General features: G+C 41.2%; 11 protein-coding genes and 3 long non-coding RNA genes across 20 annotated transcripts; 7 read left to right on the top strand and 7 right to left on the bottom strand.

Moving 5' to 3' along the window:
- Positions 1-9208: 9208 nt before the first annotated feature.
- Positions 9209-40404, top strand: aldh1l1 (aldehyde dehydrogenase 1 family, member L1). The gene is made up of 23 exons (XM_063474865.1): positions 9209-9301; positions 10712-10857; positions 19125-19359; positions 19446-19611; positions 21077-21178; positions 22785-22874; positions 23054-23191; positions 30192-30317; positions 30409-30500; positions 31245-31392; positions 31478-31597; positions 32024-32151; positions 32425-32575; positions 32688-32758; positions 33135-33240; positions 33319-33406; positions 33492-33585; positions 33677-33776; positions 33882-33980; positions 34537-34702; positions 34792-34897; positions 35021-35220; positions 40015-40404. The coding sequence occupies exons 2-23, from the start codon at positions 10731-10733 to the stop codon at positions 40068-40070; spliced, it is 2709 nt and encodes a 902-aa protein (XP_063330935.1). The 5' UTR covers positions 9209-9301; positions 10712-10730; the 3' UTR covers positions 40071-40404.
- LOC135933055 (uncharacterized) lies at positions 14857-15718 on the bottom strand. Its single transcript, XR_010573677.1, has 3 exons — positions 15570-15718; positions 15420-15452; positions 14857-15115 (listed from the first exon to the last, which is right to left on the bottom strand). It is a non-coding gene; the product is annotated as an uncharacterized LOC135933055 (long non-coding RNA).
- Positions 15835-17103, bottom strand: LOC134628159 (uncharacterized). The gene is made up of 3 exons (XR_010093952.2): positions 16995-17103; positions 16235-16346; positions 15835-15923 (listed from the first exon to the last, which is right to left on the bottom strand). It is a non-coding gene; the product is annotated as an uncharacterized LOC134628159 (long non-coding RNA).
- On the bottom strand, positions 24656-29004 carry LOC134627274 (zinc finger protein 436-like). The gene is made up of 2 exons (XM_063473238.1): positions 28747-29004; positions 24656-26114 (listed from the first exon to the last, which is right to left on the bottom strand). The coding sequence occupies exons 1-2, from the start codon at positions 28943-28945 to the stop codon at positions 25351-25353; spliced, it is 963 nt and encodes a 320-aa protein (XP_063329308.1). The 5' UTR covers positions 28946-29004; the 3' UTR covers positions 24656-25350.
- Positions 40405-40505: 101 nt separating the features above from the next.
- Positions 40506-48436, bottom strand: LOC134628158 (zinc finger protein with KRAB and SCAN domains 8-like). Its single transcript, XM_063474866.1, has 2 exons — positions 48194-48436; positions 40506-44683 (listed from the first exon to the last, which is right to left on the bottom strand). The coding sequence occupies exons 1-2, from the start codon at positions 48396-48398 to the stop codon at positions 43743-43745; spliced, it is 1146 nt and encodes a 381-aa protein (XP_063330936.1). The 5' UTR covers positions 48399-48436; the 3' UTR covers positions 40506-43742.
- Positions 48437-53574: 5138 nt separating this feature from the next.
- Positions 53575-56245, top strand: LOC134628162 (uncharacterized). 2 transcript variants are annotated; one of them, XM_063474870.1, is made up of 4 exons: positions 53575-53805; positions 54063-54147; positions 54472-54539; positions 54620-56245. In XM_063474870.1, exons 1-4 carry the CDS (start codon positions 53693-53695, stop codon positions 55938-55940), a joined length of 1587 nt encoding a protein of 528 aa, XP_063330940.1. In that variant the 5' UTR covers positions 53575-53692; the 3' UTR covers positions 55941-56245. The 2 variants fall into 2 exon arrangements, with proteins under 2 accessions (XP_063330940.1, XP_063330939.1); XM_063474869.1 differs by lacking the exon at positions 53575-53805 and having other exon boundaries at positions 53854-54147.
- A 2157-nt stretch (positions 56246-58402) lies between these two features.
- pdrg1 (p53 and DNA-damage regulated 1) lies at positions 58403-72791 on the top strand. Of its 2 annotated transcripts, XR_010093951.1 has the most exons (6): positions 58403-58522; positions 59151-59226; positions 59385-59459; positions 59552-59632; positions 62432-69612; positions 69643-72791. XR_010093951.1 is itself a non-coding variant. In XM_063474864.1 (5 exons), the coding sequence occupies exons 1-5, from the start codon at positions 58439-58441 to the stop codon at positions 62512-62514; spliced, it is 399 nt and encodes a 132-aa protein (XP_063330934.1). In that variant the 5' UTR covers positions 58403-58438; the 3' UTR covers positions 62515-72791. The 2 variants fall into 2 exon arrangements, 1 of the variants encoding a protein (XP_063330934.1); XM_063474864.1 differs by having other exon boundaries at positions 62432-72791.
- Positions 72792-104257: 31466 nt separating this feature from the next.
- On the bottom strand, positions 104258-107071 carry LOC134627273 (uncharacterized). Its single transcript, XR_010093880.2, has 7 exons — positions 106957-107071; positions 106183-106294; positions 105783-105871; positions 105518-105669; positions 105369-105401; positions 104881-105064; positions 104258-104425 (listed from the first exon to the last, which is right to left on the bottom strand). It is a non-coding gene; the product is annotated as an uncharacterized LOC134627273 (long non-coding RNA).
- Positions 107072-109308: 2237 nt separating this feature from the next.
- Positions 109309-122846, bottom strand: LOC134627272 (endothelin-3). 2 transcript variants are annotated; one of them, XM_063473236.1, is made up of 4 exons: positions 122580-122846; positions 121656-121893; positions 111673-111825; positions 109309-110835 (listed from the first exon to the last, which is right to left on the bottom strand). In XM_063473236.1, the coding sequence occupies exons 1-4, from the start codon at positions 122650-122652 to the stop codon at positions 110757-110759; spliced, it is 543 nt and encodes a 180-aa protein (XP_063329306.1). In that variant the 5' UTR covers positions 122653-122846; the 3' UTR covers positions 109309-110756. The 2 variants fall into 2 exon arrangements, with proteins under 2 accessions (XP_063329306.1, XP_063329307.1); XM_063473237.1 differs by having other exon boundaries at positions 110740-110835; positions 111667-111825.
- Positions 122847-130182: 7336 nt separating this feature from the next.
- znf831 (zinc finger protein 831) lies at positions 130183-146388 on the bottom strand. Its single transcript, XM_063474863.1, has 3 exons — positions 142129-146388; positions 139896-140170; positions 130183-133310 (listed from the first exon to the last, which is right to left on the bottom strand). The coding sequence occupies exons 1-3, from the start codon at positions 146348-146350 to the stop codon at positions 132456-132458; spliced, it is 5352 nt and encodes a 1783-aa protein (XP_063330933.1). The 5' UTR covers positions 146351-146388; the 3' UTR covers positions 130183-132455.
- Positions 146389-154103: 7715 nt separating this feature from the next.
- cstf1 (cleavage stimulation factor, 3' pre-RNA, subunit 1) lies at positions 154104-167347 on the top strand. The gene is made up of 6 exons (XM_063473235.1): positions 154104-154163; positions 154521-154705; positions 155646-155923; positions 156006-156203; positions 156295-156685; positions 166792-167347. The coding sequence occupies exons 2-6, from the start codon at positions 154537-154539 to the stop codon at positions 167049-167051; spliced, it is 1296 nt and encodes a 431-aa protein (XP_063329305.1). The 5' UTR covers positions 154104-154163; positions 154521-154536; the 3' UTR covers positions 167052-167347.
- Positions 167348-168159: 812 nt separating this feature from the next.
- Positions 168160-186999, top strand: cass4 (Cas scaffold protein family member 4). Of its 2 annotated transcripts, none has more exons than XM_063473234.1 (7): positions 168160-168287; positions 182286-182693; positions 183349-183432; positions 183532-183627; positions 184424-185716; positions 185819-185899; positions 186038-186999. In XM_063473234.1, exons 1-7 carry the CDS (start codon positions 168285-168287, stop codon positions 186446-186448), a joined length of 2376 nt encoding a protein of 791 aa, XP_063329304.1. In that variant the 5' UTR covers positions 168160-168284; the 3' UTR covers positions 186449-186999. The 2 variants fall into 2 exon arrangements, with proteins under 2 accessions (XP_063329304.1, XP_063329303.1); XM_063473233.1 differs by having other exon boundaries at positions 183529-183627.
- A 6374-nt stretch (positions 187000-193373) lies between these two features.
- LOC134628154 (constitutive coactivator of PPAR-gamma-like protein 1 homolog) lies at positions 193374-219978 on the top strand. Of its 2 annotated transcripts, XR_010093950.1 has the most exons (18): positions 193374-194304; positions 195548-195794; positions 195879-195961; positions 199380-199508; positions 200920-201010; positions 201769-201857; positions 201942-202192; positions 203240-203327; positions 203420-203641; positions 203777-203948; positions 208624-208873; positions 209003-209117; positions 209716-209925; positions 213198-213396; positions 213509-213647; positions 214057-214153; positions 216337-216449; positions 218455-218558. XR_010093950.1 is itself a non-coding variant. In XM_063474862.1 (17 exons), exons 1-17 carry the CDS (start codon positions 193831-193833, stop codon positions 218770-218772), a joined length of 3174 nt encoding a protein of 1057 aa, XP_063330932.1. In that variant the 5' UTR covers positions 193379-193830; the 3' UTR covers positions 218773-219978. The 2 variants fall into 2 exon arrangements, 1 of the variants encoding a protein (XP_063330932.1); XM_063474862.1 differs by lacking the exon at positions 216337-216449 and having other exon boundaries at positions 193379-194304; positions 218455-219978.
- A 2310-nt stretch (positions 219979-222288) lies between these two features.
- Positions 222289-260664, top strand: phf2 (PHD finger protein 2). 2 transcript variants are annotated; one of them, XM_063474861.1, is made up of 22 exons: positions 222289-222881; positions 236647-236732; positions 236864-236978; positions 238179-238339; positions 239659-239800; positions 239914-240100; positions 240242-240404; positions 241898-241985; positions 242278-242384; positions 243589-243680; positions 243781-243870; positions 245699-246043; positions 246529-246645; positions 248077-248192; positions 248409-248587; positions 249412-249479; positions 251900-252066; positions 252900-253192; positions 255606-255701; positions 255791-255900; positions 255982-256294; positions 258757-260664. In XM_063474861.1, exons 1-22 carry the CDS (start codon positions 222784-222786, stop codon positions 258843-258845), a joined length of 3222 nt encoding a protein of 1073 aa, XP_063330931.1. In that variant the 5' UTR covers positions 222289-222783; the 3' UTR covers positions 258846-260664. The 2 variants fall into 2 exon arrangements, with proteins under 2 accessions (XP_063330931.1, XP_063330930.1); XM_063474860.1 differs by having other exon boundaries at positions 252879-253192.
- Positions 260665-288358: the final 27694 nt, after the last annotated feature.

The raw sequence follows: 288358 nt of genomic DNA, 5'->3' as shown, positions 1-288358 counted from the left end.
GCAAAATAACGTTGGTGAAGTCTGGAGAGGCCTCAGAACCATCTCAGGCCACAAACATCAGAACTCTCTGCCTGGGAGGGATGTGAGGTGGGCAAATGAACTGAATCATTTCTTCAACAGATTTGATTCAGCCATGAGGCAGTCTCCAACATTGGCTGCAGACTCACCCACCCCCACTGCTGCTGTTCCACCTCTGACACCTCAGACACTTCACACCTCCTCTATTCACCCTGCTCACTCCTCCCCACCCCCAACAACAGCATCCAATACACACTCAACACAAGGCTCCAGACTGTCTCTCTCAACCACCCAGGTTAGGAGGGAACTGAGGAGGATTAATGGCAAGAAGGCAGCGGGTCCAGATGGCATCAGCTCGAGGGTCGTCAGGTCCTGCGCGGACCAACTGTGTGGTGTGATGGAGCACCTCTTCAACCTGAGCCTGAGGCTGGGAAGAGTCCCACAGCTCTGGAAAACCTCCTGTGTTGTACCAGTGCCAAAGACTTCACGCCCCAAGGACCTCAACAGCTACAGGCCGGTGGCTCTGACATCCCACCTGATGAAGACCCTGGAGCAGCTGGTCCTGGCTCAGCTTCGGCGCCTTGTGAGCTCATCACTGGACCCACTTCAGTTTGCCTACCAGCCTGGCATTGGAGCGGATGATGCCGTCATTCACCTCCTACATCGCTCCCTCACTCACCTGGAGACCGCTGGGAGCACTGTGAGAATCATGTTCTTTGATTTCTCCAGTGCCTTCAACACTATTCTTCCCTCGGTTCTGAAGGACAAGCTGGAGAACTCTGGAGTGGACCATCACCTCACTACCTGGATTTTGGACTACCTCACCGACCGACCACAGTACGTGAGGACTCAGGGCTGTGTGTCGGACAGGGTCGTCTGCAGTACGGGGGCCCCACAGGGAACAGTTCTGGCTCCGTTCCTCTTCACCATCTACACTGCAGACTTCTCCCACAACTCCACCCAGTGCTTCCTGCAGAAGTTCTCTGATGACTCTGCTATAGTCGGCCTCATCACTGATGGGGACGACAAGGAGTACAGAGGACTGACTCAGGACTTTGTGGACTGGTGCCAGCTGAACTACCTCCAGATCAATGCCAGTAAAACCAAGGAGCTGGTGGTAGACTTCCGCAGGCACAAACATCCTCCACTGCAACCACTGAACATCCAAGGTATGGACATTGAGACTGTGGACAGCTACAGGTACCTTGGTGTTCATCTGAACAACAAACTGGACTGGACTCATAACTCAGACGCCCTCTACAGGAAAGGGCAGAGCAGGCTGTACCTGCTGCGGAGACTCAGGTCGTTTGGAGTGGAGGGCCCACTCCTGAAGACCTTCTATGACTCTGTGGTGGCCTCAGCCATCTTTTATGGTGTGGTCTGCTGGGGTGGCAGCATCTCTGCTGGGGACAGGAAGAGACTGAACAGGCTGATCCGAAGGGCCAGCTCTGTTCTAGGATGCCCTCTGGACCCAGTGGAGGTTGTGAATGACAGGAGAATGGTGGCTAAGCTGTCATCCCTGTTGGACAACATCTCCCACCCCATGCATGAGACTGTGACAGCACTGAGCAGCTCCTTCAGTGGGAGACTGCGGCACCCACGGTGTGGGACGGAGAGATTTCGCAGGTCTTTCCTCCCCACTGCTGTCAGACTCCACAACAAAGACTTTAACTGATCAAACACACACATCCACAAATGTGCAATAACACAAATGTGCAATAATCTTTCTGGCACCATTGTATTTTTCACTCTGTTGTATATAGCACTTGTATTCTATTTTTATCCTATTGTATATTTTATTCTATTTTATTCTACTGTATATAGTATTCTATTTTTATTCTATTCTGTACAGTTGTATACTGTATTTATTCTTATTTTATTTTATTCTAATTGTCCTTCATAACTTTTGCACTGTCCACTTCCTGCTGTGACAAAACAAATTTCCCACGTGTGGGACTAATAAAGGTTATCTTATCTTATCTTATCTTAATTCAACTGAATTCCATTCCAAGCCCTAGAGATAGCAGTCAAATAAGTCAAAAGGGATGTGACTTGGCTTTGTAGAAACCCCAGAAATTTTTGTAGTTGTTTGTGTCAAGTAGGAGTGGGCCATTAGAACACTCTGGGTTGGTCTTCCTCCACTCACTCTCAAGAGTGTATTCTAGGAAAGACACAGTTGGCACACAAAACTCACTTTTCTCATTTCATACACAGTCTGTTTTCAAGAACCCACTCAACCTGATGTTTTTTGAGAACAGACAAACACAAAAATGTGAAGAAAATCTCAATACATCACTTACTAATGGTTGGAAAACTGCTAGAGCATTAGCTATGCCAAAGGACATAACAGTCCCCTCAAAGTGCCCCAAAGGAATACTGAAAGCAGTTTTCCAATAAAGTCACACAATCTTCTATTATGCATGCATAATAGTAAGCATTTCTTAAATCAAGCTTACTGAAGATGGAAACTCCATGTGAAGCCTCAAAAGCAGGTAATGGGGGGTTATTTGCTCTTTACAGTGATCTAATTTAATCCTCAGTAATCGATACATCGTTACAACATCTTGTCCTTTTCAACAAAAAAGAAGAAGCCTGCATCAAGATGGTTGGATTATCCCAGCAGTACGTAAATCCTTGTAGGTTTCCATGGCTTCTCTCTCTGGGCAGCAGAGATTGTAGAGGTGGCTTAATGGCATTATTCAGGTGGCACCAGTAATAAATCAGGTTGAGGGTATATTGCTGGATAAGTGATTGGATTGGTTGGAGGTACAGTCGATTTTAAACAGTTAGACGGGCAAAACAAACTCCTCTGTCTCTCCAACCATAAATATATAGTCTGAGGAGCAGAAAAGACAAAAAACTCCGGGTACTTACTGATTTCTTACAAATTACTTAGTGATTTCCAGAAAGCCAAAGATAAATTGGCTCACTCCGAAGTATACTCCTGGTGTATAGTTGACCATTTTGTGCAGTTATTGATACGGGCAAGGAGAGTGTGTTAACTGAGATTTGAAATTGGAGAGCCGACTGGTCACGCAGGGGATTTTGATCTACTCTTTAGTCGATCAAAGCTTGCATGACAAACTGTCATTGCCGAAGCGTACTGTTGCAGGAAGCTGCGTGCGAGAAACATTAATACTGTTTGACCCATCTACCAGTATCCCCACATTTACTGGCGGGCTCCTTCTTCAGGATGCACGGGACAAAATGCTACAAAATGCCCAGACTGGCCACAATACATGTACGCCTCCTTCCTCCATAGCAAATTCTTCCGATAAAGGCTCTCCCCAGCTCCATTGGCTTCTCCAGAACATCAGAGAAGGAATGCAAAATGCTGGCACTGGAACCAGAAAGTAAGGAAGATTGGGAGGCAGAGTACAGAAGTGAGTGGTAGATTGGGGATGACCGGGGCTTATAGTTTTTTCTGGCGTTTAGTCTTGGAGCCAGTTACCCATCTTGAGGGCTAAGAAGACCAAGTCTTCAAAAGTCTTCATCCCTAATGGCTAACTCATGCCTCAATCTATTATTGAAGGAACGATGAAAGGTGCCCTTTTACCGTTTTGGCTGACCTCATCAACCAAAACTTCGAATTCTGCAATAATAATTATCCTCAGCTTCCCTAAGAGAGGATGGATAGAAACTTCTTTGAATTCTTCAATGAAAATGTCAAACTTGACAGAACTTGTGGGACTGGTGAGGTAATAACACTCTGCCCAAAGATGAGGAAAGACTGGTTGGTTCACACAGGTGATTGCAAACAAAAGGCAACAAAGGCAGCCAAAAGTACACCATAATGATGACAGCAATCTGGCAGACAACTGTTGAAACCTCCAGGCTTGTAATGCCTACCACTTGATTACCAAATGCATGGCAGGAGTAGGAAGGACTGCACCAATGGAGAAACTCCACCCAGGGCTGGAGTAAATAAGAGAAGTCGGCGCAACAAGAATTAATTTGAATTAATTTTGTATTAACTTTCTGTCTCACCTGACAAGATGTGTTGCTTTCTATAGTATATCCTGAAGTATCAGCTCAGAGCCTGATGAATCCTTTATTGTGTTTTTATTTTCATTATTAATGTAGCACTGCCACACTTTTGTTTTTGTTCTTAGGATATTCTGTGACTATGAAAGTATACCAGTCCAACAGTTCTTTGGTGCTCCAAACACTCTGTAGTACACAATCATATACTCAGTCAAATATCTCAGAACCCTTTGACACTTTACTATGGTTATTTTTCTCTAACCTGTTCTGTGATAGAGTGCTGCCCCCTTGTGTTTGAAAATGAACACAAGAGGTCTATTGATTTAGAGTTTTTATGTTTAAAATATCCATAGAGCAAACTTTAAGGCCAAAGCAATCAAAACCAAATCAGTTAAATACATTAATAAATTAATGAAACTGCCTAGGTACATTTCTAGAATTTCTGTGGCATTTTCTCCCTTTGCCCAACACAAAAGAAATTTGTGTATAGAACTCATATTTGTGCAAAAAAAACATTAATGTTGGGGGTCATCAGAAGAAAAGGTGATGGAGATCCATGCTTTAAGAGAAAAATGTAACACTGGTATTGCAAATACTACAAGAAAGCAATGCTGGTAGAAAACGGTTAACCTCATGGCTTCATAAATGGTCAGGTCTGGTTCTTGATTACTCTACTTGAGAACTCAAAGCACTGTATACAACATGTGTCATTCACCCACTGACAAAGTATTTTTATCTACGCTTAAGTGTTTACTACCTGCTGTTACTAGTATGCACTCTATATGCACAAAAGTACCAGAACACTTGCACGAGCTGCTTCATGGCACGGAAACCCATGCCATCAGTCTCACACTGTCCCATAACCTCAAAAAGGAGATCACAGTAGTTTGTATCTACTTTGTGTTATGGGAATAAAGAGGGAAAATAGACCAATCAGGTTCCTAGTGTGTGTCCATTTAGCTCTAATTCCTTTTTTTTCTAATATAGATTTTGCATCAGCTTGAGAATAAGGAAAATCTTTTTTTTTTCTTCTGCATAACCAAATTCAGCTGACAATGCAGCATTTTTGGCTGCTGTAACATTACTAGATAACTCCCTTTTTTTTTGGTAACATGTGGCCCAACAGGCCACGTTATGTTTTCATTTTAGGAACTCTTTAAAATTACAGTCAGCTGGCGAGAAAGCTGAGTGACAGCTTTCTTGAGAAATCTATTGAGAGAATGATAGCTATCAATAAGAAATCTAGGAAGGAGGAATAATGTCAGTTTGGTAGCACAATGTATGCATATGAGAAACTATATCAAGGAGATCTCTTGTGGAAATCAGATAAAATTCAGAAAAAAGAAGTGGATGAGACACTTGAGAAGAAACAGGTTGAACTGTGACCTGACACCGAGGCATTTTTCACATTCAGCAGACGACATGACAGGAAAAACAAACTGAGCAGGATTAAGCGGTGGTGCTAAGCAGGATACTTGGATGGTGCTTATTACTGCTAATCAGTCCAGAAAAGTAGGATGTTATTTAATCTTTTATGAGAAAGTTTAATAACTTCTCCATTCAGCTTTCCCACACGCTCATTTGTGACCGTGCATATGATCATTGATTCAATGAAAAGGATTGACAGGTGGAGCATATCTGCATTTCACAGGCGCTACATTATTGAGTGCTAAAGTACACAGACTATTAAACCTATTGAGTGAATTACTGATATTTCCAAATCTGGGTGCTGAGATGCACATTTAGGAGAAGAGAGCTGAAAGCCTGGGAGCTTAATTCTCAATAAAGATTTAGGACTGTTCAGTTCTCCTCTTGAAAGGCTATAAAGCCGTGTAGAAAGTGCTACTTATACTCAGGCAGTGAATCAGACATGCAGAGAGAGCTTACAGATAGGCCACAGAAGCAGAGTTTTAATGAAGTCACAGTTCAAGGTGTTGGCCACATCCCCAGCCCACAGAGACGGACAACAGAGATACAACATGAGGTGACAACGACACTACCCACATTTGCCATTTCACAAGCCTTCATTACAATAAGAATATGTTTTTGAGGGCTTGCCTGGTTAACTGATGGTGCGGTCAGTCGACCAGTCAAAGCTCAGCTTCTGCAGTAATCTCTTCAACACAACAGACAGATCTTTTGTACATAAAGTCACAGCAGTTGTTTTTCTTTTCAATTCAATAGAAAGCTTTACTAAATTTATTCAATTTTTGAAGAGAGGACGTTACAAGTAGCTTTAAGCTATTACGGCTGCCTAGGCAGGGAGAAGAGAGCCACCTTCATGAAACTGAAAACTTGAGATTCAACATGCCTCACTACCCGATCGATCCCTCTTCACATTACACACCTCTGCTACGTTTTACTGAATTCATGCACCCAGACGTTTTAGTTTGGGATGGTAAACTTGACCTCACAGTAACTTTAACCAACTTTATCTGGAAATGTAATTATTAACCTCATGGGCAATTGCTTCTCTGTGTCCACAGAGTGTGACTGTGTAAACAGATTCATGTCCCCACAACATGAGTATACACACACACACACGCACAAAGCACACAGAAAAATAGTGAAAAGCCATCCAACCACTGAGTCTGTAGAGCTGGTGTGATGGTCAGGTTCCTGTATGCAAAGTGGATCATTAACTTCAGTGACTCCTGAGGACCAGAACCAACAAGTTCACGTTAGACTGAAGCAGACACACACAAACACACACACAGAGCTAGCAGTCAGAGTTTTAAAAAAAAGTCATGTGGCGGGCAGTCAATAATTAAATGGTATTTTATATTCGGTCATGGATCAGTGCAGATTAGACCCGGAGTTGTTTAGATGAATAATAAATGTGCATCAGAGTATTTTTGCAGAGCAAAGGAAAGGTCCAGCTCTCACTGCAGTCTCGTTCCCAGAGTTTGACTTTGTTTGAAATGTATTAGTCAACATCCGAGCAGTTATCAAGGCCGAACTGTCTTTGATCCGGTTACTGACCTTTGACCCTTCGCATTCAGAAAAACTCATCAGAATGAGTATAGGAAACTGTTATGAAGCTTTTCAGATAAGATACAAAAACACAACATAGTCCCTCATTGAAAAAATATCCCCAAACAACATCAATAAAAATGTACTGAACTGAACTCAAATTAGCAGAAATGAGCTGTAGCAGACAGCAGGTGTCTACAGCTGCCTGCGTTGGCACCAGCACTCTACACACAATCTGTTTGTTTGTTTGTTGTCCCACGATGTAAACATTCTGTTTAATCCTGTAAAGTTGAGCATTTTTTCTGATGTTGCTGCTTTATATAACATACAGAAGAAAGTGTAATGAGTGCGTCAGCAATGCTTGAAAGTAATGTGAATAATGCTCTAAATGATGTAGGGGTGGAGTGCAGAAGGTATGTACAGAATATTGTTTTAATGACTCACACATTTTGACCTTGCTGCCCTTTGACCTTTCAACAAAGAGCTTATCAGCTCCCACATTTGTTAGTGTGCTCTTCTTTCTGTGAATCCTTGATGGACAGGAATTAGAAACCAGTTTCAAACAACAATCAGCATAAAGATTTCAAAACCAAGTTAAGGACTGAAGAATAGAGGAGTTTTTACTAATATATACTTTGTTACAAATTATTTTAGATCCTCCAATTTGATTAACATGTGAAAAAGATTTCAAGACTGATCCAAGTTAATTAGATTACACACCCACTTCAGCAGCTCAGTTATTCGTTGATTCCACAATATTTCCTCATTTTTTATTTTGTACGACAGTTTGGTCACGAGCATCACCATATATAACTAAGAATCTGACATCTTTATAAAATCAAGCCAAAGCAGGTTCTGTGGAATCCTTATCACATTTTAAAGAAAATAATTTACTTAGTTTTAAGAGTTTCATTTATTTCTGTTTTCTTAATTTATTTTTCAAATGTATAAATATTCTTGCCCCAGATTATCTTTCTAGACACATTCAAAGGCAAGACAGTAATCTCATTACGAAGAGCGTGGTGAACGGCAGCTGTGAAATCTAAATAAATTAAATCTAAAGTCTGTCAACCAGCATGTTCTACAATGGTTTGTCATCCATGGAACGCACTTCCAACTGAAATCCAGTTGATTACATATATTAAATGTACATATAAACATCGAAGGCTGGTTAAAAATAACTCAGAGCTGTAGTCATTTTAATTCATTATGTTATACTTTTCTAATTATTCATACTTTTGGAAATAATTTTCATTTCTTTCTTATTTCTATTACAGAGCCTTTGTTTTATAACTGAGAGGGACTGAGATCCCTCCATCTTTCTTACAATACATTTACACTGTGTGTATATATTATATTTATTGTATATTATGTATATAATGTAAATGAATGCTATGAATTTAGTTTTTTCATTGTGAATGTAAAACCACAACATCGGACAAGGGTCGGAAATTAGAAATAGCCATAAGCTCTATGTGCAGCACTTCTTCATACTGGAACTATGTTAAACTGCACTGTCGCTTTTAGATAATAAATTGAATGATCAGCATCATCATGAAAGTTTCAAAATCAACTTAAGAAATGAAGAAAGAAATATATGGCAGGGCCGCCATTTTTTTTGTCTTCTAATGCTTGTAGTCCAATGCCTCAAATAACAAAATGCAGCATTAGAAAAGTGCAGCTCAGTGCTTTTCTCCTTCCTCCCCTTTAATAAGTACAGCATTTCATAATAATGTAATATAATTTAGTACTTGTATGATATATTTCCTGGACAACTGAAAACAAGTATTACTCCTGTACAACAATGCAACAGATCAGTTAAAGGTTGTGAGTTATGTTTTGTGACATTTTTTACCCTGTATATACACGTCAGGTTGGTGGTTATGCTGCATGTATTTATAATTGCTGGACTGATTGGCTGATGTGTTGATTTAAATACACAGAAATGTTTTGAGAGACTGGAGATTTCTAAACAACCAAAGCAAGCTAAACGAGTTTAAGGCATTTCTCCTGTGGACACTTTTGGAGCTTTACAAAAGTCAAATTACCTCAGTGTGCTGCAGGCCAAACACTTGCGTTATTATTGAAGTGTGTGCTGGTCTGTCATAGTTGACGTTTCTTAGTTTGTGAAGAGGGTCCCGTCACAGAAAGCGGCAGCTGATTGGCTGCCCCGCAACCTCATTATCAGCCCCTGTCCAATCACTCTGCTGTATGTGCATGTTATGTAATTGGGTCGCTGGAGTGTGAAGGGTGGAAATTAAAAGCGACGCTGTGCCTTCGGTCGCTCTTTCAAGCAAGCAGAGGAGCGCTGGGTCTGCAGGCAGCGGTAAGTGAAGCAGGATTCACTCTTAGTTTTTCAGACTCAGAGTGCACTCAGCTGATTGGTCTCTCGCCACTCACACGCATGTTAAAAACTGTGTAATGATAAAGTAGTGCAGCAGGTGCTGAGAGCTGCAGTTTGATTGCACGTACTGTAACAGTCTGCGCATGAATTCTTGACTTGTGCTGCACAGCACTCTGCTTATTCTGATGAATGCAAGTTTGCTCTTCACTTCAGCTGTCTGAAGTTGTCTCGCAAGTGCTCAACTCTTCTGCGCATTTGATTGGTCAACACCCGAGGCAATCCTCCATGCCCCGCCCTTTCAGCGCAAAGTCAATAAACTGTCAGAGATAACTGAGTTGTACAGTACTGTGCAGCGTAATGATCGAATTGCACTGACACAAGTCTATATATGAACACAAACACGGACAAACTAGGCTGCCTGTAATAGTTACTGATAGGAATCTAGTTATAAATTTACTACAACTTTGGATTCATTGATATTTCTTGTGTGTGCAATACTTTTTAGATGTCACAGAAAATAGGGTAACGATACTATGTGTAACATGCACTCAGCTGACAGTACAACAAGTACAGACAGTACAACGACAGCTAAGACTAAAGCAGTGAAGTCATTTTTATTTATAGAGCATATTAAAAACCATCAGGGTGTGCTTCATAGTACTTTTTAGTCACTTAATATAGCAAGCTATAGAAACTATGTATAGTTTGCTCATTTAATATAGCAAACTATACAAAACAGACAGTGACGATATCTAGAAATTGCATAAGACTATGAGAGAAATGCAAAAAGATTATGAAAATCACAAATTGCTGCACTGGACTGTATGTGGGATAGACTGTTCTAGAGCCTTTGGTTTATAACTGAGAGGGACTGAGAAAGTGTAAGTAAGCCAAAACAGGAGTGGTGTGTTTTAATGTGTGTATAAAGTCCAGCAGCTGCATGATGAAGCATTTGCATTGGAGAAAAAGTGGAGAAGGAGTGGTGGTTAGAAATAATGCTTCTGGTTTCTTTAGAGGCTTTAGTTTATCATGCTGTTGAACCATTCTACATCATATTGAAAAGTGTTTCCATTATTTTGTCCATCCTATTTATTTCTCCAAGAGGAGGTTAAATAAAACAATGCACCTCGCTGTATGCAAACAGGTTCACAGAGGCACAAACTGAAGGCTAGAAATTGACTATAAACAAATCAGCACCTTCCTAATAAGTAAAAACCAAAGAAGAAAACATGACTGAAATTCTAACATTAAATGGTCTAGTCAAAACTGCTGTTGTATGATGGCAAAAATGTTTGTTTAATAGGAATCTGTTCAGTCCATCTCTAATGCAATGAATAATGTGAAAATCCCATTCAATTTCATTTTTCTGCGTGCACATGTCTGCCACTCAAGAACACATAAAGGCGTGAGGATGAAGATTGCAGTGATTGGTCAGAGTCTGTTTGGCCAGGAAGTGTACAAGGAGCTAAGGACGGATGGGCACACCATTGTAGGAGTCTTCACAATCCCTGACAAGGATGGCAAGGCAGATCCGCTGGGTAAGAACTCACAACGTCAACACCATTTTAAAGCAAATATTAATGGGAATACTGCCTTTCTCCTGTCACCAAAGCAATGCTGAAAGTGACTTTCCAAGCAAGCATTTTTTGGCACATCTGCTGGGAATAAACTGATGATGGTGCCAAATGAAACTTTGACTTGAAATCGGGCCACTGGTTTTATCTCTGCAGCTCGGTCATCAAACTTGTGTTGTCCAAGTGCAGTGTGTTGTGTTTTCTTTATCGATGAAAGCATCAAATGAATGCATTTTCATATCAGAGCAGTAAAATGTCTGTAACTGATTTACATCACTGCAGAAGAATAAGGAACAACTGGAAATGAATTAGACTTTGCTTGACTGCATATACACACCAGTAAGGTTTGCTTACAAATGACTATACATGCTGTACACTATAATAAAAACACAAACGTAACCACTAGCCCACATTTGGAAGTGCTCAGAATCGTATCATGATCAGATATTGTCCAGGTGTTAATACAGTCTGTGCAGAAATAAAGGACCATCATAGACATCTGCTAATTAATGCTAAGTAAAATATTTTAAAAAATGCTAGAAATCCACTTACCAAAACTGAAGCACAAAATTCTTGGAAGGTTTTTACCACACAGAAGGCCACATTGTTTGTCAGATTATTCCATTAGAAAAACAAAACAAGAACAACACAAACATAGTTTAGTATCTTGAGAAATTATCAGGTGAGGTCACTATTTCAGGTGAGGTTGTGCAGTCATCCACAGGCAACACTTAACAAAACAGCCAGTCCCTAACTGGCTGTTTTGTTAGTTCCCAAAAAAGGAATGGACTTAAATAGGTCATTGGCAATGTTCCCTCTAATTTTTCATGTGTCTGAGCGAACACACAAACTCCCTGAGCGGTCCCTTGGACCACTGTGAGCAACAGCAGGCGTGTGCACTGTGGTCACGCCAGCATCCAATCCATCCAAGTTACATGGTTTATTAAAATAATCAAATTACAGCATTTACATTTATGTTAGACTACTTTTAATTAACTGCTTTAGCCCACTTACAATGAAAAAAATCTTGTTCATGACCTGTGTAGGATGTTAACACTATTGGAAGTAAAAATAACTTGAACTCCAATTTTGAAAACACAACTTTCTTTTTTTCTGACTTGTATTATGAGTCTGGGAGAGAGTCGTGTAACTCTCTGTCTGCAAAATACAGGATATAATGACCAATGTTGGGCAATTAATTATATAAGTTACTTCTTCAAAAAAGTAACCGAGTTATGCAAACAAAGTTTTTTGCAGCCGTTTACCTAAAAATGCAGCCAAGGCGTTTTTTTAAATAAACATTTCAGACTATTTACAGAACAATCAGCTGTTCTGCATCAAATTTGATGCCACACAAATTATTTGTGCCACTCCAAAAAATAATTTGTGTCCACTATGAGATAAAGGAGAACAACAGCCTGATACCTGCAGGCCTGACAACAGCAGATGTATCACTCCTGTAACACCTGTAACATTCAGCAGTCCCCTCATTGTTCTGACACACACAACAAAACTATTGACTACACTACACACTAACTACACAAGATTTGCGCTAAATGTCGAAAATCTCTCACATCTCAAACACCGCCGTCACTCCTAAAACTTCCCCCTTTCTAAACAACTAAATGCCATGTTGCCATATCATTTTTTTGATTGGTCGACATGGTACATTTTTCGACCAATAGGAAAGGGTGGGGGGTTGGTTTTGTTTTTGCTCACAGGCGGAGAGCGCTTGCGAGCGTTTTCCTTATAAAACACTGTTTTTACCGTTTCTTCCCGCAGTAAATATAAACAACGATAGTATTCAGGAAAAAAACAAACATTGCAGATATTTTTATCATAACTCTGGTTTTACGTGGCCTATCAACACAATTTAAAAACTGGTATAAAGTCCACACTTTTTCCATCAATTGTTCCGTCTGTCCTGCTCACATCTCCAATGGTTGTACACGTTGTCATTAACGTGGCTTCACTCCACATCAGCCACGCCGCTTTGCTAGCTAAAACACCAGTGTCGGCACATAAGGACACTGCCATAGCCTGTCAACCACGTTGATTAGCTGCATATATATGAATGTGAATCGCATTATTGGCTGGAGTCAAAGGAGTTTGCGAAGAAAAGCGTCTGGACTTCTTTAAGTTGCTTGAAGACGTTTCACCTCTCATCCGAGAAGCTTCTTCAGTTCTAAGGTCAAATGGCCGAGAGTCCCAGATTTAAACCCAGTGGGAGTATCCCCCCAAAGAGGGACAAAGGACCCCCTGGTGATCCTCTAATCACATGAGCCAAGGTGTGAAAGCGGGTGTGGGACCTAATCAGCCAGGGTTTCGGGTGAGCTCATTGTGAAACCTGGCCCCACCTTGTCATGTGAATTCCTGAGGTCGGATGGCCCAGGATGTGAGTGGGCGTTAAGGCGCCTGGGGAGGGAACTCAAAACTGGATTATAGATGGCAGACAGTTGGTGTCGTAAACCACCGCCTCTGTTCAAAGATGGTCGCTCACAGTGGACATAGATGGCTTCTTTCACTCCTCTTTCAAACCATCTGTCCTCTCTGTCCAAAATGTGAACATTGGCATCCTCGAAAGAGTGACCTTTATCCTTAAGATGCAGATGGACTGCTGAGTCTTGTCCTGTGGAGGTGGCTCTTCTATGTTGTGCCATGTGCTTGTGAAGTGGCTGTTTGGTCTCTCCAATGTAGAGGTCTGGGCATTCCTAGCTGCACTGTACAGCATACAGAAACTGGTTCGGGTGAACCAGTTTCTGTCTGAGTGTGTTGCTGGGTCTGAAGTACACTGTGATGTCGTGCTTGGAGAAAACTCTCCTGAGTTTCTCTGATACACCGGCTACATAGGGGATGACAACGTTGTTGCGTCTGTCTTTCTTATCCTCCCTCGCTGGTGTCTGATCTTCTTTTCTGTGCCTCTTTGCTGACTTTATGAACGCCCAGTTAGGATAACCACGTTTTGAGTGCTTCCTTTACGTGTGTGTGTTCCTTCTTTTTTCCCTTCAGGCTTAGTAGGAACATGTTCTGCCTGGTGGTGTCCCAGATAGCAAGGAAACATTGAAACAATGTTGAGTCAATATCAGGCAATGTCATTGAACCAACGTTGAGATCTGACGTTGACCCAACGTCACTCTTGCACCCATTTTTAATGTTGAAACAACGTCAGGTTTTGATGTTGAATCAATGTTGAAACCTGACATTGATTCGATGTTATATTTTCTAACACTGTTGACATTGAAACAATGTCAGATTCTGATATTGAAACACTGTTGAGCTATGGTGTTGATTTTCCACCTCTTTCGCACAGTTGCTTTTTATTGAAAAAAAACAAAAAAGGTCAATAGACATGTATCATTTGCAAAATACTTTATTAAAAGACAAAGTTTCCTATTTACATTTCTATGTTTCACGTCACTTTTTATTATTTACTCCGGGATGGGGATGGATGATGTGCGTCCTGCGTGCCACCCGTACGATCTGGAGCATATCTGAGCCATTTCTGGACTGCTTGAGCAAAGACCAACTCAGACATAGAGTTCGCCCCTACCTGCTGCGCCAGGCAATCTAGGACAAAAATAGACACACACACAAAAAAACAAAGACAAAAAAAGGGAATTAGAGCACAAGAATAAACTCTTGTTAATTGTCTTCAGCAGGGAGAAAGTATGTAAACTCCTAGGCTAATAAACATGAAAGTCACCAGGCGGAAATCAGCAAACTGCCGCATTTGATTCCCAAAGAGCTATAAGCTGAAAATGTGATATGTCTTAGCATGGTGTGCCGTGTATCCTTTAAAAAAAAAAAGAAAACATGGGGTCCTCGGGCTGTACAAAGTGTACAACCCGAGGACAAAACAAGCCGAAGACCAAAGACTCCATCTCCAGATTAACCGGACATGAAAGTCTTGTCATTAAGAAAGACAAAGTAATATAGCAAAAAACAGACATAGGAAATGTGAAACGCACCCAGCACATCAATTGATCCCTTTATTGTTCACTTTAGGCTCATAAAACTACAATAAATGTTAAAACTTACCAAATATGCATCTACACAGCGCTGTCTCTTTAAATGCCCTTTTTTGCTTTGTCTGGTCCTTGGTATTTTTTCCCTGCCCAGTTGAGTACAGAGGCCAGCTCCTTTGTAATGGCATAAACCATTACACGGTGGACTCGCACCTCCAGTGTGGTCCAGCAGCACCAATCAACGCAAAGCGTCTCACCTATAGACACATTTTATGAGATGGAATTAGCGTGTCTCATGTCTTAAATGTGTATGCAAGTGCTTGTGTGTTCACTTCATGTAATTGATGATAGAAACATGTCATTTGGTTTTCCCTAAAGCCTGATTTTCAAGTCATACAAAGAATAAACCAAAGTATTGGCAGTGCAATGTATTTCTATTCACTTTTGTTGGATATTCATTTGTTAGTTCTTGTAACTGCTAAAAGTGTTTACTAGTTTTTGCCTGTCACATATATTTGTTATACCATGTAAACTGTGAAATTCCAAGATTTTCAAACTTGCCTTGTAATAGTGGCCTCACAGAGTCTCTGGAATCTACAGAAAAAAAAAAATCACAACAAGATGACATTCAGGAGTATAAATTGGGTTTTCTTTTTAGATAAGAGTACAATGACATTGTGATGCAGCTTTAAAGCTTTTTTAAAAGCATACCATCTATAGGGAAGACATCAGACTCTGCATGCTGGGGAGATCGCAAAGCTGTGTCGGTTTGTGCCGGAGTGGCGAAAGGTGCCGGAAGCTGGGTGGGGCATTATGATGGTTGCTATCAGTGGGCTGGGGGGCAGACTGCGGAGTGATGAGGGCTGTTTAGAAAAAGATAATTTTTTAAGTATTTAAGAATACAGACAACTTGTCAAAAAAGTTTCCTTGTGTCAGACACAGATATGTACACAGACACTAGACAGTATTTTATTACCTGGTATTTTCACTCGAGGGGCCTGGGGAAACCGTTTTTTTGTAGGCTGCTCATCCTCTGAGTCCGTATATGTGTACAGGGGATTTGGTCTAAAGAAAAGAAATTAAAAACGGTCTTAAGTAATTGTAAATATGCTTTTGGCATATTGTTTCCTAAAGTTAGTTTGATTTCTAACAACACACACAGGAAACAGAGACGTGCAAGAAGGTACAGTATACAATGAATTTTTGAAGTGCACAAGTGTACACGGCTTTGCATTTTTAAAAAGTTTACAAACTTCCACTTTTTGGACTATATTATGTGGTGATATTGCAGTATGCAAGCACCACAGATATGTATAAAAGACAAGATCATAAATTCTTAACAATCAAAGATATGTTTGTGAATATAAAGGTTTTACTTGTGCTTTCTTTTAAGACTGGTCTGGGTTTCTTCTTCGGACTGAAGGTCAGACGTATCACAGCGTTCACGTGGATATCTCTGAAGACTGCGTTCTGCTTCGTGAAATGTGCCTGGAAATACAAACACAATGTACGGCCAGACATACATTACGTGTGGACAAAAGGTGCAAACGCATAGAAAAATCAGCGGTTTCAAAAATACGCTGGTACGTGTGGACGTAGCCTTATTCATTATTCAAGGCACAAACGGAAAGTCATGTACGCATGCAACGTAAAGTTAGTTGAGCGTGCAACGTACAGTCACGCATGCTGCGTGAGCATTCAAACTGAGTCTAAAGTTTTCGTGTGCGAATTGAAGCGAGTGCTCTCCAATCATCAAAAGTAACAAAGTCATTGAACACGTTTATACAGTTAACTTTACGTTTATCAATCATATATCACAGATTTAGACTTTTTTGTAGTACTAAGCAACTACAGAGCGAAAGTCTGGGTCAAGCGCCGAGGCGACGGCAAGAACAAAGGAAACCTCGAAGCGTTAAAGCTAGCTTTGTAAGGGAATATAACGAAGAAATTATGAAACGAAAATGTTTTCTTTGTTGATATACTTTGTTCGCAGTGCAATTTATTTGTTGCCGGATTGTAAGAAGTAGACACAATTTAAAAAACTCGTTAATGTACAACATTAACAAGTTTTTTTTACTGTTATTCAAATGCAAACATGGAAATACCGAGTAGGAAAAAAAAATCATTCATTCTTACCTTATACTAATCGTGGTGCAGGCCAGTGCAGTGCATGAACTGATGCCTTCTCCGGTCAATTCCGCTGAGAGTAAATCAAATGTCCCGCTCTACTGTAGAAGACAATGAATACCGGGGGAGGGGGGGGGGTGTACCAATGTGAGAGGGGTGCTGCGGAATAGTCCAAGTGATCGCTGCTTTAATTTCCCGGTCAACTATACATAAATTGCACGTAGACACGATTTTTTAAAGCTGGTGAACCACACCAAGTCATTGATAACAAATGAACAATAAATCTACTTTCTCTGGTACTTTATACCCGATCAGTTGCAATGCAATTTAATGCTCAACTACAAATCGATGGTTTTTGATGGTGACCGGAGCCGAATGATCGTCAACTATAAATAGACGTTTTCTCGACGTTGTTGTTGTCACCTGGTCGACTATAAATAGATCAAATATCAATGACAAAAAAACAACGGTGAATCAACATCGTTGCAACGTCTCTATAGTAAGACCGTCGGTTTACCACAGTATTTCAATGTTGTTACAACATTGGCATTTCAACCCCGACCATATACGACGGTTCGGATGAAAAATCAACATAGATTCAATGTCGTCTTGCTATAAGATAAGATAAGATAAGATAAGATAACCTTTATTAGTCCCACATGTGGGAAATTTGTTTTCTGGGGTAGGGTCCTGATTACTCCAAGTTTGTGTTCCAGAGGGTGATGGGAGTCAAAGAGGAGGTACTGGTCCGTGTGTGTGGGCTTCCGGTAAACTTCGATGTTGAGGTTGCCATTCTCTTCAATGTGCACGGCGCAGTCCGCTTTCACACCTTGGCTCATGTGATTAGAGGATCACCAGGGGGTCCTTTGTCCCTCTTTGGGGGGATACTCCCACTGGGTTTAAATCTGGGACTCTCGGCCATTTGACCTTAGAACTGAAGAAGCTTCTCGGATGAGAGGTGAAACGTCTTCAAGCAACTTAAAGAAGTCCAGATCTTTTCTTTGCAACTCCTTTGACTACGATGACCTGGATGACTGAGAACCTTCACAGACATTATTGGCTGGACTATGGAATAAGGTGGCATCGTTCTAATCCCAGCAGCTGGAACAGCCAGTGACTTACTGACTAACACTGCAAAACAGAATTGTTAACGTATTAATTTTAATTTCAATTCAGGTTAGATTTTTTTCTGTGCGCAGAGATCGTGCCAGCAGTGCGCAATTGCGCACGCGCGCAGCTTAGAGGGAACATTGGTCATTGGGAAACTTTCTGGGGAAAATCTGATCTTGTTGGGACATTGTCCATCCCACTTTGGATGGAGCAGCTCTCATTTCTAGAAATCTGGCCAAATTTATGAACCCCCCCCCAAAATGTGACTATCCAGAGTTGGGACCAGGAAGCAGAGTTTTACATGCCTCTCTGCAATTTCTCTTATACTGTCATTCCCACAAAACCCCATCCCTATAGAAATTGTGATGACATGCGACATAGCAATTTTATTTTTATTTTATTTTTTATATTTTTTACCTCTTCCTTTGTGTGGGTTATAATTCCAGATCCTTAATAACGACACAGACAGAACACACATTATACACAATGTAATACAGAAAGTTACCACTGCATGCTGGGCCCATAATCAAATTGCTCTCCAATGTTTTCACTGCAGTGTGAATGTTAGATAGAATGCACTTAGGCCCAGAGTGCTTGAATGAATGGGTAAATGAGGCATATTGTCTAAAGTGTTCAAGTGTTCAAGTAGCAAAGCGCTGTATGAGTCCAGTGTATTTATATAATATACACCTGTAAGTTCCAGACTCTACTCTGAGCTCCTTTACTCTGGCATTTTCCTGTATGCTTCCTTTTGGAAGCTGACCCATTTTAAACGTGTAAAGCCTTAGCAAATGGGAAAATTCTGACTTGTAAAATTTGACATCCTATAAGAGATAACGAGATGTTATTTTTGGCTGCCCCCTTTTTCACACGGTGTCACCACAGCGGGTAGTTCTACATGTCAGAATTTATATATATATTTATATCATAGAAATACAGACATAATTGCAGTACATGGAAAAGAAAACAGAACTGTTGCAGGATTTGCAGCTTTTCTCATTTATTGTGTTTTATCATTGTCTCCTGCAGCCACAGAAGCGGAGAAGGATGGCGTGCCTGTCTTTAAGTTCCCCCGCTGGCGATTGAAGGGCCAGGCTATTCAGGAGGTGGTGACTCAATACAAGGCTACAGGTGCAGAGCTCAACGTCCTGCCCTTCTGCTCCCAGTTCATTCCTATGGAGGTTATCGACCACCCAAGACACGGCTCCATCATCTACCACCCATCCCTACTGCCTCGCCACAGGGGAGCTTCTGCTATCAACTGGTAAGTGATGTTCATGAGATCAAGTTGAAGAGAAGAAAGACACAGTGACAGCTGTTTTATTTCACTTCCTGTATCGGTCTTCACAGGACACTGATCCATGGTGACAAAAAGGGCGGGTTTACAGTGTTCTGGGCTGATGACGGACTGGATACTGGTCCAATCCTGCTGCAGAGAGAGTGTGATGTTGAACCCAATGACACTGTCAACACCATTTACAAGAGATTTCTCTTCCCAGAGGGAGTAAAAGGCACAGTAAGTAAAGAAAGAAAGTGTGGTACAAAGACACTTTTATTGTAAATAAATTTCATACATTGGAAGGTGTGCAATATAATGTGTGGTATCTGTGTTCAGCGTGACTGCAACACTTCACCAAGGCCTTCTACCACAAAGATGATAGGATGCATTCTCCCAAACAACTTTGTTTTGATCCTCATCCTCACACTTACATCTTAACATGCTTTTATTTTACCTCTTAATAGCTACCTGGTCCCTGGTGGCTCATATTAGCAATAGAGATATTGCCACTGATTTTGTAATACTTAATTCTGCCACGGAGGCACTGCTATCCTGTGTTTTAAATATAAGTAAAAGCATTAATGCAACACTGTCCATGCAAAATAATGACTAGTGCATTGTCATAAGACATATTTCGTGTATGTACTGAAAGGTGATGCCAATGCAAAAATTCATTGTCCCTCATTCTTTTTAATGGCCAGTACTTTGGAAACTCCTGTGGTTGTAAAAAAACATAAATCTATAGGTTATCGGCCGTTGGGTCTGTCGCTCCAGAACAGGGATGTGAAACTCATTTTACATCAAGGCCCACACAGGAAAAGTGCAAATCGTATATATGCCTGTCATATTTTCCAAAGCTGTTCAGGAGGCCAGATTGGAGTGTTTGCAGGGCTGATTCTGATACCCGGGCCTTGTGTTTGACACCCCTGCTCTACAGCATAAAAGGAATTTAGACAAATTTTATTGAATTCAGTTTTTTAGATAGCACCACATTACAACAACAGTCACCTTAAGGTCTTTTTATTACATTATAAAGTAAAAACACTACAATAATAGAGAGAAAACCAATGAGACTACCCTCTAATGGCAAACAATCTGCAACAGTGGGAAGAAAAACTCCCTTTTAACAGGACGAACCCTCCAGCAGAACCAGGCTCAGGGAGGGGCGTCATCTGCCATGACCTTTTGGGGTTGATGGTGCTTGTTTTCATAATCAGAGTTCCCTGAACAATAGGTGACATCATGGTGGCTATGTTCATCTTTTATATAGTGTGTATCTTGACCACAGTCACCATCCTGTCAGTTCCTTGGTTATGAAATGAACTGGTGATCATCAAGTTGTTTTTTTATTTAAATGTGAAATCATTATTATGCTGTAGCTGCAGGACATACTTTTTGAATCGGTCTAGACATATTGCTTTCTCTTGCAATGGTGTGAAGTTAATACAGTTTGCTATGCTAAAGGTAAGCTAAAGATCGCCTTGAAGTGCTGGAAAAAACAACCTGTAACAGAAATGAAGTTTGTTTTATTATATTTATACAGTTAGTTATCTGTGTTTTATGTGACTGATCATTCTGCCTGTGTCCTGCGATTGCCTGCTGCGAGTTTCCCAACATCGTAAATACTGTGATGACAAAGTTCAGAAAGATAGCTCATGCAATTTAAGATAGCGCAGCTTGAACTGCATTTTTCTGGTTCCAGGTGGAAGCTGTGAGGCTGATTGCAGAGGGGAAGGCCCCGAAGATCACACAGCCAGCGGAGGGAGCCACGTATGAGTGCATCCAAAAAAAGGACAATGCCAAGGTAAAACACAAGTGCAGCTACACCACAGTACATCCACAGACATAAACATGCAGAGTGTCGGTCACTGCTGTTCGTTATGTGTCAGTGCAGCTGCCATATTTTTCAGGGGGAACTGGACCAGTTTAAATGGACTGGTACTTATTTAATACCTTTTTTCCTCAATTTGAGAACTCAAAGTACTTGCTGGTACAAGTCTCATTCACTTAATCACACACATTCATATCTTTTATCTAACGTTGCACAATTTTCAGTTGATTTTCAAGCAGGTTCTTTTTTACCCCTCAGCTGTTAAAGGCTGATGAGGTCTTATCGTCACCCAGGCGTGGATCCTCAAGTTTGTGAATATGATAACTTGAGAACAAGGCGACATAAGATTTTCAAATTGATACCATAGGTACATCTACTAGGAGTAGAATATTCACAAATATTATTAGTTATATATTATTTAGTTATAGTTATATTATTAGTTATTAGTTATATTAATATTATTAATAATATATATATATATATATTTTTTATGGGATATTTAGTTAAGCTTAAAATGAAGGTTTTTTTTCTTATGCTGATAATAATGTGGTCTTGATATGTTTATAGCACATTTTACAAAATGCAGAAATGACTTTTTGTGATTCTTTGCTGTGAAAACTGCAGAAATTAATTCCATCATTTAAATGAGCAGTCTCTCCTTTTCTGTCAAAGTCTGACTTGAATTAACGTCCTTCTTCTCAGCGCTGCCGTCTTTATCTGTCTTCTGATTATATCTTTTGTGAATATATACACATATAAATCTATGTGCTGCTATTCTTTCAACTTTTTGACCATGATGTAAAGAAGCTTATCCAAAACCACAGTTGTAAATAAGAAAGCGTTCTTTTGCGTGGTTAAATAAAGGTTAGATTACCATCTTGTGGTACAAATTGGTATTACATGCAAACACTTTGGATATAAAGTCACTGTGATTATTACTTCTCATTCTCTTGATAGTTTTTTGTTAATTTTTAAGTCAGATATCTACAGGTAATACCTTTAACTCAGTTATTGTTACTTAAAAAAAATTCTCCTACATACTTTTAGAAATATCAGATCAGATTACCCAGACTCAGACCGACTCCCAAGGCAGTGGCAATGGATGCATCTCACAAGGTCACATGTACAATGAACCAGGAGTTCAATGTACATGTGGAGGGAAACATTTCAATTCAAACCTTTGCTTTTGAAAATGTGAGCTTTTTCTTGCTGCTGCAAAACAAGGAACAAAGTACAGTTTCTGGATGTTACCTACACTGTAGTGATTTACACTTTCAGCTAACACACAGTCCCACTTTGAGACAGGAAGGACATGCAAATCCCTTAAGAGGTTGCATCATGTGGCGTAAGGATCCAGCAGATAGAATATGTAAAAGGTAAACGGACTGGTACTTACATTGGTCCACACACTCACATGGATGCATCAGTGCAACCCTAGGGTACTTTGACAGGCAGACTGGAGTGGATGAGGAATCGATCCACCAACACGCTCAGTAGCAGACATCCCACTCCTCCTGAGCCGCTGTGGTGAAGCATTTACATTTGAACTGGCAGTGATGACTGTTTCAATTTCTAACAGATTGACTGGAACCAGTCTGCTGAGGTTCTGCACAACTGGATCAGAGGAAACGACAAAGTGCCGGGAGCCTGGGCCGAGGTCGATGGACAGGTAACGGCTTCTTAATGCTTTCTGTCTGTATCCTGTACAGCTGACTAAATAAAAAATGTTTGACACAATACTTCTGAATTTGAACCTGATCAGAGCGACGGCTCACGCAGACATGCAGAATCAAAACATGATGAGCAACTGCTTTTGGACTGAGTGCCGTTTTACATCTCTCTCTGTAGAAAGTGACTTTCTATGGCTCCTCTTTGGTGGATAATGGGACTGCAGTTAATGGTCAACCCCTGGAAATCCCTGGAGCCAGCCAACCGGGTATCGTCACTAAATCTGGCCTGGTGCTGTTTGGCAATGACGGCAAGACTGTAAGTGAGATTATTAATCTCAGGAAACTGTTCACATTACAGATAAGTGCTGTACATATCTGAAATGATTGACTCAGAGATACAATGGCCCCATCACTGTGTTGATATAGCTACATCTTGTTACTGAATTAATTGAAGACCACCCTGACTGCGGTGGTGAAAACATCACTTCCAGATATTCGGGTGCTTTTCACTGGCAGGGACGCCAGTTGTCAGAACAAAGCAAATACCTTCCTACTAGGCTTGACTTATGTAGTAATACCAGAAGTATCACATTCAGTCCTTCAGCTATGAGGTGATTTGGTCTTGGAATGCAGCCCACAGCTCGTTATTCTGCATCCTTTCTTTCCACGGATGCTGAGACAAAAACTCTACACTCATGTCACAACTGCAGAGAGAAGATTTTGAAACATTTACGCTAGAAAAACCTGACAGAGCAAAGGAACAAAGAGATCACTGTGACACTGGATATATGACTTTTTTTTAGCTTTATATTTTTATGTTCACATAACAGGATCATCGTGAAATAACTTTGGCAAAATATATACAGTATATAAATCTATTTTACAGTGCAACATCAGTAACACATGACGTACAGCATCATTTGATATTATGGTGCAATTTAGATTTAAAAACTATTTTTGTTTTGTCTGTTTAACCCTTTTGACTCGTGCTTGCCAAATATGTTAGTGTTTATTAGAGGCTCTGAACAGAACAGGAATGTAGAGTTTAGTAAGTGGTCCACAGTACTGGAAATGCAGTAGAAAAACAATCCTCCAGCATCCAGCTGTATCTACAGTATTGTGCATTTGAAAAGCTAATATTCAGCTGGCCATCTCCGTGTGTTTTGTATGTAGTCTCTACAGATGCTGGTTACTGAACTGTCCAAACCTGTATTTTCCAGTGTTTAAAGTCCTGCTCAGCACTGAAAGTAGTTAAGAATGCTTGGTAGGATTAAATGGGAATATTTTAAAAAGTACATTTTTAATCAGTTTCTTTTTAGTGTCCGAGTCAGGAAGAAGTTAGCTTACCTCAGCAAAAACCCAGGATTGGTAACAAACTGTTCCCTCTATCATAACTTCATAGGCACTTGGGGAAATGTACTTGTATGCAGGTTAGATGGAAAATTTTTGTCTTTTTCGTTTATGTTGTTTTTTGTTATTATTTGTTCCCATTTTGTTTTGTTATAAATCAGTAATCTTTTAGCTCCTCCGCTGCTGGTTTGTCTTGTTACAACAACAAAGTGCACTGCACTGCTTAAAAAAAACACTTTGTAATCAGAGTATGACATTAAGCCAGTGAAATCTCTGGGATATTGATGTTGTCAGTTAAGTAGCAGAAGGGGCTGTTAATCAGTTTCAGCTGAAATTACCAAGAGGTTCACTAGAGGAGCAACAATGAGACAATCCCCAAAACAGGTTTTACAGGTGGAGACCACTGACACCCCCCCCCCCCCCCCCCCAATGGAACCGGTATGTGAGCACTGTCAGAGCCACAAAATGGACTCCAGCATGTGAATGTCTCTGACCAAATAATCATCAACAGACTTCATGAGGGCCTCTAGTGAGCCCTGTACTCACTGCCCGACGCTGTGGAGTGTGACTGGAATTTTCTATAGAATACCAGAACAGGCAGGTACACCACTGGGACCATTTGCTTTTCCCATATGAGAGCAGGTTCACCCTGAGCACATGTGACAGATGTGAAAGGGTCTGGAGAAACATATCCATGGATGGACACAGAGACCTCTACGGGTTAACCAACATCGCCCCGGCTGCCATTAAGTATCGGAATGAAGTCTTTGGATCCACTGTCACACCCTACACTGGTGCATAATTTGTATTCAAACTAATGGTCTCTTGACTCCAGTCCAATAATTACTGCAGACACATGAGAATTCATTTTCCATCCAACCTGCATATAAGTATACAACCCACGATTTCAAATTTAAAGCCAATTTCAGTATATTTACTATCTTATGGCAATCTCTGGACAACATTTGGCAGTTGGCATGAGTGTTTGGATTCAGTCCCATTTATGGCAGTCTGGCTGAATGTAAACTTTGCTGATTTTGTTGTGTACATGTTGAAAATTTCAAAAGACAAGCTCAGTTCTGTACTCAGATTTTCAACTACATGCGCCATCAGCTCTAACGCCTCTCAGGTGGGACTCTGACTCGTGGACAGGTTAACGCCGTGAACCTTTCTCATATGCCTCTTCATCAGCAGCCGCTCTGTAAACAGCTCATCGCAGTCCCCACATTTGTACGGCCTCTCCTCTTTATGTTTGGCTAGAACGTGCTTCCTCAGAGTGGAACCCCTGTTGAAGGATTTGTCACAGATGTGGCAGCTGAAAGGTTTCTCCCCTGTGTGAGTCCTTATGTGTTCTGTCATGTGTCCTTTCAGCTTAAAACACTTGCCGCAGTAATGGCAGCTGTAGGGTCTCTCTCCTGTGTGCACTCTCATATGATTCTGCAGGTTGCTCTGGCAGGGGATGTGCTTGCCGCAGATGTGGCAGTCAAAGTTGCTCTTGCTCTCCTGTGGCTTGCTTTCATGTGTCTTGAGGTGCCACGTTAGCACAGTCTTTTTGGTGAAAATGTAGTTGCATATGTGGCAGCGGTACAGGGTGGTGCTAGTCTTCTCTTCCAGAAGGTTTGGTTCATCTGCAGATGTTTGCCTCGACTCTCTGCTCTCCTCTGCTGCTCTGCAGTCCTCTAACTGCTGCACTGTTTTGATGAGTTCTTTTGTCAAGGCATCTCCGTCATCGCTGTCTTCCATCGTTGGTTGCTCCTCGCCTCCATTGAGCCACAGTTCCTCCCTCTGCTCCTCTTTAACCTCGGAGGGTCCCGGCTCATCCTGCCACACACTTGAGCTCCACTCTTGCTGTTTAGGTGGAATGTCCTCAGTTGGCTGTTGTTTGGCATCTGCAAACAAAGGAGAGAGAAAAGCATTACACTTAAAGTATTGTGCTGAGATCTAAGCGTTACAATTGGCCTCACACTGGTCATGAGCTGCGTCCAAGCTTCAAGTAAAGGACAGCATTTGCTATTAGAAGAGTGCACATACCAACATGTGTGGAGTATGTTATGACTTCAGTTTAGACAACAAAAGTCTTTGGTACGTTTTTTTGTTTTGTTTTGTTTTTTTTAAGTGAAGTAAAATAGCCACCAGCTTAGACCGCAAACTGCCCTGCATGATGAGTCACAACCATGACCTTATGCTGATAACTAAAAAAAGTATTCCTTGTCATTCAGACTAGTCATGGGGTCTTCCTTCAAACACTGAGTACATACAGGTCAATGAACAGTGGTTAAGGAACTTCTACAAAGCTGCAAGCTAACCGTAAACAAAACAGGCTGACAAAACGTCATGTGTTCTGACATGGTGAATGACACAGACCAAACCAGAACCAAAGGCAGAGCCAAAGTTACTCTGGAAACACTGGGTTGCATCGTGTCTATCAGGTAAAAATGTGTAGGCCAGTCTGCACCAAAACACCAGTTCTGATAAGTTTGTTCCATAAACCCCACTAACTTCATGGAGAATGCTAATTTTCCAAATCTACAATGTGATAAATTGACTGATTCTTATACAGTGCTTTTCTGCTCTCCCGGAGTCTATACACATTAATACTCTGATGGATGCATCGGAGAGTAAAGTAGGGTTAATATCTTGCCCAAGGACATGTGGCATGCAGACTAGGGGAAGCCAGGTATCGAACCACCAACCTTCCAGTCAGTAGATGACCTGCTCTACCTCCTGAGCTACAGCTCCAGTGTGGCTCAACATGTAAAAGATGGTTAAGCGAGATCTGAACTGTTCAACTATTTCAGGGGTGGTCGACTCCAGTAGATTGTAAGGTAGACCCTACAATGACATTTAGAATAAAATAATATTTTCTTATATAAAATATATAACTATAGTTTGCCCTGTGCTTTGATGCAAAGTTTTTATGCTGCTGAAAACAAGATGGGTATAGTGTAGACATTAATTAATAATAATGATAATTCGATGCCCACTTTAACAATGTTCAGGTCAGTGGCTCAGAGTTTTACTGGCCCATGTATATTTGTATTGGGTTGTTTAAAAAACAAAAAAAGCCTTTGTTTTTAGAGTTTTCATTATTATTATTAATGCAGTTCAACAGAATATTTTAGATTGTTTCACTTTCAAATCTAAAAAAAGTTGCAAAAGCTTTGGATTAAATATGCACCCCACGCCCCCTTTAGACACACCCCTGTTCGGTTCCATGTAAACTAAGACGGCTGCCGTGAGCCTTCAACAAGCTGTATAATTAAACATATATCAGACTGAGTTCACAGTTCATCTGCATATTTTAATACAACTTCTGAAGGCTTACTGCAGATTTTTCTCTGTGTAAAACAAACGGTGAAGGATGGAGCAGCTACAAAATGTGTTTCTCTTCACGTCTGAGTTTGTTGACCAGGAGCTCTGATGAAGGACTCGCTCGCTTTTTCCCAGTAAAGGTTTTAATGGCGGTCACGGGAACAGCGCTGCTGTTTTCTATCACTCAACCCGAGCTCACCGTCTCGGTAACCGCTCCGCCTCTTTGCTCTTCACGGTGTGTAAACAGGCTCGGGCTCCACGTTTAACGGTGCCAGGGTCATCATCACTGCCGCTGTTGTGTTCTCAGTGTTTTTGTTTCAAACTGGGCCCTCCGTGGGCTTAATGTTGTCAGACTTATAATCCACAAGCTGCTCCTAAATACTTTTGTATTGTAGGTCTGTTTTAGTCGCTAATGTGGGTGAAACGCTGGCGTTCGTGTTTCCATGGTGACAATGGCGCACTACAGAGCCGTTCCTTAAATGAAGCATCGAATCAAAGAATTTGTATCAAGATTTTTTTTAACAATCGAATCATTCTAAATACTCGATAAATCGTTGCAACATCTGGACAACATGAAGAAACTCACCAGTTAACATGAAAACCAGTTACACTAGAACTCCTGTACAGAGCACAACTGACACTCCTGCACAAGACTGACGTTTTCATAAATAATACAAAACAGCTTATGACATGTGTATATATATATATATATGACATATGACATACTGTACGTAGCTAAAAACAGCTTGTCCGTATCTATAATTCTATACAGATGTGTTCACTACACCAAACGATGTTAAGAACAAGTGTTAAACTCGCGGGCTGATTGGCTCAAAGGGCGCAGTGTCTCAGGCGGTCATGTACTATAAAAGGAGGATTTAAGTTGCGTCCTATAAGTAACGCGCACACGCTGAGATCATTAATGAACGACAGTCCTCTTTGATATGATAAGTGTGACCTGCCGCAGTTTGACTGTCATTTGAACTCGTGTTTCGATAAACAGCATCCTTACTGTACTGTTTTATTTGAGGACATTGGAAATAAGCTCACCGGAAATTTAACGCTCCTTTACTATATGGCTAACACTGCTTGCTAATGTTGCTAGCTAAATGCTGTGAATATAAATGTAACTTTCTGTTCGACGTCGCTGAGTCACTTATTGGGTTATTAATAAGATGCTAACTGGCTGAAGTAACGTGGGGTACATACCTGCCCTGTGCAGTCTTATCTCTGGTTTGTAGACGAGGTCCAGCAGCCGCTGCAGCCTCTGGTTCTCCAGCTTGGCTCGGTACACCTCCTCCTGGTACTCTATCAGGGTCTTCTCAACGAATCCGTAGATGTCCACCGCAGCTGCGGTTAGTCTTTCCGTCAGGAACACGTTAAATGTCTGAAGGGTAGTTGTAGCCATTGTAAGGCTTCTCCGTTATTTTCAGCTCGCCCTGCTTGCTACCTATGGATGTGTGACCGTCTATGCAGTGTGTAACAGGGGTCACAGCGCCCTCTAGAGCACTGGACTTTGTAGGACACTGTACCGTCAACATGCATGAAAATGCTCTCTAGGCACATTTAGGCTCGGATTAAACTAGTCAGTGGTAAAACTGCCTGCACGCACTAGAGTCCAGCTAGTCTAGAGCTGAACTCTGTTCATTTGTCTTCATTAATTCAGTCATTCACTGATAGAAAAGTTGACCATTTTTATTTGCTGACTAAAGTACAATCAGTGTTGGGATCTCTGATTTTTCTGCTTAAGTAGTTTCCAGCTAACATTCACACTCCAGTGGATGCTTTGAAGAGCAACTTGGGGTTTCGTTACTTGGCCTTTGTGAGGACTTTCAAAACATGGAATTGACAAAAAAGTAAATCAGGCAGAAAAGAAGTTGTTTAGTCAGAGTTCTTGTTTAATTTTGTTATTTTTCTTTCAATAAAAATTTTGCTAACTTAAAAACTGCGTTCCACTGCATAGATCACTGATGAAACATGATGAAACACACTGCAGTCACTTACCTTGAAATTCCCTGTTATAATGCTGACTATTTTTTAGGCTCATTATTTTTCTGTATGACTCTGACTCAGATACTAGAGTGGGTTGTCTACCAATTGTAATAGTGTAGCACTTTTCTGTTCTACCTGAGCACTCAAAGTTCTTCGTATAACGTGCCTCATTCATTTATTCGCAAAAACATGTCCTTGAGCAACATATTAAACCCTGAGTTGTCCCTGATGCATTCACTGGAGTGTGTTGAAAGTTAGACAATGAGCTTGGGCATATAAAAAAGTGCAGTATGAATGTGTGTCTGTGTGTGAGTGCTAATTTATTTTATACATAAACTTAACCTGTGCCCGTATGATGAGTTTAAGAGCTATAACAATACGTAAAGTTGGCTAGCTAGCCAAATATTCCTCTTCTTCACTAAACTGCTTGCAGAGGTTTGAGGCACTTCAGCATGGTGATGGTGGTGTTTCATGGAAACTTCCCATCCAATCTAATGGATCCTGATATACAGGATGAATTGAATAAAATATTTAAATCATAATTTTGATTAAAATTGTGGTCCATTCAACGTATTCTGTTGACCTCAATGGAGACATTGAAGTGTTAGCAAAGTACAGCATTGATTAAAACAGGTGGTGTCGCATTTTGTGTTTCTCTGCAGCTGCTGGTGAAGAATCTGCAGTTTGAGGATGGAAAGATGATTGCTGCAGCGCAGTACTTTCGCTCTGGGAGCAGTGCTGCTGTGGAGCTCACAGAAGAGGAGAAAACCTTCGCTGAACAGATGAGGGTAGGCCCTCCTCTCCCACTGATTCAAGAAAACGTTAAGCTGACAGTTTAGATTTTGTCCTTGTGCTGACTTTTAACATCATGTCTTCCAGGCAGTGTGGCAGAGTATCCTGAGTAATGTGAGCCAGATTGAAGACTCCACAGATTTTTTCAAATCTGGTGCTGCTTCCATGGATGTGGTCAGGTAATACAGAAAAAGAACAAAACCATGTCAAATTTCTTTTTATTGTTCATCACTTATGTAACATACAGTTCCAGTCAAAACTTTGTCCTCACCAATTTGTAATTAGTGTGTTTATTTCGCTATGGTATAGAACAAATCTTAATACATTAAAGTTATTAAACAATGACAGAATTATGCAACAAACAAAATCACGTGCTTCAGATTCTTTAAAGTTGTGGAAGGAAAGTTTTCAGCAGCAGCTTTAATCAGTTTTGTTTGGGCTCAGTGAAACCAGATACTGAGCGGGTTGCCTGTGCATATTCATTAATGTCCAAAATACTTTTTAACCAATTTCCATCAACATGTAACTCATTCTTTCTGCGCTAGTGCTCTACCTCTCCACCAAATTTCATTGGATTTTGCTCGATGTCTAGTATGTGGTACCCGTTATCTACAACTGAGGCTTTAGGTATTGTCAAGCCAGCAAATGCAAAGAAAGCCTGGCTAAACGCATAAATCCACCTCAGATAGCTACAATCCAATAATATTATATATATGTGTGCAGGTTTATATGTGTAGGTTTATTTAAGTAAGTTTTTAGTTTAGGTCATTTTCTTCTTAAAGAGTATTTTACAACCTGATATCAATGCTTTAATCTAAGCATTCCTTCTTATACCACTATTTCACCTAATCTTCTCTTCTTTTTCTTGTCCCCCATATCTTTTCTATCCCCCATCTTCCATCTTGCCTCTTCTCTGTCTTCAGGCTGGTGGAGGAGGTGAAACTTCGAGCCAGCAGTTGCCAGCTGCAGAACGAGGATGTCTACATGAACACAACCTTTCAGGATTTCATCCAAATGTGTGTGAGGAAGCTCAGAGGGGAGGACGATGAAGAGGAGTTGGTAGTCGACTATGTAAGTGTTTGAAATTCACTTTGTTAGTTATGGATACATGGAGAGGAAACAGCCGTGTGCTAATGTGTATTATTTACCTGCTCAGGTGGAGAAGAACATAAACAACATGACAATAAAGATGCCTCATCAGTTATTCATCAACGGAGAGTTTGTTGATGCAGAGGGAGGAAAGACCTACAAGACCATCAACCCCACTGACGGCACGGTGAGAGAAAAGGAAACACAAAAAATGCAACATTTATATCCTATATAATATTTTATTATATAGAGTAATGTCTTCTCTGTAATGTAATAACTTTGTGTCCTTTGTCATACACTGGCAGGGATCTATAATGAAAAGCAACCATTTATTTTCTCAACTGATGATGAAAGCTGAAGCTGTTGATTCATTTTCGGGTTACAAATATTAAAATCCCCTGTCTTTAGTGACCAACAAATGATGATGGCCAAAAATAGTGCTACAGTCTGTTTAAAGCTTATTTTAACAAGGTTTAGGGGAAAAAAACAACAAAAAAGGGAAGTTCTGTTTCTACCGCTGAAGGTGATTTCATCAGGATTGGAGGCCACGTGGTCTTCATGACTGAGGTTTGCCATCTTTAATTTCCTGGTCTGTCCTGTGTGTGTCCTGCAGGCCATCTGCGATGTGTCTCTGGCCCAGATCAGTGATGTGGACAGGGCAGTGGCTGCAGCTAAAGAGGCCTTTGAAGAGGGAGAGTGGGGCAAGATGAATCCAAGGGACAGAGGAAGACTCATCTACAGGTCAGTGCACAAACACAAAGCCTGATATATGACCCTGGAGTGTCAAAAAACTTCATCCATATTTTTTTTTCTTAGCTTTGTGGTTAAATGGCCCATTTCTCTTTACAGTAAAGTGAACATCTCCATAGAATGAACCGGTTTAATATCTATTAATATGTTCATAAGGGAGTAAATGCCTTCAGTAGGTTTGTTTGTCTTTGATAGTATTAGTGAAGCAAAGTTGTTATCTCAGTTGTGTTTCATAATGTGTCTTCGCTGTTAACCCACCTCCAGGCTGGCTGACCTGATGGAGGAGCACCAGGAGGAGCTGGCCACTATCGAAGCCATTGACTCTGGAGCTGTGTACACTCTGGCCCTCAAGACCCACGTGGGCATGTCCATCCAGACTTTCCGCTACTTTGCTGGCTGGTGTGACAAGATCCAAGTAAGACAGCCGGCTTAAAAGCCTGGACCTGTCACGTTGTCGGTTGACAGTTTGATACATCTGTTACAGATGTGTAAATACATGCAAACAACATGATGTTGTTCTTTTACAGGGCAGCACCATCCCCATCAACCAGGCCAGGCCCAATCGTAACCTGACGTTTACCAAGAAGGAACCAATGGGGTGAGAATAGATTTTTGAAAAGTGTCATACCTTACACAGCATTGCAGTGGAACCTGCAAAATAATTACATTTAGGAAAATATTCTGTGGACCTTTTGAAAGGTTTGCATCCTGTTGCATCTGGTGTAAAACTAACGAAGCGTTTCAGTCAAATACTTTTTCACAGCACTGTACATTTACATTGAAGCTAACATGCCTTTGGTTCAAAAGCCGAACAAACAACTGCTTTTTATGAACCACATTAGTAGTTTAAGGGATATTTTTAAAGAACAAACTATATAAGCGCTTGACACAAAATCTTCAATCAGGTGGATTTCAATCAAAATGTTATAAAATGGGTGTGATTAGTATTTCAAATGCTCTCTATCTGTCCTCAGAGTTTGTGCTATTGTGATTCCTTGGAACTACCCTCTAATGATGCTGGCCTGGAAGACAGCAGCCTGCCTGGCAGCTGGAAACACAGTGGTCCTCAAACCTGCACAGGTCAGACTCCCATCTCACACATGCTACTCACAAAAGCTAAAAAACCACAGGGTCATTCACGTTGTTGTTTGTTTTCAGGTCACCCCACTGACAGCACTGAAATTTGCTGAACTGGCAGCAAGAGCGGGACTGCCTAAAGGCGTGATTAACATTCTGCCTGGATCAGGTTGGATCATAAACATTCATGACATGAAGCTGAGGTCACCTAATGAAGCTCCGTGAGTTCCTATGCATCTTGTTCTTTATTCTAGGTGCCCTGGTGGGTCAGCGTCTCTCCGACCATCCCGACGTCCGGAAACTTGGCTTCACAGGTTCCACAGAGATTGGTAAACACATCATGAAGAGGTGAGAGGTAACGTAAACCTTACACAAAGCGTTTAACAAAGTCTTATAGTATCGCTCACGGTTGCGTGTCTGTTTTCTTGTATATTTGAAGCTGTGCAGTCAGCAATGTAAAGAAAGTCTCTCTGGAGCTTGGAGGAAAATCACCACTTATCATCTTCAGTGACTGCGAGATGGACAAGGCCGTGCGCATGGTGTGTTTATCTTATGGCAGGTTTTTGTGGGGGTTTTTTTTTTTTTTTTTTACAAAACAGAGTAAAAAGTTGTGCATCCACTATGTTGTTGTCTGTATGTTACAGGGCATGAGCTCAGTGTTCTTTAACAAGGGAGAGAACTGCATCGCTGCCGGCAGACTGTTTGTGGAAGACTCCATTCATGACCTGTTTGTACAAAAAGTGGTAGGTGTAACACGCAGTAAACTTTACTTTGACTTTGTTTTCCTTTTTTACAGTGAAAATGTCATGTTATGTTTTCATTCCACCTTAAAAATCAGTCTCTCACCTTCAGACGTGATAGGCTGATGGCTCGCTGACTAATGCCATTTTAGTCAGCGGGCCAAAAGACATTTTGCTATTGTGCTGAGGTGTTTCTCACCAAACTACATGTCTTTCACTTAACTTTATTAGTTAGTTACTGTTTTCAGTCAAATAATCTCAAACCTTTTTCACATGTGTTGAAAGAGCAAGGCCAGTAACGCATTGTCGGTGGTAGTAATGAAACTGAAACACATGCTCTAATGAGCATACTGAGCAGGTTGAGCAGTTACACGCCTTTGTGTGGATGTGCGTGTGTCTCAGCATGTCCTGCTAGTATGCAAATTGAGCCGCAGCGGTAAGGTTTCTCTCCCGTATGCTTTCTCATGTGAGTAATTAGATTACTTCTCTGCCTGAATCCTTTCTCACAAACCCCACATGTGCACTTCTTTAAAGACCACTTGGATCTCTCTTATTTTAGGTTGAGGAAGTCAAAAAGATGAAGATTGGTGATCCACTGGACCGCTCAACAGACCATGGACCTCAGAACCACAAGGCCCACCTGGACAAACTAGTGGAATATTGTCAGACTGGCGTCAAGGAGGGAGCCACCCTGGTCTGTGGTGGCAGACAGGTACAACGACCAGGTAAGGCAGCAGAAGTTTCTAAACAGAACTGGTTAGAATGGACTAACTCTGACATAACAGATGCCGTTGGATGTTTGTTTTCCCTCCAGGTTTCTTCTTTGAACCCACAGTGTTTACTGATGTGCAGGATCACATGTACATTGCTAAAGAGGAGTCTTTCGGCCCTGTTATGATCATCTCCAAGTTTAAGAGCGGGTTAGTTAAAATTTAATGATTGCTCAAATGCCAGCTTGCTTCATATACCCAACATAAGACTGACCTTTTGTCTCTTCACTGTTGTGCTGGTCCGGTGTGCCTCCTCCATCTTCCTGAATTCAGTGAAGTGGATGACGTCCTGAGGAGGGCCAATGCTACAGAGTATGGCCTGGCATCAGGTGTTTTCACACGGGACATCAGCAAAGCACTGTATGTCAGTGAAAGGCTCAATGCCGGCACAGTTTTCGTCAACACCTACAACAAGACCGACGTCGCTGCGCCCTTCGGAGGCTTCAAGCAGTCCGGATTTGGTAAAGACCTGGGTAAGGCAAACTACTACTTTTATTGTGTAGATGTATTCTTTCATGTCAAGAAACACAAATTTAAAAAAGAAAAAAAGAAAAAATATATACTATTCAACCTATGTCAAAACATTTTCACATACAACACCAGCAGTGGGGACAAAGTCATGTTTGGAGGGTAAATGGGCTGGTTCTTATATAGCACTTTTTACCATGTAAGTGCTTTCTATCTAACATTCACACACATTCATACGCCAGTGGACAGATCAGAGAGCAACTTGGGGTTAGTATCTTGCCCAAGGACATTTGGCGTGCAGACTGAATAAGCCAGAGATCGAACCATGACCTAACTCCTGAGCTACAGCCACCCCATATTTAAACCATTAAATAAACAAATACTACTTAAACAGTGAGTGTAGATTTTATTTGCCAGAATTTATCACACCTTTATCTGAAGCAGTCTAGTACCGTATTTTTCAGACTATAAGGCACACTTAAAATCCTTTAATTTTCTCAAAAATCGACAGTGTGCCTTATAATCCAGTGCGCCTTATTTATGAATTCTGGTTGTGCTTACTGACCTCGGTCCAATTTTATGTGCTACACGGTGCTCAAAAATCTGTCAAAAAATGTTTTAGTACGACGTTGATAAGCTATGAAGCCGCACCACTTGATGCATTGTCGGAGCATTACGGCTACCGTAGTCAGGAGCCTGGCGGAGTAATCCAGGTCCAAACTCCGTCCGCTTCAGGTCCCAAAGTCAAACGAACACTGCGGCATCACTGAGAGTTAAAAACTAAAATTTTTCACCTTTGATAAAATTATCAGTGTTGCTGCTTTACCAGGTGTAACAATTAAGTTTAACATCCAGGCATCCATGAAAACAGAATTTATGAAATTTAACAGAGTTAGAAGTTAGCAGGAAGTTAGCTCGCTAGTTTCCATCTAATGACAATACACCATGTTCTGACTGAGAGATTTTTAAAAAAAAATAAAATGTACAGCTCTGCTATCACTTCAGAAATAAATGAAGACAGAAAACTAAACAGCAGTGACTTTTGAAGGGTTACTGAAGTTGGTCTAGCTGCTATATAATGATGTGCTACGTGATCACTAGTGGCACAACTATGTTAGCATAACATAAACACAGTGAAGCTGGAGGATGAACACTAACTTTTTTCCACTCGATAAAAGTTAACGTAAGGGTTCCTGATGGTTAGGGACAAATGCAGTCGCATGGCAGGATGCTGTAAACGGACCAAACTTCAGTCAGGAGAACAACTGAGATAATCCATCCACAATACGAGGTTAGTCATTAATATACTGCAACAACATGGGAATAGAGCAGCTGCGAGAGAAATCAACATTAATGAATCAATGGTACAGAAGTAGAGGAAGCAAGAGGAATGAGCTGAGTTATCTGACTGTTTTGTTTCGCTTAATGCGCCTTATGTATGAAAATTCAATTCAATTTTATTTATATGGCGCCAAATCACAACAACAGTCGCCTCAAGGCGCTTTATATTGTAAGGTAGACCCTACAATAATACAGGGTGGGCCATTTATATGGATACACCGTAATAAAATGGGAATGGTTGGTGATATTAAAGTCCTGTTTGTGGCACATTAGTATATGTGAGGGGGCAAACTCCTCAAGATGGGTGGTGACCATGGTGGCCATTTAGAAGTCAGCCATCTTGGATACAACTTTTGTTTTTTCAATAGGAAGAGGGCCATGTGACACATCAAACTTATTGGTAATGTCACAAGAAAAACAATGGTGTGCTTGGTTTCAACGTAACTTTATTCTTTCATGAGTTATTTACAAGTTTCTGACCAATTATAAAATGTGTTCAATGTGCTGCCCATTGTGTTGGATTGTCAATGCAACCCTCTTCTCCCACTCTTCACACACTGATAGCAACACCGCAGGAGAAATGCCAGCACAGGCATCCAGTATCCGTAGTTTCAGGTGCTGCACATCTCGTATCTTCACACCATAGACAATTGCCTTCAGATGACCCCAAAGATAAAAGTCTAAGGGGGTCAGATCGGGAGACCTTGGGGGCCATTCAACTGGCCCACGACGACCAATCCACTTTCCAGGAAACTGTTCATCTAGGAATGCTCGGACCTGGCACCCATAATGTGGTGGTGCACCATCTTGTTGGAAAAACTCAGGGAACGTGCCAGCTTCAGTGCATAAAGAGGGAAACACATCATCATGTAGCAATTTCAAATATCCAGTGGCCTTGAGGTTTCCATTGATGAAGAATGGACCCACTATCGTTGTACCCCATATACCACACCAAACCATCACTTTTGTTGTTCCAACAGTCTTGGAGGGATCCATCCAATGTGGGTTAGTGTCAGACCAATAGCGGTGGTTTTATTTGTTAACTTCACCATTCACATAAAAGTTTGCCTCATCACTGAACAAAATCTTCTGCGTGAACTGAGGGTCCTGTTCCAATTTTTGTTTTGCCCATTCTGCAAATTCTGTGCGCCGATCTGGGTCATCCTCGTTGAGATGCTGCAGTAGCTGGAGTTTGTAAGGGTGCCATTTGTGAGTAGCTAATATCCGCCGAAGGGATGTTCGACTAATGCCACTCTCCAGTGACATGCGGCGAGTGCTACGCTGTGGGCTCTTGCTGAATGAAGCTAGGACAGCCACTGATGTTGCTTCATTAGTGACAGTTTTCTTGCGTCCACATTTTGGCAAATCCGACACTGATTTCTTGCTAAGTTTCACGAAACTTAGCAAGAAATTTGCTAACTGTAGCATGGGAGATGGGTGGTCTCGTAGGGTGTCTTGCATTGAAATCTGCTGCAATGACCCGGTTACTGCGTTCACCAGATATCAACACAATTTCGATCCGCTCCTCACGTGTTAACCTCTTCGACATGTCAATGGCTGTGAACAAAGAGAAACTTGTAAATAACTCATGAAAGAATAAAGTTACGTTGAAACCAAGCACACCATTGTTTTTCTTGTGACATTACCAATAAGTTTGATGTGTCACATGGCCCTCTTCCTATTGAAAAAACAAAAGTTGTATCCAAGATGGCCGACTTCTAAATGGCCACCATGGTCACCACCCATCTTGAGGAGTTTGCCCCCTCACATATACTAATGTGCCACAAACAGGACTTTAATATCACCAACCATTCCCATGTTATTACGGTGTATCCATATAAATGGCCCACCCCGTACATTCAGAGAAAAACCCAACAATCATATGACCTCCTGGAGCATGCACTTCGGCGACAGTGGGAAAGAAAAACTCCCTTTTAGCAGGAAGAAACCTCCGGCAGAACCAGGCTCAGGGAGGGGCGGGGCCATCTGCTGCAGTTGGGGTGAGAGAAGGAAGACAGGATAGAAGACATGCTGTGGAAGAGAGACAGAGATTAATAACAAGTACGATTCAATGCAGAGAGGTCTATTAACACATAGTGAGTGAGAAAGGTGACTGAAAAGGAAAAACTCAGTGCATCATGGGAATCCCCCGGCAGCCTACGTCTATTGCAGCATAACTAAGGGAGGATTCAGGGTCACCTGATCCAGCCCTAACTATATGCTTTAGCAAGGAAAGTTTGAAGCCTAATCTTAAAAGTAGAGATAGTGTCTGTCTCCTGAATCCAAACTGGAAGCTGGTTCCATAGCAGAGGGGCCTGAAAACTGAAGGCTCTGCCTCCCATTCTACTTTTAAATACTCTAGGAACAACAAGTAAGCCTGCAGTGTGACAGCGAAGTGCTTTAATAGGGTGATATGGTACTACAAGGTCATTAAGATAAGATGGGGCCTGATTATTTAAGACCTTGTATGTGAGGAGCAGGATTTTGAATTCAGTTCTGGATTTAACAGGAAGCCAATGAAGGGAAGCCAATACAGGAGAAATATGCTCTCTCTTTCTAGTCCCTGTCAGGACTCTTGCTGCAGCATTTTGGATTAACTGAAGGCTTTTCAGGGAGTTTTTAGGACTTCCTGATAAGAATGAATTACAGTAGTCCAGCCTAGAAGTAATAAATGCATGAACTAGTTTTTCAGCGTCAATATTTCTAATTTTAGAGATATTGCACAAATGGAAGAAAGCAGTCCTACATATTTGTTTAATATGTGCATTGAAGGACATGTCCTGGTCAAAAATGACTCCAAGGTTCCTCACAGTGTTACTGGAGGCCAAGGTAATGCCATCCAGAGTAAGAATCTTTTTAGATACCATATTTCTAAGATTTTTAGGGCCAAGTACAATAACCTCAGTTTTATCTGACTGTTTTGTTTTGCTTAATGCGCCTTATGTATGAAAACAGACCCGTTCATCGACAGTGCGCCTTATAATCCGAAAAATACGGTAATAGAAAGAGGCTGTTATTTCTGATTCCATTCAAACTGCCATTTTTTCATCTTCTCCCATTTGTTCCATAAAAGTTACAACATTATGCTGTATTGCCATCATAGACCATATATAAAAGCTGGACATTGTGATGTCATCCATTGGGTTTGAGCTTCACATACTAAAGACACCATATTAGCACAGTAGGGTGGAGTGCAATGTTATCAGCTGATACCACCATGCTTAGTTAGCTAGCCGCATCCACAAACTCTGTGTATGTAACACACAGACACAAATCAGTACTCAGTAAGACAGTGGATAGTACTACTAAAGCATTAGTAGTACTAACTAATCATTCATCAGCCTATCACATCCATAGTCTTCACTGGTACCTGCTTTGAGCCAGTGCATTCGACCCTGTGGTGACCAATAGGTGACTGGTGCTCATGCTTACTATCAGTATCTTTGTCTCTCCACCAGGACAAGAAGCTCTCAACGAATACCTGAAGACAAAGGCAGTGACCATTGAGTATTAGGTGATATCACAGGAGAAAGAAGACCGTAAGAGGGCAGACTCAGGTAGACATGTGTGGACATTGCTAGAGAAACACACTGCGATACCAGGATGTTGACATTAAAAGTGTACGTGCCTTAATATGCTAACTGATAAGTATGTCTAACATGTTGAATAATCAATAACAGAGCCTTGAGCCACGCTGTAATGAGGATTGTTCTGATCTACACAAATGGTGAATGCTTCTTGGTAGCTCAGTGAGTGGACTGTGATTTAACTAAAAGGGTTTTTATTTTAATACATCTTTAATTTCTAATATGTCTTACAATAGGTCAGAAAAGTCTTGTAATGTAACATTTCCAATAACAATTATTGGTTATGAATTAAAACTGCTGCACAACCAACATCTGCAGATTGATTTAATTCTTCTGTTCAGTCTTTTTTTTTTTTTTAATATAACAAATGTAACGTCTGGATTTTGAGGAACCTTAGGCACATTACATTTATTTTGATTAATGCACTGTACATGATTGTCTACAGAAAACATGTCATTTTATTCAGCAACATCTTACATGCATTTTAATGCCTGAAAAGCACATAATACACTTTCTTTCAACAAAATACATCATTAGATGTTTAAAGGATCTCATTCACTCAAACAGCATCCCTGCATCAGCTTAAACCATTTAATTACATTTAAATATGGTGTTTTGATGGCGTTATGGAAAGAGGCGGTTGGCATTAGGGCTATCGTTTGTTAGAAAAAGATAATTTTTGTAGTTTTTCCTCCTTATACCACCATGGTGGATTTTAAATCAATCAATATAGGATTTAAATTCAAAAATTTGATTCAATAACAGACATTTAACAATGATGGATTACCTGTGTTTTTACATAGTCCCCCATTTTTAGAGGCAAAACTAATGAGACAATTGACTGACTTAGGTCAGGTTAGGTCACTTCCCCTGATACTCTATCACAAATGAGGAAAACATATAAGTTGATTCAAGGTGTTGAATTTGGATTTTATAGATTTTCATTGTAATTTTAGTTCAAAGATGTGGTTTAAGAAACTTCACATCTAACAAACTAAAGAACACTCTTGATGAAGTAGGTGTGTCACTGTCAAGGTGATCAATGAAAACACAGAGCGTTTACCACAAAGTGCTAAAAGAACCAGCTCTCTATTGTGTGATGATGGAACTGCTGATAGGATGCACTTTAAAGTGTACAGGGCTACACTCTGTGCTCAGATTCAGCCAAATGCTGCAAAACTGATTGTGTCACAGTGCAAATTGATAATGACCCAAAGTGTATCACTAAAGCCACGCTAGAATTTCTTATTAGTAATGTCTGACTACTTGTCAATTCTCTCATTACTTCTGGGCCTCAAAAAATTGGGGACTATGAATAAGAAAAGAAAGAAAGAAAATAAAAGGCTGTAATTCCTAAACAGTTAATGCAATACTTTTGTTAAACCCCTTGTTTAAAGCTAAACGTCTGCACTTCGATCACACATTCTGACTTAAACAGCTGTGTATATCAGCAAAACTACAAAAACTGTGTATGCCCCCCAAAAACTATGGACCTAACTCTGACCACTAACTGTGGTGCAAGGGGAGCATGCAATTAAGTATGATAATGTTTTTATTACATTAAACGTTATATATGGGAAAACCTGTAGAATATGGAAATCTATGCAACAGCAAAATAAGGTGCATTTGTGTCCTTATTTTATAGCAGTATAAGTCAAATGTAACTGCAAGTTTAACTGATTAGAGTACTTTGAGAGGGATCTTCAAACTGACAGAAGTAACTCATTCACAACAGACAGATGACAGCTTTGCTCAAGTTCTTATACAGGCTCAAGTTTAAGAAGATTCTTAGATCTTCATGTTATTAATGCTGATATAATTTTTTCAAACAAATGCTGTTTACAATGCAAACATTTTAGCGATTGCCCATGTCCCATTCAGTCAATCACTGGACACACTTATACCATTTGAATTCTTCCAACAGCAACATTGAAGACTTTCCTACAGTCCATAAGAACCTACAGGCGAGAAGCAGGGTTCACACAGACGGTAAACGATCGCTTTGGTGACTTTGGGGGCTTCTCCTTAACGCGCTCCCGGAATAGGGCTCTGGAAGACCCAACCAAAGCCCTATTCCGGGAAGCATGTTTAACAAAATCTGAGTTTAGAAATAGAGTGAGTTGGTTAAATCTGATGTCAATAACTCTGGGCTTCTCATTCCAGAAGAGCTGACCAGTTAGTTCAATACAACTGTATGTTCAGGATGGGGTTGAGCACATTTATGAGTACAGAAAGAAAACCATCATCAGTGGAGCTCTGACACCAAGATTCTCCAAGAAAGCACAGCCTCACTTCGAACCCAGTGGACTGAGGAATATCACTGTGTCAGTGTGGATCACGATGGCTAAGAAGCAGGAGGGGAGAAGAAAATAAATAAATAAAATATATATATCTCACAAAAGTGAGTACACCCCTCACATTTTTGTAAATATTTCATGGGACAACACTGAAGATATGACACTTTGATACAAAGTAAAGTAGTCAGTGTACAGCTTGTACAACAGTGTAAATTTGCTTTTACCTCAAAATAACTCAACATACAGCCATTAACGTCTAAACCACTGGCAACAAAAGTGAGTACCAGCATTGCTGCAGAAGGTGTCAAAGATCAGCCTGTCAGTGCTCAGACCATACGCCACACACTGCATCACATGGCTGTCGTCCCAGAAGGAAGCCTCGTCTAAAGATAATGTACAAGAAAGCCCGCAAACAGTTTGCTGAAGACAAGCAGACTAAGGACATGGATTACCTCTGGTCTGATGAGACCAGTGGTTGCAACACAAAATATTGACACTTTGGGCATTTTCACTTAGGGGTAATGTTGACTTATTTTGAGGTGACAGCAAATTTACACTGTTGTACAAGCTGTACACTGACTACATTGTATCAAAGTGTCATATCTTCAGTGTTGTCCCATGAAAGAATATATATCTACATCTATGGACAGATATATCCATATGTATAAAAATTTATAAAAACCCTTGGATTTATAGTGAGGAAATAAACGGAAGCATGAGGGATTAGCCATTACCCTAGTGACTGAATCAGAACTGAAGTCGACTCTGGAACAGAAACTCAAGGTTACATAACTCAGAGCTGTTAGCTAAAACTGTTTTCTGGAACAGTGCCCTGTTGATACCCTTAAAAACAGAAAAGGCTGTTCACACAAATGAACACACCCATAACATGTAATTTTATGTTGCTCTTGTGAGACACTTTGTAGGCCTGCTTAATGTCAAAAAATATAATTCAATTGGAAATCAAATAAATGACAAAGACACTTTCATCTGGTAGAAGACTAGGCAGCTTCTGGTGGCCCACAGTCTCAACTGAGACGTCTGACCATGCAGACAGGTATGAATACATACAGGCAGCAGCAACTGTTGGAAGTTGTAGTAGTAAAGGAGGTTAAAATGGGATTAACTGCCTAGCCCTTGCAATCTACAACAAGCATTTTGAAAATGCACTTTGCTCTATTAATAAACACACTTTCACCATCTCTTTTTTCACACTTAACCAAAAGGAAAAAAATTTTATAATGGCAAACAAGTTGAACTCAGAAGTACTAGACCAAAGCTTATCACGGTGGACTGAGTTTTTCACGTCTTTGTGTGGATCTGCGTGTGTCTCAGCATGTCCTTCTTGTATGCAAATGGTCTTGAGCAGATTCCACAGCGGTAAGGTTTCTCTCCCGTATGCTTTCTCATGTGAGTAATTAGATTACTTCTCTGTCTGAATCCTTTCTCACACACTCCACATGTGTACGGCCTCTCCACTGTGTGGATCCTCATGTGCACTCTCAAACACTCGCCTCGTGCGAATCTCCTGCCGCACTCCTTGCAGCAGTGAGGCTTCTGACCCGTGTGGATCAGCATGTGCCTTTTTAAATGGGTCTTTGTGGTGAATGTTTTGCCACAGACGTGACACAGATTGTCCTCCTTGTGTGTTTCTATGTGCTGCAGTGCACAGTCTCCGTGTGTTTTCAGGTGAATCATCAATGAATTCCTGTGGCAGAAAGATTCTCCACAGAGCTTACAACAGAAAGGACTTGTCCTTTTCTTAGTGCTTAAGCTGGAACTCTTCTGCTTCTGCTTTTGCTTTGCCTTTGTTTTTGGCTGCACTGTCTTTGAATTGGATGCTCTGCTCTCCATCCTTTCATTATCACAGGCATCATTTTCAGCCCCACTATCTGACGAGATGGGCTGGCAGAAATCCGATCCTCCACATCCATCTGCTTCCTGCTTAATGTTTTTAGACTCTGTTGAGGCATGGGGGAAAAGCACTACTCCCTGTGTGCTTGCCACACTTTGGCTTTGAAAGCATGAGGAGGGGGACCCTGCGCTCTGTTCAGATTTGAAACAAGCCACAGCTTCACAGTGTAACAGATCCTGCAGCTGGCCTTTGTCTCCTCTCGGCCAGTGTTCCTGATTTACCAGAAAGCCTGCTCTCAGTGTGTCCTGCTTCACCAACAGCTGACTGGCCTGAGCACATGTTGTCTGTGTGGAGACCTCTGCTTCGGATACACTCACCTGTTGGGAGCCTGCAGACATGACAGGGAAAGATATGACACTGACAATTAGTGCTGGGCGATATGACGATATATATCGTGTGGGCGATAGAAAAGTGTCTATCGTGCCATTTGTCTTCTATCGTTTATATCGTACTAACCCAAATTTTATAAATTATTACATAAAATATATAATTAACCCTTTACAACCGGTCGGAGCAGGCACACTCCGTTTTACCTAACCTAAACCTCTGTAGAACTGGAACCACGTAAGGTACTGCAATATTTTTTTTTTTTTGCATGTGAAACCGGAGGAGTTGTACTTACATCTAATGCCATTAGCTTGCCCTAGGTCACGGTTTCCTTCCACATATAACTTTGCAAAAATTGCATAAGAAGCACTTGCAGCAACAAAAACATAATATTCCAAACTTGCAGCAACAAAAAGATAATATTCCAGAAACACGCTTTGCCGACGTTCATAAGACTTCCTATGTTGGCATATCGCATGTCCGCCATTACCTGCCCGAAACCGGAAGTGACGTCATTTTCGCGAAAGGGCCTTATAAGCCTATGTTGGTGTTTTTAAAAGACATGTTTGACTTTATGCTTTTCTGTATCGTTTCTGGGATGCTTAGAACTCAAATTACACTGTTGGAAATAGTTTATTTTGATGCATTATAATATTTATTTTCATTTTTCCTGTAGTATATAAAAATTAGTGTATCTCAAAAATAAAACTATGAAGACACTCAAAATAAATTTCTCGTGGTTGGAAACTTTTGTATTTACAGTTTTGAGGGATACACCTCTTAAATTTTTTTTTAACTAGAAATATATGTAAAAAACAAAACAAAAACGATTTTCAATTTTTTTTGTAGTTTATTGCACTACAAGCTTTTGCAATTTATGTAGTTACTAGGGCTGCACGATTAATCGTTAGAAAATCGCGATCTCGATTCATACTTATGTGCGATCTCATTTCCAAATGACAACGATTTCAAAAAAAAAAGGGAAAAAAAAAAAAAAGACGACAACGATTGTACCGCATTTTGATCCGGGACGTAATCTGCATGAAAACAAGCGCTCACTCTTCCTGCTCAACAAATGACAAGGGCGGAGCCTTATACCACGTGATACAGAAGCTGTGCCGTGATGCTCAAATTGGCAGGGAAAAAACAACGGAGAACACGTCAGGGATGACGAGAAAGTGACAGGAGAAAATCCGTCCCGGTCAACCACCCAAACATCAATAACGGGAACCTTATACAGCGCTTCCCCATACCCCTCGAACTCCCGCAGGCACAAAGAAATTACGGAGGCTATTACTTATCACCTGACCAAAGATATATCAACACTGTGCAAAACGAGGGATTTAGGAAAATGATCAACACCCTAGACAAACGCTACACAGTGCCGTCCCGCAACTATTTTTCTATTGTTGCACTACCTGCTCTATACACGCAGTGTCGAGCAACGGTGGAGGAGGAATTTCAAGCAGTACAACATTTTGCGGCAACCACAAAATGTGAGGCATTTATTGTTTTTATGTTTATTTATTGTTTTTATGTTCAGTTTCAACTGTTACGAAGTTGATGTGCAGTTAATAAGTGCAATAAATATTTATATTGGAAAAGAAAATCGTGAGAGAATCGTGATCTCAATTCTAAGCAAAAAAATCGTGATTCTCATTTTATGCAAAATCGTGCAGCCCTAGTAGTTACTATGGACTTAATGCATACATATTATTAAAATGTGGGCTATAACGGTTGTATTGATATATGGAAACTTGAAATACTCCCACAAGTGGCACTACAGCATGTAAAAACATAAAGATAAGCTCTGGCGGACTTGGTTCTATGGTAGGTCTTAAAGGGTTAAATAGCCTGTGGCAAATATATTAGTGTTGTCTTCTCACTATACATGCTCTTAACTTTATGCAAGAAAAAATAAAGTATATAAAAAAAGATATTTTTCGCAAAGAAACTCCGTCTCGTGGTTTGCGAGCTGGTGCTGCTGTACGTGCACCCGGATTTGCGACATACTTTACGGTAACTCAAAACAAAGACTGCACCCTCGGCACTCGCTGTTTACAGACTGCGTACTTTCTAGATGACCACAGGTCAGGTCGTATATCGTGATATATATCGTTATCGTGATATAAAATAATTCATATCGTGATAAATATTTTTTCCATATCGCCCAGCACTACTGACAATCATCTGTACGATTTCAAAAAGCTTACTGTTTAAAGTGATAGACATGGAAGCTTGTGGTAAATGTTTTAATTCATGGCTAAACATATCATTTTACTTACAAAACTTGCAATGTTGACAAGTGCTCAATGTGTTCCCCTTAGGATGCACAGCATATGTCCATATCATAGTTCAACGTGTCCCATACACTTGTGAGCATGTCTGGAGTGACTGCTGTTGTTATGCTACCTACCAGCAACCCATGAAGCTGGTAGGTAGCATAATAATCAGGTGAAACTTAAGAATCCACTCTAACAGTACGTGTTTTAACTGTAAATGGCTGCAGACTTAAAGCCTTTCTAGCACTTCAGACTACCAAGAATCTCCACACACATCTGTAATATGTCATGTCTTTTTGTTCATCTGAAGTCACATTTATCCAATTTTAAGACCTGCTAAGTATTATTATTATTTCCCTGGTATATAAAAGTTTTTCCAAACATATCATATAACAGGTCCCGCTGCCATCTTTACAAGCCTTCTCTTTCTCTATTGCTGCTGTCCTTCTATCACAAATCAGACGCTTTAACTCATCTCCACCGGCTCCACCCTGCCTGCACTCTCTTCTTCACCTCCCTTGTGAACTCTGTTGTTTTGTATAGTTGACCCACATATTTAAACTTATCCACCTTCACTTTTCCACCCATCTCATTCTCTTTTACACACAGTGTTGCTTCTGTTGACTCTTACTCCTTTCCTCTCCAAAGCACACCTCCACCTGTGAACATCAACATCCAGAGAGACCCCTCGCTGACCTCATCTGTCAAACTGTCCATCACCACTGAAAACAAGAAGGCCAATCTATGATGCAATGTCCCCTCAAAAAAAATCTAACCAAACCTTATAGGAACTAAGTTATTTATTTTAACTTCTTCATATTATTCATTTTCTGTAAAGCCCCTAATACAGAGTCATATATGCTTAACTACATATATAGATAATTGCCTAAATTAAAATATTTTTACATTACAGCCTTTATCAAATTTGATATGCAAATTAGGTTTAATTAATAGAGAACACCATGAACGCCTAAATATGTATTTGGGTCACTCTCTACTCGTCTGAAAGCAGACTGAACCTAAAACGGTCCATTTAACCACTGCATGGGGAAAAACGCTGTTTCTTAGATGGTTCGTCCGCCTTAAGAAAATCCGGGGGTTAGCTCTGTGACTGCAGTCTATGCTGACTGTAGTCCCAGGCTACACGCACACTAAAACGGGTCTGGTCGCTGACAGGAGCTGGATAGCTGACAGCAGCCTTCTTATCTGCATGGTGATAATAGACCAACCTGCCGGGAACACCTCCTCCTCCTCCGCTTTCAGAGCCTCGGCTAGCATTAGCAGCTCGCTGGGCTTCACATCTTCCGACTGGGACACAAAAGCTTTGTCAGTGTGAAACTCTAATATGGTTCTCTCCACGGCGCCGAAGATTTCCTCCGCTGCTGCTGTCAGACGCTCATTCACGAAGAGTCTGAGCTGCTGTAACTTGGACATTTTGGAGGACAAGAAGACGCGCTGCTCCCTGCGAAGAAGCGAAATCTTCTTCTTCTCTCGGAGACAGCGGCAGCAGCAGTAGCCGCTGTGGGGAGCTGCTGCCCTCTTCTGTTTAGTTGTTAAAAGCTTTATTTTGGTCCCGGCAATACTTGCAAAATAATGAGTAAATATACAGTAAATACTAAACAATTCCACAAGGAAAATAGTCGATACCAACTAAGTATCTGAGCTAAATATATATTTTTAGTATTTACTAAAGTACATGTAACATGGTGGACTAATGTCACCTCCATGTTTGTTGAGGGAAGTTGCACTGGTGGTTTTGTGTGTCACATTTGCTGTGATGGGGTTGGATTAATTGAAGGCAGGTGTATTTGATTTCACTGATACTCTAGTCTACTTATAGTCCACACTACAAACACTGCTGTGATATTTTGTCTCTCTGTGCAGGTATGTCATTAAGATGACTTGATTTAAATGTGTTTATGATGGATAGTTTGCTGCTCTGTGAATTGTATAATGAAGATGTGGTGACATTTTGTCTCTCTGTGCAGGCCTGGGCCTACCATATGCTGCAGTCTAAAGGCAGAGTTGGGTTGCTGAGGCTGGAGTGATACTGGCCTTCTACTTACAGGGTGGTGAGACTTGGGGGACAACTGCTGATCCCTGTTAACCCTTAGATGGGTTGTTTTTCTTCAAAATCTTTAAAATGGAAAGTTGTAATATATTCATATTCCAGGTATTCCTCATAAAATATGTTTGTAACATGAGGCCATTTGCATTTTTATTTATTTTTTCATTAATTTAAAAAAAATCCAGTTTTTGTATCACTATCCTACTCTTCCACAAGTGGGGTCAAAAATGACCCCAAGCAGTTCCTATGGAATCTTCTATGAAACTTTCATTCTTAGCAACTCTGACTGACCCACTTACACATCTGATGGATCAGGAATTAATTTTTACACAGTAACATACATGATTTATAGTCAGGGCTGCACATAAGTGGTCCGCAGGTGCACATTCACTGTCAAAATAAAAGTATTCCCTGAAATTCAGAGAATACACGCTTCTTTTGCGGTGGAGGAACACCAAAGTAATTGCTTATGGAGCTTGCTTCTTTGACATCTTTAAGAGTTCTGAACAAATGTCTGTCCTCCTCCAGAACATCTTATGTACGCAAACGCGCATTCCAACTTCTTATCTGGTAGGCGTCTTTTATTTTGACAGCGAATGCGCACCTGCGAACCATTTATGTGCAGCCCTGTTTATAGTTTCCTGTGCATTTCAAACATTGTCCTTTCTGATGGTTTTTTTTTAATATCTAAAGTAACATGGCTGCTATGAGGCCAGCTAGGATCCCTGTGGACCTTCCCCTACAAATGATCCAGGGCGGATGGGATGAAGAGCCCATCGGAGGCATTGACTCAGAATCTGACATCTAAGATATAGAGGACCCAGACTACTGTCCCCCAGGGGCGGATCTAGAAGGGTGGCAAGTGCCACCCTAAAATGATCCCTTGCCACCCCAAGTGCCACCCCAGTTTTGCATATGACAGTGATGTTTATTAAAATAAGACAGCATTAACACTTTGAGTGTAGTTACAGTCAACAGTGAATATAAATGCTAAAACTGAATATACTGCATAGTGTTACCCCCCCTCCACCATTAACAAATGGTTCAGCCCATAGCATGGACCAGCTTTTTTTCTTGTTTTCAGTAGCAAGCGATGCTTATGATTGTGCCAGAGCACATTTTAAACAACACCATGGGAATTTCAGATTTCACACAGGTGGTTGGATGTTAAACTCTGGAAATGGAAAGAAGGTGAGTGTTATTAACCCTCTGGGGTCCACGGACACGCTGCACCTCCAAATCACATGACTGATCTAAGCTGACATAGTAACAAGCTGCAGCCACGCTGAGTCTCTATTTCAGCCCACATTGAAAGTTCGGACTTCAAAGTTTTTAAATTTTAATTACAGCCCAGTAAATCCAGAGTTATGATAATATATATATATATATAAGCCATGCTTTTTTTTTTCTTTTTTTTTTCTAAATACTGTCGTCACGTTTTTGTGTGTGTGTGTGTGTGTGTTTTTTAAAGCGTTTTCTAAGGACAGCGCGAAAACGGTAAAGAAAAACAAAAGCCACCTCTTTCCTATCGGTGGAAAAATGTACCATGTCGACCAATTAAAACAACAAAAGAGTCAACACGTGGGATTTGGTTGTTTAGGAAGAGGGGAAAGTTTTGGGAGTGACGGTAACAGCAGCAAGCGAGTGTGTGTGTGTGTGTGTGTGTGTGTGTGTGTGTGTGTGTGTGTGTGTGTGTGTGTGTGTGTGTGAGAGAGAGTTTTTAGATGTGGAAGATTTGTGACGTTTATTGTTTGGTTTATAGTTAGTCTGTGTAGTCGTTGTTTTGTTTTATGTGTCAGTGAGGGCACTAATGAATGTCACTAAGGCACATTTGTAAACACTGTCACTAAGTAGAAAAGCAGCGGAGTGATACACCTCCTGTTGTCAGGCCTGCAGGTTTATCCCTGTGCTGCTCTCCTCTGTCTTTTGGTGGAAAAACTTTTTTTTTTTTTTTTTTAGTGGCACACATCATTTGTGGGGCATCTTATTGCGAAACCTGATTGTTCTCTCATTTTAGTTTTGTAATATTTTTAAATGGTTGTACAAAATGGAAAAAAAAACGGCAGGTGTATTGGCTGCATTTTTAGATAAATAGTTGTAGATGTTTACAAAATGTACAATTTATATTTGCATTTCAAGTTATAAAAATTTACTCAACATGTCTGTGGGGGGTTTTTTACAGTAAAAAAATACTACTAGGATTTTAAGTGTGATTTCAGATCAGTAATACTAATGCAGTATGTCAGTGAAAAAACAACTAAATTCAGTTGAGCTGAAAAGAATGATACCAAACAAAGCAAGGGGCGAAAAATGAAATGAAACAATTTGAGGGGGAAATACAAATGTAAACTCAAAAGGAGTCAAAAATGGCCGGTTGTATTTCAGACCTCAGAGGGTTAATCCAACAAATCATAAAAAATTAGGTTTAAATTTTTGTTCATGACAGTGCAGATTTCTGACATTTTGTTTAATTTAAGCTGTAACAATGTGATTGATTTCTAACAAAAAACAGTGTGAAACTTAAGTTAGACTTGTGTTTGTAAATGAACCAACACATGTTGTGTAGCTTTCTGAATTTTATTCTTAATGGGCTACTTATTTATTTATTATACAGGCTATACAGTACATAAAATCAAAACTCACATGTTTTATGTAACTAAAGTGTTTATGTGGGCTACAGACAATAATTAAGTTATAGACTATATTTATATGAAAAACGTGTATGCTTACTGCATTTGAATTATTTTAACCATATGTAACCACCTGCGTATGTGTTTGGAAAAAAAAAAGGCTTTGATTTTGCCACCCCCTTTGATTTCTTTGCCACCCTCATGCCACCCTAAGAAAATTTCTCTAGATCCGCCCCTGCTGTCCCCCCCACTGAACAAGGCCAGTCAGTTACAGATGAGTCCTCTGATGAGTCCTCTGAAGAGGAAATGGATATTGAGTCTAACAGAATGAGACCCTCTTACTGCTCTAGCCACAATATTCTGAATTAGTCGGCCAGGGCTTGCACCTGGGTTTAGTACTGTCTCCCCAATAGATGCATGGAAGATGTTCATGTCTGATAATATAATAGAAGAGGTGCTGTCATACACAAACATGGAGGCACGAAGAGTAGCCACAGACAGGGGAAAAGAGTGGAAAAATGTAATCAAACTTAAGCTCCTGGCCTTCATTTGATTGACCCTTCTTGCAGGAAGTGAGAAGAACTGGGATGTACCAGTCGGTGTGTTTTTTGGGAGTCCTCTGCATAACCCATTGTACAAGGCCACTATGTCAATTCAAAGATTTGAACATATTCGCCGTTTCTTGCACTTTGATGACAAGAGGACCAGAGCCTACCAACTGAAAACAAACCATATGGCAGCTTTCCGCTACATATGGGGCCTGTTCCTGGTCAACTGCAGGCAGAAATTCATCCTCAGTGATTGTGTTACAGTGGATGAACAACTTGTGCCTTTCAGGGGGAAGACCCAGCTTCTGCAGTATATGCTGAGCAAGCATACAAAAGTGATACAAGGATACAAAAACTGCAATTTCTTAAAATTAATGAAAAAATAAATAAAAATGCAAAGGGCCTCATGTCACAAACATGTTTTATAAGGAATACCTCAAATATGAAAATATTACAACTCTTTATTTTAAAGATTTTGAAGAATAACAACCAAGTTTATAGCAAAATGCATTGTTTCTATTTGGGCTCATTTTTGACCCCACTCATGGAAGAGTGTAGGTATTGGTAGGTTGTGCATCCAAGGGTTAAAGTGTTTGACACGTAAAGTCCAACTGACTTGAGGCATTGCTGTCTCTGGCCTTATATTGTGTTTTTGTTTTTTTAATCTCTTTTGCAAGTGGGAAACTGAACTGTTTTATCCTTCCAATTTTTGATCATTGTACTAATAAATTATCTTTTAGAATTTTATTGGTTGTCATCTTTTTCCCACGGCCGAGACTGTTGGTCAGACCTAGAACCTCTGTGTGCGTTACATACATTTAATTTATTCTCTTGGATAAACTGTCTAATATAAACCCAGTAACCGGATAGCAGGTATCTGGTATGAACTGAGTATATTTTACATTCAGTTCAGCACATTTTATTTTTCTGTACCTTCATACACTAAGTTTTCAAGGAAGTCACAGAAGAAACAGAAGTCAAATGCTCTGATCCAGGTTCCTGCACATCCCCCAATACATTTATTGATGTGTATTATTTATTGTTTAGCCCTCTAGTGTGTGCATTGGGTCCTCTCTCTTGTGAATCATTGAACTGAATATCAAACCCTTGTCCTCAGTATAAACCAAAGGTGTCAAACTCATTCTAGGTAATGTAGAGCACATTTCATGTCGAGTGGGTCGGACTGGTAAAGCTGTCGATCAGCTCGCTACATTTAGTTTATTTTAAATACACGGAGGCATTTAAGCTGCCGGTGTGTCCACATATCATGTACATGTATGAACTACTCAGCACATTAACCGTGCGTGCTCCGTCTGTGAGCTCCACTGCCCTCTGCTGGGCGGCAGGTGAATCGCACACAGGGATCCATACCTAAACACAGTTGTTTGGTTCATTTCAGCCCACTACTCATTATGATCACAGCACCGTGTTTCGCGTGAACAGCTCACTCGCCCATTTCATTGGTGCCCGCTGGAAGCTGGGATGGGCACCATTCTGCAGGAGCAAGTGGCACAGCGGTGTGCGGAGAGGGTTTCCAGCAGGGAGAGGAAATGGAAGAAGGATCTGTGGAGCATCGCCGGGCCTAATGTGGGCAGGTACCGCCAGATATGCTTATTATTGGGGTTACACAGCGGTAACGGATGAAGACATGGCTGCTGTTTGTTGCCGTGTCCTCGGTGGCGGCACAGACGCTGGTTGTCGGTGGTGTGCGACTGCACTTTGATGTGTAAATGCTCACTGTGTACGTGTGTGAACAAAGAAGACCGCCATGTCTGCCCTGTGCTGCTGTTTCTACATTTCATGTGTTTCATCGGTCACATTTAACTCGGAAGATTTGTTTATTTCTCTCAAGTAACAAAATGGGAAGGCGGCAGTCTCAGAGGAAGCCCACACCGCCGCAGCACGCGTTCCCAAGTCAGGAAAATAACAGCGAGAAAGTGAGTGTGAACGGGCTCGGATCGGTCACTGTATCAGACACAAGATCAGTCAAATTAGCTGGTGTTCCAGTTCTGTTTTATATGATGGTACATTAAATAGTGACTGCTTTCATACAAGATACAGAGCTGCTGTTAAAGTAACACCTACACGTTTGCAGTGAGTGTTGTTTACATCTTGCTGTGTTTTCCTTTATTCCACATAATGACACATTTCTGTGGCACAATAGCGTACTATTTATATCAGGCAAAATGTCAACAAGTCTTAATTTATTACCACGACCATGTTTAAGTGATAAGTTGAACATAATGTGTCTGTAATTGCAGAGGCTGCAACAAAGAAGAAAGCACAAGTCTAACAACTCCTCAGCTAAACGCAATACTTCTCAACACAGGTGAGGTCGCAGTTTGTGCAAAGTTTGTGTTGTTTGCTGCTGTCTCAGTGCTGAGATAATAGCTTTGCTTTGCCTTGCAGCGCTCACAGATCCTCAGAGTCAAAGCCTCTTCCAGTGTCCCCCACAGAGGGCAGGATGGAGCCAAAGGTGCTGCCGGTCACTAAGCGCTCCAGCCACAGACAGTACAAGCATGCGGGGAGCAGAGAGGGCAAACACACAGCAGCCGTCTCCTACCACTGCATGTGTGGTTGCAGCACTGAGCAGCTGGAAAGACACTCACCAGAACTGGAGGTCAGACGCCTGAGTCGCCATGGAGAAGATGACAGCGACACCGACTTGTCTGAGTCAGAGAGACTTCCTGTGTCAGCCTGCAGTCGTGTTCCTCCTCGGCTCGAGCTCAGGCCAGAGGTCATCGAGGCCGAGGAGTGCTCCTCTCGCAGCCACAGATCCAATTTGCAGGGCCATGGAGGTTTTGACTTCCCAGACTTCCTCCCTCCACCTTTTAATTCGTGGAGCCTGAGTCAGCTGGCTGTTTTCTACAACATGGAAGGCCGAGGTACCCCCCGGCCCAGGCCTGTGGGTCCTTTGGAAAGGTATCTGGAGAAGCTGCTGCAGCTGGAGTGGCGTCAGATCCAGACTGTCCAGGAGGAGAGCGGGAAATCGGCAGTATCAGAAGTGATATCCAGCTGTCACAGGTCCCCTGCTGCCGCCACATCACGTCTCAGCTCTCCCAAGTGCATCCTCCAGTGTCAGCGTGCCTTCCCCCTCACTTTCCTCTCCTCCCTGGCTAGTCACTCCGCCCTCCTCTCTGGCTGCGCCTGCACTCTCTGCCGGATCCGCTGCTCCCGCTGTAGTGCGCCGTGCTGTTGCTCGACTTACAGCCACAACCGTCAGTCCAGGCCGAGTGCTGCGCTAGAGCCCAAAATACTCCCGAAAAGGAGCTACAGCGAGAGCCGGGTGCACTCCTCAGACAGGGGCTCACAAGCCCAAAGGTTCAGCAGTCCTGTGCGGACCAACAGCCACCTGAGGAGAATGCAGGCATCAGGAAACATCCGCAACCCTGTCCAAGGTGCCGCCACCAGCCTTCAACACACTGCCAGCGACTGTAATGAGGTTGCCTGGAAGGGGGATGTGTGGGACTACAGGATGGGTGGGTTTCGGAGGAGGAGCGGCTCAGAGCAGAGGAGAGGTGGTGGAGACAGGAAACAGAACGGATGGGAGAAAAAACGGAGCGGCTCTGAGTGTAGAAAAGGAGGAGCTGAGAGGAGGAGAGCGGCAAACCTCAAAGAACAGGAAATAAAACCTGACGCTGTCACTGCAATAATAGACAATTTACCAGGATCCAAATATTCTCCTATACAGAGGCCAAGCAGGCCCAAACAGGTGGAGTTTGTCACATAACAGCAGGTGTAGTGATGAATGTGTAATCTGAATGTTACATACTGTCATCACCTTAAAGTTTTATTATGAATGTACAGTCAGCAAAACTGTTCATTTGTTAATGTGATATTATTTCTCTGTGCTGTGGGGGATGTTTACACAGATATGGAAGAGAGCCGCTGGATATCCAAGTTTGATAAGTTTGTGTTTTATTCAAAAGAACCCAGATAGCATCATGTACTGTATGTGATCATATGATATGATTTTCAGCAATTCAGGTTTATTAGTCTTTTGAATGAAGCAGCAAACATCACCAAAAGTTATTAAAGAATACCAAACAGTCTTGTGAAGATGGTGTATGATGCTGAGCGGGGAGAAAAGGTGAATACTGGACTCGCAGGCTTACTTGTAGGTGGCGAGCGTGGGGTCCAAGAGGTGTGTGATCGAGTGATGGTCCAACCTTGTGTTTCATGGAAACTGAGGGTGAGGGCGGGCAGGAGGACAGGAGGGTGAGAGCGGAGAAAAGTTTAGTTTCCGAGAGGAAGGTAGCGATGTGGTGAGAATTGAGCCGCAGGTCAGTTAAGCAGTGTTGTGGTGGAGAAACTGAAAACACAGTTAAATCAAGGTAAGTACAGAACATAGACATAAAGTTACAAAGCAGCGAGGCTACCTCCATGAGGTAGCTGATGAAATCGCGGAGAGTGCATGATTGCGCTGGCCTTAAGTATTGCCTCGCTGACTGGATGGCAGGTGAGCAGAACAGGTGAGGAACCAAGGCTCCGCCCTCAAAACACCAGCCGCTCAGTCAGATCATGACAGGGTTTCTTCTAATCTGGATCAGACTAAAGGATAAACTGATCAGATTGAATAACGCCTATGAAAGAAAGTGACACAAATGTCTTCAGATCATTAAACATCAAATGAAAAAACACAAGTCTGGCCATAACTTGGGAACAGAAGCAGATATTTTGAAGATGAGTCACTTTTGGTGCAACACGGAATCGGTAACGCTAATCTTTGGGGCCCACCTATAGACTGTACAGAAAAGATGGAGCTAACTTCCAGGTCTGAAAAGCCTTACAGGAGCAACTCCTCTGGATGTAGAAAGGCTTACAGTTGTATGGATGTTAAACGTTATTACCTTGCACAAAAGGTAACGTGCACAAATCATTTTTGTTCTTAGCATCAATGTGAATCAATCTAAATCAACATGCTTGGCTTGCTGCTGCAGTCTGCATACTCCTGCATTCCCATTTCCCCATTTGAGGAAACACATGTACCTCAAGGTGAAGTGGAGAAAACAGTAAGAGCCTGCAACACTAAAAAGGAAACAAGCAGAGGAAAGTCTGACTGATGAAAAAGATATAATTGTGCCTGATGAGGAAGGCACATTTCCAAAGTGTTCCCTAAGATGTGATGATGGTTAAAAATAAGGTGAGCTGAAATACTTAAAACACTTAGACTTAAAAACAACTTTTTCCACTGAGACAGTCGCTGTGGATTAAGAAAAAAAAAGAGGAAGAAAGGTCAGTCTCTTGCTAGTTTCGTTGGCCTTGAGGTTGAAAAAAGGTTATGTCAGGTCTCTCAAACTTTGTTTCATGAGTGGTTACTTAGAACTGAACTGGACAGGACTCATGGCAAACTCTTCACAACTTTCAAGTGAGTAAGAGTTAAGAATAACACTGGCTGACATATGACCTGGCAATAAATATGGAAGAGAGACTGGAAGCAACCAGCTGTCAGCCTCAAAGTGATGCGAGATGAGCGAATCAATTCCAGTGTGCACACGGCTTGAATCAAGCCAAAGACTATGTCAGTCTGTTATGCACAGTCTGAGGTGACCACATATTAAATCTCCTCAAAGTCATTAATACAGATACAAGCTCTTTGTCCCTCTGTTTGAAATGCAGTGAATCCCCTCTCCCTCTCTAGTCTGCGTATATAGACAGGGAGATTTTTGTGTTTCATACAGTTCAAGTTATTCTGCAGCAGAGTAACAATGGTAATAGTGGTATATAGTTCAATGAAGGTAAATATAGAGAAAATCATTAGGGAAAACCTGCTGTATCCTGTGAGGCAACTTATCTACTTACTGAGAGAAAAAAAATGCAAAGCCCAGAGTCTACAGGGGTGGCTCCAAAACTGACCAACAAACAGAGAAATGTACTCAAAAGTTGCTCTAAATTTAGTGTTTGAATATTGCTGTTTATCGGTCCCCATGCAGCTTTAGAGAGTATGAGCGTGAGAAGATTTTAACAAGCAGGTAAAGAGGCAAAATCATCATCAAATCAAATCATTCCTCGCATTGCACAGTTACTGAAATCAACTCTTCCACATAACATTTCTACACATGAGATGTACTGCAGAACGAGCCACTTCTTTCAATTGAAACGTAGAAATGAACGTTCTCATGAAACGGCTGGAAATGACAGAAACATTTGCGGCCAGTTTCCGTGCGGTCCTTGTAGTGTTCAGCTGTTGTTTCACACCGGACATATTTTGGAAGCGGCACTGCAACAATGGACGAGGTGTCCCAGCGTGTTTTGGAGTATTTGACAGAAGTTGAAGAGGCAGCTGAAGATGTTCTCACCACTAAACAGCAGGTAAGTAAATACTGAGTTGAGGACGGCCACACGGGAGGATCGTTATGTACGTTACAGAGGTATGCTAACGTAGCCAGTGACGTTAGCTGCTAAGCTAGCTAGCTAAGTTGTCAGCTCATGGATGAGAGAAAAACACATTTTTGGTCATTTAAATATATATATATATATATATATATATATATATATATATATATATATATATATATATCTTGACACATTTTGGATCATTTGTGGCAAATTTTCTCTCGGGTCACCTCAAGATATTACAGTAGAACTTAACAGTGGGCAGTTTGGAAAGGTGGACAAATTCCCGGCGGACAGGTTTCACTGTCAGCTCCTGTCATCGCTCATCACCCGTGGTTTCAAAACACCAAGATGCCAGTGGAAACCACTCGGCTCGTACATAAGGAGACTTTAATAATATAAAATACTAAGGTCTTTCAAAATGTGTGGACATTTTTCACAGATACAAGCTGCTATTTACAATGAAAGATTTTGTTTTGAATTCCATATCAAAGCAAAATAGAAGTACATTCACTGGCGGTCTCATTGTTTGATCCAACTGTGTATGTGTGTGTGTTACATACTGTAATATGTTGCTAACTAATGCCGTCTGTTGTTCTTGTAGATTGTGGACCTGGATACAAAGAGAAACAGGAACAGGGAGGCACTTAATGCACTAAAACATGATGTGGCAGATTCAGGTGAGCAGCCTCTCCCAGCAGAGCTGTGCCGCTAAAAGAGTCAAACAAGAGAAGCTGTTAAAAACACAAAACCTCACAGTGATAGGAAAGCCAGGTGTAAAGTTTATTCTATGTGTGTTTATGCAAGGAATGACATAAAACACTGCTCACATTTGCAGAGAAAGTCAAGGTTTGCTTGGGAAGCATGTTTATCAAATTATCCAAATCCAAGACAAGAGAGATGATTCAGAAAGGTAAAACATTTCTAAGATATTGACTCTTACATGTGGAATTTGATTAAGAACACATCACCCTAAACTCTTTTGATCTTTGTTGTGGTGTGTAGACCAGGAGCAGCTGGACAAAGAGATAAATGATCTTCGCAAAGGGCTGAAAGCAAAAGTGAATCGTCTCAATGAGATGCAAGGTAAGTAAGCTGTGCTCTTACTATAATACATAATACTTGTTAACAGTTAAACTGTTTAGTTGCAAAATGTTCTTCCAGTTTTTATTTCTTTTTAGTACCACTTAGACTTCCAGCCTTTTGTTGCCCCATCTCATTTTTTTGAGGTGTGTTGCTGCCATCAATTTCAAAATGAGCTCATATCTTTCATGAAACGGTAAAATGTCTCAGTCTAAACATTTGACTCTGACACTCTGACCAGATATTTCTAATTTTAATAATATTCCACACATAAAGGAAAGCAGTATTAGTTTGTTTAATTTGCACCTTGAAGGACATCCTGGTAACCCCTCCCCCAATAAACCCCCAAAACTCACGAGTGTTACTAGTTAAATGTGAAGAATATATGTAGGAAATCCCTTTCATTCTGGTTGTATAGAAAAAATAGAGGCCTCAGAAGCTCTTACTAGTTAGTACCCAGAAAGAAACAATCCAGAAAGTCTATTTGAAAGATGGATTTGATCATAAACTGTGATTGGGAAAGAACCAAATATTGCACACAATAAAGTTCAATCGATAAATTAGATTTTATGAGGGTCCCTGGATCACAGCCTCATAAAATGCCAAACGGTTTTGGAAGGTGTGCAGTATGTTTGGGGTCTTTCACAACCCCTAACACCCAAACCAAATCTGAACACAGAGACACTGTGCTGCATTTAATCGTTACATACTGGTCATATTTTCATACCTAGTCTGGTCTGGGTTCAGAATATCTTCATAATGAGCGTCTACACCAAATTTAGAACTACAGATTGGTTTTGGAAGTATAGATAGCTACCAATGTATTTTAGGTAATTTTAGGAAAATCTATCAGCAGAATGACATTTAGGTTTTTCACTGCTGTCAAACATCTAAATGGCTCAGATTTGGGTTAAAGTCCTTTAGGTTTGAAGCAGTCATAAGTCAGTGTAGTAGATAGAAGGATGTGTGGAAAGTCTGAATACATAATGACATTTTTAAGTGTTTTATGTGGAGTCGGATTTTAATAAATGCTGTCTGTGTAAAAAAATAAATAAATAAATAAAAAAATAAAAAAATAATGCCATGACATCTGGAATATTCCTGCAGCCTCCATAGCAAAAATGTCTTGTCTGGTCTCCAGTAACTTATTTGTACAGGAAGTGCAGTCTGATGGAGGTTTCATTGCTTTACATCATTAAACTTGCAGAATTTCTCCCAGTGGTTCTGTTGTTGGAAGGAGGAGAGGAAACTGAGTCCAATCTGCCTTCAGTCAGATACCTTTGGATTAGGAGGAATAAGCAGGGAGGGCTTATGACTCAGTCATTATTCCTGTGGGAAGTCCTTCATATTATTACTGGGAAAAGTCCTCAGTCACAGTGATCTCCGTTGTTCTGTTCCGACGACTACATTTATTTTAAGTAGAGATGGCACGATACCACTTTTTTCTGTCCGCTACCGATATCATAAATTTGGATATCTGCCGATACCGATATGAATCCGATATAGTGTGTTTTTTAATCAATAAAACTGTTTTTTTAATATCTTGCTGCGTTTTGTATAAGTTCATACTCAAGTTTAAATAAACAACAACACTAAAGCTATTCTGTTATACCTGTATGTAAAAAATACACTGCACCCAAAATATTTCATAGCTCAGCAACACTGATCAATCTAATAAACTTAAACCTGCACCATCCTCCCTATTCTGGTATTTTAAAGAGTACTTAGCAGAAATATTAAGCAACCTAACTAATAGGGTTGCAAACTCCCAGCAAAAAAAAATAGGGAACCACCCCCCACCCTCCACCTCATGATGCTTAATCGACGTAATCAACTTTAATTTGATGCAGTGTGGAAAAAAAATGCACAGAAATAAATTATTTTTCAAGAATAATTAAACAGATTCAACATCTTTCTTCAACAGAATTGCAGACTGCACTGTACTAGGGTATATTAGACTTAACAGTTACTATATACAGTAATGGACTTCTATACATTTTACATCAGATTAAAACTTTGGGTGTAAGATTCAGATAATTATTTATTAAAAGCTAGACATTTTAAATGAGAATAAGAAAGATAAGTATGTCTTTGTGCCCCCTTTTCCCTGTTAATGCCCTATTGGCCCCCCTGGCTAAACTTTGCTAGATCCGCCCCTGCACAGTTACCAGCCGTCAGCTACGCAGAAAAGGATCCTGGTGTAGAAAGTAATATTAAATAAATTCTAACGACAGCTTATCAAGGTTAAACGTGCTGCTGTTGTTCAGCCGCTGGTTTCCTCTTTCTGGTGCAAAGTGGGCCAAAAACAAAGAAGAGAGACGGACTCGCGACAGAAAAGCCGATCAGCTGATCATTAAGCAGTTTCACGATTGAAGTAGCAGCAGGAGAGGGAGGGAGAGAGAGAGAGGCAGTCGCTCCATATATCGGTTGTTAAGCTTAACATGGGAATGCTTTACAAACATTCAGAGATGAACTTACACACTTGCTTTACTCTCTCTCACTTCCTTGGAGATGAAATGCCGGTTTGGTAGCGAAGCTACAAATACACACAGCCGCTCTATCACGTGATGCTCCGACGTGCTACGGTTATGAGCCGAGTTACGCCGTGTCGCAAGTTTTGTGAGGTGCTTTTTTGATATTTAATGGATCGGATTATATTTTTTATTTCTCTCCGATATCCGATCCAGTAATTTACGTCAGTATCGGACTGATACCGATACGTAATATCGGATCGGTCCATCTCTAATTTTAAGTCAGTCTTATATGATCTCTTAACCTTTTTTTTCTGTCTTACTGTTGCAGGAAAACCTGAGCTGAGAGGCTACAGTCTTTCTCCTCTGTCCACTGATGAAATCAGAGCTATTAACAGCCTTTTAAAGAGATGACCGGAATTCAACAAATCACTGCATCTGGGGACAAATGCCACATGTTGACATGTTGACTGCAGCACTCCGTTGTTCAGATGGGAGCACAGTGTGCCAGAGCTTCAAATACACATTTGTTAAGATGAGACACACACACACACAAATTACAGTAGGAGGATTAGGTTGAATGATGGCTCGAATGTCAGCTCAGCCTGGGAAAAGAGGAGATTCGTTGGTGTGGTTAGAACTTTATCTTACTAAAGTATATTTTATACAACCATATTAAAGAATGGAAGAAGTTCATGGTCTTCCCAATTACTTCTTTAAACAATAATCAGGTTTTTCTTTCTGCAGAGAGCTTTACAGTTCAAAAACAGGTGCAAACACTCAAAAGATCTTGATTGATTGATTGATTGATTGAATCTTTATTTTGAACATGTTGAAAAAGTACAACAGAATTAAAAAGAGACAAACAAACAAAGCAAAACAAAAGGAAAACAAGCAACCACAACTACAAATAACTTTCATGTTCAAAAAAGATCTTCTGAATTTACTACCTGGAACCAAACCAGGCCTGCCTGTTAGTATAAAGCTGCACGTAGAAACAAAAAATGCCAAACCATTATCAACATGAGAACTGATCGCATTTTAAAGATGGGAGTAGCTAATGTGGAAACCAATACAACTCCCATTCTGTCTAATGGCTAGCAAGAGCTAACCTCACTGATTGAAAAGAGAATTTCAGTTGTATTGAAGTTTTTATCTGTGACCTCGGTTAACACTTTCCAGGTGAATTTATGGTTTAAATTTTTAGTTTTAACCTTTTTCTTTTCAAATATAACATGATTTTTTTGTAAATTGAGTGAAGAAAAACAGGATACCCTTTAGTGTTTGATCAGCAAGTTGATCGCTCAGTTCGAGGAGTCGCAACAAGAATTTGAGAACTAGTAGTTGATGTCACCACAGACAACTTTTATATACAGTCTTTGGCTGTGATATATATAATCCATCCTTCGAGCTAATAAAAGCTGGTAACATACACCCAGGATTTGTGTTATTCCCCTTATTGCATAAATAATCCAGTATCAGCTTAAGAATTCACTTGCTATCATGCACAATGAAATGATTTCATCTGGGTCTTCCCAAGAAAGCACCGGATCTGAACTCCTAACTCAGGTCTCGGGTCCTGAGGAGGCGGTGGATCCATAATGTCTATCATGTTAGAATTCATCTCCTTATTCACACTGGACTTATGAAGATCTCTTTCTTATGCAATTTCAGGGTAGTTTAAATGATTGTGGTCAAAGTCAACAGCTTAATGGAATAACAAATTCAGAGCAATAGGCTCATGTTGACACATCGAGGGGCATTTAGCAGTTTCTTTTTTGGGGGGTAATAGTTCATAATACAGCCTGGGACTAAGGGCATTTGAAATTACAGTGTAATTATATCTACCTTAAAATACTTAAAAGTAGGCACATTAAAATAAGGGGGTAACAAGTCAGGGTTTTTTTTTTAAAGGAAATAAATAAATTACAATGATAATAATAAAAATAATAATAAATTTGAGTACTGTATCTGGTCTTTAAGTGATGACGTGATGAACCCTGCTTCCGGGCCATAACGACTCTGCGTTTATTAAGGTTTTTTTGTTTTTAATATGTTTTAATGTTTTGTATCTTCTTCTATTTAATCTCAACAAGCCACTAAAAACAGTCCGTGACCACTGTCAGCCTCTCTCGGTTTTTATTACCGCTAGTCATTTTAAAGCTCAGTTTTTAAAACCTTATGATGTAACTACAGCCCATGCAGCAGTATATTAATGACTAACCTCGTATTGTGGATGGATTATCTCAGTTGTTCTCCTGACTGAAGTTTGGTCCATTTACAGCATCCTGCCATGCGATTGCATTTGTCTCTAACTAGTGCTGGGCGATATGACGATATATATCGTGTGGACGATAGAAAAGTGTCTATCGTGCCATTTGTCTTCTATCGTTTCTATCGTTTCTAACCCGAATTTTACAAATTATTACATAAAATATATCATTAACCCTTTACAACCGGTCAGAGCAGGCACACTCCGTTTTGCCTAACTATTTTTAAATCCCTGTAGAACTGGAACCACGTAAGGTAGCGCAATAATGTTTTTTTTTTTTTGCATATTAAACCGTAGGGGTTGTACTTACATCTTATTCCATTAGCTTGCCCTAGGTCACGGTTTTCTTCCACATATAGCTTTCCAAAATTTGCATAAAAAGCACTTCCAGCAACAAAAACATAATATTCCAGACTTGCAGCAACAAAAACATAATATTCCAGACTTGCAGCAACAAAAACATAATATTCCAGACTTGCAGCAACAAAAACATAATGTTCCAGAAACAGGCTTTGCCGATCCGATCAGCTGTTCATAACACTTCCTAGTTGGAATATAAGTCAGCGCAACTATCGCATGTCCGCCATTACCTGTCCGAAACCGGAAGTGACGTCACTTTCGCGGAAAATGTTTTTTAAGCTTCAAAGTCTATGTTGGTGTTTTTAAAAGTCATGTTTGACTTTATGCTCTTCTGTATCGTTTCTGGGATGCTTAGAAGTCAAATTACACTGTTGGAAATAGTTTATTTTGATGCACATGCTGTTTTTTTGCAAATTTGCATTTATTTATTTTCATTTATATATAAAAATTTGTGTATCTCAAAAATAAAACTATGAAGACACTCAAAATAAATAAATGTAAAGATAAGCTCTGGCGGACTTGGTTCTATGGTAGGTCTTAAAGGGTTAAATAGCCTGTGCAAATATATTAGTGTTGTCTTCTCACTATACATACTCTGAACTTTATGCAAGAGAAAATAAAGTATAAAAAAATGATATTTTTCACAAAGAAACTGTCTTGTGGTTTTGCAACATGGTGCTGCTTTACATGCACCCAGATTTGCGACATACTTTACAGTAACTCAAAACAAAGACTGCACCCTCTCCACTCGCTGTTTACAGACTGCATACTTTCCAGATGACCACAGGTCAGGTGGTATATCGTGATATATATCGTTATCGTGATATAAAATAATTCATATCGTGATAAATATTTTTTCCATATCGCCCAGCACTATCTCTAACCATCAGGAACCCTCACGTTAACTTTTATCGAGTGGCTAATGACGTCAGACTTAAAGACCGGATAGGTAATTTTAAGTAGTGAACATTTTACATCTTACATCTGATAGGGATTTAAGATTACTTTTCAGGCCAGAAGCCACATTGTGGAGTGGATTAATGTTACCTTTTTACATCTTGACTTTTTTTTTCACTTCATTTTTAATACTCATTATGCCAATTTTCCTCTTATTTTACGCATGTAAATGGGAGAGGGAGTGTTCTCCCTTACTAATTAAAACAACAACAATACAATCAACACTTTCAAGCCTTTGATGATCTTATAATGTTGGAGCCACACTAAAGCATTGTATGACCTTCACCCCCAAAAGAACAGTATGCTTTCAATGTAAGATGGAGAAATATTTGTTTTTCTGCAAAGTTACCAAGAAATTACTCAGTGCTGAAAACTACTTACAGTATAATTTGTGTTAGGCAGCACGGTGGTAAGCACTGTTGCCTCACCATCTGGCTAAGGCCTTTCTGTGTGAGTTTGCATGTTCTCATCGGGTACCCTGGCTTCCTCCCACAGTCCAAAGACACGCGGTTAGTGCAGTGTTGCCAACTCCTGAGTAAGGAAAATCGCTATTGGCTGTCCTAAAAGTCGCTAGAAGTCACTAAATGACGTCATTGCCTAATTTGTAGGAGAGAGAAATATCGTGGAAGAGACATAAAGTGATTAAAAAACACAATAAATGCATTTAGAATATATTTAGAACTACAAATTAAATTTTGTTTAGCAATTGTTGTTTTTTTAATGTCACAATTCCAACCCACCTCACCATCTGGCCTTGGTACCGGCAAAAGTGACCCGAAATAGGCACTCTGACAGAGTTACTTTTTGTGTGTGTGTTTTTAAGCAGTTTTAAACCTTGTGATTCACAAAAAGTAAGGGTAAAAGAAGATCTGATTGTGCTACAGTCAGGGCAGGAGCAGCGGCTTCGCGCATGCACGATTCATTTGCAGTTTTGGAGGCGTAGGGGGTCAACATCTCCTGCTCTGACAGCTGCTGGGGGCAACTGCTGCGTGACGACAATCCGTCGCCTGTGAGCGCTTTGGCACAGGCGAGGTGCCCATGGCAGCACCCGCTGCTTGTTGAGAGTAAGAGTGATACGTGCTTTCACGTCAGAAAGTGGTCCTAAGTCTTCCTAATAACACCACCAAAAGTCGCCAGATTTGTCGCTAGTCTCTTTTTAGAAAAAAAAGTTGCTAACGGGGTCTGAAAACTCGCCAGGGCCTCCACTCCTGGCCACCCGGCACACAATGCACAATGCGCCTCCTGCGGGTGGTGGGCCTGCAGGAAAATGGCCCATGTCCCTTTTTCGGGGTGTGCCCGGCCAGGCCCCGTGGACTAAGGCCCGGCCACCAGACACTCGCCCTCAGGCACCCTCCCCGGGGCTGGCTTCAGGGCGGGGCCCGATAACCCTAAACCCCGGCAGGGTGAACTGTTCTCTTGGTGTTCTACTCATAGGGGTCTTCTGAATTGCTCTTTGTCTGGTCCCTCAGCATCTGGGAGGGGCTCAGAGTAGAGCCGCTGCTCCTCCACATTGAAAGGAGCCAGTTGAGGTGGTTCGGGTATCTGACAAGGATGCCTCCTGGGCGTCTCCTGGGTGAGGTGTTCCAGGCATGTCCCACCGGGAGGAGGCCCCGGGGCAGACCCAGGACACACTGGAGAGATTATATCTCTCGGCAGGCCTGGGGACGCCTTGGTGTTCCCAGGCCACAAGCTGGAGGAGGTGGCCAGGGAGAGGGAGAGGAAATTATTTCTTTGTTTCCTGTTAAATTCAGACTTGCTGCCCCTTTTTCTGTGTGCCTACATTTTAGTATTTGAAGAGAAATATAATTATGTTGTAATTTCAAATAAAATACCATGGAATTCCATTTAATTACAGGGTAATTACACCCTTTATCGCCAGCTGTATTGTACAATTTTAACTCCTAACTGCTGGTGCTTTTTGATGGTGCACCTCGAGGTGGTGCTGTGGACCGCAGTAGCTGGAAAACAAATTCTCTAGAAATTTGTAATGAAGTATTTTTTGGGTAAGAACTGTTTATTAGCCTTAGCCATCTTTGCCTTCTGGAAATCTCTAAAAGCCTTACAGAGCAACAAACATAAATGGAGAAATGAGCAAATACATCCATAATGTCAATGTATCTGTAGCTGGTTAACAGTAAAACAGGAAGTTTAAACTGTGATGGATGTTTACAGCTTACAGTTTAGATTGTAGTGTTTATTTGGAAAAGAAACTTTGTGCCTGCGCACTGCATCCGAGGTCACACTGCTTGTTTATCACTCAGGTTATAATTAAAGATCGTACAGTATGACTCATCTGAAGAGAGTTTAGATGTATTGAAAAAACACACATATACACAGCAGCTGTACACAGCAGCTGTACAAACCTGCAGACCAGCCAAAACATATCCAGACATATATACAAATACATTTATTAAAAGAACAATAATCAAGAGGAGGAGATGTTAATGCTGGTGTGAAGGCTTTGGAGGCAGACAGTGAATATGGGCTCTGTCACTGCTTCTGATTAATTTTTTCCCAATAAGTAAAACCTGAGAGTTTGATAAACAGCAGCAGCAGCACCATCAATCTTGCATGTCACAGTGAGAGCTGCTGTTTACTGGAGAAGAGCATCAGTGCAGTGAGAGTTGGGCTTCCTAATGCATGTTTGTGTATGGAGGCCGAGGCCTGCACACAATAAAAATCATAATAACATAATAATTCTGAATATGTGTGACACACAATGATTAAATAGTAAACTTTCAAACTTGTATCCTTTTTTTCTTTAAATGGTTTAAGCTTAATTGAGTATCAGAACAGTCACTAAACATCAAAACTTAAAAGAACTATATTTATGTTGTGGAAAGAAATCAATCTAAATAAATTCTTAATAGGAATTAAAATGATCAACATAAAAAATGCTGTACAGAAGTTTAGCATGTTTAACTGGGAATGGGTCAGAGCACCTGAGCACGGTCGCAGCAAAGATGTATTTCACAAGCAAAGATGCAGCATCCACCAAAATATATCTGCTTTTGTCTTCAGTTGTGTTGTGAAGAGTCGAATGTCAAATACACTTAAGTAACGCCATTCCCCCCAGAAGAAGCCAGTCCATGAATGCATCGAGGGGTTGCAGTAAGGTCAGAACAAAAGCAACGATCCCAGGACTTTTTATCCAGAGTGAGCAACAAAGGAAAGACTGAAAGAGAGATTATGAGTAGTTCAAATAACACGTCATGCCTTCTCTTCATTATAGAAGTGAGGACTATGAAGATACGTTAAAATAAAATATATTTTTGCTTTAGACAGATATCTTATGTCCTTTCTCTGTGGTGTTGACCAATGTTATGTAGACTACTAAAATAAAATCAGTTCTTGTAGTTGAGGTCAGAAGGTGGCACTGCAGAGTCAGAGCCTGCACCCACTGCCTCGATCGATCGCCTTCATACATGTAATAACATGCCCTGTAATTACTGATTTACAACAGAATACTATTCAGAGTTTTTGTTTGGCAATTCTGTAACATTTATAATCATGGGTGGAAATTACAGTGAGGACATGGAGCTCCTCCTATTGTGTTAAAAAAACAAAAACGTTATGTGTATGTAATGTATGTTAAATCATCAAATCATTCACATTCAAGAGCTTTTCTTTGGTTTTTGATCACTGATAGTATTTTCTTATTTCCCATGAGCATACCCTGACTGGCTGTTGAACCCCTTTGTGAAAAACCCTTTAACTTCAAACACACCTGCCACTCCGAAAGGACAGGTGACAGCGCTCAGACAAAAATAAATAAATAAATAAATAAATGTCACCACTTCACTGATTGAATAAGAATAAAAGAAGCCAAAACAGGAAAGGCTATGAAATTATAGTCTCTACTGCCTGCTTTCGGAAAATGGGAGGTGCAGATTAGGCCAAAACACACCAAAGTGCTCAGTGATGTTACTTTTAGTACACGCAGCCTAGTAAAGCGTGGTCACTCAGTCATGTGTGCTCACACAGCACAAACACAAGAACACGGAGATGCCTTTATGTGTGCAGCATTCATTCTTTAGTGGGGCACTGATTCTGTTTTCCTTCTGTATTTTGGTGGAAAGTTATTGTGCTCTTAAATCTTTCTTAGTATTCCGTCTTAGAATAAATGTATGCACACACAGGTCTGAAGCTTTTCTACAGCTGCTGGGTTTTCATGTGTTTTCTATTATCTTAGTTTTCTTCAGGTGAGACATATTTTACATCCTTAGATGGAATCTGAATGATAAACACCCACCGTGCTGACCTGAGGCAGAGGGAACAAAATGAATAACAGCATTGTGGTTTAATTCCGTTGTCTGACATGCTGCTGAGCACGGGGAGGACACGAATAACTCGAGGCAACCGGAGAGAAGAAGAGGGAGGGACAACAGCGGTCACGGAGTGTGTGTGAGGAGGCAGAGGTGGTGGTTTCGGTTCACTCTCTTCTCTGACTTTGGTTGCGTGCCACCGCGCTCAGGCCTGAATCCAGCTCTGAGTGATGAGTTTATGAGTCAAAGGATGGGAACCTGCTGATTGTCTCAAATGTGAGACAATTATACCAAACGATACACGCGATGGAACCGAGAAATGAAAGTGACACACTGGCATTCTGAGCCGATGATTGATTATACAACCACGCTGTTTGCCTCCACCAGACTACAAGAAGAAAATTAATCACACCCGAGAGGAATGAAAATAAATCCATAAACTATGTGTAAATTATAGTGGCTTTGACAGTTCGGTGTGGAGCTGTATCAAAGGCCAACCCTATGGCTCTAATTGTGCCTTAGCTACACTGACATATTAATCACAGTTTGCAGGTTAGCTACCCTCATGTGCTCCAGAAAGCGGCAATGTTGCTGCAACATTTGGATTAACACATTCAACAGCTGTCACTCCCTGGGAGAGGACTTTAATTTATCTGCTATTGAATTCAAAATGTGAAACTCTGAACTACCCACATGGAAATGCTACGAGTTTTCCTCGGCATGTTAATTGTGCATGCGTGTGTGAGGCTACGGTTCCTTCCTGCTGCGAGCCTGAATTGGTTAATAGCTTTCTGGAGAAGAGATCTCATTTTGCTGTCATTCCCACGTCATCCTAACCTCCAGCGCTGCAGTGATGATTTACTGAAGGCTGTCCTTAAGTATAGAATATGTCCTGTCAGAGAGGTGAATGTGCAGGCAAATCTGGAGGATATGAGTCAAATGTTATGTGTGCGGTAGAGATGCTTATTTTGACAGACTTGGCTCAGAGAGGTGTTGTTGACTTGGCAGAAGAGACTTCGTTGCTCAGCTGTCGCTCACAGAAGCGTTTATGCTGTATATTACAGCATAACATTTTTCACCACGGCGATGAAAGCTCATCTTACGAAAGCACCGGCGAATAGAACAAAGGAAGTCAAAGCTTCACACACCTCATGCAGCATTTAGACAAAATGCTTCAAAGTGAGGGGAAAACCCCGCAGGTTTAGCCCTGAACATAACCTCAGATGAATTCGGAATAAAACATTCATTCGTATGTTGCATCAGTGCTTTGAGTCCTCCGCTAAAGCCGAAAAGTGCTATACCAGTCCACGTACCATTTACCATACACCACAATTCCTACCTGTCAGCGCAACTGTGAGAAATTATTATATTGTTGTGGTAGTTCAAGTTTAGTTATATGCTATGTAATATTACTAGCATACATGGTTGGCATTTAAAGCTAATTATATCTAAAAAGCTTGTCATTGAAGCGCCACTCTTATCAGTGTGCAGTAGTGTTGGCTTTCTTCACATTCTCTCGTAACACCTGCTGTTTATTAGCTGCTGTCCCCTCTTTATTCCTTTAGCATTAGTCTCTTCCAGGCAACCTTATGACCCTCTGAGCTGTTTTCAGTAACACGTCTCATGCCAAGATAAATTAAAGTGATGAAAGATCTGCAAAAAACTTCCTGCCCAAACAAGTTGGAAAGCTGGTGATGCCTGCCCTGTCTGTGGATTATTCTAAAGTTATCTACATTACAGTCACAACACAGTATTTTGCAACATGTAAATTATTTGTTACATACTGACATCATTCAGATCCTGTTTCACTAATAAAAATCATTTGTACAAGTTACAGATCTATTTTCCATGAATTCAGTCTGTCGATTCCCTTGGTTTATTTGTTGCCACATATTTGTCTCATTATTGTGCATCGTTGTCTTTTCTAACCTACTGTGTGTGGCTGTTATCTCAAGGTTTATATTGTACTTAACTCCTTTGTTCCACGTTTTGCCTAACTGTCAGTTGCTTCAACAACTAAACTTTAACCTGACAAAATATTCAAACTAACCATAATACCATAATAATACCATAACCATAATATCATATTTTTCTTTTGCATTCCCTCCCAGCAGTGTTAAGATCGTTGGTGTTAAGATCTGAGTCTATGACTTCATTGTGGCATGTGTGATATAACTGTGGTTAATGCTGGCAGACAGTAATATTTGAAATTTCTCCTCCTGAGACACAGTAAGACTTGTTGTATCCTGAATCGGGATAAGAAAGAAGAATCAGGACCTGTTTCCTTTTCCTGTTTTCTGCCAATGGAAGCTGTTTTGAAATGTTTTCACTTTTATGTCAAACTCCGCCCGCCTCTGCTGCATTGGAATCCTACTTATTGGCTCTTACTTACCTGGCAGACCTCTTACACCTATGCACTCCACAAACATCTCTCAGATCAACTGACCAGCCACTCCTTGCTGTCCCCATGTCGAGACTGAAACACCTGGGGGACCGAGCTTTCGCTGTTGTGGCCCCCAAATTATGGAATAAGTTGCCCCTCCATATTAGGCTGGCCCCAACACTTGAAATCTTCAAATCACTTTTAAAAACACATCTTTTTCCCAAGGCGTTTTAGGAGTAGTACCCGAGTCAGCATGTAGTCAGTTTTAGTCAGTTTTTGGTTGCTCTTAATCTTCTGTGCTTTTATTTATTGTCTATTTTATTCATGTTTTAATATTTACTGATTCATTTTTATCTTTTCTTCATTTATTTTATTGTTATTTGACTTTCTTTGTTTAATGTATGGTTTTTAACTTTTACCACTGTTTTTACTTTTTACTGGAAAGCACTTTGGTCGACCATGTTGTATAAAAAGTGCTCTATAAATAAAGTTGGATTGGAATAGATAACAACCTACATTAGTGAAATTAGACTTGGACACCTCTTTGTACTTTCACTGACAAATCAATACTTTCATTGATTTCACTGATAGATTTCGTGGCATTACGGTCAGATGTGCTCCATACCCAGTCAAGCCCCTATTTTCTCCTGCATTGCAAGGACCGGTATTTGCACTGAACATTGGTACTGGACCTCAAGATGCAGAACTGCAGTGGCACAGAAACCTGAGCTGAACAGAGATGTAAATCATAAGCACTCGGAGAAGTAGGAGCATACTGTATCTGTCCTAGCATTACGTCCTCAGTGCTGCAAAGCAACACAATTGAAGATGAAAAGATAATGCCCTGGAGATGCAATGTAATGTTGGGTAATGTAAGGTCTGTGCATGGATTGAGTTAAAGCCCTTAGTGACAAGTAATACAGTATTTTTAAACAAATGTGGTTTCAGTTTTGGGGGAGGCATCAAGCCCTAGGCACTTTGGATCTAGGTATCGCTGTTTTTCTAGATTGTGCTGCAGTGTTGTGCCTTATGCTAGGTAGAGACAAAAATATGATATTCATGCGGTAAGGAAAGAAAAGCTGGAATAGGTCATTTTTGTGTAATGTATAACAAGGGACAAAAGAAAACTCTCCAGGACACCTCACAAATTCCAGACATAAAGACTAGTATATCTAAAAAAATCTAATGCAGGCAAATACAGCAGACCATTAGCATCTTAACATTCAACAGGTCACTACCAACCAATCTAGGGTTTGAATTGAGCTAAATAAACAAATATTCTAAAACTAGAAGATCTTCCATTTCAAAATAAGTGTCATACATTCATTTTTGCATTACAGTTGTTCTATTAAAATAAGAACAAAAGCAAAACATTTTAATTTGAAGTCTGAGTCGTCATCGGCAATGACCCCCAACCACAGCTCCAAACCTCTGCCCTATATTTAAATCTGCTACGTAAATCTCTGCAAAGCTGTCAAATAAACTCCAGCTGCAAAAATTTCACTCATTCTCTAATCAAAGCTGTCTCCTCTAGTAGTTTTAAAGGGTTTCATTAATACATACAGCTGTAGTGGACACCTACAGTGATATTATTAAATAGAGAAACTAAAATAAGAGGACAAAATGAGCTGGTGACCACGGCACTGGATGAATTAAGCTTTTAAACTTTAGACTGATGTTGCCAGGAAACTATGCAAATGTTTTATTCTCCAGGATTATAAATGTTCATATAATTCTTCTTAGCCTCTAGTCTCTTGTGGGAAACTCTGCTTAGAAAGTTTCCAGTTAATGTAGAGACACATCAGTCATGGCTCTTCTGCTCACCTTCAGCCACCATAACTACATATGGTTATTTTCAGTTGTGACACCAGTTCTGAGTGGTTGGCAGTATCCTAGTGCAGTTTCTCCATAGGATATATGCTGAAAACATTTCCAGTTTTGTGGATAACATATGTCCAGCTTGTATTTTTCAATAATCTGATGTATATCGGATACAGGAACAACAGCCTATTTCGTGATTAATGCACCAGTTTTTCTTTTTATTTGTTTGACTTTGTTGGTGGTTGGTGATGTAAATGTTTGGAGGACCACATATCATGAATACATAAAAGCTCCAGAAGGCCACATCAATCTGTAGCCTTCATATATCCATGACACAGGCATAGACCAGGGCTGAAGTCAGTGCTACGTTAGTGTGGAGTTCTGCTCTCACACCGGTGTTGGTTGGCTCTACACCAATAAGTAGAATGCACCAACATGTGAAACCCCGTTTTAAGTTGAAACTTCTAGATATTAAGGATGTCAAATTTTGAAACAGAAAACATTTGCATAGCAATGAAAATGCATTCAATTTTTTCCAATAACTTTGCAGATGGGAAGCATAAATAATGTAAAAAGAATTTGTCCCCATTCACATGAACAAACTGCAGTCTGTCAGATAGATTCAAACCATTGCTGTGCAGTTCCTTTTATACCAATGGTTTGCTCTAATTTCTGTAGTAAAAACACTGTGATGAACAAATGCTGCAGTGAGGGTCCACTCTCAGAGGCCAAAGAAGATCATTTTTAACCTTCACTAGTTCTCGTTGTGTGCTATGATGAATCCTGAATCCTGGCTGAAACGCTTCAATAAAACATTACTTTGAAACTGATCACTGAGCTGTTTTACAACTACTCTTTCAAGATTTTTGGAATTAAAGGAAGGTCTTAGTTTAATTACTGCCAACCTTAAAAGCCTGTGGTACTGTAATAAAAAACAAAATATTCATTCATTGTAAGTCTTCTTTAAACAATAAGAATGTGATCTAAGATGATACCAATGATTTAGAGGAATAAATTACAACAGCTGACTTGAAAAGATTGATGGAGTGAGTAAATATGTAAAGTAAATATGATCAGTTATTAAATTTGCTGTACATAATGACACATCTTACAAGGCATCTGCTTTAAGAAGCATGTTTTTGAGTTATATCAGTCAAGCATCTGCGATTTGTTGCCTTCTTTTTCAGAGGAGCCAAAGTAACCAGGGACATATGCACTGAGGATCTAATATTATTAATGAGATAACCTCTGTGAGCGTAACAGTGGAGGGTAAGGAGTTTGAAAAGAAAAGCATCTGGACTTCTTTAAGCTTCTTGAAGAAGTTTCACCTCTCATCCGAGAAGCTTCTTCAGTTCTATCTGGTGGAGTGTCCCAGATTTAAAGCCCTATGGGAGTGTTCCCAAGGGGGCCATGGACCCCTATTGATCCTCTAACTCAGTGGTTCCCAAACTTTTTTTTGCTGGGCCCCCCTTTGTTTACAAGAAAAATGTTCGCGCCCCCCCTCGCACGCGCGCACGCACACGCGCGCACACATCCTCCAACCACACACACCCATATTTTGCTCCATTGCGGTTTATTTCACACCTCAAACATTTATTAAACAATTAAGCAAATACAAGTAAACTGCAATAAATTACAGGTGGTAATAAAATAAACTACTAACTCTTTCACGCTACGTCCACACCTACAAGGGGACTTTTGGAAACGCAGCTGTTTCGTCCACACGTAAACGGTGTTTCGAATCACCGAAAACGGAGATTTTTTAAACTCCTTTTTTGCGTTTACGCGTGGACGAGGAATACAGAGTTCGTCACGCAACGTCAAAGGTGTGTGCCTTTTTTCACGTCACGCTGTGCGCCACGTTATTGTTTACATGAGATGCATTGCAGAATGGCAGATAGAGACAAAATACTGTTAATCTGACTGTCTGCAGGTTTTACACGCTTACATACACACACGCAGTTACTGTCCCTCCATTTAGAAAGGCAGAGGCGTCACGGTGTAATTATTTTACGTGTAGTTGTTTTTTCCCTGTGTAATAATATTCAACATTGCTATCAATACATTTTTCAAAAAATGTCTCTCTGTGCAAAATGGGTTCAAAAACATAAACAGCTGTGGGATACTGTTTGTCCGTGATTTGAAGAGCCCAGCGCGTGCTCCCGACACAGGGAAAAGCAATTCTGCAGGGGAGACCTACCTCAGCACTTGTGCAGGTGAAACCAAAGGGAAGATATGCTTCACCATATTTTTTAGTCTTTGGCTTAGAATGAGGTTCGTTTGGAAACATATTCAGCGATGCTTCATCTCCTGCTTTGCGTTTCTGTGGCCGCCCCGTGCTAGCAGTGTCCAAGCGTTTTGTTTCCCCCCCTCTTTCATGCCGCGCCCCCCCTGCAATGGCTCTGCGTCCCCCCCTAGGGGGCGGGCCCCACACTTTGGGAAGGTCTGCTCTAACTAATCACACGAGCCAAGGTGTGAAAACGGGTGTGGGTCACAATCAGCCAAGGTTTCGGGTGAACCCATTGTGAAACCTAGCCCGACCCTATCATGTGATTTCCTGAGGTCAGATGGCCCAGGATGTGAGTGGGCATTAAGGCATCTGGGAAGGATCTCAAAACTGGATTATAGATGGCAGACAGTTGGTGTCGTAAACCCCAGCCTCTGCTCAAAGATCAATAAGGGGTCCATGACCCTTTTGGGGACACTCCCATAGGACTTTAAATCTGGGACCCCCCACCAATTGCTCTTGTTCTAAGAGCAATTGAAGAAGCTTCTCAGATGAGAGGTGAAACATCTTCAAGGAAACTTCCAGACGCCTTTTTTTCCAGCTCCTTAAACTACAATGACCTGGATGACTGAGAACCTTCACAGACATATAACAGTGGAGGAATAACCTCCTTCAGAAAGACATGGGGCCATCTCTTTAACAATATGAGGCATATCAAATGGAGTAAATATACATTTTCATTCCTACATGGATAATACATGACTACAATAACCATTGATATTATGGATTTCATATGTAGCCGATGGACCCTAAACAAGATAGTATCTCCTTTCTGACTAAAAAGCCTCTTCTGAGACATATTTTGTCCAGCTGAGACAACTAAAAACAATTCCACTCATTTGTGATTCTGCAGGTCATGTATGTTTTTACCTCCCTACCTCCATAATGTATGGCTTGAGATTGTTGGCCCATCATTTTTCTTATAAAGTGTTATCTAATGAAATGATCTAACATATACTGCCCTGCAGTCAGTTGTTAACAACTGTTAAGTGAAAATAAGCAAAGCAGAGGAAGTTACGTTCTTAAATTATTGGACTTATGTTAATATCAACCCCATGACCAATAGTTGTCAGAGGTCTTTGTTGTTGTCCTCTGGACTCATATCATATGCTATGAGTTTCAAAAAGGGACGTGCAGTTGTGACTACAACAAAGTGGATCTAAGCAGATCTTTGGTTTTGTGGAAAAATCTCAATTGTGAGCTAGTTTCCAGGTTCGTTTTAAATATTATGTCATGTTTCGGCTGTGTAAAGGCAGGAGAAGGACCCAAACGCAAAACTCACCGAGACGAAAGTGAACTCAAAACACTGCTTTATTGCAGGCTAGTACAAAAAAATATAACAAACCTAAACTGGGACATGGATAACTGGAGACACACAGGGAAACACAGCCATGAGGGAGAACGCCACACAGAACTAAGGGAGACGCAGACCTAAATACACAGAGGGTTAACGAGGGAAGTGGGAGCACACGAGGAACACAGGTGACACTGATAATCATAACAAGACAAGGCAGGAGAAAACGCAACACTGACGGGAGACTGTCAAGGTAAAACAGGAAGTACAGAGGTTCAGACAGGAGGAGAGAGAGCACAGACATAACGGGCTGGGGAAAACATGGAATAAAACACAAGGAGGGGAGACGAGGGCTCACAGATACACAGAGGGGCACACAGGGGGTAAAAGTCACAAGGGGAAACCAAATAAGAAACAACTTAACAGAGCAACCCAGGAACCATGGCCTAAATAAAGAAATACAAAAATACACGAGAACCAAGAAAGCTGGGCCAACATGGCCCAGGATCATGACATCACCCCCCCCCTCAAGGGCTGGCTCCCGACAGCCCAAACCCAAGAACCAAAACACACGAAAAAACAGAAAACAACCCACCCAGGGCGGGAGGCGGGGGACCAGGACGGCGGGACCGAAACCAAACGAAACACAAGGAGCATGACACCAAAAACCGAGTTCATGAATACACAAGAACAGTCCAAAACAAAAGATTTCGGAGTCCAGGGAAGCAGTGTCCACAGCGAACAGAGGGTCGACCCGGGGGCGACAGCACAAAAGTTCACAGTTCAGCTGTTCCGGAGGCTGGCCACGTGAAAAGCGGCAGTGGCAGCAGAACGGGTCCGGAGGCCGACCGCGTGGAAGACGGCGGCGGCAGCAGAACGGGTCCGGAGGCCGACCGCGTGGAAGACGGCGGCGGCAGCAGAACGGGTCCGGAGGCCGACCGCGTGGAAGACGGCGGCGGCAGCAGAACGGGTCCGGAGGCCGACCGCGTGGAAGACGGCGGCGGCAGCAGAACGGGTCCGGAGGCCGACCGCGTGGAAGACGGCGGCGGCAGCAGAACGGGTCCGGAGGCCGACCGCGTGGAAGACGGCGGCGGCAGCAGAACGGGTCCGGAGGCCGACCGCGTGGAAGACGGCGGCGGCAGCAGAACGGGTCCGGAGGCCGACCGCGTGGAAGACGGCGGCTCTCAAGCGTCGGGCGTACTGGTCGAGGCTTGGTGGGCACAGGACCAGACGAGGTGGGACCAGACAACGGAGTTGGACCAGGCGACGGCGTAGGCGGAGCAGAAGCCGATGCAGGGGCCGGACCGGGCGGAGCAGAAGCAGATGCAGAGGCTGGACCAGGCGACGGCGAATAGAACCCTCCACCGAAGACGAGGAGCAGCTGGAGAGGTTCTCCTGAACCCCCAGCGGAGACGAGGAGGTGCTGGCCGGGCTGACCAGAGCTGCCAGCGGAGACGAGGGACGGCTGGAGAGGTTCTCCTGAACCTCCAGCGGAGACGAGAAGGTGCTGGCCGGGCTGATCAGAGCCGCCAGCGGAGACGAGGGACGGCTGGAGAGGTTCTCCTGAACCCCCAGCGGAGACGAGGAGGTGCTGGCCGGGCTGATCAGAGCCGCCAGCGGAGACGAGGGACGGCTGGAGAGGTTCTCCTGAACCCCCAGCGGAGACGAGGAGGTGCTGGCCGGGATGATCAGAGCCGCCAGCGGAGACGAGGGACGGCTGGAGAGGTTCTCCTGAACCTCCAGCGGAGACGAGGAGGTGCTGGCCGGGCTGATCAGAGCCGCCAGCGGAGACGAGGGACGGCTGGAGAGGTTCTCCTGAACCCCCAGCAGAGACGAGGAGGTGCTGGCCGGGATGATCAGAGCCGCCAGCGGAGACGAGGAGGTGCTGGCCGGGCTGATCAGAGCCGCCAGCGGAGACCAGGGATGGCTGGAGCGGTTCTCCTGAACCGCCAGCGAGAAGAGATGCAGAGCCAGCAGGTGCGGAGACCTCTGGCTCAGTGGACGCTAACTGTAGCTGCACAGGGCACGCAGTCGGCTTAGGATGCAGCGGCTGGGGCTGTGCAGTGCAAACAGTCTGTCCAAGCTTTGTCAGCACCACGCAGTCCTCAGCTGGCTGAGTGGGCTCCCAAGAGCTTCTAGCAGAGGGTGGCAGTAACTGAACGGGTTGCAGAGCTACTAACTGAGCTGGTGACAGAGTTAATGACTGAGCTGATAATGACTGAGCTGATAACTGTGCTAGAGACTGAGCTGGTGACAGAACAGGGAACTGTGCTAATAACTGAGCTAATGACTGCGCTATGGACAAAAGTGCAAGTTGTAGCGGTGGTTGCAGTGATGGTGGATCAGCAGGTAGTTGAGCTGGTGACTCAGCAGGTGTCTGACTCTTGGCTGCTCTCCTCCGGGGAACAGGAACGGGTACTGGGCCTGGCCGAACACCAGCCATCCCCACCCGAGGAACACATACGGGTGCAGGGACGAGCTGGGCTCTGGCTGCCTTTACCCTGGGGGCCGGTGTAGGTGCAGGACATAGCTGGACCTCTGCTGCTCCCACCCGAGGAACTGAGACGGGTGCAGGAGTCGGCAGGGTCACAGCTGACCTCACCCGGGGAACCGGAACAGGTGCAGGCAATGGCTGGGTGTCCATCAACCCCACCCGAGAAGCAGGTACGGGTGCCGGGATGAACGGAGCCGCTGCCAGGCTGGGGGTAGAAGCAGGGACCAGCTGGACCTCAGCCACCCTCACCCGAGGAACTGATACGGGTGCAAGGGGAAGCTGGGCCCGCGCTGCCCTGGGTACAGGAGCTTGAGTTGGAGAGCTGAGCTCAGGAGCAGTAACAGACACTGGGAAAACCAAGTTAATGGCACCAAACACAGGTTCAGAAAACGGAGACTTATGGCAGGCCAATTTTAGCAACTCTGCTGTTCTTAATCTGTCCATGTTGGAAGTAGCAGTCTTTAAAACAGTCATTCTACAGAAGGATCCAGGCTTAGCAAAGTTAGAGCCTGTAATCCTTGGCTCAGAAGGAGCCGTTATAGAAATAGGAGCATTCACATAGCCTGTTTCTACGTATGCAGGAGCAACACAGTCCAGGAGTGAAGAAACACCATTCACAGTCTCATGTTCAGCAGGTACAGGAATAGGGGAGTTAACACAGGGGGTGTCTGAAGCAACTGGGTGCGAAACTAACTCAGGAATAGGCAACTCGGGCTCCCTTAGCAGTTTACACATGACGGACGGTAACTTGTTGCCCTTAACCTCAACAACAGTAATTGAATGCACAGTCTTAGTATTTGCAAAACCTGAGTTAATGGACCTCGCCGCAGCTATTGTTAACTCGAGAGGAGCAACATTGTTTATCCCTGGAGATACAGTTTCAGAGTTAGCAGACATGGTAAGAAAATCTAAACGTGGCAGAGGGTCAGAAGCAACCTGAAGAACAGAAAGCGCAGCCCTTGAAGGCTGGAAGACACACAGTTCATTCACCAGGGGGCCCTTTCCGGTTTCAGCAGGAAGAGGAACCCCGGGACTGTTTGTTTTAATATTTAGTTCACAGGTATGCACCTCAAAAACAGTATTTTGCTTATTGACGGCGTGAGTATCAGGCTGTGTGTTAATTACTGCTGACCTGGGAGGAGCAAAGGAAAAACAGTCATTCTCAAACATGGGTGTGAGGGTAGGTAATGCAGGTGCTGGTTTAACTGACCCAGAATTACTAGACACAGAGTTAATGGCCTCTGGGATGACATGCACAGGGTTTACAGCGTCAGAATCTTTTACTGCAGCCTGAAAAAGAGTCTCTAGGGGGGCGATGAACTCAGTCTCATGCTTAATGGGTGCAGAGGTGAACTTAGGAACGTTATGAGACCTGGAAACACAGTCACTTTCAACATTACTATTCCTCTCTGGGTTACGGACATGAAAAACTGCGGACTGAGGAATAGAACACTGACCGAGTCGGTCCGGCTCGGAAGTGGCATGGAATAAACAGTCAGCTTCACTCACCACCGGAGTTTGCCCAGCAACACTTGGGTGACGACGGCGTGAGCGCCGCTTTTTCCTGGGAACTGTGCCGTGAGTTCCCGGGGCTGTAGACGCAGGCGCCTCTGAGACGTCGGCTGACTGGGCCGATGACGGGTCGAGCTGCGTCGACGAGCCAGGGAGCTTATGCAGCTCCGAGCGTGGAAGCCCCAGGAAGAGCGCAAAGGACTGCAGCGGAGATAGGCTGCTTGTGGGAGGCACGAAATCTCTCCTCGGCCGCCGAGTAACCCTCTTCTTTGCGCGGGACATGGGCGGCGATCGGGGAGGTGAACCGGAAGTTGAAAAGGCCGGAGGAGTTGCGGCAGGCGATAGGCTGAATCCCCCGACTCTTATCACCGGGGGACGAGGTGAAGAAAAGGCAGTAGCGTTTGCAGTTTGGAGGCTGCGCGGCCCACCTAGAGCCAATCGAGTCCCATAAAAGGCAGACTCGCGCTCCCGGGCATGCCGAGCCTCCTGCCTTCTCCTCTCGCTAGGGAAGGCGGAGTCTGCACGCTGCCGATTCCGTGGGGAGTTTGCTGGGTCCATTACTGGTGGCGTTCTACTGTCATGTTTCGGCTGTGTAAAGGCAGGAGAAGGACCCAAACGCAAAACTCACCGAGACGAAAGTGAACTCAAAACACTGCTTTATTGCAGGCTAGTACAAAAAATATAACAAACCTAAACTGGGACATGGATAACTGGAGACACACAGGGAAACACAGCCATGAGGGAGAACGCCACACAGAACTAAGGGAGACGCAGACCTAAATACACAGAGGGTTAACGAGGGAAGTGGGAGCACACGAGGAACACAGGTGACACTGATAATCATAACAAGACAAGGCAGGAGAAAACGCAACACTGACGGGAGACTGTCAAGGTAAAACAGGAAGTACAGAGGTTCAGACAGGAGGAGAGAGAGCACAGACATAACGGGCTGGGGAAAACATGGAATAAAACACAAGGAGGGGAGACGAGGGCTCACAGATACACAGAGGGGCACACAGGGGGTAAAAGTCACAAGGGGAAACCAAATAAGAAACAACTTAACAGAGCAACCCAGGAACCATGGCCTAAATAAAGAAATACAAAAATACACGAGAACCAAGAAAGCTGGGCCAACATGGCCCAGGATCATGACATATTAAGGATAAATAAAAACATTTCTGTCACAATCAACTTAAACAGCTCAAATAGAGTTTCAGGAAGGTGCCAAATCATATGTATGTGTATGCACTGAAAGCACTTTCCATGGATTCAGAGTGCCCTTTCTCTCACATGCCTATTTATTCTTCTCTGTGTGCCTTCTAAAACATTTTCTTTTTCACACACATGGTGTAGGTGCTTAGTGTCACCAGTGTAGAGCAATATGTCGTGACACTGTGCTTCACCCTTAACATTAACATTTAGCATTCCTTTAATATGCTGTGTCAGTGGGAGGATGTGTGTGTGCACATCTATTTCTCACTATGCATTGACTTTTGAGTACTGCCCTGTGGCTCACCTTTCCATGTGGAAAGATGCTCTGCATACCTTAAATAAAAGGGCGCATAAATATTTCGGCATCTAGTGCACAGAAATCACATTCCACAAATTTTGCCCAAGAGAGCTGGGCTTTCTGCCTCATAAATGATAGCATTCGGCAGATTAACGAGTCCCTTTAGAGACCTAGTGCTGTAATTTGTCTAAACATCGAGACACAGAGGTCAGGTCTGGTCTTGAAACACTACTTCAAACATATCTTTTAAAGCAATCACTATGCTACTGCGTCCGGTTCGTATCTTTCATTACTCAGAGATTGTAGGTCACAGAAGAGTGTCACCGAGCTCCATCAATTAAGGAACTTGTGGAATGCTTAGAAATCCCACTGAGCTTTGAGAAGTTAAATTAAGAAGTCACAAAATGACAACGACAAATGAGCAACAGGCCTGGCTGTTTACTTTTGCTTAAAATCAAAGCTTGGTCAGTTGTAATCAAACCTATTTGGATAGGTGTAACAAATATTATGTTTTGGGTTAAAAAAAATTAAAGGCTATTCAAAGTCTTATCTACCAGCTCACCAGTCACCCGTCAAGGGTTATGGTTGTACTTGTATGGTTCTACTAAAAAGACAATTTCTTCTAAACCTAAAAACCATTACCTTGCAACTGAACCTTCACCCTAGATGGATTGCCAATAACCTGGTGGATGTTAAAATCTTCATACTAAAGTATACTGACGATTTGTCCCAATATAACCAGAATGGAACCAGCCCCAAGGTCATCATCTTACAAGCTGCTGCACAACTGTGCAAGCAAAACAATTAAAAACACAAGGAGGAAGAATTTGACAGACTTTGGTTTTAGTCTTTCTTACATTAGAAACTGTTTCAACTGATGCCAGCTGCACGTTTTGTGCCACTCTAATTCAACCCAGAAACGCTGACTCAACGCATTGCAGGAACTAGTTGTGAATCTCCGGGCAGAACAAGAACTGCGTGGTAAAATAGGTCATGAAATTTAACCAGGATTTCTTTCAGACCATGCTAATCAGCGTAGCACTGAAACATCAGTGAGACTGACCTGCTCAGTTAGACTATGCTTTGAAAAATGCAGTTAAACAACCAGATAATAACCAGAACAAATTGGAGAGAAATAGACAGAGCAGTGCGAGATCGATCAAATTCACTTTCCAAGCAGTCTTTCTCTCTCTAAGGAGCTGTCAGGGAAGGAAAGAGGAGCTGGTTATTTCCTCAAAGCAAACTGATCCAATATTTTTTGTTGTTCAAAGTTGATTAAGTCCAGTTGCGATTCACAGGATCCAGCTACACTGAAATCTGCTGACAGCTTGACAGCTAACCAAAGCAATAAACACAAACTTTATGGTGAATTATCAATTGAAAATAATCAGACAAAAGGCAAAAATCTTGGATTGACCTCAGTTGACCCTTTCACTGTTATTGTATTTGTTAATTGAATGTTATGTTATGAAGAGACTGACAGTACGGTTTTGGCTGTGAAGTATTTAAAACTATTGATTTTAGATTTAATATATTAAAACTGCAGGCAACCTAATATTAAGTAATGCAATAAAAAGGCTGTATACCTGTATAAGTCAAATCTTATCTTTTTATATTAGCTTTCTTTTTGATGACAGGCTCAATCCTTCTCCACATGTAGGACATAGTGTTGAATTCTCTGCCATTCTTCAAAGACACTTACAGCTGGATGCTTCTCAGTGTGCTGTGTTAGTTTACGTTGGTGTTGCCTTTGAAATAACCCAAACCACTTCTGCTGGATTTAAGTCAGGCAACAGATGTTCTAGAAACTCATATGTGCTTTTGCACTTTGGATTGTTATTATGGTGGAATGTTTTTATTTATTTATTAGTTTTTGTCTGCCAGGTTTCTGAGAATTGAGACTTCTACACTGCAGACTTCTCCCACAACTCCAACCAGTGCTTCCTGCAGAAGTCCTCTGATGACTCTGCAATAGAACAGAGAACTGACCCAAGACTTTGTGGACTGGTGCCAGCAGAACTACCTCCAGATCAACACTAGAAAAACCAAGGAGCTGGTGGTAGACTTCCGCAGGCACAAACATCCTCCACTGCAACCACTAAACATTCAAGGTATGGACATTGAGGCTGTGGACAGCTACAGGTACCTTGGTGTTTATCTGAACAATAAACTGGACTGGACTCACTACTCAGATGCTCTCCACAGGAAAGGGCAGAGCAGGCTGTACCTGCTGTGGAGACTCAGGTCTTTTGGAGTGAAGGGCCCAATCCTGAAGACCTTCTATGACTCTGTGGTGGCCTCAGCCTCTTTTATGGTGTGGTCTGCTGGGGCGGCAGCATCTCTGCTGGGGACATGAAGAGACTGAACAGACTGATCCGGAGGGCCAGCTCTGTTCTAGGATGCCCTCTGGACCCAGTGGAGGTGGTGAGTGACAGGAGAATGGTGGCTAAGCTGTTGGACAACATTTCCCACTCCATGCAGAGACTCTGACAGCACTGAGCAGCTCCTTCAGTGGCAGGCTGCGGCACCCACGGTGTGGGACGGAGAGATTTCACAGGTCTCTCCTTCCTACTGCTGTCAGACTCTACAACATGGTCTCTGCAGATGACACACACACACACACACACACACACACACACACACACACACACACACACACACACACACACACACACACACACACACACACACACACATCCCATACACAGTTGTAACTTTCTCCCTGATGTGTAATATTACCAAGTGACCAAAAAATTTCCCACGTGTGCGACTAATAAAGGTTTATCTTTTCTTATCTATCTGTACAACTGGGAGTCATCTGTTTTTTTATTTTTATGACCACATGCGTTGACTGCACCACTTGCAGAGCTCCCCACCATATTATCCACTCACACCGCCCCAGATAGATATAACATAGATGTTACTTTATCCACTGGTGTTCACTGGAATGATAATGTAGCACAATAGGTCCAAAAATAGGTTGTTTCCAAATACTATAGATATTTAACTAAACAATCTACACAAATCTGAAAAGGATCAGCCAGACTCCTGAACAAAATTATTAAAAAAAGAGAGCAAATAGTCCTTTTTTAGCTTATCCTCACTGGTAACCAATTAATAAACTTTTAAGAATTTTAAGATGACTTGTACACACTTGGACAGATGCTCTGTTGCAGGCTAGCACAGAGAGACAACCATTTACTCCCACATTCACAGCATTTAGCATTTATGATTTATATTTCAAAAATATACTGAAGTTATTCAAATTTTAATATGGTTACATCAATCATTGTGCCATAAATGTTATGTATATCATGGGGAGGTCTATTATATCATGTGTAGCTGATGTGTAAACATCTGTCACTATGCTGAAAGTTTAGTTGTACTAAGCTGCCTTTGGCTAACATACAGTTGAACCTTACAGCGTGTGAACACAACTAAAACTCAGTGGCAAAGGTGAACATCAGATTTGCAGACAGTGAACTGATGTTAACTGCTGCTAATCACTGAACATTGTGGGCATTCCTGGAACTAAAAATCTATTCTTCCTGCAGTGTTAAGCAGATGGCTGAACACTATTTTAAAGATCTGATGCAGAGCTGAGTCACTGACTCGAATCCTGGAGGCAGAGAAGGAATCCCAACCATAACATTTCCACCACCGTGCTTCACCAAACATTTGTAACTATGAATGTTATCCTAGAAACGAACTGTTGGTTTGCTCTAAGCATGTCTAGTATTACTGGCCAAACAACTCTATCTTTGATTCATCTGTTCAGAGCACACAGTTCCAATACTCTGCTTCTGCCTCTGTGTTCATTAGTGTACTGCACTTTTACTCTGTTCTTTTTGGACAGCAAGTACTTTTTCCTGGCACAACTCCAATGTAGCTCTGTAAATACATTACATCCATGTTAACACCAACAGTTGCAACAGTTACCTACAGACTCTAGGATGGCATTTTGGGGTTTTGGAGACTTCTACTACTTCCATTGGGAAGGGATTATAGCAAACTACTGTGGATGAGGATGGAAAAACATTAATTCCTTGGTTCGGGGCAAAAGGTCAAGCACTGTTACTTTTAAAGAGGTCAGCTGAAATTTTATCAAACGCAGTTGAGATGTAACTTGGATGTACTGTACCTGCTCTGAACATTTGAGCTCAACAATTTGATCACCCTCCCACTACATAAACAGCACATTTTTAACCGTGTTAAACACAAAGCCACAATCAGCCAAGCACAACAAGAGGAAATGAAAATTGTATTATGGAAATAAAAGCTTTTTTTCTTGCCTGAGTTTTTATTTTTCCCTCAGCATCTACTCTCCATAGTCCTCTTTAGACAAGTAGGAATACTTGACTTGCTCTCGAAAGGACTTGCGATATACTCTAGCATTACCATTAAGCATTATCTTGTAATTTTCTCAGTGTAAACATAAACTCTACAACCCCTCTTTTGGGGAATTTTCAAACAAGCGTCTCTTTGATGTGAATGTAAGGTTCAGGTCAGTAAGGACAAAAGTGAGCCCCTGGAATCTAAATTGAAGCTATGGTCTCTCACAGCATCAGACAGCTCAAGTCTTCCTTCTTTAACTCTGCACTGATTCTTCAGAAAGAAGGGTAAAGCTTACAACACATTCATGAAAATTCAGATTGAAAATTAATGTTGAACTTCTGATACTTGATAAGAGAATGGGCTTTGTGCTAAAATCACAAGAATGAGCAAAAATAAGCAATTCTCACTTGCTGTATTTGAGTTTCTCAAGCTGGAATGTGGAAGCACACAAAGGGCTTTTTCAGCACGAGAGCATTCTTGGCCATATTCATATACAAAACACTGAGATTTGTTATAGATGTTTGTAACATCTATAACATGTATATAACATGTAGCACAGCAGAAGATGGACACCTTAAAATTCAACGTGTGTGATATCAAAATATACTGTTCTTGTAATTCCTGACACCAGAAGGTTTACTCTAGGATAAATGTAACCTTTGGGGCACATGAAGTTGATGAGGCTGTGTAGCATAGTGCAAAATGTTGTCACCGTTTCTTCCATGCTGCATGTTGCTACAGTACATGTCATTCCTTACAGGGAGAGACAAATGTAAGTATTATGGTTATTTGAGACGATACAGTGTCATAAAGTGCCTTGAAGATAAAACTGTGTATGTATGTATTGATGGTAAGTCCAGGGTTAGTGGCCATCAGTGTTCAGAATCTTTCAGGAGCATTAAGCTGTGTGAGTTTGGTCATTCAAGAGGGACTCTGAGTACAGCCGCTGCTCGTCCACATCAAAAGAAGCCAGTTGAGGTGTTTTGGGCATATCACACCAGGAGGCCCCAAGCAAGACGCAGGACTCTCTGATTATATCTTTCAGCTTTTTTGGGAATGACTCAGTCTCCCTTCAGATGAGCTGGAAGAGATGGCCATGGTCAGAGATGGTCATGATGAGGGAATCTGGGCTTCCGTGCTTAGACATCCCGAACCCAGATAAGCGCCAGAAGATGGATGGATGAGTTTGGCAATAGATTATCAAGCATAAAAAATATAGATTTTCTGCATTTTTACAAATTCCACTGCAACATACAGTTTGTGCTGCGGTACAGTACTTTTACAGCTTGGTTTCATTTGGTTGTGTTTAGCTCCACAGGGTGCATATATAACACATTCCTTCAGCAGAGAATCTATATAGCGCATACTGGAAACTGTAAAAGAATTAGTGAAAAATGTGGCTATTCCATCACATTTTAAACCAAAACATAGCTCCAGCTGATCCAATCAAGCAGAAATCGTCACCATCTTAATGAGTGAGGCTTGCAGAGCCTTCTGTTGCTACGTAACACAGCACACAGTGCCAAATGTGCTACCTGTTAAAACTTGCACATTAAAAGAGTACAAGATGAGTACAACATTAGTTCACTTCTTTATGTTCATCCCTGGTACATTCCATGGACACTGCAGTCTTCAGAATACTTCAACATCATCTTATTGTCATGGTCCTGGGTCGTGTGACCCAGCGTTCTGAGTTTCTTGATGTTTTGTTATTCATTTGAGTCTAGTTCCATTTCACTTTATCTAGTTACATTCTGTCATGCCTAGGTTACAGTTTTAGATCATGATTTATCAAGCTTCCCTTTTGTCTCATCCCTGTTTTAAGTTTCCCGTGTCGGCTTGTCATGTTAAGTCTACGTGTGTTTATCTGTCATGTTTCATGTCCAAGTTTTCTTTGTCTGTCAAGTTCGAGTCATGTCTGTGTCTCGTTATGTTTCCTGTTTTATTTTGAAAGAGTCTTGTGTTCTTTGTTCATCGTGTTTAGTTTCACTTCCCCTGTAGCATCATTAGGTTCATGTGAATCAGCTGTTTCCTCATGCATTTCACTTCCCCTAATCACCCTTGTGTGCATTTAGTCACTGTGGTTCTGTTCAATTATTGTCAGGCCGTCTGTTATCCTCACAGATTTCATAGGTTTACCTCATTGTTTCACCGTGTTTCATATTATTCCTAGTTTACTCCGTGTTCATAGTTTTTCATAGTTTTTTCATTGAGCGTTATAGTCTTTAGGTTAACACAGTGTTCATGGTCTCCTTAGTTTCCTTAGTTTCATGTTTTTCTCGTGTCATCAGCCACAATAAAGGCTCGCTTTATTTTTGAAACTTAGTTTTGTCTCCACCGTGTCTGCTTCTGGGTCTACCTCATTTTCACACCGGCGCACCCCACCGTGACACTTATGACTAAATAACCAAACTGGTTGACTTTCTTTAAAATAAGAAAAAGTTCCAACAGAATTCCTACTGGGTTAGACCTACTAACATGTTTTCAACATGACACATGAAAACACATTACGACTAAACAGATTCAGCTGTAGTAGTCTTATGCATCTTACCACTGCACAGTTGTTGTGTCTCTTTGTAAATTACCAAATGAACACCTGAAATCTGAAAATAACGTTTCTTCAGACTAATTCATTTCATAATATACAGTAGAGATATAGTTCTGGTTTGAAGTTTATATGTACATAAATGGCATGGTCATATCAGGCTTTTGGAGCTGTTCTTTTTCCAGGGTAGAATGACTGCACAGCATCTTCAATGACTTTTAAAAACAACAATTGGGTGCACCAGTTTGAATTTATTTAATCCACGCAGGGTAAAAAAAATCATTAAAAGCCTGAACTCACACTATACTCCAAGATCTAAGCCTACAAATCCTTTGTCAGTCTCAGCCTCTCAGCTCCCCTCTCTCTTGCACTCACACCCTCTTTCATGCACACATACATTCATAAAAAGCATTCTTGCAGAACACAATGAGGTTTGTGATTTTATAGTTTGATTTGGACAGTCCTTGGAAGCAGTGATACACTGTCCTGTCACATACCTTATTAATTGACAGCGAGTTTTATTGAGGCGGCTATTTAAGGAAGCATTTGAGTGCTTGGGAGTGATTAGCAATCTTGCTACATGCTCTCTAAGCCTGTGTGATCTTTTATGATTGGAAACATAAATGGAATGTGTCACAAAAAGAGGAAAAATATGTATAGTTGTTTCAGCTGGAGCCTTTAGCACACAGATATTGTACTAGAGACATAAATCAAACCCATTATGTTATAGACACAAAACTGTAAGGTGGTCTGTGTGGAAAGATATTACATACCTTCTACCATTTTCCCCACAGATGTCTTTAGGAAGTAAGTTTAATTGGAAACATGTAAAACTTTACTGTTCTGTTAATTTGAGTATTCACTATTGCCTTGCAGCCATGTACAAACGAGTACGAGTATTTCAGCCCTTTGATGTTCCATATAGTTTCCTTAAATACTCCTTAAGATACATATGCAACAGAACTTAAGCCACCTGGAATGCACCTGTGGCAAAATGAATGGACTAGACATAGAGCTATTTTGTATAAAAAGCCCCATAACGTCTTCCTTGGAGGGCTCAACCCGGGGTTGCGGTCATGGCCTGTTAAGGGCTCTGTTGGCTCTTAGGTGATGGTTTCCTCGTGGCTGCGTGCAGCGGGGCTAGGGGAGGGTCTGTGCTGACGGACGTGGGTTACTGACCTGGGAGCCTGGCTGTCCCTGGGTGGGTCCGGGGCAGGCGGGGGGTTCTGGGGGTGCTCTGTCTCCGGGCTGGGGCCCGGGCTGGGGCCCTGGCTGGGCCTTGGGGGCTTGGGTCCTGGTTGGTGTGTCGCCGGGGTTGTGGGCGGGTGGGTGTATGGGGGCTCAGCCCTGGCGCAGGGTGCCGCCGGTGCATCGAGCCACCTGGGGGGCTCTTCAACTGGTGGGGGAGGCTGTTACATCTTGCAGGAGGTCTCCTCTCTCCAGGAAGTGACTCTGCAGGTGGGGAGAGATACAGGAGAGGTGGAGGAAGAACTCAGCCTGGGTGTCTATTGTCTTGTGTAGTCTGGAAGATAAGTGGATGACGGGGTGGGTGCAGTTTTCTCTGTGGTGGGGTCAGGTGGGCTGCCCCGGGCTCTGTGGGGCCGGGCGGCGCTGCTGAACTGGGCCCCGGTCCGGATGGGCCTGGGCCCCCTTTCCCTGGTGGGTTGCAGAGTGTGGGGGTGCCTACTGGGGTCAGCGGGGGAGCTGGCCCCAGGGAGGGGCCACTTGCCCCTCCCTTCCTTCCCTCCCCATCTCCAGCTGCCTCCCTCTTCCCGCTCCACCACAATCACCCACACATGCAGGGCCTTGGGGTGAAGATGTGTCACCAGGGTGCAGGGGAGGCATCCCCCCCTCTGTCCCCTTCTGGCTGCCTGTGCCTCAATTTTATCCCACAACTTAGACATTCACATTACTCACACTCTCATAACACATACATATAGGACCTTGGGGGTGGGCACGCTACACGTCATCCAGAAGACCATCAGGGTGTGCAACCTCACCCCTGGCGTCGTTGCCCACCTTTAAATACACGTATACATTGAGGGCTAGCAGGAGGGGCTATGCGCTTACCTGCTGCTCTCTGGCAGGTAGCTCCATGCCCTCCTGGGTTTTAAATGCACCTTAGAACACATATACATCAACACTACATATGTGCGGGCGGAGGGAGGTTTGGAGTCTTCACACACCCCCGTTCTCTGTTGCCTGTTGGAGCGGGGGGGCTGGGAGGAGGAGCTGGCCATCTGATTGGGGTCTGGAATGTGGGGCCTCCCTGCTGCTGCGGAGTCGGGGCGGTCTGCTTCTCCCCACCCCAGGTAAAAGGGTAACACTACCTGGGTCTGGGTGCAGTTTCCCCCTCCAGGGGCAAGGGTACCTAGACCCGGTTCTTAGAGTACGCTTGGGGAGTGTGATTGTGTGTACAGCATCTCTTTATGTCTGTCTCCTCGTTGGGTGAGTGCTGAGTAATTGCATATGAGAGCATGAGGGTGGGAATGGATGTTTGTATCTGTGTGTGCCTGTATGTCTGTGTCTATATGTCAGGTTGGGTATCAGACGCCACCTCTCTGGGGACATCTCAGGCCCTCCAAGGTATGGAGGTCTATCTCACCCCACCACTTCCCCTGCCAGTGGCAGACGCCCTCAGAGATCGGTGCGTTGGTGGTTCTTTGTGTCTGGGGATGGGCGTCCAGGTACCCACCGGCTCACTCCTTGGTGGCTGCTTGTCGGGGCCTGGAGCCTGGGGCTCGCTCGGGCCACTTCGGGGGTGGTGTGCCCTCAGCCTCTCGGCCTGGGGCTCGGTCACTCTGGCACAGCTGGCTGCCGGCGGAGCTCACGGGCACGTCACTGCAACCCCCCCTGGCTTCTGCTCCGCGGCTGCTGAGCGACCCCTCATCTGGGGCTCTCCTCAGCTCTTTCTGGGATAGTGGCACGGCTGCCCCTCTGTTGGTCTTCCTTGGTCTCTTGTGCTCTTGGGGCCTCTGGATGTCTGGAGTCTTGATCTCTTCCATACCTGCTTCAGGCCCTAGAGGACGGGGCTATGGCTCCCCACACCCTCTAGCAGATCATTACATGAAGGAACCTTTTAAATACAAGCGCGCTCATGCTCACAGGTGTACACACGGGTGCTCACACACACAAACTACACCCTTTTTGGCTCCTACCTCAAAGCACACTGTGCACTGTCGATCTGTCGATCTTACGTGCTGCACAATAATATTTAATAATTTGGTATTTACTGTTATATTCACATAGATCATTGCGATGATGTTGTTTATTATATTGCTCTCTTTTTCTTTGCTTGTTTTCTCTTTTTTCTTTCTCAACAGGTGATCCAGATGATTGATATATGTATTTTTTGTCTGTTTGTTTTGTTGGTTTTTGGTTTTTGCCCCTTATCCCCGTCCCTCTTCCCCGCTCTTTTTCTTTCCCTCTTTCTTTCTCCCTTTTCTTTTCCCCAGTCAAGTCTGTCCCGTGTTCAGCAAATGAAAATAAAATAAACAATAAAAGCAAAGGTGAATCAAATAGACCAATACGGCAAGGCTGGGATGGTCCATTTGGTAAAGTAAATCCGTTGGGCATCTTTCTTTGCCTTTAGACGATAATTCTGATGGCAAAAGAACCAAACGGGACAGGCAAAAAAAAAGAAAAAAAAAGAAAAAGCCCATAACTCACAGTGTCAAGACAAGCCTAAGCCATGAAGTTCAGGGATTTCAGTGCAGACTGCCGAGACTGAATTATGTTGAGAAACAAGGCATGGTTATAAAACGATCTCGAAAGTTCTTGTTCGCCTCAATAATTCAGTTTTAATTTCATGTCAGTATGGCTCCAAACCACAACAACCTCCAGAAGAACCAGTCTCAGCCATCTGTCATGACCAGTTGGGGGTGAGGGAAGTGAGATGGGACAATAATAATAACTAATGATTAAATGCAATGTGGTGTTGTCATGGTCCCTGGTTCATTTATCCAGAGTTTTAAGTTTTAGTTTTAAGTTTTTTTGGGATGTTTTGGGGGTTTTCAATTAATCCTGTTCTACGGATTTTGGGTACATTCTTGGTTAAGATGAGTTTTTGTGTTTGAACTCCTTAGTCTCCTGTTTGTTTTTAATTCCTAGTGCCTTTACATTTTATTATCTGTATTTCTGGTTCATGGTTTCTTGTGTGATTATGTTTAGTCATCATTTTTTGTAGTTCCTTTATTTCTTCCCAGCCATTTCTCTGAGTGTTCACATGTTTCAGTCCTGGTCTCTGTGTTTAGTAACAGCAATAAACCTGTCTCTTTCAGTTAATCATTTCTGTCTCTAGGTCCTGCATTTGAGTCCTGCCTTGCCTATCACACAGCACACTGTGACAGGTGTGAAGAAAGGTGATTGAAGAAGACATGCTCACTGCATCATGGGAAGGCTTCTCTTCATCTCAGTGTGGACTCCATGCAACTGTGGCCCACAATAAATAAAAAACATAAAAATATCAAAGCAATGGTGTGTTTTCCTCAACAGTCACTTCAAAATCAAATGTAATAGCGGGGTAAAAAAGACAAATATGAAGCAAAGTATACTCAAAAATAAACTACTGATAATCACTTATAATATTTACATCCCCACTAAGATAAAACAATTACGAAACACATTCATACAAAAGTAAATTTTCCCAACATGGCTGAAAACACTGTTTAACTTGCAGCCTTAGATGACAAACTCATTATGCACATCAAACAAAATCTATACCTGACTGTAACATTTACACATACCAAAAAGACAAAATGCAGCAGCAAAATCAGTGGACATAAACAGCAGCAGGCCTCTCTTCATTCCTGTTTAGCACAAGTGAAAAACACATAAATGGGTGGTGTAATGGATAAAAGGTAGTTTCAATTTTTCTCGTTCAGAGTAATCAAAAACACTTTTGGGACCATTAGTCCTAAGAGTTCATACTTAGTAAAGCAAAATACACCAAATTTAAACTTATAATTTAGAACAGGGAGAGGAGCTACAGAGAATGTGCCTTTCCAGTGTGGAGTCCGTGCAACCCTGACACATGCAACATGCTTACTAGCGGTGTCCCACTTATTAAAGCTCCACTACAACAGTGACATGTGGAACCTTAGTATTACAAAAATTCTATTTAAATAATAAAAAATAAAATGTATACAATGGAGTTTTGAGAAAGTTCACTGCGACTCACTCAGTACGTTTTATCTCAGCTACATATACATTTTATCAAAAAGGAAAATTTTAAGCTTAATCTTAAAAGCAGAGAGGATTTTACTATTTCATTTTACCGTTAAATACCCTACAAGCCACAAGTAATCTAGCAGTCTGAGAGTGAAGTGCACTTGGGATGATATGGTAATATGAGCTCTATAAGATATGGTACCTTAGTGTGTGCAAAAGACTCACTATTTACATAGACAAATTGGAGTCTATTTGATTCAAAACACTACAATGCAGTACCTTTAGTATAACATGTTCTCAAATATTGTGGTCTACAGTATTAAGCACTGCTTAAGGTCTAGCAGGACGAAGCATATAGAACAGCGGTCCCCAACCTTTTTTCCGCCACGGACCGGTTTATGCCCGACAATATTTTCACGGACCGGCCTTTAAGGTGTCGCGGATAAATACAACAAAATAAAACTAGTACCGGTACCGAAAAAAAGAAGATTTATTCATAACACACATAAAAAGACCCAGGAAAACCGAGTTAACGATAAAAACGATAACAAAATAACGCTAAAAACCGATAAAAAAACTGAAAACCATACATTTCACGCCTGAGCCTCAACTCTCGTGGCCCGATACCAAACGACTCACGGAGGCCCAGGGGTTGGGGACCGCTGATATAGAAGACTCCTCAAATCATGTAAATTGAAAGCACTAAGAGTAAAAGGCACATTACAGCATGTTCAAGCTAATCCATTAAAACCAATAAAGCATGTTTTTGAGGCATTTATGAACAGCAGGACCAGTGAGACTGGTCAGAGAGGATGAATGCCTTCAAACCCTCAGCTATGAGAGACAGAACAATAACCAACACATCCAGAAAAAAGCATTTCAAAAAAGTTACAAATGAATTCCTATTTTCATGAATGAAATAAGTATTTGATCCCCTATCAATCAGCAAGATTTCTGGCTCCCAGGTGTGTTTTATACAGGTAACGAGTTGACATTGGAGCCTTCTCAACTCGTTGCCTGTATAAAAGACAGCTGCCCATAGAAGCAATTAATATATCCAGATTTATGGGCAGAACTTTGTGCCATCAGAAACTGAATTTGAATAAGTTAAATTCGAATCTGAATTGCTCAAATTGAATCTGAATTGTAACTTAAATGCTTTTTAAAACTGAATTTGAATTAGCCTAATTTGAAATTCAATATATTGGTTTGAAAATGATCGTCACTAAATTGAAATTGAATTTTATATTTGGAAAATGAATTCATTTGCTTTGAAACTGGATTTTATCCCTTAAAAATGTAGCTCTCGAATAATTTCAGTTTCACTTCTTACCATTCAGTTTCAGTTCTACAATTCAGTTTTTTGGGACTTATATCCGGTTCCGGTTCCAGAGTAATCAAGCGCAGATTAATAGAACTCCATTTTACCAGCGGATCGAAAGTGTACGAACAGGAGTCTACAGCATGTTGAGCTGGTGCTGGATTAAGACCTCAGAAGTCATGTCAAATGACCAGCGGATAAACTCTCAGGTTGGTAATAAATGTATGGTAAATGGACTGATTCTTATATAGCGCTTTTCTACTCTCCTGGAGTACTCAAAGCACTGTATACAACATGCCTCATTCATACAAGCACTTCTAAACACAAGTACAAACTAATCTACATTCACACTCCGATGAACGCATCGAAGGGCAACTTGGGGTTAGTATCTTACCCAAGGATATTTGACATGCAGACTGGGGAAGCCAAGGATCGAACCACCAACCTTCCAATCAGTAGCTGATCTGCTCTACCACCTGAGCCACAGCCACCCCAGCAAGAACAAGCGTCATGTTAACAAATGAAAGCTGTACAGTAACTTTTATGGTTATTGTAGCTGTTAGCTAAAAACGCTAATTTAGCGTAGTTTGCCCTGGATTCAGCTTTGACAAACAAATATAATTGACTGTTTCTAGTAGAATTCCAAAGTTGTCATTTTGTACCCTCTCAGAGCCCCGTATGCTTGCAGAGACTGCTACAGTAGGGAAATGTGCAAAAGAATGTCCAAACAATGGTATTTTAGGTTTATTTATGTCTTACACAGCATCCCAGCTCTTTAGCTAACTTAATAACTTGAGCTAAAGTGTATAGTTAGTCTAAAAAAATAAAGAAGACATAAAGATTCAATCTGAGCAATTCACATTCGAATTTAACTTATTCAAATTCAATTTCTGATGGCACAAAGTTCTGTCCATACAGATTCCAAACTCTTCACCATGGCCAAGACCAAAGAGCTTTCCAGTGATGTCAGGGACAAGATTGTGGACCTACACATGGCTGGAATGGGCTACAAGACCATCGCCAAGCAGCTGGGTGAGAAGGTGACAACAGTTGGTGTGATGATTTGCAAATGGAAGAACCATAAAATAAGGTACCCCTGCTCAAGAAAGTACATGTACAGGCCTGTTTGAAGTTTGCCACTGAACATCCCAATGATTCACCATGTTTGGAGGAGGAAGAATGCTGCCTGTGACTCTAAGAACACCATCCCCATCGTCAAACATGGAGGTGGAAACATTATGCTTTGGGAATGTTTTTCTGCCTAGGGGACAGGACAACTGTACTGAATTAAAGGGAAGATGGATGGGGGCATGTACTGTACATTAAGGATTCATTAGCTGCTGGCGTAATTCAACTCTCTTTCTCTCCACTTAGTGCTGGGTTTTTGTGGGGGGGTTTGTTGTGAAGAAGGATAAAACTCTGCATCCATCTTTTGATTTCCGGGTCTCAGCACAATCACTGCGGAAAATAAATATCCACTGCCTTTGCTGATGTCTGCTTTTCAGCTTTTGCAGAGTCCCATCTTCAGAAAACTTGACCTCTATCTCAACCTGACCTCTACCATCAATTTATTATGAAGATGTCTCCGACTCAGGCCTGGGGCCTGTTCTCTCTCAACAACAGGACAGTACTGTGCATTCCTGTGCTTTCTATTCTTGTCATTTCTCCCCAGCTGAACACAACTATGATGTGGAGGATCATGAGTTACTGGCCATAAAGGAATGGAGGCATTGGTTGTAAGGAGCTGAGCATCCCTTTATTGTATGGACTGACCATAAGATCCTGGCTTACCTCCAGTCGGACAAGTGGCTCAACGCTCGTCAAGCCAGGAAATTAAATTCTTCACACAATTTAATTTCACAATAACTTACAGGCCTGTGTCCTGGGATGTCAAACCGGATGCTCTCTCCCAGCAATTCACCACCTCTGATAATCTCTCAGATGAGTCAACAGTCCAGCTTAGTCACACGTGACATTCAGTCGACTGTCCACTAAGTTCAACAAGCCGAACCCAATCCTGGAAATGGTCTATCGAGTTGGCTATCTATGTTCCGTCCTCCACTCGTTCCAAGGTAATTCATCATGCACACATCGCCAAATTCTCTTGTCACTCTGGAATCAACCAAACCATAACATTCATTCAGCACATGTTCTGGTGGACTATACTAATCAAGGATGTCTGTGAAAATGTGTTAGCATGCTCTATATGTTCACAAAACAAGTCTCCTCCCACACTGTACTCGATTCTGTCACTGGACTTATTGGTTCACCTAGGCTGCACATTTTGTTGCTCTGCCTAAACTCCCTTCAGTCCTAGAGACTGCCAAACTCCTTACCAATCATTTATTCCAGCATCATGGCATACTGTTGACACCAGTTCACCTCACACGTGTAGGCTCTGTCCTGCTCGGCCGTGGGTGCTAAGGCTAGTTTATCTTCCAAGTTTCATTCCCAGACCAATGGCCAGGCAGAGCAGCCCAACCAAGAACTGAAGACTGCCCTTCACTGCATCGTCTCTACTAATCAAACACTTGGAGCTCCCAGATGTCCTGAATTTAATATGCTCACAACATTATGACCTCTTCTGCTACCTGGCTGTCTCCATTTGAATCATCTCTTGCCTATCAACCTCATCTCTTCCTATCCCTCGAAGGTGAGCTCTCTGTTCCATCTGTTAAACATCATCTCCGCAGGTGCCACCGTGTCTGGAGGGCCATCCAGGCTGCCTGCTCTGCCCAAAGGAAGAGAATAAATGGTGGACTGCAACTAAGTCCAGGATCCTGTCTACAGTCCAGGATCCTGTCTACAGTCCAGGATCCTGTCTACAGTCCAGGATCCTGTCTACAGTCCTGATCAGCAAGTTTGGCTTTCTACTCATGTTATTACCCAAAGATTTTCTCCTTTATTGGCCCTTTTGTTATTGACTCCATTATTAGGTCACGCTCTGCCCATCTCAAATTACCCCAAAACATCAGTCCATAATGTCTTCCATGTGTCTCAGCTGAAACCTGTCATCTCCAGTCCCTTTTCTGTGTGTACAGACCTTCCTTGGATTTCCCTCCCTGGAGTGTTTGGTGAACCTGCCTGAGCTGAGTGAATGTGGAGTGTCTTGTGTCTTGGATATTTGGCGCTCCCTCCTCCCTGGATCCCTGGAGGCCCCATTTCCCATCACCTGTTGTAAATATCACATTGGAGGGAGTGCCAAATATCCAAGACACTTTGAACACTCCAGGAGTCCAAACAGAGACAGTTCAGGTGGGCGGCCACGTGGTCGGCGGCTGAGACGAGACAGTTCTGGTGGGCGGCCACGTGGCCAGTGGCTGACTCCAGCGTCACTGCTGGCCACGTGGCCGCCCACCAGAACTGTTTCACGTCAGCCACTGGCCACGTGGCCAGCAGTGACGCTGGAGTCAATCTGGTGGGCGGCCGCGAGGAGGACGGCGGCAGCCACTGAGCAGGTCCGGTGGGCGGCCGCGAGGAAGACGGCGGCGGCCAGCAAGCAGGTCCGGTGGGCAGCCACGAGGAAGACGGCGGCGGCCAGCGAGCAGGTCCGGTGGGCGGTCACGAGGAAGACGGCGGCGGCCACGGAGCAGGTCCGGCGGTCGACCACACCGGTGACGAGGTCCAGTCAGCGGCCGCTGACGCCGAATCCGACGTGGACGAGGACTAGGTGGCGGAGCAGCGGCTGCCAGCGACAGTGTGGAAGCCGGCGGCGACGGAGCAGTGGCTGCCAGCGGGTGCGGGAACCTCTGGCTGGAGACAGGCAGGGCCAGCGGGTGCGGAAACCCCTGGCTGAGGAGCGGGACAGCTCACAGCTGGCTCTGAATGCTGTGGCTGTAGGTCAGGGAGCAGAACAGGATGATAAAAGAGTGACTGGGCCAGAGACTGGATAGGAGATTGGGAAACGGGCGACTGAACTACAGGAGTCTGGACGACAGACTGAACTGACTGGACTACAGAAGACTGGACGACAGACTGGACTGGCTGGAGGACGGGCGACTGGGGGACAGGAGGAGACTGAACTGACCGGGCTGGAAAAGACTGGGCTGGAGGAGACTGGACTGACTGGACAGGAGGAGACTGGACAGGAGGAGACTGGACTGACTGGACAGGCTAATGGTTGAGCTAAAGACTGAGCTAGTGAAGGAGATAAAGCTGCAGCTTGGGCTGGCACATCAGGTGCTTGAGCTGGGAAGAGCTCAGCTAGCCTAACCAGGGATAGCGCTAGGGCGTGAAAGGCTGGATCAGGAGGTGGATGGAGTGGTAAACTAGCAGGTGGACGGGCTAGCTCTTCCGAGCCTCTAGAGAGGTCTGGCTGGGTTCTGGCTGCCCTCAGCCTGGGTGCTGGGACAGGCATGGAAGGTGGCTGGACGCCAGTCACACCCACCCGAGGAACATGAACGGGTGCAGGAGTGGACTGGGACCGCAGCTGCCCTCATCCTGGGAGCTGGCACAGGTGTGGGTGTAGGCTGACTGATAGGGGTGGAAATAATGACTGGGTGAGTGGTACTGACAGGTTTATCAGGGATTATTCTGGTCCTTCTGCCACCACTATTTACAGTCTTTGGGGGTGTCGAAGTGCAATTATTGTCTTTAGTAAATCCCCGCTCAGAGGGAGCAGAGCAGAAAAAATCTTCCCAGTCCACATCATCATCCAGGAGGGAAACTCCCCATGAATCAGAGATGAGTCTATTATGCGTTTTAAGTGAAGAATCGGATGAAGGGTGTGGAAAACAGTCACTGGAACTCACCACCGGGAGTTGCTCAAGATAGTCCATTTTACGGCGGCGTGTGCGCCGCTCTCTGCGGGAAGAGGGAGCGGCCGAGGTACACAGTCGAGCCTCTGGCACAGGAGCCTCGGTTGAACCGAGGTGGGAGGCGGAGCCGCTGTGCCGTGGCGAGGGTGAAGGTCCGGTGAATGAGGCAGGTGGCGTGTGGGCGAGGAGCGGAGCCGCGAGAGAGGGGGCCGCTGAAGTGTGGCGAGAAACGCCCACTCTCCACGGCAGATGCTCCGGTGCAGGTGAGGCAGCAGGTGGGAAAACGCAGCGTCTCCGAGGCCCTCCCAGAGCCAGGCGAGTCCCCTCGAAGACGTGCTCTTGCTCCGTGAAGAGCCGCTGTTTCTCTTTAAGCTTCTCCGCCCAAATGGAGAGCGCTGCCTCCTGCTGCTCGAACAGATCTGAGTCTGCTGGGCCAAAAACGTGTCTTCGTGGCACGGGTCGGGTCATTCTGTCAGGAGTACTGTGCAGGTGAGGAAGAGATGACCCAAACGCAGGACTCACGGTGCAGAATGATGAGGATTTATTGGAGCGAGTGAATGAACAAAGCAGGAACGGCAAGACTGACTAGCTGACTGAAAGACTGAGTGGCTGGCTGAATAACTGAACACAGACGGGAACGACAATAGAGACAACTTCTACATCAATGACCCGACAATGAACTGATGGAAACTGAGGACTTAAATACACGCTGGATGAATAATGACTGATAGGTGACAGGTGAGTGAGCAGCTGAACATAATTGAACTAACGATACATGGAATGAGCTGGAACACAACACACAGGTACACAGGCTGAAACAGGAAACAGGAAGTGAGAAACATGGATGTGGCAAAATAAACTGAACATGACAAAACTGAAAACACTGGGTCAACGACCCAGGAAACCTGACATGCAGGAGGCACCTAGCCTCCACCTCCGGCTGGGCAGGTGCGTGGGCCGGTGGTGGGCCCGGCTGTTGCTCAACGGCCCTCCTCTGGGGAGCAGGAACGGATGTCGGCCCCTACCGGGCACCAGCCACTCCCACCCGAGGAGTGGGGATGGGTGTGCCACAGTAATGTATTTCTGGGTTAAAAGGAAAACATGAATACACCATCTAATCAAAAAAGTAAACATTTCCAAATGTGAGAGGGTTTCTGTTAAGTGTGTACCATCAGTATTGTGCAAACACAATTTAGTTTGCACTAAAAACTTCTCATGGTCTCATTCTCACAGTTTTATTTGAGAACACAACATCTGTCCGTACCAATAGAATACATTCCTCAGAGCTATGTTCATTAAATCTTCAAAGCAATGCTCATACCATGTATTATTAAAAGATCAAAAGATAATGAAAAAAGCTGAAGAATAACCAACATGAATGAATTTACTCCATGACTGACTCCAGCATTTTCCCAGGTGTCTTAACTTGTTATTTGGCTTGAGACTGTCCTCAGCCAATATCAGGAACAACCACAAACCACAAGCTTTTTTTTTAATTTAGTCACATAATTGTTCTATTTATCACTCGTACTCGAATGGTTCTGTCATTACAAGCACGTGTGGGCAAAGTGGGTACTTTAATTTATGTGGAACATTCTTGAATATGTTGTGTTGGCAACAGTCCTGCAGTCACAAGTTACAGACAATACGAAAGAACTGGCTCTTATGTGTTTAAGTTACATTCCTCTGCCATAATGAGGAAAACTGTCCAGATACAATTAATGTGGGGTCTGGGGGGGGGGGCTGTAAGGTTAGTGCCCTTGGGTAAGATACTAAATCCCATGTCATTCAGATGGCCGGCAAGTACCTTGAATTACCACCGTATTCAAGTGCAGACCATTACTGGAACCCTGTAATGCAATCCCTGGATTTTAATTGCATCTCCAGTTAAAACACAAACTGCCTTATTTTGTTACTAAATGTTGCTAAGTGTGGCATATTGACAGAGATATAACATTTGGTGGGAGTGAATTAAAGAATTCGCTGTTTCATTCTCATCAATGTCATTGACTCTAATTCATTGTTTTGATAGGCACAAGAGAAAAAAATGTGTTTTTTAAAAAACTTTTATTTCAAAAACCAGGCTGTAGGTGGTCAGTAATCACTGTCATTCCACGGTATGTCTAAGACTGTGTTTATGCCACGCAAACCATAATTAAGGCTGGGCAAAAAAACAACAAAGATTAGGAGATCTTTGTGGTTATGGTTAAAAACCAAGTCTGTTTTTGACAAAACTCTTGTGTGCAAAAAAGTCACTGCAAACACCCAGTTAATAGCACTTACCGATCCAAGCCATCGTCCAACAGGTACACATTGTCTGCTGGAGTGTGACAGGATGCAAATCCTTCTTTACTCTATCACAGGAAAATTGCAATACAGATCCATCTTTCACAAACCTGTGCAGTGTTACTAGTTTCACAAAGTGTTGACTGCTTCTTACACTGACATGGAGCAATTAGTCTAATTCTTTATGACCAGTGATGGGAATAACGGCGTTACAAGTAACGGCCCCAGATAGCAAGGAAACATTGAAACAATGTTGAGTCAATATCAGGCGACGTCATTGAACCAACGTTGAGATCTGACGTTGACCCAACGTCACTCTTGCACCCATTTTTAACGTTGAAACAACGTCAGGTTTTGATGTTGAATCAATGTTGAAACCTGACATTGATTCGACGTTATATTTTCTAACACTGTTGACATTGAAACAATGTCAGATTCTGATATTGAAACACTGTTGAGCTATGGTGTTGATTTTCCACCTCTTTCGCACAGTTGCTTTTTATTGAAAAAAAACAAAAAACCAAAAAAGGTCAATAGACATGTATCATTTGCAAAATACTTTATTAAAAGACAAAGTTTCCTATTTACATTTCTATGTTTCACATCACTTTTTATTATTTACTCCGGGATGGGGATGGATGATGTGCTTCCTGCGCGCCACCCGTACGATCTGGAGCATATCTGAGCCATTTCTGGACTGCTTGAGCAAAGACCAACTCAGACATAGAGTTCGCCCCTACCTGCTGCGCCAGGCCATCTAGGACAAAAAATAGACACACACACAAAAAAAGGGAATTAGAGCACATGAATAAGCTCTTGTTAATTGTCTTCAGCAGGGAGAAAGTATGTAAACTCCTAGGCTGATAAACATGAAAGTCACCAGGCAGAAATCAGCAAACTGCCGCATTTGATTCCCAAAGAGCTATAAGCTGAAAATGTGATATGTCTTAGCATGGTGTGCCGTGTATCCTTTAAAAAAAAGAAAACATGGGGTCGTCGGGCTGTACAAAGTGTACAACCCGAGGACAAAACAAGCCGAAGACCAAAGACTCCATCTCCAGATTAACCGGACATGAAAGTCTTGTTATTAAGAAAGACAAAGTAATATAGCAAAAAACAGACATAGGAAATGTGAAACGCACCCAGCACATCAATTGATCCCTTTATTGTTCACTTTAGGCTCATAAAACTACAATAAATGTTAAAACTTACCAAATATGCATCTGCACGGCGCTGTCTCTTTAAATGCCCTTTTTTGCTTTGTCTGGTCCTTGTTTTTTTTCCCCTGTCCAGTTGAGTACAGAGGCCAGCTCCTTTGTAATGGCATAAACCATTACACGGCGGACTCGCACCTCCAGTGTGGTCCAGCAGCACCAATCAACGCAAAGCGTCTCACCTATAGACACATTTTATGAGATGGAATTAGCGTGTCTCATGTCTTAAATGTGTATGCAAGTGCTTGTGTGTTTACTTCATGTAATTGATGATAGAAACATGTCATTTGGTTTTCCCTAAAGCCTGATTTTCAAGTCATACAAAGAATAAACCAAAGTATTGGCAGTGCAATGTATTTCTATTCCCTTTGGTTGGATATTCATTTGTTAGTTCTTGTAACTGCTAAAAGTGTTTACTAGTTTTTGCCTGTCACATATATTTGTTATACCATGTAAACTGTGAAATTCCAAGATTTTCAAACTTGCCTTGTAATAGTGGCCTCACAGAGTCTCTGGAATCTACAGAAAAAAAAAATCACAACAAGATGACATTCAGGAGTATAAATTGGGTTTTCTTTTTAGATAAGAGTACAATGACATTGTGATGCAGCTTTAAAGCTTTTTTAAAAGCATACCATCTATAGGGAAGACATCAGACTCTGCATGCTGGCGAGATCGCAAAGCTGTGTCGGTTTGTGCCGGAGTGGCGAAAGGTGCCGGAAGCTGGGTGGGGCATTATGATGGTTGCTATCAGTGGGCTGGGGGGCAGACTGCGGAGTGATGAGGGCTGTTTAGAAAAAGATAATTTTTTAAGTATTTAAGAATACAGACAACTTGTCAAAAAAGTTTCCTCGTGTCAGACACATATATGTACACAGACACTAGACAGTATTTTATTACCTGGTATTTTCACTCGAGGGGCCTGGGGAAACCGTTTTTTTGTAGGCTGCTCATCCTCTGAGTCCGTATATGTGTACAGGGGATTTGGTCTAAAGAAAAGAAATTAAAAACGGTCTTAAGTAATTGTAAATATGCTTTTGGCATATTGTTTCCTAAAGTTAGTTTGATTTCTAACAACACACACAGGAAACAGAGACGTGCAAGAAGGTACAGCATACAATGAATTTTTGAAGTGCACAAGTGTACACGGCTTTGCATTTTTAAAAAGTTTACAAACTTCCACTTTTTGGACTATATTATGTGGTGATATTGCAGTATGCAAGCACCACAGATATGTATAAAAGACAAGATCATAAATTCTTAACAATCAAAGATATGTTTGTGAATATAAAGGTTTTACTTGTGCTTTCTTTTAAGACTGGTCTGGGTTTCTTCTTCGGACTGAAGGTCAGACGTATCACAGCGTTCACGTGGATATCTCTGAAGACTGCGTTCTGCTTCGTGAAATGTGCCTGGAAATACAAACACAATGTACGGCCAGACATACATTACGTGTGGACAAAAGGTGCAAACGCATAGAAAAATCAGCGGTTTCAAAAATACCCTGGTACGTGTGGATGTAGCCTTATTCATTATTCAAGGCACAAACGGAAAGTCATGTACGCATGCAACGTAAAGTTAGGTGAGCGTGCAACGTACAGTCACGCATGCTGCGTGAGCATTCAAACTGAGTCTAAAGTTTTCGTGTGGGCATTGAAGCGAGTGCTCTCCAATCATCAAAAGTAACAAAGTCATTGAACACGTTTGTACAGTTAACTTTACGTTTATCAATCATATATCACAGATTTAGAATTTTTTGTAGTACTAAGCAACTACAGAGCGAAAGTCTGGGTCAAGCGCCGAGGCGACGGCAAGAACAAAGGAAACCTCGAAGCGTTAAAGCTAGCTTTGTAAGGGAATATAACGAAGAAATTATGAAACGAAAATGTTTTCTTTGTTGATATACTTTGTTCGCAGTGCAATTTATTTGTTGCCGGATTGTAAGAAGTAGACACAATTTAAATAACAGTAAAAAAAAACTCGTTAATGTACAACATTAACAAGTTTTTTTTTACTGTTATTCAAATGCAAACATGGAAATACCGAGTAGGAAAAAAAAATCATTCATTCTTACCTTATACTAATCATGGTGCAGGCCAGTGCAGTGCATGAACTGATGCCTTCTCCGGTCAATTCCGCTGAGAGTAAATTAAATGTCCCGCTCTACTGTAGAAGACAATGAATACCGGGGGAGGGGGGGGTGTACCAATGTGAGAGGGGTGCTGCGGAATAGTCCAAGTGATCGCTGCTTTAATTTCCTGGTCAACTATACATAAATTGCGCGTAGACACGATTTTTTAAAGCTGGTGAACTAGACCAAGTCATTGATAACAGATGAACAATAAATCTACTTTCTCTGGTACTTTATACCCGATCAGTTGCAATGCAATTTAATGCTCAACTACAAATCGATGGTTTTTGATGGTGACCGGAGCCGAATGATCGTCAACTATAAATAGACGTTTTCTCGATGTTGTTGTTGTCACCTGGTCGACTATAAATAGATCAAATATCAATGACAAAAAAACAACGGTGAATCAACATCGTTACAACGTCTCTATAGTAAGACCGTCGGTTTACCACAGTATTTCAACGTTGTTACAACATTGGCATTTCAACCCCGACCATATACGACGGTTCGGATGAAAAATCAACATAGATTCAATGTCGTCTTGCTATCTGGGGCGTTACTTTTTTCAGTAACGAGTAATCAAACTAATTACTATTCCTATCGTTACAACGCCGTTACAGTTACTAACAAGGAAATGCGGTGCGGTCGCGTTACTATTTTTCAACAAACAGACGGTTGAAGCTGTCTTCATCTTACCGCATCTTATATCAGTTGCACGGAAGTAGCTGTAAGTAATCTGGGCGCTACAGCTTTAAGCAGCTGCGCGCGCTCCCGCGGGCGGCAATCACTGTCTGGCAGATGATCACTTTTTGGCACAACACCTGGAGCTCAGGGGAAAACAATGGCATGAGTGCTGCTGTTTGACTGAGGAAGAATAAAGTAGTCGTGGTAAGCCAATCACATGACCACTTCAAGATGACAAAGCAACAAGGTGATATATACCAGTTTTTAAATTGTGTTGATAGACCACGTAAAACCAGAGTCATGATAAACAATATATACGAGGCATTTTTTCCTCAATAGTTTCGTCACGTTTACTGTCTAAGGACAGCGCAGCAAGCACTCTCTGCTTATGAGCAAAAAAGTAAAAAAAAACAGCCCGTTGGTGTTGGTGGAAAAATACACCATGTCAAAGATGATATGGTGACATGAAATGTGGTTGTTTAGGAAGAGGGGGAAGTTTTAGGAGTGACGGCGAGAGAGAGAGAGAGAGAGAAAGAGAGAGAGAGCGAGTTTTGAGATGTGAGAGATTTATGACGTTTAGCGTGTTTGGAGTGTGTAGTTAATGTGTTGTCTTGTAGTGTGTAGTGTTGTGGATAGTTTTGTGTTGTGTGTCAGAACAATGAGGCGACTGCTGTCTCCAGGTAGAAACAGGAGCAGTGATACACCTGCTGCTGTCAGACCTGCAGGTATCAGGCTGTGATGTTCTCCTTTATAGTGGACAGAAATGTTTGGAGTGGCACAAATAATTTGTGTGGCATCTTATTGAAGAACAGCTGATTGTTCTGTAAATAGTTTGAAATGGTTGTTAAAAAAAGAGTAAAAGGTAAATGGCTGCAAATAACATTGTTGTTTGCAAAACTTGTGCATATGATTTTAAAATTGACAATTTATATTTGTATTTAAGGTTATGAAATATGATTTAATGAACATGTTTGTGGTTGTTACAGTAAAAATATCACTTTTTCTACTCGGATTTTATGTTTTTTGTCTGATTTTAGATCAATTGTGTTAATACAGTATGTCAAAATGAAAACATAACTGTAAATTCAGACACGTGAGGTTGTGCTGATGATACCAAACAAGACAAAGTAAATAGTTTTTAAAGGTGAAATGTAGAGGAAACATCAAAAGTAGTTAAAAATGGCCAATTATACCCTGGACCCCAGAGGGTTAAATGTTTTTTTTTTATAAAGTAACGCAATAGTTACTTTTCAAGTAATTAATTACTTTTAGAATCTGGTAACTCAGTTACTAACTCAGTTACTTTTTTGAAGAAGTAACTAGTAACTATAATTAATTACTTTTTCAAAGTAACTTGCCCAACACTGTTTATGACACAGTATGAACTGTGCTAAGTTCTATTGACGGGTAACACAAAAGTTTTTTGACTACTCTTGACTGATGCCTAAATACATATACGGCAAATACTGGCACTTCTTTGGGATTATTTTATATGCATACTATATAACATTAATGTTACCCTGTCTAGGAATCATCGGCATGTACAAACCATGCACAGTTTTAATATTTTGTTTTATCTTTATTTATTACTGAGACATAAATACAGCAGATTTAATATGAATGTTAAAGCTCTCTGAAGTTATGCTGCATAGCTCTGTATGTCAGTTACTCAAATGCAGGATATTTATAATAGTACTGACCTCGCTGTGCAATACAATAAACATGGTGTGCTGACTTTATCAGAACATATACAACAGCTAGTTGCAACAGTTTATTATCCCTGTGTAAGGGAGCCTCTGATCAGACATGTTAATTAGGTATCAAGTTTATTTAAATATCTTTAAATAAAGCCTGATGTTCATCAGAATGTTTCAAACATAAAGCAAAGAAGTCTTCCTTTTGTCCGAGTTCATCTGCTGTTTACTCCGTGGTGCAGTCATTTACCTTTTAACATCCACCAGGGTGCCAGTTAACCACTTAGTGGTAGAGTTAGTTAGTCGACATTAGCCACGTGGTAAAAAAGCATCGTTTTAGAAAGTGACACATCTTAACTTTGAAATCAACTCTCTTATATCCACTTTGGCTTTAGAGATTCTCTGTTAGATTTCCATGTGCTATGCCAGAGAGGTAAATATAACAGAGTAGATGTGAATCTAACCTTGCCAATACTCCTCAAATAATTACTGCCAGTGTGATGGATGTTAAGAGGTTAAGAAAAACAGAAGAAAAAGTTGCACCATAAATTTATTTTGTGGTACAAACTTTTGTACTTTTCTAGATTTTTCAATACAGAGACTTGCTGGCTAGCATAATCAGATATATCTATATACAACATGTTATCACACACTTTTACTATCGTATTTGGTTTGTATGAAAAATAACTTATAGCCTTTATATATTGGAACACATTTCACATACACAAGACTGTGGCATGGATTCAGCTTATAAAACAGACTGCTAACTTTTGTTTTCAGTTCTGTTACCTCCAAAAATCTCAGACGTGCTTTACAATAAAGAACATCCTTAATGTAATGATAAAAGAAAAGAAAAGATATTCTGACTCTTTCAGTAACTGTGACAAACTGAATTTGTAAGAAAAAAAAAAAAAAAAAAGGAATGCTGACTTCCTGGCTTTGATGTTGTGCCAATGTTGCCATGGAGTTTCAGTGATGTCCTTGGAGCAGAGGCATCCACATTGTGTGTGAGCAACCAAATGTCTTATAGTCCGCACAAATCAGCCATGTAAACTAGCTTCAGTTGTGTCAGAACAATGTGTCAGAATAATGGAAACCATCATGCACACCTGCCGAACAGACACAGGCAGCAAGTTCTGGAAGACGAGCAGAGGTTGGCTGGAGAGAATAGGGGCGGAGATTACGTTAGCGTCCAACGTGGAATTGCTGGCTTTTAGATTTGTGCAAGCACCTTTGGTGTTACACATCCTTCAGTCTGATGACAAGACACTACAAGATATCCACCTACAGAAATGCAGATATACACGCTATGTCTTAGAATGTGTAACCACTTTTCAGTTCATAGGCACGCCGCTTTTAATGCTCTTATTTCACAGCAGGGCCACTCCGCTGAGTTGCTGTCCTCTCGTCTGTTTTTGGCACTGCTGTGTGTGGTCTCGTCTGACTGTGGAAAAACAACACACATCTTAAAGTCAAATTCAAAGAGGATCATTTCTGAAATACTGCTAATATAATTGTAATCATTATTATTGTTTATATATCACCCCATTAGAGCACTTTGCTCTCACACTGCAGGCTTACTTGTTGTTCCTAGAGTATTTAAAAGTCAAATGGGAGGCAGAGCCTTCAGTTTTCAGGCCCCTCTCTTGAATTATATACCTGTTAGTTGAATAAGTTTAATTAGGTAACAGTAAGGTTGAACTCCTTTGCACTGGAAAAGAACGGTGTCATGATCCTAGGTCTCTGACCCTGTGTTTCAGTTTGAGTCTTTGTTTGGTTGCAGTTTAGTTTTTCACTTTTGTGTATTTACTTTATATTTATGTCCAGTAAGAGGCTTTGGCTGTTTTGTACTCCCAGTCTAGTGTTTAGGTTTTACAGCTCTCCACTTCCGTCACGTCCTTATCTCCTTGTGTTGTAAGGTTAGAGGCGTAAATTTGATGACCCCTTGTGATGCTAAGTTGGACAAGAAAAGAAAAGGATGGATGGAAATATCTGTCACCCAATGTGAACAAAGCTGATGATTCAATGCAAGTATATCATGTGTTACTTCCTCTTTATGCTGTCTCTGTTCCTACATGCTAGAACCATCTGGATGCTGTGGTGAAGTTATTTATGGCACAGCAGAAGATGATGAAAATTGTGCTGTTAGGTAGGTTATTTATACTACAGCAACATTTTGGGAAATGTAAGACATTTTAAGACCTTTTAATTTTTTTTAAAGAATCAGAATAATACTGACATACAACACATTCATTTGTTTTATTTCGTATCGCACCTCTACCTGATCTTGCAGAAGCTGATGCAGTCCACGTCGCTGTATTGTGAGCACACGCAGCGCTGAGCCTCCACCCCTATCCTCACCCGCTCGGTCCTAGTGGAGCGTCTTAAACGCAGGGAACCCTGGTAACTGGACAGACCAAATGGTACTGTGTGCCTAAAAGAAGAAAAGCAGACACAATGCACTTACTGACCACAGAACTATGAGTTTTACAGCTGGAAACATACATCAGTGTTACAGTTTCCACATTTGCTCTGAAGTACACTTTACTGGGTGATATGAATTTTGTCATCACCTGCCCTCTGTTGTGACTGCAGAGACACTACACTACAAAGCACCAACATGCACCCTCAAGGAAGGAACAAAAGAGAACAGCTACTCTGTGGCTTCCCCGGCTGCCTGTGTGCATGTCCACAAGCAAGCATAATCCTGGCCTTGGGCTGTTTATTCTCTGACTCTGCATCAAAGGGGTGCAGCTTACACTCTGTTGTGGTTTTATGAGGGTGAAGGTACTCTGTGGTGGTTCTAATTTTTGTCTTCCAACTCTGCGATAAAAAAATGGGGGCAGAATATATAAAACACCTTTCGGAACAATTCAACCCAGCACATCACGACCACAACACGACACTGCTGCCTAAAAATATCCCTGTTATTCACTTCTTAACATCAAGCAGGTGAGCCATCTAAGTTTAGGATTCAGTTAATATCCTTTTCATGGAATTTTCACCTGATTAGTTTAGGCCAAACAGACAGTAATGTGAAAACGTATAGGACTTCATTTGAATTGTAACATTTTCTAGTTTCTGGAAATGCTTTTTGAGCATGTGTATAAAACAAAACGCAACACCACGCTAGCTTTTTTTTTTTTTTTTTTTAAAGTCTAAGTCATCATCGATGGCTATGACCCCAACCTCAGTCCCAAACGTAGCTCCAAACTCTAATTGTCTGTTTTTGGAGAAAAGCAAAAAGGAGAGAAATATAACGAGTTTTTCCTGGACTTGAAATGAAACAATAAAGATGCACTAACGTCTCAGTTTCTACAAAAATGATATATCAGCAATTACAGAAATTTTTGCACAGTTTCTCTATTTTCATGGACAAATTAATGTAAATGGAAACAGAAATCTTCATGCAAGTTTTGGCTTCAGTCTGGAACAAATGGACACTGCCAGATGCTTAGTTTCTGTTTTCATGATGTTTTGTCAGGCTTTAACTGCAAATGCCCTCAACTGCTGCTTTTTCAGGCGTTTTTCTGCCCTTCATTTTGCTAAGTGAAAACCATGCACAGTTGGGTTTAGGTCAGGTGATTCCACTGATCCTGGATCAACGAGGGGACGCTTAAACGCTGTGGTTTAGTGAGCTGAAGGTACTCTTTTTTAAAAAATATTTTATATCAACAATCTAATAGACGCCAGCAAAAGTAAAAGCTCTAACTTTTAATGCATTTTTTAAATGATTTGAACCCAAAGTCCATGTTAGTTTTCTCTTTTGTGGGCATTTTTTATACATTTAGGATGACAGCCCGAGATACTTAGTTTTTAATTCCTTGAGCTTGAAGTTATGTTTTATGTTTTTAAACTTTCACATTAAAAAACATTCAAAATTCAAATAGTACGATGTCCTACGTGTCCAAAATGAAAAATTCATATTTTTACTAATCCCTAATAAAAACTGAAAAACAGATCATACATAGCAACCTTTGAAAAATGAGCGCACTAATGATTAGCCATCAGTGCCAAAGAATGGAGGCAGTGCTAATCCAAAGATGGAAGGAGATTAATTCTTTCTGATATCAGGCAAATTTATTGCAGTTTTTTTTATTTTATATATATATATGTTTTGTTTTTCTTTGTTAACCGTAGCCAGACAAAAATGGACTGGTCAAACAAACAGGCCCATATAAAATGCTGATATAAAAGATGTGAGGCAGCTACACTGTTATGCTGCTGTGGTTTGGGTCCACGTAACACCTCAGAGGGAAGGCTCAGTGCAAATCCAAAGTTTTTGTGACTGATCACCGTTATCCTACAATGACTCCATCTAGATGTCATGAAGGCTCACTGAATCAAAAACAAGCTCAACTTTGTACACTTTCTAATCAGAGTCAGTTAAACTTAAGCTTAATCACTTTCAGCTGCTTTGGTATTAATAAAATTAACAGGTGCACTAGAGGGGGAACAATGAGACAATGGCAAACAGACTTCATAAGGGCAGCCTGAGGACCCGGTGTCCTCTAGTGGGGCTTGTGCTCAGTGCCCGGCTCCATGGAGCCCGATCGGCATTTGCCTTAGAAGACCAGAGTTTGATGGTCCACTACTGGTGCCCTGTGCTTTTTATAGGAAAGTTCCAGAGAGGAATAAGGGTATCTTGGCAGCACCCTAATAACATGTTTTTTTTTTTCATGTTTTAAATTTCTCATCTATCGATCAATCGTTCACTTTCTTTTCTTTTCCAAATAAGTTAACTAGCGTAACAAATTTTTTCACTGAGATTTTAACTTCGCAACACCCGGGTTCCAGGTTTCTAGGTGTGGAGTCAGTGTTAGAATGCATTTTAGCCACATGATAAAAAAGCATTTCACAAACTAGAAGCTGCCTTTCAATTATGGTCTCCTATAGGCTTTTTCGCCCATCGCTTCCAGTGTTACAAGAGTTTTCTTTAAGTATGGCGAATAGGTGAAAAGTCCATATCAAGGGTTACATCTGAAGCTAACCCTAAACTGGTCTCCTCCATCTGGTGGATGGCCAAACTAGTCACCAAATTCCCTCTGTTTCTTCCCCTGATATGTCAAACACAGATCTCCATAATTAAGTTTGTCTATCAGTACTACAACAAAAAATGACAAAAACCAGACCAGTTAGAACCACGCTGTACATGTAAGCTCATCATGTTGACCTTGCTGTCCAGTCTTGTTGGAGTCTCCCTAAATGGCTGTAAACTGCTATAAACTGCGAGCTAGAAAAACAGATCACTTCACAGTGAACATGTTGTTTCCTTTGAACTTCAGAAGCAGGTCTCTTGAACAATATAAGCTGTGGTGCTGCAGGAGGGGCGTCACGCTGACCACGAACCTCCTCTTCTCTACTCTTACAAACAGAAACAGCATGTGGGTGATCCTTTCTCTTACAAAATGTTTCATCTACTGACTTCCGAAAGGAGAGACGGTCTGTCCACACAGAACTGAGTCAGTTAGTATCTTTACATGCATCTGCATCAGGGTTTTAAATCAGAGTTATCCATACCTCTGTATGAGTTTAATGATGTGGCTTTGTCACATGTCTGGGTATAGATCTTTGTCATTGTAAGCTTTCTTTTATTAAACATATACAGTATTATCTATTGCGATGGCTGTGACTTGGGTTATGCAGAAGGTCGATGAACCGATCCTCTGCTCCTCCAGTCGACCTGTCGAGGCGGAGAATGCTGAACCCAGAGTTGCCCTCAATGTAACCATCAGAATGCGAGAGTCATATGAATGTGTGTGTAACTGGGTGAATGATATTTTTAATTGAAAATGCTTTGAGTGTTCAACTTGAGCAGGAATGCTTCACCTGTCAGTGAAATTTCTGAAATTCTCTGAGCTGCCTGTCTGGCACCAACTACATTGAAAGTTACTTAAATGACCATTCTTCCCCAGTGTGATAATTAGTTTCATAGGTCATCTTCACATGCAGCGTGCATCTCCATAGTTATCTAGAGGTCCAAAAATGAGCCCTGAGGGTAAAATCAGGTAAACTCTACCTGGAGAGAGAAGTGCAGTCTGACTGATTTTTACTGTAGTTCTGAGTATTTAACCTTTTTGCATCCACCAGATTACTGGTGACCCATCTTGAGTATAAGGTTGTGGTAAGGTAAAGCCAGGCCTCAAGGGCCGGTGTCCTGCAGGTTTTAGATGTGTCCTTGATCCAACACAGCAGATTTAAATGGCTAAATTAGCTCCTCAACATGTCTTGAAGTTCTCCAGAGGTCCAGTTGTTACAGATTTGGTGGTATTGCAAAAAACAGCTTTTTCGGGTGACTGAGTTTTCATAAAGTCAGCCACATACATAAACAAGCTTGTATGTATGATTATCTAGGGTGATGAACTCAGCCTGAAAGTGCCCCCACATGATGAGACCTCATACATTTAGGAAAATAGCTGTTCCACATGGCTGATTTCTATCATTAACCCTCTGAGGTCAAAGCCATCTTCACTGATGACCCTAACCCCGTGCAATCACAACATTTCTTGTTTGTTTTTTGTTTGTTTAAATTGTTCCAAGTTCTGGAAATCGTGGGATGAAAGAAATAGCCGGCTAATTAATCTCCTGACCTTCCAGTTGGTAGATGACCCACTCTATCTCCTGAGCCACAGCTGCCTTAAGGGAAAAAAACACTATCCAAACCTGCCTGGCCCTTTGTGATAGGGGAGGAAAGGGAGGAAGTATGTCAGTACTGTATATTGATTCCATTTGTTTGTCTTTCTAGCATGTTAGCAGTGTAGCATCCACAGTTTTATGATGTTATGTTCAAATTTTGTGTGATGGTAGATAACAATAACATTTCGAGTGGATTTAATTTTGGTGAAAATCGGGTCAAGGATAAAACCAAATGTGAAAATCTGTCAAAACTTTACATTACCCGTAATTTTTTATGGACCGTCTTCAAAATTTACAACAATATACTAGACCTTTGACGCTATGCGTACCAAGGTTGGCTAAGCATTTGACCTTGATCTTTATTGTTAGCGCCTGAGGTCACATATCAAATGAAAGTGCCTGGAGATACCTGTACAACAAACTTTTTATTTTCTCAATATGATGCACTATGGCATCACGGTGACACCATAACAGGCTGAAGTCATCATATTTTGAGATACAAACAGGCTGACATCAGGATGTTGTAATAAAAACATCATAAGTATATCCCTTACCCTGCTGAATTGTGCTCTCTGAGTGCTCTTGTTAAATCATGAGTTAACTTTAATTAATTACATTTTTTGGAAAGTTCAGTTTCACTAGCCACACCCAGGGTGGATTACTGGCAGACCTGTTGAATCAAGAAATAACTTAAATAAAACCTGTCTGACAAAGTGAAGTAGGCTTAAAGATCTGAAAAAGCAACACATCGTACCATGAAACAACCTCAAGAACCAAAAACAAACTGTCATCACTGACATCTATCAGTCTGGAAAGGGTGACCAAGTCATTTGTAAGGCTTTGGAATTCCAGCGAAACACAGTGAGAGACACTATCCACTAATGGAGAAAACCTGGAACAGTGGTAAACCCTCCCGGGAGTGGCCAGCAGACCAAAATGACTCCAAGAGTGTACTGATGACTCATTCAGGAGGTCACAAAAGAACTGAGAAGTAATCTAAAGAACTGCAGGCCTCACTTGCCTCAGTAAGGTCACAGTTAATGATTCAACAATGAGAAAGAAACTGGGCAAAAATGGCATCCAAGAGTTCCAAGGCAAAACCCACTGCTGACCAAAAAGAAACAAAGGCTCATCTCACATTTGCCAACAAACATACTGATAATCCCCAAGACTTAATATTCTGTGGACTGACAAGAGAAAAGTTGAACTTTTTGGAAGGTGTGTGTCCAGTCATGCATTTCATAAAAACAACATCATACCAACAGTCTAACATCGTAGCGATACTGTGATGATAGGACATAGGCTACCTGCCACAAATGGCGGAACTGTGAATTCTGCAAAAAAAAAAAAAAAATCCTGAAAGAATGTCGAGCCATCAGTTTACGCCCTGCAGCACAAGTCGCACTTGGGTTGTGTAGCAGGACAATGACCCTAAACACAACAGCAGGTCCACCTCTGAATGACTCAATAAAAACAAAATGAAAGTTTTGGAGTGGCCTAGTTAAAGCCTGGACTTAAATCAAATTGACATATTGTGACATGACCTTAAAACATGCCATTCGGGCTGAGGTGGGTGGGTTAAATTTCCTCTGTAGAAATGTAAAAGACCCACAGTCACTTATTGCAGTTCTTTCAGTTCTTGCTGCCAAGGGTGGCCAAGGTTTAGGGGACAATTACTTTAGGTAAACCCTCTACAAAGTGTATATCTTTATAAACTAGTTTTCTGATACAGTACAGGAAAAAATTTTGAAACATTTACATGAAAAAGGATAAGCATCCATGCTTAAGACTCTGATGTTAGTTTATATTCTGAACATCCATAAATCTGGAGTGCAATGTTAAAACCATAACTGTGATTTATTTAAGCGAGCCCCAACAACTTCACCCCCTATAAACACATCAATTGAACCTGAACCTTTAAAGTCACCAGATAATATTACACTTCTGACAGCATGCATACCTCACACTTGTTTGATCTTTGCCTTTCAACTTGGGATGGAGGTCGGTCTTACCATGCATCATACACATTTTCACATTAGTAGTAACAAAAATGATACATGACTGAGACAGACAGAGGAACGCACCAAAATCTAACTCTGTTATTACAGCTAACAAGATGGTGGCATAAAACCTTAGGAAACTAATTTTAGTCCAACCAATTATGTTCACCTTTTCAACATGCGAAATTTCACCCAAAACATAAAATACTGTTTGCAGACTACTGCCAAGTGATATGTTAAAAGTAAACCCCAATGCCTGATGTCTAAGGATGACCCTTGACCTCCTCAATGATATCCCCATTTACGGCTGAGTTCGTTTTTATGTGTAGCGAGCAAGTTAAACGTTGATATTTTGCAAATTAAGTGTCACACATGCATGCATTTTGGCCTTGCAGTTCTTCTGTCATAAACATATTCATTTGGGTAGATCAGACAGTTGAAATTTCATAACATGAGTGAATGTTATCGTAACCCTACCCTTAATCTATGCATCTAGTCTAGCCTACTTTCCCTCTGACCCAAGACAGGTTGCTTGTGACTGGAAGGAGACAATGTAAATGTTGATTTGAGACTATGCTGATTTATACTTAAATAGAAAACAAATTGAACAGTAACAGATGCTGGACATGTATGTAGAACCAAACCCACCTAATAATACAAAATGCAACAGTTTTGTAATCAAGAAACTTGGATACTTGGAGTATTATATTTTATCAAATGCCTTCAGAACAAATCTTTGAAACCACAGTTTCAACAGTTTGTCCTGTTTGTCCACACCTGGTCACATTTCTGGCTGTACCACTGCTTAAAAATTGGGAGCTCTGAACCTGCTGTACCAGTATTGATTAATATCTGCAATACATTTGAAGAGGAAAGACATCTTGATTCACTCCACATGGCACAATGCCCAGGTACCAAAGGAAGAAAGCCGACACACAGAGGCTTCATCTGTAAGGTGTTACTGCAGAGAAAAGGAGCTTCTTTGATCTCATCGCAGATGTTCGCAATTGATCACATGTACTTCTGCATGTGGTTACAGGAGCAGAACACAGTTGCTGCTCTGCACTGAAACCAGGCTGACAGCTTTTACTCTGCTGCTGATGGCCACACTTCAAGCAAAAATCTGAGAACTGATAGTAGATGGATGACCAGATACCATTCCCCTCCTGGCTCTAACCGTCACCCCACTACACACATTCTCATAACCCACTACGTTTGGGTACTACTAAACTTGCCCTGGGGCCTGTTGTTTGAAATCAGTAAAGGGCGGCTAAATCTACATACTAATCTGCAGATAGGCATTAGTTCATGTCTTCTGTTGCAGGTGAATTAGCTTTTGCTTTGTCTCTCACTTATCAGAGATCAAAAGGTTCAAAGCGAGTTCAGCTGTGGAAAGAAAAGCGCAATATTTAGAGATTTCGAATTGAAGACTGTTAAGCTAATATAAAGGAACAAGAAAGCTGAATGAATGAAAAATAGACGAAGGAAAACAATAGGCTCGGCTAGTTAAACCTATCTGATTGGTGTTGGACAACTCGTTTCTTCTGTTTTAAGATTCAACTTTAGAGTAAATTTCCAAAGGGTTCTTTCTATCTCACTTTCCAAGGCTACCTATAAACAATCCAAACATCCAAGATGGCCAAAAGGTGGACACAGCCCTCCCCTGCTGCCTGCAAGAAATCCTCAGTGGAATTAAAATACCAGAGGGCTCAGGGTCTAGACCTTTACGGATTATATGGAATCGCTACACTTCACAAAGACACAGGAAATACTGACATATGAGAAAAAGCCCAGTTTATTTTGCAGCTCAGTTGCCCCCAAATCCATTCCTGCTTTTAAAAAAAATGCAAAGGACTCCCGAGTTGGAAATGGATGGACAAAAGAGCCCAGTTCCAGAAAACACAATACAAAAAAAAAAAAAATATATATATATATATATATTTATAGAAATATATGGTCATTCTGAATTTTATGCTAGCAACATGTTTCAAAATAGGTGGGGCAATAAATGACTGGAAAAACTGTCATCATTGGGGGGGAAAAAAGTACTCTATAGAACATCTCATAAAGCAAAGGCATAAAATCCCAGAGAGATTCCTTGTTTTCTACAGAAAATATGGGGAGGGGTCCATCGTACTGTTAAAGTCTGTTCTAAACAGAATTTAGGAATTTCACGATCTATGGCTACTCAAGAAAAATGTTCACAAAGAACAAAACGGAAAACTTAATGGGAATGAGACAGCAACCAGCCAGTCTGATTGGTCAGTGAATTGTCAGTTATACAAATGGAAGTTAAAACTCTTCCATCAAAAGAGAAAATATACTATAACCAAGATCTGAGGACAATGCTGTTGTCTCTGGTATTAAGCCCTTTTAAATGCACTGAGGTGAAGTGCAAACTTTGCCTGGCAGCTGACCAATCAAAATTTTTGATTTCATCATATCGAAAGAGGAGAAGAACCATCAGTCTTGTTAGCAGTGCACATTTCTTAGCCAGCATCCATGATATTATGATGCCAAATCACAACAACAGTTGTATCAAGGCGCTTTATATTGTTAGCTAGACCCTACAATAATGCATATAGAGAGAAAACAAACAATCACATGACCCCAATTGACAACAATGTTTCAATTTTTCACAAATACACAAACTAGTCACCCAACAGAACTTATCTATTGGACTTTCCTTGCATTCACTAAAGTCACTGCCAACGCTGCTCAGATCCAAAGTATTTACACTATCTTCATCCTGCTCTCTTCCTTCCACATTTTTTACTTTGCTTGATAAACACAATTTAAAACTGTTCTATAAGATACTTTCCAAAAAACTAATTCCTGCGTAGTTGACATCAACAGGTTTGTGGACATTTTGCACAAATTACAGGGAGGAAGGTCATGAAGTACAAACGTTTCCCAGCATGCCTCTCTGCCTGCAAAGTTTTTCAGAAAATGTGCTTAATTTAATCAGTAAAATGTAAAATGGCTAAGTAAATATTTGCAGTTGAAATTTAATTCATAAGGATAATGTATACTGCATTCAAACAATGTTTGGCTTTGGTTCACAAGATAAAATCTTATGTGTCCAAATTGTGTGAATGTAAGCATCCAGTATAATGTAGACGGGGAGGGGCCCTCTTTGAAAGACATTTTCACGGGGTGCCTGCTACCTTCTGGGCCCGGCTATCTCACCCCATGTTACACCTTTGCACACAACCCTCTGTAAGTTTTCCAACAGCATTGCTAATACAAAAAAACTGAGCTAACCTGGCCTGCGAAAACATTCAGCCAATTAAGAAGCAAAACACAAGACAAAGGAGGCCTTGAACTGTTGAGCTGCTGAAACCCTATATCAAGAAGAAATGTTCGACGTTTAAAACTACAGCACCTGGCCTCCCCAGATCACAAAGACTTTGAAAATGTAGCTAAAGTAAGAAGTGATGCAGAAATGATCAAAGAAATCAAATTTCTACGTTTCAACATCTGATTTGTTGTCTCTGTATTATTTGTGTACAGTGCACACTAAGAAACATGATGCCCAACACATTAGTAACCTATAGTAACCTAATAAGACATTAGCTACATACATCACTTGCTTAAAAACTGAGAATGCCTGGAGAAGGACACTTACTCCGGTGTGTTGATCCAGATGATATCCAAGTGGCAGTAATACACACACTCCTTGTCTTTGTAAGTGTAACATGTGCACCTCTTGGAACGCCTCCTGGCTAATGGTGGCTCGCAGTCAGAACACGGCTCAACGTGGGAAGCAACAGTGGCGAGATCCTCCACCCCGCCAGGCAGACGTGTGCTCTGCTGGAACGCTTTCACCTCCTTCCTCTGGCTCACATCTTTGCCAAATGAAGAACCTGCAAGATTACAGCATATGAGAGCTTCCTTTCATAGTCTTAACCTGAAATAGCGTTTGGTAAAGCATGGAAAAGCTCTTTATAGATGCATGTATATTACATTCCTGTTAGAAAAGGTTACAAAAGATCCAGATTCTAGAGTGTTTAGCAGTTAAAACAAAATATCAAGCATAAATAGTTACATATTTTAGTTTCATAACAGTAATTGGTCAGTTCTGTTGAGAGTAGAGTTTGTCTCAGAGAGAATACACACACACACACACACACACACACACACACACACAGATAGATAGATAGATAGATTTAAAGTTCCAGTCTGATTTGTGAGTCTTTGATGGAACTTTAAATAGTGAATTTCTTGTTTTAGTGATTCAAAACAATAAAAAAAAAAAAAACCCAACCCGTTGGAGTAACAAAACACTGATGAGTTTTCAAAAGATCTAAGATAACATGTGTTCACTTTTAGTAGGTTTTTGGTTTGTTTTAAAAAGGTTAAAACTGTATAGATATCATGACGTCAATTGCAATGACATATCTTATACCGATGATTTCAGTCTAATTGCACACTTTGATCTATCTGTTGTGACCTGTCTGTCACTGCTGCACAATAACGCACACCAGCTGGTCTGTGTGACCATTACTTCACTAAAACACAAACACAACAAGAAGGACCGACCACCACTCACCGTTGGTCAAAGATGCTGTCACCACGATTAGAAACAAAACTCCCACACCAAGCGATGATGATGCATTAGCCATCACACGTGAAACATTAGAAATGAATGATCAACTTTAAAAAAAAAAATCGAAATGTGAGAACAGGTGAATGAAAACGTCCGAAATTCTCGAGTAGCCGCTGTTATCTTATCTCAGTGAAGCGAGTCAAAGCTGTCCTCATAGAGCATCATGTGTCTGATACAACTCTGCACCGCTGCGCTTCCACACTCCGTTTGCCTTCTACAGCCACTGGGGTTCGTTATGAGCTGACACCGCTGTGACTAGTGAGCATGGATATCCCGCCAGCTTCCTGAGACACTTTTCAAAATAAAAGACCCTGTTGAACGCTGCTGAAATCAAAGACGAGCTACACCCAGCCTGTTATGTTTGTGCGCCAACAGCACTAAACATGGCACAGAGACCAAGTTTAATGACTCCAAATAGTGGCCTAGCACACAGATATCAAGCAGAGTGACAACTTAGGTTGAGCAGTTTAAGTGGCAAAGTTAGAGAGGCATGGTGGAGAATAGTGGACAAAGGATGTTGAAGTTGGAGCTGTCAGGTCGGAGGACAAGAAGAAAACCTCAGAGGAGGTTCATGGATCATGGATATGCAGAGGGTTGGTGTGACAGAGGAGGACGCTGGGGATAGGGCTTATCCTAGCTCAACACAAGAGGCGGGATACACTCTGGACAGTGATGCAGTGATGCTAATCTGATGCAGGGCTTATATATTTGTGTAAATTTCTTAATTATAATTAAGAAATCTTATGTGCATTTTGTATTATTGTTTGTGTTGCTTTTATGCTTTTATGTTGAAAGTAATTATTATTCTACCTGTAGTTCTGGTTTGCCAATTTGACTTGGTGTTCTGTGCCTGCAGAACACCAAGTGCTGGGTGTTTTCCGTGATGCATGAGGGCAGAGGCCAGGATCTCTAAAAGGATGCACTCCCTCACAGGGTTGTCCAGGCCATATGTTTCAGGCAGCTGCAGTGCATCAGTATGTCATACCTTTGTGGAGCTCATATTCTACAAGTGAAGCAACTAAGAAAATATAAACAAACTAAGATGGTAAAAAAAAACGAACTATGATACACTACAGAACGTACAGAGAGTTGGTATGATAGAAATGGATGCTAGGGTGAGATGGAGGCAAATGATCTGCTGTTTCAACCCCTAAAGGGAGCAACGAAAAGAAGATATGGTTAGGCTGTAGGTTTGAATTGTTACAAGCATGATTACTGGCTTTTTTTCATTACAACCTCACTCTCACGTCTCACCCAGTAAGTAAAATCATTATCCTTCCTTGGACTTGTACTACCCTACTACACGTCAGTCAACGGTATCCTCTGCTCACATTGGTAATCTCAGGTGCTGAATGTGATTGACCTTTTATGGTCTCTGGTTACCACATCACCTTGAATCACTTCCTCTGTGGATGTTTTGTAAGTGATGTCAGCAAAACTTAATTTTCAGTATGTGCCATTAAATACTCTCAGTGAGTCTTCCTACTCAGTCAGATCCTGCCTATAAGCACAGGATGATGAATAATATGGTTAATGAATAATTTGACAGTTATTCCCATTTGTTAAGGGTGTGAAGCAGTAGTCAGGACTTAGTCACTGTGAGGAATGATAGAATTGCAGTGAAGTCTGTTATTGCTGTGACATCTCGCTACAATTCAGGAGGTCAATGTGGGTCTTACATGACTTTAATGTTTCTGGTGCTTTCATGAGACACGTTACCATCAATCTGTCAAGTTTTAATCTTTGATTTCTGTTGATAATGTCTTGATGCATTCTCAATCATCCAGGTAAGTAAATCTCCAAAGGTTGATTCTGTTCATCTGGACGTAGCGTTTTCAGCGTTTTCAGCATTTTCAGTGGGAAAACGCTGTTGATAATCTGTTATAATCTCTTTGTTGATAATCTTTTTGTTTCTCACGAAATGTTGTTATAGCTTAATTATTAGTTAAACTGCAGGAATGTCTCAAAGACATAAAGACCTGGATGACCTCTAATTTTCTGCTTCTTAATTCAAATAAAACTGAGGTTATTGTACTCGGCCCTGAAAATCTTAAAAAAATATGGAATCTAACCAGATTCTTACTCTGGATGGCATTACCTTGGCCTCCAGTAACACTGTGAGGAACCTTGGAGTCATTTTTGACCAGGATATGTCCTTCAACGCACATATTAAACAAATATGTAGGACTGCTTTCTTCCATTTGTGGAACATCTCTAAAATTAGAAATATCCTGTCTCAGAGTGATGCTGAAAAACTAGTTCATGCATTTATTACTTCCAGGCTGGACTACTGTAATTCTTTATTATCAGGAAGTCCTAAAAACTCCCTGAAAAGCCTTCAGTTAATCCAAAATGCTGCAGCAAGAGTCCTGACAGGGACTAGAAAGAGAGAGCAGATTTCTCCTGTATTGGCTTCCCTTCATTGGCTTCCTGTTAAATCCAGAATTGAATTCAAAATCCTGCTCCTCACATACAAGGTCTTAAATAATCAGGCCCCATCTTATCTTAATGACCTTGTAGTACCATATCACCCTACTAGAGCACTTCGCTCTCGCACTGCAGGCTTACTTGTTGTTCCTAGAGTATTTAAAAGTAGAATGGGAGGCAGAGCCTTCAGTTTTCAGGCCCCTCTTCTGTGGAACCAGCTTCCAGTTTGGATTCAGGAGACAGACACTATCTCTACTTTTAAGATTCAGCTTCAAACTTTGCTTTTTGCTAAAGCATATAGTTAGGGCTGGATCAGGTGACCCTGAATCCTCCCTTAGTTATGCTGCAATAGACGTAGGCTGCTGGGGGATTCCCATGATGCACTGAGTTTTTCCTTTCCAGTCACCTTTCTCACTCACTATGTGTTAATAGTTCTCTCTGCATTGAATTATTTGTTATTACTAATCTCTGGCTCTCTTCCACAGCATGTCTTTATCCTGTCTTCCTTCTCTCACCCCAACCAATCGCAGCAGATGGCCCCGCCCCTCCCTGAGGCTGGTTCTGCTGGAGGTTTCTTCCTGTTAAAAGGGAGTTTTTCCTTCCAACTGTCGCCAAAGTGCTTGCTCATAGGGGGTCATATGATTGTTGGGTTTTTCTCTGTATGTATTATTTGTAGGGTCTGCCTTACAATATAAAGCGCCTTGAGGAGACTGTTGTTGTGATTTGTTACTGGAAGTCACAAGAGAAAACAAATTTTAAGTGAATACTATATATCCAGAATATCACTCTGAAACATGTATTTCTCTAGACATTGCTGTGAATCTGCAAGGAGAACACATTTTAATCAAAAGTTCCTGAAAAAAGTGTTTCATAATAATAAAAATGTCTTTTTTCTGAATAAAGCACAAACACTTGATTATACAGTGTTTGTGCTTCTCTCCCTTCCCCTTCTTCCACCAACAGCCCACATCCCCCTACACCCACAAAGCGAAAACAAACGCAAAAACTCCAGGAATGAAGGTAAAACAGTTTAGGAGGTTGGCCCAAGGGTAAAACAGAGCAGAAGGACAGTTTGGGTGGCCAATTACGAAGTGGTGCAATGCCAAGTAATAGCTGAGGGGGCCGGCCCGAGGCCGGAGCAAAACTGAGGGACAGTTCAGGGCTACACTGGAGACTTTGGTAACACAGGACATGTTGGCTCAGGCTTCACAGACCACACTGGACCTTGTGGATTGGACACTCTCTCGTAATTCTAGCAAGACACAGGAACAAAATGTGTGACTCACAGATGGGCTTGAAGTTAAACGCAACAAACTAAACACTAACTAAGAAGTACGCGAAGAGCATGAAACAAAAACAGGAACACACAAGTCAGGTAAACAGGCACACCAACAAAAAGCAAAGGAGAGACAAAACTTTAAATACACTGAGGGCTAATAAGGGGGTTGAGACAGCTGAGAAAAACAAGGTACAAGTTAGACTAATCAATGGAAATAAGATGAAGGAAGTAAAACTGAAAACAGATACAAGAGACAAAGGACTCCTAAAACAAAACAGTAAGTCACATAACATGGAAATAACTTACACAGAGTAAGAATTACAAGAAAGAAAAGGTTGGCAGAATAAAATAAACACAAGGAATCAACATAACTACAGCACAAACAAAAAACCCATTTCTAAAATATCAACAAGTAGAATCATTATGGAAATAAACAGAACATCGTAGATAGTGGCATTGCCTCTTGGTGTCGTTCAGGCACATAACAAAGCTGGTTAGGTTTAGAAAGATCAAAGTCTGGGATCCATTGGAAGACCTTTGATGAGATAGATCACCCTAAACTCCTCCCTCTGTTGACTCTCTCCTGATTGTATGGACATAAAACTTACCTTATACTTTCTCCTTTACACAAAGCTGGAAAATGGTACTGTCACAAATAAATAATTTCATGGATCATAATACGTTGGGTGCCCGTGCAAACTTAGGGGTTGTTTGTCTGGAACAACAGTCAGTGTGTCAGATACTACAGTGGTGTGAAAAAGTGTTCGCCCCCTTCCTGATTTCCTATTTCTTTGTGTGATTGCCATTGATTGAGATGCAGTGGCATGACCTTGAAAAGGCAGTTCATGTTCGAACCCCTCCAATGTGGCTGAATTGTAACAATTTTGCAAAGATGAGGGGCCAAAATTCGTGGAGGTGCACTGCAGGTTATTGCAAACACTTGAGTAGAGTTGTTGCTGCAAAGGCTCCCCAAACAGTTATTAGGTTTTAGGGGGCAATCGCTTTTTCACACAGGGCCATGTAGGTTTGGCTATTTTGCCTCTTAATAAGAAGCATGGCATGACACAGCTTGTACACTGGCATTATTTTCACCTTGCACAGCCCTCTGTGTTGGTATCTGTATAGGCTCTCTAATGGACAAATATGCTAATTTGAAATAAACTAAGCACAAATACTGTGCGGGGAAGTATTTGCTTTGGCAGCTGTTTATCAGTTATGTCTGTGGACAGATTTTTATCAGCAACATAACAACACAAGGTCACCAAACTTTCAACATTCAGATGAGATCAAAAAGCAGCTTAAGTTTGAAGAAAGGTCTGTCTGTAGACAGATCGCAGAGAGAAGACACTGAAAAATCATCATTACGGTCAACGTGAAATAAATGTTGGATCAGTGTTAACAAACTGATGAAAGCTGGGACTGGTTAATAACCAAGAGTGCAAAAGTGATTAACATTAGTGTTCATGTTGATTGATCACATTTAGGTTGACAACATCTTTGTCCTAACATAGTTTCAGCTATCGTTTGCTATCTGGGTTTATTTTTTATCAGCACAACAATGTAAACACAGTGTCAGCACAACTATGCCAATTTCAAAGATGAGTTACAGATCACTGTGGTGGTGACAATGAGTTCTTAGTCCACACCCTTGGAGTGTGACCCAAATACTTTTATGAAAGACAGCTTCAAGTAAAAATTATGTTATCACAATGTTTATTTACATTTTTAACAAATTAAAATTAAAACACAAGTACCTGCAGGTGGTGAGACTAACATGTTATTTTAACTGTATAAAAGCGCACAAAAAGGACAGTTACACAGTTATTTACGGTGTTGTTTTGTTTACAAGTTCATTTTTAAGCATTACAGCTGTCATCAGTTTGCAGTTATTATGAAACCCCTAAATGAATCCAAAATTTAATGTTAATATCAGTAATCAACCTACGCAGATGATGATTGAGTTTAATTAGACTCAACTCTTCTGTTGTTCTGCTTTTTATTTATTACCGTTTTTCACATCCATCACCTGCACATTTATATTAATCTACATCTAGTAAATGCAGTAAGCTGTATTGTTGGAGACAGGGACAGACCTGCTGACAGAAGCTGTCATAACGTAATCTGTGCCAAACATCACATGGTTGATTAGCGTCCAAGTCTGGAAACATCTATGTGTCAGTATAAGGTCACACTCACAGCGCCACGTAGTGACTTGGCGATACACATTATTCAACGTACATGACATTTCATTTGACATATAAGTACTGTGTCTTCTTTGACGCAGCCTAGAGGAAGTATCAAGGAACTATTTTGTCCAACAGTCTTATTAGAAAATAGGATGTAAGACATCTGCAGCATGCCTAGACGCCATCACACTTCCAATGCAGCACATCTCAACGGGTTGAAAGGTGCAAGGCCCCTATAATTACTGCTCGTAATTTTAATTGCTATTATTATTACTGCATGCAGTTTTATGCAGTATGAAATGTCACATTTCAAAAGCAGCAATGTTAATGCATGATTAGCACACCTTCCAGATGTGTAGCCAGTCTATTATTTTAGTTAAAGACACTCCGATGAACAAGCTAAACAATTTTTTAAAATTATTAATTGAAATGTATCATATTTATTTGTTTATTTGTACAGTTTAACTGTCAACAGCCATCTTAACAGTTAGCTAAATTGTTTTTCAGTCTTCCACTGCAGAATTTCCCATTTCTTAATGTACTCAAAGAAATTCAAAGTAGAGATCTGAGAATGCATTACAGACCATAGAACAGTGTATGCCCTTCTGGTTAAGGTGTTGAATGATGTCGTAGATAAGCAGGAACGTCCATGGTAGACTTCAGGACTCAACTGACAAGCAGCAGCTCTAACAAATGATTTATGGTGAGTTTGTGATGGTGTGTGACAACTCACATTAGTGGGGAGCTGAAAACGACTGATTGTGGTTCAGTGTAATATTCACTGTTTTTGTTGACTGTAACTAAACAATAACTAAAAATTAAGAAATAATTAATGAGCTTAACTTTCTGACCTTATGCACCCTGAGATCATACTGCTTTAAGCAAGCTTCAGCTTCTGTTAATGTTTTGTTAGAATATGTTTCATGCTCGTGCCCCTGCTTCTTACACAGGTTTACTTGTGCAGCTCCATCAGTAAAGTGTCCTATGTGCTATCTGTGCCGTTACTGGATCAGCATTAGTGTTGAAATGGCTGGTGCCGATTGTGCATTAAAAAAGAAGCCTGACCAATTTTTCATAAGGGGGACCATTTACATGAACAAAATAGCTGCATGACTGAGGGATGGGGAAGATGAAAAAAGCACAACACAGCATCTTTAAATCAGTTCATCTTTGGATGGTGGATCAGGTTTGAATCACAGTTTTTGTTTAATTTGCTACCATGCTGTTTCACATTTTTCTGACTGCGATAGTTGCCAAGAACCAAAGTGTTTACAGCTGTCTGCAACACTTGAATTATAGGACAATCATGATTTATTGGGAAAAAATAAAAGTGAGTGACATTACATTATTACCTCTGGAACTAGAAGTTTCCAAGAAAGAAGACTGCTGATATGCTGGATGTATAAACTAGCAACTGTTAACATGAATTAACAAGCTAATACATGAAGATTTAATTTGATAATAATGTGCTAACACTTGTGTCTGTGTGTGTCAGTTATATGCTCGATATAATTACAAAGAAAAAAATGACTGGCCTGATTCAGCTCAGGCTAGAGAGAGCACGCAGTGAAAACAGGAGAAGTATTTGGGGTAAAGTTTCATTTACTTTTTTCAAATAATTGAAGTCATCAAACAATATGCAAATAATTGGAGATGAAACAAGAATATAAAATTAGAAAATGAAAACACATTGAGAAATCCGCTTGAAACACGAACAAGGATAGCTTTCCTTTGTGTCAAACCAAACAGGAAACACAACTGAACACAATGTTCCCTCCATCAGGTGCAAAAGGGGGTTTTTATTATTAACGGGCTGACGAGTGACAAGCGAGTCAGCGTACAGTCGAGTGCAGATTTATCTACAAAAATGTTACACACATGCACACTTCCTGTCCCAGGTGCCTTATTGTAGATGCTGACTCATTACAAAACCCAGACTAGGAAAAGGGTCATGGCCCTGCAGCCAGTGTCTGTTTTACCTGGGTGAGCTGATTGACAGCAGAGATCAACTTAATGGATACTTGGCAGCATGTGTACATGATTCATACAAGCAGGTGTTGTCTGGGAAAGTTACAAAGTGCAATTTATCAGAGAGAGTCAGTGTGGGAAGGTAGACACTAATTATGGCAAAGTTTGTTTGTGTGTCTGTGTATATGTGCATGTGTGAGAGAGCAGAATGGAAGTCGCACAACATTTCTCAGAGGCAGAAGAAAACTCAGTGGTTGGGTTAAGCAAACTGAGTGATAGTTGATCACTTTCAAGTATCGAGTGGCATTAGCAATGACAGCGCTAGGTTCAACTGTACTGGTACAGTGAAGCCCCGAGAGGCAGACAAAATGGTTTTGGTCATTTTAATGAACGCGCCTTTTAAATAGCCGATGGATCAGCTTTGGTGTTTTGGTGTACTTAAGCCTGGGTTTGAAGTCTTGCAACTTGATAAATGATTAATGTTGTTTGCAAAAGCATTTTTAGTTATTAATGTATCCACCTACAGCAACTTCTTGTATCAGAAAATGTCTTGTTATTGCTACTAATTTGTCTGTCTGTATAGATGTTAAAAAACATCACGTGCACAACAATGATGTAACAATTGTCATAATTGTCACACAATGGTGCAGTGGTTAACAACGTTGCCTCACAACAAGAAGGTCCTGGATTAAATCCACTGGCCAGCTGGTGCCTTTCTATGTGGAGTTTGCATGCTTTCATGGTTACTCTGGCTTCCTCTGACAGGCCAAAGACGTGCATCTTAGGTTAACTGGTAATTCTGAATTGGCTGTAGGTGTGGATGTGAATGCTGGTCTCTGTGTGTTATTCCTGTGATAGCCTGATGACCTTTCCAGGGTTTACCCTACCTCTTGGCCTATCACAACTCACACAGACTCCAGTTTCCCACCATCAGGAACCAGATAAGTGGTTAGGAAAATGCAAGGTTGTGTATTGGCAGTTCCAAATACTAAGGATACTACGGAAATATTTTTGGACTTTAAACAGGTCAGACTTTCACTGAGCTTGAAAAAATGTTCCAGCAGCTATGACAGAGCTCAGGAGCTCAAACTGAGGGCAGATGCTACAAAAGAGCTGATTTAACTGTAAAAAGTGTTTCTAATAGCTCACCTGTCTGAGGTGAGGAAAAAATTGTCATATGAGTGAACATGAGTGCAATGGACACTTTGGGGATTCCTATGTGGATGGTTTGAAGCTGAGGCAACAAAACACATTAAGGACCATTCATGCAAGTCTAGTGAATAACCTCTTATAATATGACCTGCACCTCAGGTTTGTTTGAGCTAAACTCTGAGCTGTTAATGAACCAGTGCTGGTACTGGAAAAGCCAGAAGCTCAGAGTTCACTCTCTGTGCAAAAATAAAGCCTTACTGTGAAGAAGAGAGTTTGAAGCTTCGTCTTGTTTGTTGTGTTTGAACACTCCCCTACTTTTATATCAATTGTAAGATTTCCAAACAAGCCTGGAGGCCTGTTAATGGCATTGTAGGCTTGCAAGCGTGTCCCTACATGTGTTCTGCTGTTGGCAGAGTGGGAAAGAGGAGAAAGAACTCCAGTTATTCTAGACTGTCAGTGTTTTCACATGAATCAATGATGACTATCTCAGTTGTTACTCTGTATTCATAAAGTGACAACAAAGCTAAACACAAATCTGCTCTATTGCGCCATATGCTAGATACTGTGATTGAACTTCCTGTTCAGTCAAATTAAGAGAGTGGTACAAAATTACAGGACTGTAGCATTACTTTACCTTAATGTATGGCCCCATATTGAAATATCGTGACTTTTAATTAAATAAAGCTCTGCCACTGAGTTAACCCAGTCACTGACATTACTTCTGCCTCCTGAGCAACTTAACCTCTGAACAAATATCTACAGCAAATAAAATTCAAATAATAGACTGTATGTATGCTTTACTGTCTGTTAAAGTTCAATGATAAGCTTTCCTTCATCGTCACTGCTGCTCGTGTCTTCTGTGTACTCCTGGCAGCTCTGCACAGGCCTCACTCCACTGTTCAGACACTCAGCAGACTGGTAGCCATGAAGCGGGCCAGCCAAGTAAAAAGAATGATATTTGCTGGTAATGTCAGCGCTTCCAGAGTCACTGGCTGTAGTGTCACGCTTCTCGTCAGGTTCAGAGTATAGAAAAGGCTTGCATGGAGACCCAGTATCGTGATACATCTTTGATGGTTGGATGTCTCCTCTAGCTCCAGTAGCAACTCTACAGGCTTGAGAAACTTGATCGGCGTGTGTGGAGGGTAATGTCCCAACATTAGAGTTTTGGTGACCTGTTAAGTTGAACTTCTTACAGCTGCTTATTGCTGTGCTGCTGTTACCTGCAGTGCTATTTCCTTGTTGAATGGTCAGACTGACGCTGGTTTGCTTTTGGTCTGGGACTGAGAAAGTTTGTTGAATAGTGGGCTCAGTTCTTGAAAAAATATGTTGTGTTTGTGATAACTGAGCTCCTGCACTGATATGTCGACTTGAATTGAATTCAGGTAAGACCTGTGTTGGTTGGTTATGAGTGACACCGCTTTCCCAGTTGTGTTGCGAGTGATACGAGTGGTTAATTTCCAGAGGGAGTTTTGGAGAAGTGAAAAGGGTAGTCTGAATGCTGCACGCAGGTATGTTGAGATTACTCGATGTATTCAATGCTTGCTGACAACTCAGTTGAGGGTATTCAGACATTCCTGAGTGCGTCTGGGAAACATGCTGAAGGTGTTCCTCGGGTAGCCAAGGGTTTTTAAAGGAATCATTCTTGACCTTTCGATCTTCTTCCTTTTAATGAGAGAAAAATATGAGGAGTGTTATTACCACTATACCATCAAAACAATGGAATCATTTTATAGCCACTGAACCCTCTCATTATCTTTCTGGATTACCCAAATACTGCACAGCTTAAGTCTTAGGGCACTGAGACCTCATGCATACTGACCCCTCAAAGACAGCAGTTTGAGTCATCAGTCAGACTACAAAAGCACAATATAAGTGCTGGTTCAATTCCAAGAGTTCTTTTGTTCAGCACAGCCTACCCAAATGTATTTATTCATTTTAACCACTTCAGTCAACTGACCACAACTTATAACACATTCAGAAATTTAAAAACATGTCTAAGGTTGACTGCAGATATATACACATGTTTTTTTTTAATTATTTAATAAAATACAGGAATATAACTTCAATTACTTTTGATTCTGTAGCTCATAACATTTATTCAAACTTCAAAGTTTATTCAAACTTGGACAGAGAAGCATGTACATAAACAACTACCATGGCCAAGCACACACACAACTGTTGTAAAATTATCTTACAGGAAAATCCAGTTGTCGACATGGGCTAGTCTAGTATCCAGCCAGTGTATTAAGTATTTACAGCGATTTTTAGTTTCAATTTTTATGACCCAGCAGTGTTTGGATATTGATCTTCTCTGGATATACCACCCCCATTACCAGTATCACTCAAACCACTGAGCTTGTAGTGGTACTGCCGCAGTAATCCCAGGAACACTTGGGTATAAAAATAAAGAATGCATATAGAGAACGCTCCACCCAACTGAGGTGCAGTAGGGTGTTGTGAGTGAGCGGTCCTGGATGAATAAGTACAACATGATGGCCATAACTGGACAAACAAAGGCCAAAATGGCAATGCCAAGAACCAGTTAACATCACAAAGGCAGACATACAATGAAGAGGTGGACAGCACTAGGATCTGACACGATCCACACATTCTGGCTGAACACGCTAACAGCACTCTATGATTACCTGGCAGCACATATAAATGGGCTGATAACAGCAAGTACTCATCCAGACTGGCTAACATGGGCCAGAACAATTCTGATCACATAGGATCAACACAAGACACCATCAAACTACGGACAGATTAACTTCCTCTGCACAACATGGAAGCTCCTCTCAGGCATCATAACAACCAACCGGAGTATGCACATGGGTGAGTGCATAAGCATAGCTCAGAAGGGCATTGGAAATAACACCAGAGAGTCAAAGCACCAACTACTGGTGGATAGAGCTGCACACCAGAACTTTAAGACCAGCAGACCAACCTGAGCACCACATGGACTGACTAGAACAGGGGTGGGCAATCTCAGTCCACGAGGGCCGGTGTCCCTGCAGGTTTTAGATCTTACCTTGGGTCAACACACCTGAATCACATGATTAGTTCGTTACCAGGCCTCTGGGGAACTTCAGGACATGTTGAGGAGCTAATTTAGCCATTTAAATCAGCTGTGTTGGTTCGAGGACACATCTAAAACCTGCAGGGACACCGGCCCTCGTGGACTGAGATTGCCCACCCCTGGACTAGAAGAAAGTCTTTAACTCAATGCTCCGAACATGGATACTGGAGTGCCTGACACTGGACGTGGCTAATAGTGCACTGATAACATTCATTGGGAACTCAGTGGGATTGTGGAACACTAGAGAGGCCAGCTCCAAGACAGTCACACAAGTCATCATCAAGTGCAGAACATACCCACGCGATGGAGTGTCTGTACTGCTGTTCAGCATATGGATCGACCCCCTGAATCAGTTCATCACTACCAGTGGATACAGATATAGATTCAGGAGTGGACTGACCATCAGCCACATCCTGTCCCTGCTGGATATCAAACTGTATGCCAGGCACAAGCAACACATCAACTGACTGATCCACCTCACCAAGATTTACAGCAAGGACATAGACATGTCATTTGGATTGGATAAGTGTGGCCAAATGGTTGCAAAAAGAGGAAAGATCTAGACTGAATGTCAGAAGGTAGAATAGCCAAGATACAGGAAAGCTACAAGTACCTGGGTATTCCACAGACCAATAAGAATCATGGTGAACATGTCTGTGAAGGTTCTCAGTCATCCAGGTCATCATAGTCTAAGGAGGTTGGAAAGAGAAGTGCCTGGACTTCTTCAAGTTTCCCTGAAGACGTTTCACGTCTCATCTGAGAAGCTTCTTCAGTTCTAAGAGCGAATGGTGGAGAGTCCCAGATTTAAGCCCCTAAGGGGGTCATGGACTCCCTATCTTAACACCAGGCGCCTTAGCACCCACTCACATCCTGAGCCATTTGACCTCAGTAAGTCACATGTTGGGCTAGGTTTCACAATGGGTTCACTTGGGGACACTCCCATAGGGAAGAAGCTTTTCGGATTCAAGGCGAAATGTCTTGAAGGAAACTTAAAGAATTCCAGATGCTTTTCTTTCCAAGCTCCTTAGACAATGGCAAACATGCAAAAAGGGCAGCCACAGCCAAATTCCTCCAGAAGGCAAGGGAGATGCTGAGAAGCCATCAATACATACACCCTCCTGGTCATCAGATATCTAGCTGGAATAATAAGCTAGCCAAAAGACGACACTGATAATTCATAAATCCCCAACACCCTTTGCACCACATGCTGGACATGCAGCTGTAACACTTTCTGGAATATCTGTATCAACATTATTGCACTCAACATTCACTGATACCAACACACTTTGATTTGTAATTGTATTGCCTGGAGCCAACTTATGAGGAGTGAACAACCTAATTCAACATTATGCACTCCATACTGTATATAAATACCACTGTTTTGCACATACCAACCTCTGTATATTTTATATATCTTATTTTATTGTTTACTTTATTTCATTTGTAAAACATGTATATACATACTATATACACACTCAAACACACACACGTAGAAAAACATATTTAGTATACACATTCAGTAATGTATATACCTTTACATATTGTACATATATTTATTACTTTTTAGATTAGCCATTTTTATATTTTGCTTGTTTTACATTATTGTATTTTGCACAACTCTGTTGCTTGTGAAGCTCGCACACAAGAATTTCACTCACATGTACTGTACCAGTGTACCTGCACATGTGATGTGACAATAAAAGTGATTTGAATTTGATTTGATTTAATTGCTAAAGAATACCCTGCATTGCTTTTTACATAGACAAGGAATGTGAAGTGAGATGACTGTCGTTGTGATTTGACCCTGTACGAATACATTTGAACTGAAACTTAATTGAATGAAAATGGTGGATCTTGTTGACATTTTGCATAAAGGTTGATGTGACCCACTTCTAAATACTATTGAATTTGAACTGTTGTGACAAACACTCTTCTTTATAATAAGACTTGTAGTTCGAAATCCAGAAGAAGTATTACTGCCATAAAAAACTCTTGTAATTGCTGTCAGCTGCCTAATTCTAGTATTAACATACTGCGGAACTGAATTTATTGCTGTTGCTTCAAGTGCAAATGCCCCATAAATTCTCACAAATTATTTGCCCCTGTGTGTGGCTTGGTAGTATACACTTTTTTGTTCAGTATATTTATAAATCTTTTTTTTCTTGCACCACTCTCTTCTGTGTTGTGACACATCTTGGGAGGTTTTATATTTATGGTGCTGCAAATATTTCATAAGAATGAAAGAACACAAATTCTGGCTTGGCTGTTGTGCTTTGTTGGTAAATGTGTTAAAAAATGAAAAACAATCATGTGATGTAACAACCCAGTGTGCCTCAAACCTGCTTTTATATGATCCCCAAATAAGGACGGCCTTATTGCACCAGGGATTTGTGGCAAACTTTAGTAGATACAGAATAAATTAAAATGGTACAAAGTATTGCAAAAGACTGCTGGATTGGAAAGGACTGTGCACAGTGTGAGAGTGTTTTCAGTGTGTAGATTTGGGTGGTGACTTTGTTTTGAGAGGGTTTATATTCAAACAGCAGAGGAAGAATCACCTACCTCACACTCTTTGGTAAAATAAGAATACAGCAATAATAAGTAAATAAATAAGTATCCAAAATAATGTTTGGTACAGAACAAGAACAAGCTTCATGTGTCTGAGTCAATGTGGGAAAGGCTGTTGCCTTTGCAGATTACCCACATATATATAACAAATTGGTGAACTCTCGTATTAAACATTAAATAATGAGGTCGTACAAGTAGGAGCAGTGTTAGTGAAGTAATTAGTTACTAAATACTGGTTACTTCTCCAAAAAGTAATTCCATTACTTTACAGATTACCTATTTTCAAAAGCAATTAATTACTTAGTTACTTTTTAAAAACTTGATGCACAACCTGAATACGTAATAAAGCAACAGACCTTTCAGCCCAATTCTATTTTTTCTGCATAATCCATCATATAAAACTGAATCAAATGAAAAAGTCTCTTTTTAAAACTTGTTTTATTAGTTTTAATCTTTTAACTTGCACATTGCATCAACAAAAAATTTAATTATATGCAAGAAGAAATTCTTTAGCATTTAAACCTATTTTCTGCATATTCCATCATATAAAATAAAATAAAGTTTTGTGTTTACACTCATTCTTTCAAATAGATGCAAGTAAAACACAGCAAAAAATAAATAAAATCAAAGATTCAGCAGCAATAAGTCCTGTCGCTCTTAAATCTATTTTCACCTGTTTAGCAGGAGTGGGCCGGGTGGAGGTTTGCCCGGTGCCACAGCGGTCATGTCAGTGGGAGGATCCGGGGGTTTCTCTGTGAATGTCACATTCCCGTGGCAGCGTGCTCGGTATTTGCTCAGATTTGAAGTTTAATTTTTCGCTGTAGAAAGAAGTTTTCTTCCCACACAGAGTGTACAGCAGACACTAATGTTTTTGGCACTTTTTACAGAGTCAAACTCAAAGTAATGTGAGTACTTCCACGCTTCAAACGCTGCACGGTCGTACTCTCTCCTGCACTCCATATTATCCATTGTTGATCTGCACACGTCTGTTGCTGCTACGGGTGTCACACGCTCATACGTCATTGTCATGAGACACTCACAAACAAAATCACGGTTTAGTAACGCAGTAATGCAGCATGCTTATGGGAAAGTAACAGTAATCTAATTACTTTTTTTGCAATAGTAACCCCTTACTTTACTTGTTACTTGAAAAACATTACAGTAACGCGTTACTGCACATGTGTTTATGTAAATCTTATAAACTAAAAACATCCCATTTCTATTATGTCAGTGACAACATTCCTTACATGGTCTTCTTCATCATCATCATCATTTATCCTCACAAAGAAAAGCAGTGATACAACAACAAATTTTAAAACAGCCCATCTTGAAATATTAGAGAAGCCAGCTGCATAAGCCTTTAACCACTGCCCCTAAATTTCAATAGCTGATCTAGTCTGAGGAAGTAACAAGGCTACTGTAGAAGTGCAGCCTCAGCAGCTGATGGATTCAGAACCAGCTCTACAGTGGCTGACGTGGCTATAGAACAGGTATGATAAACTGATTATATCATTATCAATGCTATGATTTGTCAATATTGTACCTACCCTATAAGAGTTTTGCATAGACTAATGTAATGGGACTAATAATCCAAGTCATGGTGTTTTCATTATTCTGTCTAAAGGGACTAAAACCAGTGTAGCTAAAGCCAGAGAGATGAGCTCCTGGGGATACGTTTAGTTAACCTCTTACCTCAACTGATCTAGCATTAGGCTTTTGTTTTAGCCACGTGTTAAACAGGACATGTTTGAAGAATAAGATTCTGTATTTAAATGAAGTCTGATGATTTGTTTTGGAATTTCTGCAATTCCAGATTTTTCAGCCGGGTGTTCCAAACAGACTGAGGGTCTCTAAAACTAAATCCTAATCCTGACTCTACATTTGAAATGAGAGATGTTAAGAGCTTAATAACCTTGCAGCAAAGTGCAAATTAGAGAGAATACAGTGGGGTCAAATCCAGGACTGTTAAATTCATCTTATTTTCCCAACTCATCGTGCATGCTGGTGAAGGCTGGAGAGAAAGGTTAGTGATATAGTTGTGCTGTTTACGATCTCTAACTGTAACTTCCTGCTTCCTCTCTCTGTCTTGTGTTACGTGGTTTTATACTTTTATGTTTTTCTTTTTCTGTTTGGATGTTTTTCATTTGTCTATTTTCCAGCCTGGCTTTTTTCCTAAGAGCCTGAATTAATTAACTAATCCAATAAAACTGACTCAACTTTAGAAGTCTAAACATTCAAATTCTCCTGAGTTTGATAGAGTTTTTATTTCCTTTGCAGACACAAGTCTTTTATATGTTAACTCTTAAACATTCAGTTCCCAAAATGCAGGTCATCAGGTTTTGCTTAGGGTTACGTTTTTTAGAAGTAAGAGTATGGTACATTTCAATAACCTCTCATGCATTTTGCTATTAGCTTTTCATTTTCGGAAAACTGTAAATTTTATATAAAACCTGGATGTTGGAGGTTAAGCGGCTCTGAGGCTTTGCTTTTGTTGTGTTGTAATTGTTCTTGTAAATCAGCATGTGTGTTGTAAACACTAAGACCACATGAAAAAAAGAACTGTATAGTAAACACGGATCCTGATTAGATGCACTCTCTCTCACCTCTGCCTTTGATAAAACTGTGGATCTGCAGTCTGACTCGGCCTCCCCCCACAGTCCTGGAGCTTTGTCTGCTTTGGTTCCTCTGTTCTCCTCCTCTCCCGTCACCCCACCGTCACCTCGCTCTCCCAGGCATTGGTGGTTTTTCTCTTCAGCCCCTTGGCTCTGCTTCTGCTTCCAGTCTGTGCTGTCTGGCTGCCCGGGAGTCCTTACATGTTCCTGCATCTGCAGCTCCTTCTGGGCTGCACACCTCGCCAGGGAGGCTCCCTCCATAAGCCCTCCAGGAAGAAAAACAAATGAAAAAGCAGTTGCTTTCTTTAGGGTGCTGAATCCACAGTTTTACTGCTTATCAGTCATTCTGCATTTTTTTCAAGCAGTAGTCAGCCACACATGAACACTGAAGCGGATTTCGTTCACTGTAATTCTTCATATTATTCATGCTGGTTATTGAAAGAAGCTTTTGCTCTGATCTTCCTTCTGGTAGGTATTTAAGTTTATCTGGAGCACACATGAGGCTTCAGATGGGTCGGTTAGACAAAATATGTATCTGCAGTGGTGAGGCAGTAAACAACAGTGGGATTTTATACTAAAGAGGCAAGAATTTTGGAGGATAACATGAGTCTGCTACAGCCTGAATTACATCAGGATAAACTTTGAATGGAATACTGCTTGGAACGATTTGTTCCCTTTTACTTATACTACACAAAAAATGCACAACAAAACATTCTCAAACATTCTTCTTCGACAGGTCAGAAGGAACCTAATTTGCAGATACTGTTCTGGCTGCATGCTAATCAGCCACATTAACAGATTTTTTTTTATTTAAAAACAAGTTATATAAAACCAGGTGAACATAAAGAGGTCCCTGTTCAACATGAAGGGGAAGAGGAAGGGTTACAGCAAGTGAAAGCTGGTTCATAAGATTTTACGATTTTACGATGTGAGAAGAAGCATGAATGTGGAAACCAAAGCTGTTTATTCCAGCTAAGTAAAAGCAATAAAACAAGAATTCACTGGGCGATAAAAAGATATTTTTCCAGTGGGCGTGCCCATTCTTGTGCCACACACAGATAAATGTGCACAGCTGTTATATGCATTTGAGGATATGACTACAATTGAAATGAAAATGTTATTAATCTGGCAAGCTCTGTGGTCCACAGCTACCTTTTTTATCAGTGCCACTAGCCTGGTAGGGATGATAACAAACTACAGGAAAATCATATTAGCGGTAAACAGATGCAGACAGCTACCATGTGTCTGAACCTCTGTGTCAGCGACACAGGACAGGTACAAACCCCTTTACCCAGGAGGCAGTAGCTGGAGGTCAGTGAGTGGCAGGCATTTTGTTTATCCTCTGCTCTCTGGGGTGACCTTTAACCCTGTAGCTGTCTGAAATCCCTCAGTCCTTTCATTTAAAAAGCAGGAAAGTATGTGATCCATGCTGCGATGGGGATCAAATGACACTTTCAAACACTGTGGGACACACTAGAGTTCTGCATGAAAGCCTGAGAACAGCTCACACGTCACAGCAGAAAAGGACAAAGATGATCAAAAACTGAAGCGCTATCGTGTTCTGCCACAGAAACATTTACAGATGAAACTCCACTGGATTGTTTTCCCTACAATTCAAATCCCTGCTCGCCTAAACATTTGATTCCCAGTAAGTTGTAGGTCTGGGTAATTGTGCGAGCACAGATGAGAGCGCCATATTGCAAATCTGTGAATCTTTAGTGCCACCTAGTGTTGAAAGAGAAAAAATGCAAAAACTGCAATAAAGCATGCGTATTTTCTAGTATTTGTATTTCACCGTATCAGTTCACCTTGTTTTAAAAGAATTTGTCAGTTTAAGACTATGTAGACCTATACATAACAGAATGAAGTGGAATATTTTAACAGAATCTTAATTAAATATGACTGTCAAATAAAACATACTAGTTATACTGCATCTTAATGCTAGATGTTTATCATTTACTGAGTGTATGTCTGTCAGCTAACCTATATTTTGAATTTAATATTGACTGAAATGTCAGTGTCAGCACATTACTTTAAGTTGACTTTAAAAAGATGGGGACAGGTGCAGTTTGGGGACAGCAGGCACTCCTTTCTCATTCCATGTTGTATTTAAATCCACTGTACTGCAGTGCAGAGCCAAAAATGATGTCATATTCTTAAACTGCACTGTAGGAAGCAATAATAACATATATGTTACGTAATACATTTAAATAGTGAATTGTACCTGCTGTCTGGCTCTGGATACTTGCACACACAGATGTGTTGTCTTTGCATCTGTCCACCTGGATGTTCGAGGACGCTGAAGCAAAGTGAGTCGGTCTTTTTTCTGAGTGGCGTGAGCTGATTACATCCTGTGATCCATGAGGGGTGATGTCCAATAAAATTTTGGAATCACCTACAGATCCGACTCTGTCACATCCCATGTTTGTATCTTTGGATGGATTCAAAGTCTCAGATATTGTGGGCTCCACTTGATTACTGCAGTAGATGGATGCTTGTGGGTTTGGCTGTCCCACAGCTTTGCTTTTATTGACAGAAAGTGAAGAGACCGACCCAGAGTCTTTATCAGAGCATGCAGGAGAGGGAGAATGGCTGGAGTGCTCTCCATTTTCTAACCTGCTGCCTTTGTATTCGGAGGCTTCGCCCTTAGTTTTCATTATGCTGACATTACATGAGTCGCCCTGATTATTAAGCTTATGTTGGCCTTCTTTGCACAGCAGTTCACTTTTCAAGTTATTCTGATTTTCTGTGCTGGAACAGGGAGAGCTCCTGCTGAGCTTGTGTTGGCCAGAGAGAGCTTGCAAGACGGTTGCACCTTGGCTGACCCTCCGATCCAGCAAAACCTGCTCCTCAGCACAGCGGTTCAGAGAGAGAGTCTGTTCCTCCACTGAAGTTTGTCTTCTTCCTGACTTTACACCTCCAAACGGAGCAAGAGTTGACATTACATCACCCGCAGTGCTCTGAGTCTCTGTGACCATGTTTACATGACTGTTTTTGTGTGGGTGTAGTGGCGGAGGGAGAGATTCAGCTGATGCTGCAGCCTGAGTGGAACTGCTTTGCTGAGCCAGGTGGGAACTTGGCTCTGCTTTCCCAAATTGCAAAGGCACAGAAGTCATTATTCTCTCAGTGGTAAGTGCAGGGAAAGATTCATTTTTGTCCATTTGTTGTCTGGGTTGTGTACTCTCTTTTGCCTCACTGTTGCTTTCAGCAGCAAAAAAGTCCAGAGTTTTGCTTTGGACACCTTCTAAGGTCCCACCTTCAGCGTCCTGTCTCTGGGAGACACTGGTACCCGATAGACGCTCTATCTGGGGTTCGATGAGGGCTAACTGCTCATCAGATATGATCTGGAGGCAGATCTGGAGGTCTGCTGTGTGCACATGGAACACGTTCTGAGCAGCTGGCTGTACCTGGTCAAACGGTACAATGTGACAAGGCACCACTGGGGTGTTTGTGCTAACGTGTGGTACGCTAACAGGATTCAGCAGGTTTGATTGTGCTGAGAGTTGTATGTGAGAGAGTGGAGGGTTAGACTGATCATATGACACAGCTTTAACGGCAGTGGCAGATGTCTGACTGCTCGCTGTGGTTACGGTAAGTGTAGCAACAGCAGGTGCAACAGGTCTGGGTTGCTGTGCAGACGTCGTACATTTCGAAGGCTGGATCAAAGTGCTGCATAATCCTGCCTGATAATCTTGCAGGCAGCTTGTGGTTATTGTGGTTGCTGCAAATTGTTTGTGCACTACAGCTACGCTACCCGGCAAATTCTGACTGAGTCGTGATGTTGCAGCATGACAAACTGTTGAGACAAGCTGGTCCTGCGCGGAGCTGAAAGCATTCGTCTTCTTAAGATCACAAGTTAGCCCCAGCTGTGAAGCTGTGGAGTCTCTGCAGTTCTTTACACTCGTTGTGACCGAGGTCACGCTGCGCTCGATGTGAGGAGATGACAGAACTGAGGTGAAAGTGTGGGCTTCAGTTCCTGGTGGTTTATCCACAACTTGTGGTGAAAAAGTTAAATCAGGTTCAGCAACATTGGGTAACTTGAGTTGGTACTTGGGCAGGAAGCTGTTCTTTGCAGCAGGGGGACTAGAAGCAGTTGCTGAGGTGCTAACAGAGGTTGTGTTTGCATTGATTATGCCCGACTTGAATAGAGGCCCTTTGAGCGGAGTATGTTGTGGATTGTTGTTAAGATTGATGTAAGTGAGGTTCGCTTCCTGCTGAGTGACAGAGGGTGTGGGATGAGCAAGCATTGTGTTTGGGTCAGTCTCCATCTGCAGAGGGCAAATTATTTTGTCATCAGTTCTCAGCTTTTTCCTGTCTGAAGGAATATGGGCTCCGCACAGCTGCGATGTGGAAACACTATGTTTTTTGTCTTCATTCATCAGTCTCCCAGCTTCTGGTCTGTTCACACAGTCTGTTTTGTGACTAACCAGTGAGCCGATAGAAGGTAATGGCAGTACTGACAAAGACAGATTCCTCCTAAGTGGAGCTTTGAGAGCGAGGCATGATGAATTAAGCGAGCTAGTTTGTAGATTAAAATCCACAGCAGGGACAAAGGAGAGATTGGCAGGAGGGCCAACTGTGGTACCGTTGCTTTTCGAACCTGTTGTCGTTACTGCCAGCGGTGCCCTTTTCTGCAGACCCTGAACAAGCTCATGCTCAGGGTTTGCTGAACATTTCCTGCCTTTGATAACACTGTTATCGCTACTTTTCTCAGCATTGTATAGCTTTTTAAATGTTCCACCCCCGTACATGTACCACTTGTTGTAGGCAAACTTCTGCGCTTTCTTCCTCCGGAACTTTCTGTTGCTCGGTTCTCCACAAATGTCACCACCATCCCCGTCACAACTGAGGCTGCTGCTCCACGCCTCCTCCACAGATGAATTCCTGATGAGACCGTCTGTTGCGTGGTTGCAGTCTACGGCTGTCTGCCGGACCAGTGGGCGGTGGGTGGATGATTGCTGGTTCGCAGGCTTGATCGCGAAACCTGTTGGGTTGATCTGGCCAGAGCTTCCCCTTCGGACTAGCGTTACATAATCCCTCTGATTGGAGGAGGTTGGGCTGCTTCTCTCGGGCTGCAGGAGGGTGACACTGAAGGGGAGGGAATTGCTGCGAGTCAAGGGGGCATGGTCCATGGTGGAGGAGCGCTGAGTGGGCACAGAACTGTAAATCCCTGGCTTCTTGTTTCTTTGTGACAAAACATTCTGAGTCTGACCTAATTTCATGTCAAAGTGAAATGAATCCTTGTACGTGTATGGCATGGGAAGGTCAATGCTTCCCTGCTTTGATAAAACGGTCTTCCGTGGCCTCACATTCTCCAGCTGTTTGTCCTCCACAACAGCTGTATTATCTGATATCAGCTTAGATATGCGCTCCTCTAGGGCCTTCTGCTCCTGCTCTCTGGCAGAGTCTTTGGACTCCTGTCTGCCGTGATCTGATTCTGTAGGTGTGCGCCTGGTGGCGGGTTCTTCAAGATGCTCTTTGGTGGATTCTGCGACTGAATCCATACTGTGATCGAGCAAAACACTGCCAGGGCTTGGATAGTGGTCACTAGTCTCGCTGAAGCCAGAGTCTGTGCTCTCGTGACTCTGCGATTTCCCTCTTGACACTGAGCTTTCCCACTGTTTGGAAAACAGCGTGGCCTCTTGTCTCTGAAGGGGAAGGTGTCTACTAACACTCGGTGGAAGCTTTTCACTTTCCTTTATTACCGTTTCGCTTCCATTTGGTTTTGAGTTTTGAACTGTGAGGCTCAGCTCGTTGTCTTCCTGCACACAGCGTTGTGTCTTCACAGAGCAGACCTTTGGAGTACTGGCTGGACCGGTGCTTTCAGCAGCAGATAGTGAGGAGTCCTTCTCTGTGCTGCCTGGCTCTTCGCAGCATTCCTCGAGAGACAAACTGGAAGTGCAAGTCTCTCTTGAGCCAGACATGCTGTCTAAGCTGCTCTGCTCTGACTCCAGTGAAAGGCGTGCATGTGCCTGGGTACGTCTGTGTTTGTAGAGGTTGCTCTGAGTCTTAAATGAAACTCCACAAGTGGTGCAGGGGTAGGGCCGCTCCCCCGTGTGGCAGCGCAGATGCTTCTCCAGCACGCTGGGCTTCATGCAGTCCCGTCCACAGTGAGGACACACGTGCTTTCCTGCAGACTTGGGTCTGGCTGCGGGAGCAGCAGCTGCCAGGCTCAATCCCGGCTGAGACTGCAACCCACCAGCAATATGGAGCGTGAGGATGGGAAATGTCTCCTTGGTGTAGAGCGGCGGCATGCCCAGATGGAGTGTGGCTGCTTCTGGAGCAGCTGCAGGCGGCTGAGGGTAAGGCTGCGCGGGCAGCGCAGGCACTGTGTGGATGTAAACAGCCGTCAGGGGAGCCTGGACATCCATCCTTTTCTCTGCCTGCGCTGTGACGGAGCTGATGTGCACCGGAGCACTCGCCAATCCTGGCTTGCCAGTCTCCATGGTAACACTGCTGCTGTCGTGATGTACCAGTGGCAGGTCTCTAATTACCTGTAAGATAAGAACAGTTTGCATTAGACCTCCGCTTTGTGTTAGATTAAAAGGGGGCAGGAATTTTGCTACATCTCACTTAAAGAGGAAAATGTGATTACTCTTGGAGTATGTTTTGTTCTTTAACTGGTGACCAGCCCCAAGAAATGAGCACAGTACTGATGACAGATATGCAATATTCTCCAGGACAGATGGCTAATAAAGCAATTAATCCAGTCTGGATTTTGCCTGATAAAAATCCAGGGAGATGTGTTTTGCAATATAAAAAAAAATGAAAACACACTTGGTTCTGAGTAATATCATTGTGGTAATGAGCAATAATATCCACAGTGGGAGCAAAGGCATTTCAAGCTCTCCTTTTTCATTTCAGTGGCAGGTTAAGATGTGCACTGCGTGTGGAAATGTGAGTCGAAACCATGGAGAGAAATGTGCACATACGTGCATGTAGTATCACAGTGGTGTGTGTGTGTGTGTTGGGGCGGGCTTTTATCTCGCCAAATCAAGTATGTCTGCTGGCATTAGCTGTTACCTCTGTCACCAGTCTGCATCAATTATAAGGCAAACCTTTGATGTTCAGAGTATCATGTGGCAGCGTTCGGTCCTGACTGACTGTCATATTGGTGCAATAATCAGATCAAATCAAATCAAAGGGGAGCTGTGCATTAGAGTGAGAAAATTTCATTTCCTGTTGCTGTGATGGTGATTTTGCATAATTCACCCACAGAAGTACAGTTGGCACTCGACACGTTCTTTTGTTGGTTGTACAGCATGAGCACGCCCACGTCAGAGACTTTTTCTGGTGCTGTGAACTGAGGAAAGTTGGTCTCTGTTCACATTCGGCTGAGTGAGCGAAGAGCACCTTGTGAGTGTGTCTTACTTTTACAACATTATTCATGGAGCTCGACCCTCCTGCTGTAATGTGCTTTCACTTCCTTGCCGTTATGTAAATATGTCATATGGTGCACATGCTGCAACTTCATGTAGGAAGAGAAATGAAGGGAGCTTTCATTCTATAAGCACACTTAGTCTAAGTGAGAGATAAAGGTTAGGGTTTAGTGAACATCCACCTTTCTCATATCTGGAACACCAAGTGGAAAAGCTTGCAACAGCCGACTTAAAACTTGAAGAGTAACAACTTGTAATTTTTGGATATTTCCGTATTTATTATGATGTGTCAAAAAAAAATTAAATTCCAGCCCTAACCCTGGATGGGTCGTTACTGACCAAATGGTTGTTAAGAGGTTAAAGATGTGTGAGTTAGGTTTAAGAAGAAGTTGCGCTGTGCTGAAACACCAGCCTGTGCTTGGACTAAGAACAAAACATCACAAAAATCTCTCGACAAGGGGACATAAAGAAGACGTATTAAATGTTTCTGTGGAAAGTGAAAATGTCATTTCCAGTTATGGATGTGACTTCATAAAATGAAAGTTTGAAAAGAGGAAATATCTGACAGTGTTGCCAGCCATCATAGTGTTTAGGTAAGAACAGCACTGCCAGAAACCAGAACTTAGTGTGTTTAACTAGGCCAAAACTCAGGCGCAACAATTGAGAGAAGAAAAAACAGCAGAAGACAATAAAGCAGAAGTCACTTACCGTCTCACTTTACACTCCAATCAGTGATAATTATCCAGTCTAAACAGCCGTTCACAGTGAACCGGCCCATCCTCTGTGTACCTGCTCATTTCGTGTTGCTCTGCCATCCAGCACCTCTCCAATCTGATCTTCTCTCACGGCTCTTTGACATGAACTGTTTCTTGTCACGAGGAAGCGGAAGAAATGCAAATGAGAGAGAAGATGCACTCTGAAAGTGGTGAGGCAGAGAGGAGGGGAGTGAGGGAAGGAGAAGGGCTGGCTGGCTGGGTGGGTGTGTGTGACTGTCAAACAAAGACTTCCGGAGGACAAGTTGAAAACATAGATTATACAGAAAGAGATCAGCGGGAGTGAATGAGCGTTGAGGCCCTAAGCACAGATGGAAGGATACGAGGCTAACACAGTTGGACAGAAAAAAAAAAGTGAAAGCAACGGGCTAGGACAGAGGAAGTGCAGTGACAAAGGCAAGCTTACCTTCAGCGGCTGAATGACTGACTTTACCGTCAACAGTTTGAGGCAGTACCTGACTCCTGGTTCACTTATATGCTCGCTGCCCCCCACCTACTTCCTCCCACACATCGTATTTCATACACCCACATACACAAGGGTGCAGCAAAGCTAATGTTGATGTGGCTGCTTGGCTGCACGTGTGCTGCTCTCACTCTCTCAAGCATAGAACAAATGGATGAGTTGTGAGAGGTTGGAGTGAATTTCCCTCCTCCAACAACAGCCCCCGTCAGACAGCATGTATTATTGTGCAGAAGTACATGAGTTCACATGCACGTGCTTGTAAAGCAATGCTCGTTTTTCCCATTTGGACTCAGATAGGTTTGCTCCATATATTGTTACTGGTTTGGTGAGACTGACTGCATATTAAGAGACAGATTGTTGACTGTATTGATCTGTTTCAGACAGAAAATAGTGAGGACATAGGAGTTATTTTTGGCAGTAGCTCTCCTTAGCTTGAACCAGAGTAAACTGGCAAAGATAGAATGTGCTGAGTTTGTTCTCAAACAATGCAGTGGAAAACAAGTAGAAATATCTAATGGTGAAATTTTCTACCATCGTTAAAGACTCAGACAACAAGCAACACATTAGATCATAGCTCTTTTCCTGTGGCTACACACCTACCCTTCAAATTCCCACATGTGTATGGAAGACTAACAATGCCAAAAGTATGACTCAATGCATGCATCCTTAATTTCTATTAATTTTCATTTGGGATGCATCACTTTTATACATTTATTTATTTATATTTATTTCTGCATTTTGAATAATTAATTTCAGGGTTGGTGACAAATGCATTGCAGGTGGCTTCACACCACCGTACCTATGCTAACAGCAAGAAAATGTCGTTACCATAGCTACGGCACCAGATGATGGAGATGATTGGACGCATACTACATTTTAAAGGAGCAGTCCAACAAGATGTTAACACAGCCTTCAGTATTCCCACACTCCCTAACAAAGCTGATATGACAGTGGCAGACTACGGACCAGTCATCATTTGGACCCAATCAAACATTTGACCTACCAATAAATAATTTATACTTTTTAACATTTGTAATTATTTAGATATATATATTGCCTTAAAAATGTTAATGGCAAGCTTATGTGTTCACACTGTACATGCAAGTATTTACTAGTTCAGCCAGTGCTCTGCAACTGGGCTAACCACAAAAAACATGGGTAAAAAATAGATGCAAGGAAATTTGCAATTGTGGGTAAAAACAAACTAAATGTGTAAAAACAGAGTAATGTGTAGTATTTTTAACATCCAGATATCAACAACCTTTTTTGTATTGTGAATGCTGACAGCACAAACATCTGAATTCACTTCCCACTAAATAATAAGATGCAGCTGATCAGACTGATACATGTGATTTGAATTCATGGTTTTATATTGTTTAAACACTATTGGATGCTGTGATCGGATAAGTCAAACCTTAAATACTGTCCTTTATTAAAGATTGTTCACTTGTCCTTTTTTGTTTCATTCTGTCTTCACTTTACAGTTCTGTATCTTTGGTTACGTTAAACCAGTTCAGTATAAAAATGCAAACTAATGTTGTTTTGTATTTTTAAGTTGTTCTCAGGCATTAGATTTTTATGAGTCTACTGGCCAGTTTCACAAAAAGTACTTTAAAGTGACTATGCAATCCATGTATTTAATTACAGGCCGTGTTGGGCCTTTTATGAATTTGTTACTATGACGATGAATACACACAAGCAAATCGATCCACTGTTAACACAAAACAGTTTCTCTATTTGTATCTTAATATATATGTAAGCAACCAAAAACATCTCTAATGTTGCCAGTTCAGGCCCCGCCCACCAGCTACTCAAACATTCTGTTTGCAAGAAGCAGCCAGACAGAACAAAGTTGGCCTTAACAAAGTGGGAAGGGAAACTAAAATGGCATGTTTCCAACATAATATAAACTACATTAAGGCCTGCTATAAGACACACGCAATTTTTTAAAATGGGAGTCTTAAAGAGTCCAAGAATAGAAAGATAAAGTTGGAAATTAACAGAATAGGTCCCCTTTAATGAAAATCTTTCTTTAAATGCATTAATTTTGCTGTCAAATCCTTACTGCTGTTATTCTGAACATGATGTCATCACGTGGGATCAGCCGTGTAATTATCAGATGACATCTGCTGTTAAAAAACCAAGTGTTTTTCTATCATTCCACCGCCACAGACTCTAGCCGGTCTCCAAGGCAACTGGAGGCTGGTCTGCTAAGAGCATGGTTTGTGTCGACATGGCAACAAGACACCTCCTACCACGCATGTTTTCTACAGTCTGCACACTGCCCTGTAGGGCGGAAGCACAGTTTTAGTGCATGGTTTTAAAGCCCCAGTCAGATGAAACAAAATCACAGTGTGTGGATGTGTGCAGGAGTCTGTTGAAAAAAAAGACAGCAGAGGTCTGATGATGTTGATAAATTGTTATTTGGCTGTGTTGCTCAGGTTACTAGGATACAAGGTTGAGTCGAGTTTTACAGCTGATGGTCAGCAGCGACAAGAGACAAACAACGTGTTCCTTCTGCTCCTGCTGGCCTCTCAGCTGCCGACGCACAACATAGTTTAAGAGAGTTGGTTGTTTTGTTGCAATGTAGACTTTTATCCATGTGCGTACAGCTGCTCTTGGGAGTGTCTGACACATGCTGAGTCACACCGTGGATGTTGGCATAACCACAGTAGTACCAAATACTTCTAGAAACAACATCAGTAACAAAAAATGTTGTTATGCAACAAAATGTTAAATAGACATTTTCAGCCCGATGTCTAAGTGGTTGTAAACAGAAGATCTGAACAGCAGGTAGGTGGGGCTTTTGTGCTCACAGCATGACCTTTGTGCCTAAGTTGACAATATCAGGGATATCTCCTCTCACAGCATACAGAGAGTAAAAAGCCATCAGAAAGTGTTTTGATCAGTGTGAAGCTCAGACTTCACTCTGAGCTTTATTATACATGCACCGATTTCATTATTTCAAGCTCTTGCCATGTTAAATATGAGCATCCACCACTGGAGCGGTATAAGAAATGACAGATAACAATCGGCTTCCTTCAAAATGTACCTGCACTGCAAGGACTGCAAGATATTCAGCCTATTTCATCAGTGTTTGATGGGGGTCATTCAAAAAAGTCTACCTTTTCCATAACAGGTTTCCACCATTATCCCTGTAATCTGAATGTATTACACTGCATTTTTGTCTCTTTGTTTTTGGCCAGCACTAAAGGTGATGAACCACATTACAGGAAGTGGCAACTGAGCATTAATGTGTGTGCATGTGTACGTGGGTGGGACTTGCTGCAGGCCTATAACCACTTACATGTTCATCTTCTTAGTAGCTAAAGCACAGCAGCCTCATGTCCCACCCTTGTCCACAACCAGCTGCCAAACACTGACACTCCCGTCAGTGTAAAAACTGCAAACCAGCATTAATCAAAGAATCAGAAAGTGATCTGAAATTTGACTCTTTTCTTTCCCTTTGTGTCTGAGATGGCGCTCTTTTGCGCCCTCTGCTGGATCATGGCTGACAAAAAGTCTTGAACCCATAAATAGAACGTATTTGCATTAAAAGTGTTAGAATTGTGTTAATAATATTATTGTTGTTGTTGTTGTTGTTATTATAGTGATGCAGAGGGCGGTCAGGATTAGCCATGATGGATAACCTCTTCCTCCACCACAGCTTCAAAGTGTCCAGCCAATCACAGAGCCAGCTTTTCTAATCAGTTTATCCAGTTTCCTGGTGTCACCAGCTTTGATGTTGCTCTCCAGCACACCAGCACAGCATACCAGCACAAATTAGAGACAGAAAATCTCATTTCACTGCAAATTTGGAAGAATCTCACCTTCCTTAGGAAATACAGCCTGCTCGCCCATTTTGTTGTATAAAACATCTGTGTTGGTGTTCCAGTTCAGCCTGGTGCCTGAGTGGATCATCAGGTACTTGCATCACATCAACATCCTGTCCCAGAATAGAAACAGACATGTTATGAACGTGCTCACCATCTCTCTCTGGTCTTCACTTGCACATTCAGAAGCAATAAAAGTACTAACTATAACTTTTGATTGCCTTGCCTTTTGCTTTGTTTTTTTTTGCAATATTTCTTTTTACTTACCAATTTTACTATTGGTAGTAGTGATATTTTCTCCTCTGGCTGCTCCCTTTCTCACACCAACTCTCTGAATGTCCTTCTTCACTACATCCATTAAACTCCTCTCAGGTCTTCCTCTATTCATCCGATATCCATTATCCCTCCTCTGCACATGTCCAAACCGTCTCAGTCTTGCTTCTCTAACTTTGCCCCCAGACTGCTCAACCTGAGCCGTCCCTCTGATATACCCAACTCTGCCACCTCCAGCTACACCTCCTGTCCTGCTGTTAGCGTAACTGTTTCCAAACCACACATAACAGCAGCTAATCTTGTACATATTTCCTTTCAGTCTTGCTGCTATTCCTCTGTCACAAATCACCTCTGACACTCGTCTCTACTGACTCGTCTCTGCCTTCACTCTCTTCTTCACCTCTCTTGTGTACTGTCTGTTGCTTTGGATGGTTGAAACCAGGTATTTAAACTCATCTAATTTCACTACCTCTACCCTTTGTATGCTCATCTTTCTATCTGTCTCCCCCTCATTCATACACATGTATTCTGTCTTGTTTCTACTGACTTTCAATCCTCTTCTCTCCAGAGCAGCTCCTCAGGCTCTCTTCCACCTGCTCTCACTACAGATCATGATGTCATCTGCAAACATCATAATCCACTGAGACTCCTGCCTGACCTCATCTGTCAACCTGTCCATCAGCACTGCAAACAGTTAGGGGGTGGATCAATCCCTGATATAATCCCACCCCACCTTAAAACCATCTGTCACTATTGCCCCCGTCTTACTGTCCTAAAATATTTGTGTAATAATTATGTTTAAAATGTATCAATTCTGCAGATGAATTTGTGAAATTCTGCTGTACAAACTGACTTTAAAATGCAAGATTACTGTCAGACTTAAAATGGCCCATTGTTTGGTATAAACTCTTTTTTCCCCCACTGGCTTCTATCCACAAATGTCTTCTTTGAGAATCCTCACACAAGTCCATCTAAAGCCTATACCATGACTTTCTGATGCAACCCCAACGGGATCTTTGTCTATTAAAAGCGGGGTTTGGGGTATATATAACTGTTAATGTATAAGGCATTAGTGAAATGAGAAATATTTTACAATGTGCTGATTTAAATTATTTGCAGGGCACAATGTCAGATATAGTGAACCGACAAACTTAATTTTCAACATCTTTTCAATACATTACTTTATATGTTCTTTTTTTATTTAACTTATTCTAATCAGCATTACCTTCATTTGGTTTCAGGGGTCAATAAACCATTAGCTTAAAATGATTTCTAACTATGATGTATCAAATTAAACGGCTTTCACTAGCTGAACTTTATTCTATTATTATTTTCATTTGAACAACAAAAAGCAGCATAAAGGGTCGCATTTTGTATCGGAATAGGCCAAAACATTAGCCAGAGCCCCTGAGCAAGATGGCGGCTCCAGAAACGCGTCGCGCGGATATGACGTTTCTCTGTGCGGTGACGTAGTTCGCAAAATACGTAGTACGTATCGGACGTCCAGATCAAGAAGCGCACTTGGAACTTTTAAGAGGGTTGGATGTTTTATATGTTTCAGTGTTAAAAACAGATAATTTTTACAGTTATGTTGTTAAGTAGCATGTACCGCTTCTTTTGGACAATGCACACGCTCATGGTTCACAATGAACACATTTTTCTTTTTTAGTTCTGTCATCGCTGTAGCAACAAAGCTAACGTTGTTAGCTGCAAGGCTAACACATCCATTCATTCCTTATAACTACCACACTGTTAGCATACCTACAGCTAACGGTGTTCGCTAATATTGTGATTTGATATTAACCTAATCCGCTAATATAGACCTGGGGCAGGTTGTTGACATTTTGTTTTCGACTTTAGTTCACACAGTTGTTACTATTTACGACCCGGTTTAGGTGACAGTGGCCCAACATGTTTCGTCCCAAACCGACTCTGAAGGACCGACAGCACCTGTACAAGCTTATCATCAGCCAGCTGCTCTACGATGGATACACTAGCATCGCCAACAGTCTCATCAATGAGGTGAAGCCACAGAGCGTTGTGTCTCCCTCTGAGCAGCTCATGCAGCTGGCAAAGATAGGTAAGAGTTGAGCTTGTTCTGATCTTGAAAACAGCATCTTGGGGTGGAGGGTGGGGGATACCTAAAAGTATTTTGTGCAATTAAAAGAAACAGCCGACACCGACTTCATAGCTTTTGCTTCAATTATAAAACGAGCTGTTTTTGAAGTGAAACAAATAATACGAATTCTGTCTTGCTTGAAGAATGCACTCTTCCACTTCACCTCAGTAAGACTTTTGGGATCATCTATCAGTCACACTTCAGTCACGCATCTCTGCTCTGCATGTGTTCCTTGTTTGCACTGGTCTTATTTTGATTGATTTGATTGAAAGTGAGAGTCATTAGTGTGCGCCATACTGCAGCATCATTTACAGTTGCAGGACTTTTCCCTTTTGCATCCTCCCAAACACTCATGTGGCATAACCACAGTTTCCAGCTAAGTTAAAGCTTTTGCAAACATATGAAAAGAGGCTGACGTAGTAGACGTGGCAGTGTGAAATGCCTCCAAACTGCTGACCCTTTGCTTTTAGCTTCCTCCTAATTTTTCTGCTAGGTTAGCTCCAGTCTGCCACCTCTGACTGACATATGCACAAAACATTTGCTAAAAAGTCAGCTGTGTCGTAATGGATGCAGCTCACCCTGGACACTGTCTTTTTCCCCTCTGCCCTTAGGACAAAGATTCAGGACTATGACGCTCAGACTGAACACACTAAAACAGCTTTAAAAAGAAAAACATGACTGATTATAGAGTGACTGACTTTCTTTTAGGGCAGATTTTTCAAGTCTTCTACTGGTGCTGCTTTTACTGGCTTTATTTATTCTGTCTATCTAGTTATCTATTCTCCTCTATCTGGGGTTATAATCTCAGATTCTCAGGCCTTTGTCCCAGTTGTTTCATCCGCATCTTGGTTTTTGTACTGTATGTCTTCAGATCCTAACTACAACCTATAATCCATTACAGGGATGGAAAATGACGATAGTGCCGTTCAGTATGCGATCGGTCGCTCAGATACTGTAGCCCCGGGTGTTGGCATCGATCTGGAATTTGACGCAGACGTCCAGACCATGTCTCCAGAGGCGTCAGAGTATGAGACCTGCTACGTCACATCTCACAAGGGCCCTTGCCGCGTTGCTACATACAGTCGAGATGGTCAGCTGATCGCTACAGGCTCCGCTGACGCCTCCATCAAGATCCTGGATACGGAGCGCATGCTGGCCAAGAGTGCCATGCCCATTGAGGTGAGGCAGCTCAGACAGCACAGGCATGCTGGATGTTTTTAAGCCAGTGCACTGACATTTTTTTCATTTCTATATACATCAGGTGATGATGAATGAGACGGCGCAGCAAAACATGGAGAATCACCCTGTGATTCGGACGCTGTACGACCACGTCGATGAAGTCACCTGCCTCGCCTTCCATCCCACCGAACAGATTCTGGCATCTGGCTCCAGAGATTACACCCTCAAACTGTTTGACTACTCCAAGCCCTCTGCAAAAAGAGCCTTTAAATATATACAGGTCAGATATATTCAAATCCAAAGTGCCAAAGCTGATGTATATAAATGCAAATCTTTGTAATCCAGTTGTCGCCTTATCGATTTACCTACAGGAAGCAGAAATGCTGCGTTCAATCTCCTTCCACCCCTCTGGTGACTTCCTGCTAGTGGGGACGCAGCACCCCACCCTGCGCCTCTATGACGTCAACACTTTCCAGTGCTTCGTGTCTTGCAACCCACTGGACCAGCACACAGACACCATCAGCGGAGTCAGCTACAACCCCACAGCTAATAGCTATGTCACCTGCAGCAAGGACGGCAGCATCAAGCTGTGGGACGGTGTCTCTAACCGCTGCGTGACGACCTTCGAGAAGGCACACGACGGCGCGGAGGTGTGCTCCGCCATCTTCTCCAAGAACTCCAAGTACATCCTGTCCAGTGGGAAAGACTCGGTGGTCAAACTTTGGGAGATCTCAACAGGCAGGACTCTGGTCAAGTACACAGGTAGGGAGGATTTGCTGTTATTCTAAACTATGACAGTTGAAGCATTCACAGTCACAGGTTTGCTGACGCAGAATCTACCTATAGTGAGCTACTTGCAACATTTAAAACCTATAAAAAATAAATATTATAACAAATTCATATTTAAAATTCCAACACCATAATGATGACATGACTCAAAAATTACATTTATCTAGTGTGCATATTAGCTGTTCATGCTGAGACATATGACCAGAAACGTCGTTTATAGAAATGTATTGTTTCTTTCACGAGTGTATAGAATATTAAAACAGAAAAAAAATGCAAGAAATAAAGTAAAACAACACAAACTAACCAACTAAAAAAATCAGCTCTCTGGCTGTTTTAACAGAAGTTTATTTGGCACGAGGAGTCAGACCTCTACAACGTGCCTGCTGTAGTTCTCTACAACCTTCAGCATGGATGCCATTTCTGTTTTTAGTCCAGCACAGAAATAAAACTTCAAAAAAAAAAACAACTGAAAGCATCCACACAGCACTCACAGCTTCTGACTGAAGCCCCGCTGTTAACACATTGCTATGTTACTCAGCATGTATATTTCTATTTTTCACACACGATTGTATATCATATTGACCCTGTGCACGAGAAAAAGCTAACTTCCTGGTTTGAGACCGGATGTAGGGTTGTACATTTCCGGTAGCTTTACTTTGCGGTCAATCGCTACTGCCAAGATATTCTCCAAAATCATGTCCAAAACTCGAAAACGGAAAGATCGCGTTAAGTTACAAAGAGCAGAAGGTGGGAACACTCATCACTGTTGTGTCATAAAAAATCTAATGATCAATTTTGACGTTTAAAGAGTTTAGATCGATCAGTTGTTTACATCACTCAACACAAGCAGAACTGCATTACAGAATCAGAAGACACATCGTCCACATTCAGAAGCACATCTCTGTATAGTGACTGGTCTTATGATTTAAACAGGCAAATGTTCAGCATTCAAACTACAGGTGAACAATAGTCAAACCAGATGTTTCCCCCATTATGTCGAAATCAGCTAGTCAAGTACACACCTACACAGCATGTTAACAAACCGTGAAAAAAAGCCACACAAAAAATGAATGATTGCTGGTGAGGGTTTCTATACATTAGTATTTACGAAGGGTATGTTGTGACTTACCTTCAAAATTACAGTGGTCAGTCGCTATAACGCGGTTCACCTTTCACCTCGCTGTTTCTCAGATTTTTTAGTGCAAGTTTGCATGCTTTTTTTTACTTCACATTGTGTCCTGCGTCCTGATCGCTGCAGACGATCTCCTCCGTGACGTCTCTCCTGTACAGTACACAATCGCTGCATCGATCGCTAGCAGTGTGACTCTGAAGTGCAGTACTGTATGTCCACGAAACGTTTTGCACCGTCAAAAAATAAAATTGGCTACTTGATTTCACCTATCGCTGGTTATTTTTAGAACATAACAGCCGCGATAAACGAGGGACAGCTGAGAAATATAACATTTGAATCCGTTTTTCTCTTTTGCTCTGAGGCGCGGGGGAAAAATATCGACAAGTCAATGAACATCATTTACAGATATATTGGGTAAATGCTCAAGACATCTATAGAAATGTAAATCGCCTCTTGATTCATTCATTTGCTTAACTTGTTTTGGACCGTAAACAAGGCGCGAATAGGACACCGGAAACAAAGCTCCCCACAGGAGTTTCCGCACCGGAAGTAGCATATGCTAACGTGCACATAGTCAATTGGCACTATTGAACAGAACCTCACGTGGATTATGTGTTTGCCGTCCCTGAGTTGTTTTTTGTAATGATTTTTAATTCTTAGTTTCATAACCGTGCTGTGGATGGAAGCAGTGGCAAAGCTTACTGTTCTCCAGCTACTGAACGGGTGGTTTGATTAAAAATTCTTATTAGGATTTAAATTACAGAGGTTGGATCGCACTTACAGTAAGGAGCTTAGCTGCCGTCAACGTAATTAAAATGCGCTTTCTCCCACATTGTGTGTGTGTGTGTGTGTGTGTGTAGGAGAAAATCCAGAGTGTTATGTTTTGCATTTGTCCCTTAAAATACCTAAATGGATATATGCAGTGTTTCATCTTGATAAGTCACGTGTTAGCGTGCCATGCTTGAGTAAAAAGTTTTTTTCTTCTATTTATCAGCTTTTAGGCACTGTTTTGTAACGTCTCCATCAAGCATGATTATAATGCAGTGGTAATAAGGATCCTATTTGTCAGTCAGCACTAGAGGTCGCCTTAGTTTAAAGAAAATAACTTATGATGCCATTTTGTCCGCCTTTAATTTTTTTATGATAATGAAACACATTTAATAGTGTTTAATTAAACAAATCAGAAGGAAATAACACACAGAAAAAAAGAGACGTGGCGCTCACTTCTTAGATCAACACTGTAAAAACCAGAGGAATGAGCTGCAGTTACAGGAGAGACACTAAAATGATACAAATATGAGCTGAATGGACTTAAGCTGGGTGCTCGTTTGTCACTTTGTCACATGGATCCACAACGCTTTGTAAATTTCACGTGTTGTTCTACAGTTTTATGACATGTAATGCTGTGAAAGAGACAAAGCACTTATGGTAGCAGTATTGTAGCATGGGAACTATATAATGTTACAGTAGATCCACAGTCAGTGGAAGTGAGCAAGTGTGCATGGACTTTCAAATCAATAAAAATGGCAGCTTAGGGAAGAAAAAACTAAATCGTTTTTTAGAAGTGGTGTCTGAAACTCTTAAGCATAAACTCTGTTTACACTTCCATATGTGCAACAGTTCATGTTGCAACACTGCTATCTGCACACACGACCCTTTATGTTTCTACATCTCACTGTACTGTCATTTCTCTCAACACACTCTGCAGATACCATCTACACGATGTTATAAATATCTAATCTATAGAGGTTTTGCAGGCACGTGACCCCTTATCACTTCCCAACCATTTTAGATGCGTAACATGTCAAGCGAGTAAAAAACCCATTAAACGTCATGGAGATGAGATAAACTATGACAGTTATAAGTAAACAAACAAACGCCACACACTTTATATCATTATGTTATCAACAGTTATACTGGACGAGATCCAAAGGCCTACAAACGTTTGGATGCTTCTCCAAACGTTTGTAGGCCAACATGGGTGACAGAGTCACTGGACTCTGCCTCTGCAGTCACTGCCTGGAACAACTGAACCACGGTCACTGGTCACCGCTAATTTACCTGATGTTTATCATATTAACATCTCTGTATTATCCCTTACATGTCAAAGAGTCACCGTAAGTCATATGTAATCTGTGACAGTGATACTGAGGCAAGTTTATTGAGGATATCTTCAATTTTCCATCAGTAAGCACTGCTGATTTTACCTTTGTTCACTGCTATTCATGGCTGTTACCGAAACTATATATTTATTCTCAAAATGGTCATTTTGTAAAAATGTCAATTAAAACTTCAAGCATTTTTAAAAATTTTTTTAAGAGATTTAAAAAAAAAAAAAAAAAAGCGCCTTCTTGTAAGTGCTACCAGTGTCGGCATTTCAACAGCTTAGTAGGAAGTGTGTCAGCATCCTCGTGGCTTAGTGCTGCTCTCTCTGCTGTGTTATCCTGTTGCTGTGACAGTATAACGTCACCTGTGGCGGGCTGTAACATTCTCCCTCTGATAGAGTCACAGGCTGCATGCAGCTTTATTTGGACACTTTAAAATCATGGAATGTTACAAGCATTCTGCTCCTGATGATTTTCATCAGTCAGGAAAGAGAAATTTATGATATTTTTGTGTGGTTAAGTTCGTTTAGTTGAAAGTGCTACAAGCACAGTAAAAAGTGCATGAAGTGCTCCTGGATGTGATTTATGTTGATCATGAAAACCATTTCTGTAGAATAGAAATGATCAGTGCTGTCATCGAGGAGTCTTTATCACGAGATAAGTTATACTTTATTGACATTTTTAAAATCACCAGTATCTGTTTCAAGTAATATTTGGCCATTTAACATTGATCATTTAGAGAATAAATATATAGTTTCAGTAAAGCAGTGAAAAGGAGCTAACAGAGGCAAAAACAGCAGTGCTTACTGATGGAAAATCAAAAATCCTCAATAACTCACGAGAGAAATGACAAGTACAGTGAGGAGATGTAGAAATAAAAGTGTCATGTATGTGCAGATGGTGGTGTAGCAGCATGAACTGTTCAAGACTGTTTATTTGACACGTGCATAGTTATACAAGTACAATAGACAGTGAAATGTGAAGTGTGTGTGTGTGTGTTATTTATTTTTTTCTCTCCTAATCTGCCATTGTTAATGATTTGAAAGTCCATGCCACACTTGCTCCCTTACAGCCTGTTTAGGTTTGATGCTCTTTGGCTTGTGAAGACTACACTGCCCCCTAGCAGAGCAATGCTGAATTAATTTTTCTAACTGCAGCGAAGCAGTGAAGAACTTGTCAGCTGATTGGATTACATTTTACTTTATTGCAATAACCAGGTCATCGTGTCTTCACTGGTTTATTTTCTGTGATGCTACATATTACCAGCTGTTGGGACATCAGTGTGATCGAGGTCCACGCTGTGTTTTAAATATACAGTAGCTTTCAGCTGCCAGTGCTGGATCTCAGTAAAAATAAAAAGATTTCATTCCCTTTCATTACACAGTACACGCTTCATCACACTGAATCATGTTGTGAGGAATCGTGACTGTTGCGTCTTTGACTGCTGTTCTGATAAATGTTGCAAAAACTCCTGCCAAATCAAGAGCCTGATGACGCTATGTTGGAGGGTCTGCAGACATGCGTTGCATTGCCACTTCCTTCCTCCTTTACAAGAATCATCATAGTTTCAGATTTTCTTGTGAATGTTTATCTGATAAGAAAACACTTGTGGCGTGCTTTGAGAATTCGGGGGTGGTGGGTGCAGACACAGTGATGTAGTAATGCGTTGTGCTCAAAGACTGGGGGGATTTTTTTAGTGGTTGGCATTTCTTAAATTGTTAATGTGGTTTTGATTCCTGTGGGCTTCAATGCCCTGCTTATTTAACAGTAATTAATAACTATAGATAAATGCGTGGCCTATACAGGCTACACATTTAAAAAAGTGTAAATGTGTAAAAAAAAAAAAAAAAACACATTAAAAAAGGGTTACCCAGGAAACCAGAGCTTAATTGTATAATTTAGTCTACTAAGTATCCGCTAATTGGAAGGTTTCTGTTCGATCCTTGGACAAGATAATAACCCCAAGTAGTTTTCTGATGCATCCAGTGCTAGATTTAGGTGCAGATGCTTGTGTGAATAGTTGTGAATGAGGTGAGTTCAGTTAGACTAAACAAGTGCTGTATAAGAAGAAGCAGTCCTAACTACACAGCTGCCCATTCACATGCTGGTAGTTATATTTTTGCTGTCATATAACAAGTATATTATCTACAATGCTGCCTGCTAACATTCAGCACTTATGCATTTGATATTAGCAGGGAATCAGCAACAAATGATTAATAATTACACCAGCAACACTGCTGTGATCGCTCTCTGTGAATGTCCTAAGTCTACAAAAAGGAGAAAATTGGGTAACCTGTATCTCAGTACGAGGTACAAGTACTGTTATTCTTTGTGAGATCACTCTGCAGGCGAAGTTTGGACAAGTCCTCACTGCTGGAGATCTTAGTGTTATAGAGATCACATTGATTTCTACTGGTAACGCTGTAGGTCGGAGATGTGTCTGCATCTGTAATGAGATCTGCAACACACATCATCCCTGGAACTTCTAACCTGACCCATAAACACGCCGTCATTTAGCCTGTGGAGAATATTTCTCCATCTTTGTGATGTTCTTACGGGAACGGGGACAAACCAATAGCATTCATGCATGCACAAGATTGCAATGTGGTTCATTTTTAGAGTTATGCAATCACCATTCTTATGGTGGCAAATTAACTTACATCAGGCAGCTGTAGGCACACAATCAAATGCTGTACTACATGAATAGATCCTAAAGTCACCAAGTCATCTCCATGTCCACTTCCATCAGTCACTGGAGACAAGAAGAAAAAAAGTTCCCGGCTGCTCAAAGACAACCAGCAGCTAAGTCAAAGTAAACTTTATTGCCATGTCAGTAAACAGTGTACACACAGTGCAAATAACAAAACATGCTCAGATGCTAACATTTACAAATATGAATGCAAAATAAATATATGTAATCCATAAACCAATTGGAAAATATAAAATATGCAAAACATCAATGCATCATATAAATTACATTAGGAAAAAGTGCAATAAAGAAGAAACAGCTGATTAAGCTGACTATAATGCCTTCTCTTTAGAGATAAGACCACGACAGGTGTCAGGTGCATTCTTCAAGGTCAGTATAAGACTGCCAGTCTGTGTCCTTTGGATAAAGTATCTGTGCATTAGTGAGTGTTTCTATCAGTCAGTTATTGGAGGGGTGTGGCAGTAAGGAGGATTCTGGTAGGCAGCGTGGTGTTGAGAAGCCTTTCGTCCTTGGGATAAAAGCTGTTGCACAGCCGCTTGTTAACTTTAGCCTTCTCAGGAAGTGTAGTTTCTACAGCAATTTTTTTTTTTTGTTGAGGAGATGGTGTTGTTTGTGTGAGACGTCTTCAGTTATATGGACACTGACGAACTTGATCCTCCAACAATCTCAGTTTATGATGAGTGGATCAGTTCTTCCTGAAATCCAACATTAGCTCTTTAGTTGTGTTGACGTTGAGAGATTGTCTGTGCGCCAGTTTGACAGCTACTGGCTCATCTGTATCTGCGGACTCTTCGTTGTTGCTTATCAGTGCTAACCAGTGTTGGGACTAACGCGTTATTAAGTAACGCGTTACAGTAACTACGTTATTATTGTGGTAACGAGCACGGTAACTAGTTATTATGCCAAAACCAGGAACGCGTTACTCGTTACTGGGATTTAGATAGGCTCGTTATTCGTTACTTCGTGTGGTGGATATCGCGGAGCTTCCACAGATTCAGTAACATTAGCAAGTGGTGAAAGCCAGCAGGTGGATGAAGGAAAAGGGAGGCAAGAGGAGAGACCCGAAGCGGCCGCCGGTCTGAGTGTCAGGTGAACTGAACTTCAGGTAAGAAGCTATGACCTGCAGTCTATCTGGGTCAGATATAAACCAAGTTTAGGTGCAGTTTATTTTCGGTATGCTGACATTTTCGTACTGTGTGCTAGCTAGCATGACGGAGTTTCTATACAGCTGGGTGGGTGCTATGTTACTGATGTTGAACTTTATTTTGTTCATACGGTTAATTATTAGAGTTGCCAACCGTCCCCTAAAAAACAGAATCGTCTGGTATTCAGAGAAAATATTACGCGTTTCGTATTGAGGTGAAAAGGAACACAGTTTGTCCCGGACTTCAGCTACAATGAAAAAGACACAAAGCTGGAGCTGCACAGCTGCCTCTTCTTCTCTCATTCTCTCCCGTTTCTACTTCAATCATGAAACTGATCAATGATCAGCTGATCGGCTTTTCTCTCTTGTTTATTTATCGCCCACTTTGCGCCAGAAAGAGGAAACCAGCGGATGTTGTGCTAAACAACAGCAGCACGTTTAAGCTTGATCAGCTGTTGTTAGAATTTATTTAATATTAATTTCTAGTATCAGCTGATGTTTGCTGGAGCCACAGCTGTAAAGCTGCTGGTCATGATATCAGTTTGGTTATCTGGTGAGAGGGAAACATGAAGATGAAACCAGGAGATGTCCTTACTGAATCATCAGAGCTGAACAGGTGATGGAGAAACAGGTTTACCTTTTAGGTGACATGAATGAGTTGAAGGGAAGTTATAAACTGTTTCTGAGAGACAAATAACACCAGGATCCTTTTCTACGTAGCTGACAGCTGGTAACTGTGCAGGGGCGGGTCTAGCAAAGTTTTGCCAGGGGGCCAGGTAGGGCATTAACAGGGAAAGGGGGGCACAAAGAAATACTTTTCTTTATTATTCTCATTTAAAATGTCTAGCTTTTAAAAAAATAATTATCTGAGTCTTACAACAAACAATTGATAGATTGATACATATATACCATCAGAACAGTGTGCATCACTGTCACAACAGTGTTTGTTTTCATTCAAAGGCTTTATGATTTTTCCTATAATGGTGGGCCGGTCTCTAGTCAAAATGCCCGGGACGATTTTTTTGTCCCAGTCCAGCTCTGTATGCAGCTCATCTGCAGTCTGGTGTTACCTACATCTTCCTATTCAGAAGGCAGAATTTCTGAGTTCTGAGTACAATCAAAAGCACCACGACTGCAGTTTTTGTGTTGGATGTAAAAAGCAGGCTAGAATCATGGCGGCGGTCAACGACGGTCCAGGCGTGGGATTTCTCTCGTGGAAATGTGCACATTATTTTTTCCTTTCTATTGGTAGGTGGCACAGTGCACTTGTGGCAAGTAAGCAAGCTAGAAGACTGGCAATCTTGCTGGGTATCCAGTTACGGAAGCAACACATTAACAAGAGAATTCTGAGTAAAACCAAAGTTACTTTCCCTAGTAACTAGTTACTTTGAAAGTAACGAGTAACTTGAAGTAACTGAGTTACTTTTTTAGAGAAGTAACTAGTAATGTAACTAAGTTACTAATTTAAAGTAACTTACCCAACACTGGTGCTAACGCAGTCGTGTTAGCAACAAACGTGATAATATGGTTGGTGTGATGTGTTGCTGTGCAGTTGTGAGTCAGCCGAGTGAAGAGCAGAGGAATGGGTACACAGCTCAGTGTGATGATGTTAGAGGTGTAGCAACTCATCTGTTCTGCCTTTTTTGTGAATGGCAGTCAATGTGACAGAATCATAGCATTCTGTGTGTTGATCACATAAATGTCTACTTTACAAGCCACAGCTGATATTTTGGTGTATCAGTGCAAGCTTAATTCAGTCAGGGCCACTGTAGTCAGAGGTGATTATTAGAGAGTCGTAAAACCCACTATTCTATGTCCACAGTGGGAAAGCAAAACGGTGAAGTAGTGGCAGCAGCACAGAACAGAGCAGACATCATGAAAGGAGGAGCTACGTTTGAGGCGGGTTGCAAAGTGGCTTACGGTTATAGTCTGCGCTTTTGGTTATTATTATGCAAACTGTGTTGTCATCATAGTTTACGCAATTTGAGGCAAGCTTGACTTGCTGCTCTCTTCTCCTGTAAAAGATTTAAAACACTTGCTGAAAAGTTTTCTCTAAGTATTGCAGCTCTCTTGCTCCACTTCTGCAGTGAGTCATCGTAGAAACACCTGTAGGATCCAACCTGTTCAGTCTCAACAGTTTAGCAGTTCGCAACCAACCAAAATGATAACAAAACACACCATCCGCCAGCACTCACAGTATCACTTTTGACACTCGCCACATGCATGAGGGCAATAACAGTGAGCATAGACTGGCTGGAATCCAGCTCAACTGGCATAAACTATACAATTTATCAATTACATGTGTTTTATGGTAGCATGTCTCTGAGAGCTGCCTACTCTCAGGAAGGGATGTGCAGTGCATCTAAGAAGATACATACTCCAGTGTGTTACACAGATACCACACATGCACAGAGATGCTCATTATTAAAGGCCCAAAGGAAAACCTGTTTGGAATCAGTGTCTGTGATTTTAGGCAGTAATAATATTGTTTCTATCCTCAGTTCACTTTGTTTCACCATGACATCATTTCACCAATGAGACAGTTTTTGTTATGTGAAAGTACTGAATTGAAACAGATTCACATCCATCTCTCTGTTCTAACGGACAGAAGCTAAAGTGAGCCCACACAGCAAATATCTTGTTTCTCTGTGAGCGCTTCCTCATCGGTGGTGAGGCTCTGGCTGGCATCTCTCCAACGCTTGACTTATTTTCTGTGTTTGAGCTGGACTGACTATACTTGGATGTTTATAGAGTAACTCGGTAAAACACAATCTGGCCTTCACTGTTATAATTTGATCACTTTAGTTTTTGTGTAACGGTTGTTAGTACACATAATAGCTGATAAGCATGGGAAGTGAGGACAGTATTTATCAGCTGATATTTACTTAAAGTACAGCGAAAATGATTGCAGCAGTATTTAAGGTGGAAGTGTTTTTTTTTTGTAATGCTCAGTTACTTAGAGTGACCTGTCGGGCTCATCTGTTGCAGGCGCGGGGCTGAGCGGGCGTCAGATGCACCGTACGCAGGGCGTGTTCAACCACACGGAGGACTACGTGCTGCTGCCCGACGAGCGCACCATCAGCCTCTGCTGCTGGGACTCCCGCACAGCCGAGAGGAAAAACCTGCTGTCTCTGGGTCACAATAACATTGTCCGCTGCATCGTCCACTCACCAACCAACCCGGGCTTCATGACCTGCAGTGATGACTTCAGGGCCCGTTTCTGGTACCGCCGCACCACCACAGACTGAGCCACCAAAACAAGAGGATGTCTGACTCTTGTGAAGCCTTCCCTGACCTCAGCAAACACTCGTAGTCTTCTTCAATCATTTTCAGTTCAATGGAAAGAGGACAGTGGAATCAGAGAGACAGTACTTAGGAAGAAAAATAAGTCATGTGGTTTTCTTTTTTATGACCTATTAAAGAGTGTAGAAACTTCAGTGGTAACACTCTTCTCACATTTCTTAGATATCATTCTGCAGGTTTGATTAGTTTTCCACTTTTATATTTTGTGTATGTCCTTATGTTGTAATTCTGATTTTTAATAAACAATCCAAAGGAAAAAAGTCTGTTCTATGAATTTGATGGTGTAAAGTCCCCCTCAGAGCTTATAACACAGGCTCAGTGATATCCTGTCGATATTTTAAGAACACAGTTGTTGCTGCAAAAAGTGAGCAGCAACTTGTCAGGAGCACCAAATGGACACAACACGCAAACAGCCAGAGCCATTTTGCACTTTCTGTCACAGTTAAGCTTAAGAGATCCCTCTAAACTTTCTTGGTCTTATCTTCAAAAACAGGAAAGAGGGAAAAAAGAAGCAAACTTCTCAAAGCTCCTGTTTTCCCTTCTCTAGTGTGGCCTTTGCCCTCTGCCTGGAAGGTCAGGCTGCCCCATCGCCCCTCTGCATTCCCCAGCTCTCCCCGACCCCGCTGTATGTCGTTCGGACAACAATAAGGAAAGTCCCAAGAATTTGTGCTTTCAACAGTCACTACCCCCATTTTCTTGGCAAACCCAACCAAACCAATCAGTCACAAATATAGAGAAATGTTCCATATTTAAACATAAAGAGGAAACGCAATAAAAGGCAATGAGAAAAATTCCCTCAGTTAGTTGGAAGGGCAGACTAGTGGTGAGCAGGGTACTTCTGCTTTACAAGAAAAATGGAGGGGAAAGGAAGTGCAGAGTGCCATGAAGATGGGTTAAAACGTAAAGAAAAGCAGTGGGTGGGGCACAAGTTTGTGTGAGTGTGTGCAGGAGTGTCTCTCTGACCAATGGGGCTGCGGGAAAGCAGCTGAGTTTCTCCGCCCTGTGTAAAACAGCCGGGCTTGCCGTGACAGCTCAGACAATATGCTTGTGAGGCACGGAGGAAGAGGACAGCACGGAGACTTTCCACACACACACACACACACACGCTTCACTGAAACCGCGACCCTCGGCAGACGGATTTATTTCTCTGTGTGGATGCAGCTACTTCCTTAACGATCATGGTGAGTGCTGCAGCTGCTTCTGCGCTTCAACAGTTACTCAGCTTTTACTTTGTAATGCAGCATCCACCCTGTTGTGTCCTGCCGTCCAGAGGAATGTGCCTGTAGACCACCTGCTCGGCTTTCGCTTTAGGTCACGGTGTCGGCTACCACCTATTTCTACACACACCCCTGTGACCTGCTCTACTGTAAGCTGTAACCCGAGTCCATCCTGACACAGAGCTGAGAGGGAAACTCTAAGAGCCTCATTAACACAAAAGCCTTTAGAAGTTGCTCAGCCGCAGATAACTAAGGATGTGAAGCTGGATATTTTCAGAATGATAAAACCAACAGACACAAGCTCTTAATATTCAAACTATCATCTGATCACTGAAACTTTACGCACTGTGGAAAATCAACCTTCGTGGCTTGATTGCATTGCAACCTCAGCTCACTCATCAACTACATGTTACAAAAATAGTTACTGCAGCAGCTAATGCAGTGGTTTCTAGATATGCTTGTGGTTTTCAAGCCCAAACACTATGATTGTTTCGAATAGGGCTGCTGCAGCTTCAGATTCTAACTTAATGATTATCCTCATTTTAAAGAAATCCCTATAATATTATCCTAATATCGATAGAAAATTACAGAAATAAGTGTTAGTCAAGTTATTGATTTGTTTGTTGTTTTTTTGGAAACTGATTAAACTCCAAATACAAGTGAATGATGAGTCAGTAACCAGAACTATCATACGCACAAAAAGAACAATTACACAATCATTTATTATTGTAACAGCTCAGGTTGAGCAATTTGGAGGCAAAGTTAGAGGAAAGGCTGAGATGGGTGAAGATGGAGCTGTCAGGCAGGAGGAAGACCACAGAGGAGGTTCACAATGTAGTGAAGGAGGGGATGCTGGGATAGGGTGAGATGGACGCAGACGTTCTCCTGTGAGGATCATATGTGCGTTATGACACAGTGTCCTCCATTATCATTTTATTGGAGCCTTTATTTTGTGTGCCTTTATTGTGAAAGGCAGTCACTGTGACATTTGGGAATATGCTGAAAAAGTTCAAGTCTACAAAAATCAGACTTGGTGGAGGGCTTATGCACACTTTAATACTGTAATACCTTTTCTAACACACACCCGTTTTCACACCTTGGCTCATGTGATTAGGTAGAGGATCAATAGGGGGTCCATGACCCTCTCGGGGACACTCCCATAGGGCTTAAAATCTGGGACTCTCCACCATTCGCTCTTAGAACGGAAGAAGCTTCTCGAATGAGAGGTGAAACGTCTTCAAGGAAACTTAAAGAAGTCCAGACGCTTTTCTTTCCAAGCTCCTTAGACTACGATGGCCTGGATGACTGAGAACCTTCACAGTCATTAATATAGACCACGCCAGTTGAGTAATGAATCCTACCATTTCCCACCGTATCACGGTTGTCATCGTGTATTTTCACCATTCTGTCTCCAGAAACGAGTGTTTGTTGAAGCACTCTGAGAGTCGCAGATCAGGGGAGCACTGTGGCCAACAGCAGATGTGGAAAGCATTAAAGTGAGCTGAGAATTCTGCTCCAGTTCCTGCGTTGGACAGTTCTCAGGCCAGTCAGTGTGTAAGGTCAGGTGGTAGAAAAAGTTTAAAAACCTCTATATGATGAATGAAACAGCAGAGCGCAATCTTCCCAAACCCTATCTGGAGTTAACAGTGGTGGGAAAGGATATGCATCATTCTGACAATCCCCGAGCGAAGCAACCAGCTTGACTGTGCTCATCTTATTCATCTTCCCTTTAAAAATACTGTCTGGCTTGGCTGATGACTAACTCCGTTTAAGCAATCTAACTTCCCTTACATAAAGGTTGTTTTATATCCGATCCATGCCTTTATCAGGCTGCAGAAAGCTATTTTGGGCCGCCTTGTGTGTTGCTTAGTGTCTGTTTTTATCATCTGAGAGCAGTAGTCAGTGCACAGTCACAGAGGTTTACACAGCACGAGGCTGGTGTGGAGAAGTGGCAACAACATCACCCACAAAAGGAAGCTGATCTAAGTTTCTTGAGCTAATTTAGCCCCTGTGATCTCCAGTCGTGCGTTTAACTCCTGAGGACTTTTGAGGAAATCATTAATAAACTGGGTAACTGGATCCTCCTCAAACAGACTACAGGACTTACTAAGTACTACAGTAATGATGAATGACTGGATCCAGCTCATTTAGTGGGAGGTTTAGCTGAAAACCACAGCTAACAGATCAAGTTGTTCAAGTTTGTAATAGCAAAAAGGTAGCTGTGAAATAAAAAAGAAAAAACAAACCCATCAGCTACAAACACGAGGAGAATGCTCATGCTCGCTCCTTCCTTACACGGCTTTTTTTTTCACATGTGAGGGAATTGTATTATGTCTTCCAGCTTATTGCTTTGGTTTCTACTCCCATCAGTGAGGAGCAATAAATAAAAGCTTCACTGAGCCCACAGTGTGTTACTGTATGAGCTAAAGAGTTAGATGTGTTTATGAAGTCGTTTGAGGCCAAATTAAGTTTCTCTCACAGCTTGCTGAGCTCCCCCAAGTGACCAAAAAACAACTTATGCCACTACCAAAGAGATATTATAGTAGCCAATGCAATAGCCCTACCTAGATGCACGTACTGCAAATTGCAATGTTAAAAAATAATTTAAAACTTTCCTAAATGAAGTGAAACACAAAAGAATGTGAAGAAAAAGACGCTAAAGCAGACGTTCAGATATCAGATGTATTAGTGCCGGGCTGTACTTTCATGTAATGGAAATTTATACCGCAAGAGCGTAACTGAAGCATCCTAAGTCGGGCAACAAATAGTTGTTTATATAGAGCCTGACTGATTAAGAATTTTCAAGGCCAATACCAATATTGGTGATTTCAATATTTGAATATACTGCCCTACATTTCATTTATCCTTAAGACACAGAGAGTATAAATATCTGCTGTCATAAATGTCAGCATATCAGCCAACATCTAATATCAGCCTGCCGATAAAACAGCAGATTTCATTTTTTAAATCAGACCTTTGAGTTTCTCTTCAAAAGTTTGTTTTGGCTTTTTGAAACATTATCATCTAATACAGGGGTCTCCTACCCCCGGGCCAAGGACCGGTACCGGTCCGTTAGTGGTTTGCTACCGGGCAGCGAGAGTTGAGGCTCGGGTGTGAAATTAATGCTTTTCAGGGTTTTATCGTTTTTTATCGTTTTTATCGTTAACTCGGTTTCCCTGGGTCTTTTCCCATATGTTATGAATAAATCTTCTTTTTTTTGTACCGGTACTGGTTTTATTTTGTTGTATTTATTTATCTGCAACACCTTAAAGTCTGGTCCGTGAAAATATTGTCGGACATAAACCGGTCCGTGGCGCAAAAAAGGTTGGGGACCACTTTTCTAATAAACTGAATATAATGTTAATTTCATAGAACGCGCTCACACAGGTCTCATGAACTCAAGATTGTATAACCTTTGAGGTAAGTATGTCAGTAGTATAGTGAGCGCCCCCCACATGCCCCCTAAACCCTGTGGCTTCTGTGGTATAAAGCTCATGTTAAAGATATATTCTGTCATTTAAGTCCCCCGGTGGGGATTTTTGTAAATAAACTGAGCTATGTTTACTTCCCAGTGGCCACACTTGAGGTCATGAGATCATTCTTGATTTAGGAAACAATATTTTAGTTCCTCAGTTATCAGTGAAGTCACATATGTTTACTACATTTCTGCAAATTTCACCACCAAAGAACATTTAAGTAATCCCTCTGTTTGCATGCACATCTCTCCCTTTTCGTACTCGAGCGCGAAAAGTAAAGAAAACACGTCGATAACATGAAATGTGAATGTTTGACACCCGAAGGCTACTGCAAAAATGAGCTGATACGGTCACCGTGCTCTTCACTACTGCAACTGTACTAACGCATCAAAATGATCCCAAAGCAAAAAAATATGTTGAGCAATCCCGTAGTGAATATCTTTAGTGAGAGAAAATGCAGAAGATGAGCATGAGGAAGTGTGACTATAAATAAAACCAGAGTGCAAGCAATGAGATAAGTTCCTGTCAGGGAAACAGTGGGCCTGCAGCCCGAGTGTTATCTGTAGAAATACTCCTCGCTTTGACCAGCCTGTCAACCACTGTTAATGCTACACCTCTGCAGATGAAAGATGCACCTCACTGTAGTGCATTTGTAGTCTGTATCACAGGCGCGTCCCCGCTGATTTTGAACACAGCCCCGCTTTTAGCATTTTGGTCATTTTAACACTTTGGTTTTTCAGATCCACAAGTGGTTTGGACATGAACTGCTAAGTTATCAGGTCTTTAACTTTAAGCTTTCTAATTAGAACGTTTGGTTTGCAAGGTACATCTAAAAACTGTGTCTTTAGACACAGATCGGGAAAAGCTGTTTGGTCACAAGTAAGGAAGGCGCTGCTGGATAAGCATGATATTCTTGATAACTTTGAATCGCATTTTAGGAAGTTGCACTCCACAGAAACGGCTCTCCTTAAAGTCACAAATGACCTTTTGATGGCCGCAGATAGCGGTGAGTGCTCAGTCCTTGTTCTATTGTCCATATGAGGCTTACTGTTTGTACAGCATGTTCTTGTGTAGACCGTAGCTCAGCCTTTGATACCGGATTTCCGGATCTGTCGTGGAATGGTTCATTTCAATTCTGGCGAATAGAACACTTTTGGTGTCAGTGGAAACCTTTTGGTCAGATGTAGCTGAATTTTCATGCAGTGTTCTGCAAGGATCTGTTTTAAGCCTTGTTATTCTCATTACATATCCTGCCATTAGGCCTTATTATTATTAGTTTTAAAATCATTTCCTATCATTTGCATGCAGATGATATCCAATTGCACCTCTCTTTTAAACCTTGTAAACTGGATTAACTATCTGTTCTAATGGACTGACAAACAGTTTTCTGCAGCTTAACACAGACAAGACCGCGTGTTGCTGCAGAGAGCATTAAGCCCCAAATTAGACAGCGTCTGGGTTCTTACTCGTCCACAGTAAAAGCTACTGCTCGCAATCTTGGGTCAATTTTTGATCAGTCTTTGACTTTTGATGTTCATATCAAGTGTGTGACCTGCTCTTGCTTTTTCTATTTAGTTTTTTTTTTTTTTTTTTTTCGCTAAACCCACGACTGACGTCTCCAAAGGTGAATTGGAGATGCTTGTTTGTGCCTTTTTCTCCTCCTGATTTATTATTGTTATTGCTCTTTTCTCTTGTCTGTCAAAGACTTCTGTAAATCACCTTCAAGCTGTCCAAAATGCTGCAGCAAGGCTTTTAACTCACACTCATAAATTCACACTCACTCTTACATTTACAGCCTTACGAGGAGAGGCCCCCACTCATATCATTGAGCTACTTCACCCTCATCCTCCAAACCGGATCCTTAGATCCAATATTAGTGGTCTTCTGGAAACAAAGTGGGATCATGCTTTCTAAACCTTATCGCCAAAACTGTGGAACAGTTTCCCTCCCCCTCTACGCAACATTGACTCTGCGGCTTCTTTTAAAAAACAGCTGAAAACACAACACTTTGTAAAAGATTCTTGTCTTAAAAAGTGCTATCTGAATACATTTTACTTACATCTTTTAATAAGTAGTGAATTAAGCTCAACCATGTATCTTAATGTAACAAAGTCAAGGCCTATTAGCTTCTCGTCAGTGATCAGCTGGTAGTTTCTCTTTGCCAGCATAAAAGGAGTTTTTTTGACAACACTCACTGACCAATACTCAGATCAATGGAAAAATCCAAGGAAGACAGTGAAGATCTCAGAGGGAAAACTGCAGATTTACACAAGTCTGAAAGGTCTCTTGAGCCATTTCTAAACTGCATATTTTAAGATCAAACAACAAATAAATAAACAGATACAAGTTGTTCGGATGCGTTACCACTTTATATAAGACTCACACCTGACCACGCTTGAAGTGAGTCCAAAATGAATTCAAACTTGAGCACCCAGTTCTTGTTTAGAGTCATTTAAAGGTTTATGCTGTACGAACAGTAAGCCTTATATGGACAAACTGCAGTTTTTGGCACTCTGGAGTTGGCTTCAATTTTCAGCCACAGACGCTGCGCTTGTCAAGTGAAGTTGTAGCAGAAAAACCACATCAGCAGCATCGAATTTCCAAATGGTGTAGTTTGTTTCTTATGTATCCGCTTTTAATTTGTAAAAGGAAATATTTTGTTTCTTACTAGTTTTAATCCTGAGATCAGGTTTAACAAAAGTATCCAATAGTTATTCCATCAGTAGATTTTTCTGTCGAGTATTGAAAGTTTAAATGTCTCATACTTCTCTTTAGTTCAGTCATAGATCAGTCCACCAAAAGCTGCTTGGAAGTTTTCATTAGTTGAGTTTTTGACATAGTTCTCACCAGTTCCCATACAGGAAATACCAGGGCAGCTGCAGCGAGTCAGTGTCACTGCCACAGAGTCTGTGTTAACCTCCTCTTGGATTTGTTTGGGTTGGGGGAAGGTTGACAAAAGTGATTTTCCACGAAGCACATCTGAAGATCATCTAAAATTTGAAAAAGTGATTGAGCAGAGACAGATTCCACACGTGTCAAATGATAATTTATGGGGATATTACACTTTGCTTTTTCCTCCTTCTGTCTGCATCTGCGCACACACACAAAAACACACACAAATACACACAAACACACACACCGCCCCCACCAACACTGTCTTTGTTTCTGTGGGAAATTCTAATATGTCATATTTACAAGCTGACTTCCTGTACACATTAAAGACAGGAGTTGAGCTCAGCTATGTCTCATCTCCGACACTGCACTCCCACCACTCTGCCTGGGAAAAGAATTTTTGTTTCTTAAATCCTAGTGCATCTCTGGTCCTGTGTGACAGATTTGCATTGAAGGTATAATGGACGAGGCTCTGACCTGACCCCGAGTTCATGTCTTGGTCAACCAGAAGGGGGATGTTCCCATACTAGGAACTGATCCTAAGCTTGTTCATGTTCCACTCGCTCTAAAGGTACATACTACCACATAAATACTACTTGCACGATGCTCTTTGGCTATACAGGAAGAAAAGTTCCAGTTATCTTCCCGGTGTGTAGTACAGTTACAAAATACCCGCTGAATGTGCGTCACTGGTTACAAAATACTTTGGCAGTAGAATTATGAATAAACACAAGAAGCAACGAGTTTCTATATGAACTCTCTCACAGCCTGTGACGGACTGCATTTTGACCACTGTGACCTCACTAACAGTTTCTAATAGTAATGAAGATTTGTATCTTCATGAAGATTTGTATCTTCATTTGTAGGAAACCGAAGAAACCCTTTTGCAAAAAATAAATGGATCAAATGAAAACATTGGCCTTGTTAGAGATGTGAGTTTCGAAGAGTCCAGTAATGGGGCATTGGAGAGCTCTGAGACAGGTTGGTCTTTCTGAAATCCCCTCACTACTGCAGATGACTGGCCTTCTTTGACTTAGTTTTGTAAAAGACCTCTTCCTGTTAAAAAAAGAGTTTGTCCTTCCCACAGTCACCATGTGCTTGGTAGTCAAAGACTCAAAGGCCCAATCGACATGACTACAAAAATAGGCCCCTCCCTCCACATGGCACAACTTTAAGTTAAAGTTGGACACATCATAAGAGTTTCATTATTTGTGTAACTCATGGTTCTACTTTGTGAACCTAAGCCTAACTTTATTGTGCAGTACAAATTTTCGCTATGAAACTAATTTTTACCCAATTGTTTTATACTCTGCTGATTAAAAACAGGTTTGGGTTCAGATGTATGACCTGTACTTTTTGACCTAGCTGTCTGTCTTTGTGATTAATCATGCTAAACCTGGTAGCATCAGCTATGCAACGAGTTGTTTTTCCGCATGTGTCTTATAGAGTACTTCAATGGTGCAATGGCAGTACAAATTATGGTTAGCAAGCCAAACAAAAAAACATAAGGGTGCTAAAAAGAGGAAGGAAAGAACAGAGCCGTGTACCGCCAAGACTCTTAGCAGTGTTGTCACCGACTTTGCAGAGTGCAGGGTCTGAATGATGACGTTATGATGACCAAGCAGTCTGTGTTTTCGTTGTTAGAAACGACTGAATTGTTACCACCTATGCAGTAAATATGTGCTCATATTTTAATACGTGTGTGTATACATGTATACATATAGAAGCTGGTCGACTATAAATAATTGACTGTGAAATTCTATAACTGAATGTTCTGTTTGTGAGGACTTGTGGTTTATGAGCTTCTCTCTTTTGTTCCATACTTGCAGTTGTCTTTGTTACATTAATAAGGCTACATCTGTTTTGGGCTTTTAAACGGCATCGATGAAGAAGAGTTCATAGCGTAAGCCAGAGCTTCCCAAAGTGTGGGGCCCGCCCCCTAGGGGAGGCGCAGAGACATTGCAGGGGGGGCGCGGTATGAAAAGGGGAAAAAAACCCGCTTGGACACTGCTAGCATGGGGCGCCCCACACAAACGCAAAGCAGGAGATGAAGCATCGCTGAATATGTTTCCAAACCAACTTCATTCTAAGCCAAAGACTAGAAAAATATGGTGAAACATATCTTCCCTTTGGTTTCACCTGCACAAGTGCCAAGGTAGGTCTCCCCTGCAGAATTGGTTTTCCCTTCGTCGGGAGCACGCGCTAGGCTCTCCAAATCACGGACAAACAGTATCCCACATTCTTGATTTTTAGTTCACAAACACTTGTTGTAATGACTAACTACTCCTGACATTTTGGAGATGTTAGCTCTTTATACAGTAAAGTTACAGTGGGATACAAATAACATCAGGCTGATCCTGCCACGATTTGTTCAAATCACGGACAAACAGTATCCCACAGTTGTTTATGTTTTTGAACCCATTTTCCACAGAGAGGCATTTTTTGAAAAATGTATTGATAGCAATGTTGAATATTATTACACAGGAAAAAACAACTACACGTAAAATAATCACACCGTGATGCCTCTGCCTTTCTAAATGGAGGGACAGTAACTGCATGTGTAAATGTAAGCGTGTAAAACCTGAAGATGGTCAGAATAACAGTCAGTGTTGGGAAGGTTACTTTTATAATGTATTCCACTACAGATTACAGAATACATGCCCCAAAATGTATTTTGTAACATATTCCGTTACGTTACTCAATGACAGTAACGTATTCTGAATACTTTGGATTACTTAATATATTATCATGCTTTTTACAACTACATGAATGTACTATTGCTGTGTGATTTATTACTATTACTGAAGGTCCGCGGCTCCGAACCGTAGTAAAGGGACCTCTGGCTAATATGTCGGGTTCATGTCGGGCTCGTAGCCCGTAAATAGCTTTACTTTGTTGTCTGCGTCAAGTTTGCTAGCGAGAGACAGAGAGAGGCGTTGAAAGGCTGCTCCAACGGAACTTAGTGTTTCGGAGGAAAACACGAACACAGTGTACAGTCGAGTCTTAATAGCGTACTTACAACTGGGCTCGTCAGGCACTCTTCTTGGCTGCAGTGGTTATTATTATATTTACATGCTTCCAGCTCCCGTTTCTGCTCCTTTTTCTCCCTCCTCGCGCTCACAGACACATAACGTGTATGGCAGTCCATTCTCCCTGCAGCACGGACTACACTGCCCATGAGGCTACATTCTTTAGGGCTATGCCTGTAGCATTCTGCCTATTAGCTTAGCACAACAACAACAACAAAAAGCGCTCTCTCACCCAGGAAACACAGTCGCAGAGAGAGAGCGTCACCATGGCAACCGCAACGCTGCCGCCTGGAACAACAGAACATAGCTGTCAAACAAACCCAAACAGTCCTGACCCGCGACAATATGAAACAGGAAAATACCTCCGTGTAATCCATTTATTTCAACAAAGTAACTGTATTCTAAATACCACCTTTTTAAACGGTAACTGTAACGGAATACAGTTACTCATATTTTGTTAGAGAAATTTGTACATTTATTTTAAATACGGAACGGCGGTACATGTATTTCGTTACTCCCCAACACTGATAACAGTAACAGATAAATACTGTTAATCTTACTATCTGCGAACATTTTTCTTGTAAAACAAAGGGGGGCCTAACAGTTTGGGAACCACTGGCGTAAGCTAAGATCAACGTCTCTTCCCTGACCTCTGACGCCGGTTGTTGTCTGAGCGCTGTGTCCGTCCTAAGGCCCATCACAGAGATGTGAGCATGTACCATTTGTGTCATATATCTGTGGAATAACATCAAGAAGTTTCCTTTCCTTGAACTACTTCAATCCTGGACACCAGGCTGTTTGCTTAAATAAATCTAACATGTTACCCTCCAAAAGTGACTTCTTCAGTGACTGAAGAAGTCACTTGGATGAGTGACGAAACGTTTCTTCCACAAAACGCTACGTCCAGATGAACAGAATCAACTTTTGGAGATTTACTTTCCTGGATGATTGAGAATGCATCAAGACTAACATGTTACCATTTTGAGACAGTGGCACTGTTTCACATTTAGTCATAATGCTTCCTGGCATGACAATGACTAAAATAAATGCGGCATTTTTGTGCGTTGGTATTGCTGTTGTTGACCTTTTAAAAGAGGTACAATGACATCAGTCTTACCAATTCACTTTCACTTTTTTAACAACACATTAATCTATCCAATTAATATAACAGGAATAAACGCATCATTTGAAACGTGTCAGATTTATTTTTAATCCAGGACGCTCCGTGGGGTGAATTTTGGAACAAGATTGTGACATTTTATCTTTAGAGCGCACGATGTACAATCGCTACAACTCGTTGGCTTCTACACCTGACTTTTAGTAGCCACTCCTTGCGTTGGTGAGCCGGTGAGCTGATGTTAATTTGTGAACAGGACAGAGAAGAGATGGGAGAGGCAGAGGCAGCTGTCCAGCTGAAGTGCTGAAGCCCAGCTGTCCACGGGTATGATCTGCACAAGCAGGCGCGTGCAGGAATCCAAAAGAGTCACAGCTGAATCTGACTTTGTCACTATATTCGGGGATCAACACACAGACACAGAACCAGGGCCACAAGGCAAGGACGGACGAGTGCATGTGCCCCCCGAGGACGAGCGACCTATAAATGTCAGATGGCGTGTCATTCAAATAAGGGCTATATATGAAATTTGGCCACTGACAATTAGGTCAGTCTTTTTACGTGCATTCATGGGTTATGGGTGTTAAATATACAGAGTTTGGATAGTTTATAATGAAGCTCAGCAGTTGTCCTCTCAGGATAATGTGCTTGATTATTATAAGGACAAAGTAGATCGCAGTGCCACGGTGCCTGACTGTCATCTGACCCTGTGTATTTCACTTGCATGTCTGTAGCATGACCCCGAGGATTAGGGAGTTTGCTGAGGCTTGCTGCATGTGTCTGTGTGTGTGTGTTGACAGGAGGCCGTGGTCTGCTGTGGTCAGTGTGCAACACAGGCCTTCATCCCAACAGGTGCTGAGCGTGTTGGTCTCTGATGTTGAATGGGCTCTTTGTTTCAGAAGATTCACCCTCAGAGAGAGGGCAGAGCCAGCAGAGTACCCCTGCCCCAACCTCTCCCTGCACACAGAGTTATCAGCGGGAGGTCATGTCGGTATTTTTTTATGCCAACGTCTGTGCAACTGTGTTTGAGTAACCCAGCTATCCTTCATTATACGTGTTAGCTTTAAAGATTAGGAGTAGGTGTGAGCAAACAATTTAATAGCATAATCTGTAATCGTCAAAGCTTTTCAGAAGATTTTCGGTCACAAGCTAGTGGGAAATGTCTGATGCTGAGAAATTACACCACCAGAAAGACCCAAAAACTGCACTTCCTCTAGCGGTCATCTGACTCTCAAAAAGCGAGTCGATTCCCATAGACTCTAATGTTTAAATAGCATTAAAAAGGAGGTTACAGCAGTGGCAGTGGTATTTTGTGATTTTTACAGAAGGTATGAAAAAGGTTCCTAATCAGTGTTAAAAGGATTAATATTACTGCTGTGTATGTTTCAGATCATAAGCTCACTTTAAATACTTTATATTATGTTTAGTGTCCAGCATTATATTCAATAAATCATCTGTTTGTAATGGCTGACCTGTGGGCATCATGTATCTCTGAAAATAAACAGAAACACAGGCCTTCATCTTGGTTTAAAAACAGTAAATTAAAATATAAATAAAAAAAATAAAATCAGCTGAATTAAAAGGCTCGAGCATGCTTAACTGTCAATGTCTACAGTGAATATTATTGAAAAATGAAGGTAAAGTGTGGGCTGGTTAAACGTGTTACATTCAGTCAACTAATCTGAAGGTGCTGCTGAGCCGTGCCTGTTTATTACACTAGACGAACAGCTTTCCTTGTTGAAATGCTGAAGAAGTTAACAACTGATCTTCTCTGCATCACATATGCTGACCGAGCTGTTAAGTGAGAGAAGTCATCTCTTACCCTTACACATCACTGAAACTTATCTACTTGCTAATGCTAGCTGTGTTTCCACACAAAGCTCAGATCAGAGCTGATCTCAAAGTAAAGGCTGATCCAGCAGCATCTTGTCTCACACGCTGGTCTCCCACCAGTTTACCATGGAAACCCAGAGGTTTATGCACAACCTGCATGTGCAAACCACCAGAAAAACGTTGTTCTCTATTTTTGTTTAGCTCAAGTCAGTGTTAACTAGAGACTGATATGACGGATAAAATATTTTAAGCACTGCTGTATATACGGCCAGTCCACTTAACTGCATAAACACTTTCCTGAGTTTATGAGCTAAATCACAAATTCTGCATGATAACATTTTAAAAAGGAGGTTTATCTATGGTTTGATAATTAGTTAATGACTTATGAGAGACATATCGTTAACCAAAAACACTCCTTTTCACATGCCTTTTAAAAAATCTTTTCAACTTAAAATCTTTGAGTCTTAAAAACATGATTTAAGACACAACCCATTAATGTCAGTAGCAATGTCCACGTCTTTGCTTACAGGCAAATAAATAAGTGGTTTGGCTCTCCATGCTCCTTTCAAAATTGTCGAAGTGAATTAAATTTATAGATGAAAAAACCTTAGATATGCATGACATTCACAAGAATTGAAAACAGAGTTATAAGCTAAGTTAGTCCCTGCACTCTCTTTCTTCTTTTGTGTTTGTGGCTGCACAGCATACCACTATTTGCTATGCATTCAACACTGCCCATTGATTTTGGTTTAGGTGTGTGTGTGTGTGTGTGTGTGTGTGTGTGTGTGTGTGTGTGTGTGTGTGTGTGTGTCACATCTGTGTTCTCATACTGAATGTCTCCCCACAACACGGCTACCACAGAAAACAAGGCTGACAAGGCTTAAGTTGCAAGAAACTCTCACACACCACATGTTATATATACACATGTCACACATAGAAGAGCTGGGTACTTTTATGGAATCGAGAACTAATGATGGCTAACAATGCTTGCCAATGCTTGGCAGTGGTTTAACTACAAAACATGCACAAGACCCAGCAGTCATTCTTCTTTTATATAGTGCAACTGGGATTCAAAACAAGTTTAGCAAAATGTATCGCCTACAAGAGGAAGCTTTGAAAAAGCTGCTATTTTTCTATTTTTCTCTCGATAGGAAGCGCAATCTGGAAGTGAAAGCAAAGAAATATGTCATTGAAAGAAGTTAACAAGTTAATTTATCTCTGAAGTCTAAGTTATTACAGGTAATAATCCTGACCTTCACCATTTCCATCATAATAAGTCATCTTAGTTTCTTTTCCAACTATTGGTAATCAGGAAACAAAACGCACATATAAGTGATGCATATCAGAAGCTGTTAACAGTATTTTTTGCTTATTCCTAAAACACAGGACTATGGCTAGGGTAGGGTTTGCAGCTGGGCTTGGCATTGTTGCCACTGAAGAATTAGACCTTCAATAGGGTTATGATTTTTTCCCTGTGAGTCTGACGACTGAGTTTTACTCACATTTTGCAAGAGGAAATACCATTATACGTGACCACAGCCTATTTCCTGTGTGGTAGTACCACATGCAACCTTCTAACCCTTATTTCATTTGTCTCTCTTTTTTTGTTGTTGTTTAGAACCAATTAGCAAAGGCTCTGTATGACAACACAGCAGAGTGTCCAGATGAATTGGCCTTTAGAAAGGGCGACATCCTCACGGTGATAAATCCAAACGTGGCTGGAACCAGCGGGTGGTGGATGTGCTCTCTGTATGGACGACATGGCCTGGCACCTGCAAACAGACTAAAGCTCTTACCGCAGATGGTGACACCAGCAGTGCATGAAATGCCCAGGTTAAGTCATGGTAAAACTGATGACAGTGTGCAAAATATCTACCAGACACCCAGCATCCCCAGAACCACCAGCAGTCCTGCTTATGAACGCATGGACATGATCTACAAGGTCCCCTCTGCTCACTTATTGGCTTCAAAAGGTCCAGAAGCACCAGGATTTATGCCCAGCACAGCAGGACCCAAAGTACACAAGGTACAAGTAGTTTTTTTCTACATTTAGAAAATTATTATTTTGTAGTTTTTGGAAAGGAGCTCGATGTAGCTGATAGCCAGTCTGTTTGTCCAAGGTCAAAGTCATTCATGCTTCTTAGGAAGTGTTAATGCTCACTATTAGAGAGGTAGAAATGTTGCAGAAATGAAACCCCTGCTGACAAAAGAGCTTGCAGATGGAGACCAGGGGCCTCTCCATGGGGACAGGCATGCAGCACTGGGGTCTTTATGGGCCTGTAAAAGCCAAACAGACACAGACTTCAGACACTTTTAACTGCAAACAGCAGCACATGCTGACAGGGACCCCAGAAAAACAGAAGTGTCTGTACGGCTGCCTTTGCAGCAGAAGGAGGGGGGATATATTCCCGCATGTTCACCATTTCCTCTCCTGCTCCAGGGAAGTCCTGTTTCTCTCTACAGTAGCTACCTAATTGTCATTGAACAGCATGGTTTTCATTACAGAGCTGCATTAATTGGCAAGGTGTATGAATAATAGCACTTTCAACAGGCTTCAGAGCAAACACTGTCCCCATAAACGTGTTAACGCATGTGTCAGTGGGGGAAAAGTGGCTTTGATCAAAGCAGAGCAAATGCTGCCAGTCAACTCCAATATTACAGCCTGACTGTTTTGTCTGCAGCCTTCATCCTTCAGTACAGCATCCAGTCCAAATGGGAAGGTGTACGATGTGCCGAACCAACCAAAAAGAGCTTCCCTTTACACTGTAAGAATGTATCCAAGTCAAGATAACTTTAGATGATACTATTTGATTGGGCTTTGGTCTGACAGCTTCATTTTCTTTTTAATGTGCTATTCGCAGAAGACAACGCCTCCTACACCAATGCCACGAAAGCAAGTTCTGGAGAAGGGCCTTAACTCTCCGGAGACTTTAAGGTGTAGCAGTCCAGAAGACTCTTATGTAAGTTTCAGATGTTTCAGAGGATTCATTTCTACAGAAGAGGATTAGGGCCACTGAGAAAAAAAAGTGGGCACGTCTTTTTTTTCTTTCCCAGAATTCTGAAAAAAAAGGTCAGAATTCCGAGATTAAAGTCAGAATTCTGACTTTTTTCTCAGAATTCTAGAAAAGGAAAAAAAAGACGGGCCCACTTTTTTTTCCGCCAGTGGCACTAATCCTCTTCCATAAATTTCTCTACCAAGTCATTCATTTCTTAATATCTTTCAAAGGTTAATATGGTTTAGATTTGGTTAATGTCCATCCTTTCTATAAAATTTTCACTTGTTTGGAACATGAAGCCTTTTACCAAAAAAACAAAAACAAAACAGATGTAAAAACGTTTGAAGATTTCTTTTGAAATCTAACATTTTGTAACATTTTTTTCCCTTTGGCATTTGGCCAAAACAAAACTAGCATTGTAGATGTTAAGAGGTTAATGAAGCAAGGATTGGTGCCTTTTATAAATGTGGTCTGTTAGTATTTTTAAATAGAGAAAATCTGTCAAAACATCAAAATTAACCTGCCTGTTACTCCTTTGTCTAACAAGTACTTCTGATTATTAGGGTAAGGACATAGATCTGACTTATGGCACTGGGATGTTAGCAGCAAGTTTTTGGGGTCGATGAAGTGCTAATTTGGGCCTTTATGAGTCAAGTTTGTTCCTGAACATCCAGAAGATGCTTCATTGGATCGGGTTTGGGAAACAAAAGTCCCAGGGTAGAATCACTTAAGTGTTGAACAACTTTGTTCTTGTTCACAGGTGTATCCAGTCCCACCACCCCTTTCTCAGGACCCAAATTATGACATCCCCATTCCATCAGCCACAGAATCCCGAAATAAGATGATAGATGGATACAACACCCTTCCCAGCTCTCGCAAACCTGAGTGGATCTATGATGTGCCAGTGGGACCTGAGAAACAAAGTCCACCCCGTGGCATCTCCATCTCCTTGTCCAGCAAATCCATTTCCAGGCAGATGTATGACACTCTTCCAGCACATCGAAAAGAAAGTCCACCTATATTGCTTTATGATATACCCAAACCAAAATCTCCTGATATCCAAATTACAACAAAAGTATTACCAAAAGATTACAACAAACTGCAAACCGTGAAGCCTACAGAAGAGTCTGTATATGTGGTTCCAGCCAAGGAGGAACACCTCATCCAAGGTGTCACCGATCAGCCCAATGATCAAAAACCCCTAGAATGCAGGGGTAACTCAAGCAATGATTTTGAACTCCAAAGAGTGCGTCTGCAGCGGATGAGGAACTTTCTGGTTTGTACAACCTTTCACGGCATTCAAGAAAGCGGGCAAACTGCATTGCGTGAAGATGAGCAAGGTCGAAACCAGCATCTGTCTGCAGCAGATAATCAAAGAATCAGCACAGCCTCCAGCTCTTCCAACAGCTCCTGTGACTCTCTGGCCCTGAGCTCCTCTTCCCCCGAGCTTCTGCGAGAAGTAACACTCTGTCAGGATGAGGCGTGCCGCAAACTGCTGGACTTGCAGGAGTCTGTTTGTGAAGCTGTGCCCAAACTCATGCATTTTGTGAGCAGTCATTGGAGGTGTAAGGAACATCTGGAGAAACATCTCAAGGAGATCAAAGAAGCAGCAGAGTTGATTGTTTGTTCTCTGACAGGCTTCCTAAACTTTGCCCTAGATGTTAAAGGAAATGCCCGTCGTTTGACTGATGCCAACCTGCAGACCAGACTCTTTAAACAGCTTTCCATCATAGAGGATTCAGGTGTGATTTTACAACAAACGGTGAGTAATCTGAATGAGGCCAAATGGCCGCTAAATAAGCTCAGTCAGGAACCGGGGAAGGTCCAGACACCTGACCAATTGGAGCGCTTTGTTATGGTGGCAAGAACTATTCCAGACGATGTAAAGCGCCTAGTATCGATCATCAACGCCAATGGCAAGCTTCTGTTCCGAACTCCTCAGAGAGATCAAGAGTCTGTAAACACCACGGATCCTCCAGAAAAAAAATGTCCTGACAAAACCAAACAAGAAGGGGACTTAGCTGAGGATGACAATGATTACGTAGAGCTGCAGGTATCAACTTCTGTTCCTCTGTCATAATATAAAGATGACTTTTTGGCCACAAGAAACCCATGCTGCATACTTATTAATATATTGCCTTTGAATTTTCCTCAGACTAAGAAAGAGGAAAACAAACAGCAGGAAGTGCAGAAGGAACCTAAAGAGAATGCCACACCAAGAACAGAGACGACGAAGGTATGTCTCCTCATTAACTGACACAGTCCTGTGCAACAGACTTTTTTTAATTTATAAAAGGATTTTTAGTCTGAAGCAGACAAACCAGTCTAGAATGCACGGCCATGTTTACCTTTATTCTGTTTCTCCCCTGCCCAGGCCAAGCAACACTCCTCCGACTCTGGCAGCGGCACCGAAGAAAAGCAATTATCTTCCATGTCAGAGCACTGTAGACTTTACTTTGGCGCTCTCCAAAAGGCCATTGGTGGATTTGTGGGAAGCCTTCAGGATGGCCAGCCACCAGAGAAATTCATCTCACAAAGTAAGCTGGTGATTATGGTGGGCCAGAGACTGGTAGACACTTTGTACAGGGAAGCCCATCATAAAGGGTCTAACCAAAGTCTCCTGTGTAAGAGCAACCACCTGTGCGCTCTCCTGAAGCAGCTAGCTGTGGCCACCAAGAAGGCGGCACTGCACTTTCCTGATAAGCAAGCTCTTCACGAAGCTCAAGAGTTTGCAACGCAGCTGGCCCAGAGAGCACAGCACTTTCGGCTATCGCTTGATCTCTGAGAGTGAGCCCACAGTATCAAGCATACAGATCTGTGTGAAGAGGAAGGTTTTATTCATCAGTCATGTAGCTATTTCTTTTTTTAATCATTTTATAGTGTACAACTTCTGAGCCTAACTATGCTGTTGCTTTTGCTGATGAATGCAGGTTGCTGTTTAAATATTAACAACTGTAGAAAAAAGCCGCCGGCACAGGTTATTCAAAAAGGTATTGCATTTGTACTAAAAGGCAGTATCAATATAAATTGCACATTCAAGATGCTGTAATTAAGCCAATGTTAAAATGCATTTTAAGTACAGAGTATAAAGTATTTTTTCTAGATTTACAGGAAATGTATATTCTTTGAGTTTTGTTGGTTATCTGTTTTTTTCTTGATTGTTTTTTTACTATATTGTGTATGGAATATATTCTTCAGAGTAGCATGTTGTTACAGTCTACTTTTTGTTAATATCTATGTAAATATTTAAAAAAAAATTTGTTATGCATTCCCAAAATTTACTTGACAAAAGACTGAGTACAACATACGTTGAAGTTCTGTTGATATTGAAATAAAAACACAGACACACACAACTGAAAACTTTATTTTTCTGCTTTGTTAATATGTTATAGAAAATAGATTTTTAAAAAAGGGACTGGAAATGAGAACATTACACCCCTACAAACTGTTCCGCTGGCTATCTTAGTTCTTGGTATTGAAATGATGCTTTTGCATGAGATCAAAAAGGAAGATTTGTATTCTCTTTCTACTTGTTTGCCTGGATGTTCTTTTCAGTACTTCTGTTTTTTCACTCACTTTCTGTAAGCCACTTAGCCTCTGTTTTCTCTGTTTTAAATTTCTGTGGTATTCTGTCATTCAGTCAGCAGAAATTCATGCAGGGCCAAGCACGCAACAAAACACTCTGAGGGGGATTTACCGACCATGCATTAGCCCTTTAAAGCATGAAATAAATGTCAGAAAGGTTAAAGGTATACAGTTAGTATAAAGGTGAAATTAAATACATGAATATCATTTATATGTGATAAATATCATTAGCTTAAATTCAGATTCAAATATAACTCTAACCATGAGCACCACAGCCACTGAACACCAGCCCACCACAGTTCTTTACTGAAAATGTACGCAGTACACCAAGCTAACCTGTTACTCCTTCACGAAACTGCCGAGCGTTTTCATGCGACTGCTGAGTAAGGCCTCAGTTTGTTTTTTGCAGGACAGTTCACAATATGAAAAACAACTTCACATCATATACAGATCTGTTATCTGATTTAAAACATCAGGACATTACACGTAAGCTTTAAATTTCCACTTTATCAAATGTCACTGAGCAGTCCTTACCTTACCAAATCTAACCTCTCCTCTCCCGTCCTGTCTTTCTTATCGTTCTCCATCTCTGAGTGAAGTTAGCTCTCTTTCTTCTCTTTCCCTGTGAAACACAGCAGCTGGACCTTTAGCAACACACTGTGTGACAAACTGCACACAAACAGTTTGTGTGTTTGCTGTTAGCAGATAGAAAGGTTACATTTGGAATGACCTGGCACTTACTCCATTTATGCTCTCTCCTATCTGTAGCGCTGGCTAGATGCTGACACAAGGAAACCACAAATTCTAGAAATCTGCACCAAAAACGAGGTTCCAGATCCACTTTAATCCTCAGAATGGCGTCATAAATCAGTCTGATGTTTGAAGGCTTCCAGTGATGGCAAATAAAAACTTCCCTCTAATGTGTTAAACCTAAAGTAACAAGCTTGTTTTGAAAATGTGAGGAGTAGAAAGTAAAGATATTTGTTTAAAAATGTAGTGAGTGAAGTAAAAAGTTTAGAAATGAATAAAAACTCAACCAAAGTACAGATAATTCAGAAAATTCTACCTAAGTACAGTAACAAAGTATTTGTACTTCATTACTTCCCCTCTCTGTGAATGTGTTACACAATCTTCCTAAAAGTATCATCCCAGCTAATTCAGCTCAAAATCAGACGCTGCAATGCTCAGAGAAACTGCAACAATCTCAAAATCAGCTACACTGCCATTAAAACGTATTTTTCCCACTTCCCAATTTCTTAGTTACTTTGTTTGTTTGTTTTTTGCATATTTGTCACATTTAAGTGTTTCATATCATCAACCAAATTTTACTATTAGACAAAGATAACCGGAGCAAATAAAAATTCAGTTTTTAAATGATTTCATTTATTAAGGGAAAAAGCCATCCAGACCTACCTGGCCTCAGGTTAAAGGTTAAAGTTAGATAAAGACACATATGGGTTGTTTAAGACGGTTGCCAGGAGAAAGCCTTACCGAGGTAATTATTAGGGATGTGTGCGACAGGACAACTCGACTAGTCGCACACAAATGCCCAAAAGCCAGTAAATTATTATTTCCTATATGTTATACAGCCATTTTCCGTTAACACTAATAAAATTAGATTGTGGGTACAAGTGATGGAAATGAGCTTTCTCTGAATCATGGCTCTCCCTTAGTAATAGCGTGAGGAGGTCAGTCATTTGGGAGCGACTCAGAGTAGAGCTGCTTCTCCTCCACATGGAAAGCAGCCGTCTGAGGCTGTCACCTCCTGGGTAAGAGATTGCATCTATCGGATGGCCTGGGAACCACTTGATGTTTTTCCAGATAAGCTGGAGGAGGTGGGGAGAGGGAGCTCTGTACTTCCCTGTTTTGCCTGCTGTGACCTGACTTCAGATAAGATAAGGAAAATACTGGATGATGTATGTTTTGTTATTTTAAATTCAAACTTTTATTGAAGTGGTTATCATGAATTTTAGAACAACATGGATCATCTATAATTGATGGTAAGTAGTAAGTAAAGTTTTTTTATGTAGTGCTTTTCACAGACATAACAGTCACAAACAATTCAAACACAATATCAAAAGAATATCAGCAGGAGGCCCGATTAAACAGAAAAGTTCAGTTGTTTTAAAAAGAAAAAAGACTAAGAGGCTACAAGAAAATATAAAACCATATAAACTTGTTAATTAGACATGAATGTTTACCAGACAAGCAAAGTCCCAAAAAATCCTACTGGCTGCATTTTAGGAAAGTTGAAGCCAGCGTCCAGGAGTTTAACCCACACTGGAGATTAAACATCAGGATATTTCAGTCTCTGCTGCTTCAATACTTGACCTTATTTTAAAAATCTATTTTGAGTTTCTTTTCGTTCCGTTTGCGTTATAGTGAAATACTACCGTTAATGGCGTAATTGTTATATTTCTGTCACTGAAGCGTAAAAACATTTTTACATGAAGTGATTGTTAGACATCCGAGTCATTACAGAACAGGAACTGGGTTTAGGATGGTATACTGTCTTTGCTAACTGTGGACTGTGCACAATAGTTAACCTTTAACCACCCACTCTTCTGCTTGGGTACAGCATTTTGAACTTTCCCTTTAAAACTGCTGGTAGTATATAATGTATGTGGTGAAAAACACAGTACTGAAATGAAATGAATGAATAAAAAGATTGACCTTTAGAGAGACCACTCTTCAAAAGATGGGGAAGATTATTTTCAATCAATACATGTTTTACATCTCTGGTAAGCTTTTGTTTTGGTTGTCTATGAAGTTGCGCGAGCAACAGTTCTGTCAGATTTTCTCACAAATTATGAGATGTTCATTCAACTTTTGTTGATTTAAATTTGATGCATAGCTACAATAATTTTTGATTCTTTTGATACCTGCTGGCTTTTCCTCTGAGGCACTTTTACCTTCTCCATTCTCTTCTTCCAGTTTGCATTGCACTTTTTCTTTTGAACATTTGGCTGGGAGTTAGCAAGTGGTTCCAGACAAGCATGAAAAACTACAGGCAACCATAGAAATCTGCTAGCAAACAAAGCAATCACTGGGAGGATTGCAGTACCTTCTTTGCAAATGATCTCACCCACCGAGTGCCAACAACCTCCAGAAACAACTGCCAAGCCATCGGGGAATACACATTTCCCTAGAAACCAGTGGTTGTACCACCTCTAGTATATGGTGGACAAATCTGCATCGTATTACACCAGAAACCTTACCAGGTTATGAAATGATTTAACCACATGGAACGCAAGACACAAACGATTCCACTGTGTCATTGTGTAACAAAAACTAAACTAAAATGGAAAACTGAATGTAGAGCTACCTTTAGCAACAATAACTTGAAGTGTTTTGTGTTGAATGTTTTTGTGAAGGAATTTTGTCCCTCTCATATTTACATCGTTGCTTCAGTTCATTGGAGTGTGAATGGATAAGGAGGACCTCATGGTCAGCTCAAAGGTCCTGCCTTACTAACAGCGTGCATGCACAAACCTGTGCATAAGTCATGTGTAAGAATGCAAATCAGTGATTTATCAATATTTATGTACCTAAATTTGTTTAGATTTGTACTTTATGAACAAAATTAGAAGTTCCTCTGACCATCTAGATCAACCAATGATGGCCTGGTGGAGTGGAAGGGTGTAAGCCTGAACCTTTTCAATCTAAAGATATTCCAGTATTGCTTATCTCATTTGATTTTATCTTAAATTCACATTGTTTATATCATTGCTTGATGTTGGTTTCTTCTTTTTCTTGTAGTTTAGACAGGTTCACACATCACTATGAGTGCTTCAGGGGAAACAGTATTCACAACCTTCATTATTTTAACCAGAGCCTCGAAACACTCTCGAAAGTTGTTCCTTTTCTGGCTTCCTCTTCGGACAGTTATTTCAGTTTTTTTCAGTCAGGACTTTCTATGGCTTTCCATTTAGAGGTGCATGCTTCTGTCTTACAACATCGTCACTTATCTACTTCATCTGAAGGTAAATGAATTTGCTCATAGAGAGCAGATTGTGGTTGTGCAGATTGTATGCAATTGGTAAACAGGTACAGGGCTATTGGTTCAGAATGACTCGGATTTATTAACATGTTAATGGTGGTAAGAACAATATAGGACAAATCAAAGAGTAATTTTGCATTTTTTGTGCAGTTTAGTAACATTGCCAAGCACATATTAGTAAATGCGGTCCATAGTTCCAGAAGTCCTGTTGTTTTCCCCCGGCAGCCCTTCCAAACAAACCTCTTGGAGCCGTTAGAGGAACTGCAGTTTTTGGTACTTTGACACTGGCTTCAGTTTCAGCCCCAAGGTTTGCTAATGGGGAGTACATCAGTCTCAACACAAGTTTCAGTTCTAATATATTGTTGTATGGTTTGAATTTTACTACCAATTCATATTCTTAACCGTCACACGGAAGACTTAGTTTGGCAAAAACATTGCCGTCCAGGATACTGTAAGTCCAGCGGTTGTAGTTTACATTGTGAGATTTTAAAGGACCACGTGAAAAGCTACAAAGGGTTACAAACATAATAACTTCGTAGTTTTTAGACTTGTGATACACAGAAAAGACAAAAGTCTCAGCCAAACACAGAAAAGACTGGGCCTGGAATCAGTGGGGTCAATATCAAAAAGTGCTGAACAAAAAGGAAGAGTATTTATATTCACTCTATTATAAAACTTACCACATATAATATAAAAGAATACCAGGATTACAAACCTCTTAACATCCACCAGGTCGCTGGAAACCCAGGGGTTGAGTTTAGTTAACCACCTCTTTCTACAGTATTTGAACCTTTCTGAAATGTAATGTGTAGATTCTAAAAAATTGCCTGGCTCTGCTTTAGCCACATGTTAACCAGTTAACTTTGTAACCTCTTAGGATTATGGCCACCTAGACCCTAACCCTAACCTGTTGCTGGTCACCTAGTTACCTGGTTAAGAGGCTAAGGGGGCACCGAGGGGGCTCACCGAAAGATAAATGAGTACTATTTACTTGGAAATGCAAGTGAAATTCTCATACGTGTTTATGACAAAAAAGAGTATATTAACCACCGAAAGACTGCTCACACGTGCAGTTACTGATTGGATGCCGCCCTCTGTTGACACTGAACGGAAATGACTTTATTCCCATATTTTTGGCTGCTTTTTCACTCTTAACCAAGCTGATATGTTGTGAACGTCTGTATTTATACATTTCCAAATCATTGAAACATTATTTAAAAGCATGTAATACTGTAAGTTCTCTGCTTCTTTTAAACACCTGTGCATTCTAGAAAGATAAGGAGAAATCCGGGGTTAACTGTTAAGTTAAACCAAGTAGTTCGCAAGGCTTCGTAAAACAATGTCATTAAACCCTGTTGTATCATTCATAAACACATTTATTAATGCATTGTTATAACAAGCTGGTGAGAGGGTGGTGGACTTGTTGATAATGAGCTTTGAATATTCAAATGGCTGTCATTTCTAGATCGGTTGTTCGATTACTTCGAACACGTTTCCATGTAGCAGATGGAAAACTACCAAACTGCTATTAAGAACACTATTTTTGCACATTGTACAGAGACTCAACTTTGCACCTTTGCTCACCCCCTCTCTCCACAAATCAGGAAGGAACGCTTTCACACCCAAAGAGTGAAACTTGCCAAGATAGTTCACATCCAACCTTTGCCAGCCAGTTTTTGCAGCTCAACACCATACCATTGTGTTGAGTCTTTAACTCAACACATTTCAGCAGTAGGTTTTAGAAATGTGAAATTTTGTCGAGGCTATACAGTGATTCCCAATCTCACTGCTTCTAGCTTTTATACTAAAAAAAATAACCACACTCATCTAAAAACTGGAGCGGTAACCTTACCATAACATCTATCTCTACCCAAAAGTCACAAGATAATGAAACAGACAAACTGCAGTCTGGGGCAACAGCCACAGAGTCATGAAATAAAATAGCCATCAATATATTTGGATTGATATCACATCTTTTTTGTTTTTTTAAAAAAATAAAACAGAACTACCTTCCACATCCATATTTTTCACTTCTTGCCCAAATCTGATCACAAAACTACAGTGCTAACGGTAGTCATGTTTTATATGTAGTCTTTGTATAAAAAGTCTTTAATTTTCTGATTCTTTTTTTTTTTTTTAATTCAGGCAAACAATAACAACAATAATAATAACAAACAAACAGCGAAGCACCGACAGTGTACTCTCTTGCTTCTCTCGTGGGCCTCTCGAGCCTACGTGCCTGTGCGTCATATCGTCACGTGCTTTCCCTCTCGCTCTCCTCCGGTACAGACTAAAGATCGCAGTCATGGCTTCGTGAAGCGACACATGGCATCTTGAAGCCATGAACCAAATTAATAAACACAACAAACAACAACATCAACTCACCGGAAAGCGGACACATTTAAATAGCAGGCGTGTTTGATTTAATTCGTAGTTACAGCAACTCCGGTAATATCTACAGCTAGCAGTCAGTCACACTGGGGGAGAGGCGCACTGCAACCTCCCCCGGTTTATTTTCCTATGATAGTCAGCTTTCTTTACCGTCACTTTTAAGTTTCCGTCTTTTCTAAGAGAAGCTCGACATGGGTGTGCAAGGTTTCCTGGAGTATATTGAGAAGCACTGTCCCAACGCTGTGGTGCCGGTGGACCTCCAGAGGTTGGCCCGGGGGAGTTTGGTTGGAGGTGGCCGGCAGAAACCCCCTCAGAGTCCGCTTAGGTTGCTGGTGGATGCCGAGAACTGCCTCCATCGACTCTACGGGGGCTTCTACACCGACTGGGTCTGCGGGGGCCAGTGGAACCACATGCTGGGCTACTTGGCCGCCCTCTCCCAGGCCTGCTTCAACGGGAACATTGAGCTCCTGGTGTGCTTCAATGGCGCCCTGGAGAAAGGCCGTCTTCACGAGTGGGTCAAGCGGCAGGTGAACGAGAGGCAGACCGCTCAGCAGATCATCAGCCACGTCCAGAATAAAGGCACCCCACCGCCCAAAGTCTGGTTCCTGCCTCCCGTGTGTATGGCCCACTGCATCCGACTTGCTCTCCTCAAGTTCCGCGTCGGGGTGAGTGGAAACTCGGCCCGGCAGTGTCTGCCTGTTGAGCTGTGGACACAGCCCGGCTCTGAGTTAGCCTGCTAGCTGCCCACCACAGCATCCTGACCCACGATACGATGCTGTTCCCACACTTAGACAAGTTCTAACCTGCTGTGCGAGGGTGGGCAACTGCGGTGGTTGACTAGTATCCAACAGGTTGCTGGTCTGAGCCCCAGTTCAGATGCTGGCCCCCCTCTGTCAGCGATCACTGTTTGTCCTCCCATCTGACAGAAGTAAACAGAGTGAACACAAAGCTGTCCAGACAGGTTTGACATAACCCGAACAAGTCCCTGTTTCACTGGAAGAACGTAGCTTCATGGCTGAGGTTTAAATAATCTTAAAACAAACAAAACTACTAACTATAAAGATACATTCTGCTCAGTTAATAAAACGATGAGCTGATGAGATAAAGTAGATGAGAAAGTTCTGACATTGTCTCTGCCTCCACCTCAGCAGTGCTGTAATTCCCATCACACAGCTGCTCGATTTGTTGGAATCTGGTAAATTAATGCAGTATGCCACAACTTCACACTTACATTTAAGACTTGTAGTGTGTGTTCTTTTTAAACACACACACACCAAAAATAAAGCCCTAATTTTACCTGAGGCACAGACCTGTAGGTCATCGAGGTCATAAACATGTTTTCTGGCTCTTCAGAGCAATGATAGCTTATTTAATCATTGCACTAAGTAATGTGTTGACAATATGGCTGAACTGTTCACATATTTGTACTAATCCTAATAAAGATGGCATACACAGGATCTTTCTTTTAGTAGCCTGTTCAAGTGTGACCACAAAGCAGACAACAAAGTGAACGTGAAAGTGATTCTGCTGTAACAGTGAATACAGACAGAAGTCTCCAGTCCTACTGGTACATGTTTATTATAAGTGGAATAAGGCTGTAACATGACAAAAAGTAATCAAGTTGTGTTTCGTATTGCAATTTGTAATTTTCGGTCTGCCCACAGGATGATAACAGTGAAATAATAAAAACTAACTAGGAATGAGTAACTCCAGTGTGACAATTTATACAGGACAGGAACAGACTTATGAGCAAGGCTCACTCACCAAGCAGCTCACACGAATGTGCACCGTGCTCCTCGATTGTAGTTTTCTTCCTGTGCATATTCTTTGAGTGCTTTAGCACACTGGTGTCTGTAAAGGGGTTTGTTTTGAGGCGTTAGCTCAGTTCTTGTCTGTGGCTCTCCTCAGGTTGTCCAGAGTGTGGAGGACCACCACCTAGAAGTGTTAGCCTTATGCAAGAAGAGTGGCTTCCATGGTCTGGTGGCTTATGACTCGGATTACGCGCTGAGCAATATCCCATACTACTTCAACGCCCACATCCTCAAACTGAGCCGCAACGGCAAAAACCTCACCACCAGCCAGTACCTGATGCACGAAGTGGCACGGCAGCTCGATCTCAGCCCCAATCGTTTTGTCATTTTTGCATCACTTTTAGGTTAGTGTTATAGTTTGAGCGAGTAATGTTGGTGGAAGCGTTTGCCCCAGTGAGGCTGACTGATACGCGTTTTCTTTTTAACAGGGAATCACTTACTGCCTGATGAAGACTTGGCTGCCTTTCACTGGAGCTTACTTGGTCCAGAGCATCCCTTAGCATCTTTGAAGGTAAGGACTTTCTCTGAGAGCTGCGAGATTTGTCGGCCTTGTGCTTAAATATTATGGTTACTGGTCATTTGTTTGCTCATGCAGTGCACATCCTTGACTGATGGGAAGGAAAAGTGCATGTTTTGCATTCAAAGATATGGTAGCAAGCACCAGCGACGCCTAGATTGAAGTAGCTACCAGCAACAGCACAGGATATCATTGATTGACATATGACCTGGTAGAAAATAGAGGGGTTACCTAGGCAACTGGACCCTGGAATGTCTCAGGTGACCAGCTGTCAGCTTCAGAGCGATTCAAGATGAGTGAATTGTTTCCAGTGTGGGCGTTGCTCAGCACACAGACAACCATTCATCCTCCTAATCACACCTGTGACCAAATTTTAATCACCAGCTATTAGTAGAGATGGCACAATACCACTTTTTTTATGTCCGATACCGATATCATAAATTTGGATATCTGCCGATACCAATATAAATCCGATATAGTGCATTTTTTTAATCAATAAAACAGTTTTTTTTAATATCTTGCTGCATTTTGTTCATACTCAAGTTTAAAAAAACCCACTAAAGCTATGCTGTTATACCTGTATGCAAAAAATACACTGCACCCAAAATATTTCATAGTTCAGCAACACTGATCAATCTAATAAACTTAAACCTGCACCATCCTCCCTATTCTGGTATTTTTAAGAGTACTTAGTGGAAATATTAAGCAACCTAACTAATAGGGTTGCCAACTCCCAGCAAAAAATAAAATAGGGAACCACCCCCACCCTCCACCCTCGTGATGCTTAATCGACGTAATCAACTTTAATTTAATGCACGTGTAAAAAAAAAAAAAAAAAAATGCACAGAAGTCAATTATTTTTCAACAATAATTAAATAGATTCAACATCTTTCTTCAACAGAATTGCAGACTGCACAGATGGTTCTTCCCAAAGGAAAAAGTACTAGCCTACTAGGGTGTATATTAGACTTAATAGTTACTATATACAATAATGGATTTCTATACATTTTACATCAGATTAAAACTTTAGGTGTAAGATTCAGATAATTATTTATTAAAAGCTAGCCATTGTAAATGAGAATAAGAAAGAAAAGTATGTCTTTGTGCCCCCTTTTCCCTGTTAATGCCCTACCTGCCCCCCTGGCTAAACTTTGCTAGATCCGCCCCTGCATAGTTACCCACCGTCAGCTACGTAGAAAAGGATCCTGGTGTAGAAAGTAATATTAAATCAATTCTAAGAACAGCTTATCAAGCTTAAACGTGCTGCTGTTGTTTATTCGCTGGTTTCCTCTTTCTGGTGCAAAGTGGGCGATAAACAAACAAGAGAGACGGGAGTCGCGACAGAAAAGCCGATCAGCTGATCATTGATCAGTTTCATGATTGAAGTAGCAACAGGAGAGGGAGGGAGAGAGAGGCAGTCGCTCCATATATCGGTTGTTAAGCTTAACATGGGAATGCTTTACAAACATTCAGAGATGAACTTACACACTTGCTTTACTTCTCTCGGAGATGAAATGCCGGTTTGGTAGCGAGGCTCCAAATGCTCAACCAGACCGCCGACAGGTCTCACACGCCACAGCTGCTCTATCACGTGAGGCATACTGCTCTGACGTGCTACGGTTATGAGCTGGGTTACGCCATGTCACAAGTTTTCTCAGGTGCTTTTTTGATATTTAATGGATCGGATTACATTTTTTATTTCTCTCCGATATCCGATCCAGTAATTTAGGTCAGTATCAGACCGATACGTAATATCGGATCAGTCCATCACCAGTTATTAGTTAGTCTTTATTGGTACTCGCCTCTATGTGACATCACCCATTGGAGCGTACCCCCACTTCAGACCAGTAGATGTGTTTGCATGGACTCGTGACCTGGTTAAAATAAGGTTTTTGAAGTATGTAGTTGTTTTGTTAGCACATGTAAACATGATCAGATTATTTAAAATCAAACTTTAATCGTTCTTTTTTTGGTTTTATTAAACCTGGATTTGGTAATGGGACTCCAGGTCCAGTCTCCGTCCCTGTAAGTCGGCTTTAATTTGAGCGTTTGGCTCTCATACACTGACCATTGAAACTTTGGTTATGTTTAATGGTAAATTAAGTAAAACTTCTACTACAAGTCTCATTCACCCAGTCACACACACATTCATACAGTGTTTTTATCTAGCACTTACACTCACACCAGGGGCAATTCTGGGTTCACTGTCTTGCCCAAGGAATGTTCAACTCATGGACTGGAGGAGCCAGGGACTGATCAACCCGCTCTGTCACCTGAGCCACAGCCACTCGCCTTGTTTAACATCACTGCTGTCATAAGGAAAAGCACACTAGGCTCCCTTTTATGATGCTATCCTGGTATTAGTACCAGCAAGTTTCAGCAGCTGCACTCAGGTAATAATTATAGGTACATCTACCTATTTGTTTGTGTTTCTCGACATATCACACCTGCCTAAACTAACATCACACAGTTACCAGGATACTAGTATTTATTATGTACACAGGACATGCAGAACCTGAACATCTGTTTTCCGTGTAAACAGCATTTCGCGTATATGATCTCGGATAAACCTCATAATCTGCATACCCGGGTCCATGAAAGTCACAGGAACCACAGTGCTGTGTAGAAATATCCAGAGCATTCCACAGTCACATTCAAAGCAGGCATGTGCTTAATGAGTTTTATATCTGTTCTGTCACAAAGCTTGTTGTATTGATTCTGATGGTGTCTGTATGACCGTCCAGATCCCACAGAGTGTTTCAGAGCCATGTTTTGCAGGATTGGAAATCTTCAGTCCATGCACAGTTTGACACGGACAAAACCTCTTTGCTCAAAATAACAGTCTGACTTCTCTTTCATATAGTAATGAAGCTGTCAAAATGCTCTCAAGTTGACAGCACAAGATTCAGATTCTGTTTGTGGTGCTGCGGATGGGCAAGTTCACGTGGACGTGTATGCATGTGCACATGATAAAAGATAAAATGCAAAGTTCGCCTCTTTGTTTGCCAGTTATATTGACACATAAATGTAACCAGCCTCACTTTCATTAATTCCAACTTAAGTGAGTTCATTGTAGTGGCCCCAGAGAGTCTAATGAATAAAGTTCACTTGACACTGTTACGCTGGAATGATGCACAACATAAAGCACAATCTAAGCTTTTTGTACACGAGTGTTACAGTAGTCAAAATTTCAGTTTGATGTGGACATATTGCCGACACATCTGAACATGTTCACAAACCAGCAGACACTGCTGAGCCTGAATCCTTCTCAGAAATACTTTACTTACAGAGGAAGAAGACACTTTTACTTTTGAGTTAAATCATTTGTGCTTATTGACTGGTAACCTTCCCTCTTATGCAGTGAAGGGTTATATAAGCTTTGGCTGCGTTCAGGACAATCTGTCTTTCACAGGTGCGTGCCCATCAGCTCGTGCTTCCTCCCTGTGATGTTGTAATCAAGGCCGTGGCCGACTATGTCCGCAGCATCCCCGACATCACTGACCTGGAGACCATCGGCAAGGACATCTTCAAGAATTCACAGGTATGAACTTTCCAAAAGCACTTTGAACAAAGTTTGAATGTTTTGCTCCACCCTGTCATCCCCCCTACCCTTGGTAATGCAAACAGTGAGATATTTACAAATTCATATGATAAATGATTTAGCTTTACAGTAAGTGGTTGGACCAGCTAAAACAGTATGCTTGACACTGCATTTTACTTATTTCCACCTCAGAGCTATAGTTCTGTTACTCACCTTTTCTGAAAATCTTGTGAATGCAATAACGTAGGATTTTGAAATTCATACCGTAGGTGTATCTGCTTGGAAGCTGAAGGGTAGCAGTGGCAGTTTCATATGTTTAAAATTCGTCCTCATGTAGTTCGCCCTTCCTCATACACAGCCAGTGCCCGGGGGGAAAAGAAATGATATAGCTGAGCAGTTCTCCTCGTGCAGTCACATTAACCTCCGATTTAAAACTCAAACCGCCAGTCAGAAATATCATTCTTCTGTTTTCTACCAATTGATGATGGATCAGTGAAACTGCTCCACAAACACTAATTTGAAAGCATGTGGGACTGAACCTGTGTTTATCAATTTTTGCTTATATGTGGTTATGAAACATGACACTCTATTGAAACAGATTTGATTTATTGTGAAGCTCCAAATGACGACATTTAATCCCATCAGTGAGCTAAAAATCCCTTTGATTTTCAGGCAGTCACAGTTGATCCTGATCATCCTTTAATAAATCCAGTTCACATCATGTTAAAGTGTGATTCTTTGTGACTATGAATCGACTGAGCAAGAAAAAACAGCCGTGAATGGGTCATGGACCTAGAGCCAGCTAAAATGATCATGTGACAGTCTCAGGAGGGCTGGTTTTGAGATGTAGTCCTGTTGATTAAAGATGCAGAACTTCCGTGCTCTAAATAAAATCAGTTGATCTGCCAGATGTGCAGTTAGACTGCATGCGCGTGCCTCCTTTAGCATATACTACACCACAAACAATAGAAAGCTTTGGGAAAATTGATTATGAAACAGGCTCTGACAGGTGGTCTCTCTTCATTATGGCTTCAGTTTGGTATTAAATCTAGTTGTATGGCCAGTTTGTGTCCTTTACTCCTTTATTTTGGCGACACCGACACATAAGTGATCAGAGTGAGATCTGAGCTGTGGCGGTGATAAATATGTAGTCGCAGAGGATCCAGCGGGATGCTCAGAAAATGGGAAGATGATGAAGTGGTCTAAACACATTATTGAGCGTGCAGTGATTCATTCCATTTGAGTTACCTAAGCTATGTATATTATTTTTACTGCATGTTTTAGTAGAAAGTGGTCAAAATCAGGTGCACCAGGATAAGAGGAATAAAGAATTTGCTTGTTTGAAAGTGAATTTGGAGATTTTTTTATTTTAGACAAAGAAATACTCTGTTCTCTCATTTTTTTCTTTTAGTCTTGCACTGATGACAAAATCTTCCGCTTCAAGAAGGCAGTGGAGTACTACTCAGTGGCCAACCAGCCCCAACATTTACCTCTACAGTTGGGTGGGTTTTCGCCTCATCTCACCATACTGAAAACTTTGGAGTCAGCAGCACTGATCCGTCGAGACGCGGTGCTGAGATTCAACACTTTAATATATCATTTATGATATTAAAGTGCAGAGTTTCTGCTTTAACTTGAGTTTACATCAGAATTGTGTCGGAGATGATACTTTTTTTAAAGTTTCCATTAAACTACTTTTGGGGGCTTAAAAGTTCCGTCTGTTCTGAGAGTCGCTGCTGTGTGGGGGATGCACAGTAGATAACATTTAAAAGTATAAACAGTAAATTTTATGTAGTTCAAAGTTTAGAGGTTAAAAAACATAAAACTAAACTGAGTTGATTGGACATTTCACTGCTGACCAAAGCAGCAGGTCAAACGCACTGAACAAATATAAAGGAGTGCTCCGCCCTCCTGTGTATTCCATCTTTTTATACAGTCTGTTACTCATATTCAGTTAGATGTATCAAAACTCACTGGACTAAATTTGATCATTTTAACAGTGAAAGAGCTTCTCAGAATAAGACGCTCTGCAGTCCACCTGCTCAGGTGCATTTTCTTTGGCTCTGTGTTCAGTTCTATTTGAAGCTCTTCTGGATCAAATGAAGTACTGCTCCTACACAGTTCTTTGGCACATAGTAACCACTATCAAATTTCAGTGTGAATGTGATGAAGCACAGAGCCTAGTTGAATAAAATATCTATGTTTGTAAGTGTAGAAGTTACTTTTCATATGAACTAGAGGTTTTGTGTTTGTTTCACAGTTAGACCAAAACACACGGGGGTGCCAGCCGCAGTGCCATCTCCAAAACTACTCGCCATTCCACAGGCGCCACAGCCTGACAAACACGGGGTAAGAAATCCGGCCAGTACCGCAGCAACGTGCTTCAGCTGCCTCAGCTTTCCTGATGCTTCTGTGTCTCTCCCCTGCCTTCAGGTCCAGCACTCGCACACAGACGCTGTGGTGGAGGGCGGCCAGTCTGTGGACTCGGTTGAGAAAGCTCTCCCAGAGCAAAAGAACTTCAGCAGCATTTCTCCTGAAGGGAGGCACACTCCCCTCTATGAGAGATCCTCTCCCATTAACCCCAGGCAAGCCGGCAGCCCCAACCACATAGAGGCTCCTTTCTTCAATGCCTCCTCCACGTCGTCTTCCTCAGAGAACGATGAGAGCTCTGGCACAACTGCCAAGTGAGTAGAGCACAGCATGTCCTCACTGATGGTGTGCCGATTCATCAGCGGCTACACTGACTGTTTGAGATCAGCAGCAATGGGAGAGGACAAAAGTGAAGGTAGCTTTATCCTGTTCATAATCAGCTAAAGTTAGTTTGTGCTTTATTCAGTCAGGACCAATGGACCTGGCCGAAAAATACAGTAAATTTGCTTTTGGCTCTTTTATGTGAATATGTAGAAATTCAATAGAACAGCAGCATGAGCCCAGCATAGAAAGAGCATGCATCGGTGACAGATATCACATTAAGACAGACACCAGCAGGAGCCAGGGTAGAGTTGGTTTGCAGCTTTTGAAGAACCTGCTCTACCAGTCTGGGTGTCATCTGGATCCGCATATGAGCTTAGGGTTAGAAGGTCAGGGATACAGTTAGGGTTAGAGTGACCTCATGTTTGGGTTTTGTGACCTTTATAGATGGCAGCAAAAGATTCAACAGCAGAATAATCCACAGAGCGGTGGATGGTCTCGGCTGGCTCGCTCTTTCTTCCTATAAACAATCCTGCTGCCACCTGTATCAGAGAAACACGACATGATTGAAATATTATTCATCAGCCCAGAGCAGATTGTTCGGTTGCTCAGTCCTGTTCTGACATCGATGTGTCGATTGTAGGCTCACTCTGTCTGGTCTGTGGTTAAATAGCCACAAACTGCAGTAAACAGACACATTTCAAGTTTTTGACACAGTAGCTTTTTCGTGCGATCAGAACACATAGGCCTCCCTTTTGCACATATCACTGAGCCTTTGACTGCCATGACTTTGTCACCAGCTCAGGTTTCCTCCTTGGACTGGTTCCACGACCAAGAACCCCTACGCTTTGTTGGAAATGATGCGTAGGCAGGTAGTACATGACAAAGTAAAGGGTCAAAGGTTTCTTAGTATGATGTTGTACCAAAAAGATTCTAGTCATTGTGAATGCCAGTTTATTTGACTTGTGGCTGATTGCTGTAACAGACAGTAATGTTGAACACTTACCTGTAAATGCAACAAACCTGTTTCCCTGTTCTAGTCACGTGAGCAAGCACAATGAAGAATGGCACAAAAATGGACATGCTTCTCACGCTTCCAACACACCAGAGAGAGGTGAAGGGGTGAAAGTGAGTCTAACTTGACCAGTACTACATATTGGTTGATGGGGAATCTGACAATAGACTTGATTGAACATCCCCACGCCCCCTTGTGTCCTCAGACTGACCTGTGTGGGACCTCTGCTGTGAACCTGGGGTCACAGGATGGAGATCTCCAAGGCTTGAATGCACAAATCCCCTCCCTGCTCTCCATGCCCACCAGGAACCATATGGACATTACCATCCCACCTCTCCCTGCCGCGGCCCCCGAGGTCCTGCGGGTTGCCGAGCACAGACACAAGAAGGGCCTCATGTACCCCTACGTCTACCACGTCCTCACTAAGGTCATCTAGACTGCTTTTATCTTTGATGTGTTGTATTTGGCATATACAAACTCTGCATGTTGGCAGAATGTGAAGTGTCTGTGTTGAGCGGCCTTTGTCACCGTCCTGCACTGATCTAACAGTGTGCCTTTGCAGGGAGAGATTAAGCTGTCTGTCACCATTGAAGATGAAGCCAACAAGGACCTGCCTTCAGCAGTGCAACTGTTTCGACCTATCCGTCAGTATGTTTACGGAGTGCTCTTCAGCCTGTCAGAGGCCAGAAAGAAGGCTGAGAGACTCGCCATGAGGAAGAACTGCCTCCCTGAGTGTGAGTTATGATCAAACAGCTCCTTTATGTCTGTGTTTAACACTGTAGTGAAAACTCACGGGTGGGGATTTTGAGATTAGAGCAAGACTGAGAGCAGGGCTCTACCCTTCCACTGTTTTTTTCCCTCTTAGGGGTACTGGTTTCAAGTTTCAAATAATGAGGCTGGTGTAAAATGTGCCAACAAACACGCCCGTGCGGGCTCACTGTGGGGCTGTGTGCACAAGGCAAACCCACACAGGCCCCAAGTGGGTGTGCCCACTTGGGCCCACAGCAGCCAGGGCCCTTAGAAAATAGTCATTGGGACCTTGAGAGGTAAAACTGTTGTTGGGCAGACATGGGCCAGTGAGTGTTTTTGTAGGCAAACAGTATGGGTTGCACATAGAATTCCTCTTAGGAGCCCAAAAGGAGCAAAACTGCTATGGGACACACGAGGGAAACGCTCCATGGACCCCAAATAGGTTTTCTGTGGGGTTTTTTGTTCATCCACAACTATTGAGTGTGGGCATGCGTGGGGTTGTGCTGGTATAAGACAAAGAGTATTTTGAACTGAACCATGCAAAGCTACTCTAGTACGTGTATTCCATAAGTAGAGCTCTTTTGTTGCATTAGTTTGTTATCTACAGGTGCACCAGTAGCAACTGTGTCGGACAATTCTTAATTCTGATTTGGATTTTTTTTCTGAGAACTATAACTCATAACAAATTTTCTGACTGTTCAAACCGAGGCTGCTGGCTCTGAGCTCCAAACAACTTTAGCCACTTTTACTTTGTCAGCTTGTTTAGAATATCCAACGTCAGCTGCATGAAAGGGATTCAAGTGTCTTGTTAAGTTTGTTGCTACAAACCATTTTGTGGTAGTTCTCTGTGACAAAGTGGGTGAGCAGCTGTCACACTTTTATAATTTCATTACAAGTTCATTTCCCACACTACAGTGGTCCTTCGTTTATTGCGGGAGTTATGTTCCAAAAATAACCAGCGATAGGTGAAATCCGCGAAGTAGCCAGCTTTATTTTTTACAATTATTATAGATGATTTAAGGCTGTAAAACCCGTCACTACACACTTTATACACTTTTCTCAGACAGGCATGAACATTTTCACACTTTTCTCTCTTGTTTAAACACTCTCAAAGTTCAAACCTTCGTAGAAAAATAAGTCCAGTATTATAGAACGAAACCAAAGATAAAACCCTGTTTTAGGTCCAGAACATGGGAATAGAGCAGCTGCCAGAGAATTCAACATAAACGAATCAATGGTACGGAAGTAGAGGAAGCAAGAAGAATGAGCTGAGTAAAGTTTGACTTATCTGTTTTGTTTCGCTTAATGCGCCTTATAATCTGAAAATTATGGTAACTTCTACCTTCCTTTAGCATGTCCAGAAGTCCAACTTTTTGTGTGATGGTTAGCATCTTACTCTGCCTTCTGGGAGCTACTGCAGGAGCCTTTGATGATGCAAAACGTTTCATTGACACAATGCGCCGTAAAAAAATAAAAAAAATTTAAAAAATGCAAAATTGCACAAAAGAAATTCCACGAAACAGCGAGGCCACGAAAGATGAACCGCGTTATAGCGAGGGACCACTGTACATGATGTTGTTTTGTCTACCATACATGTGCGTATTTGCTATAGCTTCACATACTAAACTTGGCTTGTTTGTGTTAGCATTATGTTGCAGTTAATATCAAAGCATGTACAAGTCATAATTTGCTGTAGTCTATCTTATTATTTTGCAGGTATAAATATTGTTCTTCCATTCTCTTCCAATTATCCACATCAGGGCGCGCGGGGCTGGAGCCTATCCCAGCTACCACGGGGCGAGAGGCAGGGTAAAGCCTGGACAGGTCGCCAATCTGTCACAGAGCTAATGCAGAGAGACAGACAACCTTTCACACTCACATTTACACCTATGTGTCTGTGAAGGTTCTCAGTCATCCAGGTCATCGTAGTCAAAGGAGTTTGCAAAGAATAACGTCTGGACTATTATTCACACCTATGGGAAATTTAGAATCACTACTCAACCTAACCCCACTAACTGCATGTCTTTGGACTGTGGGAGGAAGCCGGAGAGAAGCCACACAAACACGGGGACAACATACAGTCTCCACACAGAAAGACCGGGCCTTTCTGTGTGGAGTCTGTGAAGCAACAGTGTTAACCACTTGGCATTGTGTTTGTTTGTTCTGAGCCACCATGCAGGTCAGGTGTTTCCTGACCTATAGTGCTAGTGATGTCATTGTTGACATCACTGGGCTAAACCAAGCAGAAGGGTGCTCTACTTGTAGAATTGTTTTCTTTTGTTTCTTTTAATGTGTATTTTTCTTTTATAGGGACCCATTTAGCTGTGTTAATGAGCTGTTATGAGATTTTCATATGTACACGTTAGATTTACAGGTTTGAGCTGTTGGTACCGGCTAGACTAATTAGCTGTGAATTGACACCCTACATAGAGTCAGTCAGAGGTTGTTTCCGGTGAGGAGATGATGTGTGCTGCTTCTTTTTTGTGTTGGTTTGTTTAATATGGAAGTCTAACTTTCACATGTCACGGAGAACACTGTAAATAAACTCCTCACCTCGGAAAACTCTAAATATTTATTTTTACCTGCCTGCCCAGACTACCTTACATTCTGTATTGTTGATTTGGGTTTACTTTGGTGAGCTTTGTGTCTTCTTCATTCAAAGTTAAGAACTCAATTACAGCCATAGCCACATGCTAACCACATCTGGCTGTGAGTGTGTGCGAGTGACCGCTGTGCACGAAAGGGACCAGCATACAGTGGCTTGCAAAAGTATTCGGCCCCCTTGAACTTTTCCACATTTTGTCACATTACAGCCACAAACATGAATCAATGTTATTGGAATTCCACGTGAAAGACCAATACAAAGTGGTGTACACGTGAGAAGTGGAACGAAAATCATACATGATTCCAAACATTTTTTACAAATAAATAACTGAAAAGTGGGGTGTGTGTAATTATTCAGCCCCCTGAGTCAATACTTTGTAGAAACACCTTTTGCTGCAATTACAGCTGCCAGTCTTTTAGGGTATGTCTCTACCAGCTTTGCACATCTACAGACTGAAATCCTTGCCCGTTCTTCTTTGCAAAACAGCTCCAGCTCAATCAGATTAGATGGACAGCGTTTGTGAACAGCAGTTTTCAGATCTTGCCACAGATTCTCGATTGGATTTAGACACCAGACAGGTCAGGGATAAAGTTATTGAGAAATTTAAAGCAGGCTTAGGCTACAAAAAGATTTCCCAAGCCTTGAACATCCCACGGAGCACTGTTCAAGCCATCATTCAGAAATGGAAGGAGTATGGCACAACTGTAAACCTACCAAGACAAGGCCGTCCACCTAAACTCACAGGCCGAACAAGGAGAGCGCTGATCAGAAATGCAGCCAAGAGGCCCATGGTGACTCTGGACGAGCTGCAGAGATCTACAGCTCAGGTGGGGGAATCTGTCCATAGGACAACTATTAGTCATGCACTGCACAAAGTTGGCCTGTATGGAAGAGTGGCAAGAAGAAAGCCATTGTTAACAGAAAACCATAAGAAGTCCCGTTTGCAGTTTGCCACAAGCCATGTGGGGGACACAGCAAGCATGTGGAAGAAGGTGCTCTGGTCAGATGAGACCAAAATGGAACTTTTTGGCCAAAATGCAAAACGCTATGTGTGGCAGAAAACTAACATTGCACATCACTCTGAACACACCATCCCCACTGTCAAATATAGTGGTGGCAGCATCATGCTCTGGGGGTGCTTCTCTTCAGCAGGGACAGGGAAGCTGGTCAGAGTTGATGGGAAGATGGATGGAGCCAAATACAGGGCAATCTTGGAAGAAAACCTCTTGGAGTCTGCAAAAGACTTGAGACTGGGGTGGAGGTTCACCTTCCAGCAGGACGACGACCCTAAACATAAAGCCAGGGCAACAATGGAATGGTTTAAAACAAAACATATCCATGTGTTAGAATGGCCCAGTCAAAGTCCAGATCTAAATCCAATCAAGAATCTGTGGCAAGATCTGAAAACTGCTGTTCACAAACGCTGTCCATCTAATCTGACTGAGCTGGAGCTGTTTTGCAAAGAAGAATGGGCAAGGATTTCAGTCTGTAGATGTGCAAAGCTGGTAGAGACATACCCTAAAAGACTGGCAGCTGGAATTGCAGCAAAAGGTGGTTCTACAAAGTATTGACTCAGGGGGCTGAATAATTACACACACCCCACTTTGCAGTTATTTATTTGTAAAAAATGTTTGGAATCATGTATGATTTCCGTTCCACTTCTCACGTGTCCACCACTTTGTATTGGTCTTTCACAAGAATTCCAATAACATTGATTCATGTTTGTGGCTGTAATGTGACAAAATGTGGGAAAGTTCAAGGGGGCCGAATACTTTTGCAAGGCACTGTATAATCAGATTTGAGTCTGACTGACTCGTCACCGGTCTAGGCTAAGATCGGTGAAAATCATCCGATTCTGGTTTCGGTCCGTTCGACCAGTGCATCTCTGTTGATACCTGTTATGTCTTTAGGTTTGACTGGAACCTTTGACTCATGATCAACTTGTAAATAACAGCTATCGAGCCCTAATAGTGATATAAAGCTGGCTTTTAAACACATTTTTTTAAACATGCTATAAAAGTACGAATCGTTCACTATTTTTTGTCCTCCTGCAGACACACATGTCATGGTTAAAGAGTGGGCTGCCTACAAAGGCAAATCTCCCCACACTCCAGAGCTGGTGGAGGCTCTGTCCTTTAGGGAGTGGACATGTCCCAACCTCAAGAAGCTGTGGTTGGGGAAAGCCGTGGAGGACAAGAACCGCAGGATGAGGGCGTTCCTGGCCTGCATGCGCTCTGACACCCCGGCCATGCTGAACCCCGACAACGTCCCCACGCCCCTCTTAGTGCTGTGTTGTGTGCTCCGGTGAGTAGCCACAGTCTGACAGCTGGAAGCAGTGCGATGCTAAAGTTTAAGGGAGTGAGGAATGATGAAGACGGGCTTGATCGGTTCCCGCTTTCTGTAACACTGTTAATCTTCTGTGTTTTGCTTCAGGTTTATGTTACATTGGCCAGGAGTAAGAATTTTGCGTCGTTACGAACTTGACGCTTTCCTAGCTCAAGCACTTTCTCCTAAACTTTATGAACCTGACCAGCTGCAGGAACTTAAGGTGATTTTATAGTCTTGATTATATGAGGAGCGTCTGAGAACTGCATCCGGGAATATCTCGGCTATAATCTGCTGCTCAGTCAGCCGTTCCCTTGCTTTGTATTCCACCTCTTTCTCTTCTCTGGACACTCCTCATATTCCTAACAACGTGCTCTACAAAACACTGTTTTGTAGAGCACGTTGTTACTGAAGCTGTGGCTTTGTGTTAAGAGATGTATTTGTAGAGCTTTGCGGGATTTCAGTGACGTGTGTGGATGGTTTATAAATTCAAGAGAAGCTGGATCTCTTTGATTTGACCCTTTTTAATTAAACCATCCACACGAGCTGTGCGCTTTCCTCTTTGTGGTCTGTGTGTGTGTAGCTCCCCTCAGCCTGTGTCAGAACATCTGGGTTGTGTGTTGGCTTTCTGTCTTGGCTCGATTAGCTTGTTCGTTGCTGTGTTTTAGCAGCTGAGTGTGAATGGGCTGCTTACACCCGCTCTGTGCTTTGCTTTGCAGTTCCCCCGTTTCAATCTGAATGGTCAGTAGGGCTGTTAGAGGTTGGTAGTTTTTTATTTTCATTTCAGCATTTTAGAAGTTTTTCATATTTTGCTTCCACAGATTGACAACCTGGACCCTAGGGGAGTCCAGCTGGCTGCTCTGTTCATGAGTGGCGTTGACATGGCTCTGTTCGCCAATGACGCATGCGGGCAGCCGATTCCCTGGGAGCACTGCTGCCCGTGGATGTACTTTGATGGCAAGCTGCTTCAGAATAAACTCGTCAGGGCCAGCAGGGAGAAGGCCCAGCTCATCGACCTCTGTGATGGTCAGGTAGATTCAGCCGCACCAGTCTCAAGTCAGCAAAATACGCTCCAGTATCAAGGTTGGGATAGGGTTTTCTCATGCTTCTAGTGTATTTGAGCCTGCTGTATTTTCCATTAATATTGTTGTTGTAGCTTAATGAGTGATGCTAACTTTACACTCTCAAACCTGTGCTGTAGACATTCAGGGAATCAAACAGTTGAACAAAACAAACCCTAAACTGTGTCCTGTATGGGGTTCAAAACATATATAAAACAGAATACCATTTGCCCAAATATAAATATCAACCCTCTGGGCTCTATGGTGGCCATTTGTGGCCACGAACAAGCTGAGAGGGAGTTTTTATGTTTTTGCTCTCCCTGCACAAAAATAACAATGCATTATAATCAATGTTGATGTGAATCAATTACATGTCCCAGACTCTACTATTAATAATACAAGAAATTCCAGTAGCAATGCAAATATATAAAATTGTGAGATTTGAGGTTGTCTTCCAGCTAGTGCAGTGGACAAACAAACTGGTGTTTAAAGGGTTAAAAATGTAAAAAGTAATAACTATTTTATATTTATGAGAAGAACTGAAGTTAGTTAAAAGCTTTATGCAGAAAAGATGGCAAAAAAACATCAAAATAATAAAAATTACAGACCTAATCTGTCGGTGGACACTTTTGGCCACAAACAAGCTGAAAGGGTAGTGATTATGAACAAACCCAGAGGGATAAGTATATGCATCCCCGAGTGCTGGTATTGGTTATTTACCTTTCTGCTCACATTAGGGTTGGGCAATATGTTCTAATTTTCCAGCTGACCATCTTCGGTCCAACAACTGACTGTGGTGTGTGTGCAGAGCCATCTTTCCTATTTGGACCTACTTGTTACATGTAAAAATGATTAAAAGACATACAGTTATGGTTTGCATTAACTCATCGTGAGCATGAGTGTCGTGGTAATTTGGGGCTTTAATGATTTCTTTGAACTGTTCTCTCTCCAGGGTGGAATAATTGCATAGCTGCTTTAATGACTTTAAAAAAAAAGTGCACAATTTAGAATTTTCTGTAATCCACACAGGGTCAAAAATATAAATAAAAGCTCAGATATTTACATTTTCTCACTGTTTTAATAAGAGAGAAGGCCAAGGCCTATTAACTTCTCGTTAGTGGTTATGATCGACTACAACAGGTTGTTTCTCTTAGCCAGCATAAATAGGGTTTGTTTGACAGCATTCATTAGATGGAGCAGTACTCAGAACAGTGGGGAAGTCCAAGGAGCTCAGTGAAGAGCTAAAAGGAGAATTGTAGAAAGGTTCTCGGTGCCAGTTAAAAAAAACAGTTGTATGTAAGTACAAGTTATTTAAAGTTGTCACCATTATGCCAAGGAAGAAGGCCTAAACTGTGATCCTCAGATGAGAGAAAATTGGTTAGGATTTTCAGGAACAACCCACCAAGGCTCAAGCCTGTCCACGGTGAAGTGTTACGTTGCCATGGACTGAGAGGATACTGACCGAGAAAGAATACCCAGCTTTACATTTAGAAGAGTAAAGATGAGACTTTCACACCCGAGAACGCTTGGGAAACTGTGAAACATGGACACGGTCGGTTGTTCTAACAGGACACACATCAAACATCATACAGCTCAAGCTTGTTGGTAACAAAAGCACCTGGATAAGGTACAACTTGGTAATGGGTATTTAACTGGATATTATTGTGAAGGTCTGTATATATAATCAATTCAAACCTTTGCATTGCCCAGTTTTTTTTTAATCATTAAAGATGTGTGCCGTACAGTTGTTCCACCCTGGAAACAGAACAGTTCAAAAGAATCATTAGAATTGCTGTAACATTCATGCCATGAGTGTATGTAAACTTCTGACCACAACTGGAAATGAAGGAGTCCAAAAAATGGGGACAACCTGCTATAAAACAATGGCAAAGAACAGCTAACAATATTCCTTTATTTTATTAGCTCTGAAATGTGTCTGAGAAAGGAAGTGATTTCCACACTGGTGATGAAGTTCTTAAAACTGACCATAGAGGGCAGGGTCTCTTCAGCAAAGCAATAGCTACTCAGAAGAGTAGCTACATATGTAGCGATATATGTAACTACTCAGAATGAGAAACAAAATTGTTTTAAGTGACTTTACACAGGACACGGTTATCAGTTCCAGACAGGCTGGTCTTAGTTGTGTGGGAAGTTTCTGAAAACTATCTCTAGGTTTTACGGAGAATGGTCCAAAAAAGAAAAAGTTCTCTTGATGAAAAGGCCTTATTTATGTCTGTTGTTAGAGGAGAATGACTAGACGGCTAAAAGCTGAAGGGAAAGGTTTTCAAATAAGCACTTGTCACAGACGAGGTCTGCAGGAGAACGCACAAATCTTGAAGCACATGCACTACAGAGATAGAGAACCACACTGGTTCACTTCTATCAGCTAACAACAGAAAACTGAGGCTCCAGTTTTCACTGGCTCATAAAAATTGGATGAGAAGATTGAGCAGCTTTTGCCTGGTTTGAGCCTCGATGTCTGTTGTGACATTTTGGATGCTAAAATCAGTATTTGGTGTTAGCAGCATGAACGCATGGATCCATCCTGCCTGTATTAGCAGTTGAGGCAGCTGCTGGTGGTGTGTGGACATATTTTCAGCATCATTTAAATATCGCGGCCTACCTGAGTATTGTTGCTGACTACGTTCATCCCTTTATGACCATAGTGTACGTATCTTTTGATGGCTCCTTCGAGCAGCATAAAGCACCAGTGTCACAAAGCTCCTATAATTCCAAACTGGTTTCTTGAACATGATGATGAGTTCACTGTACTCAAACGGCCTCGACAGTCACCAGAACTCAGCAGCTTTAGAGGGTGGTGGTCGTCTCTTGAGTGCCTGAAAATAGGGAACTGACTGAAGATGCCTGAGATTAAAGGTAGTCTGCACGCATATCATTAATCTTTAAAATTGCACATTTTGTTTAACATATTCTTAAAAATTTTAAGGCTGTTCCTGTTGTTTTGTTGAAACTACTGTTGAGCACCTGTTGTCCCAGATCTCATGAATCGAGGTGAAAGGCCGGTTTCATTTTACCGTGATTTAATCAGACACTGAACATTTTCTTGTCAGACGGCGAGCACCGGAGCTGATCTAATGAAGCTGTTAAAGGGAGGCACCGTGTTTAACTGACAGCAGTGTGATATTGATTTTGTAGCTGCTGATTCAAGAGGCTGATGACTGCACAGACAAACAAGAGCTCTCTATGTTAAGCCAGTACTTGTGTGATATCTCTCTCTTCAGGCTGAGCTGGCGGCCAGGGTGGAAAAGATGCGTCAGAGTATCCTGGAAGGTCTCAACTTTGCTCGGCCACCTCATCTGCCTCCTTTCCCCCCACCGCCACCTCTGCCTCCTCACGGGATGCCTTTCTACCCTCCCACTGGTTATTTCTACAACCCGCCTCCAATGACGCCTCCTGCAGGGAGAGGCAGGGGGGTGCCCGGTGAGTTCTGCTCTTTAAAACATGTAGCCCAGTTTAAGGTCATTTCTCACAAGTCTTCAGAAACAAAGCGTGGTCTTAACATTTGATGCCAACTACTCGCTATTTCTGTAAGGATTTGAAGCAGTCCAAACACAAGGTGGGAAGCTGGAGATCGCCGGCACTGTGGTGGGCCAGTGGTCTGGTACACGACGCAGCCGAGGAAGAGGAGGCATCCCTCTCCAGGTGGTGTCTCTCGGTGGACCAAACAGAGGGTAACGGCAGAAAGATCGAACGTCTCGCTCATATTACTTTGAGAACAGACTTTTCCATCATTTACGTTACACGAGCAAACTAAGAAAACACCACTTTCTTCTGACTTCTTTTTACCACTGTAGAAAATGAGACAGTGTCATTCACATCAGCATATCGCGCCCATAGTGAAGTAATACGGCTCGATGCATGAACTCACACATTTTTCTAGACTTTTCGGATCTGAACTTTATGTGTTAAACGATCAGGTTTCTTTGTAATGCACTTTATGACTGGTCCTAATGTATGGTCTAAGCCTTCCTTTCTATAAGCTCATGTAAAAACTACTTGTTGTTCATGTAGAGATTCAAAATGTGGCAAAAACAGCAGATTAAAATGAATCTACAGTGGAAATCTGTCTGTTTCTTGCAGTCGTCCAAGAGGCGTGATTTCTACACCGCTCATAAGGACGTTTGGTCGGGGAGGATGGTACCATGCCCGAACCTTCAAGAGCCAGGGAACGTACCTGGTAAGTCAGTCATGATTTCATTTTATTTGGAGGGACTGTGCAGAAAAAAACATTATCTATGAAAGAAACAATAACACTGCTCTGGATTTATAATTCCATCGATCCAGACAGGATCCCCAGCACAACAGATAGACACTAACTGTTGTGCAGTTAGGTCCATATATGTTGGACACTGACACAAGTTTAGTTTTTTTTACCTGTTTACTGAAACATGTTCCAGTTATAGTTGTATTATGGACGTAATGTGCAGACTCTCAGCTTTCATTTGAGGGTATCCACATTCAAACTGGATGAAGGGTTTAGGAGATTCAGCTACTTAACATGTAGCTGAAACCTCTTTTTAAAGGGACCAAATGTAATTGGACAGTTTACTCAAAGTGCTATTTCACTGGCAGGTGTGGGCATTTCCTTTGTTATGTCATTATCAGTTAAGCAGATAAAAGGCCAGGAGTTGAAGAAAAAAAAGCAAAAGTATGGAGAAGGTGTGGAACAGCTCATGATCCAAAGCATACCACATCATCTGTAAAACACAGCAGAGGCAGTGTGATGGCTGTCAGCGGCACTGGCACACTGGCAGAGCATTAAAAAGGAAGAAGCCCAACATCTGAGTTCATCCATGAGTTCAAGACCTCAGGCTGTCATTGCCAGCAAAGAGTTTTCATACAAGTGTTAGAAATGAACTTTTTATTTTCAGTTATTTAATCTGTCCTGTTGCTTTTGAGCATCTGAAATGAAGGGATTGTGTTAAGATCTTTTTGTTCAACCCACTGAATTAAAGCTGAAGGTCAGCACTTCATCATTGTGGTAATGTACAGAACCACAATTAGAAAAAAAGTTGTCTGTCCAAATATGTATGGACCTAACTGTACCCCACTGACCTCCATACATACAGGCAGCGATTTGAGGCCAAATTTCACATTTCATTCATCACTCTATCAGACCAGACATTTTCAGTCCAGCTCTTGTGTAATGTGGCAAATCCCAGCATTTCGTTCTGTTTTCTTTAATTAAGAATGGCTTCTTGACAGCCACCCTTCTGCTGAGGCCATTCCTCATGGGGTCACAGTCAACAACAGATGAATCAGCCTTAGTGCCGGATGTATCTGTCAGGCCACTGCTAGATCTCTGTCTGCTTTCAGTTTTCTCATCTTTTTGAAGGACACACTGCACTACAGTCCAGTGTAAAGGCTTGTTTATAAGTTTGAAACCTGAATGCTTATATTAATAAGTAATTGTGATAATCTAGTTTAAAATACTGACCAAAGCAGTAGTGACTGTACTTTTGCCATCATTGGTTATTGACCATCATCGACCATTTGAAGCTTTAATCTTCAAGATGATCATTAGTGTCTGAAATTCTCACAGTGTTTGTCACACGTGGATTTTGGTACCCGAGAAATGAATAATCCCTAAATTGAAGCTCAGCCTGTAGTTTGCTTTCCCAGGAAGGTTCCTCACAAAAATCCCGATGCAGCTGTTGGTTTTTCCACTGTTTAATTACGGTGCAAAACCAGAACACAACCATTGTGTGAGCTTTCAGCATGGGAACATGAGAGGGAACTAAACAGGCTCCCTGCATGTCTCTGGGCTTCATTTTGCTGCTAATTAACTTCTAAATAACTCTTGAGTCCTTTTGTTGGTTGGCAGGACTTCCAACCCACAAATGCATTTTTCTGTGCTGCACATGATTTTCAATGGAGTCCTGACTTTTGTAACATGTGGGCCTTAATAAGCTCTAAATGTCCTCTTCTACTGTATCACACCATTGAAAACACACGAGTTATTTTCATTGTTTCTGTGTTTCTAAATGTTTCCGACATTTTCTGACCTATGAAGGTCATCACTTGTGTGCACAGTGCCTTCTGGGTCTTTGACTGGTTGCATCTAACATCTACTATCATCATTTCTACCAGTATAAAAATGGCTGTATTTGACTGTTATCATCTAAAAGAAACAATGAAAGTGATATTTTCTGTCTGATATTTTCTGAGTAAAGAGTAGAAAAATGCTGATATAAAATGACAATCTTCTGAAGACCCACAACTCTGTTTTCAGCACTTCTGGTGTTGAATTTTATGCATGTAGTCCAAGTACTCACAAAAACTGCTGATTTCTTTTAGATATCTTCTCTATCTTATAGTTTGCGTTTTGCTGTTGGTCTCTCTTTTGGCTGCTCCCTTTAGGGGGCACCATAGCGGATCACCTGCTTCCATCTCAGCCTGTCCGTATCATTCTGCTCCTGTCACACCACCGCGCTGTATGTCCTCCTTCACTGCATCCATAACTCTTCTCTGAGGTCTGCTTTGTCCAGTACATTCACTGTCCCTGTTTATGTCTAAGCCATCTCAGCCTTGCCTCTAACTTTGTCTCCATACTGTCTTCAGCTTAGCCTCCTGTGTCTTTGTCAGTGCCACTGTCTCCAAAATCGATCTTCTTCACCTCGCTTGGTCCCTCTATACTCCATATTTCTCTCTCCAGCCGTGGCAGATGGCTGTTTGTTTGCGGTCTAGTTCTGTTAGAGACCACTTTCTGTTAAAAGAGAGTTCTTCCTCCCCACTAGAGCAGGGCGATATGACCAAAAATATTTATCACGATATACATTTGAAAATTTGCGATAACGATATAACTGACGATATAATTGACACTAGACAAAATACTTTACAACTCCACAACTTTATTAGTGCAAAAAAACCCATCAATGTATTTTCACTTAAACAAGCAGCTGTTTTTTATGTGCATCAAAGTTATATTAAAATGTAACAGTGCAAATGCAAATTCCTTGCTGACAGTTTAACCAAAAGGCATTTCCAGTGGAAATTGGCCGACATATCCTCAGCATAACCAAGTATAATATCCACAAAACTTAAAAAGAGGTTATACACACACAATACGGTAATATTATGCTGAAGCACAGTACGTATCACTCCGCGAGGCGCCAGCCTACGATAGCCGTAATGCTCCGACAATCCATCAAGCGGTGCGGGTTAGCAAAGTCGTACTAAAACATTTGACAGATTTTCGAGCGCCGTGTACCACATAAAATCGTTTCGAGGTCAGTAAACACAACCAGAGTTCATACATAAAGCACACGGGATTATAAGGGCCCTGTCGATTTTACAGAAAATCAAAGGATTGATTTTAAGTGTGCTGTATTTTCCAAAAAACACGGTAATAACGACGGCCCGCTAGCATGCTCTACCAAAAATAGTGCTTTGTTGTGTATCTGATGGACGAAAGCTAAACCAGTTCCACACCACTGAGGTTGCAGCATTTTTACAAACCAGTTCTGGTTCATCTGTTTCATTCAATGATCTGCTTTCGCCCTTCTCATTCTCCGTCGCCGCCATGTGCGTATGAAAACAAAGGCACTGCGCATGCGCGTTTAACCCATATTCTATCGCGATATTTCATTTTCTTATCGTTGCCCAACATTATACCGGTATTACCATGAACGGCATGATATGGCTCAGCCCTACTCCCCACCTTTGCCATGTGCAAGTGATCATTAGATTGCTGGGGCTCTCTCCCTCTCTTAATATTACAGGCTCTTCTTTAGATGACCATTGGTGTAAACAGGCACTATATAAATGCAGTACAAACAACAATGGTGAGATTTTTTTTAACCTACCAAACTAAGAAATCTACAACTTTTTAAAATATCATATTATAGCTGATGACCATCACACCACAGGCTCTACTTGCTTAATCTATTTGAAAGCAGTTTTAGAGTGTTTAAACCTTTCTCAATATGGAGATGTTACATGTGGTTAGAGCCATTGGACTGTGCAAAACTTAACAGCTTGCTTCATTTCACAAGTGTCAATGTGCATCATTGACAACACATTAGGCAAAATACAGTAAATAAACAGGGGTGACTTCACTTTTGAAGCAAATTATGTCCCTCAGTTATTTCTATCTATTTAGTCTATAAGAGTCTAAAGATCAAAGAACCAAATGGGTTCTTTGATCTTTTTTCCTAAAAGATTTTAAGTCACTGTAGCCAATCGTGTTCCCTTTCTAGCTTTGCTATATTTTAGGCAAGCTACATGACTGCATGCTGCTGAGCTTTCTCTTCTAGCATAACTAGTTTAAGTAACAGACAGTGTTACCTTTGAGATGGCGTGTAATCCATGCATTTTATCCCTACACTTCACCTGTTTAGAGCTTTGCCTTTTGGACATGTTGCATAGGCAGCATGTCCAAATGGCAATAAATAGAAAAAAATGGGTGGATGATAAAGTCTGCATTCTCAGGATTTCTTTGAAGAACCCTCACCGTCATTTTTTCTGTCTGTCTACCAGAGCAAGCCTGCTTACAAGCCTGCTCAAACATCTGGAAACAACCTAGTGAAGGACCAAAAGAAGCCCAAGCAGGAGGAAAAGAAATCCTCCCCTGCACAGCACGGTGAGAGCTTAGCCATGGAGAACGGTGTGGAGGACAAGGAGCCAGAGCAGCTGAACGGAGAGAGAGAGGAATGTGGGGCTCTCATCCAACCTGAAAGTGCCTTTAGCAGTGACTCCAAGACGTGCAATACTAATCCTCACTTAAATGCACTAAATGTAGACAGTGGCTGCCATAGAGATGAAGGTCTAGAGGTCACTGTCTCAACAGAAGATTAAACCTATTTTTCTAGAGAGGGTGAAGGATGAAACATGGAGCAAGGTTAGGAACACAAGGAAATATGGAAAGCTTACATTCATTGTACTTTTTTCTTTTCAAACAAAGAAACGAGATGTAATTCGGATCCCTCTCTCTAAACACACGAGATCCTAACACCGGTAACCTGGAGTCACTCACTCCCTTGTCACTTCAAATCAGAAGGTTACTGCTTGAAGACGCTTTAATTTGAAAATATGAGTTCATCTATGTTTGACCTGCTTCTAGTACTTACCGTGTTGCAGGTATGGATTTTGTGTTATCATTGTAACCGCTCAGTGAAACAAGTGAGGCATAATCTTGTGCTTCCATCACCACTTTGAGTTGTGTTCATGTTTAAACAGCTCTGTCCCTCACTAGACATGAGCTCCACGCTGTTTCGCTTATTTAACTGTAAGTAACGCCTCGAGAAACAGCTCTCGAATCACACACGCAAAAAAAGAAAGCTTGAATTGGGGTTTTGAGCTGTACTCGAAGATGTAGAGCTGTAGTGTTACCACTTTGATAGAAATCTTCTGCATGGTTCGCAGTCTAACCAGTGTGTAGTTATTATGCATGCTGTCCTTTTTCTTCCATTCTTCCCAGTGCCCAATTCCAAATTAATGAAACATCTAATACCAACAAAAGTCCCAAAAAGTAGTTGTTCTAACCTGGAATCTTCTTGTGATATTGACCTCTGTTGCATTAAAAAAAGGTTATTTAGCCACTTTGGAGTAGTGTATTCATGCTATATTGTTCTGTTACTGTTTCCTGTTTTAGTCAAAAAAATGAAACTCACCCTTTGTGTAGCTAAAAGGCAGCGTGCTCCACCTTTAAATCAAAACTTTAGCCATTAACCAATAATCATTAGGGAGATTTCCTTTAGTGTTATTTATACACTTGTAATTCCTCTTCACCAGAATCATCATTTCATGTTTTCACTTAATACTGCCAAAGCTTTTCATCTACCACTAGTGATTGAAGAGATGGTGTAATCTCCTCCCCCAGTCCCCCTCGCAAGAGCTAAATGGGTTACCTTCTGTGTAAGTTGATCAGAGTTTCCGCCTAACTCTTGGATTGTAAAAGAATGAACTGCTGATGGGTTTGGTTGAATGTTCGTGGATTTTGGTGTGGTGTACTTGAAGGCAACTTAGCTACAATGCTTAATAAAACTATATTCTTTTAGTACACACTGTTGGTGGTTTATTGATCTCTCTTAACACTGGGACATGTAGTCATAACACTGTGGTGGGCTGCTAAGTTTACACAAATTTTTATTTTTTTATATCCAAATGACAGTCAAAAGAAAGATTCTGCACCTACACCCATTGCCTGACTTCCGCGAGGCTAAGCAGATACACTGCAAAAGCTAGCAAGCTACTGGCACAAGAATAGCAGTGCAATATCACACTTTTTACTCCCCCACCTCCCAACATCATAGGAGGGAAGAGAGCTGGGTACCCCAGGGAGAATGGATGATGCCCAGGATGAAGCTGCCTATTGTACTTTACCTTATTATCTATCATACATAAACTGTCCAGGAGTGGATGATCATATTAAACATGGCCAAAGTTTCAGATAATAAGGTCAGTGTATTTACCATGTGATCCAAAAATGCCCACAATATTAGAGACTGAACAGAGAGCGAGCACCTGGCAACTGTGGGGAGGAAGAACTCCCTTTTAACAGGAAGAAACCTCTGTCAGAACTACACCTGGGGAGGTGCAGCCGTATGCTGTAACTACTTGTTGGGTGAAAGAGAAGAGACCACAAACTGTGTGTCAAACAAAGTTGTCATCCGGTCTTTAAGTGATGACCTGATGAACCCTGCTTCCAGGTCCAAACTACTCTGCATTTATTAAGGCTGTTGTGTTTTTAACATGTGTTAATGTTTTGTATCTTCTTCTATTTAATCTGAACAAGCCCCTAAAAAAGTAAGTGATCACTGTCGGCCTCTCTTGGTTTTTATTATCACTATTCATCTGCAGCATGTTTTAAAGCTCAGTTTTTAAAACCTTACTATGTAACTACAGCCCAGCCCATGCAGCAGTATATTAATGACTAACCTCGTATTGTGGATGGATTATCTCAGTTGTTCTCCTGATTGAAGTTTGGCCCGTTTACAGCATCCTGCCATGCGATTGCATTTGTCCCTAACCGTCGGGAACCCTCGCGTTAACAGCTGTAAGAAAAAGGAAGTTTTCTTTGGACTCTATGGAAAAACCTTAGTACACATCCCATGATTTAATAGCTCGTAGAAGCACTTTAGCAAAAACTTGAAGTAATTATTTTCTGTATGCCATTATCAGTCTCTCACATCATTCTTGAGAAATTTTGCCCCACTCTTCATTACAACCTTGCTTCATTTCATTGACGTTTGATGGCATTCATTTATATACCGCTCTCTTAGGGTGCCATCACAGCATTTCAGTTTGGCTGAGTTCTTGACTTTGGGTGACTGCAACACCTTGATTCTTTTGTTTTCCAGCCATTCTGTTGCAGATTTGTGCTTGACATCACTGTATTGTTGCATGACTTGGCTTCAACCAAGCTTTAGGCGTTGGACAGATGGCCTCATATTTGATGCTCGAGCACTTTGGTAGACAGAGGAGTTTATGGTCAACTCAATGTCTTCAAGGTACCCAGTTCCTGTGACTGCACGACGAGCTCAAATCATCACCCCATCCCCACCACTGTGCTTTACAGATGGTATGCAGTATTTATGCTGATATGCTGTGTTGGGTTTTTGGGCAAACTTCTTCGCTTACGTCTTGTCTATCCAAAGGACATTATTTCAGTAATCTTTTGGTTTCTTCAGATGCAACTTTGCAAACCAAAGCCATGTTGCCATGTTTTCTTTAGAGACAAGAGGCTTTCAGACAAGCCATAGTTGTTTGGTCTTTTTCTAAATGTAACATGTTTAACATGCTAACTGTAGCGGGGGTTTTTGCAGTTTCCCTGAAGATTACATGGTTTGATTGGGGGTGAATTTCTTCTGCTTTCATAGAGGTGAGGCTGCATAGAGAAAACTTTTTTTCACACCACTGTAAAATGGCTTGTTTAATACATAAAAAGGTGCAGACTGAGATTTGGTGTCATGGACAAAACCTCATGCTGGTTTATAATCAGTCAGCCAGGAAGGGCAGTGGACTTGTGAAGAATGCAACATGTGTCTGACATGGAATCATCTGTTCTTGCAAGTTTATAGTTCAACTACCTTATTACAAAATGTCATTTGATTTCGATTCTGTTTTGCTGAGATGATGTTGAAATATTTTTATGATTGTATTATTATTATTATTATTATTAATAAATTTCAAATACATGAAATGTAGTAATAATAATAATAACAATAATAATAATAACAACTGTATTTATAGAGAGGATATCATGATGTAGGGAAATAGTGTGTAATTTCGTAATAACAGATTATGTAATAATTAAACAATTATATCTTTCCTAATGGCGGCTAAGAACGCGGCATTTAAATTGTATTCATCGATTAACAATAAACTGTCTGGGAACAGAAAGCGTTTATATCTCGGCATTTGAGCGTTCCACCACAGGAAAAAAAATCCGCAAGTCCATTTTAGATCGATCTTTACGCTCATTCATCGGATCTAAAGCTGCTCCCTGACGTAACTTACATTTGTTTATTTATTTACCTCGCAGCGACATCGAGACTACATTTTCTTGTGGCTCCTAATATGAGCGCTTCGGTGCCGCGCAGTCACCAGGGGGCATGCACATAGTAATAATAACAATAATAATGCATTTGAGGAAAGCCTGCTACGACGAGCCTCCATCGTTTCTAGCTCCCCGCACAAACGCCAGCCCGGCCGCGGCGTGATGGAGCTGTGCGCTTAGGTTCATGTGTCCGGCGGGACTGCCCCTGGCTTTTTTTCTGGGGAAGATCATATTGGATCATATTGTTTGCAGGACGTTGTTCCTCCTGCAGCCCCCCCAGTCTATCCCGACGTAGTTGTGAATTGAACATGGCGACTGTACCAGTATATTGCATCTGCAGATTACCTTACGACGTGACCCAGTTTATGATCGAGTGCGATGCTTGCAAGGACTGGTTCCACGGCAGGTAAGTCCCGATTGTTCGCCGTACTGTATTTTGGGGCGGTTTGCATTTGTAGGAAACAAACAAAAATGGCGAGGTCTCGGTTGCGTTTGACAGCTTTGTGGCTCTCAGTCGCCCGTCTACATCTGAAGAGAGGCCGCTTGGAGAAGAAGAAGAAGGCGGAGTTATATATAGCCGACCGGGGTTATGACATTTTTTCGCGAATAACACAAAACAGATTTCCCTTATTGGAATAAATACGGTGGTTTATGGGAGGATTTCGGTGTGAGCTTCGGCTATTAATTGCACTTAACGGCTCTTTAACATCCCCGCATAGCCCCAGCCTGCCTTCCCGTTGTAAGGAGCGGACGACAGCGGGGGAAGCCTCCGCAAACTCGCCGCTCATTTTTGTGACAAATGCTCGTCCTTCCAGACACGTTAAGGGCAACATTTCGTGCGTATTGCCGGGAAATATTGTCACATTCGAGTCGCTCTTCCAGTTTTCACCGGCCGTGTTAACCGAGCGCGGTGGAAAATCACGACTCGAGTCCGAGCTTCCCGAACTCAGCCCCGCAGCCTTCCTGCCAGGCGGCAGCTATGGCTGACAATAGCCCGTGCTGGATGTCCTTAAGCTTCAGCAGCGGAAGGGAAATAATTATTAGTATTGGTTTGACTGGTTTGTCACTACTGTAGACTACGACTGTTAGCTCATACGTCTCCCCGAGTATAGTGCGAAACGTATCGCCCGCCGCTGCTCATCACTTTCCCTGCTGTACACACACTGTAATGGTCTCAACCAAATCCCAGTTATCATCTTTTCGTTTTTGCCTGCTGTCGTTATATCTGTTCTTACACGAGTCTGTGTCTGGACTGGCCTTTGCTTTGGGGTGTTTAGAGCTGTTCGGCTGCTCACTGCCTGTCTTTTTGTTAACCCGTCATTTGTTAATCGCGTTTCTTTCGGTGAACAAGCCCTTCAGAGCATTGAACAGTATTTACGCGCCTGAACGTTAACCCTTTAATGTTCCTCCGCCGGCCGGCTGCCCGCCGTCTGTATCACACTGTCTAAATCATTCGAGAATTAAGGGATGGGAATAGTCCAAGACTTACAAGCCAAACCACCAGCAAAATACATGTTTTCTCCCCCCCACCAGGAACATCGTATTTCTGCTTGTCTTATTATCTGCATCACACATTTTCACTTACCTGTCACATTCTGTAAGTTTGTGATCCTGATAAAAATAGAGCAACTGCATTTTTCAAACTATAAGTATATTTAAAGTGGATTTGCACACACCGTACATTGGCGCTCCAATTATTCAGGCCCCTGAGGTGGACCATCATGAGGAATAAATCAGGTTATACACATCAGGTTCCCTTAAAAAAAATTTAACAAATGTTGGACCGAGTAATGCATTTCTTCTCAAATTAATATTAGCGATAGACCGCTGATAAATACTTGCATTTTAAAATAATATTCATGTACATGTTCAGTTGTTAGGAGCGGATGTGTTAAGTTCACATGTATCATCAATATAATTATGATTCACAGTCTTAGCATGAGTCCACACATGATGATGTGATGTAACAGAAACTTGAACAAAATCTAATCATTATCATCTAAGTGATCACTGAATCCTCCGGGACTTATACACATGGTGATCCATACATGTATAGGTATCACATATACATTGGATGTTAGAGTCAGAAACAATAGTTCTGCAAAGAGCTGCAGCAGCCTAGCTTTGCCATGTCTGACAACACTCTACTTTCCTACAACCTTTATGCATTCGTTTTTATATCCTGTAGTCATTTTGGTTTGAGCCACAGTTGAGTCACTGCAGTGTTCAGGACAGCGTTTTGGAGATGCTGCTTGCAGTCATGGCACCCAGCTGTTGTTGATCAGGAAACAGTTCAAACGCTAACTGCTCCTAAAACCACACTGTCTGGTTTTCACTGTACATTTCTGTTTTATCTTCATGTTAAATGAACAAAACCAAGTGAGTTAGCCTCAAACTTGTTGAATTTTTAAAATGGCAACTTTTAAAAAAAAAATCAACCTTATAATAAAAGTGTCTTTATTGAGGAAGGCACCTTTTTAGCCACTGCTTTAGTCTGTTTTAGTTCATTATTAATACTCGTGGGAGCTCAGTTTACCACCTGGCTTCAGTCTCACTGCACTTATCAACCCTTGATACAAAAAGCAAGCAGCTGTTTTCAACAAATAAGCTACAATAAACCCACAATTAGTGACAAAGCTAGCTGGTGATGGCTTATCCAAAAAGCAGTAGTTGGAATATTTTTCTCAGGAGGTGGTGACCAGTTGTTAGATAAAAGAAAAAAAAAAAGTAAAAATAAGGATTTAGAACACGTTGTTACAGTGAAAAATAACTGGTTCATACCTCAGCTAGGTCCTTTCTGTTTAGTTTGTATGTTTGCACTCTGCCCATCCATGGATTTTCTTACCTATGGATGTGAGCTAGACGGGTGTTCATGTAGAATAAAAGAATACCAAAATTCTGAAAATGCAACATGCCCACCAGCACAGAAAAAACTATAAGCCGAAGATCGCAACTAGTGCAGCTGCCACAATAACTCTGCCCTGACTTATTGATAAGAAGGGCTGTAAGAGTTATTTCAGGAAGTAGTTTGTGTTGTTATCATGAAATACATTTTACCACTTTGTTTGAGACACTTGTCATTGCTGTTGTAAAATCAGTTATGATCCAAAGGCTAAAATGTTTGCAGTGGTTAACATTATATAAATGCTGAAGCTAACATGACGTAACTAATGTTATGTCTTATAGGATTGTCAGTAGGCTGCCTGTCAATCATCCTAACATCTAATGTTAACATTTTAAACAAATGGTCTACCAACACCATGTCAGTGGCTTAAATCACATTTTAATAAATAATTATGGCTGAAATCATCTAATTCTCTTCGTACTGGCGCTGACTACAAAATGTTTGATATTGTGACATTCTGAGTCAGCAAGACTAAAAAATGCTATATAAATATACAAGGCCATTCCTTTCCAAGACAACTGATATGTTGCTTAACACCAACATTTATGTATTTAAAGTCCGTCATATTGTAACAACAGCTGTCTTAACCAAATATTTCTGGATAATTCTTTATTAAAATACAACATGTTAATATGTATTTCAAGAGAATAGTGTTTAAACATGGCTGTGATATGACTTGTTATCAGGTATTGGTAAATAATGTTTAAACTAATACTGTAATACATATTATATATTACCTTATTACAATTTTGTGCAATTGTTCTTCCTACTTGAAAAGATGTTTGCAGTTATTTTGGCGCTGCATGAATTCACTTTATGCTTGTGGTAATTAGTAACAAAAACGTTCTTTACTTTGAATTTGTGCGTTGACCAGCAGCCATGGTGAGTTAAAGCGTGTGAATGAGTGAAACACTGGCATTAACCATGCTCTGCATTTACATGGTGTTGTGAAGTTGTAAATGAGCAGAGGGAAAGTAAACAGAGGACAGCCGTCTTAACTAGCGCGATTCTATTCTACTTAAACGAACGGCTGTCAAACTGTAATAAAACCAAGCAACTGAAACCAGGTGTAACCACATTCTGCACTAAGATGTGTGGACACCAGCACTGAAGAAGCCAAGGCTAGAACTGCTAGCATTGCTGGGGTTAGCTAGCAGACTTTGAAAACTAATCTGACACTGTGTGCGTTTGCAAAGTTATACACAGCGCGAAGTGTTACATAACTGAGCGACATTTAAAACATGAATTGTTTAACAGGGAAGATAATTAATAGTTTCATATAGCCACTAAAATACACACAGTGTATTTGTTTGGACAATGTTGAACTTTGTCTATTTAAAGTGTGTTTAAACAAGTAGCAAAGCAATCAGCAGGAACATCCGTAACACATGTGTGTCTTTGGCCTACCAGAATTACTCCATGAGTGTATCGACAGCTCATCCAGAAGGTCAGTTACTTCAGTTAGTGTCAGTGGAGTGAAAAGACAAAAGTTTGGGTTTTGGATGTTTGGCATAAAACTAACACAGCATTTCATAAAAAGAACATCATGCGAACATCATATCAGTCATAGTGGTGGCAGTGTGATGGTCTGAAGCTCCAGCACAACTGGGTTGTGCAGCAGGACAAAGATCCAAAATACACAGTGGCTTAGTAAAAGTCCAACTTAAGTCCTGTCGACATGCTTTGCCATGACCTTAAATAGGTCCTTCATGCTTGAAAACCCTCCAATGTGGCTGAATTAAACCAATTCTACAAAGAAAAGTGAGGCAAAGCGTTGTGAAAGACTCATTGCCAGTCACTGCAAATGCTTGATTAGAGTTCTCGCTACCAATGGTTGCACAACTGGTGATTAGATATATGTAAGGCATTTACTTTATCACACAGGACCAGGTAGATTTGGATATCATTTTTCCTTTAAAATGCATTTTGTATTTACTTGTGTTATCGTTGTCTAATGTTTAAATTAGTATGACAATCTTAACAAATATGGAAAGAAATCAGGAAAGGGGATATCATGTGTTTGTGTTTACAGTGGGGAACTAGCTTTGTAAGTTTGGTCACTTATAAACACAAACAGTCTCAAATTTTATAGTAATGTCATTTTAATGGAAAGAGACAGACTAGCAACCAAAAATCCAGAACAAACATGTCACAAAGTTATAAATTGATTTTCATGCCATTGAGTGAAATAAGTATTTGATCCCGAAGGATTGGTTGTATGCCACATGGGCACACAGATTACAATCAATCAATCAATTACAGATACTCCTGATCTCAGCTGATGTGTATAAAGCACACCTGTCCACAGAATCAATTTCTTCCATTCCAACCTCTCCACCACCAGCTCAAGACCAAAGAGCTATCAAAGGACATCAGGGACAAGATGTAGACCTGCACAAGCTTGGAAGCAAGACGCTTGGTGAGAAGGTGACAACTGTTGGTGCGATTATTTGACAGTGGCAGAAATATGAAATGACCATCTATTGCCCTCAGTCTGGAGTGCCGTACAAGATCTTGCCTCATGAGGATGGACTGAAGTCTCTCGGTGCCTGCAAGGTTCCCCTCACTCAAGAAGGCCCATGTACACGCCTGTGAACCTGTGCCAGTGAACCTGTGCCAGTGAACATTTCAATGATTCAGTGCTATGAATGAAATGGTTAGCTGAAACTAACTCAGCCCATCAGCTTTGGAAGAAGAGAACTGCAGAGTATGACGCAAAGAACACTATACCTACTGTCAAGTGCTTTGGGGCTGTTTTTCTGCTTAGGGTACAGGATGACTTCACCGCATTAAGAAGTCAGTGGACGAGTCAATGTAGTATTCAGTCCTGGACGTGCACCTCCTTCCCTCTGCACTGAAGATGGGTCGTAGATGGGTTCTACCAAGGAAATAAAGGAGTGGCTAAAGAAGAAGCACATTAAGGTCACGGAGTGGCATAGCTAGTCTGCAGACCTCAATCCTATAGACAATCTATGGAGGGAGTTGAAGCTTTGAGTTGCCAAGCAGCAGCCAAGCAACCTAAAGGATTTAGAGAGTCTAACACAGGAGGAGAGCGGCGAAATCCTTCCACAGATGTGTAGAAGCCTGATGACCAACTACACTTACTGTTACTCTTACTGTTGTGCTTGCCAACAAGGGTTTTTTCACCAATTACTCAAATACCTTTTTCACTTAATGACATACAAATCATTTTATAACTTTTATGTAATGTGTTTTTTATGGCTTTTTAAGTGGATATTTTGTCTCTCTCCATTCAAATAAAGCCACAATAAAAAGTAGACTGTTCATTTCTTTGTAAGTGAGCAAACTTACAAATTCAGCAGGACATCAAATAATTATTTCCCCACTTTTTAAAAAACATTTTCTGATTAGATCTTTATTGTCATTGAACACAGAGCATTGAAAATGAGTTAGGAGCTTCGGCAGTCTTCAGCATAAAGTAACATTATAAATTAAATAAAGAATGTATGGCAACTTGATAATTTAGCAACTATCTGGCAGCTTTTTGAAATCTGATGAATTAATAGCAATTACTTATTAGCCAACATGATTGTATATACATGTACTTATCGTATTTAATCATTCCTCCCTGCCCTGGCACACACCGACTTTACACAGCCCTCCAATGCCCTTGAAAACCATCTCTTTCTCTTTTTTTAAATGATTGAAATTTTTAAAAAAAAATTTGGGGGGGGGGGGGGGGCATTTTGCCTTTATTGGGTAGGAATAATGGAGATAGACAGGAAAGCGGAGATAGATAGTTGGGAAGACGCAGCGCTGGGTCAGACTCTGGTCATGTGGTATGTAGCAGCCTGCTGACCCACTAAGCTAAACTGGTGCCCAAATGGTTGCAATTTTCCTCAGAGCAAACAAGTCTCGACACTAAAAGCAGGTTTTGATGACTTTGAGCTTTGTTTAACTTATTGAAATATATAACATGCCCTGCAGCAAATCTGCACTTTGTTGGACGATGTTCAGTGTGACTTATTATATGGAACAAGATACAAAACTTTATTTTGCTTATTAGATAGATATTATCCTCACAGCGGCAGACACTTTACCTAATAAAAAATATATGTTTATATATTTTGATGTACTGTAAGAAAACAGATTCTGCGAGCTGGTGATGGAGACTTGATTTCAAGAACATGCCACCTGTAAAAATTTGCTTTATGATATAACGTCTTCTTTCACAGAATGGCTTCATCAGTGCGTCCTGGGGTTGACTGTGTTAAAGCTTTAACTAAAACCATGGTTTCGGTGTGGTCATTGCTTAGAACCACAGTTGCATTATGTGTCATTCCCACACTAGCCACAGGGGAAGGCCCCCTTTGACCACACTGGGTACTGGGGAGTTGCTGTACAATAGGTTTATATGAACTTCTTACTGCTGGATTGACTGTGGTAAAATAAATGCACTATTAAAGCTTAACAGAGAGTTAAAACAGGACTAAAGCTCACCGGCTTTACATAGCTGGATGTATGGGGACTTGCATAGTACAGAAACAGTTGTCAGCAAGTCTTGCACATAACACAAGCCAAATTCAACACATCCTGCAACTGCTTCACAATAAAAGCCTGAGGAAATTTGCTGAGCATGCAGGTGGCAGAACATTTAAGATTTAATTGCAGCTCTGACAGCACAGACGTAAATGACAGTTGTGGAAGGAGTGAGGCAAGAGCAGGAATAATATGAGTTAGATCTCATTGTCTCATCTGTCATTCAAGACTCACATCATTCCAGTATATTACTGTTCAATTCAATTCACTTTTATTTATACAGCACCAGATAACAACAACAGTTGCGTCAAGGCGCTTTTTATTGTAAGGTAGACCCTACAATAATATAAATATATATATAAAGAAAACATATGATCCCCTACGAGCAAGCACTTTGGCAACAGTGGGAAGGAAAAACTCCCTTTTAACAGGAAGACACCTCCAGCAGAATGAGGCTCAGAGAGGGGCGACCATCTGCCGCGACAAGTTGGGGGGTGAGGGGAGGGAGACAGAACAAAAGACATGCTGTGGAAGAGAGCCAAAGATGAATGATTAAATAATTAATTAATGATTAAATGCAGAGAGGTGTATAAACACATAGTGAGTGAGAAAGGTGACTGGAGAAGAAACACTCAATGGAATCCCCCAGCAGCCTAGACCAATTCCACCATAATAAGGGAGGATTCACAGTCACCTGATCCAGCCCTAACTATATCCTCTAGCAAAAAGGAAAGTTTTAAGCCTGATCTTAAAAGTAAAGAGACAGTGTCTGTCTCCTGAATCCAAATTGGAACCTGGAAGAGGGCTCTGACAGCTGAAAGCTATGCCTATAATTCTACCGTTAAATATAGTAGGAATCACAAGTAAAGCTGCAGTCTGAGAGCAGACTGCAGCTCTAATGGGGTGATATGGATATTAAGATAAGACGGGGCCTTCCTATTCAAGACCTTGTATGTGAGGAGCAGGATTTTGAATTCAATTCTGGATTTAACAGGGAGCCAATGAAGGGAAGCCAATACAGGAGAAATCTGCTCTCTCTTTCTAGTCCCTGTCAGGACTCTTGCTGCAGCATTTTGGATTAACTGAAGGCTTTTCAGGGAGTTTTTAGGACTTTTGATAATAATGAATTACAGTAGTTAAAGTTGGGAGTCATCTGCATAGCAGTAAAAATGTATGCTATGCCTTCTAATAATAGTGTCTAAGGGAATTGTGTATAATGTAAACAGAATTGGTCCTAGCACGGAACCCTGTGGAACTCCATAACTAACAAATTGGAGTCTGTTAGATAGATATGATACAAACCACTGCAGCGCAGTACCTGTAATACCTACAGCGTGCTCTAATCGCTCTAATAGAATATTGTGGTCGACAGTATGGAACGCTGCACTGAGGTCTAGCAGGACAAGCACAGAGATGGGTCCACTATCAGAGAACATAAGAAGATCATTTGTAACCTTCACTAAAGCTGTTTCTGTGCAGTGATGAGCTCTGAAACCTGAATGAAACTCTTCAAATAAGCCATTCCTCTGCAGATGATCTGTTAGCTGTTTGACAACTACTCTTTCAAGGATTTTTGATATGAAAGGAAGGTTGGAGATTGGCCTATAATTAGCTAAGACAGCTGGGTCTAGAGCTACATTCTGTATTACACATAAAGTAAGATATCCAAAAGTTTCTTGGTATTAGAAGATATATAAGACTAAGACAACAGAGAGGAAGCATTTTGTATTCAGAAAATGAATATCACTGGCTTTTTAAATATGTTCAGCTTGATTTCTTAAGGTTACTCTGCAACTGAGAAGAGCAAAGTGTGTAGAATGGGGGTGTCAAACTAGTCTTGAACCACATACACCCTGCTTTGGTCTCATGTGGGCTGTATAAAACCCAGTAATGTTTCTGTTATTTAATTGTTTGAAAATTAATTACTTTCATCTTTTATGAATGGCCATGTGTCAGTAGGAAACATCCAAAATTTATGCCACTTATGCTCACGTTTTCCAATTCCAGTGTGCTGGACTGGAATCTTTGCCAGGACTTCATTTTGACAACCCTCTTCAAGAGTGTAGTTCATTGTAAAGTAGCTCGCTTTTGTTTGTTATACTAAAAAAAAGTCATGACAAAATAATCATAAACGAATGTATTATTTTGTATTTCTTTATCTAACCGTCTTTTTCTTCTTACTAACCATTTAAATGCTTGCACATTTCACTTGTCTGGGACTTTGATAACAAGTGGCTGTAGCTCAAGAGGTAGAGCAGGTTGCTTCCTAGTTGGAACATGGGTGGTTTGATCCCTGACTGCATGCCAAATATCCTTGGGCAAGATACTAACCCCAAGTGAATGTGTATGAATATCAGTTTGAAAGCATAGAAAAAAGTTCTATTGTGAAAGGGTGACTGAGGCATATTGTATTGAGTGCTCAGGTAGAGTAGAAAAGCACTTTATAAGAAGCAGCTCATATACTATTTTACTGAAACCTATGGTCATTTCCAGTTTGCTTATTGTAGGTTTTACGGTCGGGCAATTGGATGAATATATCGACTATCGTTGATAGGCTGCCCTGTAGTCGATAGTTTTTACAAGGGCCATTTATTTATTTATTTGTCCATGAGTAATTCTTTTGATAATGTTGGTTGAAGCCAACAGAAGCAGTCAACAGAAATAAATAATAGCGCTGTTTTAACGGCACCCTCCTCAGAGTGCACTCAAATGCAGCAGTGATTCATTTACTCAAACTCATAACAGAAAAAAGAACAGCAGTAGCCTATGTTCAGAAAAAAAGCCTTTTATTTAAATAAAAACATAATGGTGGGGAGGGAAACAAAGAGAAACTGGCTTCTTTTTTCCACTATAACCATGTTTACAGGCCGTTCCAGTGTTTATCTGTCACTCGACACTTACTACACTCGACAACTCGTAACTACACTAATTTGGTAATTAGTTTGTCCATGTTTGGACTTCTTCTGTGTTGTAAACGCACAAAGTCCATGCATGATTACATTGCTCTGCCCATCAAAAAGTCTGCGCGTGCGCGAATATATCACCTATCGTCGGCTATTGGACTGACGATTGTTGGTTGCAAAATTTTACATATCGCCCAACCTTTGTAGGTTTGTACTAAAATAGCTTTGCATTAATCACACTACACAGTAGGGGTGGGCGGTATAAACGGTATACGGTAGAAACGATATGAATTTGGCCAACGGTAGAGATTTTGACTATACCACTCTACCGCAATAGTGCATGTTGATGGTGTCATCAAGCTGCGCCTGTTTTTGCGCCTGTTTTGGTTGAAAGCATCGCAGCGGCTGCAAGCAATATCATGTGCAAATAATGCCGGGCGACAGTAATAGCAAAGAGACGAAACACGTTTTGGAATATGAGAAAAGCCAAAAACTGCACTTCCTCCACTTCCGTACCATTGATTCATTAATGTTGATTTCTCTCGCAGCTGCTCTATTCCCATGTTGTTGCAGTATATTAATGACTAACCTCGTATTGTGGATGGATTATCTCAGTTGTTCTCCTGACTGAAGTTTGGTCCGTTTACAGCATCCTGCCATGTAATTGCATTTGTCCCTAACCATCGGGAACCCTCACGTTAACTTTTATCGAGTGGAAAAAAGTTAGCGCTCATCCTCCAGCTTCACTGTGTTTATGTTATGCTAACATAGCTGTGTTGCTAGCTATCACGTAGCACATCATTATATAGCAGCTAGACCAACTTCAGTAACCCTAAAAAAGTCACTGCTGTTTAGTTTTGTCTTCATTTATGTTGGAAGTGAGAGCAGAACTGTACATTTTAATTTTTCAGAAATCCCTCAGTCAGAACATGGCATATCATGTTTAGGTGGAAACTAGCGAGCTAACTTCCTGCTAACTTCTAACTCCGTTAAATGTAATAAATTCTGTTTTCATGGATGCCTGGATGTTAAACTTAATTGTTACACCTGGTAAAGCAGCAACGCTGATCATTTTATTAAAGATGAAAGAATGTAGACAGTTTTTAACTCTCAGTGATGCCACAGTGTTCGTTTGACTTTGGGACCTGAAGTGGACGGCGTTTTGGACCCAGATTACTCTGCGAGACTCTGCGGTAGCCATCATGCTCTGACAATCCATCAAGCGGTGCAGCTTCGTAGCTTAGCAAAGTCGTACTAAAACAGTTTTAGAAAGATTTTTGAGCGCCGTGTACCACATAAAATCGGTTTGAGGTCAGTAAGCACAACCAGAATTCATAAATAAGGCGCACCAGATTATAAGGTGCACTGCCGATTTTTGAGAAAATTAAAGAATTGTAAGTGTGCCTTATAGTGCGGAAAATATGGTATACAGAAGAAAAGAATATATCACGATATATATCGTTACCGCACATGCTTCAAATGATACCGCAATATGGATTTTAGGCCATATCGCCCAGCCCTACTACACAGGAATCCTTGTTGTCTTATATTCTATATTAAGTATACACTTGACCACAGTGAGATACATACTGTGCACTGAATTGTGTGAACCTGTGGTAAAATGAAGAATGATATTGTAAGCATCAATGCTGTGCCGCACACAGGAGGGTAAAAGGTCAAAGTCAGTTTCAGAACTGCTCAAATACAGCACTCACAAAGAGATGAAAGAACTTTGGTGTAGCCCAGACCTGACCCAGGTTTAAAAATACATCCTGCTCTGTTACAATCACTTTCTAAACTGAGGCAGCAACAGGTAACATGAGTGTGAATTCAGTCTGTCACTGTGAGACGTGTCTATAATTTCCTTTGTTACTGAAAATTGTGCACTTTTCACATTTAGTATGGATTTAAAGCCACTGATGTGAAAATGTCACGAAGAGCCATGTGTCCCTCTGTCCAAACACACCCACCCACTCTTCTGTGTGACTTCAGTGGATGTGAGAGGGCCTGGTAGTAAAGCTGTGGAGCTCCCACAAAGAGTCAAAAGAATACATTGTGTAGAAACTCCCAGTTCACCGAGTTTGAGAACAGCGGCTCCAAATGGGAGGAATTTGGACTTGCAGGAGTCCGGGATAGCAGCAGTTAGAGAGAGAAGGGAAGAGCTGCGCATCACTGTCATCATAACAAACCACACTAATGCTTTCTTGAAATATCTTTCAGTTTTGGTGATTCTTCCTTTGCTGCATTTGAGCTGCAAATATCTTGTTTTTTTCTTCACTTCAAAAGTGCAACTTTTGCAACAGCAACAGTCATTTTCTCACGACTAGCAGTTTGCCCTTGTGCTAATTCAACCAACATTTCCTTTTACTATAGTCGTGCTACAAACCACAGAGCTACAATATAGACTGCTTCTGCATCTGTGTAGATGGGTATTTATAGGCTACTGATACATGTTCCAGTCCTGAGGTCTTGATGGCCCTCTGCTGTCTGTCAGCGTAGACCATGCATCACTTCAAAGGACCATGCTGATGTTTTTTGGTTTGTGACCACGCTGGAGTGTAGATTTTTCTTTCCTCCTCTGTCCAGACACTGACATCTGTTCTTGTCATGTCACTACAAATTCTATTGTAGACGTATACAAAATTGATTTATATGCATATGCTGTTAGAAAGAGCCAGAAGAAAAGTTTTGAATATTTTTCAGTAATTTAAGGTTTTTTCAAAAGGCAGCTTCAAATTTTTTACTTTTAACTGAATTTTCTTTTTCACTTTTAGTCTTTTTACTGAAAAAGACGCCACCATGAGATGTCATGACCTCCCATAGACCTAAGTATGTAATAGATAAATAATCAGGAATTCTGGCATTTTTTAATGTTAACATCTCATGAAATAGCAAAAAATTTTAATTTACTATTTATTTTATCCCGTCTTTTCTTTTTTTACAGTTGAAAAAGCTGAAAGCTAAATTTGCTGCACAAGCAGTTCTTTATAATGTGGAAGAACAGACCAGTTGTTGAAATTGTACTTCATTTTAAGAATTAGGATGATTTAATCCTAATTTCCAATGGTTTATTAGGTAATAGTTTTACTGAACCAGTTTGACAGCCTTGCTTTAAAAGGTCGTTCAACCAAAATGTTATATTTAAACACATTTTCCGGGGCACTGGGACAGTGTAACGAGGCTTTCTCATTATTTTCTTATTATTTTCTGACCAAAGTGACTAACTGCTTAATCCAGAAAATAAAATGAGGCCTTGTTAATGATCCTTCTGCTCTTTCAGCGCGGACCATGAATCACACGTGAATTTTATCAACCCAAATGAATGAAATGAAATAAATATGTTTATTTATTTATTTTAAAAAAGCCAGAGGGGAAATTTGAATGAGATTTCTCTCAACTTTTGTTTACAAACTATATAACAATAAAAACGTTGTGTGTATTCCAGCTGAAGATTAATCTTCAAATCATTTCTTCACTTTAAGAGCGAAATCCTCCCCAACTGGTCACTGCAGATGGCCCCGCCCCTCCCTGAGCCTGGTTCTGCTGGAGGTTTCTTCCTATTAAAAGGGATTTTTTCCTTCCCACTGTTGCCAAAGTGCTTGCTCATAGGTGGTTGTCTGATTGTTGGGGCTTCACTGTGGTTATTCAAAATTAAACTGAATTGAATTAAGATCTGTGCTTGGCACTATTAATTGCCCTCCATGCTGTCTTCTGTTTAGAAAATAAATTTACATTTCCAAGATGAATAATCTACCCAAGCTTTTTCCTGACAGCCATTGGCCACAGCCAATCACACTTTTACTTTAGTTCATGTGCAGAAGGCTGTTCCTCGCCATTAAAAAGTATTTCCTCTCTCATTTCAGCTGCGTCGATGTTGATGAAGACGATGCTCCAGACATCGACATTTATCACTGTCCAAACTGTGAGAAGACCCACGGCAAATCCACATGTGAGGAGTTGCACTGATTCAAATGATTGAAATTTGCTGTGGTGTGATCATTCCACCTCTTCTCATTTGCTGGAACAATTTAGATTTGATTGCTGTCAAGTTCTGACTGATTCTTTTTGTTTGCTCTCTAGTGAAAAAGAAAAAGAACTGGAGCAAACATGACACGGGCCAAAGCACAGATATCAAAGCTGTTCAGAACGGCAGTCAGGTCTTCATCAAGGAGCTCCGCAGCAGAACGTTTCCGAGGTAAAAACACAGAACAACTCCTTACATGAGAACAATCGCATTACAGTTCCTTTTTTCATGCTCTTCCTCTACAGTATTTCTATAAGAAAACTTTAGGCCTCTGTGAGTTCCTTTTTTGTATCGTTTAAATTTATTTTGGGTTACACTTTGTTAAACAGACAAAATGAAAAGTCAGTCTAGACAGTTCCATAAGAGATGAAAAAAAAAAAGAAAACTTAAATTAAAAATGAAAAGCTTCATTAACGGCTCAGTCCTGGCTGGGACGTCATCAAAGTGGAGCACTGAACAAATGTCATGCTGGTTCACGTTACAGTTACAGTACACCAAGAAAAACAACTTGTCCACTTAAATACATGTTTACAACAATAACAGGTAGCTATTCATGTGCACCACTCACCCATAAAGTCCTTTGCAGTGTACAGTCGATTTGTGTCGAGGATTCTCCCCAACCGGTCGTGGCAGATAAGTCTGGTTCTGCCGAAGGTTTCTTCCTGTTAAAAGGGAGTTTTTCCTTCCCACTGTCGCCAAAGTGCTTGCTCATAGGGGGGTCATGTGATTGTTGGGTTTTTCTCTGTATGTATTGTTGTAGGGTCTACCTTACAATATAAAGTGCCTTGAGGTGACTGTTGTTGTGATTTAGCGCTGCATAAATAAAACAGAATTGAATTGATTCCTTGACTGTATCTGGCCACATCCCTACTGACCCAGGCATTCATACTATAAAACATCACACATGGGATTTTGTAATGTGAAAAGTGTAAACAAATCAGTGTGTGTCATGTTTATTTTATTCATCAAAGTAACCACAGCTTCATAAGACCATCACCTGGTACAGTTTATTATAAAGAACTAATTGACTTTCTTGCTTTAATGTGTTTGAGACCATCAGATGTGTTGTGTTCAGGTGGTGTTGTAAATATGTGGCTCGACTCTTAAATAATTTGAGATAAAATGGTGAAAGTAAAGCTTTCTTCATAATTGAAGTGATCATATTTATGACTCAAACTGATGAAGGAATATTGCGTGTATTGTTCCAGGTTTGAATAACTCCACTAGGGGGCACTGCCTGGTAACATTTCAAAGACCTGCTTTCAGATAGTGTCACATGCTGCTCACATAGAGCTCAGATGTGATTCTGTTTCTTCAGCTTAGAGCACATTAAAGATGTTCTCTCCTTATCTGGCTGTGTGTGCTTATTAGTGCTGATGACATAGTGGTGAAGCTCAGTGGCAGTCAGCTGACCATGGATTACCTGGAGGAGAATGGCTTCAATGAACCAATCCTGGTTCAGAAGAAAGACGGTTTGGGCATGTCCATGCCCGCCCCCACCTTCTACATCAGTGATGTGGAGAACTATGTTGGTAAGAACATCTGTCACCAAACCATATAGTACTATGACTGAAGCTAGTACTAGACCTTCTATAACAACCACTGCATTCAACGGGTGACATTAACAGTTACTTCTACTGAGGCAGCCGCTATTGCTCTTTCTATTACTCTTCTAACTTCTGCCACTGCTGCTGGTGCATTACAACAGCATCTGTTTGTTACTACTTTATCTGCTCTTGCTGACATACTGCAGTATGTCCTGTAACTCATATAAAAGAATTATAAGTAAAGATATCTAACAGCCCAGGACAAGTACATGCAAGTCCATGAAGAAGAAGGGAAACACAAAGCTTACTGTGAGTACTTGCAAAATACTTGATTAAAACCAAATGGGAAAGAGAAAGGGAAACAAAACAAAAGTATGCTAACAAAAAACTGTAGTGTAGTAACATTAAAGGTAATTTAACAGTAATAATGATATTGAACGTGTAGCCTGAGCGTTAACCTTTCAGCTGACACCAGGTTACACATGTCAGAATTGACATTTGAACAAGAAGGCGGACTGCTAAGTTGTCAGCTAATGTTAGCGAGCTGTCTTTGGTGTAATGAACAGATAAATGCTAAGTGCTTAGCTAACTTAGCTAAGTGCTAAGTAACAGCTAAAGAATACTGGAATTTCACTCATTTTAACTGAAGAACAAACGTCTTGAAGCGTAGCTCATAGCATTTGTTAGCCATTCAAACCTGCTGTTTCCAAACGTTCAAAACAGTTCACTGCATGAAACATTGTGATTATTATCTTTTGAGAAAATTTAATGTGATTTGGCTTCTTGTTGTTGGATGGAGATGCATATTATTATTGGAAGAGATCCATGTTAATATTGTAAATGTTTTTTGCTGTAATTCTGCATTTTTCACTGCTGAGAAAAGTTTTGTTTGCTGACATTAGATCTTCTTATACTCTTAACATTTTACAAAGCGTGCAGATCCCCTGTTTTAACAGTCATAAGAGCATCTTCATTTACAAACATGATTGAAGCCAACGTGGGCTGTGGCTTTAAAATGCAGCGCGTGTGTGAATATGAGAGGGAAATGTTGGCACAATGAATGACTAATGTCATTTGTTTTAGTCAATGACCTAAAACTAAAACAAATGACACGATTAAACAAAAAACTGTACAATGCTCTCTGCGCTTCAGTAGGGGGCGCGTGTGTTCTTCTTGTCTTCTCTGTGCTGCAGACATTTTCTGTTAAACAGTTTTCCGCCTCAAGAAAATGTTTAGCTTGTAGGCGGTTACTCTTCCTTCAGCTCGTTTTATTGTGTCTTCCTCACCCCTGGCCTTTGTCTCAGGTCCCGATGTCAGCGTGGATGTGGTGGACGTCACGAAGCAGACAGACAGCAAGATGAAGCTCAAAGAGTTTGTCGACTATTACTACAGCACAAACAGAAAGAAAGTATTAAACATCATCAACCTGGAGTTCTCTGACACGAGGTACTAGCTCTCTGCCCGAAGGCAATGTTTGAAAAATGAGATCTGGCTTCTAAAGATGCCGGCTGCATGGAAAACTCACAGTGCTAATTTCTTTTTCTGTTTGTCTGGGACAGGATGAACAGCATAGTGGAGAGTCCACAGATTGTGCGGCGGTTATCTTGGGTAGAAAACTACTGGCCCGATGACGCTCTGCTCGGGAAGCCAAAAGTCACCAAATACTGTCTAATCTGTGTTAAAGACAGCTACACAGACTTCCACATCGAGTGCGGTGGCGCCTCTGTCTGGTACCACGTTCTCAAGGTTAGAGAAGTGTGTCGGGATGATGGGAAGTCAAAATGTATTCGGCACTGATTCTGAGTCTTTGACAGGAAACACGGAATTTATTTCACTCCTTTCCTCATATGATGACGATGACGCCGGAAAATGTGATTATGTTTGCAGGGAGAAAAGATCTTCTTCCTCATTAAGCCCACCTCGGCCAACCTGTCTCTGTACGAGCGCTGGAGGTCGTCGTCCAATCACAGCGAAATGTTCTTTGCTGACCAGGTGGACAAGTGTTACAAATGCACATTGAAGCAAGGCCAGTCCCTGTTCATCCCATCAGGTCAGAGCTGGTCTCCTCTCATGAATCTAGCTGAACATGTTTCGCTCTTTTCCTATTCTCATGAATGAATGGGACAGACAGAAGCCTTGTTGACTCAATCACAAGCAGGAATCATACTTCCCGTGTCTGTGAGTCCACTTTGGTCTCAGTGATGTAAATTTTATCATCATACAGTTAGCACGAAGGCCAATGCGGACATGCCTGCCAGTTTTTTTTCTTTCCCAAGGGTAGTTTGAGGTGTAGCTGAGCGTCAAGCAACCGACCTTCTGATCTGCTGACGACCTGCTCTTCTTCCTGAGCAGCAGCTAGAATAGAATAGAATGCCTTTATTGTCACTATACAGATGTATAATGAGATACAGAGCATCTCCTAATCAGTGCAAACATGTGGGAAAAGAAGCTAACTTAGCTAAGTGCTGAGTAACAGCTAATAAGATAGTCAGTATGAGCCCCTTTTTACTCATAGCTCAGCTGTTATCTTCAGCTGGTGCATCATGTATGACGTTGGCCTGATTTACACTTGTGCGGGGAATCTTTGTAGAGCCTGTATCTTCGGGTTTTTTGTTTTTTCCCCAGAAGCAAATATAATTGTCCCTCAGGTTTTTCAGCTCTTTGTACATTCCCTCACATCTATTCTGATAGTTTCAGCATCTCCCTCTAGGAATCTGCTGACAGCTGTGAGTCTTGTATCGATGCTGTGATTATTGTTCTTTATACTGAAGCGATTATTGTTGTTCTCTCACTGATGAATTCAAAAAAAGTATTTGGAAATGCACAAGAGGAATCAGTGGTCCAGAACAGGCCGATCACAGTAGTTGCAGACTTTGTCAGCCCCGACGTGTAGTTACATTTCTCAGAAGGTGCACTTCCCAAAGTAAACTGCAAGCCGCTTTGCAGTCCACTTTCAGCAGCTTTTCCTTTTCACATTGTTCAGGACTTGTTGTTACTTGGTCTGATCTGATACTGAACTGCAGTGACCGATATTTTTGCCACGTAGCCTAAAATTGGACTCTCTTATTTTATGCTTATCTTGTCTTAAAACCCGTGAGGACAGATCGCCATGTTGCTAGTCATAAAACATGCATATACTGGTGCTGTCAGTGTTAATCTTGTTAAAATGACATTAACGCCATAACCGCATTAACGCGGCAAATCTCTGTTAGCAAGTTAACGTGGCTCGCCCGGTGCGAGGGGCTGCACCGCATCAACGCATCAGCGCGGTTAGCTCGTTAACACGTTAACACGTTAACACGTTAGCGCCATGCAGCCCCTCCCACAGGGCGTTCTGCGTTAACTCACTAACAGAGATTTGCCGCGTTAATGCGGTTATGGCATTAACGTCATTTTGACGAGATTAACGCTGACAGCACCAGTATATACTTCCTTAACAATAAAAATGCAAGACGTGTTTTTTGTTGTTTGCATTCACAATGCTGCATTGATGTTATTCTTGTAAATACTGGATGATTATCTTGTCTCATCTGGTTCCTTCAGGTTGGATCAATGCAATACTGACACCTGTCGACTGTCTGGCGTTCTCTGGACACTTTGTCCACAACCTCAGTGTGGAGATGCAGATGAGGTTTGGGCACCTTCCTTTTCACACACATTCATTCTTTACGCTTGTTTTTAGTGGACTGGGTTATAATGTGATCCACCGTGCCTCCTGCAGACATTCCTGTTCTTGGGAAGGTGATCTAGTGTGACCTTAAAGGCCTCGGTTGATATTATTCAGTAGTTTCCAATTCTTTCCTGTTCCAAATTCCACCAAATCTGTTTATGAATTCTCCCTCTTTGGAAGTACTTTGTGAATTCCATCCTTTGTTAGTAATCCGTGATGATGTTTAGCTGAAACTTTTTTTTATCTTCCTCAGGGCATATGAAATTGAAAAACGGCTAAAGGTCAAAACTCTCACTCCTTTCCCCAACTTTGAGACGGCGTGCTGGTATGTGGGGCGACACCTCCTCGAACGATTCAAAGGTGAAGTCTCAAATCGCGTCAATGTATTTATAGACTCCGGTTTTGCCCCGGTGTGTGGTACTCTAATGTAAACACTCATCCTCGTTTCACTCGATATTTCTCCAGAGGAATGCGTGAATGCGGAGAAAACACAAACACTGTCAGAAATGCATCTTTTTTTCTGGGCTGCACATTCAGCATGTGGCTGCATGTCTGCAGCGCAGATGAGGAGCTGGATGCTCTAATATTATTTCAGTCATTAAATCGGTGAATCGCAGAGTTCACAGATGATTAGCTTCAAAAGGTTTGGCCCAGCTAGAATCACTTGCTCCATTACAAGCCTGTGTTTAAACTCCCTTCAGCTGGCGTGGCCCAACTGTTTATGTTTCCAGCATTTTCTGTGTATGTTCATGTGTTAAAACCAGATTGTGATTTTGTGTGGTGCACGCCACCTCCAAACTATAAAGCTCTGTCATTAATATGCCATTGTTCTTTTGAAAAGGCACCTATTATGCTTTTCCTTATTTTCTGTCATATGTAGTATACGGTTCAGTCGTGGACACACATATTGAACGTGGCTTCAAATAATGAGGTCAGTGTATTTACATGTAATCCTTCAGACGGCTCTCTCAGGCAGTGATTTTCTGCTCTCCTCAAAGATAGGAGATACACCCCAATATGGTCATCTCAGAAGCCCCACCCACTAGTCCTTTGTTTGTGAGGGGCAGCCAGTCACAGGAAAGTCGGTTTACAGAAACGGTGGCCTTAAAGGGAGAATCTTGTTTCACACAGAGCTGCGCTAGGCTCAGCGTGAGATAAATAGGGATTGTGAGTCATGAAAAGCTGGTCTAGTAGAGGACAATATCCAGAGTAAAGCAGCAAGATGATGGTGGCTTGGACCTTAAGAGCTTTAACATGCCGCTTGGCTGTGTTGGGGTTGATCTGCACGTCTGAATTAAGGTAACAGGACAGTGTTGTCTAAACACAAAGTCGCCCTGTTGATGGGAGTCCCTCTTCTGTACACTGAGGAGTGCAGTAGCTTTATCTTCTCTCAGCTGTTCTCCTGTTTATCAAAGGCTTATTTCAGTTAGATCCTGTAAATCTCTCCACCACTGGGAATTTACACTGTCCGTTGTGCTCTTTTTTAACTCCAATAGTTCCAGCTGCTCACAGTTCAAAGGCCACGATTCACTCAGTGATAAAATTTGCATTCTTTGCTCTGTAGGTTTACATAAAGCGAATAAGCAGCCAGCTCCATACCTGATACATGGTGCCAAAATCATCAATGGAGCCTTTAGAGCCTGGACTAAAAAGCAGGTATGGAGGCAACTAAATACAAAATAGAGTGTATCTAGTGTCATGTATCTGTCTATTTTCTTAGAAACTTTTTCTCTATTTGATTTGTTTTTTGTAACAGGCTCTCCTGGAACATGAAGATGAGCTTCCAGAGAACATGAAGCCATCACAACTCATTAAGGATCTTGCCAAAGAGATCAGATTGTCAGAGGTATTTTTATTTCTAGGTGGTAATTTCATAGTTTTTTGGCTCCAGGAGAAATTAATGTTTCATGTTATGCCATATAGCATTAATATTTATTGACCAGGTTTGTCAAAAATCTAGAGGACGATGCCTTATTTTTGCTAATCACAAAGCTTAATATTCATATTTGGTTTTTGCAAATGAACCCTTTCCACTTAGGCCTCTCCATAAACTCTCATGTCAGATTTGCAATAAAAATGAACATTTTATTGCCATCAAAGAAGGCTGATGTTCTGCAGATTATGAAGCCCTCGTCTTTCCGCTAATCTCAATGATAAAAAATACTTTACTAAATTTTTCTTTACTTTTAAAATTGGAACTTTCTTTTGGCAAAAAGTTATTCTTTTGTTACATGTGGTAGCAACTAAAAGCAAACCAAATCTTAGCAGCTAACATTTAGCCGACAGCTAAATGTTAGCTAGCTTATCTAGCATTAAATACCATGTTAGTGCTATGAATAGCCGTTGTTCAGATAACTTGTTACTAAAAGATTAGCTTGCAACACACAGTGGCATTTGTTTGCAACCAAATGGTGAATAGAAAGAATGTGTTTTTATGTTTTGTTTGTATGTCTTAGTTGAGCATACAGTTAGCCCAGTGGTTAAAGTAGGATTTGCCAGGTGGGGGTCCCTAGGTTCAGGTGTAGCAGAGACAACTACATCCTCCTATACATATATATAAGCTCATGTTACATTTGCCATTACGGGTGCTTTGTAACTTCTTGACAGTGTAAAGCTGGAATTCTGCAGTTTTTACTAAAGAACATGATACACTTAAATCAATGACATCTTCTACAAGCGAGTCCTCCTACTTAGCAGCCATATTAAAAAGCATCTGAACACTAATATTTGCATTTACCTTGAAGCATTATTTAAATTAGCTTTCATTTTAAAGGTCAGCAGGACACAAAAACTTTATGCATCGAATATTCAGAGAGTTTGCTGACTTTTCACACAGATGGGATTTTAAAAGCTTCTCCTCTGGTATTCATAAAACTTTCATTCTATCTAGAATTCTCTCATAAGTTTCAGTTTAGACTTGAGGGTCATATCTTTCTCTTACAGTGTCTCAGATTTTACCGGGACAAAACCCACCAGTGACCAAGGATATCACAGTCTGCCCTGCATCAATCCAACATAGTTCATCACTGGAAACCAGAGCACAACACTGCAAACGACCTGCTCTTAATATCTAGTAATATATTGAGGAACATGGAATTATTGTCATTTAAAAAACATGTTGGAATATGAAACAACACATCATCTATAGATCCAGTATTTGAATAATAAAACTTTGAAATGAATTAGAACATTACATATAGACTTTAAATTTGATCAAATGACACTTCCTGAGCACCTGGACCGCCTGGGAATCCCAGGTGCTGTAAGTGTTGGGCAGCACAGTGGTTAGGACTGTTGCCTCACAGCAAGAAGGTTCTGAGTTCAATTCCACCATCAGGCCGGGGTCTTTCTGTATGGAGTTTGCATTTTCTCCCTGTGTTTGCGTGGGTTCTCTCTCTCCTCCCACAGTCCAAAGACATGCAGTTAGTGGGGTTGGGTTAACTGGTAACTCTAAATTGCCCATAGGTGTGTCTGTGTCGATGTTTTAGCCCTGTGACAGGTAATTTTATGTAGAAAATAAAGTTCAGTACCAGGTGACTACATTCTGAAGTGTTGTAAATGACCAGTGATAAAGTTAAATAATAAAAACAAAATCCTAATTTAGGTTTAATGAACTCACAGAAGGTTTAACGGCAGGTTACAAAGTCAAAAGTTGACCTTGATTTCTTTTACAGAACACAACAAAAGCCATTAAAAGCGAAGCTCCAATTAAGGTACCAGTTGAGGAACCGCTGTCCACCCAGTCCGAGCCTGAAGAAGCCGTTTCTCCAGCACATGTCCCCTCACCCAGCAGAGAGAAGTCCAGAAAGAAAAGCTCAAAACCCCCTAAACCCCCCAAGCCTCCCAAACCTTCAAAGACGCCCAAGCCTCCAAAGGTGCCAAAGGTCAAGGAAGGAGGAAAGAAGAAAGCAAAGTCAGCAAAGGAGTCATCACCACCTCCTAAACCCTCCAGTTTTGCTGCGCTGGAGTCCCATGCAAAGGACATTTTGAGTAAAATGGACCAGCCAAAAAAGCCTAAGGTGAGCATTTAGTTATGTTAGCACTTTTTTTTATAGAAATGATGGTTTCTAGTTTCATTGTAGGTCAACCATTCTGTATCTGATTATGCTATGAAATGTTCAGCTTCTGCCTGCAGGCAGCTGTAAAGTGTTAGCATATATAACTGGCTGCACAGCTTTCCCTGCTAGTATGCATTAACTGGTGCACATGCTAAACAGGCTTTTTTTTTTTAATCAAAGAAGTAAGTCTATGTCTACGTAAGGGTGGCCGTTGCTCGGTCATATACCAGGTCATTGTTTTTTAACTGCAGAGGTGTAACATAACATGTGTGAAAATGATTGTATGTATAAGCATTGAATTAAGATTTTATAGATTAGACATGTGATACACAGTTCAGCTAAACGCTTTCTGTAGTTCCACTTTCTGCCTTTGCAGGGCAGAACAGTTTCACCGATTGATCGTTCTGTTAAAATTATGTTTCTCTGTAATTGCTTTCATTTTCCAGGCTGTTAAGAATGTCCTGAGCATGTCTGAAAAGGAAATGTCAAAGCAGAACAATGTGGAAAAGTTTGATATCAGAGAGCAGAATAAAAACAAGACTGAAGCGAAATGGAAGTACAAGGTAAGTTTACCGGAGCTGTTATTTTAAACTAATGGTGGTGAAGACTTTTGCCTTGGCCTGCAACAGCCAATGCATTTGAAATTCTTTAGGCAATAAGCTATGAAGGTTACAAGTTGAGCAGCTGAATAGAAAAAATGCAGGACCATCCAACAATGATTTGAACACTTCACTTCAAAGCAATCAGCCAAAGTAATGATGCGGCCCAAGTCGCACATTTGAGGCCTGCACCTCATCAGGGCTTCTCCAGAAACGTCCGCCCTCCCAGAGTTTACCTAATGGAATTACGCCATGTCCATATCCAGTGCATTCCATCTAAGTATTTACATATGCCCCCATCTCCTTTTAAAAAAGCGTGTTGTATCGTTATTGAGAACAACAGGAGGAAGTTTTTAGCGGGGAGAAAAAAAAAGTGTAATTTTGGTGAACGGAAGACATTAGAGGGCTTTAGTTTCTTGGAAAATACAATGCCAAACTGCTGTGGAATGTATTAAACCCCTCCAAGGACCTCCATCCCACTGCTCGTTCACATCAGGCCAAACATTTACAGATGGGGAAGAGACCCCGTTAGACCTTTACCAAGGTCACTGACGACCACATCTTCACTTGTGATCACTGTTCATTTGTGAAAAGGCTCGCAGCTTCTCTGTTAGGTCTATAAAGCTCATCGGTGCCAATTAGAACGCGCACGGCAGTGTGAAATTTCTGTTTCAGATTATAGCGCGTAGGAAACAAAAACAGCTGAGGAGTGAATATTTGAAAATGTGAAAATGGATGTTCTTGGATTTCAGTTAATTACAGTGTGATCAGTGGGGACTTTCATGGCAGTCGTTCTGCATTCCTCTTTGTGGATTTGGTTTAGTGAAAATTGGGTCAGAAAATTTGACCTGTTGGGATTAACATCATGAGGTACTCACTCTTTTAACAGCAAGGTTTATTTTAAGAGTTGATGAAACAGTTAATGACAGTGTCTTTTCTTTTCTTTTTTTTAATTCTGATTGTTTAACAGGTTTCTTAAAGTACACAAGGACTGAGAATCTTTATGTGCCAAGTTTTAGATAATTTCTTCATTTAAACAATTACTTTTTAAGTTCCAGTTAGCCACATTTACATCGAAGTTTAAAAATGAAGGCATGAGACAGAGGCCACATTTCTATATCCTTTAACCTTCAGCTAGACTTTAAGGGCTAAAAATCAAAACAGTGAGCTAAGAGAGGCTCAGATGCTCTGTAGAACTGAGGGAACATAGCTATATGCAATTAATCTTTCCTTTGAAATAAAAGTACAGAGTAGGATTAAATTGGCATGAAGTGTTCTCATTAATGCAGTGAACCAGAAATAGTGGCACTAAGATATCTGTGATCCTCTCTGTTCTTTAACATAACGCTGATTACTTTTAGCTTCTCTGACATTATTTTCCTTGGAATGTTGCAGAATAGTAAACCCGATTCCCTGCTGAAAATGGAGGAGGAATGCAAATTTGACAGAACACTGCTGTCAAGCAATAAAGACAGATTCAGCTTTACTATGTCTCACAGGAAACTGCTGAGGTATGTATGGAATGGCTGCGATCGCCACGTAAATGTTCGACTTTAGGTCTTTGAAGAGACGAGCACGCCAGCTTTCTCATGTGGTGTATTTTGGTGATTGTAGAGCTATGTGGCTATCAGCAGCATATCCATTAGAGCTAATTCAAGGACTTCTCGCTGCGAGCGCCTGGCTGAGCCTCGTATCACTCCCTTATTGTCCTGCGGTTTCATTTTCAGCTCCAAGACCCTGAAACCTCAGACCAACTCAAGTGTTTTTGGATCATTACAAAACCTAAAAGAGGACAAAACCAAGCCAGTGATAGACGAGTATGAGTACGTCTCAGATGAAGGCGAGCTGAAGATTGACGAATTCCCCATCAGACGGAAAAAGAACACTGTTAAGAGAGATCTTTCCTGTGAGTATTTTGGGCTTATTTGGCTCGTGTTTCAGTTTGTTTAAATTATCAAGTTAGACTGGGCAATTTTCAGAGTATCAGCTTCAATGTGTATGTATCGAAAAGTGCCAAAAATTTACTCAGCGTTAGACTTTAAGTTGATATATTCTTGATCTGGTATTTCCTGTTCTAAATTACAAACATATTTAGGGGCATGTTTTAGCTATGTAAAATGATTTTTTAAGACAGATGCAATAAACAGTTTGGTTTATTTTTGTACATAAATAATGGCTAAAGCTGGGCTTTTGTTCAACCATTCTGATATTTCAGTTTTTGCTTAACATCTGGAAAAAAAAGCTTTGTTTGAGAGATTAAGAACTGTGACAACATCAGCCTACACGGCACAAAGCATCACTGCTGTTTTGATTGCTGACCTAACTGTAAAATGACTACTTTTTTAATGACATAATTATCAGATGAGCAACTAAATTTTCAGTAAAATTACAAAAAAGAAAAAAAATCTTGGCAATTCAAGTTGAATTACTTGCATTTACATAATGTATTGTTAAAGAAGAGCAAGCCCTGTTTTGTCACGAGTTAGGTACCTAGCAAGAAAAAAACACTGTGTATAGTATATACAGCTCGTTTGTGACTGTAGCTGAAGGAAATTCAACTAAAGACAAAGTATGAATGACAAAAGTGTCCACTTTAACTCTAAAAATCTCTAACTTGTGGTAGCACGAGTTACCACAGCTTTGTTGTTAGTCTTATTGGAAGACTAGTCTTAAAATGTTACTAATTCCGATGTTATGGTGTTGCTGATTGTTACATTTGTTTTTCCCTAGTTTTATCAGACATCAGAGAACCTATTCAGCCAGCCAAAAAAACAAAGTTTCAACCCTCGGTGACTAAGGTATGTATGACATCACCTGTATCTGCTATTCCCAAACGTTGGAACACTGAGGCCCAGCTTGAAAATCGTCAGCCTCCCACCTTTAATGAGAAAAATAATCAATACAAAATTAGGATTTAGTGCTTAAATTTTTGTTTAGGTTGATTCTCAATAAACATTTGTCCTTTTGCAAACTGCAGTAAGATGTAAGCTCCAGTTCTGCGCCTTTGTTTTATTATATATGATGACATTTTAAACTAAGCGTTAACATATGAACATCAGTATTTATGAGAAATTCAAACAGAATGAGAAAATGTAAAAATTAATATTTTATACTTATTTATTATTTGTAAAATAACTTTCACTGCCCACCTACAGTAAGTTCAAGGCCTGCTATGTGGTGATGAAGCATACTAATAATTCCAAAAAATAATACACACGACCTGTGTGGTGGAATCACTTTGGACAAACGCACACACTCGATAAATGTAAAGTTTTGCACTTAACAGAGAATTTAATGTTGTGGCGTTTTATCCATAAAACTTAAGCAGTTATGACGTTAATGTAATACATGAACAGACTGGGAAAAAATGCTGCAGTGCTCCTTTAACTCAGAGGCGGAGACTTCCTGTGCTGTGGAGCCACACACACTGATGAGAGAAATAGCTGTGGCATGAATGGAGGAAGAGGAAGAAAAAGCCTAGACCAGGTGCTCTTAAGTTTATTAATGAGAGGTCACTAGAAACCATATCACAGCCTTGATCTGCAGTTTCCCCGGATATTTCAGCTCAGGTCACACTTCTCCACAAATACTTTGCTGTTGTGATGCCATGCAACTCATTTAAATACATATTAAAATGAAAGATTATAAATAGATGTTAAAACTGAATTTTGTCTTTTTAATGAAAAAATTATATTTTTGAATTTAACAACATGTTTCAAAGAAGCTGGGACGAGAAAACAGAAGACTGAAAAAAGGAAAAAAAACATTTTAGCTCTAATGTGATTAATTAGGAACATTTTTATTTAATCACACTGGATATAGGTAAATATAATGACTCCATATTGTAGTGGTTCATACAACATGTGAACAGGTCTCCTGATTGATCCTGGGAGGAGACATGAAGCCATCCACTGGGAGCATTTGGTATAAAAACCTGTTAAATGAAATGTGTGTATACTATTCCTGCTGTGACAGAACCGTGCAAAGAAAGTAGCTTAAAAATTTCTGGTAAAATAGAAGATATGAAGAGGTTCATCATGATGAGGAGGACATTTGATTTAAGACTTCTTTTTGTGGTTCATGCAATTAATTATTGATTAAGAGAATATAAAATAATCTATGTAGCAAAGGGACAAGACTGAAAACCAGTGTTAGATTATCACTATCTGAAAGCCCTCAGGCAGCAAGGCTTTAAGAAAGAAGTTAAAAGACCCCCACACAAAGAAGAAATCAGAAACTCAGAAACTCTGCCTTCTTTTCTGTGTCTGAGCTCCAATAGACTAAAGTGGAAAGTGTTGCTCATGCTGCCTTCTGATGGCATGAGAAGCATGAGTGCACCTGTGAAGGCACCATTAATACTAAATGATATGTTCAGGTTTAATAAAACACATGCTGCCATTTAGGCGACAAAATATTCAGCCAAGGCCTTACATGTTTTAGCAAGACAGCATCAAACTACTTACTATACACATTCCAATAGTACAGAACCACAGAAGAAGAGCCCTGATGCTAAAGTGGCTGGGTGACAGTCCACATGTGTCCCCCACTAACAATTAGCATTTCATGAAATGATGTCAAAAGATGTTGTAATTTAACACTAAAGCAACTGGTGTCGTCCTAAATCTCTGTAGTGTTGTACAAAGAAAGTTGAAATTTAAAAAAATGCCCCATCACAACTAAAAAAGCACGTCGGCATTAAAATACGCCTAAAAGAGCTGTTAGAAAAACTGTCACTGTTAACATTAAAATTTGTTTTTTTTTTATACACAAATCTATTCTTTGAAACGAGGTTGTAGTTCCATACTGGATTAGCAGATGGAAAAAGTGGGCAAATATCCCAGGGGTCCAGTCCTGAGGGGCTGCAAGTGCCCTACATTTGCTAAGAGTGTCTTTGTGTGGGGTAAGGTTAGTAAATGAGAATGTAGTCAACAGCAGAAGAATCAAATATCAATATTGCCTGTTTTTGCATCGTTCTAAAAACATTTATGTTAAAGTGAATAACTAAAAAGGGGGTTGACGGGGGCAGACGGCTCATTTCTGCTCTGGGGCCTCCTACTGAGACTTTCTGGCGGCAGTCCTATGATAAACAGTGAGACTGCAGTAAAGAAGCCATTACAAGAAAAGCGAACATGGATTTTCCTTTTTTTGCCAGAAAAGAAAAGAAACTTGAAGTCTCTCTCATATCTCTTTCCTGTACGTTCACTTCCTTCAACACCAGAGCACGGACTCCTCAGATGAAGAGACGCTGCACATAGACACAGAGGCCAAGCCTGAGGTCAAAAGTCGCAATTCCAAGGTGAAGAAAAAGAGCGGCAGCGCCGCAGGAATTCTGGACCTGCTGCAGGCCAGCAAGCAAGTGGGTGGGATCGACTACGGCACCAACAGGTAGACTAACCTAACCCCGATGTCAGTTTTCTGCTGCATTCCCATCAACACCAACAGAACTTGGACTTCTAAACTCATTTGAGTTAGAGTACATGCGCAGCATTAATCTCTAAATGGCTCCCGCTGGACCCCCTTTTCCTTCAGTAAATGAATTTTAGCTCTTCTTAATGGACCGAGGCACTGACAAACAAATGGCCTACTCAGCGGCGACGTAATTGGATGAAAAAGCTGAATTTTACAGCTTCGCTCAGAGCTGAAAAATCAGCTAGCGGCTGGAGCAACAGTTTACACCGATTCTGTCAGCAGTTTGTGTTAAGTCAGTGTTTGTTTCATCCCGTGTTAATCTATCAAACGCTGCGTGGCTCCAGGCTCTTCCCTTTGCCTTTTGCTGTTTGCGAGCTCTTGATGGTCTATTTCCACCACACTGAAAGCTACAAATGAGCAATGAAAGAAAGAAAGAAAACATTGATGAAATATGTTAATTTCTCACATCGTTGGTGCTTTGAAGAGGGATTGAAGCTTCATTATAGCGGTGTGTGATAGTCGCTTTGTTTCTTGTGGCAGCTCAGCAGGTGATAGCTTAATAGGTGTGTGGATTCATTTTGGGAGCGATGTCTTAAAGAGGATATTTGTTTTTGACAGTTTTCCTTCCTCTTCCTTGTTCCACTGAGGCACAGTTTGTAATCTAGCTTACACTGAGATATGGTTCAGAGCCTTCTTCAGTTCTTTCTTTCTTTCTTTGACCTCTGCCAGCGTGTTGACCACCATGTAATGGCTGTGTTGTTGTGTATTTCTTATTGACATACTTACAGTCAGCCACCTGCATCTCCCAGCACACAGGAGGCCATTCAGGGCATGCTGTCCATGGCCAACCTGTCGTCTTCAGAGAGCTTGCAGCAGCCGTGGAGTAACAGCCAGGCCAAAAACAACGGCCAGTCGAAGAACAACTCGCACAGCTCGCAGGCTGGCAAGAAGGCCGGCAGAGGAGGAGGCGGAGGCGGAAACAACAGCAAGCGGTCGACTAAACGTCTCCCAAAGAAACCCAGGAAGAGCAGCAGTATTGAGAGTCTAGATTATGACGACGACCAAGATCACATGGATGCGTGTTTCAAGGACTCGGATTACGGTAAGCGACAAATGCCAACTTGTTGTTGTTTCCTTATTTTCCTGTCATCGTGGGCAGGGTGGGGTAACGGCGGTAACGAGTGTCATTTTTCCATGATACTGGTGCTGGTCAAGTTCCAAAGCATTCCCTGTTTTGCCCTATTGTACCCAGGTTATGTTTTTTTCAGCTACAGTGTACTTTATGAATTTATAAGTCACACCTACCTATTGTCTGTGTGCCTGGGCAGAACCACAGGAAACCAAAAGAAAATGCTGAAAATGAGACAAAAACACGAACCGAAAAGATAGAGTGTGTTTTTGGATGGCTGTCTTTCTAAGCTTAGACCATCAGAGTGATGAAACTGTGTAAACATTTTATATGCTGGAGTCTTGGGATTGCATTAATCTTAAAAATGTCTCCAAAAAAACATGTATGTTTATGTGTGCTCCTCCCCCTACACACAGAGTGGAGCAGGAAGCAGTCACTCTAACAGAAAACACCTTTTAACCAAAATATTAAAACAGCTCATCCAAATAACCTCTCACTCAGCGCTACACCCGATTACACCCACCAGGTTTGAAGGGCGTAGGATGAATGACTTTGGAGAGCAGACGTAAAGAGATTTCTCTAATTAGAAGTGGGATAATTTTAATTATGGTAAAACATTCTTGTAACCAGGATCAGGAATGGAAATGTGTATCAGGATGTTGTCATTGCGTCTGTTAGCTTCAAAGAGATGGTTTGTGTACTTAATCTAACAAAATGTAAACAACTATACGCTTTAAAAACAAGCTTCATGAAGGTTTGTACGGGAACTGTTCTGTTATTCACCTTCATATTAATGCACCAATAATTGTCTTTAAGCATTGCATGAAAAGTAGCTCCACACAAGAGACTGAGAATTGCTTTGAACTGAATGACTGTTTAGCTAAGTGGAAAAACAGATATTGAGACCTTTTGACAAAATGAAAAATATAATCCTACTTTAGTTTTGATACAAAGGATTTAGAATCAGAAGATCCTAAAAGTAACTAAAGTAAAGGCACGGTGACTGTGTTCACAGACAGTAACCTGTGCAATTATTTCAGTGAGAGAATCACATCCATTTTTACTGCAGAGCTCCCCGAGAGCCTGAAGATCAAAGATATCAGCACTGATTTCTTCACATTATCAGACTCTTTTGATGACACACGATGACATCGTCAAAGGCTTTACATTCAGGAACATTATTCTGAAATTGTTCAGCTATTTGAAGATGCAGTTTTTTGCAGATTGGTGAACCTCTGCCCTTTTTTACCATCAAGGAGCTCTGCCTCTACAAGGTGCTCTTTGTTAGACCCAATCTGCCAATTTTAGGATGTGTCCATGGCATCAAAACCAGTTGAACAGTTTTAATAGTGCAATCCTTAATCAGTTTGAAACATTTTTTGTAGGATTTGTTGGAAAAACTAAAAATGAAAAGACATGCTCCCTCACTGAGATTTCTCACGTTTTGCTGTTTCTAAATGCATAAATCTTGTCTTTTTATATTTTATAATTTATATTTATTTGGGTCTTAAAGGACCTTAAAACACTTACTTCATTTTTGTTACATTATTATTTTTATATTTTTTTTTAAATTGCAGTACTTTTAGTGGTTCGCTATTATTTTATTGCGCTTTTTTGTTTCGTTTTGTTTTTTACATCAATAAAGTTGAATGTGCAGGAGGGCTGATTTATTCAAAAACTAAAAACAGTGCAGATGATCTGAGCTCTGTGAGTTCAGTCTGGTGTCATTTTTCAAGCGCATGAATGAGAAAATAATGTATCTGCCATGTCTGATCCTCACTACTGCTAACAGGTGCTTTAAAAACAAATTGGCCCCTCATGTATCTGCTTGTGGGGCTTAATTTCTCAGTTTGGCCTTGAACTTTTCATTACGTGTACGTGACACGGGCTTATGTTTACTTTTCGTGCGTCTCTTTGTTTTTTTTGCTCCAGTTTATCTTTTTTTTCCTGCAAAATGCTTTCCCTGTGAAGCCCATCCAAACACAGCTGTTTGGAGCCTCCTAGCTTGTTAATAAGCGATTAACACGCGTTCCAAACTGTTATTTTACAAGCTTTTTGAACTTCTAATTGGTCCAATTAGTTGTTCTTAGCACGAACATTCTCGCTCTGAAATCCCGAAGCTTCTCCCACAGACTGGCACTCTGCTCTGCTTTTATAAACAGGTCATTTTTTATCTTGATCATCCAATTATCAGATATTAAAAGGTCTAGATTGGAATGGCTGCACTGTGAACCGACAGTCAACAGCTGCTTTGCAGCTGCAGCGCATGCTGCCACCTCCTCCGTTTTACAGAAAATTGAAGTAATTGCATCTTTTCTTTGCATCTTCTCAGCAATGAGTTAACATGCATGACATGTGAGTAATCTGTTCCACGTTTCGATTTTAGTTTACCCCTCGCTGGAGTCCGAAGAGGATAATCCTGTGTTCAAATCGAGATCAAAGAAACGGAAAAGCAGCGACGACACTCCGTACAGCCCCACAGGTGAACACTGGCATTGTTTAAGAAGCATCTTGGCTTCAGAGTTTTATGAAAGAAATATGTTCTAAACCCCAATATGGATGTCCTGGCAGCCCGCGTAGGACCATCAGTTCCCCGACACGAGCGGCCAGCCAGAGATGGAGCCCGGGTGGCGTCCATAGAAACAGGCCTGGCTGCGGCTGCAGCAAAGCTTTCCCACCAGGTAAATTACTTACACTGTATTCTTACACAACAGTAGATATTTCTGATCATTTTGCTCAAACAAAAAATGATGTGTCAAAAGGAGGAACAACAAAAAACCAAGAAGAAGAAGAAAAGCACCAAAAAGAAGGCGCTAGTAATAGAGGAGCCCCCGAAAATCTCTCAGGACAGTAGCTCGCCGGAGCACAATCTGGACTCCCAGGACGGCAGCCTGACAGACCACGAGTTCAACACTGGAACGGTCAAGTCACCGGGAGGGCCGCAGCCCATGGCACCGGGGGTCTTCCTCAGCCAGAGACGGCCGTCCATGTCCTCTCCCAACAGCACCAACTCCACAAGCACCAACAGCAGCGGCATGACGAAGGGTGACCGTGTGGGCTCAGCAGACGCCAAAGGTGAGCACGTGTACAGAGTGTGCAGAAGAAAATACACAACGGATGGTCCGTCATCCTCAGAGCAACTGTCACTGGTTGTTGGTCATGCAGAAACAAGACAGAACTTTGTGCCTCACAGAGATGACTTGTAAATATATTTCCCTTTAAACCATTGCAGTGTATATTATGAGCGATTTAACGCCAATGTAACAGTGTGTTTCCGAGAGAGGAAAAAAGGAAAAGCATAATAGGTCCCCTTTAAGCACAGGCACGGCTATTTGTTCATTAGAAAATTTCAAATGCTGCGTGTAAAGTCTTTAAAGCTTTAGTAATCTGTGGGATTAAGATTTCACTTCCCGTGAATAAATTTGAATCACTCGCCTTCTTTACACAGAGATTCTTGTAGCAGCTTTTCAGTAATGGAGCAGTAATGAATGAATATCTAATGGCTTTTAAATTGAGCAGTTTTTCAAGGAAATGAATGTTTTCCATCTTGCCAAATGAAAGTTCTTTCCAGGATTTTTTTTTTTTAGAATTTCTAAAGCTTCATCTGGACTAGTAATCAATAATAATTAGCAAATAACAGTTTGGTTTGGCGGCCGCTGCTCTTTGAGCATGCAAAGTGCAACGCTATTGTAATGAGAGACAGTTGTGTGAACTGTTGTGAACTGCGAATGATGGATACTTAGTGGGAGTGACTCCCTCCTCCAGGAAATGCGTCTCACTTAAAGGTTTTCTAGGGATCGTTTTAGGTTGCTTCTAGTTAATGCATTGCTTTTTAATTTACATTTGCATGTGGTTCTTCCCGCCAGTATTGAAATGACATTTAGACATGTTATTTAACAGAATTTTAAACGATCTGTCTTCTTCCCCTCTGCTGGCCACAACACAACATGCTATAATTTGGCATTAACTTTTAAAAGTGCCCATTTTGTCAGAAATAGCAGGCGCACTGGCATTAACTAAAATTAGCCAGAAGAATGATGCCAAAGCACAAACAGTCTCTCTGCTGCAAATCCCACTTGTTGTTTACTGTAGTTATCCCCTCGTGGCCAAAGTCCCATTCAGCCAAGTTTGGCTTCATTAGACACACTTTACACAGCAGCGAGCTGCATGATCTTAGTTTGCATGCTGCCTAATGTTACTAGCAAAGTAGTAATATTACAAATGCAAATGCTTATATAGCACTTTTCTACTCTACCTGAGCACTCAGTAAAACTAGTCTCATTCATGCAGGCACTTTGTGCTACGCTTTGTGTCTAACAAGCATCAGAGAACAGCTTGGGGTCAGTGTCTTGTCAAGTATAGTTGGTATGTAGACTGCAGCAGCCAGAGGTAAAGTCAATGATGACCTGCTTTACCTCCTGAGCTACAGCCACTCCTGTGTGTTTAACGGTTATAATGTTTAATATAATACAAACATGACATTAGTGATTGACTCCATTACTAACCCACATGTGGTCTTTTGCTGCTGTAACCATCTGTTTCAAGGTTTGACATGGCGTGGGTTCAGAGATGCTCTTCTGCTTACCTTTCCTGTAGTGAGTGGTTATTTGAGTTGCTGCTGCTGTCCTGTCCGCTCAGAGCAGTCTGGCCATTCTGACCTCTGCCCTTAACAAGGCATTATTATCAGTATAATTGTAGGGTCTTTACCGTCAAATATAAAGCGTCTGGAAGCGATTGTGGTTGTGATCTGGCGCTATTGAAATAAGATTGAACTGAATTGCATTTTCACCCGGAGAACTGCCACTAACTGGATAGTTTCTCTGTTTTGAGCCATTCTGTGTGAACCCTAGTGATGGTTGTATGCTTGTGAGGGAAAATCCCAGTAGGTCAGCAGTTTCTCAGACCAGTCAATTCAGAGGCACTTAAATCACCTTTCTTTCCCCTTTCTATTTGGACTGAACTTCAAAAGGTCATGTGGTGACATGTGACTGTGTAATTAGATATTTGTCTTTCGTAGCTGGACCAGACATTCCTAACAAAGTATGCGGTGAGCGTAAGTCTTTCCACTGTCTGTTAGACACAAGCAAAAGTCTGGTACAACATGTTCAGACACTGTTGATGAAAAATCACAATCTTCCTGTTAAAAGGGAGTTTTTCCTTCCCACTGTCGCCAAAGTGCTTGCTCATAGGGGGTCATATGATTGTTGTATGTATTATTGTAGGGTCTACCTTACAATATAAAGCGCCTTGAGGTGCTGTTGTTGTGATTTGGTGCTGTATAAATAAAACGGAATTGAATTGAAAAAAAAAAGTTGCCCTGTGGGGCTCCTGACCACCGTTGGGTATGAGTATGTTAAACATGTTTTTGCTATTAGGCCAATGAACATGTTAATGTTCCAGCATAAAGGCCACTAAGCTAGCAAATATTGGTGCGAACATGTCAGGATGTATTACTTTGTTACACTTTTGGAAAAAAACCAAAATGTTGTAAGCTGGCTCGGCATCTTACCTCTTGTCTTTTCTTGTCTTTCCTGCAGCTAAGCGGCTAAAGAAAGGCATGGCAACAGCCAAACAGAGACTTGGAAAGATTTTAAAGATTCATCGAAATGGAAAGCTCCTTCTGTAGCATGCAGCGGACTGTCGTAGGACTGGGAATTCACGAGCTGGGTCCCATCCCAACCTCACCCCCCCCCCGTTCACCGATTAAAGCCAACGACGTGGAAAAGAGATAAAAGACTGAAACGAGATGGGAGAAGAAGAAAATCATGCATTTTTGAATTTCTAAGAAGAACATCAGTCAAATAGGTTTTTGCCTCTACTTATACTTTATAACTTTCAGATATTAAAAGTGTACAGAACCTACTATAAATATTTTTTAAGAGAACATGTCTCATTTTACTACAGCTGTGAGTTTATCAGGGGTTGCTAAAACATGAAGTAGAATTACATTGCAGTCATTCCAAGATTTGTGAAAGTATCCCTTGCATGTATTCAGTTGCATGTGCGCTTGGGTCAGGGTTTTTTTTGTTTGTTTGTTGGTTTGTTTGTTTTTGAGGGTGGGGGTTATTTCCTACTAAATGGATGCGGCTTATCATTGCCACGCTTGATTGAACTGGGAAAATTCACCTCCTCCTTTCCCAACGTCCTCGTGTTTGATTAGAATCGATTAGCGTGCGTCTCTGTCGGCAGGAACCTTTGTTCGTTTGTGCCGAGCCGTGGATCGCAAATGAGGAGCGACTATAAAGCACAAAAAGCAAATTGCGGGCAGCGCCGTCCAGATGTTTGTCAAAGCGAACGCAGTCAGACGGAGGAGGATCGGCCATAGGATTACTGACACGGGACCTGCCGCTGATGATAAGCCTCATCCACGTCACGTCTGCAGTTACATGGGGATACTTTCTCTCTTCTTTTGCTTTCCCAGGCAGCACCGACAACATAGGCGCATCTCTGCATTTTTATAGCTTCACACATCACAGTATATAGAATGTAGCTTGTACATAGCCTTTTAAATTACTACTTTTTGTATCCTTTCCCCTTAAGGCTTCATTCAGCATTTTTACCGGTTTTGCTAATAAGAATAAATGAATAAAAGTATATATATGGATATACACTATAGTCCTAATTTTTATTTGTATTTTTTTTTTAATAACAGAGGTTCACTTTTATTATTATTAGTATTATGTTGTCATTAGACGTAAAGGTGTTGCCTGGAAAACAATCGAAGACACGATACATTTTATTGTCATATGGCCTTACATACACAAAGCTAATTGTATTGTGATTCTGTCTGAACGAGAGACGAAGCTTTGAGGGAAAATTACATAAAAGGATAAAAAAAGCAACACTTAAAGTTTCTATGACCAGCCTCTTGTTCGAGTTCTAGTATCCTGAAGGGTTTTGGAGTTATTTTACTAGCACCTTGTGAAGTGTTTATGTGTCAGTGATGTAATTTATTAATGTTTGTAGCTTTTTTATACTTGTACAATTCTAAAGAGTTTTTGTTTTCTTTTGTTTTTGAATATTTCATCAAGTTGTGAATTTACCCTTTACTTTTTGTTGCTTTCTTTTTTAGGCGTTTGTGTATTTGGGGGGCACCACGAACATTTGACACACTAGAACCTACGTTGGCAAACTTTTTTATCTACATCCTGTCTCCAACCATTTCCAATGTGACATGATTATCATTACTATTGTTAATATTATAGTTCGAAGCAGCTGCGTCCACACCTCCATCACACCTTGGGTTGTGTTTTTTTTTTCACATTATTTTGGTCAGGACATTTTAGACATGGTCTCAGTGTTCTCTGCTTTCGTCTCCGAAACGCTCTGATCAAACACACTTTTCAGGTTTTTATTTTGTACAATACGTGTGTTGCTTTGTTGTGGTTTATTTTTGTATGTCCGACCTATTAAATGCATCCACTGTGCCAGGACAGTGAATGATACCTGTTGTAGCTGTCTTCCCTTACTGTTCTTCACAGTACTACCAAGTATTTACAATCCTTTTTGACCTGAAATATATTTTTCTGTATTTAGACGATTCTGTTGGAGATCATAGCTCACTTTTCTAAGACATGGAGAAATGGCAAATTCAACTCCGAGGAACAAACATATTGTTGTTGAATGATATGATTGTCCGCCTTGTTTACTTTTGCAATACAGTTACTGTGGAAAACCTACTTTGTAATGTGTTCCTGTCCCACCTGCGTTGTGACAGTTTGTGTGGTGAACACTAAACATGGTTTCTTTTTGCTTTCCTGCTTGACACTGTCCTGCTTAAAAGTCAAATCCAGCACTACGCACATCATCGATTACTTTTTTAACGACTCTTGGACTCCTCCCACAGCTCTAGCCAAGTCATTAATTAAAACCAGGCCAAAGTCAACACCATTAAAACTGTATTAACTTAAAAAGCGCTCCAAAGCAGTCCGACTTTTTTCACAGCAGGTGTGGCTGCGGTTAAATGTACTGTGCGCAAGAAGTGAAGACGCAGAATGTGCTCAGTGAAGAGAGCTACATCAAACTTTTACTGCCTCGCGAGGTTTGATGTTGTTCTTAAATCTGCAGTCAGACAGCCGGCGTCAAGAGTGGAGCAACAGCGAGTCTGTGCCACTAGATGGAGTCAAAAAATGTGTCTATGGAGAGGAAGCTTTCAAATCCAGCACATGGAGAAATACAAGAAATAGGTGCAGATTTTTACCAGCAGAGAGGATGTTAGTAAAAATGGTTACGTTAATTACTCTTCAGGGTAGAGCTGCATTGACAATAAGCTTAATATATATATTAAAAAATCCAATATTCATATTGTGCCAGTAAGGCAGATGTGATAATGAGTGCAATTATGTAATTTTTAAAAAATATGTTTTTGTATTTTCCAAATTATAGAATATATATACAGTTAACAAAAGGTCTAGATAATTCAGAATGATAGGATTATTGATGCAATAATACTATTGTAGAATTAAAGAAATCTGAAAATCTTTATATATATATATATACATATATATATAAACTACAACTTAAAAGTAAGTAGAATTCTTAAACTGAGTAAAGGTCAGTAAAAATACTAGAAAAATATTGGCTGTTAGTTGATGTGATCGCTGTGGACTTTGGCCTGGTTTTGTTTTAAGAATAAATTTGCACTGTTAAACAGAAAAGTAACTAAAACAGTCAAGTACATGTAGTGGAGTAAAATTACTGATAGATTACCATGGAAAAATGAAGTATTCAAATAAAAACACAGCAGTGATAATTGGCAGACGACAGGATGTGCCTCGGTGTCATCTGAAGGCTTCACCATTCAAGGTAAACATTTGTCATTTTTCATTTCACATTTCGCTGACAGTGGGGTTTTGTTTTTGCATGCTGTACAGTTTTTACATTTTCTCATTTTTTAACTGTGTTGAAAACATTTGCTGACAGCACCAGATCCTATCTTTGGATTCTCACCGTAAAAATTCTGCACCAAACTTCATATTAACCAAATTTTTCTCACCGAGAAGGAAAGAAAGCCGATCTCAAAGAGAAGGAGCGACTTAAACATGAATGAAGACATCATAAGAAAATTAATCAGCACATTTAAAACAAGCGTCTCCAACAAAAATAAGTCAATGGACTCTTCATTTGCGTAATTACACACTGATTGCAGTAATAGGAAAGTTGGGCCTTCGTACGTTGTGTCGCTTCTTTCCTGCCGTTTTAAGCCTGGACTAATAGCACATCTGGACACAATTGATTTAATCAAAATTAAACCTGCAGTGATCTTCATGGGAATCTGCATTTCCCCACACTGGTGTTTTATTGAATTTGTCCATTAGATTTGTGTGTATGTGTGTGTGTGTGTGTGTGTGTGTGTGTGAGAGAGAGAGAGAGAAGGAGATCTGTGGGTGTAGCGAAGCAAGGCGGCTGTTAAAGGTCGTGACCCCGTTTCCACCCTGGTTAGCATCAAAGTGAGTTGTTATTGTTAGCTAATTGTTAACACAAAAATGCCAAAGTGCTCTGACAAATGAAAGCATCTCATGCACAGTTTGTCCTCTCAGGATCTTTTTCGCACACGGGAGGAGAAGAAACTGCTGCGCCGCCGAGCATCATCAGCCCGCTGATTACGGGCCACAGCTACACACACGACAGGGCAACAAGTTGACTTTATCATTAGGTTTTTCAAATGATTGTTTACCTGCAGTGATTATTTGCACAAAACTGAGTGAACCAAGTCAGTATTGAGTTATTATTTAGTAATTGTTATGGGTAGCTGATACAAAAGGAAACAATTCACTTGTAGGAAATGTAGAATTAGGAAAAACAGATTTTTCAAATGCACCCAGACCATCTTTGTTCATGCTCAAAAATCTATGTTCCGTTGTTTAATTTCAGCTCCCTGAACACCTCTCCTCCCTTATTTCTTTGCCAAAATCTGTCCCCTCCAGAGGGCAAGTGGGATCACAATTTAAATGTCAGCGTATTAAAAACAATGCCTGCAGAGTGTTACAGTGTAACTGCTCTCATGGCCGTGCCGTGGCGCCTTAGCGATCACAGATGTGAATGTGCTGCCCTGCACTGCTTTGAACACCCCCTCGGTCCTGTACGGAAGTCCCAGTTGGTCAAGACAAATGTGCCAGATGTAAGAGATGTGTAAATTACGCAGGAATGTCAGGTTAAGTTTTGTTTTTGTTTGGGCGTGCAATGGTGCAGGATCACCCCTCAAACAACACCGCGACCACACTTTTCCTCTTGCCTTTTATTCATCCCTTTCTTCCCAGTTCAGGCCTGTCATTAGCAATAATGTGCAGTCATTCTTCTACCAACACATTGGGAAAGCTTACAGAGCCTGTTTTCGTGATGAGAAGTGGCATACTCAACGCTTGCAATTTTCAGCAATTGTTTGGAGCTGCTCCCTTCTGCGTGGATTAACCGCTCTGTCAGCCAGCAGGAACTCCTCTGCTGGCGGGAAGCTTAGAGGTGCAGAGAGATGTCTGGCTTCTGCTGACACCCAAACGCACAAAGATACACCGTTTTCCTGTGTTTTCTAGGTTGCTTCCTAAAAAACAATCTGTCAAGTTAACCTTGACGGTGAACTACAACCCCCCGTGGCTATTAACTTGAAATAAGTCCAAGACTAATATCAGCAAATAGCAAAGTATCAAAGTTAAGCGCCTGTCCTATGTTAAGACATGGATTTTTATTTTTAATGTTATTGCAATTTAATTCACTTGTATTCATAAAGCATCACTTCATAGCAAGAATCACCTCAAGGCTCATGTTAGGGAGACAACCCCAACGAAGTCAGCAAGCACTTGACGGTGACGGTGTGGAGGAAGAACTCCCTTTTAACAGGAAGAGACCCCAACAGAAGCAGGCAGCGATCTGCCTGTGGCACAGGGAGGCGAGGACAAAACACACACAAAAGTTAACGGGATGCAGCAGCGATGAACAAAGACGTGAGTAGAGGTGCTCAATGCATTATGGGAAGTTCCCCAGCAGCCATTGTCTATTGCAGCATAGCATCCATACATTTCCAAGTTTACAGTTTGTAGCTGACAAACAGTAACACATATTAATAGTTTTTCATATGTTAAGACTGCAAATTACAGTTATGTACAGGGGTTGAATGCTTGATTCATTTCCAGTGTGTCAGCTTAAACCTGGGTGTAAAAACGTGAATGCATTTTGTTATTCGCCACATAAATATTTAGTTTAAAAAAGGTTTTAAAGGATTTCTAAAATATTTGTGTTTTCTTGTTTTTTATGACAGGCCGTCTAACAATAGTACATATTAGTGAAATGAATTTTTAGTGCTCATTTTGTATCCTTTTTTTACAGTTAGACCCTCCCCATGTCCATGCATGTGTCACCAACAAACTATAAACGGGCACTACTGTTATTATTTTTATTATATTTATTTATGTATTTTTTACAAAACGTTTCAGATAATATCTATCTATCTATCTATCTATCTATCTATCTATCTATCTATCTATCTATCTATCTATCTATCTATCTATCTATCTATCTATCTATCTATCCTGACCTTAAATCAGATAAGTGGAAGAGAATGGATGGATCAGCCCTTCTTTATATGAGCCAACCCAAAAAGACCTGAAGATCTTTTGTATTGTTTCGAAACCACAGATTTAATCAATCCTTCAGATTTTATTAAATAAATAAAACGGTGCCTCTAACATGTCATGGATTCATACAATTCATCACAGGAGAACTGAAAAACACTAAAGTTGTCAAACAAAGTATAACTATGTCAGAGCAGCCTGAGCAGATATACTTCATTACTCACCATCAGTGATTATCACGGTACATGTGTGATTCAGCAGGTGAGGCTCGCTGGCATCCTTCTGCTCTAACAAGTGTATACAAGGCTCACATTGTAAAAGTCTTCTCCTGCAGTCGAGCACTGAGAGGAAGCTGAAACTTAAAAACCGTTGTCAAACAAAACACAGCATTGCCTCGGCAGCAGACGAATGTCCGACAGCTCGAGAAGTGCAAGCAAATGCTGCCCAGTTTCAAGACAAACACAGAGGCTCACTTTTATGGCGGCGTGTTTCCTTAACCTTTGGCAGGCCTAAAATCTTGGAACTGGAAAACAACACGTCATCACTAATTTTTGTTGCCCATCAAGGAAATGACTGTCACAAGTGAAGCAAGAGCCCACCCAAATGAAAGTATCATTAATGTGAGCGTGATCAAGGCCTCCGCAGAAAGGCTGTTTTATTCACTAAGTGGTCACAGCGTCTATCAGCAGCCGTCTCAGTAAGACATGACAGTTTTGGTTCATTTGGGTTTTTTGTCTCAGTCGGTGCCACATTAAAGAATCGTACTCATTAAAATATCACCACACACTCAGTGCTTGAGATATGAGTGAGATGTCATTATGTAATGCAGAAGTGGATTATTTCTATGAAAAACAACCAAGCTGAGCTGCAGGTGCCACTTTTTTGATACTGAATTTGTGTGATGTTGACAGAAAGGGAAAATATTTTCTTGTCTTTATAAATTATTCAAAGATGGTTTCCCGTCAGCTGTAACAACTGACTTAAGCTCCAGGTGCAATACCAGCTCGCAGTGTGCAATAGTAATGGCCACTGATTAAATAAATAAATAAATATAATGTGCTTGTAGGGCTTGTTCAAACACAGCTGGCTGTGATTTTTATAGATATTAAAATGATTTCAATTAGGTAGAAGCTCCGGCCTTTGTCACAGGCAAATTCTGATCAGCTCCAGTGAAAAACAGTAAATGATGCCAAATTTTAGCATGTCTGTATTTATTTATTATTAAAGTATTCTACACTTTATTATCTCCAATAATCCAGAATGCCAAAGGAAAAATCCTGATCCTGTTTCTCGCTGAGGGAACCGCGGTGACGCTAATGGTAAACAAAAATATATTACAACTGCATATCTGAGTAGCTGCTTTGTGAAACAGCTACAGCTAACCATAACTAAAGATGAAATTAGATGGTCTACTCTTACTAAGCTGGTTATGTAATTCTGTTATAACCACAATCATGACTCTGTCTGGGTGGAACTGGAGTCCTCAGGTGGGACCACACAAGCTCAACCATTAACTCCAGTTCAATTTAATAAATATTTTTAAAATGCATAAAAATCAGTTATCTCCTTCTCAATTACAAATGGAGTTGAAATTTCTTCAGAACTGAAGTGCTACATTTTCTAATGACCATTTTTCTTGTTATTGCCATGTTTTGTAAATCCACATTTTGGTAGCTGCAGCACATTTACATCTTTCCACAGGACCTTGGTTAAACGCCTTTCCTTCTCTAATGAAAAGACCTCCTGCGTCTTTTTCATTTCACATTATTTGTATCCAACTCCAACCTCGGGACACATGTAGCAGCACATGGTAAATAAATGCAAATTGCTTCAGAGGTTAACACACTTTATGTGTGTGTGTGGGATGTGGACGGGGGTGGGCGAGGTTATACGCTGTCACTGCGCCCTGTAAACAGCGGAGCCAAACAACACATGCGACATGTTTAGCTCTGAAATGTATGAATGCAAACATGTGTTAGCAAAGCTGACCAGTTGTTTTTAGAGGTTTTTTTTCTTTGCTGGGAACAGCTCAGTCGAGCAGTACTTCATTATTATCCTTAGAGGTAATGACTTGTAATGCAAACAGATAGTTAGTGTAGTTGTTATTATTACCAAGACACAATGGTAATTTTGTTGTAGTTTTAGTAGCTTTAATATAACAGATGTGTCATTATACAGAAAAAGTTACGGTGGCCCTGAAAGGCCAAACGGACTGCAACATAAGAAAACACCAGCAATAAGAAAAACACTGCAAAAGCACACAAAACACAACGGAAATAGGAAAAATGACAACGGAAATAGGAAAAAACACAAGGGAAGTGTTTCTGGGGAGACAATAACCCGACGGACCAGTTGCAGGAACCCAAAACATGGTAGGTGTGTTTTATCATGATTCATATAATACTGATGACGGATTTTTAGGCTAATAGTTAGGCTAACACACTTACCTCTCATCTTTTCTTTCCTCACAAAACCGATAGATCCTCCACTTTTTTTAAGTGTCTCCCAGCACAATTCTTAGCATATTTTGGTTCCTGCAACTGGTCTGTCGGGTTACTTCCCTTGTGCTTTGGAAATCTGTTTTTTTCCTATTTCTGTTTTGTTTTTTCCTATTGCCGTTGTGTTTTGTGTGCTTTTGCAGCGTTTTTCTTGTTGCTTGTGTTTTCTTAAGTTGCAGTCCGTTTGGCTTCTCAGGGCCACCGTAAAAAATACAGTACAGAAATATTTAAAGAAGCTTTGTTGACATTATATTTGTCATTTGTGGTGTCTCTATACATGTCTTGGCTGGAGATATTTGGCCCTGGTGTTAAAAAGGAGTTCTTCCTCCCTACTGTCGCCAAGGGTTTGGGTTTTGCTATTGCAGGATCTTTACCTTAAAATATGAACTGTCTTGAGGCATCTGAGCATTTCTCAGTGCTCTTTTTGTTTATTTTTCTTCTTCAAAAGTTCTGCTATCCAAGTATCACATGGATCTGTAATAAGAAAATTGTAGCTTATTTTGCAATTTTAGTAGAAAACTAAGAAAAACCTTAAATAATACCATTACTATAAATTCTAACATAAGCAGTGGCAGTAGTACTAAGAATATTTTTGAGTGACACTGCTATTTCTATTTAAGTGGCTCTGATTTCATTGTGGATGATGTGGATTTAAATTACACTCAGCTGACAGTGGGAGTCTCCTAAGTACAATTACTCTGTTTACATGCAATAGTATGGGAGGGAAATTGCTTTTGAAAGCGCTCTTTAAGGTTATGGTTTTGCTGCTGCGGATAAGCCCAATGTTTACCAAAGTATTTTAAGGGAACTCAAAGCTCCGCCACGCATCAACAAGTATCTTAAACGTCTGCACAAAGGCCCGGTTTTTAGCCCAAACGAAGCAAATGCTCACCTAATCCTTCCAGACAGGCTCCTGAGAGTGGCCCCCAGATAGCATGTGGCCTCCTTAACAAGGTGCTGAAGTCACTTAAGCACTGAGCAAACAAACAAACAATCCAAATCAGTCACTGCATTTCCTGGACGAGTTTCTCGAAACAACTGTGGCTGCACACGGCGCGTAGAGGCGCGCCGCATCTGAAGCGGCCGTTCGGTCATCTGTGTGTAATTATTCGTCATTCTAGATGGGAATTTCAATGGGGCGCTGGTGAAGCAGCTTTATCCTACTTTGAAACAAGTGGGGTTTATTTTCGAGCCTCTGCTTTTTCTCCACAGTCAGATTGCCCGGAGAGATTGGCTTTCTCCCGGCTGTGTAACAGATACCATCTAAACCATTAGGGCTCATTCATTGCCATGTGCCACTCTGCAGCTCAGGTTCCTGCGACCCCGAGGTCAAGCGACTGAGAGCTCCCTGACCTCCAGCACTTCCTCTGAATATTAACAGGGTAGTTATGTAGTCAGAAGTCCTGATATAGAACATTGGTTCATTTAGATAATAGCCAATCAGGCCGAGCAGTGAGGAGTGCAGCGATCTCCTCAGGATGGCTGGGCCTTTATGTGGCTTACAGAGGGCATAATGACAGCAAACAGAGGAAGCATAGGCCTCTCTGGCTGAAATTATGTGGTCACATGCCTGCTGGCTGTAATGCTTTCCTTTAGCCCGGCTAAATGGGGGACAAATCCAGCCAGGCTTTATTATGAAGATGAATGCTGTGCAGTTATCTTGCAGGCACTGGTCTAAGAGAAGAGAGGAGTTAGAAGGCCACCATGGTTTAAGAGGCATTCAGCGTGCAACCTCACCACGTGATGCTAGGCCAACGAGAGAAAATATATTCAAATGATTTTTAAAGAATGTTTGTATGAACCTGCTGACTTTGACATGGAAACGTCTGAACGAGTCGTTTTTTCTTTTTCCAGTCGATTGTATTTAATGAGACCTGTTTTTATAATAACAACATTGATATTTAAATTGAGCGTTAACATTTAAGCTGAGAATTTGACCAAATGTTTTTCACTGGTCAATAATTATATTAAGTTTTTATATTTTTTATTTGATTTAAAAAAAATCAAAGTTTTAAAAAATATTTTTATGTATTTTTTAACATTTCATATTTTACTACATAATAAAAAATTGTTTTTACACTTTCTCTCTTATAATATTAATTTTTTGCCTCAAATTAAAAAAAAACAATTTTACTTTAAAGTTTACATAATATGAATCATCAAATTTTTCTACTTTTTCATGTGGCAATTTTTAAAGACTGTTTTTTAATTTCATAACTTTGAGTTTTGGTGTCAAAACATTTCTATTTTTCCACTTTTGCCGCCGTTTTTCCATTTTATATCTCCTACATCAGACCAATGATCCCATATTTAGAGATTTTGTTTTTTATTTTTCTTTCGTTAGGCATTTCCATAGTTGAGTGTGAGCCCCGAGGAGAAACTATCCAACCGGTGAACTCTGTGTTGCATTAGGATCACTTGTAACAACTTAGAGCTCATCGTTGTGGAAATCTGTCAAAGCGAGTGGCATCTTTGTAATCCATCTAAAGTGCAATCAGTGAAGCATCCCTTAAACATATTTGATTGTATCTGAAAGAGTCTTGGCTTCATCTTCCCATCTTGACTCCCACAGAATCAGTGACCCTGTTTGACTGCAGAGCAGTTGCTGTTCATCCACAGCCACACTATCAGGCCTTTAATCAGAACAACATTACTGCGTGTTTGTGGAGCTGAAATGGAGCGTGGCAACCGCTGGAGGCTCTCTCGGGATGGACAGCAGCCACATTGTCACTCCTTTGTGCTTAATTGTCCGTGTGCTGGAGAAGCAGAGATGAGGCTTAGATGCAGCTGTTGTCACTGGTGGGCAAATTCTTGGATAGAAGTGTCAGAGAATAGACGGAGAGTAAAGAGCCTTCGAAGAAAAAGCCTCTAAAAGGTCATTTAGTCACAATGTAATCTTGTTTCACTCATTTTTAAATAAAATAAATCCTAAAAAACATGTTTATTCCCACGTTTTGTTTTTTTTTAAATGATCTTTTAGGAAATGTTGGACAAATAATTGAATTGGGACAGAATAAACATTGCATTTATTTTACACAAGAACAACACAAAGTTTTTCTCTTTGTTGGCTGCTTTGTGTGTGTGTGTCCATCCCTAACGTGCGCCTTTCATAGAAATGTAACTACACAGCCACAGGGGTGTAAATACTGGCGTCAGCTACTTATGTAGCCACAGATTCAACCAATAAGTCAAAATTAACCTTAAATGGAAGTTATTCTTTTGGCTCACTTTTGCATCTCTACCATGTTTAACGCTTGAGCTCGACCGTGTTCATTAGCTGGTTACCAGCCTCACTCTGTCTGCTGTTTAGCACAGGTCATGCTGAGGTTTCCCACCAAAAACCAGTTTTATGTGGGTGGAAACAAGATTGATGACATGGGCAATAAAAGCAACAAAAGCAAATCAAGAAAGTACATGACATTAAAACACTTGACTGAGCAAAGGGGAACTGCAGAATTGGGCAATATTTGAATGTGGATTCATTTTAATTTATTTTCACTTTATACAGTGTTCATGTCCACAGGATAATGTTTTATTTTCATTTTAAACAGGGGCGGATCTACAGGGGAGCAAGGAGGGGCTTGCCCTCCCCCAGCTGCCCCCCCCAAAATTTTATGTCCTTAATATACTTGTAAAAACTAATTGCTTTTTTGTCCAAAAGCTTTGTTTTCTTAGAAGAGATAATGATAGAATAAATATTTTAAAGTATTCCATTTACACATAACAGATTTTCACATGCTTCACTGAAGAGCTGTCTGCCACCCTGCCTAGACCGCTCGTCCCTCCTTTATGCAAAATGTTCTAAATCCACCACTGATTTTAAAGATGCCCCATGAAACATTTTTATGTTGAAGCAAATTAAATTAGGTTTCAAATTTTAACATCTTTCACATTTCCTATTTTAGCACCTAAATTATATACAAAATATTGTTGGTGCCACTTTAATTTAATAAAATAAAATATAAAACTGAACATTTTATTCTTGTCACACAGAAAATGAAAGCTGCCCAAAATAAGTTTAAAACTCAGTATCAGTGTGTAAAATCAATAATCAGTGTGTAAAAAACCCCCAAAAGCGACTAATGCAGCTCAGGAGTTTTCATAGCTCAGAGAGTCACATGAGCTGCACACGTGGGTTTAAATTAAAGCGTTGCAATAAATATTGTAAACTGACTGTCCTGATTAAACTCAGAGGTTCGATTAAGATCCAGTACTTAACACCTACTCTGTCTGAAAGGTTCCACTAGTTTGCGTTTGTGCACCAGCTCCCAAACCTGATCGCATCTGACAGTAAATGGGGTTAGAAAATGACGAGAAGCAGGAACAGATTTCTAAGATAATGAGCTTTCTATGCTTCTGTCAGACACTCCCATAGAAAGCCATAAGGGATGCCATCCCGAGCTCGAACGCATGTCAATTATAGCCGAATTCTCTTCGACCTCAGTGAGTAAATAAACACCCTGAAACCAGCGGATAATCATCACAGCCGCTTTTGTCTTATTGCAGAATTTGGATGACACATGGAATCTGCATGCAGGCGGCCCTGCGCTATATATAGTCGGCAGCAATCAAACAAAATAAATGAACTGTCAAAGCACAAGTATTTACAAGCACGACAAAATTTTAAGCAATTATAAGAAAATTTGTTGCATTTCTGAGTAAGTGGTAGCAGATAGGCCTCTGACAGGGATGCAGCGGTGTGTGACGGGCTGATTTAGAACAGCAAAGCTGCCCGGCTCAACCCCGGCTACAAAAAAAAGAGAAAAAACCCAACACAATCCACATCCCACACCAACCACATCTCAATAGGCAGGAAAGCTAAAGACATCTGCAGGACCATTACACACACACTTAGCCACACATCAAGGAGCACTCGGCCGCTGTGTCACTCCCGTTAAACCCCCTTAGAACGGCTGTTTGTATCTTAATTATCTTTTCCCCTTTGGGCGATTTCACATCGTCCTCATCCTTCTTTTTTCTCGGCCAATCGCTTTAACGTTGTTTATGGAAACAAGCAAATTCTGAGTGACCCCAGAAAATGAAACACGTAATGGAAAATTGATAAGCATAACATTATCCCATGCTCATTTGAGCTGTCTGAAGAAAATATAGCGTTTCAGTGATTTGAGATGTTCACCACATTACCATATTTGTGCACCATATGACATGATTTATAGACAATCATGTGATAATTTACATCTTGATGGCCTCATTCATGTGGCTTACTGAGGGGGATTTGCAGAGCCCGCCTCACTGATTACAGACTAAGCTGCGCTGCTAAAACAATGTGTGCTGCAGTCAGCGTGAGCAGAGAGAAACTCTTTATAATCAAGATCTATTTTTAGGCAGGTTGAATCTTTCATTTAGAATAACAGTGGCATTTATTCAAAGTCTGTCTTTGTTGGAAATCTTAAACAAGCCAGATAAACAAAAAGCCAGGGTGAGTGGAGCAGAGAAAACATCATGCAGGCACTTAGATGGATGTGTTACTCATACAGAGTCGCTCTGTTTAGCCAAAGAGTGTAAAGGTGGGGCTTTCCGTGGGCCGCGCGCTAACGACCTCCCGCCCCCACGCCAAGCCCCTTTGGAGCTTCTCAACGGGACAATAAGCAAATGACAGATAAGGAATGATTTGCTAAAAGCAAAACCTCAAAAATAAACAAACCATTACAGCATGCCACGGGAGAGCTGGGTTAGCGCTTCTAATTCAGGTGAATTGCAGACAAATTTCCCCCGGCTGGCACACTTACAGCTGTAATAATACAGAGAGGGCTGCAGAGCAGGCTGGACCACAGAGCAGCCTGCACAGTGTCCGCACATGGCCCAAGCCTCACGGCAACACCTCGTATGGCAGACCTAAGACTATGGAGGAAAAATAGTGCGTATATTGTCCTAGACGCCATACAATGCATACAGTTCTGGACACCAAGAAAACATAACTGAATGACTGAGGTCATCTCCTCAGTCAAAACTGGTACGTGTGTAACTCTTCTTCAATCACAAAGACGTTAAAGTTGTGTACACGTACAGTAGATGTCTGTCTGACCATCTCAATACAAGTGATGTTGGTCATATTATTCCAGTAAAGAAGGCAAATGTATCTGAACCTCTGCTGAATTTGTAAGTTTGCTCACTTACAATGAAATTAACAGTCATTTTTTATGGTAATTTCATTTCAATGGAGAGAGATACAATATATAAGTTATGAATTGATTTGCATGTCATTGAGCGAAATAAGCATTTGGTGACCGAACCAGAATTCTGCCCCCCACAGACTGGATGTGGGCCCAAGTGGCACACAGATTACAATCAATCAAGGTATAAAGCGCACATGTCCACAAAATCAGTGTCTGCCTCACAAACGAGACCTGTGCAAGGCTGGAATGAGCTACCAGACCATCAGCAAGAAGCTTGGTGAGAAGGTAACAGTTGTTGGTGTGATAAGTTGGAAATAGTAGAAAAATAAAATGACCATCAGTCGGTCTCGGTGTGGATCTCCATACGAGATTTTGCCTAATGGGGTAAGGTCGATGAAGACCGTGAACCGTTAGCTCAGTAGGAGGAGAAATGCATGTCAGCATGTTCGATTTTCACTTTGAGTCATGGTTGACTCTTCTTTGTTAGTCAGGTGAGAATATTTCATCTTCTTTTTCTTCTATTCAATAAAAAATTATAATACAAAAAAGTCGAAGTTCAGAAGGATTATCAGTGGTTAGTACAATTTGAAATATTAGTTGGTTAATTGGCTAAAAAGATGTGTCTTCATGTCACAAACTGGGAACTCAAAGCACTTTTTAGTATAAGCCTCATTCACTAATATTCTGTACTCATAGACACACTCATGCACTTGGGGTTGCACATCTTGCCCAAGGGTAATTGAACATGTAGACTGAAACATGAAGGTCAGGGTTTGAACCACAGATTTTCCAATCGGTAGAAAACCTGCTCTTCCTCCTGAGCCACAGCCATCTTTACTGAACACAACTTTGTCAGACATCTAAACGACATTGAGATTGGCTTAAAGCATAAAACGTTTTCTTATGTTGGAAAGACCTTTTATGTCTAAGTCTTGTCCAAAATATACTTTTGTAAACTCCCCAGGAACAGTATACAGGTGAGCTCAACATTTATAATCTGTCAAATACATCAAAAACGTGTTTTGGAAGAACTGTTGGTTTGATATGGTCAACCAAACTTTCAAAAGTTCTGGTTGTTTTTCATACTAGTCTTAAGTTTAAAAAGACAAGTTTCCTTCCTTTCCTTTGAGACATAAATGGGACGTCTTTTTAAAGGTTTGCTTTGGCTGGCTGTCTTGATTTAACCCAGAAAACAACATCACATCACTAACACTCAGCCCAGAGCTTCTGATATTGTGACAAGAGCGGTTTAACACTTTTACATTTGTAGAATCTTTAGCTCATACCATAAAGCTCCTTGGGGTGAGTGTTGCAGTTGCTACATAAATAAAAACTGAATTATTTTAGGATGGTTTAAACTGGCTTTGTTTGACTGCAATACAATGAGTGACCAGTAATAGAAGCACGGCTGAGTGTTGTAGCTACATCCATGATTACAACATACTGTAGGTGAGGAAATGTGGCTTCTTGAGTCATTTCAGCAAAAGAAATGTCGAATAACTCCCTCTTGCGACCCCCTCAGGGTGATCCGGGTGGATGGATGGGTCAATCAAATGCTGGATACCTTATACCATTATGACAAAGGTGCTTTAACCTGAACTGAGACCGTGAACTTTCCCTAAAGTTATCAAAGAGATTATTCCTGTGGGTCATCTCGAAGGGCAGAGAAAAACTGTGTGTCAAGGTTTCTCAAAATTTTACTTTGTTTTTACAAATGTGGGAAAATATGAAAATGATAGCACTATTTCCCTCCATATCTGACCTGTATGTGCGTGCGTGGGTGAGTGGTATGTTTCTGCTGGCACAAGTGGGTGTGTTGGAGTGGGCAGCACATGGAACAATCACAGACAGAAAGACAAAGCGGGGTAAATTTGTCCGTGTTTTCTTTACCAGAAACGCTGTGTTTATTTTTTGTTTCTTCAATTTCAAAGTGTGGGTACCAAACTGCAAGGGAAACATGAATGATTAAAATTAAAGTGCTTTGATTGAACGCTGTTTTTCCAGCCTGTGGCACAAACATTTGCAGTTTTGTCCTTATATAGGGATTTTAATGACCTGTTGGGAACGCTTGGCCCTAAATGATGTGTTACAGGAAATAAACTTCAGAGAGATACGCCTCACCGTTGCCCTGAGTAAGATTATGTAAAGCACATTTAATGGTTCTGATGTTTACAACAGTTAGCATTCAAAGCTTTGAACACTCAAAAAGAAAACGCAATATCCAGCAGCTCTCAGTTATAATTAAGCTGGATGTGAAAAGTACGGTTGGCAAAGTGGGAGTTCTGCAAAGAGGCCAAAAAAATCCAGGAGTAGAACAAGAACATTTTCACTCTGAATCCCCATCAGCCGAGCCGCCCACTCACGCGTTTTCACCGAGGAACAGTCTGAGGAAGCGTCGCCCGTCAGTGGGCTCGAACCGGTGCTGTGTGCCAGTGCAATGACATGGTCCTGAGCACCTGATTGCAGGCATCTTGAAAAGATCTGGCTAGCTCAAGCGCACCGCAGGTCTGCTTTCAGTGGGCTGTCATTACCACCGAGGTGAGCTCTCACACGCTGACGCCCCCCTCCCCTCCGTACGCTCAGGGGATGAATGCACTGAGTCCTGGGTCTGATCAAGCGAGCGGCGGCCAGGGTGTTGGTGTAAGGAAATCCTCTGGTTGGACTGTGAGAGAGCGCATTAGACTGAGCATGCCCTGTCCTTCAATCAGGCATGCTCAGTCTAATGGTGAGCACACTGAGGCAGTATGTTTGAGCAGCCGCTAAATGCAGCCACTTTAATCCCAAGACAAATATGTTAGGCAAATTGGAAAAAGAGGCTTCATTTACCTGGTTCACAAATATTACATGGAACGAGGATTAATTACTTATGCAGATGTTAATCATCACATGGCAATGTAAGGGTGAGGTAAATACAGTGCGAAAGGGTTCAAAGCCTTCATGCCGGGGCGGACGGGCGGATCAAATTTATGAGCTTTCACTGCAGCTACTTTATTTTGATTCCACATAGGTTGTCATTCACGTCGTGTATGTGCGTGTGTGTGCCTGTGTCCAACAGGTGTGCTGCTCCTCTACCCCACAACACATGCAATCAGACTGTTAGTAAATAGTCTGTCGTTTCTCAAAAGTGCCTCCGAGATTTGCAGAAGGAAGTGCAAAACGGTCTCATTTGGCACCAGGCTTCAAACTTGCGCGCTTGAGTGAGCGTAATTGCTGAAGTGGGTGAAAGTGTGTGTGTGTGGAGGGGCACCTGAATACAATCTTGAGTTTGCTATCTCTGGGCATACCTTTCCGTAATAACCGCTGAAATCCCAGTCTGTCTTTGCTCCGAGAGGCGATTAGCCTGAGAAATTAGGATTTCAAATAGCCCTCATTGGACTCCTCTGTTTACATGAGCTGCAGATTTATCATTGAGTTTCTGATTCATTTTAAAGGGATTAGCCCCACGCATTCTGTTTCACTGTAATTATGTTTAAGTGGAGCATGCACAGGAACAGATTAGTGTGGAGAGTTCGTTTTATTATTGGAATTATTTTCCATTTGCACAACAAGCAAGAGCATATCTCCCTCCTCTCGCTGTCAGCAAAGAGAATGAGGATTCTAACGTTGGCCTGCTGTCATGTATGATGTATGTGCTGAAGCTAACACCAACCATCCTGTGCAGGCTGGAGGCTTTTGTGGTGGTTCTGAGGAGACCTGTTGAACTGTCCTCCCGCTAGAATGGTTTGATCTGTGAGGGGTGCGTGTGTGTGTTAGCAGACGTGACCTGGCCAGGCGCAGAGCTTCATGTCGGGTGTCAGGCAGCCCAAGCTGTAGCTGTCAACAGTGATGCTTTATGGGGGCATTTCCTCTGTCGTTCTGACATGTGCTGTCACCTCAGTGTGGTAGGCGCTTCCATCTGCTGGCTTAATAGCCTTTGCTGTCAGCACACACACACATGGACACAGGCAGACCCATGTTTGTTTTACTCTCTTGCACTGGCACACACACACACACTTGGGAGAACACCCACTCTCAGATATCACCAACACCCCCCCTTTGCTGTCTGCCAAGAAAACGATCAGGATGGACCGGATTCTGAATATTTCACTCGCTGACAGCTTTTCACCAGAATAATTTACAGACTTGGCTCTAAAGTCAAAGACATTTTTCATCACATATCACTATTAAATGGCAAGAGTGTGTTTTCTTTGCTGCCATGCACAGTGTATTTAGCTTTCAATATGACAGTATTTTATATTTATGTTACAGTTAGTGTGTGAGCTTGTCAGTGTCTTTATATTGTTGATGAACATTTGCATGTTAAATATTAAAGAAGTAACCTGATGGGAGAGACATAATACCATCAGCCACATGACAACCCTGGAGTTGGTGTCAGCTGGCAGGTATTTACAGTATAAAAGATGGCTCTGACAAGTAAAACACTGAAGTGCCTTCTTTAAGTTCATTCTTTTTAAAGGCTACCGGGGGAGGTGATACCTGTGGTTGCAAAAAGACTTGCAACCACAAACGATGATCTCACTCGACCTTTGTAAACATTTTCCTGCTGAATTTGTAGTCTCAATCACTAATTTTGGGTCAGACTGAATAAGCAGTTTAGGCAGTTTTATCAATTTTGGTCAGTCTAGGTATCAGAACAAAAAAGATTAACCAAAATGTGCTCATGCTTGTGTTTGACAAGTGATCAAAACGGGACTTATGGGATCGTGGGTTAATCTTTAGCAAAAATATGAATCAGAATACTCCCTAAGGAAATGATGTATGCATGGCACATTAACTCTAATATGTAACATTACCAAATTTATAAGTAAATAGCAGTAATAATATTAAAAAAGCATCATGCTAGCTTCAGAGTTAATTTGATTATTTGTTATGTTATGCAAACTAAACTTTCTTTGGACCCAAAAATAAATATAAACTATGTTTAAAATAGTGCAAAAGTAACACGTACATGCATGTTTCTGCATTTACCATTAGGGCCGGTGCTAGCATACTTTTAGTTATTAAGTATTTAATAGCTACTGTAACAGAGCACAAAGTCCTAAAAATATTAGCATATAAACATGTACATGCTAACATAATAAGTGTTAACATGTTAGCATATAAACATGTACATTTTTACATGCTAACATGCTAAGTGCTAACATGTTAGCATACAGTACATATTTCCTCGCTAGCTTGCCAAGTCTGAAAAGCAAAATCATCTGGTGACAGCCAATATTTTAATGCCTTTGGGTAGTTATTTTACAGTTTAAAAGCTTTCATTTTGAAAAGGACTAAGCTAACATCTTTGGCTTATTCTGTCTGAGCACTTAAACAATAATGTGATGATGTACATTATGGATCCTGTAAGACAAAAAAACAAAGATGCATATATTACCATCTCTACGTGGATAATGGGACCACCACACAGCTAAAACTGTTGTGAGCACAGGTGAGTTCAACAACATGTATAGCTCATTTTTATCTTTCTTTTCTGGGCAGACGTGGAACTACTTCAGCCTTTTTTATTGCCCTTATATCTTTGCTAATTGATTATTATTCTGTATTGTATTATTCTGAGAGAACCACCTCTCTCCTATATCTTCGTGATAACATCTGGAACAGCTGTACGAGAGCTTTCAACTTTTTGAACTCCCTTTAAAAAAATAGAGTCTAATGTTATGTTTACATTGTGTGTTATGTATTTGCTGTATCTTTGGAAATGAAAAGCCATCGCTTTAAATGTAGCAATAAACAAACACACATAACAACAAGCCTTACAACTCCATCACCTCCATCACTGAAAAGACATAGCAGAGGTGAACAAAGGGAGCAGATGGTTCACGCAGGGCTCTCCAAGGCCGCGAGATGGTCGGTGTGAGCAGGCGGCGGGACCCCTCAGGAGTGACTGTTTGTTGGGAGTAATAAATCGACTGCATGCTTGAACCCAAAGGTTGGCAAATTAACAGTTAATTAGCGGTTGATAAATGACAGATTGACACAAGCCCTCCACTGCTGTACCCTCCACCGCTATCTCACTCAGGCAAGTGTTTATGTGGGGGTAACAAGTGTCTGAGCAGACTGTTATGTCTGCGTTTTGTCACATGCTGGGATTGCTCTCAGATGTGCCCAACCCCCTGTTTCCTGCACACCTAACAACCTACTCCAGACTTTTTTCAGTCTTGCCTCCATTTAACTCTGTGATCTCCTGAAGTAGGTCTGGCTTTCCTTTGCCGCTCCACAGTCCACACCTTTTGAGTCAGATTTTATATTTTAGCCAAAGCACGGAAAAATATCCAGAAAAGCTTCAAATTCTGTGAGGTTAAAGGACTGCTGTCAGAAATCCATGTTTTTTCTCCACTTGGAATCACTCTGAGCATGATAATTGCATTTTCCCTGCTAGATCTGGTTCCTGCCATAACTGAAGGAAGCAATAATTTTAGGCCTAATGATGTAAATTAGAGGCAGGTCCTGTGCACTTGACATGTATGTAATGAGCATAAAGGAAGGCATATTTAACCTAGCAGTACTGCCTGTCACCAGCAATGGCCTGTAAATAGCCGTGTATTTAGAGGAAGTGAACAAGTAGAGTTCCATTAATGGTCCTTTAAACTTCTCCTGGTGAGTTCACAAAGAATTTATGTGAACATAAAATCTTTTCTTATTGACCTTTTAGAAAACATAAATAAAAATATAACGGATACTTTGTTATTAAGTGCAAATTAATGTCAGTTTTGGAATATAAAATCCGTTTCCTCCCCTGACATTCCCTTTACTGGAGGGTAATTTCCAGATAAAAGTGAGCCGGATTACACAATAATACTGCATTTACCTCACCGTATGTTACCCTTCTACATAAATGGCATTTGATTGATTGGTTCTGAGAGAAGGAGCGAGCTTAGTGAAATATGCGCCGAACTGCTTTTGAGTCATTCATGTTTCAACAGCAGCAGGGGAGGCAGAGGAAACAGCAGCATGTATGTACATTCATTCCTGCAGACTTGGCATGGCTGGAGAAGTAATGTGCTTGAGCTCGGTGAGTGACTGCCAGAACAAAGTACACACAGTACTGCAGCTCCACTGCTGCACGGTTGCCTCTGGTGAGCCTGCGGCTTTCGGTGGAAACGTCTGAGCAAGAGTTTTGTGTGACAAAATCATCGCGGTGTATGAATTCCCATGTCTTTTATGGGATACTTTTTGAGGATTAAGAAAACAGTTAGCAGGGAAAAGTGAAGCAGCCACACCTGAGTACAGCACAACCCGATTCTTTTCACATTCGCTTCATTTCTCTCGTCTTTTGAAATGGGTTATCGGGAGCGTAGCATTCATCACTTAAGAATTAGCGCCAGTGAGAAAGGGGAAAAATGAGCATCTACCCAGCAGATCTGGAAGGTGATCCTTATCGCTATGCCTGACTGATATTGTCCAGCCACGCTGGCACAGATCTGCTCGGGTGAAAATCACAGGACTGAGAGGGTCACTGCTATAGTGGCTGATGTAGGTGTCTGCTTTAGGAAGCATATAAGAATACTGTGCCACCCTGTACATGCAAACAATGTACACGTATACAGTTTAGTTGATTTGAGTTGTTGAACTTAATTAATTCTAGTTTTTTAAATTGCACCAAAGGTGCATAGCTGCACATTACTTGATTTGTGTAATAACACTTCTTCAATAAAAATCATAAAGTTTACCTTAAATTTTTTACTTAATGTTGTGTTAATGATTTAAAATGCATGGATGTATTTCTATAGCTTAACGTTGCTTAATCAATTTTAGACTGCTCAGAGTTGCAATGTATAAAAAAAGTTGTCTTTACTTAAAAGTAACCTTAGGTTAACTTCAGTTTAAGAATTTTATAAACAGTAATATCAGAAAACATCACCATGACTGCCTTTTTAAAAAGCTGAGTACTTATTTGTAGTATTTACCGTATGTAGTGAGACAGAAAGCTAAAAACCACGAGGCAGTCTTATGCTGTAAACACCTCAGAGTGACAGTTTACATCTGAACAGCAATCTTGACAAAGAAAACTGACTGGAAGTCCGAGTCTCAGTCATGGTGGCACAGTGCTAGCTAAACTGTCGGACTGTTCTTTGGCACATATCTACAAAACTTCAACTCTAAACACAACATACCCTAAGTATGGATGACAGCCCTACTAACCCGAGGATGTAAAGTTAAACTAACAGTCCCATGAGTCTAGCCAAAAGTGTTCTGTATTCAGAAAAATCAACTACAAATTATTAAATGAAACAAGTACAACTATGCACTTCTGTGCAAGCAAAAAATACACAACTTTGATTAAACTTTAAAAAATCATACAAATTAAATTAGAGGCACTTTAGATCAAGTGAGGCTGTTATTTGGATTGACTTAAAGTGTATACAGTTAATTTAAGTACCATCAACTTAAGTTGGTGAACTTTTCCATTTTGAGTGCATACTACTTAAAGGTTCATTAAGTAATTTTTTGAGGTTTATTAATAGAAAAAAAAAAGAATGTGGTGTTTAAATATACACTGATTGGTCTATAACCCTAAATAAGATATTCTCAATAACTCATTATCACTGTCGTTGGACACAAGTAAGCCTCAAAAAGACTCCTTTCACAAAGATTTACAAAGTAAATACATGTGAATACCTGGCATGTTGGCAGTTGAGGTAAGCCTAGATTCACTACAGATTTGTTTGTCCTACACTGGCTACCGTAGCTGGGATTATGCACTTGAACTGGGAAGGGTAAGAAAACCGAATGCAGCTGATTGAAATCTGCAATCTGCATCTAACAATATGATTGTACACGCTGTGCTAAAGAAGGATATGTTAAATAAATTAGAAGAACTGTTTTAAGTTAAACACATTAAAAACAAAAACTCTGCAGTCCCATGAAAAGCTAAACCCATTTAGTAGCAATAACTTGAAGTAATCATTTTCTGCATGACGTTATCAGAGTCTCACATTGTTGTGGAGGAATTTTGGCCCGCTCTTTACAACACTGCGGTTCGCGGGGCTTTTGTTTATGCACAGCTTTTGTAAAATCCTGCCACAGTATTCTAATCAGGTTGAGGTTTGTGCTTTGACTGGGTCATTGCAATACCTTGAGTCTTTTCTTTTTCAGCCATTCTGTTGTAGATTTGCTGGTATATTTGGGATTATTGTCCAGTTGCATGACCACGTTCTAGCTTATGGCCTCACATTTGACTCAACTGCAATGTACAGGTTCTGTGGCTGCAAAGCAAAACCAAATCTTCCACCAAGCTGGACAGCGATGTTTGGCAACTGACACCCGGTGCATTATGGCCAAACATCGCTCTTTTGGTTTTGTCTGTGCAAAGGTTCCTGAAGTCACTTTTAACATACAGTAAGCCTGCTGCCAGGACTCCATGGAGTCTCTTGACTGCAAGACTCGCTGCAAACAATACTTACAGTTTAACAGACAGTGATCCCAATTTTTGGGAATACTGGTTTTTATAAATTGGTAGAAAAGTTCAGCAGAAGTACAGATAACTCAGTCGGTAAACTTTCAAAAGTAGTATAAATGAACTTAAAGGCACTCATTTAAAGCAAGTTTGAGTCTACAGCATGTGTGTTTCTTTGTGCCATTTTGGTTGCGGAGCGCTCAGAGCCAGCATGAGTCATGAGTCGATGGGCTAATGTCGGGAGCACTGCTCTCATTATTTCATGGTTAGTTTGACACACGGCTAATATTCCAATGGCACGAGTTGAATTGAGCAGACTGAGGAGTATGAAGTGAAAATATGTGAGTGGGAGGTCTGCGAGCAGTGTGTGTGTGTCCTTGTGAGTGTGTGAGCAGGGGAGGGGCATGTGGAGTCTTCCAAACAGTTCCTGACAGAACAGTGCCTCTCTTGGCCATTTCCTTCAAACAGCAATCAGGCCGAATCAAAGCAGCTGCTCTGTTCTTGAATACTCCAATTGCACTAATCAACTCCGTTTAGCGGCTCCTCAGCTGGCGAAGACCTGAGCCGCGCTGAGCCTAGCGAGCACACGCACACACATACACTCGAGCACGATTGGCTCAGGCCGCCGTTCAAAAGTCCAGTCAGAAATAATAACACTTATTTTATTAGGCCTGCTGGAGTGCTGCCAGCAACATTTAACAGCCTCACACAAGTCGAAATGAGCACAGCATGGAAATGGCGAGACTGTTGGAGATTCTTGCAAATCATCTGCTCGTTTCTGGCTCCAATGAGGGCAAAAACGAGCAAAATGCGATAATGCTGTAGGAGAGGGAAGTACCGCGTTATTCTGCTGGGCCTGTTAGTCTGCAGCAGCTGTTGTGTCTATTGTATATGACAATTGTAGCCTAAACAGCGAGGCACTAATCCGACAATTTCCATCCAATCAGTTGACAACAATTCAGGTTAATCTTGTATGTTGAAAGCTACATAGCAGAGATCCAAACAAATGTCTGGAGCGTGCTTCGCTCGCACTACCCTTGGATGCTCTGGTAAAAAAAACAATGCTAATTGTTCTGACTTGCCTCCCGATTCCAGCTCTTGACTCAGCCTTCAAATTTATTTTGTGACTTCAGCCCAGTGCTTGCTGTGATCAGCGTTACATAAATCCTAACATTTAACAACACAAAGCGGAGGAAGTAAAAGCACACAGAAAGTGTTTCAATGTGGTCTGGCTGCGCAGCCTTGGCCCTGGGAGAGACTTCCTCTGAGAAGTATTTAATGTTGGAAGCCTTCTCTCTCCAAACACAGAGCACCTGGGACAACAGCGGCCATTCCAGAGCCAGTGTTAATGAGTGGCAATGCAGACTGGCAATCAGCACTACCCGCAAAAATACAATTAATATGGTATGCTGGCTCTCTGTGTGTTCATGCTGCTTCTCTTATGAAAACAAAAAATTACAGCATTAAACTGCTCTAAACATTTGGGAAAAACTGTGCTGCACATCCAGAGAAAATCGCCTTGATTGCTAAAAGGATTTCAAAGAGTTTGCATGGAAACTGGATGAAAGAGGGGGGGAAAATCTAAACAGTGTTAAAAGCATTCTTTGCTCCACTGTAGTCAATTACTTTCTTGTGTTTCAGTTCGACAAAAACACATCCTCTGGAATTTGCTCAGGGTCGCACCGTCACACCATCGCTGCAGGAAGTTTTTGGGCAAACTGATCAAACTGAGTGACACAGACAGTGTGGGGAGCAGAAAACTCAATTTGTTTTTAGCGTCTAAGGATGTTAGCAGCTAATTATATCATTTTGGCATCACGGTCAACGGACGACCTCAGCCTCTGCGTTACCGTGATGATATTCTTGGAATCAAATTTGTGACTGGGCTGATTTAACTTATAACCAAAAAACATCATCAGTCCTAAAGAGAGATGGGCAGTAACGTGTTACTGTAATCCGATTACTTTTTTCAGTAAGTAAAGTAAGGGATTAGTATTGCAAAAAAAGTAATTAGATTACTGTTACTTTCCCGTAAGCATGCTGTGTTACTAAACCGTGATTTTGTTTGTGAGAGTGTCTCATGACAATGATGTACGTCCGTGGCAGCAACAGACGTGTACAGATCAACAATGGATGATATGGAGTGCAGGAGAGAGTACGACCATGCAGCGTTTAAAGCTTGGAAGTACTGACATTACTTCGAGTTTGACTCTGTGAAAAGTGACAAAAACATCAGCATCCGCTGTACACTCTGTGTGGGAAGAAAACATCTTTCTACAGCAAAAAATTAAACTTCAAATCTGAGCAAATACCGAGCACGCTGCCACGGGAATGTGACATTCACAGAGAAACCCCCGGATCCTCCCACTGACATGAACGCTGCAGAAAAAATAGAACGGGGCTGAAATGTCTGTTGCTTTATTACACATTCAGATTGTGTATCATGTTTTTTAAAATAAACTAAGTAATAAAGTAACTAATTACTTTTGAAAATAAGTAATCAGTAAAGTAACAGGGTTACTTTATTGGAGACGTAATCAGTAATTACTCTTTTCAAGTAACTTGACCAACACTGGTCCTAAAGTACAATCTTAAGAATAGATTAAGAGAACCTGAATCAACAAATATCAAGCTTTTGCATTTGCCTGTGTTCACCACTACTGTGTCATTTTACTCACACTTATGGGCACGACTGCATCTGCACGGGTATTTGTATGTGAACCTCATGGACCAGGAGGTCATTTGCAGTTGTCTTCAATCAGTGGATGCAAAACAGGATGTGAGTGGCTACCCTATTTTTATTTAAGTGTCACAGTAATTAAGTCATAGCAAGGACCTCAGAGAAAAGAGTTGTTGGCTCATCAGATAGAACGGGTTACACGACCAAGATTTTCAACCCCACCTGTCCATCGCAACATTTTTCTGAACATCAGTAAACTATGTACTTACACATCGATTTTACTTTTCATTTGGAATCATTTTGGTCACTTGACAAATTTGGATCCTACCACAGTTGCGTAGTGGGTAACATGTGAAACAGCCCTAGTTTGATCATGGAAGGGGACGGAAACTTACAGCTAGTGTACTTTGAGAACTGTACCAAAACTGGTAAAAATAAATAAATAAATGTTCATCTAGTGAAATAAAAATTCAAGTTGCAAGATGTCAGATGAAGGGTGTGAGATGGTCAGGCAAAATGAGGCGATTTACAAACCTAGCTGTGACTTTGTCACTACATGCATCATAAATGTGCAAAAAAAGCAAACAAGCAGCCAAAACATCTCGAGTACCAGTTCCCATTATTATCACTTCAATAAGAGCCTGTCATGACAATCCTGCTGTTTACACAAACATCATTAGCATTTAAAACCAGTTTAATTGACTGTTACATTATGAAGAGAAATGAAGTGTAACATGACCTCATGAGCAGCAACAACCTCACAGAGCTGAGCGAGCGCTTCTCAACACTGACTCGGCCAAAAGCAGGGTTTGAAAAAACAAAAAACAAAAGGGGCATACTGGCAGTGTTTGAGAGTGGTCACTGTTGTCATTAAGTTAATACTCATCCACAGTTTGGTCTAAACACAGGGCCTTTTATGGAATTATCCTAATTAGTGTGACCATTAGCCTTAATGGGGAGTAATGGGCAGTTAGATGTTATTTGGTAAAACAACACGCCAGAGGCTGGAGGTGTTTTATTACAGCTCTATATTAAGCTCATTTCTGGAAGGTAAAGAATGTTTCCAGATCGCAGACAAAATTGGCCGGGCGCTAATTCAGTTTCCACATCGAGCAGAGCACGGACCACCCACCAGGAAAATAACATGCAGCAAGATGCCTGCTGTATGCTAATAATACGGCCTGCAGTGACAGCTTCAAGTCTGACGGACTCCACGCACCGTTCTTTAAGAAATTACTGCAGCTACACATGATTACACACAAACTTTTTTTCTTTCTTCTTTTCAAGCGAAAGCTCAGCGTGAAGTTTCCAAGTGTGGTTATAAGATTTTATGCTTTTAGGAAATTACAAAAGACATCCAGTTTGTAACCGTATAACAGCGTCCAGGGAAAGCCAAGGCTGCATTGTTTTCCATCACATGTAGATTTCACTAGGACGTTGTAGGTTCTCACAAACTTTAAATCTGAGTGACAAAGCGCTTTACAGTGTAGTTCAGCAGCAGTTTGGATAATTAAGCTTGGGAACACAATAACCTCTGGCACTGCTTACACGGTGGGGACTAGAGTCTGCTTTTTTTTTTTTTGCTGTAATGTTGATTCTCTAGAGCAGTTGTAATTGCTGTGTTTGTATTGCTCTCCCTGTGGGAAGCTATATGCAGTCTGAAGCCACATATGAAATATTATTTGCAGGGCTGCTAAAATCCCTCCTCCCCAACAAAAAAAGACAGAAGACAACTTAACTGTGGTGGACAAAGTCTTCCAATGATTTCCAGAGTGCACAGAAATCACTATTTCCAGGGGAATTCCTTCACACCAGAGCCTCGGTAAACACAGCCAATAATGAGTTAATTGCTGAACAGGGTGAATGATAACCAGCTATTTAGCGCCTGTGATTTCTTTAAGTGTGAAATGTGGATACAGTGTCACCACATGCGGTATCTCCGAGATTTATGACACACTCACAAACCAGTTTCTTTCCAGTGTCGGTGTTTGAACTTCGCCACGGGCCATTTGCTTCACACAAGCACCATCATTCGTGAACCGACTGTGTTTTATCTGTCTTTATGATTCACAAGCAGTGAATAGGACTATTTCAAAAGGCATATCCTCTCCTTGGATAAACCTGTCACGCAAGTGATGAATGAGGAAATAATCACGATTCAAACATAAACCTGTTGCTAAAATGCTTTACTGTGTCTGTTTTTGAGGTCAATGGGTAAAAAATCTCTTTGTTGAAATGATCTTGTGCTCATTCTGTATTGCAACAGTATCTAGGCTAGTACAGCCTCGGGGAAATTTCCAGTCTCTTTCTCTTCATGCAAATATGTTTTTGTGTATTAATTTAAAGATGCACTGAACCAAAGAACTTCCAGAACATTACACTATAATGTGATGATCGGGTCTAATTATGTTACCTGTCAGTGATTTTAATGATGTAGAACATTTTATATATATGAGGGGTGATCAAAAAAGTTAAAAACCAGATTTACATTTGGCCCACTGCAGTCCTATAAACTTCACCAAAATTTAAAACAACATTTGAATATTGTAGGATGTTAATCTTAAACTTGAATAGTGAATATTTAACCCTATCCATTAAATAGAAACATCCCTAGCTTACATAGAACGGCACATGTTCCCACTAAATGTTCTCCTTCAGACACGTCAGGACTTTACAGCAGAACTCTGACAGTCTTAACCTGGGAAATAAATTCATGGTCCACAATCACGTAAATGTTAGAAAATAATGAGCATTCAACTGGTCTAAATTCTCTTTTATCTGAGAGGAAGTGGAGCACTTTTTCACCAAAAACTGTAGAAAACTATTCAGTAATACTAAAGGCAAAACTTTCATCCCTGGC

The sequence above is a fragment of the Pelmatolapia mariae genome, linkage group LG5 (assembly GCF_036321145.2).
Source record: "Pelmatolapia mariae isolate MD_Pm_ZW linkage group LG5, Pm_UMD_F_2, whole genome shotgun sequence".
NCBI lineage: Eukaryota > Metazoa > Chordata > Actinopteri > Cichliformes > Cichlidae > Pelmatolapia > Pelmatolapia mariae.
The sequence above is the reverse complement of the archived record's forward strand: the minus strand, read 5'-3'. Positions and strand labels throughout refer to the sequence as shown.

Bases quoted from the DNA above. Each gene is read 5' to 3' on its own strand.
- aldh1l1 (XM_063474865.1), top strand. From the start codon at position 10,731: ATGAAGATTGCAGTGATTGGTCAGAGTCTGTTTGGCCAGGAAGTGTAC. The intron at 21,179-22,784 runs GTAAAACACAAG...AATTTCTAACAG, and splicing joins AAAAAAAGGACAATGCCAAG to ATTGACTGGAACCAGTCTGC. The intron at 33,777-33,881 runs GTGTGTTTATCT...TGTATGTTACAG, and splicing joins TGGACAAGGCCGTGCGCATG to GGCATGAGCTCAGTGTTCTT.
- LOC134627274 (XM_063473238.1), bottom strand. From the start codon at position 28,945: ATGGCTACAACTACCCTTCAGACATTTAACGTGTTCCTGACGGAAAGA. The intron at 26,115-28,746 runs GTATGTACCCCA...CTTTGTTTGCAG, and splicing joins GATAAGACTGCACAGGGCAG to ATGCCAAACAACAGCCAACT.
- LOC134628158 (XM_063474866.1), bottom strand. From the start codon at position 48,398: ATGTCCAAGTTACAGCAGCTCAGACTCTTCGTGAATGAGCGTCTGACA. The intron at 44,684-48,193 runs GTTGGTCTATTA...TCATGTCTGCAG, and splicing joins GGAGGAGGTGTTCCCGGCAG to GCTCCCAACAGGTGAGTGTA.
- LOC134628162 (XM_063474869.1), top strand. From the start codon at position 53,941: ATGCTCACTGTGTACGTGTGTGAACAAAGAAGACCGCCATGTCTGCCC. The intron at 54,148-54,471 runs GTGAGTGTGAAC...CTGTAATTGCAG, and splicing joins AGGAAAATAACAGCGAGAAA to AGGCTGCAACAAAGAAGAAA. The intron at 54,540-54,619 runs GTGAGGTCGCAG...TTTGCCTTGCAG, and splicing joins CGCAATACTTCTCAACACAG to CGCTCACAGATCCTCAGAGT.
- pdrg1 (XM_063474864.1), top strand. From the start codon at position 58,439: ATGGACGAGGTGTCCCAGCGTGTTTTGGAGTATTTGACAGAAGTTGAA. The intron at 59,460-59,551 runs GTAAAACATTTC...TGTGGTGTGTAG, and splicing joins AAGAGAGATGATTCAGAAAG to ACCAGGAGCAGCTGGACAAA. The intron at 59,633-62,431 runs GTAAGTAAGCTG...TTACTGTTGCAG, and splicing joins TCGTCTCAATGAGATGCAAG to GAAAACCTGAGCTGAGAGGC.
- LOC134627272 (XM_063473236.1), bottom strand. From the start codon at position 122,652: ATGGCTAATGCATCATCATCGCTTGGTGTGGGAGTTTTGTTTCTAATC. The intron at 111,826-121,655 runs GTAAGTGTCCTT...TTCTTCTTTTAG, and splicing joins ATCTGGATCAACACACCGGA to GCACACAGTACCATTTGGTC. The intron at 110,836-111,672 runs GTAGAGGTGCGA...GTTTTTCCACAG, and splicing joins ATCAGCTTCTGCAAGATCAG to TCAGACGAGACCACACACAG.
- znf831 (XM_063474863.1), bottom strand. From the start codon at position 146,350: ATGGAGACTGGCAAGCCAGGATTGGCGAGTGCTCCGGTGCACATCAGC. The intron at 140,171-142,128 runs GTACAATTCACT...TTCTTCCTGGAG, and splicing joins TATCCAGAGCCAGACAGCAG to GGCTTATGGAGGGAGCCTCC. The intron at 133,311-139,895 runs GTGAGAGAGAGT...TCTCATTAAAAG, and splicing joins CAGTTTTATCAAAGGCAGAG to GAAGAAGATCGAAAGGTCAA.
- cstf1 (XM_063473235.1), top strand. From the start codon at position 154,537: ATGTTTCGTCCCAAACCGACTCTGAAGGACCGACAGCACCTGTACAAG. The intron at 154,706-155,645 runs GTAAGAGTTGAG...AATCCATTACAG, and splicing joins CATGCAGCTGGCAAAGATAG to GGATGGAAAATGACGATAGT. The intron at 155,924-156,005 runs GTGAGGCAGCTC...TATATACATCAG, and splicing joins AGAGTGCCATGCCCATTGAG to GTGATGATGAATGAGACGGC.
- cass4 (XM_063473233.1), top strand. The intron at 182,694-183,348 runs GTACAAGTAGTT...TTTTGTCTGCAG, and splicing joins CAGGACCCAAAGTACACAAG to CCTTCATCCTTCAGTACAGC. The intron at 185,717-185,818 runs GTATCAACTTCT...AATTTTCCTCAG, and splicing joins ATGATTACGTAGAGCTGCAG to ACTAAGAAAGAGGAAAACAA.
- LOC134628154 (XM_063474862.1), top strand. From the start codon at position 193,831: ATGGGTGTGCAAGGTTTCCTGGAGTATATTGAGAAGCACTGTCCCAAC. The intron at 201,011-201,768 runs GTGGGTTTTCGC...TTTGTTTCACAG, and splicing joins ACATTTACCTCTACAGTTGG to TTAGACCAAAACACACGGGG. The intron at 203,642-203,776 runs GTCATCTAGACT...GTGCCTTTGCAG, and splicing joins TCTACCACGTCCTCACTAAG to GGAGAGATTAAGCTGTCTGT.
- phf2 (XM_063474860.1), top strand. From the start codon at position 222,784: ATGGCGACTGTACCAGTATATTGCATCTGCAGATTACCTTACGACGTG. The intron at 240,405-241,897 runs GTCAGAGCTGGT...TGGTTCCTTCAG, and splicing joins GTCCCTGTTCATCCCATCAG to GTTGGATCAATGCAATACTG. The intron at 248,193-248,408 runs GTATGTATGGAA...TTTCATTTTCAG, and splicing joins TCTCACAGGAAACTGCTGAG to CTCCAAGACCCTGAAACCTC.